The 288,358-nt window shown below is 45.9% G+C and overlaps 1 protein-coding gene across 4 annotated transcripts; it reads right to left on the bottom strand.

Moving 5' to 3' along the window:
• Nucleotides 1-111,722: 111,722 nt before the first annotated feature.
• On the bottom strand, nt 111,723-266,565 carry Nrp1 (neuropilin 1). 4 transcript variants are annotated; one of them, XM_042277894.2, is made up of 18 exons: nt 266,263-266,565; nt 265,372-265,907; nt 261,588-261,762; nt 202,932-203,113; nt 195,506-195,733; nt 188,848-189,003; nt 186,259-186,425; nt 160,374-160,529; nt 156,264-156,408; nt 147,721-148,052; nt 140,263-140,407; nt 136,086-136,190; nt 129,237-129,296; nt 123,707-123,844; nt 119,105-119,376; nt 118,580-118,676; nt 116,430-116,480; nt 111,723-114,524 (listed from the first exon to the last, which is right to left on the bottom strand). In XM_042277894.2, the coding sequence occupies exons 2-18, from the start codon at nt 265,442-265,444 to the stop codon at nt 114,235-114,237; spliced, it is 2,772 nt and encodes a 923-aa protein (XP_042133828.1). In that variant the 5' UTR covers nt 265,445-265,907; nt 266,263-266,565; the 3' UTR covers nt 111,723-114,234. The 4 variants fall into 4 exon arrangements, with proteins under 4 accessions (XP_042133828.1, XP_076428480.1, XP_076428481.1 ...); XM_076572365.1 differs by lacking the exon at nt 116,430-116,480; XM_076572366.1 differs by lacking the exon at nt 116,430-116,480 and having other exon boundaries at nt 136,107-136,190.
• Between the last annotated feature and the right edge of the window lie 21,793 nt (nt 266,566-288,358).

Here is a 288,358-nt window from a genome sequence, read left to right as displayed (position 1 = left end):
GGAAACCCATATGCCTGTGGTTTCTCACTGAGTGAGAAGGTGCTATGCTGCCCAGAGAAAGGGACTAGATGCCTACAGCCTAGTGTGAAACCTCACCCATGTGTTCTGCAGTAAGCCCTAGGGAGAGCCGTCTGTCTGGGTGGACCCCCCTCTTCCACAGCCTGTAGGATCTGGCCCTAAGGCCCTGCAGGACGCCTGGCTTGAATACTGAAGCAATGACCTCAATTCTCACCGTGTCTTTAATTGTAACCTCATGAGAACAGAAACTGCAGAACTATGTACCACGTTTGCCACAAATAATTCCCCCAAAGTGACCTCTGTTTTTCTATAAGAAAGACTCAGGTAAGAAAATCAGATCCTGTCTACTGTTAATTTACAGTCTGGGTTTCTCACAATTCCTGAGCAGGAGAAGCTGTGTGTGCCATGTTTGCTGAGGAGACAGAGCTAAGAAGTATTTGCACAGGAGAGCATCTCCCAGAAAGTGCTCCCAGCAACAAATGGCAACAAGCAATTGTCGCTGCTTTTATTATTGTTAGTATTATTTATCATCATTATTGTCATCAGTCATTTATTAGTTAGCAAAGACTTTTCTCAGTTTTGATCTTTCTTTTCTTGTCTGGTTTTGGTATTTTGAGACAGAGAGAAGTTTTTTGTATCCCAGGCTGGCTATGTAGTGGAGGCCGATGGCCTTGAATTCCAAATCCTCTTGCCTCTACCTCCTGAGTACTGTGATTTCAGGCTCTGCCTAGGGTTAAATTCTGATTTTTCTTTCACTCTTCTTTCTTCCTTTCCTCCCTTTCCTCTTTTCTTCTTATTTTTTTATGGTGCTGGGATATTTCTTCTACAAATAATAATGAGTTGCTATTATTGAAAAGCAGTTATATGCATTTATTTAATCAGAGTGAATCAGGTAGACCTAGGATAATATATTAAAAAATGATACCATCACTCACACATATGTATAATTATGTGCCAGTTAAATTTTTTTAATTTTTATTTTTATGTGCATTGGTGTTTTGGCTGCATGTATGTCTGTGTGAGAGCATCAGATCTTGGAGTTACAGATAGTTGTGAGCTGTCATGTGGGTACTGGGAATCAAACCTAGTTCTTCTGGTAGAGCAGTTGGGGCTCTTAACCACTGAGCTATCACTCCAGTCCCAACTAGTTAAAAATTTTAAAAAAGTTCTTTAAATTATCTTTTAAATTTCATTTAAGTAAGTATTTTTTGAGATTTATTTTATTGTTTTTTATTATGTATATATGTATATGTTTATGTGTGTGTAAGTGGAGGTCAGAGATGTTGGGTCCCTTGAAGCTGGAGTTACAGGCAATGGTAAGCCACCTGACATGGATGCTGAAAACTGGTCTCAGGTGTTATGGAATAATCTTTTTGTACACTGTGAAGATGTGTCTTTTCCAAGGTGCCTTCTGATTGGTTTAATAAAAGAGCTGACTGGCTGGTAGCTAGGCAGGAGGTATAGGCAGTTCAGCCAGACAGAGGGTGCTGGAAGGAAGAAGGGTGGAGTCTCAGGAGTCTGAGAGATGCAGAGAGAATCAAGATGAACATGCCATGTTGAAAGAAGGTCCCGCCACATGGCAGAGGGTAGATAAGAAATATGGGTTAATTTAAACTGTAAGAGTTAGCTAGTACCAAGCCTGAGCTATTGGCTGAGCATTCCTAATTAATAATAAGTCTCTGAATGGTTATCTGGGAGCAGCTGCTGAGACACCGAGAACCCCCACCTACACTCAGGTCCTCTGCAGGAACAGTATGGGTTCTTAACTGCTGAGCCATCTCTCCAGCTCCATTGTTGTCATGTCATCACTGTCGTTATCATCGAGACAGAGCATCAGGGAGCCCAAGGTGGCTTCACACTTGATTGCAGTCAAAGCTGGCCTTGAACTCCAGATCTTCCTGCTTCCACCTCCCGAGTGCTGAGATTGCAGATACACAGGTGCACCACCATGCCCAGCTTTCAGATAGTCATCTCAATGTGACACGTTGCATCACTCAGGGCAAAGGCCCTGCTGGAGCACCAGGTCTGACACTGGAATGCTTCCTGTCGTATTTATGCAACCAAAAGATTTTCCCCAAACAGTGGTCTGTCTGTGAAAAGGTGAATGCAAATTTCCAAACTCTTCCTAGTACATAGACACTTCAAAATCAAAAACAACTTTGCTTGTGTGTGTGTGTGTGTGTGTGTGTGTGTGTGTGTGTGTGTGTGTGATATGTATGTGAATGTGGTGTGCATATGCCACTGTGCACATATAGAAGCCAGAAAACATCTTCACGGACTGGGTTCTCTCCATTCACTCTTACCTGGATTCCAGGGATGGAGCCCAGGTCCTCAGGCTTGCATGGCTAGTGCATCACTGAGCCATCCTGCTGGCCTGGCCAGTAGATAGGAACTCTTTGCAGTTCAGAATAGGCTCCTTTCTCAGATTCTAACCATCTGGTTCTAATACGATCATAAGCAAATGTTGCTAAATCACTGTGGAACATACTTTAAAATGAGAAGAAATGTTTCCAGTTGTTAAGCATTTTTTTTTCTACTTGGCTCACTTGGGAGATATGAACGAAAGGAAAAGGATGAAGGCTGGCAGGTAGGCGTGGTTAAGGAGGAAACCCTCGGGAAGTGCAGTTCAGCCCCAGGCCAGGCCAGGCCACTTCGTGATATTCTATTCTACTCTTCAACCATACTGTGGGCTCTCATTATTGTGGCATTTGACAAATAAGCACAAGCCCCTGGGGACTCGAAGATGTTCAGTCTGCTGTGCAAAGCTGAATAGCTTTGCAAAATGGAACTTGTATTTTCTGAGACACAGTTTTTTTTTTTTCTTTTTCTTTTTCTTTTTTATAGCCCTAGATGTCCTGGAACTCACTCTGTGCATCAGGCTGGCCTCGAACTTAACTGAGATCTGCACCTGCCTCTGACTACAAGTGCTGAGATTAAGGGCCTGTGCCTCTAGTGCCTTATGGAGCTTGCATTTCAAATACCCTCTCCTTCTCCAGATGTCAGCTCTGGGAACCTATGGAATGCTTGTATCCATGTTGTATCCATGAACATTTGCATGCCTTCTTTATCTGAAACAAACTTGGCTCTGTTCCTTGGCCAATCTGGACTTAGTGCATTCATTCTCTGGAGTCCTTACTGTGTGCCAGACATTGGTTATGGCAGGTAGAGAAGCCTGTGCCAGGGAGTGAAGCCTTCTCAGCATGACATACACATAGTACCCCTCATTACAGCACCCCTCATTCCAGTGCCCCTCAGTACAGCACCCCTCATTCCAGTGCCCCTCAGTACAGCGCCCTCAGTACAGCACCCCTAAGTACAGCACCCCTCAGCACAGAACCCCTCATTCCAGTGCCCCTCAGTACAGCGCCCCTCAGTACAGCACCCCTCAGCTAGCACACCTCAGTACAGCACCCCTCATTCCAGTGCCCCTCAGTACAGCCCCCCTCAGTACAGCCCCCCTCAGTATAGCACCCCTCAATACAGCACCTCTCAGTACAGTGCCTCTCAGTACAGCACCCCTCAGCACAGAACCCCTCAGTACAGTGCCCCTCAGTACAGCACCACTCAGCTAGCACACCTCAGCATAGCAGTCTTCAGCTGGCATCCTTCGGAGCAGTACCCCTCAGCCAAATCACACTTGGTTCCTGGACACTGGTCCCACCTTCACACCAGTGCCCCCATGAAAAAAGGAAGCAGCCTCCAACTGCTGGAGCACAAATGTAACTCAAATACCTATGCTGTGAGTCTTTGCTATTTTCTACGTTCTCTCAGGTTTTCATAACTGCCATTGGCTAGATGTTTTTCTTAATCCAGGGGAGTAATTTTTTTTTTTAAATCAAGGTATATATCCCAGGATGGCCTCAAACTTACCATGTAGGCAAGGATGACCCTGAAATTCTGATCCTCCTGCCTCCATCTCTTGGGTACTGGGATTACAGACATGCACTACCATGCCCAGTTATGTGCTGCTGGGGATAGACTCTAAGGCTTCAGGAATGCCAGGTAAGTACTCTACTAATGGAACTACATCCTCCAGCTCAGGAAGGTAAATTTTTAGTCATGAAAACAATCCTGGATAAAAGTAGGCAAATAACCCTCCTGGGTGAGGTGGTTCAGCTATTACCCCATCACTAGAGAAGTAGAAACAGTAGTATCTGAGTCCAGGACCAGTCTGGGCTACATAGTAAGCAGCCTGGGCTACCAAGTAACCAGCCTGGGCTACCAAGCAACCAGCCTGGGCTACCAAGCAACCAGCCTGGGCTACATAGTAAATTTGACGCCAGCTTGGATTATATGAGACCCTATCTCAAAAAATATAGAAAAAAATTAAGTTGGCAAAGGAAAGAATTCATGGGTCTTTTCAGAAATATATAGAAAAGTTCTTTGAACAATCATTCTCCGTTGCTTTTCATAATAATCTATGACCATTGCTTTTTATAATAACTGATGGCCCTTAAGCCTCAGTACTTGTGTTTTATCTAGCACCTTTCAAGAATATGTTTCTTTATCAGTGAGTTTTTCTGAAACAAGTGTAGCAGACATGGGGCCTTCTGAACTCCTTCTGGCTCCATGTACCTATTTCTGATCTTTAAAGACTGTTCAGAAACCAGAAGTTCCAGGAAAACTACCAAAAAAAAAAAAAAACAAACAAACAAAAAAAAGCACTCAGGAATCATTTATTGGAAGAGTGAAAGAGTAAGACATTTTGAATTTGTCTGTGACTTAGACCAGCTCCCTCAGCCTTCTTCCAGAGGCAGCCAGAGAAATTCTTTTTAACTGTACAGATGTTTGCTCTATCTCGGAGTCCAATGGCTTGGGCGTGCCTGTCACGAGCTTTACCCTGAAAGCTGTTTTCTGTGGGCCTGATCAAGTGGATTTTGTGGTTACTTTGTCTGGGTCTTTGCACCCCTCTTACTACTGGGTACTACCAAAGCCAGTAAGTCACACCTGAAGAAGCAGTGCCCAGACCCAGAGAGGCTATTACAATAGCATCTAGTAGCCATTTCCTCAGAATTGAAGCATACCCTCCTGGAGGGAGGAGGGAGCTTCTAAAACTGGGGAAGCTCCTGGAATGTAAAAAAGGCTTAGAAAGCCCTGGAAGTTACAAGATTAATAGGCTCCTCCCCCAGGCTATAAAAGCCAGAAACAGTGGTTATGGAGAGAAGATTTACTTGCACAAGCTCCAGAGATCAGCCCTTTGTGAATTGTCACTCATGCTAAGGATGGTGTTCTGCTGATGTGGCTGCCTTTCAGCTGTCCATTCATGCCTCTGTAAGTAAGCCCAAGGAACTCAGCAGACCACGAAGCTAGACTTAGGCACACTGGCTTCTTTGGTCCATCTTCAGTGCTTTGGGAATAGATGCTTGGTCACGTGGCCCCAGGAAAAGCCACCCACAATAGCAGAGATACCACACCAGGAGACTGACAGCTATTTCATATCCAGCTCACGAATTCCCCTCACTCTATGTACAGATTTGGAAGCTACTTAGGAATGGTTGTGAGCTCATCTTGGGTGACCTACGATTTGACAGAGGAGTTGGAACGTTGACCTGGAAGTCGGTCTGAACTGAGGCGTGAGGTCTCTGGAGTTCATCTCATCTAAGCTTCCACATTCTTTAGTTTATGCCTGGAAGAGCAGCCACCACACGCTGAGCCTGCAAAGCTGAGAGCCCGCAGGAGTGGAGACGGGAGGCCTGGCAGCATTTTGTAATCAGAATTCTGGAAACTGAAGACTATACGCTTGACTAAACATCCCCACAAATGCACCGAGCGCTGCACATCAGGCATGAACGTGGTGACCTAGTGTTTCTGCACAGTGATAGGCTGCTTGTGCTCCTTAGTCTGAATGTGGAAGACCCAAGTGGAGTTCCAGAAACTTCCTCTCTGGGGCCCTGCTTAATCAGCGATACCTTGGGCCTCACAAATAGGGTTCTTCATTCCTGAATGCTGGGTCTGATTGTAGACCTATCCACTCTCATTTGTCTTTTTTTTTTTTTCAACTAAAAAAAAAAATTAAGGAAAAGACCAACATGGATGTTCTTGTATGTGCGTGGAAAGGTAGGGTGCCCTGACACCACACTTCCCTTCTGTGTGTTATTTTTGAGAAGAAATAGTTGAAGGATGATAATCTTTTCATTAATCTGGGAACATGGAAGGCTAGGGAGGAGCATCAGTAAAAGTGGGGGTCTTGGGATGAAGATGATATAAAATTTCAGTTGGCCTGAATGATGCTTAACAAAACTGGAGAAAAGTTCAGGCGCCATGTGCACACCTTGATACTAGTATATGAGGCAGGAGGCCCTGTAGCTAATGATACATAAGACCTTGCTTTTAAAACAAAACAAGGGGGCTGGAGAGGTGGCTCAGAGGTTAAGAGCACTGGCTGCTCTTCCAGAGGTCCTAAGTTCAATTCCCAGAAACCACATGGTGGCTCACAACCATCCATAATGAGATCTGGTGTCCTCTTCTGGTGTGCAGACATACATGTAAACACAACACTGTATACATAATAATAAATAAATCTTTAAAAAGCAAAACAAGACAAAAAAACACAACAAAAACAAAAACCCCAGGATGAAACAAGGCTGGACATGGTGGCTTAGGCTTGTAATCCTAGCATTTGGGAGGTAGAATCAGGAAAATAAGAAATTCAGTGTCGGGGCTGGAGAGATGGCTCAGAGGTTAAGGGCACTGACTGCTCTTCCAGAGGTCCTGAGTTCAATTCCCAGCACCCACATGGTGGCTCACAACCATCTGTAATGAGATCTGGCACCCTCTTCTGTATACATAATAAATAAATAAATCTTTAAAAAAAAAAAGAAAAGAAAAGAAAAGAAATTCAATGTCCGCCTCAGCCACATAGCAAGTTCCAGACCAGACTGGGTTACATGAGACACTGTCTCAGAACAATAACAACAGTGAAAGGAGAAAAGATTCAGACATCTTTGGTGGTCTCATACAGAAATCTAAATTTGGGGCGTGTTTATAAACAAAACCCTGAAAAGTCTGGCCACACCAGGCCTGGATTCTGGATGCCATAATTTTGGACTAAGTGGCCTCTTACAATGGAGGCACATTCTCTCCTTGAGCTTCCTAGTCTTTGTTGAGCAGAAGGTAAGAAAATCCTCTTGGACCTTCAGCAGAATCCGTTTATCCTTTATTCACACCCTCACAAATACTCCTTGAACACCAGCGTATGCTGGAGTCATTTGTAATCCACCGGTTCACTAGACGCTTGCGCAGACAGCTCTGTCCAAAGCACCATAAGGTCTGCAGAGGCAAGCAGGGCTCTGCTCTGCAGGGCTCCTCCACGCAGTGCTCTGGTTCTGTCTCCCCTCTCATGTTTGGTTTCCTGCTTCTCCCTCTGGGGTTTACACAGTGATTTCTAACTGGTTTGATGGAAGCCTCTAGAATTTTCCAATGGCATCCAGACCCAGATGCAGCCCAGTCTGTGCCTACAAGGTGAGTACTTACAGCCACCCTTGCCAGAGACTGACAAGGCACCAGAGCAATCATGATTGGGGACAGATACTCTGAGTGGTTCACATTGTCTCTGTGTTTGTGTCTATGCAGGCACACATGTGTGTTGGTGGATATACATGAGGGCCAATGTCAGAGATCAGCCTCAGGCACTATCCACTTTCTTTTATATTTATGCTTTCCTTTTTTTTTTTTTTAAACAGGGTGTCTTAGTTAGGGTTTCAATAGCTGTGAAGAGCCACCATGTCCACAGCAACTTTTTTTTTCGGTTTTTTCGAGACAGGGTTTCTCTGCGTAGCTTTGCGCCTTTCTTGGAGTTCACTTGGTAGCCCAGGCTGGCCTCGAACTCACAGAGATCCGCCTGGCTCTGCCTCCCGAGTGCTGGGATTAAAGGCGTGCGCCACCACTGCCCGGTCCACAGCAACTTTTATAAAGGAAACCATTTAATTGGGGCTGGCTTACAGTTCAGAGGTTTAGTCCATTATCATCATGGCAGGAAACATGGTGACATGCAGGCAGACATGGTGCTAGAGAAGGAGCTGAGAGTTCTACATCTTGATCCTCAGGCAACAAGAAGTGAACCATGACACTGGGCATAGCTTGAGCATAGGAGATCTCAAAGCCCACCCCCACAGTGACATACTTCCTCCATTAAAGCCATACCTACTCTAACAAGGCTACACCTCTGAATAGTGCCACTTCCTTTGGGGCCATTGTTGTGAACTGTTTGTACACTGTGTGAAGATGTGTTGCTGTGATTGATGTAATAAAAAAGCTGAACAACCAATAGCTAGCTAGGCAGGAGAGATAGGCGGGACTTCTGGGCAGAGAGAGGAAGAAGAGATAATTTAGGGACACCAGAGATGCCATTGAGATGTGAAATGAGTCAGACACACAGAATGGGAAAGAGGTAAAAACCATGTGGTAAAATGTAGATTAATAAAAATATGGATTAATTTAAGTTATAAGAGCTACTGGGACAACCCTAAGCTAATGGCCCAGCTTTCATAATTAATAAGTCTCCATGTCATTATTTGGGAGCTGGAGGCCCAAAGGACAGTCCGACTACAGGCCATTTTATTTCAAACCACCATACAGGGTCTCACTATGCAACCCTGGCTGGCCTCCAGAGATCCAGCTGCCTCTGCCTCCTGAGTGCTGAGAATAAAGCTGTGCATCAGTGCCCTGCTCTACCTTCTGTTTTGAGTTAGGGTCTCTAACTGGCCTAGCACTAGCTGATTCAGGTAGGCTGGCCAGCCAGTGAGCCCAGGGAACTTCTTGTGTCCACCTGTTCAGTACTGGGATTACAAGTGTGTACCACCATGCCTTTCCTTTCCTGGGGATCAAAGCCAAGTCCTCACATTTGTATAGAAAATACTTTACCAACCGAGCCCTACAAATTCTCTCTCTTGACAGCATGGTAGATTGAAGAATGGTGTCCTCAAGATGTCTGGTTCTGATCTCCACGTCCTGTATCTTGTATCTTATAAGACTCTAAGCAGTCGGTGGATCCCTTAGGGATCCAGAGAGGAGGTGCTGTCCAGGCAGTGTGGATGGGTCCCATGCAATCAACAGGGATCCTGGATAGAGCAAGACTGGATGAGAAAGGAGACACTGGCTACTAGCATGAAGATGAAGAAAGGCAGACAAAAGTCAGAGATACTGGTGGCCTTTCAAAGCCAGAAAGGGAAGAGAGAGACTTTTCTCCTGGGCCCTCAGAGGGAACCTAGTCTTAGGGCTCTGTTTTCTAGTTCTGGACCTCCAGAGGCAGAAGATGATAAATCTGACTGCTCAGAGTTACATAGCTTGTTGCTCCTGGCAACAGCAGCAGTGCTATTGGAAAGGACCTCTTACCGGAAGAACATGGGCATTGGCTTACTTTACTCTCATACTCTGTGCTCTGGGATCTAAGCACATTGGGTTGGGTTTTGAGAAGGTAGGATCCACAGAGCCCCATAGTACTGACTGAGAAGGTATGGAGTTTTTGAGGTGCCCAGTACCTGGCATCACAGATATTAACTGAAGGGAACAAATGTTTTCAGTGTTGTCTAAAATGTGCCCTCATTTCACTGGCAGCTTCTTGAAGGCATGTGACTCATTCAGAAATACGACCTTTGGTCAACAAATATGTCAAGCTTTCAGGTAAATTTAATCAATGGACACCGCTCTTTTATTTTCCCCCAGACTAGGATTTCATATCGCATTTCCTTCCATTAGCATTGATATAAAGCAGCAATTGATAGCCAGCCATATCGACAGACCCTCCTGGGCACAATCCAGGAGGACTTTAAATCACTTATTCCCAGTATGATTCATAGAGTGCAGAGAGCGGGCAGTCACGGGGCATTCCTGTATAAAGCCGAACTAACACGTCTCTACCTTCACTGACCTTACTTAATTCAGCTTAATTAATTAGAAGGACGGTGCCTGTCTCCCTGTCTCTCAGCGTCCTGAATCGTGGTCCCGGAAGTGTTGTTTGTGCTGTGTAGAAGGGCAACAGTGGGGTGATCAGGGTGTGGAGATGGATCGGGCAACAGTGTTGATTTTGCAAGGTAAGCCCCTGCACGCTTCAGGGCTGGGAATTTGCTCCACTTGGTGTAGCTCATTCCTCACTAGTGTCTTCCTTTGAAGGGAGGGGCCATGCAAAACCATTTCAGATGCTCTTGCCTGGATCAACTGCTGAAGGTCAGGCTGCCACGAGGGGTACATAGATTAGTAGGCCTCAGTTCCTGCCCTGCAGGGAGCAGAGCAGACGCTGTAACTCGCGGAACTTTTGTTTTGTCAAGTGTTCGAATTGCTTTCCCCAGGACAAAGTTGTCTTCCTTCATTTTCTGTTGCTCTAACTGCACACCCGAGACTGAGAAACTTCTAACCTACCCCGACCCCTCGCACTATTCTGAAGTCTGGGAAGTCAGTGAGTTTGGACTGACATCTGCTTGTCACTGGGCGAAGGCCTGGTGCTGTGTTGTCACAAGGTGGAGGTGCCACGTCGCAGACAAAGCCAGCGTGCCAGCTTGGGTCTTCCCTCTTTGTGTAAAGCCACTGGTGCCATCCTGGTGCTCTCTATGTTTGAGACCTCATCTAACTCTTGTCACCTTTGTGGCCCTGCCTTCAAAGACGGTTAACATAAGAACTCTGGGGTTGTTGTTTGAAACTCGTGAACTTTGGAGAGAAACATTTAAATCAAAGCATCTGTTAGTCTGGTGTTTTGGATAAAATACGAAGGCTAGGGATATGAGCCAGTAGAGTGCTTGCCGAACGTTTGTGAGGCTCTGGGTTCAATCCCCAGCCCTGGGTAGGTGAGGAGACAGCAATATCTGGGCGGGGGCAGAGCTCATTTGGGAAGTTGGTACCCTGTACACTCAAGGTGCAGGGTTCGATCCTCAACACCACATGAACTGAATATAGTGGTACATGAGAGAGAGAGAGAGAGAGAGAGAGAGAGAGAGAGAGAGAGAGAGAGAGAGAGAGAGAGAGAGGAGATTAGATGAGGTTATCAGTGAGTGTTCACCAACACACCAACACAAGCTTGTAAACTTGCTTAAAACATTATAAGAAGTATTTGTTTGTTTATTTATTTATTTTTGGCTTTTTCAAGACAAGGTTTCTCTGTGTTCTGGAACTCGATTTGTATGTAGACCAGGCTGGTCTTGAACTCACAGAGATCCTCCTACCTCTACCTCCGGAGTGCTGGGATTAAAGGCGTGTGCCACTATGCTCAGCATAAGATTTATTTTTTGAAAAAGGTTTTTATTTTTAACTTCATTGCTTAAATCTTTTGTGTAAACTTGTAGATTTATCATTTATGATAATGTGTTGTCAAAATATCAAAAGCTTGGGCATGGCTAGGAATTGTGGTATAACCTTTAGTCCCAGCACTCAGGAGGCAGTGGCAGCAGATTTCTGTGAGTTCCAGGCCAGCCTGGTCTCCAAAGTGAATTCCAGGAAAGGCACAAAGCTACACAGAGAAACCCTGTCTCAACCCCCCCCCCCCGATAATAATAATTAAATAAAATAAAGAAACATAATTTAAAAAGGTTGGTGAAACACATCTGCCTAGACATTCAGTGTATGTGTGTGTGCATAAGGATATGTTCTAATATACATGTGTGTGTGTGTGTGTGTGTGTGTGTGTGTGAGAGAGAGAGAGAGAGAGAGAGAGAGAGAGAGAGAGAGAGAGAGAGAGAGAGAGAGAAGGCCAGCAGTTGATTTCAGAAGTCTTCCTTAGTTTATTTTTTGAGATAAGGTCTGCCTTAGGGTTTCTATTGTTATGAACAGACACTATGACCATGGCTACTCTGATAAAGAAAATGTTTAATTGGGGTGGCTGGCTTACAGTTTCAGAGATTCAATCCATTATCATGATGGTTGGAAGCATGTTGGTGTGCAGGTAGATGGGGTGCTGGAGTAGTAGCTCAGAGTCCTACATCTTTCAGGCAACAGGAAGTCAACTGAGTGTCACACTGAGTGAAGCTTAAGCAAAAAAGACCTCAAAGTCTGTTATTTTTTTTTACTCCTTCTCTTTTGGCTCTTTGTTCTTTGTTCTTTGGGGGGCCCACCACCCAGCTCCCAAATAAATCACACATGGAGGCTTATTCTTACTTATAAATGCCCAGCCTTAGCTTGGCTTGTTTCTAGCCAGCTTTCCTTAACTTAAATTATCCCATCTACTTTTTGCCTCTGGGCTTCTACCTTTGTCTATTTCTGTATGTCTTTTCTTTCCTTCTTATTCCGTGTCTGGCTGTGTAGCTGGGTGACTGGTCCCTGGTGTTCTCCTCTCCGCCTTCTCTTGCTCCTTGATCTTTTTCTCCCAGATTTCTCCTTCTATTTATTCTTTCTGCCTGCCAGCCCCACCTATCCTTTCTCTTGCCTTGCTATTGGCTATTCAGCTCTTTATTAGACTAATAAGGTGTTTTAGACAGGCACAGTAACACAGCTTCACAGAGTTAAACAAATGCAACATAAAGGAATGTAATACTTCTTTGCATCATTAAATATTCCATAGCATAAACAAATGTAGCACATCTTAAAATAATATTCCACAACAAAAGCCCACTCACATAGTGACATACTTCCTCCAACAAGGTCATATCTATTCCAACAAAACCATACCTCCTAATAGTGCCATTCCCTGTGGAGGCCAATTACATTCAAACTACCACAGGGTCACTCACTGAACCTGGAGCTCACTGATTTGGCTAGATCAGCTGGCCAGGAAGCTCTGGGGATCTTCCCATTGCAATCTCCCCAGTGCTGGGCTTAGAGACATGCACCATCTCACCTGGCTTTTAAGTGGGTACTGGTGATGCAGACTCATGTCATCATGCTTGCTCAGTACACACGTTACTGCCTGAGCCAATTCCCAGCCTGGTCCTAGGCCTTCCTCACTTCCCCACACGCCCCCTAACAGATCCCGAGGGTGGAAAGGGAAGCAGATGTGATGATTTTCCCTGGTCATGGGAGGCACTGGGTGAAAAGAGTTGCAGATTTGTGAGAACACAGTTTCATGGGCCGGGAGGATGGTCCTTAGAGGCGTCTGGCTTCTGTGTGGTATTTGACTGTGACTGGGGACCATTTGGCTCAGGGAAAATGAGCAGTGTGAGACTCTGAGAAGGGATTTAGTGAGGTCAGAGGGAATGTGGTTATGAATGAAAAGCGCACCGTAAGATGGAAACACTTAAACACTCCACTGTGGAAAACAAAGTCAACACCCTCAACCAATAGATGAAGAGGGGCTGCTTCCTCAGGTCAACTTCCCTAAAGCCACTGAGAGGTCAACCACTTAATCTCACTGGTCCCTGTGGCATGAAAATGCTCTCTGCTTGTCAGTGTTCCTTCCTGTAATTAGATGCCCAGAAATGGTGAGGGGAAAAAAAAGGGGGACATGAAATGACTCACTACTTGTTGTCCTTGGCAGGACTTCTTAGAGTCCAGAGTACTGGCCAGGGCAAAGCTGCATTTGAGAATGGCAGCCTGTGTGTATGGCGCAGTTGGTGCTAAGTGGGGGCAGGGAGGTCAGAGACACGGGCTCTGCCCTTGGAACATGTGCGGCTCACTTAAGGAACCTGGTCACAGCCAGGCTGGTCTACAGTTTGCATCTCACACAACTGTCAGAGTCTTGTGAGAGCTGACTGGAGGACAGGCACCTCGGAGCTTTTTAGTAGAAAGTGGGCCTTGGACTGGCTGATGGAAGCAGGAAAAAGCAGAAGTACTGGACTGATTAACTAGGAGAATGCATGTGCTTTGCACGAGATTTGCGTGCATTAGCGGCTTGTGAGGTAGCATGCTGCTGTGGGAAAGCCAGTATCCTTTTCACCAATAAAACCATAGGGAGTGGTACTATGGGTGAGGTATATGATTTCTGTTTGTTGGTTGGTTTATTTATTTATTGAAGTAGGATCTAATGTAGTCCAGGTTGGCCTTGACCTCACTGTGTAGACAAGGATGATTTTGAGCTTCCGATCCTCCCAAGTGCTGGGATTATATGAGTGTGCTACTATGGTGGTTTTATGTAGTGCTGGGGATAGAACCCCAGATTTTATTCATGCTGGGCAAACACTCTACTAATTGAGCTATATCTCTGGGCCTCTTGTTTATTTTATTTTATTAGAGTTCATATTTTTCTTAAGATTTATTTTATTTTTTAATTAAAATTGTATTAGTTCTTTGAACATTTTGATCATATTCGGTCCTCTGTCAACTCCTCCCAGATCCCCACCCCTACCCTAGTCCCTACCTTTCTACTTTGGGTCTTTTATTTTTTTAAACCAGTCAAGCCAATTAGTGTTGCCCATAATTTTTTGGATGTGTGGCCTTCCTGTGGAGCTTGGTGGAATTGCCAGGGGCTGTACTCTTAAAGAAACCCAACTCCCAGAAGCTACAGGTCCTCATGCAGGTAAAGCAAACACTTCACTGATTGGACTGTCTCCCCGGGTCTCCCCGATAAAGCTGGAAAACAGTCCTAGTGTGATAGTGGGTAGACTTGACCAGCAAGCCCAAACCCTGTGTGTTTCCGGCCTTTGGGAAAGTGTGTGCTGACCTCTGCTCTCAGACTTGTCTTCACAGCAAGGCAGGCTGGGCTATGGAGTGTCCACACTCCTCCTGCTCGGTAAGAGGAAGGAAAAGGAACTTGAGGGCCTCTTTCCTCTTAAGAGGGAAGTTGTCCCTATCACTTTGGCTCATACTGCGCTGCTGCTGACTTGGACACAGGGTACGTCTGGCTGCAAGGAGAGCTGGGCCACACTTGGTTGTGTAGTCACACCCCAGCTTTAACCACCCCCACTGCAAGAAGCTGGAATACAGTGTTCAGGGTGTGTCACAGTACTTTACATCCTTTCCAAGGGGGAATTCTCCTCTCTCCTCTCTGTCATCTCCTTCCTTCTCCTCTTCCCCCTTCTTTCTTCTCCTCCTTATTCTCTTTCTCCTCCTCTTTCTCCTCCTCCTCCTCTTCATCCCCTTCCTCTTGGGCATGGAACCCAGGGTCTCACGCATGCTAGGCAAGTGCCTTCCCCTAAACTGTGCCCCAGTCTTAACTCTTAGTTCTGGTTGCTTCTATATGGAGATTTCCTGTTTCTGCTGCTTGCTTAGAGTTTCTTGGTTATCTATCTATCTATCTATCTATCTATCTATCTATCTATCTATCTATCTATCTATCTTTCAAGACAGGGTTTCTCTGTGTAGCCTTGACTGTCCTGGGACTCACTCTGTAGACCAGGCTGGCCTCCAATTTACAGAGATGCGCTTGCTTCTGCCTCCTGAGTACTGGGATTATTTTTTAATTTTTATTTATTTATTTTTTTATCTCTACTTTGACCCAGTTCTCATCTGATTGTCCTTTGTAGAAAAGAAATCTCAAGATATGGAGGCAGGCTTCCTCACCCTTGGCGCTTAAGAACAGATGATTTGTGTGTGTGTGTGTGTGTGTGTGTGTGTGTGTCCCTGATAGAATGCTAAATAGCACCCTGTCTTCTTCCCAGTGAATTCCAGGAGAATTGGTAGGTATGACAATCTCAGATTCCTCCAAGCATTGCCAAAGACCCCAGGGTGTGGTGGGGGAAAAGCTGTCCATTTACAACACTGGTTTGTGTGACGATGGGATCTCTACCCTCTCCACAGGTTTAATTGTTACTTTTGTTCTTACACATCAATATACTTCAATTCAGTTAGCTTCTGGGAACCGGGGCTTTCGGTAATTCACACAAACACGAGAATCCACACGAGAACATCTGAAACATTCTGGTCTCAACTTGTCACTACTTATAACCACCCAGGAAGAGGAACAGAGGTCCAGTGATATATTAATCCTACCTTTCAGATCCTGGTTTCAGATCTAAATAGAGGGCAGGAAGTAGACATCACTGAGCAGCACTAGTCAAGGTGTGGTCATGCCCATCATTGAATTCATCATTGTCTCAGCTCCAGTCTGTCCTGAAAAGTGATGTAGTAAGTTGTCAAAACTCCGTGGCATCTTTCCCTGGAAGACAGGGTCTTTCTCTACATGGTACCAGACTTCAAACTCTTCTTTCTCCCAACATGAGATTGTGGGGAAATTCCATCTTCTTGGGGTCCATTGTCTCTACAGTCTGCTAGACAAAGAAAGGAGACAGTGTCCCTTCAGGATATCTTCATTCTTGTCAGGCTACAGTGTCAGAGGGTAGACCTGAACTTAAGAAAAGGAGGTTATCTGGAACGGGTCTGATCCAATCAGGAGAGGTCTTAAAGCGTTCTTCTTGGAAAGACATTTGAAATGCAAGAGAGGTTTGAGCAGACTCTCTGTGCTGGTGTGAAGGTGGAGAGGATGGAGTGGTGAGGGTGTGGTTGGCTCTGACAGGCCGCAGGATGCTGGTAGGACCCTCTCAGTCCTGCTGAGCCTGGGGTCTTGGCGCTGGTCTACTGTTGGCTCCTGGGCTTCCTGATCTCCACGGAAAGAATTAGTAGGAGACACACAGACTACAGCATAGAAGAAAGGTAGAGTTTATTACAAGTAAGTAGGACACTCTCAAGACTGAGGGAGGGCATTGTACAGAAAGACGCTTGGAAAGAAAAACACTCTCAGAGGGTGATAGTGGCTAGTGGTCAGAGTGCCCATTGTTCTAAGCCACACCTTAAGTCTTTATTTACTCATTTGTTGTTGTTGTTTGTTTGTTTTCTTTTTTGAGACAGGGACTCATGTAGCCCCAGGCTGGCCTCAAATGTACTACGTAGCTTAGGCTGGCTTTCAACTCTTGATTCAAAGATGCCGGAGTTGGATCACCAACCCTAGGCTGTATTTCTAAGATTTTTTTTTTCTTCCCCCAAGACAGGGTTTCTTTGTGTAGCCCTGCTTGTCCTGGAACTAGCTTTGTAGAAAAGGCTGGCCTAGAACTCACAGAGATCCACCTACCTCTGCCTCCTGAGTGCTGGGATTAAAGGTGTACACCACCATTGCTACCACTGCCACCACCACAACACAGCAATTTCTAAGGTTTCTAAGAGACAGCTTCCTGAGAGGTGTTTTCCTGTCAAGGTGATTGACAGGCCCATTTGGAGTCACTCTTAAGAGAGGGAATAACATAATGTGGTAGTTTGAATGTAATTGCCCCCCATAAGCTCATAGAGAGTGGCACTATTATGAGGTGTGGCTCTGTTGGAGTGGATATGGCCTCATTAGAGGAAGTGTGTCACTGTGGGGGTGGGCTTTGAGGTTTTCTAAGTTAAAGATGCCGCCCAGGGTCTCTGTTGACTTCCTGTTGCCTGCAAGACATAGGACTCTCATCTACTTCTCCAGTATCATATCTGCCTGCATGCCACCATGCTCCTCGCCATAATGATAATGGACTGAACCTCTGAAACTGGAAGCGAGCCACCCCAATTAAATGTTTTCTTCATGAGTTGTCTTGGTCATGGTGTCTCTTCACAGCAATAAAAACCCTAAGACACATAGTAAAGACTTTTGTTGTTGTTGTTGTTTTATTAGTAACCCTACTGCTTAGATAGAAATCTTAGGGTCTCTGTGGGGTGGTTTAGAAAGTGTCTCTATCCATGGTAGGAGGTTAGACCCAGATCCCATTTTTTTTTTCACCCATGATCCTACAGTTCTCAGTTTCTGCTTGTACAGGCTGCTAGTGAGGGAGGAGCCCATTGTCAATGCCCTTTAACCTCATTCGCTACCTAACACTGCCATAGGGAGCAGAGTTCTACCTGGTGAACTTGAACAAGGACCCAGAGCTTCAGGTGCACACACAGCCTCCTACCACACTGAGCAGAGAATCAGTCCCCTCTTCTGAACTCTGAGCTCAGTGGGGCCACTCAATTTCTATCATGTTAAGGCACCAGAAACATTGTTCCTATGCTTAGTAGTTGGAGGGAGAATAAAAAGACCCCAGCACCTGGACTCAACTCCCAGTTCCAGCTGAGTTTTTTTGCCAATGTGGTGGGAAGGAAAGTGGCCGGTTGACAGTATCTGAGAAGAGCCCACCTTCCACTGGGGGTAACTCTCTTTTGGTGCAAGGGTATTTCATATTTCTGTTAGATTTCACCGGCAATTCCCAGACAACAAGACCATTCATGCTCACCTAAGATAAGGACATTAGTCTCAATAGATTTGCCCATTTGTAGCTATTGGGTTGCCGGAGCACAACCTGGGGTTTAATTATTAGGAATTTTTATTTTTGTCTGACATCTTCCTTCACTCCACTGATTAGCCTCCGGCTTCCAGACGACCACAGTCACCTTCAGGTAATGAAAGGTCTTCTAACTACCAATTAGTATATTTAATTCAGAATGCTAGCCAGAAATTTAGCTTTGTTCAAAGTTACATATATATATTTACCAACTGCTATATTGTTGTTGTGTTTTAAACAGGATCTCATGTATTACAAATTGCATTGAATTGATCACTGTGTAGCAAGGATGACCTTGAACCTCCTACCTCCACCTGTCAAGTGCTGGAATTACACCATACCTAGTTTATGCGGCATTGTAGAGGGGATCCAGGGCTTTGTGTATGAGGCCAGCACTCTGTCAACTGAGTTCCCCCCTTGGCCTCTTTATAGGTATCGGGAGAGTTAATTGGACTTTGGCTCATTAGCTCCGTCCTACACTGGCTCTTAGCTCTTGTGAGGTCAGAGGGAAGAAGAGAGGAAAAGGATATTCCCAGCTTCTCTTTCTGTGGATGCAATGTCCTTAGTAGAGAAGGTGCCTCTGAGAACCTTTGAGTGACCTCATGAGCCAGCTGAGAATCCGCCACGTCCAGTCCACAAAGACAGGTCCGGCCAAGATGGCTGGATCATTCCCTCCCCGCTTTTCCCCACCAGCATATTTATGTCCTGCTGCTTCCATGTTTTCTTTCTTTCCTCTTCCGTGGGCATTTCTCCATCTTTGGCCTTCAATAGAAAGTTTTCCCTTCCATGCTTCTTTTACTTCCCAGTCCTCATGCCCCTGGGCTGTTGATTTTCACAGGTGTTGTCCTGTTGAGTTTAATGTCAACTTGACACAAGCCAGAGTCAGAGGAGGGAGCCTCAGTTGAGAAAATGCCTGAGTAAGATCCTGCTATACAACGCATTTTCTTAATTAGTGAAGGGCCCAGCCCATTGTGGGTGAGGCCACGCTTGGGCTGCTGGTCCGGGGTTCTATAAGAAAGCAGGCTGAGCAAGCCAGTAAGCAGTACCCTTCTGTAGCCTTCTGTGCATCAGCTCCTGCCTCCAGCTTCCTGTCCTGTTTGAGTTCCTTCCTGGATTACTTCCATGATGGAAATGTAAGCCAAATAAACCCTTTCCTCCCCAGCTTGCTTTTGATCATAGTTTTTCATCACAGTGATAGGAACCCTAACTAAGACAGGCATCAACTCATCAATCCAGGTTCCCAGAACTCTCCATCCTCTGAGCCCCTCATAGCTCAGCCATGTAAGGTGGGAATGTGACCCTGAAGATTTGGTCCTTACATTCCATATTTCAAAGTAACTCCCCGCCCCCCCTGCCCCTGCTCTGCATCCATGCCTCTTTGGCTTCCTGGTTTTTCTTACCTGCTTCTGAGCCCATACTGGGAGGATGGGTTGGAGCCCAGTGGGTAGAACAGACATTTTAATCCTAAACAGATATCCCCACATCTCCTTTTTTGTAGATATCATACTGTCACCTGTATTGCTTGCAAAATAAGTGTGTTTAATAGGCATGTAAAGGTCTGGGCTTGAAGCTGACCTCCAAAGAGAAGATCAAAGTCCTCTCCCTCTACGTCTATGGAAGGAATGGACTCAGGGACTGTCAACCCCAAACACAGCTCTTACCTCAAAGGGAATAAGAAAGAGTCTATTCTGAAGCCAGTATGAATGACCATGGCTCAGGTACATGGATTCAGGTTCGTCCCAAAAGATGTGATCTGCTGTGGAAGTAGTTACATAAGATTTTGTTAGTTGCAGAATAAACAAAATTATAACTCAAAGCATTTACCAAATGCATTGGTGGTACCATGCATGCAAAGTGGGAAAGTAAGTTTGTAGGTGCTGTCTGGTGACACCCTTAGTTCTTAGGTTGGTAGAAGGTAGTAGTCACCTGGGAACACATTTTAAGAGCTTTTATAGTCACAAGGATGTTAAACCAGACGCAAGGTGGGCAATGGATGGTCTTAGGAACGAAAAATGGCCCAAGATCTTTTGGCTCTGTAATATTTAGTCCTCCATAATCATGAAGTTGAGTCATTTGACTTTGTAGAGTCATATGTACATGTATGTATGTGTTTGTATGAGTGTATGTGAGTATGTACGCCAGAGGTCAATCTGGATGGAGTGTCGTTCCTCAGGAACTGCCCACTTCATTTCTTCAGGACAGTCTCTCACCAGCTTGCAGTTTGGGGGGTAAGTTTAATTGATTGGCCCATGCACCCCAGGGATCCCCATCAGCATGTCACTATTGCCTGTTTAATGAATTCTGAGGACTGAACTTTAGAATCTTTATGGTTATTTTCTTCTTCTTACTTGGTTGTGACTAACTCCATGGGGGAAAGAAGAGTATTTTAAAAGATAGCATCTTCTGCCTTTGGTGATACCCAGTTGAGGGGCAGGGCACAGACCATGGTATCCTAGCTGCCAGCTGACTGACACTGAGTGTTTAGCAAGATGGAAGACTGTAATAAAGGAGGCAGAATTAGGTGCAGAGTCTAGCTGGGGTTAATAAGAGCTCACCATGCCCAGCACAGGACAGGCACAGCTTAGGGCCATTCTTCAAGGACTCAGAACTTTTTATTATTTATTATTATTGAGAAGTTGACAGGTTCCAGAGAGCAAGCAAGGAGTAGTTGAGGGAAGGAGTCAGCCAGGCCAGGGTGATGGTGAGAATCTTGCAGCCTGACTGACTAGCAGCCAGGGTGCTTCTTTCTTTGTACAAAATTCAGTAAGCAAGGATAGATTCATATTGTTCCAAAACACAGATCATATCATTTTTGTTTCCTGACATGTATTTAACTTTTTTTCTTGTATACGCGGGGTCATAAGTTTAGTCATCATTGATAAACTGTGACAGAACAGAGTTATCTTCTACAATCATTTTTCCTCAAGTTTAGTCATCATTGATAAACAGAGTTATCTTTCAGAATCAATTTTACTCATCAACCCCCTCACTCAATTTTTAAGTATCTGGAGGCAGATGATAGCCTGTTCTCAGGCAGCCATGTTTTGCAACTTTAAGGATGCTAGACAGAAAGAAAATCTCCAAGCCAGCCTGGGAAGACTGCCATGTCCTGAGCAGTGTATTATTAACTCTTTTTTTGTTTTGTTTTGTTTTTTGTTTTTTTGAGACAGGATTTCTCTGTGTAGCTTTGGAGCCTGTCCTGGAACTCACTTGGTAGCCCAGGCTGGCCTCGAACTCACAGAGATCCGCCTGGCTCTGCCTCCTGAGTGCTGGGATTAAAGGCGTGCGCCACCACTGCCCGGCTGTGTTATTAACTCTTAATAGTCAGAGTGCCAGGAAAAAATCCTCAGGCCAAAGCTGCTGCAGTTATTATTCAGTTTTTGGAATAATACAATGCTTACATTTTATATCTTTATAGAATTTGTTTATATGACTAATCCTGGCACTCTTGTTCCTTGGTCACATGACAGCACAGTGGCTCTACATGTTCTAACTTCTCTAACAAAGGGAGGCCCTGTCACCTCATTTTTTTTAAAAAAAAATCATCTTCTCACTCCATTCTCTGCTCATCGAGTCCTTGTGTCGGGCAGAGGTAACTGCAGCTAATCTAACTTTGTTGCTCTATATGCCACATAAACCACCTGAGTGTATAATAGGAAGAGGCTTGTTATCTGATCTGTGGCCAACTCCTCTAGCTCACCAAATCTTGTTGATCTTTTTAAGTTTACTTCGTTTTGATTATCTTATTCCTGAGTAAGTGCAGGGCAAGATGTTTTAAGAATATCCCATAGCCTCATAAAGTGACCTCTTTATGTATGTCACAACCTCCAAGGCATAGGGAAGACCTTCAAGTAGATAAGGATATCTCCCTAAAAGTGGGAGGGGTGGCATGCTTAGGACTTTCCTGGGGAAGCTTAGAAGCAGTACTCCTGAAAGAAGGCAGAAATGATTCATAAGAAAATTTCTATCAGTCCAACACCCCTAACTTGTGCAAATATTAAAATTCTCCCAACTATGCAACATGTGGAGATCAAAACCAAAAAGTGGCAGAGCAGCCATCATGTGGCTCAGGTTTGCTGGATCTGTGTCAAGCAGCTGTGCTGGCTTTATGACTTTTGTCGTTCTTATCAGATACGGCCGCCAGAGAGGGTGTTTATGTAATCCAGATTGGCATCAAACTTCCTATGTAGTTAAAGATGACTTTGAACTCCTGATCCTCCTGACTATACTTCCAAAGGGCTGTGGTTACTAGCATGTACCAATTATGCCTAGTTTATGAAGTGTTAGGAGTTGAGTCCAGGTCTTCACGTAGGCTAGGCAAATACTCTACCAATGGAACCAAATCTCCATCCTCAAATGTCTATCATTTTTCTCTCTGTGATTTTGGATTCTGTCACTAGCAGTCAGATCCACTTCTTCCTGGTACAACAGTACCAATGAGGTCCTAATTTAATTCATTTGCATAAACTCCTCAATTTGCTCTTAATTACTATAATATACAACGATGAAGTCTGTACTCCAAAGTGCTTTTCTAAGTTTTATTTGATTACAGCACTAAGCTTAGTGTATGGAGACACCTGCTTCTTTCAATAGTTTGTTGATTGTATACTGTGCTCATCCTCAGATGCATATGCCTTGCCTGTGAATGGTGGCCCAGGGCTCCAGACTGAATGAATGGGAAAGGCGCCGAAAGAGGCAGAATTAGCATACCCCTCCCAGACCAGGTGTGCCCCACTCAGCATCCCCCCTCCCCACTCAGCAGTTGCACTTGGAGATGTCCACTGACCTCCAGCACATTTGCACATCTGCATTAGTTATCTGTGATACAAGGAACCATTGTTTGAATTGAGACTTTTCAGTTCAAAAGGTAATTATTCTAATGCTCGGCTCGGAACCTTCTCTCTCTTAAATAATCCACTCTCAGCATGCAGAGGGTATGCTCATTCCAGGGCACCATACAGCTAATTTGCTCTGAGAGTCTCTACTCACGCCCCTAGCCTGCCAGGGACATCCTTAGTAAGCTAAATCATTTTAAGTAGAGGAATTAGATCAACGTTTCTGTTAGGGGAAAACACTGTGGATCTCAGTATTCTGCACCAGACTTTTAATGGTGGAATTGAATTGTGCTGCAGATTTACAAAAGAAAAAGAAATCCATCTTATTTTACTGGGAGCTTGACACTTTTAGTTGGAGAATTTATACTTTTGAATGCTCCCTTCATACATTACAAATGCACTTTCAATGCGCCTCAGTTAGGTTAGCTGCCTACTTCGTTGAACAAAACGTGGGGATTGGGGCCACTTTAAGAAAGATGACAGAGGATCTCCCTAATGATGAGGTGATTTGGAGAGTGTAGAAAAGCTTTTATTTACAAAAGCAGGGAAATTCTGAGCAGAGAAATTCTCTTGCAAATTACTTGAGAGCACCAGCTATCTGCCCAAGATTTTCTTACCAGAAACCTAAATGGGAATTCCACTTAATGGCGCAGCAGTCCCTGTATGCGACCTCATACGCCATGTATGCTTCCCTGCTCGTAGGAAACCCTGTTTGCTATGCCCATGGGGTAGATTTGTGAGCTGAGATAACCAATAAAAGAAGGCACAACTGTGGGGCAGATTTTCTCTCCCCCACCCCTCTCTCCCTCTCTCCCCCTCCCTCACCTTCTTCTTCTCTCTTCCTCCCTCTGCTGGGGATCACAGCCTGCATGCTCAGCAAGTGCACCTGGGTACTGAGCCACAATTCTAGCCTACCTGTGGAGTTGATGGGTTTGCAAGTAAATGTTACCATGAGGCTAAGGATGCTGAGAGAGGTGTAGTTGTGAAGAACACACTTTGGAGGCACAGTGTAAGTCAAGAGGTCCTTAGAACAATTTGACTGTAGTTCCTTTTGACTCACACTATATGGTCTTTTATTTTTTTTTTTTTAGAAAACCATGGGACAGAATGGACAGAGTGCCCCTCTGGATGAAGACAGCTCTGTGAGCAATTAAAACAGCAAGTAAATGTCTGAATGCAAACAAAACAACGTCAGTATCTAATTTTCTGGTTCTTCTCTTTTACCCCCCAGTTCCGTGGGGGGGGGGAGGGGGAAGGGAAGGAGGGAAGGAGGGAGGGAGGGGGAGAGAAGCAGGAGGAGGAAGAAGGGAAGGAAGGAGGAAGGGAGAGAAAGTCATGTAGCCCAGGCTGGTCTCATATCAGGCCTGGCAGAAATGAAGATACCCCAAAGAGACACTCGTGGCTCAATGTCTGACATTGAACTGAAACAATGGTCTCGAAAGAAATGGGAATTTCCCCAGAAATCTCATGACGGGATGGGGGTGGGGCACTAGATCTCTGTCTTCTTCCCAATGCGGCCACATCGAATACATCTCCTTTTCTGTTTTCCAGTGTTAATTTGACTCTTTTAACTCACCTATTAAAAAAGGGTGGCCAAATCTGTCTTAGGGCACAGGCTGTGACCCCAAGTTCAATAACAGCCTCAAACTCATTATACAGCCCAGAATAACCCTGGATTTGTGAGCTTTCTGCCTCCGCGGCCTGACTGTTGGGACTATAGGCATGTGCTACTGGCTGGGCTTATGAGGTGCTAAGGATGGAACCCAGGACTTCATGCGTGTTAAGCGGGGACATCCTCAGCCCTATTGGCCATGTTTTGAGCCTTAATCTCTGTGATCAGGAAACTCCTGAAAAGAAGCTGTGTCTACAAAGGCTGATTTTAATCGAGGACTTCAATGACTGAGGCGGTTTGGATGTGGCCAGGTTTGGAGCCTAATTGCAGTTCCTTCTTGCCCACCTCTGAGTCAGACTAACATCCTGATAAACGGATAAGAACCTTTGGAATGTATTAACTTAACAAAACCCTCTTTAGCACCAGTGAGGGGTTGCCAAGAGTGCTCTCAGATAGCATCTGAGGGGTATAGCTGAGACTCCTCCACCTGCTGTAACCGCTCAATTCATGTTCCCATCAGTGCACTTTCAAATCTCCTGGATTTATAACTTTCTTTGTTCCGTTACCATAACAACTCCACGAAACTGCTTCCACATTGGAACACAGAACCTCAATCTGAATTCCCAGGCCATGGTCACTCACAGTTTGACTCCAGAATAAACTAGTTTATATTTCCTTTGATTTGAGAGCCGTGGTTTTGCGTCAACAGCTTCCTGACATAGGGTGCTGCAGACCAAGATACAGATGGTCCTGGCCTGATGATGGCTTATGAGTGTTCCACTTTACAATGATGAGAAAGTGATATGTATTCGAGAAACTACTCTGGGATTCCGGTGCATATGAGTGAGTCTGTGTGTGTGTGTGTGTGTGTGTGTGTGTGTGTGTGTGTGTATCTGCATGCCTGTGCTCACATATGTAGAGGTCAGAAGGCAGCCTCATTGCCCTTCCTCAGAAGCTGTTGTTTTATTTTGTTTTTTGTTTTTTGGCAGGGGCTGGGGGGTTGGGGGGGAGGTCTCTCACTGGCTTATAGCTCACCAGAAAGGCTAGAGAGTAACTGGTCAGCAAACCCAAGTGACTGTCTCTGCTTCTCCAGCACTGAGATTATAAGCATGTGCCACCATGTCCAGCTTTTTAACATGGGTGCCGTGAAAGGAATGAAGGTCTTCCTGCTTCTAGGGCAAGCACAAAACCAGCCCCTAAAATAAACTCAAGGTTCTGGGAAACCTGCCTCTTGTGGAATTCCCAGAAAGGAGCTAACTCCATGGTGCACACACCCCAGAGCCCAGACGCTACAAGAACAGGCATTTGGAGTTATCTCCCATCCTGCAGTTCTGAAAAGCAGTTTATCCAGACAAAAGTCTGTGGGTCTGCAGAAACCATTGCCCCACCCCGCTCCTTACTCTCAGTCTCTGTGCTCACACTCTGGACTGTGCATTCTCCCGGACCCTCAGGTCTAAAGGCTCCACCTCTCAGACCAGTAAAAACTGACTGACTCTGGCCATCAAGGTTGATCTGTGTTTTCATGTTCCTATTTCCCTCTACCCATTTAATTCCTACACTTCATTGACTGAGCCATCTGCCAGCCTTTAAATGCTTTTCTGGTTTGGATATTTTCAACTTGAGATGGCTTCATAGACCCGTAACGCCAGTGTGAGTGGGGGGCATCTGATTTTAAAACCGTGTTCTTGAAACTGCTGCGCGCGCACGCTTCTTTTCCTGAAAGGCATCCAATCCACTGCCTTTATTGTCCAAGCCACTATCGGAAGGGGAGAGGGAGAGCCCAGGCAATCACCCCTGGCTCTTTCAGGTTGCAGGGTCTGATGTCGTGCTAAAGGGATGCGTCGCGAGAAGGCCAACCTGAACATCTGACTCCAGGTCTGCTGTGTTAGACTCTGGGACTGCTCAGGGTCTCAGCACATCTGTAAAATAAGTGTTCACAGCTGCCAACTGAGTCCCCGTGAGGAGTAAGCATGTCATTCTCTCTCCATGCTCTGCTGCCTCCTTCATCTTTGTGTCTGGGGTGAGAATGGCGCCTGGGAGGGTTCAGAGCACCCCGGTGTGAATAAGCTCCATCTCTGGGGTGGGGGGGCCTTAGCATTTGTTTCCTGGCTGTGATTCATGGTCTTGAGTACCTGTGACCCTGCCATCCACCTGACTGCATTTCTCCACTTTGGCTGAATTGGAATGCACAAGTTCATCTTGGGAGAAGGAACGTGCGGCATCTACTGTTCTCCGTTCACCCTCCCGAAGGGGCAGGCCAGAAGGGCTGGCTAGCCGCTTCACTGGAAATAGATGTAACTGGAGTTTGTTGGCACAGCTGTTATACTTAGCGTAAGAATTTTATAAAATGTGCAACAGAACCCACATCCACCCTCCCTCTGAAAGACCCACCAGGAGCAGACAAGCTCATCTCGTTCTTGCGAGAGCTTAAGTTGTTTTGTTTGAGGTTTCTCATTTCCTGAGACACTGAGGAAGTTTGACCCAGAGCGTTGCTTTCTTCTTTTTTTTCTTTCTAATATATTTTATTGGAAAGAAAGAAGGTCGTGTTGTGTTGCCAACCAACGTGGATGGGGAAGCATGCCCAGGGTGGCTTACTGAATAAACAGTCTCATAATGCAGATAAGAACTGAGCTCTTAGGCCTTTTCCGTGTCTTCAGAAGCCAGGCTGAAATGCTAGCCTGGTATCTGAATGTGTTCCACGATGGGACCAGCACCATCCGTGGCCTGAACTTGACCTTAACAGGCAAGGACGGGAATGCCAGCAAGCCAGCTGCTTGATGAAGAGTGGCCAGTGACGAGAACGGCCGGTGCCATTTTTGCTAAGTGACTCGGTCCTGTGGTGTGCCTGGAATCTCTACTTCGTATATTTACTCCAGGGTTTTGTTTTTTGGCCCTATTTCAAGAGGCTATTTGACTATTTTATGCCTGCAATTGAAAATATTGCCTGGCTGTTTTTCAGTATAAGGATCGTTTAAAGACAGAGAGGCCAATTCGTGGGTCTATTTTCTTATTTAACAAATGAAAAAAAGAGAGGGATGACCCATTGTCAACACGCTGAACAAGTTCCAAGGTTGTCCTGGAATTCATAGTTAATATGCAAAATCCAGGGAGCCTAAGTAATACTTTCCCACAGCTAATTTTTTCCTCTGGAAAGAACAGTAAACTTGGGTGTAAGAGGAAAAATAAAGGGTTGGGGATGTGACTTAGTTGGCCATGTCCTTGCCTCATGTGCAGGAAGTCCTGGGTTCAACTCCTCGGTGTCACATAAATCGCGAGTAGTGGCACAAGCCTGTAATCTCAGTCTCAGGAGGCAGAGAAGGAGGATAGGAACTTCATTCTCTGTCAACATAGGGAGTTTGAGGTCAGCTTGGCTTATGTGAGACACACCTACCTCACCCCACCCTCACCTCAGGAGAGAAAAACAAAGCCAATCACACCTAACATTTAACCCATTGAGTGGTCATTTTATGCCATCTGATGAACAGTAGAAATAAGATCTGAGTTCTTATATGGCCCTTGGGGACAAGACTTCTCTGCTTCAATAGTTTAACTCACTCATTCTTGAAGTCATTCATACATTCTACCAATAGACATTTATTGAGCTAGGCGCTGGGTCAGATGACGAGAGTACATGGTTCTGAATAGGGTCATCTGTTCCAGGGGTGAGATGATGTCAACTGGACACATAGCATTAAGTTAACACGTAGGATGTTATGGTTTCTAGTGCCACTCTGGGATGAAGGGCTGATTCAGGACTGCATCTGGAGAAGTAGCAGGGACTGTGTCTTCTCAGGAGGCATTGCTATGTGAATTTGGGGGTGGGGGGGTGGGGTGGGGAAAGCTAAGAGTTCAGTAAATACAAGTGGTTATAAGCACTGGTCTGCTGCAATGGCATAATAGTCATCCTCAATGAAAAAGAGACTGGAGAGAGCTTGGTTAATAAAGTCCTTTCCTTGCAATCATGAGGACCTGAGCGTGGTTCCCAGAACTCACGGACTAAAGCCAGCTGTGGTGGCAGAGCATGGAATTCCAGCACTGGAGAGGTGGATCCCTGGGGCCAGTTGGCCAGCCAGCCTTCCCTACTTGGTGAGCTACAAGCCAGTGAGAGACTCTGTTTCAGAAACAGCAACAGCAAACCAAAGAACCAAAAACCAAAACCCAAACTCAAAAAACGAACAAACAAATAAATGCTAATACACAAGATGGATTATGCCTGAGGAATGACAGCAGAGGTCATACTAGGACCTCCACATACCTGCACACACACACACACACACACACACGCACACGCACACGCACACGCACACGCACACGCACACACACACACGCACGCATGCATGCATGCATGCATGCACACCAGCACACATATCTGTACTTGTATACACAAATTTACATGCGTATCCAAAAGAGGAATGGAATCACATCGTTTGCAGGAAAATGGTTGTAGACAGAGATGTGACGAGCCAACTAGGCTAGGATCAGAAAGACGGCTATCATGCTTTCTCTCACACATGGATTCAAGGGGAAAAACACAAAAGTAGAAGGGCCAGTAGGGGAAGGAAGGGGATCCAGGGGGCCCAGGGGGGATAAAAGAAAGCTACAGGTGACTGTGATCAAAGCACCTCATACACATGAATGAAAATGTCACAATTAGTGCACACTAATAAACACAGAAAATTATGGTGCACACTGTAAACAATTTCCCAATGACTAATTAATGCATTTTGATATAAGTAATGTCAGAATACCCAAAGTGGTTGGTGGCTGATTTTTTTGCATCGAAATTAGTAATTTGTAGGTATGTTAATGTATTTTATAATTTAAAATGTTAGCCGTATTAATTTGTCAAAATTAAATGTAATCAGCAACACAATTACAAAGAGATGGTGGTGTGTGTGAACATGCTGTCTGCTAGTGAGACCGGTGGGGTAGAGATTGCTGCGTGTGTGCATACGTGCTTGCGTTCCCCATCGGGAAGCTCATGTGAAGAAAGCCCAGTTGTGAGCTTGTAGCGACTGTTGAAAGGGGACAACAGAGTGCAGAAAAATGTGCACCGCCTCTGGAATCTTCCATCTGGGAATGATTTATTAACCTTCACAATTAATTGGCTAAAATAGGTCACATTGCTCCTCCTCAGTTCCCAGGGGACAGGGAATTTTCTTAGTTGTCCAGAAGTAGATGAAACAGCTGTAATTACCACAGCCACTCAACTAGTAGTTGAAATAATTAGAAAAGCAAAAAACTTAGAGCTATTGGGACTGGAAGTACGGCTCAGTCAGTAAAGCATTCGCCTCGACAGCACCAGGATCTGAATTTGATCCCCATGATGTAGGCATTTGGGAGCCATGGGGCCTGCCTTGGCCCAGATGGGCGTGGTCCAGCGACCCAAGTGTAGGATAATCAGTTGTCATCAAAAGCCAACTTGGAGTATGGATCATTGTCTCTTGTCAATGAGGAATAAAGATGCAGATGTAGGTGGAGTGAGCGTGGGAAAGCAAGTTCATTAAGAAAAGAGCAGGAAAAACTAAGATTTCCATAGTGAGAGGGATCCCCAGAGGGTTCTGTTGAACTGCTAGCCCGGCATCTTTGTTTGCTTTTTTTCTGTGTAGCCCAGGCTATCCTGGAACTTGCTCTGTAGAACAGGCTGGCCTCAAACTCAGAGATCCTCCTGCCCCTGCCTCCCAAGTGCTGGGATTAAAGGCATGTGCCACTACTGCCCGGCTTCCAGTGTCTTTTTATGTGGCAGAAACAGGACAAAGACTGAGGCCATTTCTACTGGGACTGGCTAATTCTCTAAACAGATCATCAACCACACCAATGGAGCATGCATGTTCCCCAGACTTTGGCTTGGTTTGTCAGCCTCTGACCTTGGCTAGGTCTGTTGGCACTTGGCTTTGGTAGGGTCCACTAGCCATTCATTAAACCGTGCTCTCATGTTTATGTGACCAGCTCAGAGCTCCCCATGGACCCTTATTTTTTTCTACCTATGGGGAGCTAACTCCTACCCCAGCTGCCACGATGTAGCTGCAGTCTTTCTTGGTTACCTCATATTTAGCTCTTTGTCTGTGGGGAGGCTTGGGATAGCCTCCTTTCTGTAATATATAGAGGCTTTTTAGCAGCCATCCTTACCCACAATTCCGTCTGTTGCACTTAAGTGCACCAGATGTAAGACTATGTGAAAGGACAGCAGTGCTTTGCATGCGCTCCTCAGGGAGGCATTGTGGGAGTCAAGCAAAGCCTGGCAAGACTGGCTTTGTTGTTTTCCCAGAGTCCTGTTCTTCCTTTTATCTGATCAGCTTGGCTGTCTTATACCCAACTTCAGGCCCTTTGCTTTACTTTTCTCATTGTTCTTTGATTTTTTTAAAAAGATTTATTTATTTATTATGCAAACAGTGTTCGGCCTGCATGTATGCCTGCATGCTAGAGGAGGGCACCAGATCTCATTACAGATGGGAATTGAATTGCTGGGACTTGAACTAAAGACCTCTGGAAGAGCAGCCAGTGCTCTTAACCTCTGAGCCATCTCTCCAGCTCCCTGTTCTTTGATGTTTCATTCCTAACATTTCCTTTAACCCTAACATCTGTTTTCAGTGCAACACTTAGAACCCATATAAAGAGAAATACAGAGTGGTGACACATGCTTTGGATCCCAGTGCTGGGGCAGCAGAGACAGGAGGGTCCCTGGCATTTGCTGACCAACTAGCCTAGCCTACTTGTTGAACTCCACACCAGCAAGAGATAAGGCCAATGGTGCCTAAAGAGCAACAGCTGAAGTTGACTTGTGACCTCCACACATGTGCAACACACACACACACACACACACACACACACACACACACACACACACACACACACGTATGCAACCACGCACAAATCAGAACTATTATATTTGGTAAGTGTTTTTTTCAGAATCTGAGAATCTGGTTTGTAAATAACTCCTCCTTAAATAGTACCCACGTGTTCTTTATGTCATATTTCAGTTTCTCTTGGATGCTGTAAGAACTCAATCTTCTCCGAATGGAACATTCTTTTGGTGTGACTAGTTTTCTTCCAGTGGCCACCTGCTTTTATCTATTTAAAAACCTGTTTCTGTTAATATGCTTTGACCTGTAGGGCAATGGTCCCTTGTTCTTGTGTGCCACAAAAAGAAACAAATGCAACTCTTGTTTCTTGGTGATGGGGTGTGTGTGAATACACTCAGCTCTTGCTTTTTTATCAGAGACTCCGAATCACTTGTTATTTATTTGGGATGTTTATTGCTAAGGGTATCTCAATTGGCTAAGGTATGCCCAGGTCATGGCTTCTCTCAGAAATTCTGTGATCTCAACAAGTTAGCCAGAAGATCTGTGTTATACACTTTTTTTTGCATGGGGCCTTGGGGTGATGGAGAGTTCTAGAAGCAGGGTGACCTAAGACCTGGCTCCATGTAACTAGTTATAAATCTGCTGTAAGAATTGCCAAGTCCAGAGTATCTGGAACTTGACCCGACTGGGATGTCAGTTGGAGGAATGAAGAAAGAACAGACACATGCATAGAAAAGCTGGGGTCGGGTTGTGCCCTCTGATGGAGCCACACCAACTAAGAAATAGCCCAGGACCTCAGTGAGTTTCTTTAGTCAAGCACAGCAGGAGGGGCCAGCTAGTTGATGCAGGAGCCCTCGGCAGGTAAGCAGTCAACATCTGGGAGGAGGAAGCTACATTTGCTAGTTTTTGCACACAATGAGCAATCGTTCATAAATAGTTGTGCTTGCACACACTGTCAACATTTGCATTTGGACCAGAGAAAGGCTTTGCTATGCCTCTGAGCCTCACCTAGGGACGGCTTTGCCATTTATTTCCATGAGTCAGGGGCATTGGTCCTTGACATGGCCATGCCTGTGGGGAGCAGAAAAAGCCCCAAGTGAGTCAAGTCTTGAGTGAGTGTATGTTAACATGAGCTGCCCATATCAAAGACCTCCGGAGCCTTGGACTCATGGAGGAATGGCAAAGTTTTCCACTGCTCATCTAAGGGGAGGCTCAACGGATGGCAAAGCCTTCCTCAGGGGATTGAATGCAAGTGTTGTCTGTGTGCAGAATATGTCTACCATAGCTTCCTTTCCCGGATGCTTACAGCCTGAAGACCATTCCTCTACAGAGACTGCTTCTACCATGATTAGCTAAACCTCTCTCTTTGATCCAGCTGTAAACCATAAACTTTGCCTTTTTGTTTATTTATAACAACCCCATCTCCTTGTTCAGCTGTTTGCAATATCCCTGCCTGCAGCTTGCTGATTCAGCTACGCTGGCTGGCCAGCAAACCTCAGGAATCCCTGTTCCCAACTGCCCAGTGGGCAAATTACAAGCACGCCATCATACCTGGCATTTTATATGGATTCTAGGGATCCAAACGTCATTTCTCACGGTGTGTAGCAAGAACTTAACCCATTAAGCAATCATTCCAGCCAGGAATCTTCCTTCTTGGGGGTGTGTAAAAAACAAGCAATCCTTTTAAAGGTGATTCAAGCTTCTTTAGTGAAAAATAATATTTCAATGGCAGATAGGTGGCATTACAAAATACAGATTTACTTTGGGGAATATTTCTCTCCCTTGAAATTGTCTTTATTCCTTGCCTTTCTTCAAATGGTATCTGGGAGCACTGAGGAGGTCAGGAAGGGTGAAGGCAATTTTCACTTTTGTTGCAGTGTGAGGTGCGGATGTAACACAGAGAGTGAATTTGGATAGTGGTATACTGAGTGGGAGCTGCCTTGGGGGGCAGGGGACCTTAGAGACAGTAAATAGAGTCTCTGGACTTAAAAGTCAACAGATTCTAATGAGACATTCTGACTTTGACCTGGGAGTGATATAACATAGACTTTTTTTTTTTTTTTTTTTTTTTTTTTGAGACAGGGTTTCTCTGTGTAGCTTTGCACCTTTCCTGGAACTCACTCTGTAGACCAGGCTGGCCTCGAACTCACAGAGATCCACCTGGCTCTGCCTCCTGAGTGCTGGGATTAAAGGCTTGCGCCGCCGCTGCTGCCGCTGCCGCCGCCGCCGCCGCCACCACCGCCGCCGCCCATCTTGGCATAGACTTTTTCCAGAAGGAAGAAGGAAGCTGTGTCACAGTCCACCCTCAGGAGTCCCCAGGCTGTCCCAGCTTTCAGTGGACCTTCCAGTTCTCTCGCCGCAAGCCTTCCATTTCAGCCTTTGCTCACTCAGGTCTCCAAGCTACAGAATTAGTGTGCCTAGGAAAGATTTTTAAAAAGACAGACATCAGTAAGTCTACCCAGCAAGTTGCTAATCCCCCGAGGAGAGGACCTAAGTGGGTGGCGCTCACTGTGGGCTTGTATGGAGGAGAGGAGCCTGAGGGTGGGACACAGGTGGCAATCACTCCGTTAAGAAGGGACAGCTTGAGGAAAGAAGACTGATTTGAGGAGGCAGACGCTAGTTTCTTTGAGGGTGATGACTGGCCTTAGCACTGGCTGGGTTTGGAGAGACACATTTGCGATTCATTTTAGGAACTGTCACATTGAACACATATTTTGGATGTCCCCTCTCTCGGTAAAGCTGCTGGGTAAGAACAGAATGGAAGAGCAGACGGCTCAGCCAGGGTGGCTTCTACGAGCTGTGTGCCATGCCTAAGGTATAAATAGGCTTCCCTGCTTTTGTATTCTTAACCTGGTGTTTTAATTAACAGGAAACATTATAGGAAGCTGACTGACTTCCTCTTGAGGTTTATCCCTCTGAGACTGGATTACAAGAAATCTCTGGAGATTTTGGGGAGACTCAGTTTCATGGCTACAGAGAATTGCTGTGGATAGCTTGTGCTCCTCAGGCTGATGGGTGAGGACAACCTGTTACAGGGTGATGTTCCAGTCCTCCCCCTCATCCTTCTATAGGTTGTCTTGGGCCTTCTAGAACCTTCAACCCACCCATTCCTCTCAATGCTAGATTAAGTCTGATCTTCCTGTTGTAATTCTTCCTGTTTGGTTCATTTAGTAGCATCTCCCAGGAAGCCAGCTGCTTCAGGAGCAAGTGTGGGGACAGGGTTGAACATCTGTTGCATAGCTATTTCGGTCCTGGAGGGAGCAGGAAGGCTCATGAAACTTGGAAGGCTCAGGAGGCTCAGAGAGGAACAAAGCTGAGCCCCAAGGTGATAGAAGCAGTAAACAATAGCTGGGAAGTAAGACTCCCAGAGGAGCTGTTTGCAGGTCATGTAGAGAGCTCCAGGGATGCAGCTTTCATGAGTCTGGGGTGGGCTTTTCAGTGATGTGGCTGCCTGTAAACAACCCAGTAAGCTCGCTGGCTTATCAAGCTAGACTCAGATGGAACGGAGTCTTTGATCTGCCATTGGTGCCCTGTCTAGGGTGAATAGATTTTTGCTCATGTCTCCCCAGGAAAAAATCACACAACAGCATCGATCCTTTGCATGCCTGGACCATCACCATTTTTACCTCTAGTCTCCCACAGGGCTTTCACAGGACAGAAGGTTCATGATTGGAGGATTAAAAAAAAAAAGTGCCCAAGACAGATACAATCAGTGAATGACTAGAGAGTAGATGGGAATCTGGAGAAGAACATAAGTGGAGAGAGAAGAGAGACAGGCTCAGAGGTGAGTGTAATAAGAATGTCAGCTGGAGCTGGGCAGCGGTGGCGCACACCTTTAATCCCAGCACTTGGGAGGCAGAGCCAGGCGGATCTTTGTGAGTTCGAGGGCAGCCTGGGCTACACAGTGAGTTCCAGGAAAGGCACAAAGCTACACAGATCACTGGCAGGTGAGGGAGTAGAATGCTGATACTCTTTGGGGGTCTCTGTAGGGGGACGGATGGGAAAGGACACAATGCTCAAAAGAGTTATGAGCCTGAGTGAGCAGTGTCTGGTGTTTTTCAATGAAGGTGGAGGAGATGTGAACTTTGCAGACCCAGAGAGAGAATAATCGACCACCTGTGTCCTCAGCCTGGGAAGGCAGGTGAGTGTTGGGAAGGGTAGTGAGCTGAGGGTGTGACTCAGTTGGGCGAGTGCTTACCTCCTGTTCATGAGGCCCTGGCTTCTATCACAGGCTGAGGCAGGAGAATGAAAAGGTGAAGACCAGTCTCGATTGCATAGGTAGTGGTCTGGGGGTCAGACTTGTGTAGGAGGACTTGGCTTTTCAGTGGGAAGGAAGGGGTCAAGGGGTGTTCACGTAGATGAGTGGGTATTGTGCGTCTAGAATTTGATTCGGTTTCAGTTGGTCAACAAATCAAAGCTGCACGCAGAGGAGGAGAAGGAGGCTCAGACAGAGGCTTCCTGGGGTGATGGTAAAGAATGGGACTCCATTTGTGACCTAGAGAGGACAGGTTCAGACTGAAGGACGCCAGCTGCCAGCCAGAGACCTTTCTCCATCAGTTAAGCCTTCTTAGAGTGAAAGGCGCCTTGTTCCAGGACTTATCTCTAAATCCATGAGATAAATCTCACATCGGCTCTTATTCCCCCTTATCACCCCCCATGTTTGAACTTTTTAGTTAATAAATTCAATTTAAAAGCTGCTTGTAGAACATGTGTGGTAATCCTGGATTTGTGGTACAAAAGGAGCAAATAATGTTTACGCCTTCGAGGTTCTTGTCTGCTGCTGACTTCACAGAACAGCTTTCTAAGGGAAGTTGCCGCCTTAGAATCGACTTTTAGATTATCTGCTTTCTTTGAACATCTAGCTCATGACTTCTCCAACAAATGGGAGGCAGTTTGTTTACCTGGAAGCATGGTGTTTATTGAGATAGTAAAACCTGAGCAAAACCAATGAAATGTTTTTATATGACAACAGACATGAAATTTCCCTTCTTTACACAAAGACTTAACTTTGTGTTTTTATACTATATAGAATGTACATGCAGGGAGACATACAGACACACAGACATACACATGCACATAAACACATAAACAAACACATAGACATACACATGCATACAGACACACCCATAGATACAGATAGACACATACAATGTAGACTGACATGTAATTATACATATACATAGACACACAGACACAAACACATACATGAACAAACACATCTACAAACATGTGTACAGGCACTCACACATAGATGTGCACAGATTGACACATAGTAACATACAAAGACACACAGATATGCACATATGGTCACACATAGACATCTAGGCATATACAGACATACAGAGACACATTTTTTTTAGATGAGTCTTACTATGTAGACCAGGTTGGCCTTAAACTCACAGCCTTCTGACACGCTGTCCAAGTGCTGGGATTGCAGATGTGTGCCAGCATGCTTGGCTTTATGTTTTCATATACACTGTTTTTTAAATTATTATTATTTTTTAGATTTCTTATATTTTATGTGTATGAATGTTCTGTCTGAATGTATATATGTGCACCAAGTTCATGCCTGGTGCCCGCAGAGGTTGGAAGAGGGTGTCAGAAGCCCTGGAACTGGAGTTACAGGTGATTTTTGAGCCACCATGTGGGTGCTGGGAATTAAACCCAGGACCTCTGCAAGAGTAGTCAATGCTCTTAACCACTGGGCCATCTCTCCAACCCCCTCATCCACACTGCTTTAACATGTCAGTCGAACCAACATTTGATAACTGTAACACTAATTCTGTACTTTTTTTTTTTTGAGATAGGGTTTCTCTGTGTAGCCCTGGCTATCCTAGAATTTGTTCTCTAGACCAGGCTGGCCTTGAACTCAGAAATCCACCTACATCTACCTACTGAGTGCTGGGATTAAAGGCACAAGTCACCATACCTAGTTATTAATTTTTAAAATTAATTCTTGGATTGAGAAGATGGCTCAGAAGATGAGTCAAGACACCGTCGAGGGAAGTGTGATGAGCTCAGATTTCTAGAACCTTCTAAAGCTAAGCATGGTAGCACACCCCTGTGTTCCTAGTGCCTAAGCTGGATGAGAAGCAGATAGGAGAATCCCTGGAAGTTCCAGGGCCAGCTAGCCTGGGTCTTGTGGTGGTTTGGATGAGATGGCCCCATATTCTCAGGCATCAGAATACTTGGTTCCCTAGTTAGTGACACTGTAGGTTTAGGAGGTATGACATTTGTTGGAGGAAGTATGCTCTTAGGCCAGGCTTTGAGGTGTCAAAAGCCCATGATATTCTTGCTTAGCTCTTTCTTTGCCTTGTGTTTGTGGTCAAGATGTAAGCTCTCAGCTCCTGCTCCAGCACCGTGCCTGCTGCCTGCCTGCCACCACAGACTCCAACCCTCTGAAACGGTAATCCCTTGTGGTGGTTTGAATAAGTGCAGCTCCCGTAGACTCATGTGTTTGAATGCTTGGCTCCTAGGGAGTGCCATGATTAGGAGGTGTGGCCTTGTTGGAGTAGGTGTGGCTTTGTTGGAGGAAGTGTGTCACTGTGGGGGCAGATTTGAGGTTTCATACGCTCAAGCTACTTCCAGTGTAGTACACAGTTCACTTTCTATTGCCTACAAATCAAGATGTAGAACTCTCAGTGACCTCTCCAGCACCATGTCTGCTTGCATTCTGGTATGTATGTTTCCTGCCATGATGATAATGGACTAAACCTCTGAAACTGTAAGCCAATACCAATTAAATGTTTTCCTTTATAAGAGTTGCTGTGGTCATGGTGTCTCTTCACAGCAATAGAAACTGAAACCAAGACAGCCCCAAACCAACCATTTCTTCTGTACGTTGTATTGGTCATGGTGTGTTATCTCAGCAATACAAAAGTAGCAGATGCTATGCTAATTGCTTTTCTTGTTGCTGTGGCAAAACACCCGATTAAAACACCTGAAGGAAGCGAGGGTCTGGTTTTGCTCCCAGTCCGTCTCAGTGAGGAAAGCACAGCAGCAGGAGCCTGAGGCAGCCAATTGCACCTCATCCAGTCAGGAAGCAGAGGTGACTTCCGTGCTCAGTTATCTTTCTCCTTTTCGTGCAGTCCAGGGACCTAGCTCTTGGGACAGGGACAGCCGCATTCAGGGTGGGTCTTCCATCTCCAGTTAAACCTCTGGGAACTCCCTCACAAACACATTCAGAGGTTCATCTCCTATGATTCTAAATCCTACCAAGTTGCCAATTCTGATAGACCATCACATTTGCCAAGACACTAACATAGTCTTCTGCATTTTGCAAGGAACTATCTGAGGTTGGGTGTCTTGTCTCAGAAAGGTCAAGGCCAAGGTGGCCAATACTAATTCTCTGGTTCTGATAATTGCTCTTGCCCATGGCCTCCTCACCCTCATGTTGATTCCACTCAGAGCCACCATCATCTCCCCAGGTGTTCACCGGACTGACTAAAATGGGCGTGAAGCTCTCTCCAAGAAACCCCATGAGGTTGGTCTCAAGGAGAGTCTGACTCCTTGGCTTATTCTTGTAGCCTCTGGGTTCTTGCTGTAATTCTGTGCTTGACAGGCACTAATCCTAAAGCTTCCTCCATTCCTTACAAAACAGACAGGGAAGTGGAGAGAAAAAAAATAAAACAAAACAAGATAGGCTTGTTCAAAGCCAGAGAAATATTGACAGACTGTGGCAATTTTCAGGAAGAAATGATGAGTGACAGGGAAGAACAGGTATACAGCGGGAAACGTGAGCAGAAACAACAGCAACATCATCAACACACAGAGGCGGGCCAGCTGCAGCAGCTGCAGCCAGCATCTGCAGAGACAGATGAGTTACAGTCCGGCCATCCATCCTCAGCTACTCCCCAGCGAGATGGGTTGTAGCTCCACCACCTACCCCCAGCCAGCATCTGCATTAAGTGTGGTCCTAAACACTGGCATCATCGAATTGAAATATGCATGCCTAAGATGTAAAATACGTTAGGAATAATTGTATTTAGGCTGTATGATAAAAGTTTACTTGAAAACCTTAAGGGATGGACCAATCTTACGAGCATCTCTTAAAATGCAAAGCAGGCGATACCTGTTCACGTGACCCTTCCTTAGCACAACAGATGGTTATACTGGAGTTCCATGCCTTCAAGATGGGGAGGATTCTGACTCCGTCTCAACTGAGCTGGTCACAACACAGTGAAGCCCCTGGACTCCATGCTTCACCTCTTAGTGCAGTTTCATTCCCTCCTCATTCCTCTGTCTCCCCTTGTGTGTCTGGAGTCTTCACTCTGTCCCCTCAGGGCCCCTAGGCTGAGTTATTACCCAGCATTTTTCTTTCAAAACATGATTCTCAGACTAGGTAGAGGATCACTTGTCTAGCCTGTGTGAGGTCCTGGGTCCTAGCCTCATTGCAAGCGTGCACGTGTTTTCTCTCTCTCTCTCTCTCTCTCTCTCTCTCTCTCTCTCTCTCTCTCTCTCTCTCTCTCACACACACACACACACACACACACACACACACACACACACACACACACACGTGCATATACATATTAAAACATGATTATCTTGTGTCTTGTTTAATTTTCTTTCATAACAAATGCCAATCTCATTCCTTACTATTTTAGTAATACATCACTTACCTCGTGTTTTAGTCAGCTTTCCATACTGTGATGGAATGCCCAAAATAAATTACTTTTAAGGAGAAAAACAGCTATTTTAGCTAACTGTTTCAGAGGCCTTGCCTGTGCTCATGTGGCCTGTTGCCCTGGGCCTCTCTGGTGGCTCAGTCCATCTTGGTGGTCATGACAGCTGAGAAAGGAAGAGAAGGTGCAGAGTCCCCACGTTCCCTTTAAGGTATGCCCTCTGTGACTGGACTTCCTCCCTTCAGCCCTGGCTCTTAAAGCTCCCACAAACCTCCTACTAGCAACATGGACTGATTTGCAAGTCCTAAACATAGGGGTTCTCAACTTTCTAGTGCTGAGACCCTTTAAGACAGTTCTTCACGTTGTGGTGACCCCCAACCATAAAATTATTTTCATTGCTACTTCATAGCTGCAATTCTGCTGCTATTATGAATCATAATGTAAACTTCTGTGTTTTCCGATGGTCTTAGGCGACCCCTGTGAAAGGGTCATTTGACCTCCAAAGAACCACTGTCTTAACATGGAGTCAGTGAGGGACATTTCAAGGTCCAAGCAGAGCACCAGGGAGCGTGTCTGCTGGGAGCCGATCCCTCCGCTCTGCAGTGTCTGCAGACAGCAGTGGAATGCAAGTCTGGACCTCAAGTCCTGCTTTCAAGAGGACACTGCATCAACTCCCCTCCAACGGACTTCCTTGAAGGCAAACTCTAGCCTCTGAGATTCTGGCAACTCAATTAGTATCACAAAGAAAATAGGCCGAATTTAGAAATTCTCTAAGATACCACACTTCCAGAATATGCTTAAAACCATATTGGCAGATCTTTGTTAGCAAGTAATTTATTTGCTAAATAGAGCTCATTTTTAATGTGTTTTTCGTACAATTTCCCTCCAGGAACTAGAATAAGCTGATTTAAATAGGCATTTAAAAATACTAAAATGGCATTTTGAAAAGGATGCATAATTCAGTCTTTTTATTAGTTCAGATATTAGCCCTACATCCCAATCTGTTTGAGTTCTCACTCACTCTGCAGAGAACCATGGAAACAGATATTGTGTTGGGGCAGACACAAACTCAAGAAGGACAGCTCCATGGTGCACGCTCAGGTTTTTAATTTATGGATTGACTTATCATTTATGTGTATGTATGTGCATGTTCATGTGGGTGTAGAGTGCTCTGAGACCAGAGAACAACTTCAGGAGTTGTTACTGAGAAAGCTTCCTCCTTCCTCCCTCCCTCCTCTCTCTCTCTCTCTCTCTCTCTCTCTCTCTCTCTCTCTCTCTCTCTCTCTCTCTCTCTCTCTCCAGGATCTCTCTTTGACCTGGAGCTCACCTATTAGGCTAATCTAGCTGACCAGCAAGCCCCATGTGCCTGCCCACTCCTGCCCACCTCTGAAGTTCTGGGATGGCAAACACCCTTGTGCCCAGCTTTTACCTGGATGCTCAGGTCCCTGGGCTGAGACAGTAAGTGTTTTATTGACCCAGCCATCTCCCTGGCCCCTCATTTGCATTTTTGGAGACAGGATTTCATATATCCTAGGCTGGCCTTGAACTTGACCTGCAGTTGAGGGTGGTCTTAAACTCTTGATCTTCCTGTTTCTGTTAATGCTGGGATTACAGGTATGTACCACCACATTGGTTTATGGAATGCTAGGAATCAAACCCAGCACCTTTTTTTGTTTGTTTTGTTTTTTCAAGACAGGGTTTCACTGTGTAGCCTTGGCTGTCCTAGAACTCACTCTGTAGCCCAGGCTGGCCCCGAACTCACAGAGATCAGCCTGCCTCTGCCTCCCGAGTGCTGGGATTAAATAGGTACACCTGGATGTGTCATCTAATCAAGCAGTAGAAATCGATGGGATCTTCATGCTGGGGTTTTACTCTTTAGACTTGAGTGTGAGTGCTGGGGAGATGGTTCAATGACCAAAGATCCTGCCATGAAAGCCTGAGGACCAAAGTTTAGAACCCTAGAACCCACACACATGCTGGGTGAGTGTGATTGTCTGCCTGTAATTCCAGCTTTGGAAGGCAGAGGCAAGGAGGTCCCTAGAGCAATCTGGCTGGCAAGACTAGTCACATTGGCAAGCTCCTTTAATTCGGAGACCCTGACTCAATGAACAAAATGGAAGAGAAACTGAAGATGATTCCTGACATCAACCTTGTCGGAAGAATCCACATGCACACAAGTGTACCCACACACGTGAAAATATGTACTCATAACTCATGTGAGAATGGAAAAAGAAAAAAAATACATGAGTACCATACACACTTCACATATAACACTCTTATTCTATAACATAATACATAATTCTATAGCATAATTCTATGTCACAGAGATGCTACATATGCCATGTGAGCTGAGTGATCTTTGGTACTCTGTGCTAACCACGATGTATGACTATGTACAACACACAGCATCATGGATAAAGCAGCCATTGCTCCTTTTGCTCAAATTTCCCATTTACCTCTTATTATTTGCTCACCCATTCTGAAACTCATTAAGGGGTAATCTAATAAGCATTATTCCTTATTAAGTAGGTGATTAGGAAGAGCGTTAAAGCTGTATATTAAACGGTCTGATTGGGGTGTCTCTGTGTGGCTGCTTAATGGGGAACATTCAGATTGGCAGGGGATAGCCCTCAGCCACGACTCATTCTCATTTCCTGGTTTTATTTTCACAAGACCATGTCATTAGTTAGCTCAAGACATTAGGCATATATAATTAAACCATCAATGAGTGGTAGTGTCAGAAGTAGGAGAGTTGAAAAGTTTGCACACAAAAGCAGCGGTAAAGGAGAATGGGGATTATAATGAATGCGGTGAGTCAATGAATGGAACAGACCAGTCTGGATGAGTCGAGCACAAACAAAGGCAGAGGGTAGAGGAAATTCTTACTCTCTAGCTACTCTTTCATCTGGGCACACTCCTTTACAGTTAACATGCGACTGTGGGGACTGGGGAGATGACTCAGTGGGTAAAGAGCTTGCAGAGGGACTGAATTTGATCTCTGGAACCCAACTAATGAAAAGCCCGTGAGGGGCTGGGGAGATGGCTGGGTGGATGTGCTATTTAGTTCTTTGTCAACTTGACACAAGATAGAGTTATCTGGGAAGCCGGAAGCTTAACTGAGAACGTGCCTCCACCAGACTGACCTGTGGGCGAGTCTGTTAAATGTTCTTGATTGCTAATTGCTGTGGAAGGGCCCAGCACACCATAGGTGGTGCCATCCCTGGGCTGGTGGTGCTAGGATGCATAAGTAAGCAAGCTGAGTAAGCCTTGGAGAGCAAGCCAGTAAGCATAATTTCTTCCTCCGTGGTTTCTGTTTCAGTTCCTGCCTCCAGGTTCCTGCCTTGAGTTCCTGCAAGCACCATATGCTATATGAAAGAAACCCTTTGCTGCCCAAGTTGACTTTGGTTATGGTATTTGTGGAAGCAATAAAAAAGCAAAATACAACAGTAAGAGTATTTGTTGTATAAGTTTGAGGGCCAGAGTTCAAATCCCCAACACCCATGTAAAGTAGGGCATGATTAGAATCTCAGCTTTAGGGGGCTAATATAGGTGGATCTTGGGAACTCATTGGCCAGCCAGCCCAGCCAAACCAAAGAGCTTCAGGTTCATTGAGAGATTCTGTCTCAAAAGAACAAGATGGAGAACAATAGGGAAGTACACTTGACATCTTCCTCTGGAGTCTGCATGTGCGTGCATGGGTGCATGCACACATCCAATGCCCTATACACATGTTGACTTACATTTTTTCTTTTGTTTTTTTTTTCAAGACAGGGTTTCTCTGTGTAGTTTTGGAGCCTGTCCTGGATCTCACTCTGTAGACCAGGCTGGCCTCAAACTCAGAGATCCGCCTGCCTCTGCCTCCCGAGTCCTGGGATTAAAGGCGTGTGCCATCACTGCCCAGTGACTTAAAATATTTTTAAAGATTATTTAATTGTATGAATATGAGTGTTTTGCTTATATTAGTGTATGTGTACCACATGTGTTGATAGAGGGCATCAGATCCTCTAGAACTGGAATTACAAATGGTCATGAACTACTATATGAGTGCTAGTAACCAAACTCTGATCCTCTACAAGAGCAAGGAGTGCTCTTCATCACGGAGCCGCTCTCCAGTTCTACACAGTCTATACTTTCAAAGCCAAGTTTGGTGGCATGTGTTTATAATTTCAGTGTTGGGGGGTGAGGACCGAGGTAAGATGTGATGAGGAGTGGAGGAAGCCCTGAGTGTGTGATCCTGAGTGAATGTGTGTAGTTGATGGGAACACAGCCATGACAGGACCACAGAGCCCCAGATCCATGGGATCACTTCCCTTTGGAGAGAGGCTCAGAGGGACTGCAAAGTCTTCTCTGTCCCTGCGTGGATATTGATGGTGTGTGCAGAAAATGTCCATCATAGTAGCTCCTCCCCCAATATTTACAGTCTGAAGACTGCTCTCCTGTGGAGACTGTTCCTACCAAGGTGAGCTAAATCTGTCTCCTTGTTTCAGCTGTGTACCATAAATCTTGCCTCCTTGTTTATCTGCGTGTATAACCTCGCCCCCTTGTTCAACAGTATGCAATAACTTGGTCTCCCTGATCAAGTGTACATAATAAACACACCAAGCTTCCAGGGCCCGCCCAGTCAACCTGATTCCAGCTTTTCTGTGTGTCTGTGTGTTTGCCTACTCTTCATTCTCTCCATGCCCCATTCAGGTTCATCCCTGGAATAGGGCAGGACACAGCAGCAAGAGGATGTCTGGGTCTCACTGGCCATCCCGAACAGCCCCCCCCCTTTTTTTTTGAGAACTTGTCTCAAAAAAAAAAAAAGAAAGAAAAAAAAGTGACTAGTATGAGGAATGATGACTGAGTTTGCCCACTGGCTTCCATATGCGAACACATAAATGTACATGAGCACCTGCACACACAAACATGTGCGCATAAACACACACACACACACACACACACACAAATACAAATGCGATGGTAGGTTTAGCAATCACTTTGCAGGATGCTACTTCTTTATCTCTGTTAGTAGGTGAATGTGTACTGTGGAATAATGTTTTTGTACACTGGTTTAATAAAATGCTGATTGGCCAGTAGCCAAGCAGGAAGTATAGATGGGATAAGTGGACAAGGAGAATTCTGGGAAGAAGATGAACAGAGTCAGGAGATGCCAGCCCACCATCCAGGGAGCAGCATGTAATGGCACACAGGTAAAGCCATGGAACACGTGGCGACATATAGATGAACAGAAATGGGCTGAGTTTAAGTGTAAGGGCTAGTCAGTAGGAAGCCTGAGCTAATGGCTGAGCAGTTTTAATTAATATAAGCCTCTGTGTGTTTACTTGTGGGACTGGTGGGTGAGAGAGATTTTTCCTGACTGCGGGGCCAGGCAGGACACAGGAAAACTTTCAGCTACAAATGTGCGTGAAAGGATGGGCTTACACAGCCTTGTCTTTAGCTGCAGGGCATTTCACAGACAGTCCTAGTCAAGCCAAATTCTACAGAGCCTGCCAACAGGGTAGGGCACCTGGCCTCCCTGGAAGTAACACATTTGGGCTTCTTTTCATGTAAACCAGGGAGAAGGTGCTGTGATATATGCTCACAATCAAGGGATATGGGGCCTCAGAGTCACATCCATGATGGACTAGATGTTTGCCACTGGGTTGTTATTTGCCTTCTGTAGACTCCTGTACACCAAATAGTGTGGGAAGAAGCCAGGATGCCTTCCTCATAGGGCAGTTAGCAAGGCAATGAGAGTGAGATGCCCTCAGATGCTGCTCAGATGTTATCAGCACTGACTAGAATCAAATCGTGTTAGTTAACCCTGTGTATGTTAAGATTCTACAATACCTTCTATGTGTATTTTCTTGTTTGATCCTCATTAATGTTTTTATTTTTTATTTATTTTTTTATTTTCTGGAGCTGAGGACTGAACCCAGGGCCTTGTGCTTGCTAGGCAAGTGCTTTACTATTGAGCTAAATCCCCAACCCCAACACTTGTGTTGTTAATATCTTTGGTTTGGCTTTATTATCATTTAATGTGTATCAGTGTGCCATCGTGATCTATTTGGCATAACTAGTTTTATATAGGCCAGGGGACGTGTCTCCACTGGTAGAGTGCTTGCTTTCCATGTGCAAGGCCCTGGGTTCAGTCCCCAGCACTGTGTAAACCAGGCGTGGTGGTGCCGACTTGTAATCCCAAGCACTGAGGAATTGGAGCGAGGACGATCACACACCCAGGATCATCCTGGGCTACACAGGAAGTTTGAGGCCAGCTTTGAACCCTTGCCTCCTCACCCCACTCCACCCCACCCCACCCCATCCCACCCCCAGAAAATAAAAGAAGGACGAAAGAAAGAAAGAAAATTGAATCAGCTGATGACGTATTTCAGAAGAGCAGTGATGTGTATGGGCGTCATGACATGAAGGGGTGCTGGGTTGGTGAGTGCTTAGGTAGAAGCCCTACCGGCATCCATATATACCCCAAAAGTTTGGGATGTTGGGGATCTCCAGCTTGGGGCCCCATTCCACACTCAGGTTTCACTCTTTCCATTACAGACCCCGCCTCCTCAAAAAGCCTGCCAAACAGCAGCCGCTTCCTTCAGGAAGCCCACCAAGGATGCTCAAAACCAAGCCAGCTACTTAAGACCTGGTAGCCATATTTGCCATGTGACTCCTCTCCTGCCCTCCCGAGGGTCACCTAGGAGTTGCTTTGCTCTGTTCATTAAACCTGGACTTAATAATTTGGTTTGATTGGCTTATTATATTGGCGGCAGGTGTCCAATAACTGGGGATCCAAAAGTTATCAGTGCGGTTGTAACGAAGTGCTCCGTTGAGATGGTGAGCCCTCCCTGTCTGGGGTGGTGCTAGGGCTGACGACTGCTTGAGAGTCCTGCACCTTTTCCCACTACGCCAGGCCTCTCTCCCCTCTGCTCAGAATGTGTATGAATGTCCTGTTGTTTCTACATCTTTCAGCACTCTAGTTTCCCTCAGAATCCACAGAGTTATTAAAGGGACACTGTTTCTGATGGGTGAAGACCACTAGCCTGTGGATTACCCCGGGTGAGACCGTCGGGCTGTCAGTGAGATCTCAGGTGTGAGGATGTAGCTCAGGTCCAGGCAGGTGGTTGTTCTGAGCACTTATTTCCCATGTGCAGGAGTTTCTTAGAACTGATAGACAGGCCCGGCCTCTTCCCCTACCTGGGTTTGCTTACCTCTGAGTGCTAGAGGTGCTTCCTTGGCAGTGACTCAGATGGGGCAGGGGGGAGGCTCAGCAGAGTAACTGGACAATCAGGTTCTTCCTTGCCTCCCCGGTACTGAGCCCTGGTCACTGATGCTCAAGCAAGGCACTGCCTGGAGCCTGGCAGGGAGAGGTCCTGGTGGCCTCTGAAGTAGCCTCTCTGGCATAGTCAAGTGTGTTTTCTTTTGGTTAGAGTAGGAGTTCAATAGCCAACTATTGCTTTGTGTCTGGACACTGTTCTCTCAAGAGTTGTACAACCACCACCATTTCTATTTAATTTATTTAGAGGAAAAGCATAAGGCACCATTGAAATCAAACACAAGGTTATCTGTTAAAGCAGAAACTCAGTCCATGTGACGGTGGTTTCCTTCCACAGGGATCAACTCTGAGGTTGAATGAAGGTGGACTCTGTTTTACTTGGTGAATGGAAATTCTTGGGAAGAAGCTGTGTCTGCAAAAACTAATGGAAACCACAGTCCTGTGGAGAGGCCGGAGTGTCGCCAGTCCGGAGGCTGATTACCTTATCTTGGGCTGGTTTTTGCACGTCCTCAGTAGCCATTCCTTGCCCACCTTTATGTCAGAACCAACACCTTCCCCATGAGGAACAGATGAAAACCTTTCAAAATCTATCAACTTAGTAGACCACTAGCGTTCACCAACCCCAAAGCTAAGGAGAATGTCATCAGATAGCGTGTTGGGCATATAGAAAAGCTTCCTGTGCGCCACCCTGACTCCTCCCACCCCCTCCTTGCTGTAGCAATCTCTCAGATGTACCCACCAACGTATTGAAAATTTCTCTTGATTCATGACTTTCTTTATTCTGTAAAACTATAAAACTTCATGCAACTGCTCCCATGTTGGGACACAGAACTTGGGGTAACCTAAACTCATGCTCCTAGGCCATGGTCACTCAAAATGGTTTTGAATAAACTATCTCCTATTCATTTTAAGAAGAGAGCTGTGGTTGTTTTTTGTAGATAACTTCGTTCCATACACATTAGCTGTTTGCCCCCCCCCCCACAAATTAGATTGTGTGTTTGGGGTGAATGTTAGCTTCTAAAAAAGATCTTTCTAAGAAAGGAATAACTGAATAGAGAGAGGGGCCTCACTAACAGGTCTTTGTTTGGTTTCCTGAAGGGAGAAAGATATAACGTGAGAGGGGCTGAATTACGGCAAAGGCCGGTGATAAAACTCAAGATGCCGGGGAGGAGATTTGGAGGGTTTTGAAGGTAAATTCCAATTAAAGGATAAAAGGGAAGCCCAGTGCTGGAGCAAGGTACGGTGATGTTCACAGCTGGGGATTTGTAGACGGTGAGTTGGCAATAAGACCCAGGTGGGGAGGAGCTTTAAAGACCCAAATGAATAGGGATGTGAGGTAAACTATTTTAAATCATGTTTAATGAGCTAGAGATAGAACAAGCCAAGCAGAACCGAAACACATCTCTTTCCTATCATGAGGTGTTGAGAGAGGAAGCAACAAGAGCATTCGTCTCGGGGGCTGGAGAGATGGCTCAGAGGTTAAGAGCACCGACTGCTCTTCCAGAGGTCCTGAGTTCAATTCCCAGCACCCACATGGTGGCTCACAACCATCTGTAATGAGATCTGGCACCCTCTTCCGTATACATAATAAATAAATAAATATAAAAAAAAAAAGAGCATTCGTCTCAGTAAACAGCTGCAGTGAGGGGAAACTGAGGCCCAGGTACCCTGGAGGTGGGAAGTGGAAAGGAGAGAGGCGTCTCAGCATGATCTTGTCACAGTTGCCTATGCACGTTTCAAGGCCTGAAGTGGTTGTTAGCCCATCTGCTTGCATCCTGATCGATGTCACTGTGCTGGCCACCGCAGTGCAGGTCAACAGCACCACATCTCGCTGTGACATCCACACACACGGTACTTAATCACACACAGCAGCATTCGCCCCTTGATTTTCGGTAAATGTGCTGTTTTACTAGTAATGCCTGAGAAGCGCTGGGAAGACCACGGCTGTCTCAATACCCCTGCGTCTCCAGCTCTCAATGGCTTGTTGTCAAAATGGAAAGCAGCTACGAACTGCTTTCCATGTGTGTGTGAGTGGTGTGCTGTGAGGATAGCTCAGCTGGCAAAGTGCTTGCCTTGCAAACTCAAGGACTTGAGTTCAATCCCCAGAACCTGCACGAGAAGCTGACTGTGATGGTATGCACCTCCATCCCAGTGCTGGGAAGATGGAGTCAGGAGGGTCCTGGGAACCAGCTGAGCTACTTGGTTGGTTCCAAGCTCCAAAACAGAAACAAATAAGGTATTTGATAATAGCCAATTGTCATTTAGCCACCTGTAGAGTATGGCTCATGGTACATGTCAACTTTCTTTTATTTGGCCTTTTGGGATGGGGACTCACTATGTAGCCCAGGCTTGCGTGGACCTTGTGGTCCTCCTCCATCAGCCTTCCAAGTGCTTGAATTATGGGTGTGTACTACCATGCCCGGCTCAGCCAACATGCACTAAATATAGAATGTGGTATTTATAGACTGGGATATCTGTTATTTTATAATTTGTCTACATAAATTACCTTTGAAACAAGAGGAGTTGGGCTAGGGATGTAGCCAGAAAAGTAACTACACAGCATGTGCAAAAGCTCTGGGTTCAGTTCTCAGCATCGTAGCCAAAACCCAGGGCAGAGCAGACAGGTGCGAGATCATACCCTCCCCCTTTCCACACAGGACAGACCTAAGTGTGACCCTGTGATTGTTATACTTGGAGGTATCAGGACATCAGCGAGTAGGTTTCCAAGGCAACTGGGGCAAGACTAGTACCCTTTGCAAAATCAACATTCCATAGTGCAGTGAGTAACACCTGGTCCTAGTACTGGGATTCTGAGGCACTGCGGTTCAGGCAACACTGAGATCATCAGAATGCCCACAGATTTCTACCTGTGATTGACATAGTCCTCAGCTTCAGACAGCAAAGCTTAGAGGCAGGATGGCTTTCAGATCCCAGCAGGTTGACCAGCAGGAGGTAGAGGCTGTCTGGGTAGTTCTAGTGTTTGGGAGTTCAGGCAGGGGTTTGAGCTGATGCTTGACACCATCCTCAGTATGTCTCAAACACTGTCTATGCTAGGGTGCTCAGAGTGAGACTCTGGAAGCCGTAGCTCTGGCTGAGATGAAATCCATGTGGTAGCTGCGTCCTTCCGGTGGCTGGCTCCCCAAAGTAGTTTTCAGTCCCTCCAGGATTCATTCATCCCCAAGGAGACCCATTAGGCTTCTAGAAACAGAAGTGCTGGATAGAAAAAAAGTCCTTCCTGAGAAATTTACAATTTGCCTAAACTTGGCACTTGTGCTAATGAACTGGTGGTACATCTCACAGGCGACGAAAACTTACAGAGGTGACGGAGCCTTACACTCACTCCACGGATGAGAAGCAGCCTCAGCCAGCACTGTCCTCTGTGATGCTTAAGACTGGCTGTCAACTTGGCAGGAGGTGAAGAGTCAGAATGAGATAAACTTTGGGGCATGCTTGTGAGGGGGCTTTTAGATTAAGTTCATTCGGTGGGAAGAACCACGTCAGGGGTGGGGGGTCCTGGGCTCAAGGAAAAGGAGAAAGTGAGCTGAGCACCAGCATTTGTCTTTCTCTGCTTCCCTGTGTGTGATCACTGTGAGCGCACTGTGATCAATCACCTCAGGATCCTGCTGCCACGCCTCCCCTCCATAGCAGACTGTGTCCTCTTGAACCATGAGGCAAAATACTGGTGATAATTTTTTTTTTTATCAGGCCACAGCAATTTAAAAAATAAAAACTGCACATTTTATTTAGTTCCTCCCAAACACTCACATACAGTCTGCTGTGAGGAGCTGGTGTCTGCAGGGTAACACTTCAGGGCTGGGGATCATTCTGAGTCTGTTCCTGGTTTGGCCAATCAGTAACTTGAAGTATGACCTTCAAGTTCTCAGTTTTCCTCAGCTGGAGGTTCTTGTTTCATAGCATGTTAGGAGAACTGAGTTCCAGGTTATTGTTAGGTCAGCTGCATTCACGTCAGGGTTCTTCCTGAAAAACCTGGTTGGTGAAGAGTGAGCAGGTGTAGTGATATTTTGTTTGTGTTCTAACAAATAAAGCAGGTACATGTGTGTGCATGTGTATGTGGAAGTCAACCCTGGGCGTCGGTCCTTAAGAGTCATTGAGCTCATCAGTTTGACTAGACTGCTGGCCAGAGAGCTCCATCGACTCTCCCATCTAGCCTCAGCTGCACAGGATCACAGGTACACCATCTCATCTTTTTTTTTTTTTCTTTCTTTTTTTTTTAATTTAATTTTATTTTACAATACCATTCAGTTCTACATATCAGCCACGGGTTCCCCTATTCTCCCCCCTCCCATCCCCTCCCCTTACCCCCAGCACACCCCCCATTCCCACCTCCTCCCCCGAGGACTGCTATCAACCTGGTAGACTCAGTCCAGGCAGGTCCAGTCCCTTCCTCCCAGACTGAGCCAAGTGTCCCTGCATAAGCTCCAGGTTTCAAACAGCCAACTCGTGCAATGAGCACAGGACTTGGTCCCACTGCCTAGTTGCCTCCCAAATTGATCAAGCCAATCAACTGTCTCACCTATTCAGAGGGCCTGATCCAGCTGGGGGCCCCTCAGCCTTTGGTTCATAGTTCATGTGTTTCCATTCATTTGGCTATTTTTTTCAATAATTGTCCATCTCATCTTTTTGTTGTTGTTTCTTTTTTATGTGGATGCTGTGGGTAGAACTCAGGTCCTGGTGCAGCAAACACTCTACCAACGGAGCCATCTCCCAGACCGATGGGAAGTAGTACAAGCAGAAGACTAAGTTCTAGGCTTATCCGCTGGTATGAGACAAATTGGAGTTGGAAACAATGCAGTACTACAGTGCTGGTGAGGTGTGGATGTGAGATGCAGGCCCAGAGGCTTCTGTCTGGATCAGGACAGAGGGGGCTCCCAATTCCCAGAACAGCCCAGAGGAAGGAATGGCTATGAATATAACTCACCCTAGGCAGCCCTCGCCCAGGAAGTCCGCAGCAGCCTTCCAGTTGGACAGGGCCAGAAGTCATTTCTTTGTAAAGAACGGGGAAGTCTCTGATGTGGGAAATGGCTGGGGCAGCATCCTTGGTTCTTCTGGAAGGGAAGAAAGAACAATTGAATGACTTTAATGAGTCTCATAGCAACATCAGCATCCGGGAATGTACAAAAGGCCCAGGAGGGAGGGAGCTACAGGGAGACAGATGGGAAGTGACGTCTGCTGGCTTTAATGGGCAGGATCTGTCCATGTACTTTGGGGAATCTTTTTGCCAGTTTGTTACCAGAGGTTTTCATTTAAGTTTGAGAGTCAGATGTATCCTTACCCCAAAGGGCAAAGGACACCAGTAACACCAGATGTGTACCCTGTATCACTTGCCCCACAAATATCATCTCAACTAACCTTCACAGAGACCTTGTAAGGGAGAGACTTGAATGATCATTTCAAAGACGAAGAATCTGAGGCCCAGAAAAAGGAAGCAGCTATTCCTTGTGGGAAGAGAAGTCTACAGAGGAATTCAAGTTTGCTTCCTTCTTGGCCCTTCTCCCAAGATGACCTTTTCAAGTCCAGGAGTCCTGTGCTCTTCTCTACAGCGTGTCGGAAACCATGTGTTTTTGATGGGCTAACTCTCTGCACAGTTCTAGTCCAGAGGCTTATGAGAAACCGGTGGGTTTTCTTAGAAGCACCTTGACTAAATGCTAGGAGCAGGCTTCCCTGAACTCAGAATTGTGTGGGTCAGCGATGACCAAGTACCCCAAGCTGCTGCCAGAGAAAACAGGACTCCACCACCTCCTTAGCTCTTTTTTTTTCTATTTCAGAACCACACAGACCAGCATCCCAATGACTGTGTAAACTCTGGGCTGCCTTCTTGTGCCTCCCTTAATGAAAACTTAGAGGATTCATGCTGAGCTGTTGCAGGAATGGCTTTGCTCAAACCCTGCATCAACCCTGCAGGAAAGAAAATCAGACGAAGTGGACACTTTTTATGAGAAACAAATAAAAAGGAGCGATTTCTTCAGGGTTCACATACTCTCAGAAAAGATAAGAAAAACATTGTTCTGACGGGGAAGGAAATGTCTCAGGGAGGGGTGGAGAACCACTTGCCTCTCCCTTTCCTCTAACCACAGGGGTGTGAAGAGCTGAACCCGGTCTGTGAAGGCCGGCCAGCACTCTCCCCATGACTTCCATTCCAGCAGATGGGAATCTACTTAGCAATCTCCAAACCTGCCAGGAATGGAGGTCGCCCCAGCCTCCAGAAACCCTCATCCCTGTCTTTGACGGTCTCTCTGGCAGGAAATGGCTCCTGGTGCCCCAGGCAGGACCCCAGCGGGGCCGCAGCTGTGCCTGCTTCCTCCTGACCAAGTCCTCGGGAGGGTTAACTTCGTTTCCTCAGCACTCCCTGGACGTCAAAGTCCCTCGCAGACTCCTCCTTTCCCAAATCAAAACACACATGTTCTTCCTTGAGCGCATCGTTCTGAGTCTGAGTCTGCGGTGGTCTTGGATCCCAGCTGTCCCTGTCATCCTGGGACAGGGCTCCGATGGCCTGGGTCACCTGTGCTGCAACTTCCAGACTCCCAGCTCAGGCCTAGCAGTAGCTCAGTTAACTTAGGGTCATGAGATATTTTTGGACTTGCTCCCCCAAATAGCCCTGGTAACTATTTTTTGGTTTCATGCATCTCTGGGAAATTGAGTAAAAACAGAGACTGGAATGTCTGTTTTCTAGTCTGTGTTGTGGTTTGATATCTGAAGGTGAAAGACAGTAACATGGGCTGGGAGGCAGCTCAGTGGTAGAATGCCTGAAGAGGACTAGAGGTCCATTCCCAGCACCCACATGAAAAGCTGGATGTGGTGATGCACGCTTGTAATCCGAGCTTTGGGGAGCCCGTGACAGGAAGATCCCCGAGGCTTATTGGTCAGCCAGCTTAGCCTAATTGGTAAGCCTTGGATCCCAGTGAGAGTCTCTCACTCAAAAACCAAGGTAGGGGGTTGGGGGTTTAGCTCGGGGGGGTGGGGGGGTACAGTGCTTGCCTAGCAAGTGCAAGGCCCTGGGTTCGATCCTCAGCTAAAAAAAAAAAAAAATCAAAAAAACCAAGGTAGATGGCTCCTGAGGAATGGCACCCGAGGTTAGCCTCTAGACTCCTCACCCCCACCCCCACCCCCCGGCCCCACCACACACACACACACACACACACACACACACACACACACACACACACATAGTGCTCCCGCACACACAAAACAGTTGTGTCATAATTTGTATAAAGTTAAAAATCATTAGCAGCATCATACCTTATTGTGGTAATGTTAACATAGAAGATAAATTAATTACCCTGAAATATTAACGTTTCATGACAGCAGGTCCTGTACCTGGAGTGATAGTGATGGGAGGCAGATAGTGATCTGTATAGTTGATAAGGAGTATTACAGAAGTCAGCAGAACACCCCATACTTATTCTTTCTCTCTGTTTGTGTGTATGTATGTGTGTGGGAGTCAACGAGATGTATGTACGTATGTATGTACGTATGTATGTATGTATGTATGCATGCATGTATGTGTGTATTCATGTGTGTGGGGGTACCCATGCCTATAGGTGCTTACTTTCACATGGAGTTCAGTTGGCTCTGGGTGTCTTCTTCAGTCTTTCTCCACCCTAATTTTTGAGCCAGGCTCTCTCACTGAGCCTGGAACTCCTCAGTTGATTAGAATGGCCTGTCACTGAGTTCCAGGAGTCCCCTTATCTTCCTGCCCCCTCTGGCTACCAGGGCTGGGGTTCCCGATGTGGACCACCATGACTGACTGGCGTTACATGGGTCCTGGGGATCAGATGCCTTGACTGCAGGTACTTTATCAACTTAGCTGTTTCCTCAGCACCATCTGTTGTCTCTTCAAATTCACAGGTCATCGGCTAACGGCAGTGATTATCTGCCATGTGCCTCGCTGTTCTGGCCTTGGCTGGGTCCTTTTCTCGGTTTCCTGAACACACTGGGTGTTCGGGGCTCTGCTCTGGTTCTGTGTGAACCAGGAAATGCTCGGCATTTACTCCTGGCCTGGGAAATACAAATTACTGTGGTGCTGAATAGACCCTTTGAGCGTGCTGTCAGTGAGGGCCCAGGGCTGGACACCCCCACTTTAGGAAGAATCCAGTGAGAGCATTCCAGATTCCGCAAGCATCTTAAACAGAGGACATTCCAGTGTGGCATGTGAAATCCCTTTGCAGAGAGAAGCGAGGGGTCCATACTGGTGACTCATCCTGATAAGGAGCTTGAAAATTCAGAAGCAAAAGAAAAGGAGAAGGATCATGACGTAAAGATGCCGTGTGATCCCCGGCTCTCGAATGGCAGTCCCTCACTTCGTAGGCACTTGACCCCACAGCACGACAGGCTCTTAGGCACCTGCTGTTTTAAAAAGCAAACATTGGCTTTCAGAACAGGGGGGCCCTGGAATGGAAAACTTAAATTGTTATCTAATTAGTGTTTATAAATGAGGTCTGAGGTTGCAGGCAGTGTGAGACTCATCATTGCCTCGTACAAATGCATGGAAGTGAAAGTGATTGACGGGCTGGTGCTGTGGCTGTTGCTCGCTTGGTAGGATGCTCCGCTGGCACCCACACAACCCCGTGGCCAGCGTAACTCAGCTGTGCCATCCAGGCTCCTGCCTGCTCCCTGTCTGGGAGCCCATGGTTTCCTTTTGTTTGCAGTGCTTGGAATGGAATGGATGTAAAAACAAAACAAAAGCAGCAGTAGCAACAGCGATAACAAAAAAAAATTGAGTGTGGTGGAGCTGGGGAGGTGGAGACGGGAGAGTCCCTGGTGGCCCCTGGGCAGCTAGCTTAGCCTGCTTAGAGAGTTCCAGGTCTCCGGGAGAGAATCCTTCTCAAAGAACAAGGCAGAAGACTCCTGGAAAATGGCATCTGAGGCGGACCCCTGGCTTCACAGGTGCACGGACACCTGTGCCCACACCCTTGCATGCACCCCCATTTAGACTGTATGTTGAAGTACCATGGGTCCTTTTTCTGGAAATCAAAAGCCATTTTTTTTTAATGGAATATTTGGAGGAAGATTTCATTGACGAATATGCAAATTACAATAAGCTTCTAATTCAACCCTCTCCCCTCACATGCTAACAAAGAGATTTCATTCCCATGCTGTGGGCTGCAGACTGAAGCCAGCAGCTTCCTGTGCAAAGTGGCTACAGCTCTGCGTAGGAAGGAAGCATATTCTGTCCGCAAGCCTGGGTGGTCACAGATGGCAGGCAGCAGAGTCCTGGCTTATGGAGACCACTGCATCCCCCCTCTTTTGGAAATTCATTCTTTTCTAATGATTATGGAGGGGAAATATGAGTCAGGTACTGCGTGGCAGTATGTTCAACAGAAGCTCTATAATATCGCCTGGCCCAGTCATCTTTGCCATAGAGCCCGCCCTCATCTCTCTGTTTCTAATAACTAACGGGATGACCAATGTAATTCTTCCCACGTTTAAGACTAGCCAGCGAAAATACCAGTTCAGAACCCTGGGGCTGTGTAATAACTTGTCTGTCACCGTTGCGTTTCATCACAGGCCCGTGGCTGGCTTTCATAGAGCTCAGGGACCTGTTTGCTAGGGAATCACTTAATGTGCAGAGTGATCGATCATGTTCTGTCCCTGTGTGCTAACACAATGTCACATCCTACCCCACCCCCAGACTATCTATAAGTGCAAGGATGGCTGCATGGGGGTCAGTATCCCCTTTGGCAGGACACTTTTCAGAAATGACAAAGTCAATCAAATCTCTTAACTTTTATCTGAGATGCTGTTTTCCCATAGCAATCTTTCTCCCCCCCCCCTCTCTCTCTTCTTCCATCTTTTCTCCCTCCTTGCCTTCTTTTCCTCGTTTTCTCTTTCTCTTCCCTTCCTCTCCCTTCTCTCTCCCTCTCTCCTCCCCCTTTCATTGAGCCACACCTCCTCCCTAGCCATCAGTGGCCCATTCTGGGGTCTTGTTGCTCACTGACCTTTTGTGAACGTGTCTGAAGTGGACACTTCCTACTCACAACGCCTGGAAAAGTAAGGCCCTTCCTTTCTCACTCAGAGCACTTCAGAAACGGAGTAGACAACCTTTTAAAGGTTCTTAGTGGAAACATTACGGAGAAAATGGCTTTTTATGCTCAGTGGAGGCTTGGAACAAACACTTTTCAAAACTTCCGAAGCTGAGCTTTGTTGAAATTGTTCTCAGACACGTAGTTCAGCGCAGGGAGCCAAGAAAGCTTAAAGAGTGTAAATGGGGAAGGAGTTTGCTCTGTGCTCACCATTGAGTGTTTTGCTCACAAAGAAAAAACAATGCTCTTTAAGGGGGCTTGTTGAATGAGTTCTACGGATAAGAGTTCTGTTTTGAAGTAGGTGACGCGTGACTTCTCTGGAGCAGGGGACCTCATGCCCAGGTTCTTACACAGAGGCTGAGAGGGGCTTCGCTATTTCAGGAGGAAGCAGGTGCCACCGTACAAACTGATCAAGACAGAGGTCGGATGTGCCAGGCGCTCAGGTCATCCCCATGCACACTCACGAGGCAGCCTTCTCTGAAGCCCAATACAGCTACTCACAGTATCTCCCAGTTGAGGTGGTAAACAACTTGGGTGTTGACTGGCGGAGCGTGTCTGTGTGTTTATAATTAAGTCAAAGGTGCAGGGAGGAGAGAGGGAGAGGCAACACAGTTTCATTTCCCATGAACTCCCCTGAGTTGAAGTAGGGACATAAGAGACCACAGCCTATAAAATAACAGCACACGGACTTCACGAGGACAAGAGGAGAGCACTTGGACAATGACCAGCGTCCAAGTTCTTCCCGGTTGTCTACCACATGAGCTAAAAGCTCCTCAGTGCTGAGCCAACACGTGCTTCTAGAAGTTTATCATCTCTGTTATAGAAAAAGAACAGCATCAAGGCTGGGTTACACTGGCAAATGCCATGATTAGCTGGGTTGTGGGTTTAAGAAAAAGCTACTTCGTGAAGGTATGTGGGAATGATCTGAATGTGGGCCACATCAGACCTTCATCTTAAGAGTTCAGTCTGGGTAGTGGCAGCAGCTTAACAAAGAAATGACACCTCTACCTCAAAAGACGCTGGAGACCTGATGGAGAAAAAAACCAGCTATTCTGTTTCAGAGTCATCATGCCACTTTTGAGTTTCTGCCTGCCACCTCAGCACTGTCAAGAGGTGAACCACGCACTAACAGCCCAGCACCAGAATGACAGGGTGTGTCCATGTGTGTGTAAAGCATGCTCAGGCATTTGAGAAGATCTGAGATTTTGTGGCTTTCCTATGTGTATGGGATGATATTATGTAACTGTGGGAAAGTGGGCTCAGACACTCGAGAGAACCCGAGGTTTCATGACTTTCTTATGTTACATGATGCTATTGAGTAACTCTGGGCAACTGCCTGGATGTCCTAGGCTTCCGTTTCTCCACCTTAAGAACAGTGAACCTCAAGGTCAGCCCCAGACCACTCCGGAGGTCTCATGAACTGTGCAAATGTTGTTCACTGACTCTACATTCCTGTACGGGGCTTGTAAGACAGTCAAGCTGAGAGGAGAGGCCGCTGGGGGCTAAAATGAATTCCCAAGACTGTGGCACTTGAGAAGTAGCCTTGAGGCGCCGAGGGCAGAGGGGCCACCTGCGGACTTGGAGGCCTGAAGCATACCCCACGTCCACTGAGCCATGGTTTGGTCCTGTGGTGAACAAGCCTATCAGATGCGTACATACAGAGGTTCCGACTCTCCAGTGTCTTCCGGAGAGCAGAGCCAGGAGCTCCATCTGGCTCTCCATTTGCTAAATGTCCCGTTTATGTCAAATGCCAGGAAATGCGGCTGTTTAAAATCCCAGGGAATAAGATTCTCACTCAGCAGCTTTCTAATGGACACATACCACACTCTGTGAAGCAAAAGCCCTCCGCTGAGCCGTCAGGTCACAGGCCCCTGCTCACCAGCTCCCTGGGCCTCAGCTCTGATGTACAAAACGATACAATAAGGTGAGGAAGAAGACTTGCTCAGCTTCGGCGGCTGGCTAGTACTCCTGGTGCCGATAGAGGGCAGTGTTGTACATCTGCAGACATCCACAGCCCAACTGGACCAGACTGGAGTCACCCTCACCTTCTTCTGCTCACCAACAGCCATTTAATAAGGAAGAGGAGCAATTAAAGGAGCTAGCCGTCAGCACATCCCTCCTCCCGGGCTGAGCTCATTACGGCTCTATCACCACTTTGATATTTGCGAAGGGCTTTGTAATCATTTGGAGAGATGATTCCTCCCTAGCACTTTTCTACAGACGGCTAGGTCCATTAGCCTTGGTGGTTTTCGGTTGTTGTTTTGTTGTTTTGTTTTTCCAGGAAACTCAGATCTGGGGAGGTTAGCTGGATAGCTTTAGGATCTTGAGCCCAGAACAGAGCTAGAGAGGAGACTCAGCATCCCACATGCTATGCTAAGGAACCTTCTGGATGGTGCCTTTTCAGCCTGGAATAGGAACCAACAGCATATAATTGCTCCTTCTCTGTGTGTGGGAGTGTGTGTGCACGTGTGTGTGTGTGTGTGTGTGTGTGTGTGTGTGTGTGTGTGTATGCATGAGGTCAGAGTTTTCAGCCTCAGATGTTCCTTAGCATCTCCCATCTTTTGTTTGAGACTAGCCTGGGACTCTTCTATGTAGACCAAGGTGGCTGGCCCCTGAACTTCTGGGGAGCTGCCTGTCCTCTGGAGACTTCCCTTCTTACCATCAGTGGGATTATAAGGATGTTCCACTCTGCCCAGCTTTTAAACACGGGATCTGAACACATTGTGGGGAAAGCAGTTTATCCACTGAGCTAGCTTCCCAGCCTGACATTTTCTCTGAACTTCTTAGAGATGGTAGTCTGGCCTAGGAGTTGGCGGAGAGCACAGAGACGGGCCGCCTTCGATCCCTACTGTTCATGACTGCTGCTTAACCCAGCACGATCTGATGTCACTAAACTAGCTCATTAGGTCTACTCTTCAGCCCAAGGAAAGCGATGGGGAGAGATGAGAGACAGACAGATGAAGCTGACTAGGCAATGAACACATTCGAGTACCTGGACAACAGACATTTATCCGTTGCCATTCCCCCCCATGAACAGCTCACAGAGAAGTGGTAACTGTCGGAGCCAAGCGGTCAATCTCTCTGACACTCCACACTCACTGATCTCTAACCCCACAGAATCTCAGTTTTCTTCCCACATTCTGAAGGCATTGACGCCATCTTTTGGCTAAGCACACATTGGCTGTGGTGTCACCTATCTGCAGAAGCCCAGCCTGGTGACATGTTCTATTATGTGACGCTCTAGCAGTCGAGGAACACACAAGCCATTTCTGTTATGGATGAAGTGTCATCTCTCAAGTGGAGGCTATTTCTTTTACAATGACATCAACCAATTGATAAATGAAACTAACTGGCAGAGCTTCATAGCGACATGCTGCCAATTTATTTCTAAAATGCCCGTTAGGCCAAAGAAGGTCCAAGTGTGTGCTTGTGTGTATTTCGGAATGACAAATTAAAATGGCTAGGATTTGTGGTCAGGCTTTTGGTGTTTATCACAGTGTCAATATGATCTGGCAAGGCACATGGATTCTGTTCAGACATGTATCTTGTTGGGCAACAGAAGTATCTGGTCTAGTTCCTCTCTGTCTGGCACCTCACTTACCCACCTAGGAAAGACTGTTGGCCCCAGAGATACAAGTGCTACTTTCGCTCTGAGTAAGCCCTATGCCAGGCCTGGGGCAATCGGAAGGGGTGGAGGGTATGGGGTATTTTGATGGTGCTAGCTTGGTCTCAGGCAACACATCTAACTTTGAAAGGTTTGTACCCACATCCTCTTTACTGCGGCTGGGCTGTTGGTGGCTGGCGGTCACCACCTTTGGTGGTACCAGTTGTTCGGCTGCTTTTGCCCATTTGAACATAGATTGATGTTGATACCGATGGGCCATGTGGATCTTGCCTCTGACACCTTTTAAGTCATTCTCAGTGATCCAAAGGCCACTGAACAACCACTGGGCCCAAACGTCTCTGCCATTGTGTAAGTTTCTATAATCCAAAATGGCACCTTGGGGGTTGGGGAGTTGGCTCAGCGGGTCAAGTGCTTGCATGGAGTACAAGCACGATGATCTGAATTCGGGCTTTAGCAGGCTTGTCAAAAGCCAGGCACAATGGTCTGAGCATGGACTCCTGGTGCTGGACAAGAGAAGACAGGAGGATCCTGGGGCTGGCAGCCACATTGTTGAGCTCCAGGTTCGGTGACTACTCTATCTTCAAAAGTAAGGTGAAGAGTGACTGAGGAAGACACATGTACACGTGTGACCATATACACTGTGTGCATTCATGTGAACATGTATACACACACACACACACACACATACACACACACACAAAACACACCACACCACTCAGATGGCGCCTTGGGATTCCAATCTTTTGGGTATAACTATGCTTTTATATCAAGCCAACATCAAATGTCAAACACAAAATGAACAGGAGACAGACGGTGCTGTCTCCTCCCTCACCCTTGCATCCTGAGGCCCATGAAAAAAGTCAAGACTTCCCACAAGATTGTGCTGCTGTGAGATGTCATGTGGAGTCCAGTTTGAGAATCAGGAGAGCTTGGGTTGGAACGCTGCTTCACTGTGGGACAGAGCCCTGGACTGTGTAACTCTCCAAGCTCCTGAGGTAATGACACAAATAGTCATGTTTAGTGTCTCAGCTGCCAGGGGTTTCTGGTCAAATGGGATTTTGGAACCCTTGTCCCCATGGAAGATGCCTCACCCCCTCCTCCCTCTGCTCCTCCTCCTCCCTCTGCTCCTCCTCCTCTTCCTTATCCCTTATCTTCCTTTACCCCTTCCCTCTTTCTTTTGAGTGTCTTCGTGAGGATTTCTATGCATGTGTGGGTCCAAATGCTTGTCTCTGACTGAACCTATGGCTCACTGAATTCAGCTACACTGGCTGGCCAGTGAGCTCCGGGGATCCTCCAGTCTCTGCCTTCTGCTGTACCCAGCTTTTTCTATAGGTGCTAGAGATCCGAACTCAGGTTTTAAGGCTTGCATGGGAAGCACTTTACAGTCAGAGCTGTCACAGCCCTGTTTCTGGTTGTTGTTTGTTTGGTTGGTTGGTTTTGGTTTTTCAAGACAGGGTTTCTCTGTGTTGCCTTGACTGTCCTGGAACTTGTTCTGTAGACCAGGCTGGACTCAAACTCACAGGCCTGCCTGCCTCTGCCTCCAGAGTGTTGAGATTAAAGGTGTGCACCATCACCGCCATCCTGACCCTGTTTTATACATCATAGGCTGTGATTCTTGCTGTCAGGTGCGGCAAGGCTAGACTCGAGTCTCTCAAGTGACTTCCATGAAGATACCGCCATGATGTCCATAAAAAACCTGAAGTGTATTTTGGGCCTGATTCTTACGTTATTCATGCAGTAGGACACATTTGAGTTCTGTGTAAGTACACTGTTTCACACCATTCCAGAGCTGCTCAGCACATCCCCATGTCTGATTCTGACCACAGCAAAGTTTCTACCATTTTTTCCCCCTGAAACTGAAGGAATTAAAGTCAATGACAGCAGTGAGTAGAAAATTTTCTGTGTAGTTTTCTGTTGTGCCTACAATCGGAGTTATTTATGCTTAAAATTATAGACTTCAAAATATTTCTACAGTATCCAAACACTCTATAAAGACCCACTCTTTCTTTTCTAAAAATGTCCTGATTTTGATTATTGAAATGGTGAAATTATAATCAAGGAACATTGAAAGGAAAATAATTCACTATTCAAGGCCGTCAGCTGAGCTCACTCTTCCCAGCTATCTCTCTGCCCTGTGCCTGTACTCAGGCTCACGGGAGGGTTTTCATCCGGTCTTTGCTCCACCTTAGCAAATGTGGTCCTGAGAGAGGAGCTAAGCTTGGACAGACACCCTTCTCACCACATGGCTGTGTGCCGTGAACCCAGAGCTACCACCGTACAGAGAGACCTCAAAGACCAAAAGGACTGTCATGTTGATGGAAGGCTCACATTTTATCCCCAGGGTTTATGCCCCACTAGAAGCCATGGACATCTGTTTGTAGGGAGCGACAAACAGAAAAATAATAGGAAGAGAAAGCTGAATATGTGAACATTCAGAGTATTTGGCCCAAAAATGAAGTCTAGAAGCTCCTCACTCAGTGTCTTTCAGGATCCAAAGGCCCGTGGTAAATAAAGTGTGGGAGGCGGCTGTTTACTTTCACCCTTATGTTAAAATAAAATAAAAAAAAAAGTTATGGTTACAATTGAAGAGGTGTGTGTGTGTGTGTGTGTGTGTGTGTGTGTGTGTGTGTTGATGATGTTGGGTGTCTTCCTTTGTTGCTCTCTGACTTACATTATTTATTTCTCCCGACTTAGCTTTTGAGATAGGGTGTCTCACTGAACCAGGAGCTTGCTCATTAGGCCACGTTGGCTGGTCAGCGAGCCCTAGTGACCTTCCGCCTCTGCCTCCTCAGCGCTTGGGGGCGGGGGTCTGGGTATTTGCTGCCATGACTAACTCTGAACTCAGATTCTTGTGCTGATGTAGGACACGTTTGTCAACGGAGCCATCCTCAGCCTCTGGACTTGGGTTATTTTGCAACCAGCTTCCTGCATGAAGAAATTGTCATCTCGGAGAGGGGCTAGGTTGCAGGGAACAGAGGAAACCCTGAGTGAATGTGTGTTTTGACATGGGTGCGGTCTGTCAAGGAACCCAAGACCAACTGGCACCTGGTAAACCGGCAAAGTCATTACCCATAAGGGCCAGGCTCAAGAGGATTGCCACAGCTTTCCTTGGGAGGCAGAGTCTGAGTGTTTATGAATGATCAGTGTCTACAAAGACTAGCAGCTGCAGCTTCCTCCTGGGGAGGGGGGCGGTTTAGAGCCAGAGACTGCTCGGGTACACAGATCTCCTCCCGAGGCTAGCCCACCCCTCCCACTGTGCCGTCCCTAACCAATACACTGAGGTTCCAGGCTGCAGTGACAGTGGCAGTGGTAGCAGTTAGAGAACCCCACCTGATCCCAGCTTTGTTATGTGTGTCTGTGTGTCTGTCTGAACCCCACCTGATCCCAGCTTTGTTCTATGTATGTCTGTGTGTCTGTCTGAACCCCACCTGATCCCAGCTTTGTTCTATGTATGTCTGTGTGTCTGTCTGAACCCCACCCGATCCCAGCTTTGTTCTATGCGTGTCTGTGTGTCTGTCCTCTCTCGATTCCTTTGCTATCCCTAGCCGGTGTTCCAGGACCCAGGCTGTGCTGGATGCAGCCCTGGATAGTGCAGGCTCTTCTGCCTTGGGTCTCAGAGGACGAGAGGTTTGTCTGCTGTCATGGGATCATTCCCAAACCTTGTGGTGTAGCTCACTGTCTCTGCCATAGGTACTGAGCTCTGGAGTTCAGACAGTACGGCAGGAATGCTTCTAGACTGCTCCTCATGGGGATGGCTCAACAAGCAGGCTTAACACCCGCAAGCTACACAGCAGGGCTGGGATCATGAGCTGATTTCTTCACCCCTGAGGCACATGCTGGGGTCTTGTTGGGCACCTCTGCAGTGCCCACACATCCTTGCACATGTCTTCTGCCACGGGGAGCTTCAGGAAGGCTAGACACCTGACTTTGTGCTAATGGCTTTGAGGGCAAATGTAAAAGCTACACAGCCTTTATTTTCCTTTCTTTTTTCTTTCTGGTATACACTTGTCTCTTGGTATACACATATGTGTATGCATGTACACCTGTGTCTTTGTGTATGTGTCTGTGCAATGAAGGACAGAGGTATGTGAAAAGGTGCCCTGTGCACCACTCATTATTAAGGAAAGTACAAATCAAAACCACTATGAGGAGCGGGGTAATTGCTCAGTTAGTAAAGTGCTTGCCTTGCAATCATGGGGATCTGGGTTCAAAACCCACTTAAAAAGTTAGGCATGGTGGCACACACTTGTAATCCCAGAACCAAGATGGTGGAGAGAGGTGAATCCCTGTTGTTCACTGACTGGCTAGCATAGTCTACTCAGTTGAGTCCAGGCCCATCAGTAATCCGGTCACAAAACAAAACAAAACAAAACAAAACAAAACAAAACAAAACAGAACAGAACAGAACAGAACAGAACAGAACAGAACAGAACAGAGCAGAGCAGAGCAGAGCAGAGCAGAGCAGAGCAGAGCAGAGCAAAACAAAACAAAACAAAACAAAACAAAACAAAACAAAACAGTGGTGTCTTAGAAACGACATCCAAGGTTGACCCCTGGCCTCTGTATATCTGTATACCTCCTCCTCACAGATACCAAAACAACAACCACAAAACCCACACACACACCCAAACCTGCCATGAGATATTTCCTCACAGAGATTAGGACGAATGTTATAAAAAAACAAACCAGGGCAAGTTCTGGTGAATGAATGAGTATAACCAAGCTTTGGAATCACATGAGTCCCAACACGGTAGAAACTCACACATCCACCAAGTCATGGTGTAGAGCTCATCTACAGTTCCGGATTCTGATATCAGGCTCCATGCTAGGAAACTAGGAAGAATACAGCACGTCTCTTCTTGCTACCAGGAACTTTTGGTATGGTGGGGAAGATATGCTAGAGCCAAGGTAGTATCTGTGGGGAGGGTCCCTGAAAACCCATCTGTTATTCTCCCCAAGACCCTCCTCTGTAGGACTGAACATTCTGCCAAGACATTTCTAAGTCTACTGAGCCACTCAGTACAAGTGGTTTTTCAATTGGTTTTCATTTCTACTCTTTGGCTTGTGTTTTCTGGGCCGTGGGTACCGGGATTCCTAAGGTTGGCAGAGAGTACCCTTTTCAATGTAAACAGATGGACAAGGTGCCAGCTGCATGGAATCCATTCCGCTGCAGTGATACTCTGGTGCTGGCTGGGTAAGCAGAGCTGTATTAAACAGGAGTGCTTGCTCAGCCCTTTCCACGTGGGCAGAGAAAGTGTACAGCTCAGGCCTCCCTGGGAACACCCAGAGAGTGAAGTGCCCCGAGTTAGGCCAGCAGACATGGGGCAGGCCTGCTGGCTTACGCACTTTCAGGGGACCACACCGGGTGAGCCTCAGGGACTTGAACATTTCTTTTATCTTATCCAGAACCTGCATGTGGAGGGTATGTGTGTGCAGAGAGGGCAACATAATGGAACAACCTCAAACCCACCGCCTGTTGCTGCCACCTAAAATAACTTCGGCGGTGAACGAAGGCCGCCTTGCCAGGTTGACCACATCTGGCTCGGAGGCAGTCCTGTGTTTTCTCTGCTGCACCCTAGCCCGACTCCCTTGGTACAGTGAGGGGCTGTGTGAACTTAGCCACTTTCCAGCCCAGCAGCAGCATTTTCTTTCTTTTTCCTTGGTCGTGGTCAGAGGAGGTAACATTCCACTACTGGCCCCGGGAGTCTTTCCAGAGGACCACTTGTCCAAACACACTTTTCCTTTACCCTTAGCAAAACTGTCAGCTGCTGATTTGACGGTCTTGTGGTACTGTTTGTAGAAGTTTCAGTCAACTCCAAGTACTTTCCGGTTCACTGTGCTGACTTATGATAATTCTGACTTAGTACTATGGGTAAGTATGGATAAGTAGTATGTATCACCTACTGCAGTGATCTTATATCGTGTGTGTGTGTGTGTGTGTGTGTGTGTGTGTGTGTGTGTGTGTGTGTGTAACAGTCTTGGGTGTTTTTCCTTAGATGCTTCCACTGTTTTTGTGAGACTGGGTCTTTCACTGGCCTGGGACTTTCTGATTAGATTAGGCTGACTGTCCAGCAAACCTCAGGGATCCTCTTTTGTCTACCTCTCCAGATCTGGGACTGTAAGTAAATGCTACCACTCATTTTTGTTTGTTTGCTTGTTTTTTTTTTTTTTTTTTTAACTTGGGTTCTGGGGATCAAGCTGAGGTCAATTGAGCTAATACCTTCTTGCAATATCATATCTGATAACATCCCTACTGGAGGGGTAACAATTTTAACACTTAGTTACCAACAATATATCACCAACAATAATAATTAATATTTGCTAGGCATTTTTTATGCTGGCTAGTTTTATGTCAACGTGACACTAGCTAGAGTCATCAGAGGGAGGGAGTTTCAGTTGAAAAAAAAAATGCCTCCATGAGATCCAGCTGTAGGCAAGCCTGTAAGGCATTTTCTTAATTAGTGATTGTTGGGGGAGGGCCCAGGTCATTGTGAGTAGTGACATCCCTGGGCTGGTGGTCCTGGACTCTATAGGAAAGCAGGCTGAGCAAACTATGATGAGCTAGCCAGTAAGCAGCACTCCTTCATGGACTCTGCATCAGCTCCTGCCTGTTTGAGTTCCTGTCCTGATTTCCTTCAATGATGAACAGTGACGTGGATGTAAGCCAAATAAACCCTTTCCTCCCCAAGTTGTTTTTGGTCATGATGTTTCATCATGGTCATGATAATCCTAACTAAGACTCTTACCACATTCTGGGTCCTGGTTAGGTGTTCTACATATATGTGGAACCTTCCTAGGGTCCCGTGTGGTGACTGTCAGCATTGTCCTCCAGAACAGCCTGGGAGACATTAAATGTGTTCAATCCGGGGTCCAAAGGCCACCTGTGGCTCAGGGTAACTATGAATGCATGAATGAAGACTGCCACAAAACTGTGACTTTACTGAAAACATGACATTTTGGGTTTGTTTGTTTGTTTTTTTATAATTCAATTGTGTGGTTCTTGAGCATGAACTTTGTAGATGCCATCATCGTATCTCAGTGCCAAAAGGTCCGACATCCTGTGAGTGCTGAATCCTTCTTGTTATCACTTGATGTCTACACATCTTGCATCACCCTCGTACTATTTTCTGCTTCTACATGTGAGTTTAGAAGGATCACAATGCTGAGGTTGGGAGTACCGAAGAGAGACAAGCCAATGATTAGGAGGAGTCACTTTGGAGATAAAGAAGAAAATCCTCTGGTAAGCCCTGGGAGCAAAGATCTGGAAGACCCAGTCCTTCTGAGACTAGTGTGTGGGGCAGTCAGTGCAGGAGAAGATACACTGCTCTGGGCACCCGTGCTGGACTTCCTATACCAGCTCCATTCTCAATCACCTTAATGTAGCCCCTGAAGCCCCCAAGGAGACCCTAAAGATACGCAGTTCAGTTGGTAGGGTGTTTGCCTCAAATGCATAAAGCTTTGGATTCAATCCCCAGGGCCATAGAAATCTGGTATGGTGGTACAAACTTGTAATCCAAGCCCTCAGAAGGTAAAGGCAGGAAGATTAGGAGTTCAAAGACATCCTCAGGGACACAATGAGTTTGAAGGCAGCCTGTTAAGACCATGTCTCAAAAAAACAAAACAAGCAAAACAAACTACCAGAACCAGTAGCAAAAACTCCAAAGAACTTCCAATGGAAGAAAATAAGGGGGAAAAAAACCCAAAACTCTAGAATCCCAAACAGCAAGAACCCTCTGTGGGGTTATGGCTGTGACTCAAGAATCCACAACAGCTTCACCTGTGTATCACAGCTTTGCTGCTTACCCAGAGGACAGCAAACAGCTGGGCCCCTTGGTGTTGTCATCCCTGGCCTGTCCCTGATGGACGGGAAGTGCTTTCCTCCGAGTGTACACTTAGCGCGACTGAGAATCGATGGGAAGAGGGGCTCAGAAGTGCCCGAGCAGTCATAAATATTTCATGCAGGTGATTGAAATGGAAAAGGCGAGGCTGTTGCTTTTCAAATGGAAGTGGCCGAGACTTCATCCCATCGGAGATGAATCGGCACATGGCCCAGAGACAAAGGAAGGGAGCAGCCAGGATTGTGTAGCACAGACATAGGAGGTCCCAGGCTGGAGGGGGTGCTCAGTGTGAACGCCACAGGTCAAGGCCCTGGCCAGGCTGCAGGTGGGTCTCCCTTATGCCTTCCTGGAAAGCAGCTAACCTGAGGCACTTTTCTCAAAGCTCCAGGATAGTTGAGGTTGCACCTATGAAATTTCTAGAATCATGTGAGTAGTAATGTACAGTCGTACATGTCCTTATGGGCACATGCAGAGAGGAGGCATTAGGTGGTGTGGCCTTGTTTTTTCCTTGTCCTCAGTCAGGGACCATCACCCTCTGCATCATTCCACACGGCTGAGCAGATAGGCTGTTGGTAAGGACTGAAAGGGACAGATGTGTACCTTCTTGCTTTGGGAATTTCTTTCCACGTTTCTCAGCCTCTGAAGGCAAACACGAGGTGATTTTCCAAGCCATTTCTCCTGCTTGACCTACTTCCAAACACGATGTCCCTCCCTCTGCTGCCTGCCTACTTCAGGCACGGGAGAATGTGGCCATATTTCTCTTTGAGATCAGAACGTTATCAGAGAGTCAACTCAAAATTTATATGCAGGGCCGAGGGGTGGGCTGGTCAGGCACTTTACCAAATAAGTCAACTCCCCTACCCCTTCCTTCTCAAGCCTCCCACCCCCACCCCAGGTGGGTGAGTATCTGGCTTTCTACCTCTCTTTGTTTGGACCTTTGAGGGGGTCTTTTGCTGCCTTGGGACTCACTTCTTAATGGATTTAAGCCGTAAGGTGGACTACAGTTTAAGAAGAGGCAATCAGAGATAATCTAGTTGAAGTGATGATCTGGGCATGGGACCCTCTCTAGATACCCTGCCAACCCACAAATGGTGGCTCTCAGGGACTCCAGGAACCCACATCATCAACCTCTGGTAATGTAAGTCACTCATCTATAACAGGATAGACTTCCCACCCACGATTAGGGGATGTGATACAGATCCCAGTGGACATATCAGGTATATCAGACTCCATGCATCTGATTTTCTATTTATAGGCATGTCACTATGGTCAAGGTTTGATTCTGTGTTCTACCTTTGTGAACTTCCTTCCTTCCTTCCTTTCTTTCTTTCTTTTTTTTTTTACCCAAGGAAGCACTCTATGGCTTGTCTTTAGCATGTTGAAATACCAGCATGCTGGTTCTTGTGCTGTCACTATTAAATAAAAATAATGTTATAGGACACAGGTATTGCCATAGCCTGACAGCTGACTTCATGACCAAGAGTAGCTACACAGTGCGGAGACACTGGGAAGAGAGATGATTCTCATCACAGGTGGGAAAGAATAGGACCGTGGAAGTTTTCATCATGCCCCTGAGAATGGTATCTTAAAACAATGCATCATAAAACCAATGATTACGGGCTAGTGATCAATGGCTCAGTGGGTAAAGGTGCTCGGTGCTAAGCCCGATGGCCTGAGTTTGATCCCTGGAACCCTGATGGAATAAGGAGAGAATTGGTTCTACACAGGTGCCATGGCAAGTTCCCCCTACCACTACATAAATAAATAAATGTAAAACAAACAAACTGTCTAGAAGATTCCTGTTGATACTTTTATACTGCTGTTGACTGGGTCACTGAAACTGCAGAAAACAAAACCATGGGTGGGGATGGTACCCTATTTCTGTTTCTCCTGCCCACATCTGGCCCTGTGGACACAGGAGGAAAGTGGTGCTGTATCCACACATCTGGCACCCATCTCCTGTCACACAGCGTGTATCATCCTCCCAGAGGACAGCTCAGCCAATGCAGGGTGTGACCTCTGCCAGCTCTTCACATACCGTTGCATCTGAGCTGAGCCAAATAGAAGCCGTGAAGAGGCTGTGGGGGTCCACGAAGCCCTGTCTGCCAAGGGTGGAGAGAACTTTGGGTGTCCAAGGCATTTTCTTTTCTAAAGCTAGAGTGAGAATCTCCCTTTCTAAGCAAAAATTATTTGAGGGTATTGAGATTGAGTTCACAACCGTAAGAAGGGACAAAACACAGTGGTTTTAATTATCAACATTTCCCCCTTTGTCTCTACATAGATCTTGAGATGGTCCTTTAATATGCTGTGTGTGTATTGTGCCCATGTGTGTGCATTCCTGTGTGTGTGTGTGTGTGTGTGTGTGTGTGTGTGTGTGTGTGTGTGTGTGTGTGACCCATGTACAGAGGCCAGAGGTTGACATCAGATGTCCACCTCAGTCATCTTATTTTCAGGACATGGTCTCTCACTGGCCTGGAGCTCACTGATTTGGCTAAAGTGGCTGGCTAGTGAGCACTGGGCATCTACCTGTCTCCAGCTCCGTGGGGCTGGCATTACAGGAGGACAGTGCTTGCTTTTTTATGCGGGTGCTGGAGATCAGAACTCAGGCCGTTAAGCTTACACAGCAAACAGTTTAGTGCCTGAGCCATCTCCTAGCCCTTCTCTAGTACATTTTAAAAATACGCTCTGGGTTCATGACCTCTGCTTCCGGGAATCATTATACCCTCATCACTTGACAGGACCAGTAATCCATCAGCTCTGAGAGCTCATGAGCTTCAGAGAGACTGACTCATTCCAGCCCCAGTGGACATAGCTGGAGGCTGCAGGCTGGCTCCACGAGGGGTGTCCTGAGGCGGGGTGAGTTTTTCAAAGCAGGGCTGGGATGATGGCGTGGCTCTTGTGATTCATCTCCATGCACGATGCAAGAGATGGACCCGGAGTCTCCCCAAGCTGCTGCGGCCAGAGATTCTTAGTTCTAAGGAGAATTTGAGATGCACATCCTGTCAGGAGCATTTGCTGTCAGAAGTGTGACCCCATCCTCTTGGTTTCCTTTTAATGTCTTTAAGTCTGGAATCCCTGGAAATGAGACAGATTTCAGAAATGGACACCCCAAAGCATCCATAGGGCTTCAGACGGTGGGATGTATTTCTATGGGCAGCGTCAGAATGCTGCTCCATCAGGGGGAAATGTGAGACCCTGCCAGCCCCAGGCCTCTTCAGAAGGCTGTAGATCTACAGTAGACACTAAGAACTCCCAGGACTAGGGCCTCAGATAAAGCAGGCGCGCATTGGTAGATTGAACCATATGGAGCTGCCAATGTCACCTACGAAAGTGGCTACTGTGTGTGGTTTGCCTAATGAGGTTTTTTTTTTTCATGATCTTTTCTCTCCCTCCCCCTGCGCTTTCCTTCTTTGTGAGAGTCTTGAACTCCTGGTCCTTCTGTCTCTAGCTCCCGAGCGCTAGGATTCCAGCAGTGCACACCACACCTTGTTTATATGGTGCTAGGACTCAAAGACAGGGCTGTGTGTGTGTGCAAGGCAAGCCCCAGTCCTTGATCAATCCTTTTACTTCATGGGGACAAGGGACCCCACGCGGGATTTAGAGTGGAGTCCTACTCATCCTCCCAGGTACCATTGATTAGTTACTTCTGGGTCACTGTCATCAAAATCTCAGACGGAAACAACTTAAGAGAGGGAGGGTTTCTTTGGCAGAAGGTCACAGAGAGATTTCAGCCTTTCACAGTGGGGTAGCATGGCTCTGTCCCGACAGCAGGAGCATTTGGCAGAAGATGCTCACGTAAAGCAAATCAGAAAGCAGAGGGAGCAGCCTGAAGAGGCTGGCCAAAACCTTCAAAGGTCACCCCTTAGTGACATAATTCTGTCATCCCTCTACAGCCTTCAAAATAGCATCCCAAGGTGGAGAGTGAATGCTCAACAGGTCAACCTGGGAGAGCATGTCTGATCCAAACCGTAATTCAGTTTTCAGCCCTTGTGGTTTCTTCAGTCAGAACTGTTTTGTCTTATCCTGGAGTTTAGATGACAGTTCCTTAATGATATTTAATTATTACTGGCTCTGTTCACAAAGGGCCGGTGAGAGCTGAGTTCTTTGGAGAGGTGGCCTCTGCATCCACCTGTGTACCCCCTGCAGCTGCCCTTCCCACAGGGCAGGACACTCCTAGCTTGTTGTTCGGTCATCAAATCATTTTTATCAATGAAACAATAGCAACAACGGCCACACCCAGTTCAGAATTTATAATGAGACTACTTTTTTTTGTTTTGTTTTGTTTTTTTTTTTTGCTTTATGAGACTTTACAAAATTGATCAAAATTTTGATCTGGTAAACTTGATCAAAATTCACAAAATTGCTCAAAAATTGAATTTATGTATAGTATTATTAAAAACACTTACTGTCTTCTTACTCTTCCAAACTACTCAGCATTTACATGATAATTTGTCTTTTCATGTTGGTGTGAATTCAAATGTCTTGTGTGTGTGTGTGTGTGCGCGTGCGCGCGCATGTGGAAGCCAGAGGTCAACTTTCACTTCAGTTCTTCAGTCACTGTCCACCTTCGACTTTGAGACGGGTCTGGAGCTCACGGATTAGGCTAGGCTGGCTGCTCAGCAAGCCCCAGAGATTTGCTGGTCTCTGTCCCCCCAGTGCTGGAACAACTAGCATGCCGCAGCATACCTGGCCTTTTGGACATGGGTTCTGGATACAGGTTATTGCCAGCAAGGTGAGCGTGGTACTGCTGATTGAGGTCCTCAGCCCCAAAGGGTTCTTTTTAGAGCAGCTGACTGGTTCTCCTGTTCTCACACTGGAGTTATCTAAAGTTTATCCAGCTATGACCCTATGGATGTGGCGCCAATGAGGAGTGCCACATGGGGCACCGACAGTGTTCATGACCTAAACACATGCAGCTCAGTGGTACCCGTGCATGCTGCATTTGGTAGGAAACCGAGGAACCAGGAAGCCTCAAGTGAGCATGGAGAAGAGCACGGCCCCACCCTCTCAGCCGTGGGCTGGCCTTTCTCTTTACTGTGTGCCTAACTACAGTCAGCAGCTGACTCTGAGGTTCCTCCAGCTGAGTGGAGACCAAGCCTCGCCATCCCTCAACGGCCCTTCTCATCACCGCCTCTGCCTGGATTTCAAGCCGTCCATTATTCATCTCCAGTGAAAGCCGGCTTCCACTCTTGTCTTCTTTTCTTGTCCCACCAAAGCTGCAGGGCTTGCGTTCCCGATCTCATGGTTGCCCTGCCGACAACCCTCCCATAAAGCATGTCAACCCTTGCCACTCGTGTCCTGGGACCCTGGCTCATGTTTTGTCCGCTCTGCAGCATGGGCTCCTGGCTCCTCTTGCTCCCTTTTGACTTGGTTCCCTCTGAGTGGTGATGCTGGATCAGCTCTGCCCTTCGCTCAGCTGGGCTGGGTTACACGGCCCTGCCTGGTCCTCACGACCCATGGTTGGGCGGAGGATAGGGAGATGTCTCCCTAGTAGCTGTTCCTCTCAGTTTGGGGCCGAGGGTGTTCTTAGAGCAGCCTCCCCTGCCCTGCTTATATGACGGTAAATGTGATGTGCAGACCTGTGGTCTGTGTCTAGTTAATCATTTGCTTCTTTGGGCTAGAAACTGATGAAGAAGATTAAGCTCACGTTCTCTCTCTCTCTCTCTCTCTCTCTCTCTCTCTCTCTCTCTCTCTCTCTCTCTCTCTCTTTCTCTCTCTCTGTGGTGTATGAACTTGCATTTGTGTGCATGTGGGGGCCACAGGTCAACCTCAGGTGTTGTTCCTCAGATGATATTTACTTTTTAAAATTTTTTTCTCTTTCTATGTGTGTGTGTGTGTGTGTGTGTGTGTACACGTACGTGTGCACGCATGCACACACTCGCTCTATGTATGTGTGTTTTGGTTTGCATGTAAGGGCAGGTATCTTGTGGTGTGGGTATGCATATGTGTGCACATGGAGGCCCAAATGTGATGTCAGGAAAATCATTTTGAATCACTTGTTATTCACATCTTCTTCATTGAGGCAGGGCCTTCAAATCAAACCTAGAACATGCCCACGGGGTAGCTTGCCTGGGGGATCCCCCTCCAAGGATGGCATTACAGGCGGGCCAGCAGACTCACCTGGCATTTACGTGGGTCCTGGGGGGATCGAACCCTGGTCCTCCTGCTTGCAAAGCAAGCCCTTTAACCCCTGCACCATCGTCCCAAGCCTCCTTTAAGTTTTTGAGATGGGGCCTCTTATTGTCCTGTAGTTCACCAGGTTAGGCTGGCCAGTGACTGCCCGGGGATCCTCCTGTCTCTGCCTCCACAGCACTGGATGACAGCTGTGTGCCAGCACGCGTGCCTTTTTAATGTGTGTTTTGAGGAATCAAACCCGGGTCGTCGTCGTCGTCGTCGTCGTCGTCGTGCTTGTGTGTTAGAGGTTTTATTGACTAAATTATCTCTCCAGTCCCAGGTTCAAATTTTTGACATTCCAGCTCTGTGCTTTGACTATTTCTATCCATGGGCATGAACGGATGGTGACAGAGGCAGGCACAGAGCTTGAACTAATTACATCAAAACTGACCACACTGCTGTCACTGCCTGCTCCCCTCCTCAAAAATATTCGAAGAGGAGAGAAGATGCTGTGCAGGCCACAGAGAGTAAGTCACTGCAGGGCTCCAAGGAAAACTCTAGTGACCAAATAGGGAAAGGGGAGAACTCTGTTCGATCGACTTGTCCAGTGTCCCTCAACTGTGAACAGAAGACAAAAGCTCACATCTTTTGGTAAGCATTGCTTCATAGCCTCAGTTTGGTTGACTTCCTCCTGGGGGAGGCAGAGGGGCTTTGAAGTTTAGAGTCCCATTTGAGCAAGGTTTGGCCTTGGGGTAGGATATCAAAAACCTAAACCCGGGGCCTGGAGGCTGGCAGGAGTTATGAGTCAGCTTACTCATGAGAACTTAGTCATTTCAAGACCCCGAGGTGCCAGCTCGGTACCCAGTAACAGTTTCCAGTCACTGAACACTAACAAACAGGAGGTGACAGTCATCTCTAGATGCTGCCTGGAGCCCCCTGCTTGGAGGGACCTGAGGTGGCTGTCCCTTTCACTTCTGACATTCCCGCCAACTCACATATACCCCAGGCTCAATGAGCCCCATACATTGAACTCACCTTTGGGACTTTTGTAAAGTGCATGCTTCAGAGTTTAAAGGTGTCAGCCTGACGAAAAGCTGCCTGCGTGAAATCCACAGAACTTGGCTCTACTTGGTGGGGCTAAAATGAGAGGATACCAAGAAGGATATCAGTTAGGGAACTCTCAGAAGTGCTTGAGATTAGAGGTAGCCCCTAGCAGAGCTGGCTAGGCTCAGCCTAGACGGGCAAGCCACTTCATCACAAACAGGCCACCTCCTCTGCCTTCCGTTAAAAGGGGACGCAAGTGACATTATCAGTGAAACTTTGAAATAAGAACGATGTTTCCTGAGCTGGGGAGACAGCTCTGTCTGTAATGTGTTTGCTGCACCAGCGTGAAGACTCAAGTTTTATTCCCAGTAGAAATGACCAGTATGGTATTGTTTGCTTGAAATCCCAGTGCTGGGAATTGGGAGACGGGGGACCCCTAAGGCCAGCCAGCAGAGAGAATCAGTGCAACCCAGGCCCATGAGAGACACTGTCTCAAAAGACAAGGAAGATGGTTCCTGAGGAAGGATACACCCATGAACACACACATATACACTCATGTATGCACACATACATACGGACTCATGGCGGGGAGAGACAGAAGGAGGGGGAAGAGAGGAAGGGAGGGAGGGAGGGAGGGAGGGAGGGAGAGAGAGAGAGAGAGAGAGAGAGAGAGAGAGAGAGAGAGAGAGAGAGAGAGAGAGAGAGAGAGATTGATTCTTATTCTTCCTTTCAGGGAGGGAAGAGAGGGTCATTTTTCAGCCAATGCTCTGGAATGGTTGAATGGGGAGGCGGTGGCTGCCAGGCAGGCCTTTGAGAGCCCTGGCTCAGAACTTGGCACAGCCATTGTGGAGAAGCTCATGCTACAGATTCAGACATTGCCGCCGGGGCGTGGCAGCAAGGCAGGGCATGGGAGGTCTCACTGCTAATTGATTCAGTCTCAACTCGAGTCTAGCCTTCCTTGGCAGACACAACCGTTCCTATGAAGACAGACTGAAATGAATCGAAGCTCTTTCAGTAGATGTGGCCAGCTGCGGAGGTAGTGCGACTGTGTGCATGAACCGAGCAGGCAAGAGGGCTGAGGCAAACCGGCTGCAGGGTCGGTGTCGTGCAGTAGCAAGATGGAGGTTCCGAGAAAGCCCACCAGTAGGGAGAAAAGTCCTGATGCAACATGACAGCTGGCAGGTGTGTGGGCAGGGCCCAGTGTCTCCATGGAAACCGGAGCACACGCAGGCTGACAACACAAAGTGCAGCTTCCTCAGAGAGCCAACCTGACCCAGACAGATGCAGCCTCCCACTAGCAAAAAGTCAGAATTTAGAGATATGAATGTTTCTTAATCTTCTCTTTAGTTGGACAACACAAGATTTTAGTAGAGCGGCAAGGGAGGCGGGAAAATGCTAGCTCAGCTTTCAGCTAGTGAGGGAGTCCCAGCTATGTGCTCATCTAGTGTGTGTGTGTGTGTGTGTGTGTGTGTGTGTGTGTGTGTGTTCAGGTGTACATGTGTATGTGTGGAGGCTGACGCTGATGCCCAGTGTTTTCTCGTCTTGCTCCATACCTGCAGCTGTTTTTTGAGGCAGGACAGCCTCTCTTTGGAGGCTGAAAAGGTTTCTCTTATCAAACCTGGAGCCTCCCCTTACTGGGCGAGGGTGTCTCACCAGCACACCCCAGGATCTTCCTGTTTCTGCCTCCCTAGTGCTGGGATTGCACGTGCATGCTGCTGCATCTGGCCTTTTAACATGGATTCTGGGGATGGAGAAGAGTAAACCCACCTGTTTCTGGAGGTTGGACAATAGGCAGTATTCCCAGATGAAGCCTGAAACTCTGATATTAACACACACACATACATGCACACACAGAGAAGAGGGAGAGAAACAGAGAAACACACACACACACACACACACACACACAGTCAGACAGACAGACAGACAGACACAGAGAGGGAAAGACAGAGAGAGGAGAGACAGAGAGAGACACACACAAACACATACAGAGAGAAAGAGAGAAGGAGGGAGGCAGGCTCCTAGTGAAACTCCATTTTCCTGGGGTCCATGGTCTTCATAGACTGTTGGATGAAGGAAAGGACATACATGTCTCTATTTAGGACATCTTCCCTCCTGCCAAGATGGTCAGAGTCTTTTAGCGAAGAGCTTCAAGGTCAGGGCAGGTGCAAAGCAGTTGCCTACCTCTGAAAGCCCAGAGCTGTTGGGGACTGGTGACAGATGAGGAGGGTGAACAGGAGAGAGTGACCTTTGGCACCTCTGAGTGTCCTCAGCAGAGCACGGTCACCAAAAAGCCTTTATCTCAGGCTCTAAGGTCAGCAGCCTGAGAAACAGATTCCACAGGGAGGATGGGAAGGGAGGAGTAAGGGGAGGTGGTGGTGGGTGAGGAGGAGGAAAAGGCAGAAGAGGAGGAAGAGGTGGCAGAGGAGGAAGAAGACGAGGAGGAGGAGGAGGCAGAGGAAGCAGCTTCTGGCAAAACCCCAGGCCAGGCTATTCCCAGGGGCCAAAGCTCTGGAAAACAAATTTGGAAACATTAGCCGACAAGATCTCCGTGGAAGGCATTAAGCCCAGAGGGCCCCACTGAGGAGAGGAGGCCAGGGCCAGGATGCCAGAGGCTCAGCAAGGGAAATCAAAACAGCATGAGCCAAAAGGCTCCTGAAGAGATAAGGGATTAGACTTGCTGGAAAGCCTGGGAAGATGGGGAGTCTCTAACATTCTTGAGGTCCCCGTGGAAAGCGCTGTGTGCAGCTTAAGAACGAGCTGAGGAAAGCCGAGTTCTATACTAGGGTCTCTGATGAGGCATAAAAAAAAATCCCCCAATTCTCCCACAGGCCAGTTGAGGAAAATGGCTTGTGATCCTGTTCCAGGGCTGGCTATGCAGAGCGAAGACTGTGGAATCCTTCAGACCCTCCTTAGTGGCCGCAGGGCAGGAAATTGTGAGTGGTGGGACCACTAAAAGTGGGGCCCACTGGGCAGACAAGTTCTTAATGAAATTCAAAAACAAAGTCAACACCAAGTGAGGCCGGTGTTTGTATTGTGGCTTTCTCTTTGGTGGTTAAAGAGCTTGCATCTTAGATTGGATTCCAATTATTCCCCAGGAAGCTGCCATTCAGCTATAAAAAAAATAAAATAAAATAAAAAAGTGTTTTGTGTGCCCTGTATTTGTAATCAAGCAGAGGTCTTTAGGTACCCCAAAGTGTTAGCAATGAGGGTACCAGCCAGCCTGGAAGCTGCTGTGGCTGAGGGCAGTTTCTTGTTGCAAGTCATGCTTCCAAGGCTAGGATGGACTGCACCCTTGCAGTTTAGATCAAAATTAACCCTTTCTTCCCCAGGTTTGTTTGTCAAGTGTTTGGTCACAACAGTAAGAAGAGTAACCAAGGCAACCTTGCAACCTGATGCACGGTAGTCAGCAGTTTGGGGTGGCATATGGCTCTTTGGTACTGCTAAGATCGGGACACCCTTGTCCATGACAACCTCAGGAAAGGGGTACTGACCAGCACTCTAATTTCCTCTGCTCTATCTGTCACTGGAGTCTATGCTAATTGGAGATGGATCAGCTCCCTGCAAACTGCTTATAAAATGGCCATGTCTTAGATGTGGTCCTGCCACCAAGGGTTGCAATATGCAGACTCTAACTTCATTGCTTTGGCTGCTAGTGCAACAGGAATTGATAGGGTCAGAGCCAGGGCCCTGGTAGCCCTTCCAAGCCGGGTTCACCCACTAGTTTTCAGTAAACTAATGAAGGACAAAATCACTAACGAAAAGGAAGAGATGGAGGTTTATTCAATGTGCCTCATCAAGAAGAGGAACGGAGATCCAGAGATCCCCTAAGCCCACCTTTCAGGTCCTGACGTGAGGTTCAGGTTTAAATATAGGGCAAGAGGTATATGAATAGCTGAGTAGTCCTGGTTAGCGTGGTTCTGTCCGTCACTGATCCATCTTATCTCAGCTCCAATCTCTTTTGCAAGGTGGTCTGACAAGCTGTCATAATTGTATGAAATCTCTTCCTGGAGACAAGTTCCTCTCTGTCTAGCACAAGACTTCAGTCTTTATCCTTTTTTCCAGTACGAGGTTCCTGAGGAAATTCCAGTCTCTGAGAGTCCATTGTTTCCACAGTCTGGAAGCAGAGGGGAGGTGGTACAGAGTCTCTTTAGAACGGCTTCACTCCTGCCAGGACTTTACATGGGGACATCAGGTCTGCTCGCTGATAGAGTGTCCTAACTGAAACCAGTGTCCTTCATTCTCCCTTGTCCTTGGCTAATGTTGCCCCGTCACAGGGGTGCTAGGAAGGAGTGTCCAACAAGGGTGAACTCTGACCTTCCCCTGCCCCAGGAGAAGCAATGTGTGAAGGTTCTCTCTTCTAAGTAGATAGTGTGCCCTTCCACTGTTGGGGACAGCAGAGCAGAAAACCATGGCTGGTGCAGTTCAGACACCTGGGACACGACAGAACAGAAGACTTGGGTCAAATCAGAAAAGTTGCTTGGCAGGCTCATCTTAGGTGCTATGGAAAGTGTAGATGCTCATTGCCACAGGCTCCACAGGGTAGACTGTGCTTTCAGCCCTGACATGGTTTGATGTGGGCATCCTTGAGTGGTGGGTGATGTGCCACAGCACAGTCATTTTGATTCTTGTCTACTTCTGTTGTGTGGTTTCCACAGGGACTGGGGCAGAAGAGCGTGTGGAGAGGGGATCTCCAGACTTTGAATACCTTAGGCTGGAGTGGACACAGATCATTTCCACTCACAGGAATGCTCTGCTTCAGTGTTGATGATTAGAAAATCACCCCAAGGGGCTGGGAGGCAGGCCAGGTGGTAGAGTGCTTGGCAAGCTGGCACTAAGTCCTGGGTTCCGTCCCCAGAATCGTATAAAGCTGAGGGTAGTGGTGTTTGTCTGCAATCCCAGAGTTTCAGAGGTGGAAGCAGGAGAATCAGGAGTTTAAGGGCATCCTGGACTGGATATTGAGTTAGAGGTCATTCCAAGACACAAGAGATCCTGTCTCCAAAAGAAAAATACATTGCCCCAAATGCAGGTCTGTGATAAAATATCAACATTGTTTCATCAGGAAATTTTTTATTCAAGGAAGGCTCAGTAGGATAGCCTGCTTCTGCCCCAACATGGTGTCTCTCATGTTGCCTGTTAGCCTGGGGGCTGAGTTCTGGGGGATGTGTCCCCTATATCAGATGTGAGTGTCTACTAGTACATACCTGGTAGCTGTAGCAGCAGCATCCATGTCTAGATTGACTGTCTATCACAGGATGCATCCCAGCATGGGCCTGTGTTCCCAGGGAAGTGTCCCCAGAAGAAGACTGGGTAGAGTATGTTGTCTTTCATGATGTGGTGTGATAGGCCCCATGGACCTACCTAGATTCACAGGGAGAGCACCCAGCCGCCGTTAGCTGGTCCTAATGCAATCTGTATCACTGTTAAGAACTAGTCACTGGGATGCCACCTGGATGCAGAATAAGCCAGAAAATACAGCCCAAGCAAGGCAGAAATCACACAGTGACAGCGATGGTAAGAAGTCCCATGACCTCCGCCACATGTGCTAAGGAGCATTTTCATCTAATACATGAGCACATAGCAACTCTCCCAGGTCAAGCGGACCATCTGCACAGGCATTGTGTAAGGTATCGGCAGAGGAAGCAGTGTCCTGCGGAGAGGAAGTGAGGGGACCAGGTGGCATGGCTACCTCACACTCGGGATTTGTCTGGGTCCAACTGTAGGAGTTGCAGCAAGGTGGAAGTTCAGCCTGAGTGCTCCCCTCCCTGACTAATCCGTCTGCACTTCCTCCAGGCCCTTCAGACGCAGACTTCTGATTTCACAGGAAGACACCGAGGAGATGAAAATAAATGCCTGAGGAACCCGTTCACTGACCGAACTGAGCAAACATCTCCCATATTCAGGGGCCGTACCGAGGGCTGGAGATATCAGGAAGTAGGGAGCCCAAGGGGAGGGCAGCTGTGCAGCCAGCTCTTGGTTCTCCCTGCAGTCCGAGAGCGAGCGAGCACACTGCTGAGCACTCGGTAGGTGACAAGGAGTCACTCCTTGTCACAAGTGACTCCCAGAGTACACTGTGGCTGTGTCCATTAACCTAATTAAACCGCCTAACTGGTTAACCACATGCTTCGAGTGAATGTGTCAGTCAAAGATGAGGGTGTTAGCGATAGGCTCTTCTCGCAATATGCTCACGTGGGGGTATGCCGTTCTAACAGCCTGGAGCGGCATGTGTGCCTTGGAACGGGGAGGCGGCTGAAAGGATTATGTGTGTGCTCTTGCCGCTAATTTGCATTTAATTGTAATCGGCATCCATTTAGGGTCCTGGCAGCTGAGCGGCGCTGTGTGTCAGCCAGACTCTCCAGCAGATCATGAAGTTACCCCGGGAGGGTTTCAGAGGGACACTCACTGCATTTGTAACAAGTGGTATTTTGGCATACAAGAAGCATCTTTCTTCAGAAAAGAGACAGACCATGAAAGAGATGTCAGGATTGGGCGTCGAGAAAAATCACTGGATGCTTGTGGAAAAGCGTCTCCCCCACCCACCCTTGAAAAAAAACAAAATTCTAGACTTTTTATTCTCCTTTCAGCTGGAGCAGCGGCACGAAGGCGTGTTTTTCTAAATTGGCAGGGAATGAGTGGTATTTGAACAAAGACCACATCAAATGTGGGGCAACTCCATAGGAAGCGCCTAACAGACCGAACAAAGAACACAGAAGCCCAGGCCCTGGCTGGCTGGCTGACTGGCGGGGGAGAGCCTTCACTGATCATCTAGGGAGAATAATCTTTGTTGTTTTTTTTGTTTTGTTGTTGTTTTTCAGAAGTTGGAAGCCTCCATATATGGTGTGTCTCATTTGTGCACCTAAGATGTAGCCACAGCACCAGAAGACTCAAGCGACGTTGGGGGATGGCTTAGTGAGGTACCTGATGTGTAAGCATAAGAACATGAGTTTGGGGCCCCAGCACGCATGTAAAAAGCCAGATCTGGTGGGGCTTGCTTGTAAGCCTAACACAGGGGTAGTTGGAGATAGGTGGGTCTCTGGGGAAAAATGACCCATCTATATGGTGAGCTCTAGGCTCAGGGCAGATCCTGTTTCAAAACTAGAGTGTAGAAAGAGAGGAATATGGCCCACTTTAACATCTGGCTTCCACACACATGTGCATACATATATAATAAAGCCATACTCCCACCCCCCATACACAAGAGAATTGGAAAGTGTTCTGAGTCAGGGTTCCCGATATAAAACTGGGAATCCTCACTGTGGGTAGCCTGAGGCATAAGCTGCTAAATCATCACTCAAAAAGTGCTTGGGGTTCCTCTCAATAGATTGAGGAGTGTGTGTGTGTGTGTGTGTGTGTGTGTGTGTGTGTGTTGTGTGTGATGTAGGTAGTGTGTGGGTATAGATAGGTGGGTGTGAAAGTGTGTTTGGGTATGTGTGTTTACAGTGTGTGTATATATGCATGTACATGTGTAGTGAGGTTTTGTATGTTGATGGTGGGTGTGAGTGTGTGTGTATAGGCAGGTGGATGTGTGTGTGTGTGTGTGTATACTTTAGTTATGAACTAAACTTATAGTTCAATGCAAGGTGAATCTAACACAGATGTGTGAGTGTGTGTGTGAACAGGAAGAATGTCTTTGTGTGGCTTTTAGGCTAGCTTGGAGTGGATTTCTTGAAGAGCATCACCAATTTGTTTAAGCAACACCAAATTGTAAGAAGATGTCTGTGAACTAATGCTACTCTTGCTTATTTGGTCATGAGAGTTTTCCTTTGCATGCCTTTATTAACAGCGTTGTGATCATATTCACTAAAATAAAATCTCTGGAAAATGTTAAACTATAGTAACACTGGAAACACCGAGGAAGACAGGGAGGACTTCCTCTGGGAACACTGAGGAAGACAGGGAGGACTTCCTCTGGGAACACTGAGGAAGACAGGGAGGACTTCCTCTGGGAACACTGAGGAAGACAGGGAGGACTTCCTCTGGGAACACTGAGGAAGACAGGGAGGACTTCTGCTGGGAACACTGAGGAAGACAGGGAGGACTTCCTCTGGAAACACCGAGGAAGACAGGGAGGACTTCCTCTGGGAACACTGAGGAAGACAGGGAGGACTTCTGCTGGAAATGCTAAGGAAGACAGGGAGGACTTCCTCTGGAAACGCTGAGGAAGACAGGGAGGACTTCCTCTGGAAACGCTGAGGAAGACAGGGAGGACTTCCTCTGGGAACACGGAGGAAGACAGGGAGGACTTCCTCTGGGAACACGGAGGAAGAAAGGGAGGACTTCCTCTGGAAACGCTGAGGAAGACAGGGAGGACTTCCTCTGGGAACACGGAGGAAGACAGGGAGGACTTCTGCTGGGAACACTGAGGAAGACAGGGAGGACTTCCTCTGGGAACACTGAGGAAGACAGGGAGGACTTCCTCTGGGAACACTGAGGAAGACAGGGAGGACTTCCTCTGGGAACACTGAGGAAGACAGGGAGGACTTCCTCTGGGAACACGGAGGAAGACAGGGAGGACTTCCTCTGGGAACGAGGAGGAAGACAGGGAGGACTTCCTCTGGGAACACGGAGGAAGACAGGGAGGACTTCTGCTAGGGTGGAGTAAACTGACCTCCTATGTCTCTCTTTCCCAACTCAGTGCACAAGCAGAGGAACAGAAAGGAACTAGACTCCACTGACGTGGAGGACAAGGGCAGACACACGGTTACAAGGAGTTCCTGGGAAGCGAGAGACCCCTGGACGGGAAGTGTTTTAGGACAGAGGAAGGAGCTGAACTCAGATTCCTGAAAAGGGATTTCTGTAGAGAGGATTTTCCCCTCGGAAGCTGGAGCACAAGGCGTGGCTTTGAATCAATCATGAACATACACCAGTGTACATGATGGTGCCATTCACAACCAAAGGTGGAAAGAAACCAAATGTCCATGGTAATGAATGGGTAATGCAGTGTGGTATGCACACCCGAGTGCCTCTAAAGACAATAAAAGTGACTATACATGCTGTCAGCTGGCTGAACCTTGCAAACAGGCAGCTTAAAACAAGCCAGAGCCAGAGGAGAAAGACTGCATGGAATCCACGGAGGAGTCAGGGGGAGAGAGAGAGAGAGAGAGAGAGAGAGAGAGAGAGAGAGAGAGAGAGAGAGAGAGAGAAAGAGAGAGAGAGAGAGAGAGAGAACACTTAAAAATGGTCCGAGAGGCAAATGGTCCAAGAACGTTTCACCACAATTAAAAAAAAAAAAAAAGGAGAGGGGGCTGGAGAGAAGGCTGAGTGGTTAAGAGCACTGACTGCTCTTCCAGAGGTCCTGGGCTCAGTTCCTAGCAGCCGACAACCCTCTGGAACTCCAGTTCCAGTAGATCCAACACCCTCTTCTGGCCTCCAGCAGCAATACATGCACACGGTGTACAAACACCCAGGCAGGATGTCGATACACATAAAAGAAAAATAAATATATCTTAAAAAGAGAAAAGCAAAGGACCAGAAAACAAGAAAGCGATCCCAGAGACTAAAATAAGAATGCTCCTCTAACAACCTTTGAAACTTAAATTTTATTTTATTTATTATTATTGTTATAGTGTGTGTGTGTGTGTGTGGGTGAATGTGGGTCTCTGTGCTGTCTATGTGGGTGTTTGTGTGCAGGTCCAAGGACAGCCGGGTATTTCTTCCCACTGTGGGGGTTCTGGGTCTTGAACTCCCTCTGTCAGACTCAGGAGACAAGTACTGCTGCCCACTGGGCCATCCGGCCAGTTCTCTTCTGGTGTTCTTTTAGCAAAGTCAGGGGAGAAGATGGAAAAACAGGCCATTGAAAGTCTTTAAAAGTCTGGGCATGGTGGACACATCTCTGTGAATCTTGGGTGGCAGAAGGCTGAAGCTGAACAGTCATGAGTTCGGGACTGGCCTGGGCGACACAGCGAGGCTCTGTCTCAAAGAAAGCCAAAAAAGCAACCTAGTGCACAGGACATAAAGGGAGAAATGGGAAATGAGAAATAAAGAGAGAGCCATCATGAAGGGACTGCCGCGCACTCGAGCATTTGGCTCTGGCGGGCCTCCCCCCCCCCACTAAAAACCGTTAGACTACATTCCTAAAGCTAGCCACCAAGGTCTATTCCTGTATTTAGCCACTTCCTTCTCCTGAGGCTACCAAAGTCCAGCAATAAAAAGGCCCCTTTGGCTCACCTAATTGACATGCCCAATTAAAATTAAACACCTCATCCTGACACAGGGGTTCCCCCTTTACCTTTATAACCAGCCGTCTGTTTCTGTGCCACGTCTGCCTCCCCTCTGTCCAGAGGCCGTCCTTTGTCCCTCGGGGACAAACACCCCCGCCCCCTTCCCCTTCTCCCCTTCCCCTTCTCCCTCACCCTTATCTCCTTTACCACCGCATCCTGGCCCATTCTAACACAAACCTCCCTTTTCCTCCTCCAAAAAACTACACCTGCAAGGTCATCTGCTGCTGTTTCTCTGCCTGAGTCAGAAAGCAGTCATTTTAACTTTTCTTCCCCACTTAATAAAGGATCCCTCTGTGAAAACAGGTGTTTGGATGTGGTTTGTGCCTAACCCAGGGTCCGGGAGGGAGCCCCCACTGTTCAGGGGCCTCCTTCACATCAGTGGGTGAGAAAGTGCAAGATCTGATTACTGGGAGTCCCAGCATCAGAAAGCGAAAGAAGCAGAAGACAGAGTGTTCAGAATTACCACAGGATCAATACAAGAAAAAGAATTTTGAGCCAAAGGGCACGGTCCGAAATTGAAAGGGCCCATAACATTCTCAGAACAGCACACTGAAGACTGAGAAGTGGCCTCCGCAGGAGGAGAGCATCGCGGGCCCTGTGATATGAAACGGCCCTGACAGGTTATCTAAGACAGGTCACACAAAGGATGAAGAGAGAATAACACAGATTTCTCAGTTGCGGGACTGTAAGCCAGAAGACGGGGGTGGGTGGGGGTGGGTGATGGGGTGTTTGGGGGTGGTTGGGGGCCAGTGCCTTCAATATGCCAAGGGAAGATGAATCCCCACCCAAAGTCTTACCTCTAGCCAGGCAATCAATAAGAACACACTGCCTTGTGTGCATTGAATTCACTTGGGCTTTGCCGCCTCCCCAAGGCCCTGCTCTGTAGGCCAGTCAGCATGAGAGAGAATCTTTGCAACCTAACTCCTTCCTAAAAGTGTTTCTGATCACCTGTTCTTTAGCACAGAACTGGGTGAGGTTCCTACTGGCAGAGAACAAATGGAATTTGGGGCTTAGGCTTTATTTATTTATTTATTTATTTATTTATTTATTTATTTATTTATTTATTTATTTATTTATTTATTTGCTATGTCCCTACCAGCAGACCCCAATTCTAGCTAGACTGGATCACTTCCTGTTTGCTAATTTCCTCTCATTTGACAAGATCATATTCTCCAAGAGCTGTGAGGAAATGGAAAAATTTGAGCATCTGAATGTTTGCAAATGGTTTCATTTTGCCCTTAACATTGGAGGTAAATAATTTGAGAGAGAGAGAGAGAGAGAGAGAGAGAGAGAGAGAGAGAGAGAGAGAGAAGAGAGAGGAGAGAGAGGAGCCTGGGGCCGTCAGCCACGTTCTCTTGTCTTCTATCAGTCACTTGCTCCATGGTATTTCTGTGGCCTGAGTCCCATTGTGCCGTGCATGTGGGTCCCTACTTGGTAAGGGCGAGGCAAGGTTCTCAACCTGTGGGTCGAGATCCCCTTAAGAGCAAAGGACCCTTTCACAGGGGGCGCCTAAGACCATCCGAAAACACAGACATTTACATTATGATTTGTAACAGTTGCAAAATTACGGCTATGAAGTAGGAACAAACATAATTTTATGGTTGGGGGTCCCCACAGCATGAGGAACTGTATTAAAGGGTGGCAGCGTCAGGAAGGTCGAGAGCCACTGGCCTAGCGCGTTAGGTCGGATGGGCCAGAGGCTAACGGATATATTCCTCCCATTGAGAAAAGTCTTATGGGCTTATTGCAAAAGGGGACGACGATGAAATGACCAGGGCACCAGGCCCTGCTCCCTCCGCGCCCTTGGCAGAGGCCTGGGCGATGAGCAATGGCTGTGAGAACTGGACGGACAGCAGAGACAGAGCTCTGTCTGCAGGTTAGGTCTGTTTTTCTCCCGCTCCCAACAGACCACACCCCGCTAACCTCTGTAAACAGCTCAGCTTGTAGACATTAGCAATTCCGGCTGTTGTTCAGGAAGCAGATGACATGGTTTTTTTTTTTTTTTTTTGCTTTTGTTTTTCTGGTTTAAATATAGTTAAAATCTCTCAGCTGGGTGTGGTGGCTCACACCCATAATCCTGGCACGCGTGAGGGAGAGGCAGAAGGACCTGCAGCCAGACTGCTTTGGGCTACCTGCAGAGTCTCGAAAACACGACCCCAGCTCAGGGGAAACAGCCCGAGCAGTTGCTGGAAGCTGTGCCTCCCGAGTCCTTTCCTTTAGTTACCTCTCAGCCTGGCACCCAGTAATGGTTAGTGGAGGAATACTGAGTATCGTTGCATTCTTGTGGATTTGTTTGGATGGAGGACTGTGCAGACAACAGTAACAACAATAAAAACTCAAACAAACAGACAAAGCCAGTTCCTCAACAGGAACTGTTTTCAAACCTTGGCATGCACAGCACCCCACAAGGAACTTGGAGAAACTGTATGTTCCATTTCCAGTTTCCAGATAAGCCTATCAGGGTGGATAAAGGAGTTTCACACTTCTAAAAGATGATTTCTTGTATGTGTATGGGCATTTTTTTGCCTGCATCTAGGTGTGCTGTGAGCATGCAGTTCCCTCGGCGACCAGAAGAGGGCACTAGAACACCAGAACTGCAGTTAGGGGCGGCATTGTAAGCTGCCCTGTGGGCGCCAGGAACCGGTTCTCTGGAGAGCTGAGCCATCTCTCCAGTCCTAGAATTTTAATTTCTTTTTTCTTTTTTGTTTTTCGGGACAGGGTTTCTCTGTGTATCATTGCGCCTTTCCTGGATCTCGCTCTGTAGACCAGGCTGGCCTCGCAAGTGAACATCTCAAGTGATTGTACAGCAGGTGTCTGTGTACCTCCTTAGGAGCTGGTCTACCTGCAAGGCTAAGTCTTATGTTTACTTGCTGCAAAGGGCACACCCAGAGCTTGCAACAGTGGGGACCTTTCTTTTTGCTTCCTAGCCCCGATATGCTAGAAAACATCTTTCCTTCTTCCTTTAAGATTTAGTTTGCTATTTTTAAGATGTTAGTATGTGCGTGCGTGCGTGCGTGCGTGCGTGCGTGCGTGCGTGTGTGGTGTGTGTGTGTGTGTGTGTGTGTGTGTGTGTGTGTGATGAGTTCTAATGCCCATAGAGGCTAGAAGCTTCTGATTTCTTGGAGCTGGAGTTACAGGCAGTTATGAGCCACCCTACCTGGGGGCTGGGAACTGAATTTAGGTCCTCCAGAAGAGCAGTGCAATTTCTTAACCACTGAGCCACCTTTCTAGTCCCAAGAAGTGAAACTTCCTACAGAAGAAGGGAGAAAAAACAAAACAAAACAAAACAACAACAACAACAACAACAAAAACCCACCATCAAACTTCCTACAAATGCACACAGTGAATTACCTAAACAGCGTCTGCTGACAAGTATCCAAGTCCCATTTCACCAGCAAATAGCCCCTATTCTCTAATATTTCACTCTAAAAGCATTTATCAGGCATTTACCAAGGCTGGTACAATAGGTGCTAATCTAAGTTCAGAGGGTACCTGGTTCTAGGCCCTTACATCTTAGACAAAAAACTGCTCCAGAACCACATAGTTAGAATTACAGCTTATTAAAAAAAAAAAAAAAAAAAGATGGGGGCTAGAGAGATAGTTCAGTCGTTAAGATCACTTGCTGCTCTTGAGGAGGACCCAGGTTTAGTTCCCAGCACTCACATGATGGCTAACATCTGTCTGTAACTCCAGTTCCAGAGGCTACACCACCCTCTTCTGGCCTCCCAGGGCAATGCATGCACACGGAATAGGAAAAACACCTATTCTGCCTGGTTTGGGGTGTCAACTTGACCTAAGCTAGAGTCATCACGAGCCTCAGTGGAGGAAAGACCTCCATGAGATCCAGCTGTAAGGCATTTTCTCAATTAGTGATCAGCGGGAGAGGGCCCAGCCCATGGTGGGTGGTGCCATCCCTGGGCTGGTAGGTTCTATAAGACAGCAGGCTGAGCAAGCCAGTAAGCAGCATCCCTCCATGGCCTCTGTATCAGCCCCTGCCTCCAGGATTCTGGTTTTGAGTTCCTGTCCTGACTTCCTTCAGTGATGAACAGCAATGTCCCTCACTTGCTTTTTGGTCATGGTGTTTCACTGCCACAACAGAAATCCTAACTAAGACAGATAAAATAAAAAATAAATATATCTGAAACTGGGTGTGGTGGCACATGCCTTTAATTCCAGTACTCAGAAGGCAGGGAGACAGGCCGATCTTTCTGAGTTTGAGGCCAGCCTGGTCTATGTCATGAGGTTAGCCAGGGGTGCACAGTGAGACTTCTGTCTCAAAAAACAAACAAACAAACACACAAACAAACAAACAAAAACTAGAAAAATAAAGTAGAGAAAAAGAAAAAGGAAAGACCCTCCCAAGAATGTGAGGGCTAGTGAGTTGAGAAAGGCCTGGGCTCCAAAGCCCTGGGCCAAGAGGCTCCTCACCTTTGCAGGATGTTTGCGTGGCTCCTGCCTCTCCTGTGTGTGAACACCGAGGGCTTTCCTCAAGCATGCTCCGTTTGCTACATGAAGTCCAGGTGAGGAGGGGTTTCCAGCCTTTTCCTGCAAACTGCCTTCTTTAATACATGAATCTTAGGCTGAGTTTTGATTTTTAATCTGTGTGTTTGTGCACATGCAAGTGAGTGCCATGGAGGCCAGAAGAGGGCATTGGGTCCTCTGGAGCTGGAGCTACAGTTGGTATAAAGTGCCTGGCATGAGTGCCGGGAGGCAAACCTGAGTCCTGCGGAAGGGCAGCAAGCGCTCTTCACTGCCGAGCCGTCTCCTAGCCGCTTTGTGTTTAGTCTTGATGTAGCTCTCTCCAGCCCTTACTTTCTCACCATACCATTTCCGGGCTGGCTTCAGAGACATGGGAGCTTCAACCCCTCCCTGGGGGCTGGAATCAGTTGGCAAAGCACTTTCTGAACAATCGTGAATACCAGAGTTCAATCCAAGAACCCGTATAAGAAAGCCTGGCATGTGATGCACACCTGTTTTCTCAGTGCTGGGGATGAGGAAGCATGTGGATCTCTGGGGCTGCCTGGATAGCCACTCTAGCCTGAGACTCTGTGTTAAAAGAACAGGTAAATGATACTTAAGGTCAGCCTCTGGCTTACATGCGCGCGCGCGCGCACACACACACACACACACACACACACACACACACACACACGTGCACGCCCACGCACGCACGCACGCACGCATGCACGCACGTGTGCACACATACTCTACTGTCAATCTGTGTAGGGGTCATCTGGGTAGGCATGTACTATGTTCCACGTGGTAAGGGCTGTGGTAAGCACTGAAAACTGGCAGGTGTGACTCTAGAAAAAACAGTCTTTGTTCATTGACACCAGCGAAACTCTCAGAGAATATGCTTCCTCAGACCCAACACCATGAAAGGCTAGGACTGTGAGCTTTGCTTGGGTGAGGATGGCTGTCCCGTGCTTGCCTGGGGCCCTGAGCCTCCTGGGTCACTTTGACATGGGGAAGCAGCTTCAGCTTCCGAAACAGGCCATGAGGGATTGGTGCAAAGCTTTTCACAGTCGGCTTCACCCCGCAGTTTCCAAGGAAACGGGACTCTGAGTCTCCCCTTAGACCTACCTGCTGGTAACCAGGCTGTGATGTTCCTGGAAAATAAAAAGGCTTCTGATGGGACACGGCCAAAGCCTGTAAACATTCTGCCTTTCAGTGTCACGCCATAGCTTCCAAACGACAGGCTGCCTCTGTCCTTTGGAGTGGCTACTGCTTTCCTTCCTAATGGCAACTTCTTTCCCAACCACTCCTTGCGGCCCACTTCGCTCTTCTTCCTCATGTGTAACGATGGCCCTGGACCAGTTTCCAAGTTGCCTCTGCTCTGTGCCAAGGACCAGTGCAGACAGTTCCCCTTCCTTGGTTCTCTCTCTCTCTCTCTCTCTCTCTCTCTCTCTCTCTCTCTCTCTCTCTCTCTCTCTCTCTCTCTCTCTCTCTCTCTCTCTGACTGCAAATGTGGAGTCCATTTGTTACTTAAGTTGGTTGTCTGGAAATCCTCAGGGATCCTCCGTCTCCCCCCCTCCCCCACCCACCCACATGTGCCCCCCGCCCCCCAGTTCCAGCATTACAGTTATCACCACACTCAGCTTTACACACAGGTTCTGGGATCTAACTCCGGCCCTCTTGTTTGCAAGGCAAGCACTGTACAGACGAAACACTCTCCTCAGCTCACTGGTCTCTCTCAAACAACCTTTTGCTCACTCCCAAGCCGGGTCGGGTCACTTCTCTCCTGACTCTTGAGATTCCCTGCTGTGCCTGTGGCTTCCAACATCGTTTACGTAACCAAGTTGATAAATCTAATGCTTGGGTCAAAGATGTTGAAGAGGGGTTCTTCCCCTTTTGGTGGTTACAGCAGTACATTTACCAGTTACAAGTAAGCCCTGGAAAAGAGTAACAGAAGTCTCTGATTTCTGGGGGTCTTAATGTCTGTGGAGTAAAAACTCCTGTCTTGGTTGGCTCAGGTTCCGAGGATGACTTCACATAGTCAAGCTCTCCGAAGAGACCCACCGTCAGCTTTCAGAGGTCAGGACAAGTGGGCTCTCGTGCATTCTTTTCCCAACTCATCCACCTTTGACAAACATCTTTTTGCTCCTTGGGTTTCCCAGAATTGTCTTTTTTTCGTGGTATGTGATTTCCTTTCCTTGAATCTGTGCGGCAATCGGGTGCCTCGCTGAAGTAGAAGCGGGCTGTGTGGGATGTGGTGACTACAACAGAAACTTTCACTGCCGGGCTTCAAATGGTAGATGGTAAACTGCAAAGAGCTTAGGGTTTCAGAGGCCAGCCAGTGTGGAGAGTGACTGCCACCGGCTTCCTGGCTTTGCCTGGGGCTTAGGCTGTCTGGATTTAGCAGAGAAGAGAAAGGCCTCCTCCCGGATATCAACCCTAGCTCATCTTGCCTTGGCCGGGACTTAATCTACAAAGCTCTCAGCAACCTGACTTTGCTAGTTTCCAAAGCAAATTACCATTGTAGAATACCTATGAAGTAATTATAGATAATGGTCCACGGTCTGGCAGCCTCAAGTTCAGCCTTTTGACTGAGAAATGAATTCCCTATCTGCAGCTACAAGACCTCATTATGTGCTGGACTGGCGAATTGATAATGAAAGACTTGAAATGTGTTTGATAGCAGAGAAACCCCTTTTTTAGCCTGCTGAGCCTCCAGAGCGGGGGTGGGGGGTGGGTGTGGGTGTTGGAGATAGACATCCGAAGTTAATGCAAATTTCAAAGGAGATTACATTGGCTTCATGTCATCCCTCAGGAACTCTGGGAATGCAGAAACCAAAGAAACAAAGATGCAAACGTGGAGTTGAGGTGGGAGGGATTTCAATTGATGGAGGACAAGAGAAAATGCCTTATGGTAGCTGGGGAAGGTTGGTCTTGTTTTTCTACGAAAGCATAAGCTCCTTTGGCCAATGATACAGAGAAAACGGATCTCACTCCACCAGTGTATTGCTCGACAAGTGTACGTAGTTTATCGGAGGTGCGGGAGGTAACAGAACAGAGGACAGCCGCTTGCTTCTTTGTTCTTAGACCGGATCTGACCCAAACCTTTCTGCTAAGCTGAATTTTCTAGGTTCCCTAGCCATCTTGTCTCAATCTACGCTTAGCACATGGAAAATATGGCTGGAGATTAGAGTGTGGGCATTGGGACGAGGCCAGGATATTCTCTATCCCTCTCTACTTCCTTGGGTTGGTAGCCCAGGGCTCCCAGCTCCCACGGACCAGTTGTGACATTTTGGACTCCTGCTAACAGTTTGTGCCTGATTTTTCTTCCAGCTCTGTGCCCGGAGCAACTTCCTGGTATGGCTCAAATCTGAACGATCTCATTATTGCTATTTGACTCATCAACTCCCAGTACCTGGGAGAGTGCCTAGAGCTTAGTACATCAGCTAGTACTAGTTACTAAGTTCCTCCCAATAAGCAGACAAGGCCTTCTTTTGTTGGCTGTAGGTTGATCAATTTAGAAAACAAATAGTTCTAAAGTTTACATGGTGCTTATCTGAGCGGTCTGAACAAAGCCTCCTGCAGACACAGGTGGTAGCCTTCCCTCACCTGCAGACACAGGTGGCAGCCTTCCCTCACCTGCAGACACAGGTGGTAGCCTCCCCTCACCTGCAGACACAGGTGGTAGCCCTTGCTCACCTAAGGAAGCTCCTATTGAAGAAGCAGTTAGGTCGCATATCCAAGAATGAGCAGGAAATTCCAGGAAGTGAGGAGGAGGAAGTAGAAAGGGAGAGAGTAAGCCAGCTGTTGGTCAAAAACATGACCCGATGACAATGACGAGGAGGGTCAGGCTGCCAGAGGACACTGACTTGGACCAAGCCCAAACCCAGCAGGCTTCTCTGTGTCTTACTCACAGAGAAACAACCAACTGTCTACTGATTCTGGACACTTTATTCCGGGTGTGGATGGCCACTCTTGTCAGAACACTTGAGGTAACTCCCCAGACAGACACGAAAGTTTCTGGATCACCCCCATCTCCTACCTGTCATGGGCGACATTTGGGAAGTCCTGTTGAGGAAGAGGCCTGCTCAAAGGCCTTCTCTAGTCAGTGTCAGCCTTCTGACCCCAGGGGAAATGCCCTTGTGACCCCTGCTGGCAGTGCCGAGTAAGCACCACTGTAGAGTTCTTCTGAACAGACATCAGCACTCACTACTGCTCTGTTGGGATGGAAGCTTAAACAGGGAGCATCAGCTCACGCCGAATAAACAGGCTGCAAAAGCAAAAAACAAATAATCACCACACGTGTACCAATAACGCAACAGCAAAGCACACAGGAAGGGAGAAGACGGCCATCAATATTTAACTAGAAGATTAATGTACCGAGGAGGCTCTGCCAAGAACATGAAGGTGACCAGAGAGGCAGAAACAGCTCCACACTGCCACAGCAGGGGGAAGGGACAGGTGGACTGTGTGTGTGGGAACTTCCGGTTGTGGATGCACCGGGCATTCGAGGTGACTAAGGAGGAGAGGGTGGTGAGCAGTAATGGCAGACTCACTGCATAGAGACTGTTGGAAGGGCTGGGGAGCAGCGTGGAGTCAAGGGCCTTGCCCCAGCTTCCTGAGCATACGCGTCCCTGTGCTGGCGCCACTCAGAGGCTGAGGTGGACTGCTCACGGCTAAACCGGAGCAGAAGGCATTCTGACTGCAGTTCTAGAGAAGACAGTCTCGCCCCCTGGCCTCCCCCCCTTAGTCTTTCTCTCTCTCTGTGGAGGGCTGAGGTCAATCTTGGGTGTCATTTTTCAGATGCCATTTGCCAGGGTCTCTCACTGGCCTGGCGCTCACCAATAGGCTGGACTGACTGACCAGTGAACCCCATCTAGCTCCTGTTTCTGCCTCTCCAAGCCTAGCATTATAAGTCTCTCTCTCTCTCTCTCTCTCTCTCTCTCTCCTCATGCTGGGGACCCACCTCAGGTCCTTATGTTTGTGTGGCAAACATTTCAGCAATGGAACTATCTCCCAGCTGTCTCCCCAACTCTTTTTTTTTTAAATGTTTATTTATTTATTATGTACTGTTCTATCTGCACATACCCCTGCAGGCCAGAAGAAGGCGCCAGATCTCATTACAGGTGGTTGTGAGCCACCATGTGGGTGCAGCCAGGGCTCTTAACCACTAAGCCATCTCTCCAGCCCTCCCCAGCTCTTTACTGGTATCCTGATAGCGGTTTGCTCCCAAAGGCTTGGGAAGAGCTCCTGCCTCCCTCCGATGCTCTCTAGACCGGCTCAGGCTTCCTTCTTGCCTCTTGGTTTATAGCTTTCAGGTAATAACAGCGATAATACCAGGGATCAAGTTATGTACACAGAGGCTGGGAGTGGGGTTGCAGGGCAGGGTGCTTGCTGACATGGCGAGGACCTGGTGGACCATCAACCTCCAGCACTCCCAAAATGAATGGACAAGTAGATAAAGGAAACCAATAAACGTGTGTTAGTATTTGAATCCCCCATTGGCTCATGTGTTTGAACACGTGGTCAACAGGTGATGCTGCTGTTTGGGAGGTTGTTAGACCCTTTAAGAGGCGGAGTCTTGCCGGAGGAAGTGTGTCACTGGAGGTGGGCCTGGAGGTTTTATAGCCTTACCTCACTTCCTGTCTATTCTCTGCTTCCTGACTGTAGATACAATGTGACCAGGTGCCTCACTCTCCTGTAGTCAGCCATGTCTTCCTGCCATTGCGGAATGTATTCCCTCAAATGGTGAGCTAAATTAGGCCCTGCCTATCTGAAACTGCTTCTTGTCTGGGACAACAACAAATAAGTAATATACCACACATGGGGAATGCCTAAAATAGTACCGGGCACAGGACACGTTCTTCAATATTAGTTACATTATCAACTGGACATTGCTACCAACCCTTACCAGGAGTTGGAACTGGATAAGTGTGGAAGATCACCAGTGGCTCTCAGCAGAGGCCTAACACCAGGGCTATTTGGGGCTAAGTTTTCTGGGGAGGGATGTGCTCTAGGATGTTCCCAGACTTGGAAATAGTGGCTCATGGACTTCAGAGGGTTCTGTTATAGAAACTGTATCTTACGCCACTTGACACTGAAAAGGCTTTTTAATGACTTCGCTCTCCAGCACACACATTTTACCCTAAACAGTAAGTGAAACAATATCCATTCGTGTGGTTTCACAGGGGACAGGTTCTGGGTCACCTCTGTAGGTGCTGCTGCTTATTACGGGCTGGCATCCTGTGACATGGAGACGACACATCACTCTGGACAGGAGGCTTTAGAAAGATAGAGAACTTACCAGAAGCACTGTAAGAGAGTATCTGGCCCACTGTGGGTTCCCAAAACTCTGCCATCAGTGTATAAACGCAAGCAAGACCTTGCAGGCAGCACAGCAATGGACTAGAGCTGAGGAGGGACTGGTGTGGAGACACGATGGAGGAACTCTGGGAAGGCCCTTCCAGAGCACAGTCGGAAGCATTGGTGGTAGCAGCACGTGATCACAAGAGTGGCAGCAGAAGCAGGCAGGGTGTGAAGGAGCAGGTGAGCCCAGCACAAGGACTTCCCGTGTGCGTGGGAGCTGGTGAGATGGCTACTACTAAAATAATTTCCCTTCCTCTCTTTCTCCCTCCCTCCACTTCCTTTTCCTTCCTTCCTTCCTTCCTTCCTTCCTTCCTTCCTTCCTTCCTTCCTTCCTTCCTTCCTTCCTTCCTTCCTTCCCTCCTTCCCTCCTCCTCCATTTCCCTTCTCTCTTTGGAAGAGGTCTCAGGCAGCTTTAATTTGGTGTGTAGCAGAAGATGACCTTGAACTCCCAGTGCTCCGGGTACCTGGTGCTCCTACCCCCGAAGTGACGGGATCATCGGCACAGGTTCCTATGCAGGGCCCAAATTCATCTTTGTATTCAACCTTTGTAGTTCTGCTAAAAATTCAAGTGTATGACTAAAATACATTTTAATAGTAGGAAATCATGGAGCAGTTTTATAACAACCTCAAAATGTATATGCAGCAGAATTAGATTTGTGCCCAGTTCTTGTGACTTAAAATATAGAATTTGTTTTAAAAAAAATTATTGCACAAATTTCTGAGTGTTTTAGGCAATTGGCAGTTAGATTTCACAAGCGGTTCTTTTTACACTGTCGGGTATCCGAGCCTAAGCAAGTGTAAGGAACTTGAATATGTTGCATTATGGACTCATTATCAAATGAATGATGATCTTTGTATTCACTTCTGAGGCTGCTAAGTCTCAAAGTCCTTGCCAGTACCTCCACCTTGTCATTCATACTTAGCACGCGGATCTGCAAGTCTCCGGAGACATAATTTGGATTTTATGTAAGTGTGTGTTTGTGTGTACAGTTATGTATGTGTTCACCTCTGTGTACAAGAGTATTCGTATACACATATGCTCATGCATGTGGAGCCCTGAAGGCAACCTCATGTATACAGGAGGTTTTCTGCATTTTTTAGAAGATTAATTTTAATTGTGTGTGTGTGTGTGTGTGTGTGTGTGTGTGTGTGTGTGTGTGTTGGTTTGAATGATAGGCCCCATAGACTCATAGGGAGTGGTATTATTGGAGGCATGGCTTTATTGGAGTAGGTATGTGTAGTGGATAGCCATTCCAGCTTTGATCTGGAAGTTCCAACCCCCATTGAGGCTTCGGTAACTGTCACGCCTACAAGGCGGGACCAAGAGAGGACCCTGAAGACCCGAGATCCAGATGCACCACCGCTCTTGGTGCCTGGACCCTGGACACTGGAGGTAGACCAAGCAGAGTTCTCCAGAGAACACTGCCAGACTGTGTTATGTCTTTTCCAGACCCTGCAACTTACCTATCCCTTCATTTGTAAGTTATGCCACTAAATAAACCTCCCTTTACACTATGTGGAGTGGCTTTAATAATTTCACCAATAGATACGGCTTTGTTGGAGGAAGTGTGTCACTGGGGGTGGGCTTTGCAGTTTCAGATGCTCAAGCCAGGATGCTAGGAATAGAACTCAGATCTTCGTGCTTACAAGGCAAACACTTTATAACTGATCCATTTCCCTAGCCCTTATGCACTTCTTTATATGACACAAAACCTTGTTCTAATCAGCAATTAATACGTATATATGGGAGAAAAAAGAAAAGGAGAGAGGTAAGGAAGGGGAGAGAGAAAGGTAGAGAGAAAGGTCTGCAGAGGCTAGTGCATTTTCCCTACATTTCTGCGTTGGAAGAATTTTTTTTAATATTAAAAATAGTCTGTGTTGGTTTTCAAGTTAGGCAAGGAGTTAATGTGATGTCTAGAAAAGAAGCTTATTTCTGATGCTTGAATGGGAGGCAATAGGTTTGGAGCTGATGTACACAGTGCAGCTCCCTCCTGAGAGTATGCTTAACGAGGTAGCGAGCTGATTGAAGCGGTTGAGAGTTACCATGTAAGAGTCCACGTTGTCTTACTTCATCAACTGTCATTCATATGTTAAGTGATAGGAAATCAGTTGGACTTCTTTAGAGTTTTAGCCTTCAATATAGACAATATGTCGCTGGGTCTGTAGCTTTTGCACTTTGGTCTGTCCAGCTTTCTGGATGGTTTGGAGACCTGGAACTCAGCAGTTGATAGGTGCTTCTGCGGGGCACGATGCCAGGCTCCAGAGCAAGGGCATAACAACACGGCCAGGCACTCAGAGCCACTTACTGGTGATTCCGCTAGAATCCTTTGTATTTGCACTGTCAACCTGTAGCTCTGTATATGATAAGCACACACTTCATCTTCCAGCCTTGGGACAGGGGAATGGCTCCCAAGGCGAGCAGGCTCAGTACATGTTGCTATGACTCTGTGCTGGCGTGGCTCTATGAATCACTGCTGTTGACTTCTGTGGGAACTCGGAGCATGATGAGAAAATGGGACTCATAATATGGTAACACTTCCCTTTATAAAACTCCCTTCTCAGGTACTGGTGTGAACTGGTGTGAACAGGGACTTAGTAGCTCGAGTTATAAACTGGTATGACTTGGAAGGTGACTTCACCAGTGACAGGAGAAGGAGCAAACAATGGCGTTGTCAGGGTGACCTTTAAAGCCCCAAATTTGACAATGCAGGTGAGGCCAGGGAGTAAGATTGAGGAGTGCTATCCTTCACCTTGGGGTGAGTCCTCAGGGTCGCTCTCCACATGCTTTCACGTGCCCTGAGGGAGACAGGGTGCTGTGTTTCTGCACAGTCAAATACAGAGTCTGCCCTACGGACACATACAGATTAAGCTGCTTCTGTTTTTAAATCTGAAGCCGTTGAGCTGTGAGGGTGATTTCAGAAGGGGTTGCCGCCTTCCTGCTCTGGAATGCGAGTTAGTTTAGTGCCTGCTTCTCATGGTTGTGGACTGAATCTCTTTTTCCCTAGTCTCGTCATTCCTGTCTCAGCTCTCAACGCTGTATGTAGTACTAGTCTGTTTCAGGCTTTGATACTAGTTTGAAAACTGCATTGACAGTAACTAGTCTGAAAAAAATCTCCTCTCCTCTCCTCTGCTCTCCTTCCTTCCTTCCTTCCTTCCTTCCTTCCTTCCTTCCTTCCTTCCTTCCTTCCTTCCTTCCTTCCTTCCTTCCCTTCTCTCTCTCTCTCCCTTCCTCTTTCTACCTTTCTCTCTTCCTTCCTTCCTTCCTTCCTTCCTTCCTTCCTTCCTTCCTTCCTTCCTTCCTTCCTTCCTTCCTTCCTTCCTTCCTTCCTTCCTTCCTTCTTTTTGTTTTCCAGACAGGGTTTCTTTGTGTAGCCTTGGCTGTTCTGGAACTCACTTAAAGCCTTCTCTTTCTAATGGGGACTGTTTCAGAAGTGAGGGTAGCAACTTCACCTTTGGGAATTCTTTCTTTTTTAGATACTTTCTCCAGGTATCTGGATTTCCTGCCTTCGACACCCTCCTGGCCTGCTCCCTCTCTGAGTACCTTACTGGTCCAATGTCCTGTTCCCTGGAAGCCACACTATACATCTGTGGCCATGCATGGATGATGCCACAGGATGGTGAGATGGACCCCGCCTGCCAATGCTCTGATCAGCTAATGAGTTAACTTCCTGGTAATACGACCCCTTCCAAGGAAAACAGAATCACAGAATTTAAACTTACAAAAATGTCTTTATATGTTTTAAAAAGGAAACTCGGCTTACTTAGGTAGGAATAAATATTCATTGGAATTTTGTTTTTATAATTCCCCAACTTCTGTCCTCTGAGCTTAAGAAATCCTGGCCAATAGATGCCCTCCCCCCAAGTTCCTGCCTTGGGGGCTCTTCAGAATGGGATCTGACTGATGGAATCTTCAGGTTCATCATTCTTTACCCTACAAGCCTCTCTCCTCTTCTCACTCACTATGAGATACTTAACATTGATTTTTCAATGGATTTATGCTTTTATGGAGTTAACTTCAGCTCCTGTCATCTAGCAAATGCTGGAGGCAAGGAATTACAAAACGGGTTGGCTGCTTAAAACGAGGGGAAAAGGGAAAATCGCAAGTGAAACAGGCAAAATGCTGGATCAATTGTCTTGGGACATTTGCTTTCCCATCAGCCAGAGAGCAGTTTCTTTCTTGTTTTACTGTAAATGTCTTAAAGCACAGGAAAATAAACTGAAAAGGCTCATCAATATCCCTCCTATTATAGTGGTAAAGGTGTAATACAGGTTGATTAGTGGATGGAGAGATGGGTAATTTATTTTTATAATCAGGATTTGAGATGCAATTTTAATGAAAGCTATTAAGTTTAATTTCGCTGAAAGATAATAAGGAAAAAGCTGAAGGAAAACAAAGGAAACAGTGAACCTTCGAAAGTGATTTTTCTCATAGTTTCTATTAGCATGTGTTAATTGTACATAATCATTGGTTTCATTGTGACATTTTACGTACATATATCATGTATCTTTTTTTTTGTTTGTTTTTTGCTTTTTGAGACAGGTTTTTCTGTGTAGCTTTGGAGGCTGTACTGGATCTCGCTCTGTAGACCAGGCTGGCCTCAAACTCACAGAGATCCGCCTGCCTCTGCCTCCTGAGTGCTGGGATTAAAGGCGTGTGCCGCCGCCGCCGCCGCCGCCGCCGCCGCCGCCGCCGCCGCCGCCACCACCACCACCACCAGGCCTATATCATGCATCTTAATTGTAATTTCTACCCATTACCTTGTCTCCCCCTTTGGATTTCTTTCCTCTTCCCACCTGTCCCCCTCCTATTTTCATGTCTTTATTTTTAAGTTTTTTTTTGCTGACCCAATGGGTTTCACTAGGGTTCCTTACAAGAGTGTGGGTGAAAAGTTATTTACAGGAACAAGGAAAACCCACTAGTGTCTATACCACTAAAGAAAATATCTTTCCCTCCTCCAGCAACTATTAACCGCATATAGATCGTCTTTAACTATTAACTGCCTATAGATCGTCTTTAACTATTAACCGCCTATAGATCGTCTTTAACTATTAACCGCCTATAGATCGTCTTTAACTATTAACCGCCTATAGATCGTCTTTAACTATTAACCGCCTATAGATTGTCTAACTATTAACTGCCTATAGATCGTCTAGGAGGGGTGGGGCCTTGGGAGCCCTCTCTCCTCCATGACAGAACTTTAAATTTCTTTCTTGCAGGTAATCCTAGCTGCTAGAGGTCAAGAGTTCAATGGCATAGCAGTAGGTTTTCCCCTAGGCCCAGGACCTGTCTCATCTCAGGTTCTCGGCCACCTTATCTAAAAGAACTAAATTTCCACTCGCAAGTGGTATCAGTTGGAGCTAGCTCGCTTCGGGGTTAGGGATGGGGGAGTGTGCCATCTCTTCTGATTAACTTTGGTTTGAAATCTGCTTTGTCTGGCATTAAAATAGCTATACTCGCTTATTTCTTGTTTCTGTTTTCTTGAAATACCGTTTTCCAAATTTTATATTGAGATGATATCTATCTTTGATGGTAAGGTATTTTTCTTGGATGCCACAGAAGGATGGGTCCTGTTTTCTAATCCAGTCTATTAGTTTTCATTTTGTTTTGTTTTTTAAATTAGGGGATCCAGATCATTAATATTGAGAATTATTAATGAACAGTGTTTATTGATCCCGTTATTTTTTGTTAGGGTATGCCCTGCCCCCGATTTGACTTACTCTTCTGAGATTATTTTATCCCTTGTGTCTTCTTGGGAGGAGTTAATCTCTTCAAATAGATTTTTTTCTTCCAGTGTCTTCTGCAGAGCTGGATTGGTAGGTAGAAATTGTTTGAATTTGTCTTTATTGTGAAATGTTTTTCTTTCTCTATGGATTGTGCTCCATGGTTTTGTTGGGTACAGCAGTCAGTCTGGAAGGGCAGCTGTGGTCTCTCAGAGTTTGTAGAACGTCATTCCAGGCCTTCTTCCTTTCATTGTTTCCACTGAAAAGTCAGGTGGGCCTGCTGTGGTAGGTGGCTTGATCTTTTTTTCTTGCAGTTTTAATACCCACTTTTTTTTTTGTTCTGTACATTTATTGTTTTGGCTATTATGTGTCATGCAGAGAATTTCTTTTCTAGTACTATTTGGTGTTCTGTATGCCTCTTGTACCTGGTAGGCACCTCATTTTTTAGGTTGGAGGAAATTTTCTTCTATGATACTGTTAAAAATATTTTCCATGCCTTTGACCTGGGTTTCTTCTCCTTCCTCTATACTTACTATTCATAGGTTTGGTCTTTTCATAATTTCCTAGATTTGCTGCATGTTCTATGCCTGGATCTTTTTAGATTTAACATTATTATTATTATTATTATTATTATTATTATTATTATTATTATTATTTTGACCCAACTATCTGTTTCTTCTACATTGTATTCAGATTTGAAATTCCTTCTTCCATCTTATAATCTGTTGGTGAGGCTTACCTCTGAGGCTTTTGTTTGACATCCTACATTTTTTATTTCTAGTTTTACTTTTATTTGGGTTTCCTTCAGTGATTCTGTTTCTACTTTCATATCTTGAAATGTATTTGTTATTTTATTCAACTCTTTGTTTCCTTAAAGGATTTATTCATATCCTCCTTAAAGTCCATGAACATGCTCATAATTGCTATTTTGACATTCTTGTCTTGTGCTTCATCTAAATTGTAACCCTCACAGCTTATCGCAATAGGGCCACTGGTTTCTGGAGGAGGCCCAGTGTCTTGGCTGTTCATGTTTGTGTTTTTGTAATGGAATCTGGGTATCTAGAGTTATGATGTTCAAGGTGTTTCTTGGAATAGATAGCAGCTCTTGTCTTTGTTGGGTAAGCGTTCCATTCTTTGGTAGCTGTTGCCCACTCTGGTTCCTAGGTCAGCGTGATGTCTGTGGCGTCCCAGATGCTTTTGCAGGTCAGTGTGTGACATAAAGGAATGGAGATTAGCTAGGAGGAAAGGCTGAGAGGGCCAGTGAGTAAGAGTTAGGAGGAACTGGGGTTCACACCGAGAATCAGAGTCCCCAGGGAATGGGGGTGGGGTGTGAGGAGGGGCCCCTGTAGGCAGGCTGCTACAGGACTCAGGGTAATTTGGCAAAGACCAGAATAGGGGCAGGAAGGACATAGTCTTACCTGAGTTCCCGTAGTGTGGCTGCTGGGGTCCCCTGGTAGCAACTGTTTCTGTGGATCGAGGTAGGAAGCACTCTGCAAGGAGGTTGGGTGTAGATGTGGATCCCCTAGAGTTGACTTTGGGGTGGAAGCAGCATTCACTGAGGAGAGTTCTGAAGTGTGGCTGTGAGAATCTGGAAGCTCCATGAGGTAAATGCAGGCTGGCACAAAGGACCTGAGATGGGCTGGAAGGGAAGGCTAATACAAGGGCGGGGCTGAGAAATGGCTAGAAGAACCCTGGGTCCACACCAAGATGTGGAGTTCCCAGAGAATGGGGGCAGGCTGGGAGAAAGCGATCCTGCAGGCCGCCTGCAGGAGGAGTTACCAGTAAGTCCAGAGAGACAGGGATGGAAGAACTCGGGGCCTTCTGTATCTCATGCTGGCCTTGAACTTGCATGTAGCTGAAGATGACTTTGAACTCTTGATCTTCCTGCACCCACTTCCCAAGTGCTGGGATTATAGGCACCCATCACCTCACCCAGTATATGCAGTTTTGGGGATCATACCCAGTGTTCTTTCAACAGAACTATGGCCCAGTCCTCTTTTCCCTTTTAGCCTGCAGTTATAATTATCTCATACCATTCCTCTTTTATCAACAATTCTATTCTCAGCACTATTTTGCTTGTTCTTAAGTTATTTGTTAAGCCTGTAATAACGCTAGTATGTTCCTAAAATTTATCTCAAGTCTGCAAGCCTATTTTTGTCATATCCTGTTATTTTGTTGTCTAATTTTAAGTTTTTGTTTATCATGTGTGTCTTGATTTATGTGTTCTTTTAAAAAAGATTTATTAATTATTTTCTTTTATGTATGAGACTTCTGCCTACACGTATGCACGTGCACCATGTACGTGCCTGGTGTTGAGGGACTTCAGAAAAGGGGACTGGATCTCTGGGACTGGAGCTACAGGTGGTTGTGAGTCCACCAGGGTCCTCTGGAAGGGCAGTTTCTTAGTGTCTATTTCTGTAAAGATACACCAAACGACCAAGGCAACTCTTGTAAAGTGTTTAGTTGGGCCTTAGTCCATTATCATCATACGGTTTAGTTCCTTATCCTCATGGTGGGGGAGCATGGCAGTGCACAGGCAGACGTGGTGCTGGAGAAGGAGCTGTGAGTTACACCCTGATCTGTAGGCAGAGAGAGACGCTGGACCTGGTGTGGAAAGCCCGAGACAGGGGGCTTTGAAACCTCAAATCCCACCCCCAGTGACACACGTCCTCCTACAAGGCCACACCTCCTACTCCTCCGCTCCCTTTCAAACAGTGCCGCTCCATGATGACCAAGCACTCAAATATATGAGCCCGTGGGGGTCATTCTTATGCAAACCACCACAAGCAGTGAGCACTCTTAACCACAGAGCCAGCTCTCCAGTCCTGTGCCTCCTTCTTCTTGACTGTGCTGTTTCTGTGTTTGCTGATGCCTCTTCCCTGAACAGACAGGGACTTGTTGGCCACTCCCTTCTCCCTCATCTCCCTTGAAGTGTGAGAAAGGCAGGGGGTGCAGCATCTTCAGTGATGGGAAGCCTTTGTTGGACTGCCTGGGCTCAGCCCTCTCTTCTAAGAGTTCGTACAACGCCTTTCACTTGGTAGCCGTTCAGGTATCAGATGCAATTTTGCGTCGGGCCCAGAGACATAACAGCAGTGAGTTCGATGACACAGAAGTTGACCTTTTTCCTGGCTGATTATTTGAACATGAGCAGTATGGTTTGGGGGCTCCATTCCAGTGGCAGCTCCAACCTGCTGGCTGCTCTGCAGTGTTGGGGTTCCTGTATTCCTGTCTAGGGATACCAGCGTTCTGAGCACGGTGCTATGCTCAGCTCTGACTGCACAGCCACACCAGTCAGAACAAATGGGGAAGTGGGGGCAGCATGACAGAGGACGACTTTAGAGGTCGGTTTTCAGGCACCGTCTACTGTTTTCTTTTGAGACAGTCTCTCAAAAAAACGATTGTGATCTCCATGACCCTAAGTTTTAACTATTAACTTGTCATATGACTAGAACATAGTGATACAGTCACCTTTTGAAGCGGTGTGTGTGTGTGTGTGTGTGTGTACATGCATGTTGAGAAATATATTCAGTATTCTGGGTAGTCACATTTGAAGGTGGCATTTGGGAATTCCACTATTCTAGGAATAAATGGGAAAGCGTGACCTCACCAAGGTTTCCCGTCTAATGGTGCAATGTAGCTCATTTCTGGGTTAGGAGAAATTGAGCTTAAATTGGCTCCTGAGACTGAGAGAGTCCCATGGCACCCTCCTCCTTCCATTCCAACGGTTGTCTCAGTGGCTTCCTACCTCTCCACGTGAAGAACGAAGCTCTCCTTTTGGTGCATGATGTGGTCAGGGAGGATCCACCCCCCACTCTGTGTGTGTGTGTGTGTGTGTGTGTGTGTGTGTGTGTGTGTGTGTGTGTGTGTGTCTCCCTTCCCTCACACACACTCATGCGTATATGCATATGGAGTCCAGAGACCAGCAAAGCTGTTGTTCTGTAGACAGCATCTACTTTGGGTTTTGGAGACACAGTCTCTCATTGGCCTAGAACTTGCAGATGAGGCTAGTTGGCCAACAAGTACTGGGACCTTCCTGTCTCTACCTTCCCAGTGCAGGAATTACATGTGCACACAACCACACACAGCTGTTTCCTGTATGTTCCAGGACTCGAACTCAGGTCCTCCATCTTGCACAGCAAGCTCTTTGCTAACTGGGCTCTTTTAAAGTTCCAGAGGGCTTGTTCTGGAAGAGGATGTGGGGACCCTGATTTCACCAGCTGCCTCGAGGTGGACAGAGATCTACTTCCACATGCTCCTGCTATGATGTCCTGAGCTTCCTCAGGTCACAGTAATGGGGCAAAGTTACTGTGGTTAGAGACCTCTGAAGCCCTGGGCCACATCAGAACTCTCCTTCTTTTAAGAAGGTCATATCAGGTGTTTATTAGTGAAACAATCTGACGGACAGATATCTTGAAGATGAGACCAAAGTATAAGATGGAATTCATTTGTGTTTTATAGATACATTATAGACATAGTATGACAGTAACGTCATATAATATCTGCATGCTGCTTGGTGTGACCCATCACAGGATGGCAGTTGTGTAATTTTCTAACTTATGTCTCATATTGACACTCAGATAGTTTCAGACTTCGCAGCTGCATCAGTTAGCTTTCTGTTGCTCTGGCAATATATCTGAGACAATCGACTTATAAGGACAAAATACTTGTTTTGACTCTTGGTATCAAGCTTACGGTCTTTTGGTGCCATTACTATGAGTCTGTAGCTAGGCAGAACATCAAGGCAGGGAGCATATGGTGGAACTGAGCTGATCCCCTCGTAGTGACCAGGAATAAGAAGGAAAGGGACCAAGGGGCAAAATGCAGCCTTCAATGACACAGCCTCAGTGACATGTCTTCTAACTACTTCCCACTAACCCAGTAGGCTCTAAATTCAAAAACAGATGTATCCATTCATGGGATCATAGCCTTCCTGATTCAGCTACATCTCAAAGCCCCACCTCTGAGCTGATGTAAGGGGATCAAGCCTCCCCAAGGATTTTGAGACAGGGGCCTCTCATTTACTCCAGGTTGGGTTTGAGCTCACCATGTTGCTGAGGTGACCTTGAACTTCTGATCCTCCAGTTTTTACATCTTGAGTGCTAGGATTACAGGGGTGTCCCGTGACATCTTTATTTTTCACTTCTCAGGATTGAATTGGGGGCTTCATGGGTGCTCGAGAAACAATATGTCAACTAAACTACAGCCCCAGCCCAGTTTAAATATAGATAAAATTGAGAATTGGATAAAGGAAAGTTATATTTAAGACCCTAAAAATAAGTTCCTTTTAGCCGGAGAGTTTGAGTTATGTTATGGCAGAATTCCAAGAGATCTGAAGAGAGTGACCGAGTCCCCTTCAAATAAATCATGCCTGTGTCATTAAGACATAATTTAGTCAACCATGAGAAGCTCCCAGGGTTGGTAGAACCGGAGCTCTGAGGCCTCACAGGGGATGGGTGGTTTCCCAGCAGGATCACATCATGACTAGTAGCCCTTTGCCTCACACCTCTGATGTGGTGACGAGACCTCAGGAAAAGGAGTGTGTTGGCTCTGGTCCAAATGAGGAGCTGAGATGCCAAGGCACTGGAAGGGGCCTAAGGAGAGGGGACCCCGCTGTCTGTCCTGGCGATGCTTTTTCTTGTTGAAGCTGCCAGAAGGCAGTGTGTGTTTGTTCCCAACCCAGAGGAAATGAGGTACCGGCTGCTTTTACCCATCATTCCTGGTACCATTTCGCTACCATATGGAGATGAGACCTTATTTTGGGTTTTTGAAACACAGTCTCCTATATCCCAGGTTGACCTTGAGCTTGCTGGTAGCCAAGAATGACCTTGAAGTCCTGATCCTCTTACCTCCACCTCCCCCTTCCTGGGATTATAAGTGTGCCCCACCACTCCTGGCTAGACACCCTCTTTCTATGGAAAAAACAAAAAACAAAAAACCAATTTTGGGGCACCCCTATTTGACCATAAAACTCTATGACCTGATATAACCTTATCTACTTGTAAGAAAGACCCTACACAACGAAATTAGAAATCATGAAGGAAGCATTAAGAGACCGTCTAATTTCACCATTTAGGGCTTTGACCTCTTTAGAACTCAGTTGCTGCGTATGACCTAAAAGCTACCTGGAGTGGAGGAACCGACTCTTCCAAACTTGGTGTCCTCGCCTCACTGGATGAGCTCTGAAGAGTGCGCAGATTTGTTACATGTCTGTAATTGCTTCAAAATCTTTAAGCCAGCAGCATACATACTCTTTCCCTTGAAATCACCACATTAGGCTCCTCACAGGTTATGGTAGCAAAATGGCTGCAGAGCTCAGATTTCATTTGCTTGTGTATTTATTCATTTAGGCAGGGTCTCATGTAGCCCAGCCTGGCCTTGAACTCACTGTATAGCTGAGGATTGATTTGGACTCCCCTCTCAAGAGCTGGAATTATAGCTGTGAGTCACCATGCTCAGCTCTGAGTGAGGTTTTGAACGCACTGATTTTCTTGGCTGCTTTATGCTCAGTTTGGAGTGTTTACAAACCCTGTGGGGACGCCATCCCTTATTTTTGAAGGTTTAGAAGTGACCAGAAGTTGAAATGCCAAGACAAATGGCTCAGTGGGGTGACAAAGTAACATGGGTGGGCACAGGTCACCAAACATCTTGTGAACACCCTGACCGGATCATTACACAATGTAATGTGTATTCAAATATCACATCATGTCTCCAAAATATGCCTAATTATCACCCGCCACTAAACATAAAATCTAAGTGGCAGCTCTCATCTCCCACACAGGCTGTTAGCAGCAGGGCCATTTGTGAAGGCCCTGGCAGACAGTGCCCTGAGAGGAAGCGATAGGAGTCATGGAGGGAAGTAAGACCCAATGCGTCTGCATGTACCCTGTGACCTCTCTGAACCTTGGGGTTCTCATTTGTAAGAGGAAATAAGGAGACCATTAAAACTTGATATTATAAGGCTGCTATAGAAATGGACACTGCTAGGGCTGGGGCTTGGACCACTGGGAAGGCAGAGGAAGATTAGAAGTTCATTGTCATCCTTGGTTACATAGCCAGTCAGGGATCTATCTGTGAGACCTTGCCTTAACAAATAGAAACGCCTAGTGTTCTCAATAAAAAGGAACCTGTGTCCCGGGAGGTTCCTTCATTCCTTCCGTGCAGGAGCAGATCCTCTCTTGGGGCGGTTGGTTCCATGTTCTCATATGTGTTACTGGGTGGGGAGAAAGCCTCCTGGGCACACATGCCTCCTGATGCCGTTTGACTCCTTTTGAGGGCGCTTCCACTCAGGTTTCTCAGTTGCTGAGTTGCTTGAGATTCCTTAGGACATATAGTTTAGGAGAAACAAAAGCTAATTCTTGGCAGAACTGCTTTTTAATGAACCACAAAGCCGAAGCACTGAACATCAGACAAGGTCTTTGATTTGCACAGATAGTGTGTTCAGCCCCAGCGGCAGGAAAGTTATCGGGACACACAGGAAACAGGACAGTAAATCATTTTCATGTTTAGATTAAATGTTTCAGTCCTCGTGACATTTTAATCCACAGATTTGGGAAGTATTAGACAATGATTTATCAGATTAAACAAAAAGAAATGCTTAGCTAAACTATCAACCAGGGAGAAGAAAGAAGTGAGAAGCTGCTATGTTGAAAGCCTCAGAGGGCATAGAGACGGTAAGCCTATGGTCCTTCTGTGGCTCTGACACTATGTCTAGGAGGCTGGGGCTTTGACTCAGTTGGCAGAGTGCTTGCCTAGCATGCATGGAGTCCTGTGTTCCATCTTTAGCCCTGTATAAATTTGGCATACACCTTTCATCACCCCAGCAGCAGGAGGATCAGAAGTTCAAGGCTACATAGCGAGTGTGAGGCTAGCCTGGACTACATGAGCCCCTACCTCAAAAACAAAGCAGAACAAAAAAGCCCAAATAACCAAATAAAAAAACTAAAATAAATAAACTATATCTAGATGCATTCTGATAAACAGCTTGCTTGCACGCATCGTGTTTTCTGGAACTGTCCCCGGACATCAGTAGAATTTAACCTTAGTAAAATGAGTATGGTTTTATCTCCTTCCTAGGCAAAGACCTAAAAACACACACAGCAGGAAGTTTTCTGTATTCTTGAGTAAGTCCTAGGAGATGGTTTCAGGATCCAGGGAAGCAGGAAGTGGAGAAACTTGACTCTCTGCCCAGAGCAGCAGCAGCCGCAGCAGCAGTGGTGAGACCCCATGTTCCAGTGCTCTCTGGACTGAGCTTTTCTACTACTGGAGGTAGCAGAGAAGTGACCCCCTTCCTGCAGAGTGGGGGTCAGGTTCCGCCAGCTCTGTTGTGATAAGCTTTTTTTTTTTTTTTTTTTTTTAATGGTTTTTCGAGACAGGGTTTCTCTGTGTAGCTTTGCGCCTTTCCTGGAACTCACTTTGCAGACCAGGCTGGCCTCGAACTCACAGAGATCCTCCTGGCTCTGCCTCCTGAGTGCTGGGATTTAAGGCGTGCGCCACCACCGCCTGGCTGTGACAAGCTTTTTAAAGGACCTATTTAAGGTGTTTTGGCTCAACACTTTTTTTTTGTCCTTTCTTGGGATGTGTGTGTGTGTGTGTGTGTGTGTGTGTGTGTGTGTGTGTGTGTGTGTGTGATTTTTTTTCCTATTGTTTTGGTCCCCAAAGAAATAGGCATTTCCCCAAGGCTTACTAAATGGACAGTTATAACACTATATATACTCAGTTTTCCCCTTTCCCTAAATTTAGTATATAATCAGTATGTAAATTTACCTGTTTCCTACAGAAGCAAGAGTCACCAACAGTAATCTGTTAGTATTATAAAACCAACGTCACCACGTGGATGTACAAACCAATATAATTTGGGTGAAAAAAATGTCCACTTAGAGGCCACTTCTGCCTTGCTCAGCCCTAAAGACCTGGTTTCAGATTCTTGCTTTGGGAAGGAGGGGTCTGCTTGCTCTCTCCCACTAGGAGATTCTTTCGAAAAGATAACTTCAATCTTGGAAGGTACTGGACATTGGGCTGACCCCCAACATCTTTACCAAGAACAGAGCTAATGGAATAACAGCCATCAGGTTTGGGATTTCTATGAAAATGTTTAATTCAACTGCTTCTTTGGAATGTGTAGTTTGGAGCTTAAGTTACAGTTCATTCTAGGTGGTTTTTTATGCTACTCAGAGAATACAAATGTCATTTCAAGTTAAGGCTTCGCTGTTCATTTTGAAACAACAATTTACAAGTGTCATACATATCATCATAGAAAATAAAAATTTCTGTAAAAAAAATTTGCACAAAATTTTATGAGGGTACAAAACATGAAGCAATAATATACCAGAAAATGAGACATCTTACTACAGAAAGTCTTATAGATTTCAATAAAGAAAAAATATGTTATTTTACACCTTTAAAAATTACGAAACAATCTAAAACAATATAAACTGAACATTTTGTAACACTGCCTTTACAAATTAATAACTTTATAAACATATAACTTTTAAATATATTTATCAGTGCAAGGTACTTTAAAATTTAAAGTTGCAGTATCATTTTTCCTTGGCTGAGGACACGGGTCGAGTCTGTTGCCTTAGAAACAAACTCTCACTTAATGCTTTCCTCCCAGTATGATTGTAACAAGTGAATAGATGCCCCTGGGAATGGAAACATAGTCTTTTTATTTTCATTTTTTTAAAGTGATCAATACTTTCCTGGAAAAAAGACATTCGCAATCCCATTAAACCAAGGTGAATGGACCCTTCATCCAGGAAGCAAACATGATTTCCAAGAAACAATAACTGAGACCTGTAGCCACACGCGAAAGGTCGAGTCCAGAGTTCTTACGTACAGCTCAGCAAGACAGAGTCCACCAGCTGGAAAGCTGCTTTGGGTTAAGATATCTACCTCTTTGTGCTGTGGAGGGGTACGCCTTGCCAGCTCTAAGGTAGGCCTTTTCTCTTTATGAGCCATTGGAAGTTTCTGAAAGCATTCATTAAAATTTATTTTTTTCAGGGTTTCTGCTGAATGGCTGTTGTTTGGATTTTATGCACCCCTTCTGCCTGGTCTTAAAATAGCTTTGCCTCAGGCATCAGGTTTATTGTTTATTTCTTAAATGAGCTGCTCCTTTCTCCTCCCTCCTCAGACCCAATAACAAAACTGCAAGGTTCTCAGGTCATTTTGTATATTTGGATGTAAAATTGTCATGTCCTTTTAGACTCGGGGATTCTATTCAGTGTTTCCTGTGGGTCTCATCTGGAAGCCAGTTTGTATTCTTTTCTCTTTCAATTTAAGACTTCCGTTAGGTGAAAACATTCCTGTCAAACATCAATCTAATCAGAATGGATGGGTACATGGCTTCAGGAAAAAAGATACTGTCACTTTAACCAGTTAACAAGAAACCCAAAGTTAGACTTTGGGGGACAAAGTTAGGAATTCCCCTTACTTAATTATCTTAAAACATAAAGTCTAGTAAAATTGTTCGCCATCGCCAGCAGGTTAAAGCTGCAAGGTTCATTCTGGACAGTGGCAAATGCTTCACTTCTAAGAGAGGAAGGAAGGACGGGGGGAGGAGAGAAAAAGCCAAGAGTTTACATCTGAAAATACATTCCATTGGAAAGAACAGTGAGAGAGAACGTTGCAGCTTTATACAAAGGGTCAAGAGACATGACATTGAACTTCAGAAAAAAGCAGAATGAGTAAGCCACGTTGCCAGGTCTTCAGAGCCCTTGCCTTCCCGGGGTCGGCATAGCACACTAAAATATACTTTCTTCTTAGTCAGTGGGCCACCAGGTCTGATTGAAGAGAAGGGTTTTCACCAGAAACAGAGTGGGTCATCCACGGGACACAAGGAACCAGTACAAACAAAAAGGCACTTGAGAGGACGAAGACTAGCCAGTGCCGAAGACTTGTGGTGGTCATCAGCGGGACACCCGGGTGCCAGCAGTTTGGTGGCTGCATGGTATGGTATTCTGAATGGAGGTCACAAACACGAGATTCGGTACAACACTGTAAAACATCAAGAAAATCTGTCGGTATTGCTTGGTAAACAGAGCTGACACGCGATATGGGTACTGAGGCCACAGTACTTTGCAGACAAAATAGTCTAATTCTTTTCCCCCTCTTGTGCTCGCTGTGGGTAGCGAGGCAAAGGTGGATGTTGGCATCCCCTGAAACGTGATTATGCTAATAGGCTCTGGGCACTGGGCTACAGGTCACATATCCATCAAAAGGGCCCACTGAACAACGCCTGGTGCCAGCATCTTGGATTTTGCGGTTTCCGAGAAGAATCCATCACAGGGTAAGGAGAGAGAGGAAAAAGGGGACAAAGAGGATGAACCATGAAGTCAGTCACACTTGGTCTCAACTGGCTTCTGATTATCCAAACGAAACCAAGAAAGCGGGCTGTACATGATTCCGGTTGTTACCAGTCACCTGCTTGCGTCTGTAGGTGACGCTCATTGAAGCTCCTGAGAAAAGCCTGGCGTGGCGTCACAGACGCCCTTCCCAGCTTACAGTGAGAGCAGAGCAACAGAGTCCCCGCACCTCCACTGTCCTCCCACCTCCGTCCTCCGGTGCTCCCTCCAGCTCCGCGCCTTCATGCCTCTGAGTAATTGCTCTGTGGGTTCAGTTTGTCCTTTTTCAACTTCACGCCATCCACAAGTTCAAAGTTATAGTTCTCCAGGGCAGACAGGTTTCTTTCCGACATCCCATTGTGCCAACAGGCACAATACAGAACAACTCCACAGACGGCACCCAGGAGTACCCCCAGGGCACTCATGGCGATGATGGTGATGAGGATGGGGTCCAGGGTCTTGAGCACGTTGCCTGGCTTCCTGGAGATGTTCTCGTCGCTATCACCTTCCCCTTCATATCCTGGGGTGCTCCCTAAGGACATGAGACAAGATGGACTCATGAATGCTGAGAGGCCACATGCGAGTAGACAGAAGACCAGGAAAAAGGGGAGGGACCTATGAGCCATTCCATGCTCCAGTGCTGGAGGAGTGGGGAGATGGGAGGTGAGGGTGCTGGGGTTTGGAGGTGGACACTGAGGTCACAACCTAGTTTATATCCCTCTAGAGTGACAGATATGTTTATAGTTCTCATCCAGAGAGTTAGTTATGATGAGTCAGGGTCTCGAAAGCCCAGGCTGGCCTGGAGCTTGACATATGGCAGAAGATGACCTTGCCAATCCTCCTGCCTCCACTTCCTTGGTGTTGGGATAGTAGACATGGACCACTATGCCTAATACATATGTGATTAAACCCAAAGTTTAGTGCATGCTGGGTAAGCATTCCAGCAGCTGAGCTACATCCCCAGCCTTCGGTGTGCAGGTGTGAAGTTTTGTCAAATCTTGGCCACACAGTTGTCTACTGTGTTCGGCGGGTGGATCTAAACATTCTCCTGTATTCTACCTGACTTCCCAGGCAGGCCCAGATGCTGTTCCTAGTGTCCCTGTGGGTTTTTACACAGAAAGCCATGAACACCCTTAGACCCCAAACTATCTAGTAATACTGAAAGAGAGACATTTTTTTTTTCCTGAATAAACTAATGCCTACTCCTATCATGCAGAAAGGGCTGTGGCACCGATTAAGAAACAGTGTCTGTTGCTGTGCCGAAGAGAAGACATTTAATAGCGTCTTCACCACCCTGGCAGTGTTGCTGGAGATGGTCACGCTGCTCTGCAAAGGAGTCACTAGGGATGTGTTTGCTGCAGAGTGGAACATGAGACGTTATTAGCATGGGAGCTTTGAGCCTAATTACCTGGTGCTAGGAGCAGGCCTGAAATGCTAATGGGCAGCTTGTGTGGTGTTTACTTAATGGTGCTCTGATCAACTGAGATTCCAATCAGCGAGAACTAAAAATATGAGATGCGAGTCCCTAAACAAGGGAAAACAAGCCTTGGGGGCATATTAATACTCTCTCCCTTGATGAAAGATTGTTTTGAAACAACTTCTAATAAAGTTTACAGCTGTGTGGACTCGGTAATGTGCTAACATTTCCAGCATCGCAGGCCTGTGGTTGGTGTTTCTGACGGTCTGTGCTGGCCGTGCATATGGTAGGACCACGTTTCCAAAGGCAGCAGATGACAATGGTGCCTCACTGTCCCTGCCAGCTCTGAGCAGTGCTGGCCAGGCGGTTTGGAAGCTTCCAGGACCTAGCCCCAATACTGCGTCTTACATCTGAGCACCGAGGAAATACTAACCCAAACCACACATTTTTAGAGTTGATCAAACACCCAAGGCTACCCCTGATAAACTCTGCTCCTTTTGTTTCAGTCCTGATGTCTGTCAAACGGGAGAAAGCGTGCCCTGTGGAACACGGGTCTTGACTGCTTGATGTGTAAAGCAGTCCCTAAGAAAGTCCCATCATCAACGTCACCCCTAGACTGCGGGGTGACAGGAAACAGGACCAGACCCCAGAGAAGCTAGGTTTCTGCCCTCCTCAAGATTCCACCTGGGAGGCGAGGAAACACAAGGATTTGTTGCCTTCAAATGATGACATGAATAGTCTCCATAATTTTGTGATTGTGTTTCAGTGAAAAATCTCAGGCAGGGAGGGGTTGGGTATACTTACTCCTGGAAGTGCCACCTCACAGTGTCCCTCCCAAGTCAGCTAAGGACATACAGCACTTTGTGACAAGGATCCAATCTACACCCACTCAGGCACAGGGACTCATTTTATCTGAACTGCCTGGATACACTCGTGTATGAGGATTTCAGAGATGCTTATTTACAAACAACAAAAATCATAGGAAATTAAAATAGAGGCTGAGCAGTAAGATGAATTTACCTGTTTCATCAATTTTAATTTCTGTGTTCTTTTTATCTAGGTCTGTTGGTTCTGACAAGGCAAAGAGAATGGAAAGAGATGTTGAAACCGCCAATAAAATAAAACAATTGTGATTCACCCAAACTGCACGGACCCTCCCCCCCCCCAACCCCTCTGCTGGCCTTTCATAGTCGTTCAGATTGCACAGTGTCCTTGTACAGGACTCAGAAATGCTATTAAGATGCTGTGGAGGGCAGAGGGATGGGTTTTTGGCATGTGGACTGTGGAAGGCTGATGAAGATGAGAAGCACCAGTGGGAATGGACCCATCACTACGAAGCTATAGCATGCTGGCAGCTGCCTCCTATTGTTGGTGTGTACTGAACTCGCTTTTGAAACAGCCCAATGCTTCTTTGAGCCAGGAAACTTCTTCCTGTACTTATCAGAAATAAATAAAATAAAATTCTATGGAAAAAGTGGAGCCTTGGGATTGGATACAGTCCTGAGTGCCCTGCTATCCCTGAATTTAAGACCTTGTAGAATACATAATAAACACTTTAGTAAATTTGTTCAAATGAATGGTTCATAAGTAGTTAGTACTCATAGCCGCTGTGGCTAGATTATTCAGTAACATATATTTTGTGAGTAATTATATAATCACACACATATGCATGTGAAGACCAGAGGCTGACATCAATTCTGTCATTTCTCAATTTCTTTTCATCTAAGTTTTGGAGACAGGATCTTTCATCAAGCCTGGAGTTCACTGATTCAGGTAGATTGGCTGGCCCATGTGCTCCAGAGATCTACCTATCTCTGCCCACCCAATGCTGAGATTACAGATGTGTTAGTACACATCTGTGCCTGGGTACTAGGGATCCCAGCTCAGGTCTTCAGCTTGCTGTCTCAATCAGCCCTTTTAGACCACTCTTTATTGCTCTACCTAAGTAGGCAAAAGCCATTAAAAGAAAAAACTCACAAACCCCGCGTCCATCTAATTCACTGTACTGCGTGGCACATTGCTTTGCATATAGTACACAGCCAATTAGAACTTATTGGCCTGAACTGAGTTTATTGCTTTGTTTTCATTCATGGAATTTGCTCTTCTATCCCTGGAACATCCCCTTCTTAGTCTCAGCTTGGGGGAGGAATACACTATTACACATAGTGTGTTAACTACATAAAATACACATTTGAATTGCCAGGTAGCCATAGAAATGAGTAATTTGCAAAAACAACGTCAGCTGAACTATTAAGCTGTATTGCCTGTTGGGTAGGGTGCCGTTGAAGAGGTTCCCTTATGAAGAACAAAGAAGCAGACCATTAGTCACTGTCTTTCTTTTTTTCAGTTTCTTCAACTAATGGTATCCAATTATTGCCCCTTTAAGGATTACACATAGTCGATGTATTACATAATAAAAGACTTGTAAGTTATTGAAATGGCCCAAAACCCACTGTAGCCAACAGGCCTCCTTTGTCTTCAATTTGCCCAGCAGGCTTATTTCCTTCTGTTATAATTAACAGCCTATTATGTAATGATATATAACAAAAGTTTCAGTGTAGCAAATGGGGCTTAAGACTAATTACTGTGCTATTACATTGTCATTAGTGATGCTATTTGTAATTATGGATCAAGAACCGGGGAATATGAATTGGCTTTCTAAGTCCAATTTTCATCTGTGGACAGCACAAGGCCATCATGATCAACTCTGTTAGGTAGATCTCTGAATCGCCATTACCTGCCAAGTCACGTCAGCTAGTGACAGAGCCAGAGGTATCTACTTATTTAGAATACAGAGGCAAATGATGGTGTCTCTGACTCATTGACAATGTAATCTTAATTAAATTCTCTGTTATCAACATGTTTGAAGGCCCACGGCTTTGTTTCCACACTCAGATATGGGAATGTCCAGATGTCTGTGTGTTTCTATTCTCTATCAAAATGTTTCCATATGCCAGATATGACTTCTAAGCTGCAGTCTTTGGATTCTGGAGGCATCAGACTTTCTATGTGACTAGGTTAGAGGAGGAAGTAAGTGAAGATAAACCACCCCACTTTACACCCTGTCTGCATTTGACTTCTGGTCTAAATGACAAGGCAAAACTGTCACATGCTAATCATCCTGCCAGGACAAAGGGCTTCGTTCATTCCCACCCCAAACCCATCCTTACTTGCACAGTCCTCCTGAGAAATGTGGTTGTTAATACTGATGTCATCCACAGCGATCCCACCCAGGTTTCCTTTCCCGATTTCACCTTCAAAAATCACCTGAAAAAATGAAATGTTTTTCACAGTATTTTAAAGTCCCGCCTTCAACATCAAGGGTTGCAAACACTCTCCCAGTCAAAACTTCGACTCAAGTTCATGAGACTTCATGTGAGTTAAACTCACAAGATTGCATATAGACACAGGAGAGTCATTCTTTCTTCCCTATCAGTGGCAGAGATGATTCAAATCTCTCTTCACATTCATTTTTCATAAAGGAAGAAAAGCTTTAAATGAAAGACATGGTATCTGTGATATCTCAGAATGAATTATAATGGAGATTTTTTTCCCCTTTTCCCTGCTGTCATCTAAGAGACAGTGACACATGTCACCAAGACAAACATCCCAGAGGCAACAGTTCAGGGTGGGGAAGCATTCCACACACCCCACTGTCCCAGAGCCCCAATCCTCCCTTTGTGGAGAGTTCGTACCTGATACAGTTTCAGAGATTTGTGCAGCAAGACGCGCCCTTCTTTCCAGTGGTCTCCTTGGTGCCCGACCACCATCCAGACTAGCTGATCATATTCCTCTGGCTTCTGGTAGCGCAGTTTGACCCTCAGGGTACCGACATGAGAGCCGGACATGTGATACCAGAAGGTCATGCAGTGGGCAGAGCTCTGGGAATAGACCACGGGGCTCACCAGGCGGGCCACTTTGCCCTTCTGATTTTCATCAGCTTGGGAATAGATGAAGTTGCCATCTCCTGCTGAGGCAAAACTCTGTGTCAGGGAGACCAGACAAGTCCACAGTACTTTCCTCTCTCTCCTGTCAAGAACTACCTACCCATAAAGACATTCTCCTGGGCGGGGTACCAAGGAACCGAGCAGCCGGGGAAGAGCAGATGCAGTTATTAGTAACCCCATGGGCACCTGCGACCTTGCTCTAAGAGGCGTTGAGTGGACTTTGGGCACTGCTTACCTGGATCATGGTATCACAGGGAGCCAGGCTGTAACTTATATCTGTCTTCACACTACGAAAGGTAGACACTATGCGCAGTCTGTCTCCAGACTTCGGAGAAAGTGACTTTAAAATGTTTCAGTGCACCTATACTGTGCAGGTAAAAGCCAGGGGCCTACCCTGGGCATTACTCTCCAGATGCTAATCATTTTGTTTTTTTTGAGACAGGGTGTCAACAACTTACAGCTCCACGAATAGGATAGGTTGAAAGGCCAACTTCTACCTGTCTACCTGTCCCTAGTGCTAGGACAACAAGCCCATGCTGCCATACCTGTTTTATTTTTTATTTTTTTTTATTTTTTAAAGATGGATTCTGGGGATTAAATTCACACCCTTGTGTTTACAAAGCAGGCACTCTGCCTCCTCCACTGAGTCATCTCACCAATCCCTGAGCATCTTTAAACAAATAAATGTTCTTCTTTTCCCTTTAGTGTATGTTACTGGTCTATGAATTTCTCAGCTGTGCCCAAGAGTTTGGTTCTTACCTGAGAGCCTGCTTCTGTTTGCCATGCTTCAGGCCCAAGGAGAAGCAAGCCTGCATTTCTGACACTCATTTTGTACGCACCATTTGGCAACGGCCACGCTTATGGCGCCATGAGGACTGCCTGTTGGCTTTGCTCTAATGACCCCCAGTGGGAACATTTGTTCTTGCCTCCACCTGGTCTAAACACAACCTGTGGGCTACCTTTTTGCTCTCTGAATAGGAATCACAAACTCCCGCACCTCACCTGAGGTAACCGGGGATGTAACATGATGCTTGGGCCTCGGAGGCCAGTAGAGTGTTTCCTTCCCTGGCTCACAGGCTTGCAGGCCTGTGAGGTACCTTTTCACCATGCATGTGTGGGCATGTCCTCATGCCTGGTTCCGGTAGTCTCTACATGTCTCAGTAGGCAGCTCTTCTCTTACTGGGCAATCAACCTGAGCTCCCACGGATGCTCTTGTTAGTCAGTGAGTGGATCCATGAGGAAGAGTGGACATAGGTCCCTGCTCCACATGTGTATGAGACACTGCAGAGCATCGCTCTCTACCCTCGTGGGGAGTGTACCCTGAGTGCCTGCTGATTCTGGTACTCCTGGGTTTCTATCATCCTGCTGAGATGTCAGGACCTGGGTGTCCCTTTGTGACAGTGCCATTGCCTCAGTGAGTGGCAGGTTGGCCCACTGAGATGCTCAGGGGAAAAGCACACCTGTTCTGCGATCCTTTGGGAAAAGACTGTAGTGGGTAACGGCAAAAGGAGGAAACAAGATTATGGGGCCCACACTTCGGCCGCCAGTCTAACTGCTGCGCACATAGCCTTTGTCTCAACTACACCCTGGCTCCATCTCTCAGAGAAATTCCTCTCACTTCCCGAGCTATGATTATGGGTGAGTCTTTGTGTGTGTATGTATGGGTGCATGCATGTGTGTGTGGAGGCCAGAAATGGATGCTGGGCATCCCCCAATCTCTTCCCCACCTTGTTTTAAGATGGTCTCTCAGTGAATCTAGAGTCCCTGATTTGGTTGGACAGGCTGACCTTCAGCCCCAAAGACCCTCTAGTCTCTACCTTCCAACAGTGGGATTATAGGTACACAAGGCCATGCCTGGGTGCTGGAGATCTGAACTCAGGTCCTTATATTGGCATGACAGGCACTTTAGTGACAGAACCATCTCCCCAGTTCTCACTGGGTTCTCTTTTACCCTTATTGCATCCCCTCCATCCCCCGCCCCCAGCATTCAGTGAACAAGGCAAAGAAGCTGGAATCGTTTGTAAAGAGGTACACAGATCCATTCCTAAAGTCAAGAGCACAGAACCCAGTGCAGTTCCTTTACAATTCAAAATTAGGAATGTCACCAAAGTAGCAATAATTTTAAAATGCCTCAACATCCAATTTGCAAAGTTCCAAATATCATTATCATTGACTTGAGAAGGAGTTTCACTATGGGCTGGCCTTGAACTTGCGGTCCTCCTGCTGAGGGCTGGAATTCTAGTGAGCACTACTTTGCCTAGCTTCCTAATAGTATTATTAAAAAGCGTAGGTCTGGGGGTGGAGCACGGTTTGTACAGTGTTATCTAGCATGCATGAAGCCCTGGGTTCCTTCCTTAGCACCATATAAACCTCGGTGTGGTGGCACATGCCTATAACCCTAGCACTCCAAGGTAGAGGCAGGAGGATTAGAAGTTCGAGGTCATCATCAGCCACACAGTGGGAATTTCAGGCCAGCTCTGGCATGAGTGAGTCCCTGTCTCAAAAAAGAAAAAGAGAAGTGAATATCCTGGGAGTGCCCAAGGACATGAGCGCTAGCAGGTGGGGGCTGTTTTCATTTAGATGGTTCCTCGCTAACAAGTTCCTGTCTTTTCCATGCCAGGCATGCCTGCTTCTCCCAGATGATCTCTTGTGCAGCGGAGGCTCTTTCTAGTTAAGGCACAGCCAGCTGCCAGTCAGGCTGAGCGGCTGGGAGAACAAAGGAGCCACATAGTGGGAAGGAATCCCTTCTCTGCTGTGGATCTCAGAAATGGACTCCTCTTGTGATTCTCCAACGCACAAAGTGCCGGTGTTTCCCTTTCAGACATTTTACCAGACTCTGGGTCGGGAACTGGGTCTTCATTTTCTCAATTAGCACTCCGCTTCTGCGAGCCTTTCAGCTTTTGTCTCCGGCTAACACAGCTTTTCACCCCCTCTGAATGTCAGGTCCTACTGAGCCATTTCACTGCACTTTGCATCCATTTTCCCGCTACTGCTGCCTTCATCTTGGCTAATTGCATTTAGTTAATCTGATGCCATTTATGTGTACAGTGCCATTTACAGTCAAAGTATTTTAAGTTTTCTAAAACCGCTTGTCTTAAGATTCAATGGAAAGTGTCTCGGAATTGAAGGAGTCCAATTTTATCCAATTTCCTTGTCACTCTCATTAGGAGAGGAGGTAGCCGTGGCAGAAAGGGGCCCTCAGCTTACTTTGTGCTCATATTCACTGTGGAAAAGAGAACAGCACAATGGGAGAGGGTGGGGTACCTTTCTACTCATCTGGCAGCCCACAAGCCAGCCCCCCCAGGGCGGGCATGCAAAAATTTAGGGGTTCTTCAGCATCCCCAAATACTCTTTTGATGGTCCACTACTAACTATATTTCAGGAGTGGTGTGTGTGTGTGTGTGTGTGTGTGTGTGTGTGTGTGTGTGTGTATGTGTAGGGAGTGTGTCTGTGGAAGTAGGTGTATGTCTGTTTGTCAGGATGCTGCTGGCTCTGTATAAGAACTGCATGTGGGGTAAAGAAAAAAAAAACCCACAAAACAAAAAACAAAGAAACAGGACGGGAAGGAACACACTGAATCATTCCTCTCCCAGCAACTCCTCATAAGAGGAAACTACGGTCGAGGGCTGGAGTATGGAGCTTAGAGGAAATGGGTCAGGTTGAGCGAAGTCTCCTGAATTGTTCTCCCTTTTCCTCAGGGGACCAGAGAAGAAGCACCAGGATGCGCTGTGCTTGGCCCTGCATTAGCCGAGCCTGGGATGCAGAGATCGCCAACGAGGCATGCTTGTGCACAGAGAATGCCCACTGGACAGTATTATTTCTTTTCCGAGGCAGGGTCTCACAGAACCCATGCTGGCCTGGAACCCAATATGTAGCCAAGATGACCTTGAACTTCTGATCCTCCTGTGCGCCCCTTCTCAGTGCTAGGATTGCAGGCACGTGCTACCATGTCTGTTTTGTTTGTTTGTTTTGTTTTGTTTAACCATGTCTGGTTTTAAGTACTGGCCCCTACTGAAAAACGCCCTTAGTAAAAGTCCAGAAAAACTAAAATGAGCTTGAGTTCACTGAATGTGGCTGAAGTTGACCTTGGTAAAAGTAAACAGGGCTCTCTCCCATCCTTGCTCCATTTCTTGTTTCTTAGGAAGGCCAGTCCGTGGCCAGACTCAATCAGAATTCCTATTCTTGCCCCAAGCCTCTCTCCATTACAGAAAAGAATCTTGAGAGTTCCAGAAAACAGAAGCACAAGTGAACGCTTCTAGCATTTCTTATCACCCACAAAGCTGCAGGTGTCAGGGACCTTCCCTGGTAACCAAAGATGTGCCTAGCATGGAGGCATGGTGTCACTCTTACCTGTATGGTCCTGAATGGGGCCCGTCTTGCTGGTCAGCACGCTCCACTTGAGCTGCGCGTGGCTGTCATGTTCCCAGTGGCAGAAGGTCTTGTGAGAGCCCCAGCCAAACTCGCAGTTAAAACCATAGGTCGGGAACTCTTCAGTGGGGAAGGACAGACAGACACATGGGGAGAATTAACCACCAGGTTCAGGAAGGCCATTAATACTCAAAACATTTTTTTAAAAATAATCTTATATCTGTTCTAAAGCTCTGGGAAACCCACAAAATCTAGGATTACCAAGAAACTAATAGATGCCTGAACATGTCAAAATGTTTGCAAAGTCATATTTAGCACTACCATTTCGTGTGCGCGCGCGCGCAGGCATCTTTACCAAAAATATGGATTTCCCCGGGAATCAGGTTTATATAAGATTTCCAGGAAGGTTACTTTCCAAGGAACATGTGTGTGGGGCATCAGTGGCATTTCCCCTGTTTGCACACTATCCAATAGGAAAGGTAATCTGTTATTGAGGATGAACCACAAAAATTGATTTCATCAATGAAAGGAATCTTATAAGAGATTGACTGCAGCCTCCACAGTTGGGATGTGACCTGACAGGAAGCCTAGCCCCCCCCCCCCCATCACGCCAGCTGACAGCTCAAACCTGTGTCAGGGAGGAGTGACTGAGGCATTTTCCTGCGATTATTTCCTTTCTTCTGCGCTCTCCATCAGGTCAATTAATTTCAGAATAAATCTCTGGCTTTTTTTGGTGAACTTCTAAATTTGCATATAAATTGTTCGCTCCACTTAAAACCTCAATTTGAGGTCACAGAAAGCCCAAACTCATTTAAACATTGACCCTTCAGAAATACTTTTTTAAATCTTCCAAATGCTTGCTTTGGAAGCTGAAAGCATTAATGGGTTTGTAAGAAGGCGTCTGACCTTAGCGTTCCATAACCCCAAAGCCTTTCGTTTACTCAATCTGGTTCTCTGAAAGGGTCTTGAGTTTGGAAGTACTGAAAGAAGAAATCAGGGATAGTACTGTTTTGTTTGGGGGAGGAGTCAGCGGTGGCTAAAAACAATTCCAAAGATGAGATCATTGTGAGGCCCCTGTCCCCACGGCCAGCAAGCCTGAGACCAGTCTTCCACAGGATGGCAGTATTGAGTCAGCTAGAGGCACATCAGGGGTGTCTGCCCAACTGAAGTGGAGTCTCAAAGGACTTGCCTTGTACAATAAAGGAAAGCGTATTATTATGGGCTGCCTTAGGGTCAGGCGGAGACCTCGTCTCCTTTTGAGCATTTCTTTAACTTGCCCAAGTGTTTAACACAAAGTCCTGCGATAGCTCTTCCTGTGCTCTCCAGTGCCCCTCCCCCCACTGAACAATGGAGGGAGGGGCTCTAATGGGAAGATTTATTAAATAGATAAGGATGATTTAATATGCATGTTTTGGTTTCCAAGGAATTCTTTTCAAGTGCTAATGTCCAATTTTGGAAGGAGCACACCATATGAATAATCAGAAACGGAATGTAATTCCTATAGTAAGGAGGTAATGTGACCTCCCAAAGGGTGGGCAGAGCTGTTTGCAAAAGAAAAGTTGGTCGCATGATGTGTTTATTGTGCACATGCTCAGCTAGTGCAAAAGGACAGCCTGAGTGTCAGAGGAGAGAGGTTTTTCATGTGCAAGCTATTGAAGCACGAAGTGCGACTTCACAAGGCTCAGAAATCTCTCTCCCGAAGTTACCGCCCTTGGGCAGCAAAACTGACTTCTGCAGATGGCGTGGTCAGCGTCCTTGCCCTGGAATGTACTGTTGTGAAACCTCATGGTAGGAAACGTCCATGTCAAAGTGTGAGGGTTTAACTTTTCTGCTTCAGTCTGCTTTGTAAGATATGCAAGAGGGCAGAGAGCCTTCACAACCCACATGGCTTTGGTTCCATCCACTTTGCCAGCACATAAAATTTGCTCTCTGGTCCAGAAATCCGCACTGTGCATTATGTTGGATAACATTCTGAAGACATCATAAAGCATTTCAGCAATGACCATGACAAGGAGTAAGTTGTTCCTCACACTAATATTCTCCTCAATGGACAGTGGTCCGCCTTTAGCATCCAGTAGCCTGGCCAGCCCCAGAATTTAACTTTTACATTGTATTGGACCCCTGTCTCCTTGTCTTGTTTTGATGACATATGGCTGTCTTATTCACTTAGAAAGGTCAATGCATTTCAGGGGGACGGGGGAATTGTGAAGCGTGTAGCTCAGTGCTGACAACTCAAGCCTGGATAAAAGGGGGACTCAACATTAAAATTATCAACAGACATTTGCAGAAGACAAAAGAAAACTGCAGAGGATTAGGAAAGAAGGCGAAAAGGGGAGGGGGAGAGGAAGATGAGAAAGTCAAGTGGAGGACAGACACACAGACACAGGGACACTGACAGCCGAGATTTCAGTTATTACCCAGGCCCTGGAGTTGTGCACAGTTCTCATTAAATTCAGTAGTAATAATTGGACTAAATCCCTTCTTAAAAATAGCAGGAAACAATCTTCTGAACTGAAAACAAATTTACGGCCTCTGTGAGCAAGTGCCAGCTGTGCTACTGAGATGATCTTGCCCGCAATTGAGTCATGAGCACAGGATGTAAGCGAGGGCTTCATTTTCGAGTCAAGGCTCCTGTCCAGTGTGATCTCTGCTTAGTCATCCGCTGGTCCCAATGTCCAAGCAAGTGAGGTATGGAAGCACACACAATCACAGGTCACCAACACATTGTGAGCTGCTGGGGGCATGTGGGGAGACCCTCAGAGGGTGAAAGTCCTTTGCAGAGAGAACTGCATTTAACAGGGGTGGGGGGGGAGGGTTCTTGGCACTTTCTGTCCAAGCATCAATAGGCTTTTATGCCTCTGATGACAACCTAGGCAATATATGGATATTGTATTCCTGCTGAGCTTATCATATTGATAAAAATCCTCAAGATGAAGTCTCTTTCTGTGTGTACGTGCATGTGTTCATGCATGTGTGTATGTCTGTGTGTGTGTGTGTGTGTGTGTGTGTGTGTGTGTCAGAGGTCAACCTCAGATGCCATTCCTCAGGTATCACCCACCTTGTTTTTTTATGATAGGCTTTCATGGGGGTTTGGAATTTGCCAAGTAGGGCTAGGCCTGCTAGGATTGGGTCACTAACCTGCCCATCTCCACCCCCATGAATGTCCATGTACCCTGTTTTCTGTGTGGCCATTGAACTCAGGTTCTCATGCTTGCATTTACTCACTGAGATACCCCCTCAGCCCTTAAAACAGAATCTTAATATTCTTCTTAGGCTGTAACTGCTCAGGAAAACAGAATTTTTGACAAAGCCTTGGGGTCTGTCTGCTGCTGCTGTTACCTGGGAAGCATGGAAAGCCTGCATGCAGCAAGGTTTAGGTGTGATCAACCTAACCTTGAGCTGGACCTCTGGTTGGAAGTACTTTCAGTCCCCATGAAGCCTATGCAGTGACCTAACCAGAACTTTCTAATGAACAGATATCTTCCAAAGGTCACACAGTTCATCACCTTCCACTGAGGAGGTGAAGACCAGATTCCTAACTCAGACAATGGAATAAATAGTCTGATGGGCTGTTTGAACCAGTCTTGTCTAGATGGTGGTAGCCACAAGTCCTACTGATTCATGCTCTGGACTCCTGTCCTCTGACCTTGACAGACCCTGAGAGTGGGCCGACAGGTCCCTGTTTGTAAGGCCTTCACAAGAATGACCCAGAGGTCCCGTGAAAGCAAATGTGTTATCAAAACCACATGTGGTCTGGTCACCATGACCTTCACTTTGATTGTTTTCAAAGATACCTATGCTCTTTCGATAGGCGAGAAGAGAGATGAATGAAGCCAGAGAGCTGACTACTGCAGAGGAACTCTAATCACTTCCAGCAAGAGAAGGAACCAGAAGAGCAGTTAAAACACACATGCCATCATCAGAACCCCACTATTCACTCTGTCTCATTCCAAAGACAGCATGTTGAGAGCCACAGTCCCACAGCCCCACTCTAGAGAAGCCCGCCGCAGGACATGTAGACCAGGGCCTTCCTCCTTGTAATGGCCTGGTAAGAGCAAAATATTTGCAAAGAGACACTGGTGCCCTTCCTGTATCACTAGACTATTAAAACAATACTGGAATTTCCCCATAAATCTTATGCTGGGAGGAGGATGGCTCATGCCTGGGCCATCGGGAGGGGGAAACTTTTCTCTGGGAAGATTTCACCCAGGGCTGACAGCATACCTCTTGCCCTCTATTTAAACATAAATCTCATGTCAGAATCGCTAAGATGGAGCTGAGTGTCTCTGGACCTCTTGGTTCCTCTTCCCACTCTGTCTTTTTTTGCTTGTTGCCATCTCTTATTTGTTTGAGTGACCTCTTGAGGGTGGGTGGACAGACCTAGCATCTTAGGGCTGCTAGGGCCTGGGTTCAGAGCCTAGCAACATCGTAGGCTACAGGCCCCAAAGTCAAATTATATCCTGGAAAGGTGTGTGCAGGAATACAGCATTTGGGGCATTTAGGCGACTGTTCCTCTGCCTCATGTTTGAGCGAGTGGTGTTAGGCTACATGGGAGCAAGCATTTGGTCAGCCTAAGCGCCAGAAAACTGGGGGAAAGTTCCACAGAAGGAGTTTGCCTTGCCATTTAATCGGGTCAACGGTGACAATGGCCTTTAAGGAAGCATGCTAATTAGGGCAGTCCTTTCTAGTCCTCTCTCCTGCAGTCAGCGTGGAGGAAACATTGATACACACCACACGGTCCATTAATAAATGACTGCCGGGGCCAAGGCTGAGTGAACTTCAATAAAGGAAATGGAAGAATCTGGAAAGCTGACCTCTCTCACCTTCCTCTAATGATTAACTCCAAAGTATTTAAAAAAAAAAACTCTGGTTGCTTATACAAGTGCTTCCCTTCGTGGGAGTCTGTGGGGAAGAATGTCACAGAATACTAACAGAAAACAAAAGAGGGCAGCCTTTGATAACCCGCACTGCTGGGTGTGCAGAGTCCTTGGGTTTTCCTCCGAGCTAAGGATAAGGGGGCTGCTCCCGGGCTGTTTCTCTGCCCGGGCACAGTGTAAACCTTGGTTTCCTGCGCCCTGTCTCATGGCACACCCCCTGGAAGTGCTGTTGTAAAACTGCCAACTCTGTGGCAGGCACAGCAGACAAACTTTGCGCTTCTTGATTTTGCAGGATGGTGATGAAAATAAATAGCTAGGCTGTGGCTGGTGGGATTTCCTTCTTCCAGTTTGCAAACACAGGCCACATCAGAGCTGTGCTGCAATTAAACAAAGTATGTCGCTCAGTTCCCTAGGGGGTAGCTGGGACTTGTCATTCAGCAATGACTGATGAGGAAGGGAATCTTGCTCACTGGCGCTTACTGAGGACCGACCAAAGGCATGTGGCTTTTACAGCTTTCCTTCAGACCGGATGCCTGGGCATCTTTCCTAGGCCTTTAGAGCAACTGAAACCAGAAAGCTCAGTGATGTTGTTTGGAAGTGGAAGGGAAGTGTATGAAACTAGACATCTGGTATACCTGGTTGGATGGTGCTGTCTACAATGGTTGGCTTCTCTGTGGCCAGGACAGTGGTGCCTCCTGAAAAATAAGAGCAATAGCATACCAAAATAAGAAAACAGAGGTAAGGGTGGGTAATGTTACAAGCTCACATATTGACACATTCCCGACAGAAAATTCTTGCTTGAGTCCCTGCCAAGACCAACCACGTTTGACTGATACTTGGTCTCCCACAATATCTGATTCAAACAACATTACCATCAAACTGTTTTATTTGAGTTTTTATGCACATATTGTGTGTGTTTACAAGTGTGTGCAGATTCAGATTCACCTGGGTAAGTGTACAGGGGTATGTGCATGTGGATGCCAGAGGACAACCGGAGGTGACATGCTTAGAAATGTCACTTACTTCCTTTGAAACAGGGTCACCCAAGTAGGCTAGGCTGACTGGTTAGTGAGCCCCAGGGATCCACTCCCCTAACACTGGGCTGCAAGCTTGTTGCTATCATGCTCACATTTTTGTTTTTTTTGGGGGGGTGCTTTAAGGGCTAACTTCAGGCCCTCAGGCATGTGGGGAAGCCATTTACCAACTGATTCATTGTCCTAGCTCTAACAGCATTACTTTTTTTTTTTTTTTTTTTTTTTTTTTTTTTGGTTTTTCGAGACAGGGTTTCTCTGTGTAGTTTAGTGCCTGTTCTGGATCTTGCTCTGTAGACCAGGCTGGCCTCGAACTCAGAGAGATCCACCTAGCTCTGCCTCATGAGTGCTGGGATTAAAAGTATGCACCACCACCGCCTGGCAGCATTACTTTTAAAAAACCTCACACATTCGTTTTTTAAACTTCAAAAAATCAACAAATAAACATTGTTATTTATAGTGTATAATATCATGTTCTTACATGTACACACACACACACACATACACACACAAAGGAATTGTTAAATTGGGCTGATTAGCAAATGTGTTGCTCTTTCTCTCTCTCTCTCTCTTTTGGTGGTGGTGGTAATGAGGTCCTCTTGTAGCAATTTTCAAGTGTGCCATATATCCTGGCACATTTCCTCATAAAGTATCCAGAAGGCATGGGGAGTCTGGGACTTTGCTCTAAGGCTAAATGTGACATTCAGTTTCAACAGTGAAAGGCCAGGGCCGCTAACAGTCCTCACTGACTGAAGTATTAAACTTGACCTACACCTTGAAGCTTCAAATAGTTTCCAGCGTTTGAGAAGTGGGCCCTCAGGGAAGTCATGAGGTCAGTGCCCGCAAGGTATTTTTAAAACTGAAGGTTTGAAGTGGATGACTGTGGTTCTCTCCCTTTTTTCATTCTTTCCTCTGGCATAGCTGTTTATTTTTTTCCAAGAACCAATATTCTGCTTAGAATATGGTTTGGAGAAGCGGTGAAGGTTTGTGAAGGCAAAGGGGATAAACATTTCTTCACAGTCCCAAGGGACTCAGGAATGGAACAATGATTGCAGAAATACTGTCAGCTTTGATTCAGCCTGGGACTTCCTTGGAAATCTCTGTCAGGGGAATGGGCTGTAGCCTTGTGCAGAATATGTATACTCGTGTGTGAAGGTGCCCATGAAAGCAAGAGACTAATATCAGATGTCCTTCTTACCTTGGGTTATTGAGGTGAGATCTGTCACTGAGACCCAGGGGCTTGCTGGTTAGGCTAGGGTGGCCAGCCATCAAGTCCCAGGCATCCTCCTGTCTCTGCTTCCCCAATGCTGGGGTGACAAGCACATGCCACTATTCACTCTTGTGTAGCAAGCACTTTACTGAGTACCCCCAGGCCCCTGGCAGTGTTCTCAAACTCGCCCAACCACAGGAAGAACCTTGATTACTCATCACAGTTTCCTCTCTGCTCAGCCCCTCTGGGACCTAGTGGGAACGGAATATCTGGGAGAAAGGGCCTTGAAATAAATTATTTCCCAGAGCTTCTCAGATGATTCTTCGACTCGATGGATCTGGGAAACAAGCAGTGTGTTGCTTTTTACTCAGGAGCTTAAGGGAGCCATTCTCCTCTAGTGTATCGTCACAGCAGGGAACGGATCATCTATATTAGTACACACACACACACACACACACACACACACACACACACACACACACGCAGTGTGTGGAAGCCAGAGGCTAACATTACATCTCTTCTTCAATTGTTCTCCACTCTATTTTAAGTTATGTGTGTTTTAAATACATGTGTGTTTGCCCATGTGTATGCATGTGTGTGTGTGTGTGTGTGTGTGTGTGTGTGTGTGTGTGTGTGTGTATGTGTGTGTTGTGGAGCCCAGAGGGCATTGGATCCCCTAGGTTCCCTAGAGCTGGAGTTACAGACAGTTGTAAGTTGCCTGGCACCCAAACTCAGATTTTATACAAGCTCCTAACCACTGGACCCTCTCCAGACCCCTCCATTTTATTTCTGAGACAGGGCCTCTCACTGATCCTAGAGCTGAACTGACTGGCCAATGAGTCCAGGGGCTCCTGTCTCCACCTCCCTGGCACAGGCATTACTGGTGCACACTGCTCCAGCTGCACCTGACTTTTCACATGGACCGAGGATCCGAGCTCAGGTCCTCATGATTGTGTAAGCGCATTGTCTGCTAAGCTATCTCCCTAGTCCTGAGGAACCGATCTTTATTCCAGAGTCTAAGCACTGGTCTACTCAGGATAGAGGCTTGGTGGGGAGGGCAGAGACTTATTTCAGGGGGTTCTGCACACGCTTCTAAGGTGCTGTACTTGCGCTCGGCCTAGCACCCTCAGTTCATACAGATCTGTGATGATATCTACACAGGCCTGTCCTTTCCTACAGCCCCACAGACCAGAGCTCACATTAGTGTGCTGGCGTGCGTTAGAGAGCCAAAATGTTTTTACTTTCGGGTGATCTAGCAGTTTCTGAGCTAAACCTTTGCACTACCACGTCCCACTCCCTGAGCGAAAGTGCTGAAGAAGGGTCACATACGCATGGCCTCCATCAGGTAGACACTGGAAAGAAGGGATTCTGCACACTGAGTGGTAAGAAGGTGAGTTTCTGATGGCAGGATTGGAGGGAGGCCAGAATACATTAGCATACTGTCCCCAGTAGTCTGAGAGGAGAGAGATTCAAGGTGAACACACGCTTTCATATCTGATACGCACGATCAGTTTTGTAACAGGCTGGAAGCTGAATTCCACTGTTGGGGCCACGTGGCTCAAGGTGAAATTTCACCTCCCACTGCCTTTCAAAAGTGTTTGCAGTTCAGCAACTTCAGGGGGGGAATCTTAACTTTGGCCAGAAAGCGTAGAGACACACGCTCTCCAATGCCTACCGGGGGCACAGCTCACCTGAACATCAGCATTATTTGCGAGTGATCATTTGGCTGGAATATTTGGTTCCCTCTATATCTGAACATGTCACCCCAGGAGAAAAATGAGAGGAGACTCTGAATGTACTGAGGGAATGAGCATCGCTGAAGAGAGATTCAACCCTGTTTCTATACACCCTGCTCTTGGAGTTCAAGTGAGAACGTTCCCGCCTCCCTGGTTTTATTACACCGGACACCCAAAGTTTATAGCTCTAGCCATAAAGTCTGTCACAATTAGCCAAAAGGGTAATGTGAGTATATGCTGACTCGAGAATATTAGAGGTATTTGGGTCAGGTGAGCGCAGGATGTGTGTGTGTGTGTGTGTGTGTGTGTGTGTGTGTGTGTATGTATGTGTGTGTCTGTGTCCATCTGTGTTTCACATGCAGAGTTACTTGGGTCTGGTATGAGTTCAGGAGGCATGCCTTTTGTATGTAGAAAGTTGCTTGGAGCAGGTGTGAGCTCAGCGGGTCAGTGTTTTACAGATGAAAGGTACTCGGGTCAGGTGTGGTTAGTTGGATTCATGAAAATGATGTTATATGAGCATTGCCTTTTCCAGGAAAACAACACACTCCTTCACACTCACACACACATACACTTTTAATTTTGACCAATGTAATATATTCAACATAACCAATGAAAATCAAGCCTGAGAATGAACAAGACCATGTGTTCTTGGTGGGCTGTGGGCCGGGCATGACCAGCCCCTGAGGTTCTTACTAATGGGCATAGATTTTTAGAATTGTTGAGACATACTAGCCTAAGAAAATAACTATTTTCTTTCATGCCGTGGTTAACTTTAAAAAAAATTAGGAAAGATTTTTTTTTTCTCTACTAAAGAAACCATTTCATCACTGTAGGTGAAACAAAACCTTGTCCTCTCAAGGGCTGTCACTGTTTCCACTCTGAATGACACATTTTCTGGGGTGCAAGGCTTGCCTCATCTGCGCTTTGCTCCAGGCTAACAGGCTTGCCCTATTCATTCAAAGGCTCTGGTTTCAGTTGGCTCAGTCATGAACTAACGTAAAAATGAGAAGGCCGTTTGTTCGGATATGGGGAGTAAATCTGAACCTTTGTTTCTAATCAATATTAACTGACTACCCTCGGGCTCACAAGGATAAGAGCCCTCCACAGAGGGCAATTGAAAAGGGTGTACTGTGATTCTGAAATGCCTCCTTTTCATGAGGGACTTCGCTGAGGCTGTGTTGGGGCCCACAGAACCCTAAGGCTTGGGGTGGCCTGCTTGCGGGCGACTCTGGGAAGGTTGTATGGGGCCTGGCTTGGGGATGGAACTGTTTTCTATGTTGGCCCCAGAACTTGTTGTCTGACATAAAAATGTCTCTGCATTCATTGGACAAACATTTTGGGGCTTGTGGCTACTTAAGTATAAGATTTCCATTGCCAGCCCACAGCCGTGTGATAAGTCTTTGTAATTTGGAGGGTGACAGTTTCAAGGGGGCGGGGCTGGGACTTAAACATAAAAATTCTGGTCAGCTGTGCTACATTTCTGGGTTGATTTTTTCCCCTTTAACCTTGCGTTTTACCTAGGGCCTGGAGCTCTTTCAGAATTCTTGCAGAGGAGAGACTTCGATGTAATTGGAAATGAACCAAGGGACAGTCCCTAAATTTTCGCTTGAATGGGTTCAGCCATTAGCCTTGCAGTATTAGGAAATTACATGATAACACCGTCAACTTTGCTCATGAAAATTCATTACGGGGGCTCTGGGTCAGGCACTTGGGAAGACAGTTCAGCAAAGTCCTTGCTGCATAAGCCCAAGGACCCGAGTTCGATCCCTAGTGCCCACATAAACAGTTAGGTTCAGGAAGCCCAGAGGGAAAACAGAAGTGAAAGGTGGGGTGACGGGTCCCACCCACTGGTCACCTGTCAGAGGGCAAGTCAGGCCCACAGGCATCTCTATTGGCAACATCAACCTGTGTCTGTGTGAAGGACAACAGCCCGAACCCGCTCTTCTTGCTGTGGCCTCTAGCAGCTGGCCATGTTGCTCACCTAGGGCCAGACCCCTTCCTACGTCAGTGCCGACTTTTCTCTCTTTGGCCCAGAGGGGTCCCCATCCTCCGTGTTCCCGAGAGGCAGTGAACAACACAAGTGGGCCGGGGCGAAGCTGAATCCATCCTCACCCGTCATTCTGTGGTCACTAAACTCAAGCACAACTGTGCTATGTGTGTGTTGTGAGATGGGTATCGGGGCTGGCCTGCCTTCGCAGTCCCAAACCAAACGCAGCCACCACAGTAGACCAGGCATTAACAGGCTGCCTGTATCGTAGACAGCCTGTCCCACAACACTACAGGTGCGCTCCTGACCGGGTGCCTGCTGGCATTGGTTATCGCCATCAACATTTTCCAAGGGGGGGTATGCATAAAGACCCAGCACAACTCTGCAGACCCCCCAAACAAACATGTGCCCAGGCTCCACCCACATGTCTAAGAGGGAAGGGTTTGGGTCTCTATGGCCCGTGAAGGTCCTTGTCTGTTTCAATTCAGTGCACTTGGTTTTTTATATCGGATGCAATAAAAAGCCAAGCCAGGCTTTTTAAAACACAAAGTTAGGAGCCGAAGTACACATCTGTAGCCCTAGTGTGGGCTAGGTAGAGACAAGTAACTCCCTAGACCTCAGTGGTCAGCCAGTCCAGCCAAACTGGGTGGGGGTGGGGTGGGGTGGTGGGGTGGTGGGGTTCCAAAAATAAGGAACAAATTGAAGAGGACATCCAATGTCAGTCTCTGACTTTCACAAGCACACACATGTGCATGCACACACAAACACACGCATACACAACACAAAACGATTGTCAGAGTTTTCTGTCCCAGTTTTTAGTCTTAAAGGTCCTGTTATACCTTTTGCAGAAATAGGGTGTGAATTTCAGTGCCCTGCCCAGTTTTCAAGTGGGCAGTCCCATTTCCCTATTTGTTTAATTCCCTCGGCCAGTCTAAGTGGAAAGAAAGGTTTCTTTATAGATTTTGTGGTTTTGGATGGTGTGAGAGTAACACCAGATAGACCCCGAGGCACCTGTATATCCCCATCTGATGAACCTGCCAGGCAGGGCTGGTGTGAAGTCATAGGTAACTCCGCCTTAGTAAATTTCAATACAAAACAATTTGCAAAATCCTAACTTAAAAGCTGCATTGAAATTAGAAGTCTAATTTAATCAATTTGTTGGATAAAGTCTCCACTCAAACAATTTTGTCCTCATTAGGAAAGGAAAGTGAACGCTTTATAGCGTGTGGTTGGGGATGGGTGCTGTGCATGGTACCGCGGGGGGTGTGGGGGGTGTGCCTGAAGATGAATTTGACACGCTCAGCTCTGAAAACAGCCGCAGCTACTAGGAGTGATTTGTTGATGTGGGTGGTGGGAGGAAACGGAGCCACCTGGGGGGTGGGAAGCCACCTGTGGGTTTCCACTCTTCAGTGGTCCTGTCAGTACCCCGCCACCCACCACTCTGAGCGACAAGCAGACACACAGAAGACCAGGACACAGACGGACAGGGCACAATGGTGGGATGAGGGTGGGCTCTGCACCTGTGAGCTGGAAGTCATCACCTGTGCCGCTGTGGCAGTTGGCCTGGTCATCGTCACACTCGTCCACTGGGTTCCCATTAGGCGTGGTTGGTCCAGCTGTAGGCGCTGAAACAAGATCCAGGTATTAACTTCCCACACTTCTGAAAAGCGTTATCAAGCTTCCGATGTGCTTGCGCAGCACACTCTAGAGGGTACTGTGGAGGCCAGGGACATGCTCTGCCTCTCTCGTGGGAAGCTAAACACCCCTGAATTTTATAACATGAATGAGGGGCTGCTGGGTTTGGGTGTTTGATCCCTACCCGCTGAGTAAATTTGGCTGCAGGGGCAGTCAAAGCATAGTTATCTATATAAACATTTCTTTCCTGCAAAGCCTCTCGAGTCTCCCAGATATTTGTTCATAACTCTGGAGTCAAGAACCCCCGCGCGAGAGAACACACCACATTCCCTTTTATTCCTGAAGTACTAAGAAGCCACACCCACGAATTCTATCATGGTCTCAGTATTGACTAGTTTTCTGTCTGTATCATTGTTTTTTCTGCACAAAGGAGCATCAGCTCGCACTTGGCATGGCGCTAGTCTTCGCTCACAGGTTGTTCTGTTTCTCTCTAAGCAGCTCTCCACCTGGGGCCCTCTGTCCCAGGCAGGTGTGTGAGCTGTCTCCTGTGGCCTGAGGTCAGCTCACCTAGTCTGGTCTCCAGTGGGATTGCATTCCACTGCTGGCTGGGCCCCCTGTACCTTGGAGTTTGTAGTTGAAAAGTAGCCAGCATTAATCAAAGACTGCTTTTGAAGTCCTTTAAATTCGGTTCAGTCCATTTTTTTCCCCCAGCCTGTTACTCATTTTTGCAATCTGTTTAATATTTTACAGTTTGGGGGATTGTATTTCACATTACAGGACAAGAGATAAGGGTCAAGTCTCTTAATGGGAGAGAACCATATGAGAGGCTGGGAATAGGTAAGGGGGGGAGGCTCCTCTCCAGCCCTGGCCAGGAGGAATGCGCCAGCTACAGTTGCTTTATTGGGAGGAACTCGACACTGTCACTGTGCTTAAGGAGTGAGCAGCATTAAGAGAAATGTAGAGGCAGAACTGAGTTTCCAGTGCTCCAAAGCCCTGAACCTAAGAATAGCTAGGAAATCACCATGAACAGATGACATTTGCTGTTTAGGCCCATCTCCTGGACTTCGTGAAACTAGTTGGTTAGTGAGTTCCTGGGATCTGCCTATCTCTGCCTTCCCAGTGGTAGGATCACAAATATATACCACCATGTAAACTTTCTTCTGGATGGATTCTGGAAATTGAACCCAGGGCCTTATTCTTGAAGGGCAAGGATTTTACCCTCTGTGCCATCTACCCAGTACTTATTACATTTTTTTTTCTTAATAGCTAGTGTTTTACACACACACATACACACTCACTCACTTACACACACGAGCACATGCACACACTCATCTGTTCACACATCCATGCACACTCCTGCCTGATGTACACACACCCCAGGCTCTATTCACTGCCATCCCTGGGTCAGCAGAACGCCTGGCCATTTGTATAGCTATTGCCCCTCAGCATGCACAGTCCTTGATAACCTGCAACTTTTAAGACTTTTAGGCTCTGCTCATTCTGTGGACGTTTCCTCATTGTTAATCGTGCGTACAAGGAGAGGCTTATTACTGGAAGTGGTCCAAGGTGGCACCTAGGTTCCATTACAAAAAGTAAGAAGTGACTCATTTTCATGCCTCAGTTTCCCAGTCTGAAAGTCTTCTGGGGATCTCCAACTGTTGTTAAAAAGGAGCTTGAGCACAAAACAGGCTAGAGAGTCCTTCAAGGCTGGACTGGACCCCATCATCTCCCCAGTAGCCCTTCAGACACTACTAAGAAGCTTGGCCCCAGTGCTCACTTGATAAAGCCTGAGAAGGGGCCTCAGGCAGAGAAGGGCTGCCCCTTGCCTCGTGCATTAAGAAGCGGTGGCATTATGTTTCCCAGATGACTTTTCTTTACCTCAGGGCAGTGCTTGTATGTCCCCTATCTTACGCTGCAGTTGAAACTGGCAAGCTGCCACATGGCTCAATGTTTGCAACCTCCCCCCATTCATCCCACCCTCTAAATCACAGTTCCGCCCAGGATCAGGGTGAAACACCTGCCTCCGGGTACCACCTCCCCTCTCCCAGAGGACCGCCCTTCTCAGAACGCTGAATGAGCACATTTCATACTCGCTCAAGGTTGCTAACTGCTTCTTTGTCATTTGCCTGATCCCTGACATTGACTGTTGGTCTGCGGTGATAGTGTCGGAAGATTAAGACTACAGATTTGGAAGCCACAAGCATGGGTAGGGTGGGAGTCACAACTTGATTTTCAATCTGTATCGAGGAGTAGCTATGAATTACTCAGCAGTGTGGTGATTGATAGCCTAAAATCCTACGGTGCATAGAGAAAGTTCTACGGCATTTAATGTGCTCAGGAATGTAATTATGTTTGGGTAGCTCAACACACACATAATTCTGAAACCTGAGGAAGGTGATATTAAAAAGCCTTCTTCACAACAACTTCGAGCATGTGCTCAGTTGATTAACATCTGGGCACCAACAGCAGCCATTCTTCTAGGTAACCCAGAGAAGGACCTCTATGGAGGAGGAAAAGCTGGTGTAAGGTTACTCATTTATACCCAGATCTAAGGCAGATGGGAATTCCATTGCATCAAGCAACAAATGGTACAATAACCAGCTCAAATCACTCAGCACCTCCGTCCCTGGTAAGATTTTGGGTCTGAAATTTGTCCTTCACGTGACCTTCATATGATAATCTGAGAAATGAGGGAATGTCCTTCAGCAGACTTCACCATAGGATCAGATACTTTATCACAGGTCAAACTTTCTTTCTTCCTAGCAGCCTAAGGAATCAATCCAAGATGTCTTGACATCCCTCTGTCAAATGGAGCAGGACAGTAGTCAATAGCAGAGACAGGAATTTGGATGGGACGGACCTATACACATACTTACTTATTATTTTGTTTATTAAAATAATTTTGACTTTGTTATTTGTGCACGTGTGATGTATGTGTGGGGGTGCAGATGATTATGTGAGCAAGTGCGTACATGTGGAGACCAGAGGTCAACTCTCATGGGTCAATTCTCTCCTCTTTGGAAGGTTCCAGGGATTGAATTTAGGTTGCCAGTCTTGCCATAGCAAAAGTGATTTTCCCTCTGGGCTGTCTAGATGACCCCTCCACCCTTGGAAGCCACCCTTGGAAGGAGTTGGCGAGGGGTTTTGAGAAGTGGACAGAGGGAGGGGCAGCACAGTGGGCCGAGGGCGCCACTGAACCTCAATGGAAGTATTTCAGAACCTCAGAGAGATGGTGGAGACAAGAAAACTGTGGGTACGCTCAAAGACCCTGGGTTATTCATTTTAAAATGGTGGCACGTATCATAATCTCAGCTAGTTGGGATGCTGAGACAGGAGGATCACAAAGTTGAGGCCAATTTAGAGTATAGTGGGACTCTCAATCTCAAAATGAATCTCAAAATGAATAAGCAATCTCAAAAATGAATAAGCAAAATGAATTTTTGTTTTGTATGTTTCACCTTGATATTTTTGTATGTGGATGTTCCTGTGTGTGGAGGTGTGCATGTGTATACATACATGTGGAAGCCAGAGGTCAGCCTTGATTTTTGTTCTGCAGATGTTATCCACCTTGGTTTTTGAGACGGGGTCTCTCGCTAGCCTGGAATGGATTTGCCTTTCTCTGCCTCTCCAGTGCTAGGAATACGAACGCGCACTACCACACCCAGCATTTTTTTTTTAAAATGTGGATTCTGAGGATTGAACTCAGGCCTTCATGTTTTGTGTGGCAAGCATTTTACCAACCAACTGAGCCATCTCCCTAACACACACACACACACACACACACACACACACACACACACACACACACACACACACACTCAAGAGAGACAATCTTCTAGACTCCAAAGAAAGAAAGCAGTACAGACAACTGAGGCAAAACTTGGATGCTCTGTGGCATGGGGTGTGTGTGTGTGTGCCAGATCTCACTGGCTGCCAGGTGTGGAGCTACCGTTCACTCGGGGGAGAGGGTGGCAGCTTTACCTCAGCACCTCAGAGGCAGAGATGTGTGAGGATGTAAATAGAAAGGGAGGGAGGAGAAGGGGCCCTGGGAACTATAGTCACCTTCCACTTCACAGCCCAGAAGCTCCATCCTGAGGCCAAGCCCGCTGTGTGTGGCTCTCTCAGGGTAGATCCTGATGAAGCGCGTGGAGAGAGGAGAGAACGTCCGCAGCTCGGGGGTGTCGTAGTTGTTGTTGCCTTCGAAAGACTGTGAAGCAAAAAGAGCTGGTTATTAAGAGAAAAAGTAATAAGAACTGGGTAGGTAGCGCAGCGGGTCAAATCCATGCCTTTCAAGAATACGGCCCTGGGTTCAATGCCCAGAATCCATGAAAAAGGAGGCTGGGTATGGTGCTATGCATTTGTGATCCTGCCACTGGGGAGGCAGAGACGGGCAGATCCCTGGAACTTGCTAACCAGTCAGCCTTGTCTAAATGGTTAGCCCAGGTCAGTGAGAGACTTGTGTCAAAACACAAGGTGAGAAGTGCCTGAGGAATGACACCTGTGGGTGTCCTCTGGCCTCCACCTTCATGAACATCCTTGCACATAAACCACACACACACACACATGTACACACACACACACACACACACACACACACACACACACACACGGTCACTTGGTTTTCTCCTTGTATAGGACAGTGGAAACTCTTACTGTCTAAAAGGTCAGTATGAACTGAGTATGAACTAAACAGAGTAGAAAGGTTAACAGAAGGAAGGACCACATTAAGAATATCCTCAGAGCCTTGAAGAAAAGCAAATTCCTGAGTACCCAGTAAGCTCTGGAAATGCCTATCTCTCTTTCTAGAGAAAGGCGAGAGACTGCAAGCAGTGTAGGGGGCAGATGATGATTTATGGGTCCCAGAAGGTAAGACCTGTGCCCATTATGTCTAGGTGGGGGTCTGACCCCAGCCTTCCCTGCTGTGACATGGCCTTCATCCTTTCCTGTTTGATGACATTCCTCGGACAGGCCCCAGAGGACCTTTGTTAGGAGGTGAAGGAAGCTCAGAGAGAACTGTACCTGCATTTTCTGGACCCTACAGACCCTAAGCCAGAAATTCCAAGGGGGCGCATTTGGGAGTGGCATTTTCTGAACCCCCTTAACTTGATTCAAGTCTCTCTGTGTGTGTGTCTGTCTGTCTGTCCGTCTGTCTATCTTTCTCTCTGTGTGTGTTACACATGCATGTGTGATATACATGAGTGTGCCCAAGCCTGTGCAGGTCAGAATTCAATGCTGGATGTCTTCCTTAATCGCTCTCCACATTATTTTTTGAGAGAGTCTCTAGCTGAATCTGGAACTCACCAACTGGCTAGGCTGGCTAGCTGGTGATCCAGGGGATCCACCTGTCTCCACTTGCCAGCTGCCATGATGACTGAGTACATGGATGGGGGGGGGATGTAACTTGGGTCTTGCTTGCACAGTGAGCACTTTACAAATGCAACCATCTCCCCAGGCCCCCTGCATCGGGACTCTTGGTAGGACATAGAAGTGGGGACTGAACCTATTCCTTTAGAAATGCTTCCATAAGTGAGAAAAGGAAAAACAAACGTGGTCTAAGAACTGACCAGCGTCATTTCTCAGGAGCCTTAAAGCACACACTGTTGCTCCAGAAGCTGAAGATTTAATGGGAGGCTTTGAAATGATCCTCCCATCTGCCTTGCAGATGTGGCTCCGTATCACTTATTTAAGGTGGAGGAAGATAACGCAGGAAGAGAACTAGCCACCTCATGGAGTTTATAGTAGATACAGAATTTCAGTAAAGACTGCAGTTACTGGTTCTTAGATGAGAGGCTCCTGTTTTTGCTCAAACTTGGTCCTCTTGAAGAGGGTGAATTAAATCCCTGAAAAAGGAAGAATTAATTTCCTTTTGTGATGCTTGGGTTGGAAACAAGGCCTCCTGTGTATTAGGGAAGTGCTCTACCCCTAATCTATACTCTCAGCTCAGCAATAGTTTAATGGAGTCCAAATGCCATATTTCAAGACCTTAGCTTAAACCAATGAATGGAAAGCTCTTGCTTAAGGAGTATTACCAGCTAAGGTACTTACAGACCAAAAGTCTTCTTACCTCAATGGTCAACAGCAACCCTGGTTACTAGGGACATTCAGGTGGTCTGAACTACCACCAGTATGCATTGGTTCTCCCATCCCGTGTGTGTGTGTGTGTGTGTGTGTGTGTGTGTGTGTGTGTGTGTGTGTGTGTGTTATGGAGGCCACAGGGCAACTTCAGGTATTATTCCCTCAGGCATTCTCTACTTTTTTGCTTTGTTTTTTAACAACGTCTGTTAGGGTATACTGATTAGCACCCTAATAGCACCTCTGTCTGGTCAGAGTCCTTAAGGATCCATTTGCCTCTGCCTGCCCCCCCCCCCCCCCCAAGTGCTAGGACTGCAAGCAAACTCTACCACAACCGACTTTTTCATGCGGGTCGATCAAATTCAGGTCCTCAAGCTTGCGAGGTAAACACTTTACCTCCCCAGTCATCTCTAGAGTCCTTTACACATCTTTTCTAGATGAGGAAACGGGTCACAGAGTAGTCAAGGAGTTTGCGGAGGCAGGATGCAAACCGTGGCTGACTGACTGGCACTCTTAGCCACACCACTCCAGGGCTCTGACTCTCAAAGATCAAGTAGCACAGTCTCCTCACTTTATTTTTGCTTTTGAGGAAAGAGGGTCTTTCTGTGGTACCCAGGACTGACTACAGTTCCTGAGCTGATGTGATTCTCCTGCCTTGGCCTCCTGTATAGCTGAGATGTCTTCCGCACGCACCAAGCTTCTGGTCTCTTCACTAGGAGGGAAGAACACCCAGGAAACACATTTGTATTCACTGATGTGCCTTTAACTTGATGCAAACTGGCAGCCAGATGGAGTGGCCACCCCAGCCCTGCCAGGCAGAGTGGGAGCACACTGAATGGGCTCAGCATCCTAACACAGCAGAGGATGTGAGGATCCCAGGGAGAACATGCCATGGCTACAGGAAGCATGTAGGAAGAGACAGACAGACAACCAAGGGCTCTGGGGTCTTGAAGTTAATTAATTAGCCTTTATAACTCAGAAAATCCAGTAGCAATCTAACATACTAACACTAGAGCTTAATTCATCAATTTCCTTTTTTAAGAAATACGTTTGCTATCAAGGTCCTGACTCTTGATAGATCCACAAGCACTGTGAGTAATTGAGAATCTGACATACAGCATTGTTAGGCCCAATTAAGCTGTTGTCAGCAAGACGCTAATTGTAACGAAAACACCATTACTACACACACAAGTCCTGTCTACACTGATGAGGCTGGGAAGAACATCAGAGGAAGCACTGTTATCGTTGGAATTCTGGGACCCTTTCCCCACTTCAGCTTGAACAAAGAATGAACACAATGTGAATCTTTATGAAAGCTGTCAGTGGTGAGCTGGGAAAACACCAGCCGTGAAAGCCGCATGGGCTCGGGTGAACTCAGACAGCAGAGGCTGGCTTAGGAATTAGCGCAGGGCTCCACAAACCATTGTTCTTTAGAACCTGAGGTCTTTGGCTCCCTCTAGTCCTGAAAAGTCTAGTTAATCTAGACCCTGACATGTAACCATCCTGGCAAGAAGGAAGTTAAAAGAGAGACAATCATGCCCTCACCTTGACTTTTATACTACAGAAAAAATGATGAATCCCAAAGAATTAGAATTTCCCTAGTAAATTCTGGGCAAAGGAAAAGGCTGAGACAGTGAGAGCTTGTCCCTCAGGAAGAGATTTCACACAGTTCTGAGGACTTGTCAGACCACCTTGCAGCAGAGATGGGAGCTGAGACAAGGGTGGATCAGTGATGGGTGAGACCAGCACTACTTAGTTATGCACACCTCTAGCCCTCTATTTAAACCTAAGCCTCATGCCCAGGACCTGGAAGATAAACTTGGGGCCATGGATACCCCCTTTGCTCATCTCCTCAATGGGGCCACATTGGATAGATAAGTCCCCTTTCTCGGCTTTTCTCCTGGTATTTGTGATGGCTAAAGAGTAGCCTGTTGGGCTGCAAGGGCCAGGCTCTGACCATAACCACTCTGGTAGAAGATAGACCTTGCCAATTATACGTTTGTGGGTGGGGGTGAGGGAAGGGCATAAAGGAGATTAATTCACAAAAGCATTGTCTTATCCTACAAATATCCGCATTTCACTTTTACCTGAATGATGGCTGGCATCCTCGGCAGGCAGCCAGCATTTGGACCATTAAGTAGAATACGTTTCAAATACCTTTATATAATTTGAAAATGTAGGCTGTCTGAAATGGAAGATTTTTACCAATTTCCATCTCTACTTTAGTAATATTATTTCAGGGGAAGAGCATGCTAAGAATCAGAGATTAGGCTCAGTCTAAGTGGTCTAGAAGTCTCCATGGTTTCAGGTATCATAGGAGGATGACAGTGACGAGCATTTCAGGGCTAAATCCCAATGTATTCATCCAGTCTCCAGCAGGGGACTGTTAACGTTGAAACACACGCGTCAGCTTCGTGTGCTACTCTATACTGGGTTTGCTGCAACAGGCTGACAGCTTCAGGCTCCACTGCCGTGAGGGCTAGATGACAGGAAGCATATGATGCCTCCTATCAGACACATATGGCGACTTGTTTGCTCTCTCAGAGCCTCGTGTGAAGAACGTGTCACAACAACACACCCTGCATCGGCAGCAGCGGGGGTTGATTTGCTGCCTGCTCGAGTTCCGGGATGAAGTCATGGTCCATTCCACTCTTTGAAGTCGGTGTACAGGGACTTCAGTTTTGGGTGGGTGTCCCTCTCCCTTTTCCCAAGTCCAGAAAGGGTGGACATAAAAAGGACAAGTGGACTTGGGAGATAGTCCAGTTGGTAAGGACTGAGTTTGATTTCCAGAGCCCAAGTAAAAAGAAACTGGGAGTGGTGTCACACACCTGCAACCCTAGTGCTGGGGAGACCAAGATGGGAGATTTCCTGGGGCTCCCTGGGCCGTAAGCCTAGCCTAGCTGGTAAGTCCCAGGTCTGAGAGAGACCGTGTCTCAAAACACAAGGTGGATCGCGTCTGAGGAATGATGGATAAAGTGCCCTCCAGCTTCCACATGCTTGTGCACATAAGTGCATGACACACCCAGGGACAGTTACACAAAGAAACATGCACACACACACACACACACACACACACACACACACACACACATACTAAAAGAGTTAAGTAAAAAAGACACGAGATAGAAGGAAGGTTATGAGCTGGGGCTGTAGGTCAACTAATTGGTTGAGTGCTTGCCCAACACGAACTGGACCCAGGGTTTCATTCTTCAGTACTATATACATGAAGTATAATAGTGCATGCCTGTGATCCTAGTAGGAGAATTAGAAAGTTAAGGACATCATCAGCTGCCTAGTGAGTTGGGAGCCAGCCACAGTGGGAGCCTCCATGAGACCCTGTCTCCGAAAAGAAAGAATGTAGCCACACATAATGCTGAAATGCTTTAGAAACCACAAGTCAATTCAGAGAGGGATGAGAGACAGTTTTACACGGTACTCAGCCAGAACATTGGTTTTGCCAGTGGCCGGCAGCTCCATCACTGACCTGCAGCCTTTGGGGGAACAGGGTCTTACCCTCAAAGCCACATATCTGGAGGGAGGAAAGCTAGCAGCAGGAGCAGGATTGCTTCCTATCTGCAAGGCCTTGCCACCCTGTTTGGAAAGGGAAAGAGGATGTCCCAGCCAATGAGCTGCGGTCTTCACCCATGGGGGAAACAGCTTTGGGTGGGTAGAGTTAGAAAGACCTAGAACAAAGGCCAAATGTGTTGGTGTGAGAAATGTCCACAGAGTATGTGAAAACCTGGGGGTGGGTCCTCATTTTCATTCCAAATCCACTTAGGGCCACCCAAGTACACTCCTGGGACCCATTCCAACTTGGTGTGGTCTGCTCAGGAAGTGTAAATAAATATAGCCAGAACCCTGAGTAAAACCTAGTGGCTGAAGCATATCTTTTGGGTTTGAATGCTGGGATATTTTAATATTGAGATTGCCTCCTCGTTTCATTAGATTAGCAGGAGGTGACTGAGTTTTAAGAGGTTCCAAACGCATAAGAATATATCTAAGCATTATCCATGATAGCTAAAAGATGGAGACAGCCCAAGGGTCCCTCAGTAGTGAATGTATAAATTAATGTGGCTTTTCACATGGCAGAACACTATTCTGCTCTTAAAAGGAAGGAAATTGGGACCCACACGACTTCAATGTTACACTAAGTGAAATAAACTAGCCATGAAGCAAGGAATACTGTACTATGACAGGCTTACAGGAGGCTCCTGAGTAGTCAGACCCGGGGCGGGAGGCAGGAAGATGATGGGTTAGGACTGATTGAGGGGAAGTGGAGAGGGATTCCTGATGGGCCCAGCATCTCAGCTTCACAAGCCTAAAGTTCTGGAGCAGAGCTGGCCATAGATATGGATTTACATGACACTGTCATGCTGTGTGCTTACAAAGATTCAGATGGTAAATTCTATGCATATTTTATGACAACTGAATATATGTTTGCGTTTTATTTTTGGTGTAGTCTCATTCTATAGTCCACACTGGCCTGGAACTCACTATGTCCCCAGGCTGGTCTCACAGAGATTCTTCTGCTTCTGCCTCCTGAGTACTGGGATTACATACATCCCCAGCTCAACAATGGAAACTTTAAACAGTGCGGGGAAATGTGGCTCAGTGAAGAGTATGTTCTTTGCATACACGCTCTCCAGTACCGTGAACAAACAAACTGACAAACAAATGCTTCGGGGAGCAGATCTAACTAAAGCACTTGCTCTGCAGTCATGAGGACCTGAGACTAGTCCTCCAGCGCCCAAGCAAAAGCCAGATTAGGCATCTTGAATTTGTCACCCCCATGCTGGAGAGGTGGAGTCAGGTAGACCCCAGGAGCTTACTGACAAGCCAACCTGGCCAAACCTGTGCTTCCCTGGGAAGGCCTTGACTTCTGCCAGGATGTGAAAAGGGGCCTGGACCATAGCTCAGTTGGTAAGGCGCTGCCATGCAAACATAAGGACCTGAGTTTGATCCCCAGAACCCATGGGAAAAGTTGGGTATAGTGGTGCATGCTTGTAATCCTGGGCTTGGGAGGTGGAGGTTTTGGGGATTGCTGGGACTTATGGCCAAGTAGCCTAGACCCTGTCTCAAAAAACAAGGTGGCTAGCTCCTGAGGAACCACATTCAAGGTTGACTTCTGGCCTCCACACTCACGTGTGCGGTGCTTTAGGCATGCGTGAATGGATGTGTGTGCACAACCATACATGGGCACATGCATACACACATACACACACACACACACACATGCACAGACACACACACACAGAGACAGACAGGCAGACAAACAGACAGACAGACAGACAGACACACACACACACACACAACCAAACCACCACAAAAATCCCAGGACATGAAGAAATGACTCTTTACTTCTATCATGGGCTGGAGAAGTGACTTCCTGGTGAGCCAGCAGGCAGGCAGTGTCCCCAGACAGTGGCTGTCCCCTACCCCAGGCCTCACCTTGGCCTTGCGCTTGCTGTCATCCATGATGGTTTTCCAGTCGGAGCCGTTGTTACTATAGGCGATCTTGAACTTCTTCATGAACACCTTGTTCTCTCGGTGCTTCCCACCCTGAATGATGACACCCCTCACTATCTTCTCATCCCCCAAGTCCACTTGGAGCCACTCATTGGTGTACGGGTGGGGTGAGGGCGGCAGGGCCCAGCCAGAGCGACTGGTCACCAGGCGGATGTTTTCTGGCATCCAGTTTCTGTCTCCTTGGTTGGATGCTGTAATCTGGGAGTCTGAAATAAGTCCAGACACCATGCCCAGCATTCCAGAGCAAGGGTAATCTAGAGGTGGGGAGAATAGACGAGGTGAGGTTATTTCCTGAGAGACACCAAGCTCAGAAAGAACACATAAGCTTGTATCCATCTACATGAAATCCCCAGTCTCTAAGTGTACATTAGAGAGCCTTCCCTCCTGCAGATTTCTTCTCTACTTGTATCCTCTCCTCAGACTTACATTCCTGTGAAGGAGATCTTCACCCAGAGCATCACTTCCACCCCTGCCCTTCCGCCTTTTCAGGTCTCCTAAGTTTAATGTCAAGCTAAGGTTCCATGCTCTTTTGTTCCTAGAAGTTGCTCCAGTTTCAGGAAGTGCTGCCTACCGGTCCCAGTTTATGGTGGGTTGGAGATACTTAAAGAAATATATCCCCCAAACAAGAAACTGCTGAAGCAACAAAGGAAGAGCCTGGCTTAGCATGAAGGAGGCACATGAGGTCCAGGGAGCCCCATGCTCAAGGACAAGGACGGTGCCATTTTATCCTTTCCATTAACTGTCTTCAGGATCTATTTATTTTTAGTTTTTTTATTTTTATTTTTTGTTTTTTTGAGACAGGGTTTCTCTGTGTAACTTTGCGCCTTTCCTGAAACTCACTTGATAGCCTAGGCTGGCCTTGAACTCACAGAGATCGGCCTGGCTCTGCCTCCCAAGGGCTGGGATTAAAGGCGTGCGCCGCCACCGCCTGGTCTATTTTTTTTTTTTTTTTAAATGATAAGGTCTAATGTAGGCTTGAAATGAGTAGCTGAGATGAAAGATGACCTTGAACTTCTGATCTTCCTGCCTGCACCACTTGAATGCTGGGATGACAGGTATGTTCAATGCATGTGCTCTTATGGATTGAACCAGAGCTCGGTGCACGGTAGGCAAGCACACTGCTAACTGAGCTACATTATCAATGCCCTCCCCCCCCTTTTTTTGAGACAGGGCCTCATTGTGTAACTCTGGCCAGCTTGGAATTTACAGAGGTTCGCCTGGATCTGCCTTTTGAGATGAAAATCGACCTGTGCCTGTGTGGCGGCCCCAGGATATCCTCTGCTGTCACTCCACAAGTGACTCTTGAACTTGACACTAAAGCTCGCCTCTGTCCTATCTCTCTATTATTTCAAGGAAAAGAGCAATATTTTCTATCTAGGTCTTAAGAATCACATCCTGGGTGTTGGGGAGTTAGCTCAGTTAGATCTCCGATTTCCATGTTTTTCACATGGCAGCTGACACTTGTAACCCAGCACTGGGGAGGCGGAGACAGGCAGATCCCTGAGCCTCACTGGCCAGCCAGCCTCGATGAATTGGTGAGCTCCCAATCTCAGTAAGAGACTGTCTCAGAAACAAAGAAACAAACACATACGTGTGGGCTGCACTTGTGGACTGCCAACAGAGTTTGCCTGGGGCCTTCACACATCTGCATGTGCTCTCCCCACATGCACACCTTCCGTGAACTCAAACACCCCATGAATCCGTGAGACACACACGAATCTCATTTTGGTTTCATATCAGCTGTCCAATATATCCAGTTACTGACAATATATGCTAGTTACCAATTCTCCCCTCACATCCCATGGACGGATTTCCTATCGCTGCTTTTGGTCAAGACCTTCAGCCTCCTCTCTCATGATCTCAGAGACACAGCCCATGTGAACATCAAGATGCAGCTCAAGAGTTATGGAAACTTGAACCATCTTGGGAGGACTCCCCCTCTGGGCATGTGATGGCCCAGGCAGGAAGGGGCTCCAAGCCGGGACAGAGCCGTGCTGTGGATGGGATTACAAGTCCTGTAATCACAGATAGACTGAAAAAGCCCCAAGAGCAATGAAGTACGTATGGACCTCTTCACATCTTCAATAGCAGATTGAGTTTCTAAGCAACAGGCGAGTATCCATCATTGATTGACTGATTGGTTGCTTAATAAATAACTGACATCAGTTATCCTCCTTGCAAAATCATGCAGCTCAATTAGGGACAGACAGGAGCGACAACCTCTTTTCCTTTGAAACAATTCCATTCGACATACTGTGATAAATTGCAATCTCAAAGTTTAACCGTTCTAAGTGATTCCAGTGAGGCTCCCGTGTTGACCTTAAGCATAAGCCAGTCAGCACGTCTCCTCACAAAGTTGTACAGTTCTGATGCTGCAGTTTCATTCACACACTTGCAAGCACGGCCTTGAACATCACACATCCCAGCTCCTCACTTGTACATTCACTGATACTAGAGAAGACGCACTTCCTCCCTGGGTGGAGGTGGGGCTTTCTCCCATTCATTCTCTCTGCTAGACCTTCCTGTCAACTTGCTCTTCCCACCATTTATTTAATCTGTGGGAAATATTGACTCATCTTCAAATATTATTTAACTTAGTCAATATTTCCAGTCTGAAATTGGATAGGGTTTTCTTTTTCTGGGATGCCTTATGATACTTGATGTGTATTTTTCTTATATTGACAATCTTTTGGATAACTACTTTTTGCTAGCTCAAGTTTTTATGTTCTCTCCTTTTTTTATTTCCCTTCCTTTCTATTTTTTTTTTTTTTTTTTTTTTTTTTTTTTTTTTTTTTTTTTTTTGGACAAGATCTCATGTCCCAGGCTGGCCTGAATTCACTATGTAGCTGAGCATGACCGTGAACTCCAGACTCTTCTGCCCCTGCCTAAGTACTGGGGTTTCAAGTGTGCACTGCCTGGCGGCCTCTACAATGCTGGGTTCAGAGCACAGGGATTCCTATGTGATGGGCAAACATACCAACAACTGAGTCACATACCAAAGCCGGATCTTAATTTTATTGAGGGTATGAAACAAATCATATTTTTCTGTTTTCTAAGCCTTGCTGAGTCTGTTTTCGTACACTGTCATCCTCAACAAATACTTGCTGAATGAATCAACATATTACAACAGTCAGAAGCAGCTGTCGTTTCTCAGGATGCCTTCCTGTAACTCAGCCTGGCTATTTGCTCTGGGTGGGATCTGGAAACCAAGAATAAACTAATGGGGATTTAAAAAAAAAAAAAGATTTGCAAAACCCGTTTTACTGAAGAACTATGAAACTCATGTTAAAAATAGAAGTCCCATTTCTTGGCTACAGTGGTCATACCTGCCTGACTTTCAACCAGCTTCCTTATAAAGGTGATGCACAGCTGGCAGAGGGAGCCAGATGCCAGCCTTTTACAACAACACCAATTAACTTGGACGCCATGAGCGGAGCAGCCTCCACTAGCTGAACGCCCTTTCTCTTACAGAGCTTCTGGGCTGTTTCTTTCCCACATCTGGTGATACCCAGCCCACACTACCCCAGCAGTCAGAGTGTTCAGCCAGTCCCCACCACGTCTCTGTGAACGTCCCTTCTGAAAAACAGCAAAGAGAACCTTGATTTGACCTTGACTGAAAACCATAAGACTTACACTACGCATGTGTGGGCATGTGTCTGAGGGACAAAGGACATCCTCCCATACTTTCCATGATGTTTTTTGAGACAAGGTCTCTCATTGGCCTGGAGGTAGCCAGTTAGGCCAGACTGTCTGGTCAGCAAGCAGCAGGGAACTTCTTCACCATTCCAGCTCTGGATTATAATGCTACTGTGCATGGCTTTTTATGTGGGTTCTGGGGTTTGAACTCAGCTCCTCATGCTTGCAAGGTAAATGCTTTACTGATGGAGCTATTTCCTCAGCCTAGCCCGTAACTCACTTTTAACGATGATGAGGAAGAAATCATATTAGCAATTATTTCAAGGTTTGAATGGGATGCTAGTTTATAGCAGGGTTACCTTGGCAGGCAGATTTAGATGCACGTGTACCCATGTTGTTAGATTTAATAAGCAAATAAACAACGGAACAAGAAATAGGATATCCAGCTGGATTGGAGAGAACAATGACTAATACTTAGTGTACCCAAAACTGCAATGGGAAATATGTACACTAACAATTAACGTTTTCTAACCACATCAAGCTCACTGGGGATTTGGTATTTTGCTTGGCAACACTGTTTTTTGGAAACCTTAAAATCAATCTTGGATGAAAGAGTCAAGTGCATGATGTTATGGGGAGAGGTTGGATGTGGCAATCATTAGTGATACTAATTGACTGTAAGATCTCTGTGTTTGACCTTCAAAGAGAAACAGAGCACATCCAAGTAATAAGCTTTCAAAGAGTGAGAAAGGAACAGTGAAGTATGACAGAAACTCTCGATGGGCACCATGCGGTCTTCCCCTGATGGCTTGGGAAGTTTCCGAAGGGTGTTGTGGTGTCTGGAAAGGTCACCCTCATCTGCGATTGACAGGAGCATATGACTGGGAATAGAACACCACAGAGCAGAGCGCAGGCTGGCTCTCTCAGCCCAACAGAAGTCCCCCAGTGTCATCTTCCCAATCCCCTCCTTTACCAAAATGATGCAGCCCTCTTTAGAGAAACAAGGAAAACATTCCTTCCTCAATCACTGTAAAGCAGACTATGTCACCCTAGTGTGTCTCTTTCTGGGTAACATGTCACCATATTCTCTGGATCTTGGGGATAGCTGTATTTCTAAAGAATTTCTGAATGTAAAACCTAGGTTCAAATGTGGGACTCTAGAGGCCTTGGAAGTCAAGGAAATGATGCTTTACGTCCTAAGGATTTTAAATTTGCTAGTTTCTTTAAACAATCAGATTAAGTTAGGACTTGCCTACTCATAAAGAGGGGGTAAAAATTCAAGGTTGCTTGTCTGTCAGAAGGCATGAGAAGTGGAACTCCTTCATCCAGAAATAACCACGGAACACTCATGGTGCTCCAGGCCTAGGGGGTAAAGACAAATCGTGGTGAGCAGGCTCTACCCTGCCGCATTGTCTAGTCCAACAGGACACGGCGGACCTACTCTTGTATCAGTCTGCACTTGCAGAGGACCAGGGTCTCGAAAAGAAGGAAACGCTTATGAGTGATTATCTCATTGCAGGCTCTACCTGCAGCTTATCCTGCATCCAGTTCAGTAAGTAGCATGTTTGCATTATTGCGTGGGGGCATTTAGTGAGCACTTCACATTAAGCCAAGTACGTTATAAATATTCTTTCATTTAATACTCATCACAGTTCATTAAGGCACTAACAGACCAGGAAATGTACATCTGAGATGCAAAAGGTCTTGGCTGCAGTCAGCCATTCACTAAGTGGACATTCCTGAGCCGGGCCTGGCCTTTCTGGCTGTGTGACCATCATGGTCACATACTGCCCTCTCCAAAAACCTGCCAAGGTCAATTTCTGGGAAATGACAGTCATTTCACTAGAGAGAAAACAAAACAAAGCAAAACCCAACTGTGCAGTTAAAAATCACAAATAGGCTGTGTTTAAAAACATTAGAACAAACTACTTTAGATACTGTTTAAATAAACAGGCTATTTAACTATTTTTTTTAAAATCCAATAAATTACTTTCTTTTTTTGTTCACATTCCTAGAATTACCTCTTGGGATGTCCTTATGAAAATAAAAAGGATAATTTAAGTTCAAATAAATATTTTACTTAACCAAAAAGACATACCATAAATCTTAAGAGACTGGACAGTCAGAGTTCAGAGTTCAGACTAATTTGGAGTCTTTATTAAGCTTGCTTCTATATAAAATTCTGGTGTAGTGACATGAAATAAGGTTGGAGAAATGGACCAGAAATTCCCACCCAGACCTTATGTGGCCTTGTTCCTATGAATTTATGGGTAGACTCCTAAATTAGTAATGCCCTACAGTCCCTTAGAACTTTCTGTTACTTAACTATTATCAAAAACAAAAACAAGGTCACATCTGAGTTTTCAGTGTCCTTCTCTCTTCCAAATGTCCCTGCACCCAACTGCTGCCTCCAAGGCCTTGAACTTCATAAGTCTTAGATCCTCCTATGATAAACAAGTCCGTGTCCACCGTGGAAACAAGTAAAACCTGGGTCTGACATCAGATCTGGGCTTTCCATTCCAAAATGGACTTTTCCACAGATCTTTCATGAAGTAGCTTCTCAACACAGCATCTCCACTCTGACGGGAAAGTCCCAGGGGATGCTTTGCTTTCAAAAGTCGCTTTTCTTCCTTCTTTAGAAATTATCAGGCTCAGTAGACAAAGCATAAAGTGCACTGGGAAATGAAATGTTCTAAGAGACCAGAATACAGTGGTTCACAAGAGACCAAAAGTTGTGGACTTTTTAATTACCTTCTTAGTGAATCAGCCTCAGAGTCTGTGTTTCAAATCTTTTAAAACAGATTTATTTTTATTTTATAAGTGTTTGCTTTGTGTATGTCTTGCACCACAGGAAAGCCTGGTGTCCATAGAGGCCAGAAAGAGGGCATGGGATCCCCTGGAAGTGGGGTTACAGATGGTGTGAGCGGTCATGTGAGTGCTGGGAACTGAACCTGGGTCCTCTGGAAGAGCAGTGGGTGCTATTAACCACTGGGCCATTTCTCCCACTCCCATGTTTTTCAGTTTTTAAGATATGAAGATTACATGTGTGCTGTTGTTGCTTTTAACTGGGAGCTCTGTAACACATCTACTTACATGGAAGAGGGTTGGAGTGTGGCTGCTGCTACATCAGAACACAGGAGAAGCCCCCAGCAAGGACCGTTCCAGAAGCCTGGGGGCCTCGAGTCCAGCGACTCACGGCCGGACATACCTTGACTTCCAGCCACCCAGTGACCCTCTCTCGGACATGTAACAGGACTAAGTGTACCTCATCATTTCCCCCAAGTAGGAACAGCCTCTTGTTTCAAGTTAACAGATTCCTCAAGCACTGTTTGAAGAACAAACTGAAAAACCAGAAACTTTCACAACTTGACTTCTACTTTTAGAATGTCCAGTTAAGAATTGGTGATGCAGCTGGGTGTCGGTGGCTCACACCTTTAATGCCAGCACTCGGGAGGCAGAGCCAGGCAGATCTCTGTGAGTTCAAGGCCAGCCTAGTCTACAGATCGAGATCCAGGAGAGGCACCAAAACTACACAGAGAAACCCTGTCTCAAAAAAACCAAAAAAAAGAAAAAAGAATTGGTGATGCAGTTCCTACTGTGGTAGAGTGCTTTCCTACCATGTGTGAGGCCCAGGTTCAATCCCCAATACCACCAGGGGAAAACACACACACACACACACACACACACACACACACACACACACACACACACACTCACATACACACTGAGGTAACAAAACAGAGACAAACATCCATGGCGGAGTTGCCAGGCTGTTTGGGGAGTGAAAGCCACCCTTGTCAGAGAGGCAAACTCCTTCAAGCGCGGCTGATTAAGCCACCTCTGGATTTCAAAACTGCAGAGAGAAAGCTGGTCTGGAGCCTTCCATGGGGCAGCTGTTTTTTAGGACCCAATAATAACAGACAGCATGCTGCCCACCTAACAAGCAGAGGGCCAGGCCCGTGAGCTGCCTTCTCAGAGCTTGCATTTGGTGGAAAGCAGGACACTGACAGAATCCCCACCATTTGACACGCTACGCTGAATGCTCATGTCCACCTCCCGACCTGCCACGAGGAGTAGCCTGTATGCAGGGGAGAAAAACCAGGCCTGGGAAACTCTAAGTGAATCACAAATGGCTAACGAGTTAAGGTGGAACTTGAATTCAGACACATGTACATCCAGTGTCCAGGCTCTTGTGGCTTGAATACAAAATGTCCCCCATGGGCTCATGTATTGGAACACTTCATCTCTAGATGCTGGAACTTTTTGGAAAGGTTGTGAAATTTTTAGGAGGGAGCACCTCACTGGACAAAGTGCGTCCCTGGGGGCAGACCTTGAGGTTCTTTTTGTTTGTTTTGTTTTTTTTTTGTTTGGAAGCTCTGTGTAATAGTCTCAAATGTTCTGGAACTCACTCTGAAGACCAGGCTGGCCTCGAACTCACAGAGATCCACCTGCCTCGGCCTCTTGAGTGCTGGGATTAAAGGTGTGCGCCACCACCACCCGGCTGACCTTGAGGTTTTATAATCTCATGCCGTTTCTTGTTTCTTCTCTGCTTCCCTACGGGGATGTAACATAATCAGCTGCCTCCTGCCCCTGCCACCACACTTCCCTGCTGTGGTGGACTGTATCCACATGAACTGCAAGCCAGTCCTTCTCCCTTCAGCTCCTTCTTGTTAGGTATTTTGTCATACTAATGAGAAGAGTAACTAGATCTTAACTACCAAATAAATATGAATAAATCGCCTTCATATTTGCACATATGAACAAATTCTCCTTGAATGGAAAACATTTGCATTCATTCAAGAGGGGGCAACTTCCATGTTGGCACTTACCTGTTATCTTGCAGCCATAAACTTCAAATCTCATAGAAATGCCAGTTTCCCAGGACGCAGGTTTGATCCGGACAAACCGCGTTATCAGGGGCTTGGGGAAAACTCCCAAGACAACATCTGTGGGGTTGGTGTTTCCCTGAAAGATCTAGATGGGAGAGAGAGGGCGTTAACAAACTAACTGTATTCGAAACAAATCCCAGAAACTTCCCACGAATGCTTGTAGAAACTGTTAGCTGCTCTAGCATTTTCGACCAAGGTTGGTGTGCCATTAGCAAGCTGTCATGTTATTTTCCCAAATAACTGTAATCAAAGAGAACCCTGTCCAGTGCAGAATGCCACCCCGGCCATATATTCTTGCTTGAGAGGCTTCAGTCTCTAAAAGCACTGTCACAAGGATGGCATTTATTAAAGGACACATGCCATCATCTTTAAAAGTGAGAAGCAGTTAGCTTTACTGGAAGAGCTAAGCCTCACACGTTCCTCGGGGACTCTCACTATCTCCCTTCCTCAGAAGAAAGGCTCTTTGAATGCTGCTGGCTTAGGTCTGGTGTTTTAAAGTTCTAGCTATTGTCCTCAGATACAGCCCTAAGCCAAGTACCTTCCTTCCCTTTCCCTTCCTTCTTTTTGTAGACCTTGTGGCGTGTATTCCTGGCCAGCCTTGAATCCACCAGGTAGCTGAAGGAGACCTTAAACTCCTCATCTTTCTGCTTCTACCTCTCAAGTGTGGGGGTCTCAGGTAGGTACCATGTGCCTGGTTTAGGGGTGTTCATGATCAATACCAGGGCTTTGTGCGCATGAGACAAGCATTCCAGCCACTGAGAGCCACATCCCCAGCTTCCTGCCCTCCTTGCTTATTTGGTCCCTTGGTAAATGTTCTTAGTCATGCATCAGTGATTTTAATACTTCGGAGTTATTGGTAGAATTATGCTTCAGTGGTCAGAGGCAAAACTAAATAATAAATGATTTTTAACAGAAAATTTCCAGTCTTCTGCTTCTAGGCACTAACGTGTCTTTCGATTCGAAGAACAATGAGGCATGTGACCACAAAGGCAAGGAGGGCCCAATATAAACCAGGTGTCTGCAAATGTCCTTTGGGACTATACGGAATGCGGTGGTGGGTGGTGTTGTTTACAGGATCTCTGTACACCATCACGGAACATTCTGGCACCAGCCTTGCCTCAGATAAGAGTGGACGCCTCTGCTTTCTAGATTTGTAGGTCAGTTATGGGTGAGGATGGCCTTGTAAAAGCAGCAATATTTACAGGTGTGTGTGTGTGTGTGTGTGTGTGTGTGTGTGTGTGTGTGTGTGCATGTGTGTGTATGGCAGCGGTGTACACCTTTGATCTCAGCATTCAGGAGGCAGAGACAGGCGGATCTCTGTGAGTTCAAGGCCACCCTGGTCTACACAGAGAGTTCCAGGACCTCCGTGGTAGTGGATGTGTGTGTGTCACTGTGACCCCCATCATCTCTCAGGTATTATAATCAGAGCCTCCCTTCAGGGCACAGAGACCCTCCCCATCTTCCAGTGAGTGCCTGAAGTTCCCTGAGCTTTGCTCTTCCCTCCAGAGCAAGGCCTCACCAATGTCATCTGACTGGGACTTTTGCCTCACTGGGCTTGTGTGACCCGATGCTCCTCCTCTTCAGCAACACCAAAACGCCCCCTGTACTTGGCTTCTACTTCAGCAACTCCCTCTGGGAAACAACCCGAATGGGTACATTTTCATGTGGCGAAAGTAACGAGAAGCTTCCGGAAGTAGTAGCATTTCAAATGATGCTGTTCTTAGGGGCCTATTTAGTTCTCCTAGAGGGACCAGAGCTGGCTGACTGGGGTTTGTACAGACTGGGGGTGGGTGTGACCCACTGCATAGAGTTTGCACACACTGGGGGTGGGTGTGTACCCATTGCACAGAGTTTGCACAGACAGGGGTGGGTGTGTACCCACTGCACAGAGTTTGCACACACTGGGGGTGGGTGTGTACCCATTGCACAGAGTTTGCACAGACAAGGGTAGGTCATTCTGCTAACACTGAGAGTTTCCCCCGACTGTTGAAAGGCATACAAGTTCACGTTCTGTCCAAAGGATGAGGGCTGTCAGGGAAGGCTAGGATTGGATTCCGACCTTGCCACGGTCCAGCAAATGAAATCAAGACAGACAAGATCTCAGGTGAGACCTATGTCCAGAAGAAATGGGAAGGTCTGCGGGAACAGATGTCAGCTGGTGCTCTATCTAGCGTCATTTCAGTCAGTGAAGACCCCAAGTCTCATCCCTGCTGCATCCTCCTGTGTCCTCCCAGCCTCCTGCTTGGGAAGGCTTGTGTGTGCAGACCTGTTGGTGCTCCGTAATAGGAAGTCATAAAACCCTGGGGCATTACTGCCTTGTGTCTTCTCTATAGGGCCATGAGGGATTTTTTCACAGGTGGAGCAAGGGTTCTATGTTCTCCACCTTTGATAGCCCTTGCACTGTCCACAGAAGCTTCCACGGAACTCTCTTCCCACAGAACGGCTGTCCTCTAACACCTGCCTCCATCTTGCCTGCCCTCCATGAGAGAGGGATTTTGCCACTGATCAAGGGAGTCTATGACTGTCTTTTTCTTCATACCGCAGAGGCTTTTCTCAGTGCCAGCCAAGCCATGGGTGTTTAAAGGTGAGCTGAGGACATGTAAACTGAACTGGCCTCCTTGTAGGTGTGTGTGTGTGTGTGTGTGTGTGTGTGTGTGTGTGTGTGTGTGTGTGTGTAGGACAGGGAGCAACCTCAGGTGACATTTCTCAGACAGTGCTAACACAACTATTTTTTTTGTTTGTTTTGGTTTTGGTTTTGGTTTTTCGAGACAGGGTTCCTCTGTGTAGTTTTGGTGCCTGTCCTGGAACTCACTTTGTAGACCAGGCTGGCCTTGAACTCACAGAGATCTGCCTGCCTCTGCCTCCCCAGTGCTGGGATTAAAGGTGTGCGACATCACCACCTGGCACACAACTAGTTTTTGGAGACAGGATTTCTTACTGGTCTGCCAATGAGTCTTAGGGATCTTCCTGTTTCAACTGCCCAGGGCTGGGGTGGCAAGCACATTCCACACCAATTCCCTGACATTTTTAAAAAACATTTATTTATTTATTATGTGTAGGGACATGCCGTGGTACATGTGTGGAACTCATGAAAATTGGTTCTCTACTTCTACCACGTGGGTCCTGGGAATGGAGTTTGGGTTGTCAGGATTATTAGTGAGCATCTTTAGCCTCTGAGGCATCTCACTGGCATGTGTATGTATGTGTGCTCATATAGATTTAACATGTGGGTTCTGGAGATGGAACTCAGGTCCTCATGCTTGTGTGGTAAGCAGTTTACTGGCTGAGTATCTCTCCAGCCCCGCAGGCTTTTGATTTTGGGTAACATCAAATATGAATTCTCAAAAATCTTTTGATTAATAAATCAGAGCAAGTATGACTTCAAATAAGCAGGCCAGCTAAGGAAGAGATCTCGGTTCCTAAATGACAGAGGGCAGAGCAAACGCCCTGAGGCTGGACGCAGCTGCCCCCCAGGTCGAAGCTTCAAGCAGGGAAGGAGCACGCTAGCTGTGTGATCTGAAAGAACACACGGAAAAACCCACGGTTCTCCTGTTCTGACAAGTCACAGCCAACTGCACTTGTCAATGAGTTTGTGAGCGCTAAGGATGGATGAAAGAGTGCTATCCCATTACAGAGAGGAAAGAGGAAAAAGATCTATGAAAGAATGAAGAAACACAAGGAAAAACCCCAAATAAACGAAGCCAAACAAGTACCAGGAACTCCTAAGGTGGGCAGTGTTAGGCTGTGCATTGTCTGTCCCTGGGGGGTGGGGGGGCTGAAGGTGAGTCTCAAGTTTGTCGTTGAGTTTGGCTGGTGTGTCTGCTGTCTTTTTTAAGTAACATCTGTGTAATTTCCTCTTGGCCTTTGGATCTGGGAACATGAGACCCTTTGGTCAGATTTAAACCTCTAATTGCACTTTTCATTTTAAATCAATTCAAAAAATAAACCAGGCCTGACGGAAAAATCCCCATGCAAACAAATAAAAATTGATCGCGCATGTGAAAGGCTTTAGTGGGGGGAGGGGGAGGGAGGGGCAGGAGCCAGACTCACCATGGCCTTATTTCCCTCTTTCAGGGTGATCCAGTCCTCTCCGTTGGAGCTGATGTCTACTCGGTACGTCTTGACATAATATTTCTTCTTGGTTTCCTTGGAAATGGCGCCCTGTGTCCCAACAGCAGTGACGAACCGCAGGAGGCCCAAGTCCACCTACAAGACAATGACACATGGGGTCAGTCAGCTGCCCCAGCAAACATGGCTGTGGCCTACGCAGCTTATCTCGCAGGCTCTGCATGGGGGTTTCTATCCATCAGCATCAGCAGGGCCCCATGTGATGTCAAGGGCCCTTATCTTCCCATCCACCCTCTAAAGCAGTGGTTCTCAACCTTCCTAATGCTGTGACCCTTTATTACAGTTCCTCACGCTGTGGTGACACCCAACCATAAAGTTATTTTCATTGCCACTTCATAGCTGTAATTTTGCTACTGACATGAATTATAATGTAAATATTTTTGGAGATAAAAGTTTGGCAGAAGGGTCGAAACCCACAGGTTGAGAACCTCTACTCTAAAGAAAGACAAAGGCTGTCAAACTGCCTTTTAGATATTTATGCATGTGCTCATAGCTTAGTGCTGCTGTCAGGTTGGGTCAGAGAAACTTCTTCCTGCAGTAGGTAACAGTTCCTGTAGAGACTCAGAACTGGTCCACGTGCTGAGAATAACAGAGTGCTCAGCTCTGAACAGGGCATCTGCATCACTTCTAAGGCTCAGGGAACATCACAGAAGGAGAGAGCTTCAGGCAGGGGTGGAGTGTTGTGCAATGCTGTCTTCCAGGCATGACGTGACTGTTGGACTCATGCACTTACAGCCACTGTGTTTACTTGCATAAGACATGCACAGAGTTGGGTCTGTCCGTATTTCCTACCTCTACCTTGAGAATCTATCAGTGAAGGAGGTGATGTAGCCAGCCATTGGCAACATGCTCAAGCTCCTTAAATGAAATCCATTGGGACACACACACACACACACACACACACACACACACACACACACACTGAGGGTGGGGGTGGGGGCAAAGATAGTAAGGGGACCAGACTATGAGAAAGGAGAATATTCTTCCTGCTGCAGCCAAGATCACCTGATCTCTGGTGCAAAGAAGAAAACTGGGTTCATGTCAGTATATCTTCCAAGACATTTAACACACTTCCCAAAGTATAATATCATACCTGTCATTTTACAGACAGAGATTCAAGACAGACAAGACAGATGCACACACTGGCGACTGGAGAGGCCTGAACTAGGGCTCCCATCTGACCCAGTTGATTCTGTATCCCAACCCTTTGCCACATCCCATCCCTTTCTAGTGAGATGCAGCCAGGAAGGGCACTGATGTGAGCGCCCTAGGAACGCAGTGGTTCTAGCAACAGGCAGAGTCTGGAATGGTCCAGCAAGGAGAAGAGCAAGAGAGCTTGGCTTTACATGAAGCTTCTTCCTTTTGTTTGTTCATGGCCTTGCTATAAGCAGCTAGTTTGGGAGGGAGATGAGTCCCAAGGCATGATGGGGAGGAACATAAAAATATAGACATAAAAATATAAAGCAGGGCTTGCGTGCTCCTCTTTGTCAGTTTCCCAACAAGAGAACCTCACCTTGCGCCTTGCTTGCTAATCTCATGCCCTGGAGGGTGGTGGGGACTCTGTCCTGTGTTCCCACCTTGATTAGCTAGCTGTCAATCATCCACAAAGCAATGGGACAACTGGTCATGAACTGGGGTTCCCTGAGGGCCTCCCCTTCGTGTGTGTGTGTGTGTGTGTGTGTGTGTGTGTGTGTGTGTGTTCATGTATATTCAGGCACACATGTATGTGCATGCATGTCAAGGTCAGAAGTCAAGCTTGAGGAGCTGTCCGTCTTTGGTTTTGACACAGGGTCTCTTACTGGGACCCAATCACTAATTGGAATAGGCTGGCTGGCCAGTGAGCTCTAGGACATCCTCCTGTCTCTGCCTCTGCAATGCTGGAATCATAAGGCAGTGAGTGCTCTCACACACAGCTTTTTCACATGGATTTTGGGGGTTGAATTCAGGTCCTCAAGTTTGCATGGCAAGCTCTTTACCTGTGCCATGCTCCCAGCTTAGGAAGAACTTTCTTGCTTCTGACTTTCTACAATCCCTCTTTTCGTGGTCCTCATAGATATTTTCAGTATAATCAAATCCCTTTTCCTTTACCTCTTCTCACTAATATATAATTCTTTCTCATTAATATGTATATTAATTACATATAATTCTAAAATAAAACCATGATTAGTCTCCACATGTTGAGTATTTTGAATGCCCTTTCACTAAAGCCTTTGGCTGTCCCTGGAAGGCTGTTTCTCTATGTTTGTTGTATGGCCTGGACGTTACAGAAGAGATTTTTACAGAAAAGAAGTATCTTTAAAGAGAGGATACACAAACATAATGGTTTTTTTTTTTCAGGACTCAGAGAGGAATTACCTAATACACCCGGTTTGCCTTGACCAGATATTTCAACAATACACTAAGAACTAATGGAACACAGTTTTCTTCAAAAAAGAAAATAACAGCAACAACAAAGACAGAGCAAATCCCCACCCTTCCCTCAGCCTCTGAAACCCGTGACTCGACAGGCCAATTTTCAGAAAACACTATGTCAATGAACCCTGCAGTGCCTGTGAGCCCAGGGCCCCTGCAGAACGTGGGTTGGTGGGCCTGTCTTGGTAGGCTGCCTCCTCCTCTGTCTGGAACAGCCTTCCCCTGTTGGCCCTTCAAGGAGCAGAAACACAGAGGTACAGGAAAAGGAACACACTGAAAGGAGTGTGAAGTTCATAGTCCAACAGTTTTCCCTGCAAGGGTCCAACAATACGATTGTGTTCCGTGGTCTAAAATGTAAAGTTGATGCTCTAGAAGTTTTCACAAGATTTGAGAGAGAAAAAAAAAGAATCAATATAATCTTTTTTTTTTTTTTGTGGGGTGGGGGTAGGGGTGCTTATAAGCCTGGATCTTGCTATGTAGACCAGGATGTCCTAGAATTCGACCTCACAGAGATCTGATTTTTGGGTACTGAGATTGAAGGCATGTTTTTGGTTTGTTTGTTTTTTTTTTTTTCCATACTGGGGCTCATAAAGCCCAGCTTGACTGAAAGTTGCTATTTAGTCAAATATGACCTTGAACTTCTGATCCCCCTGCTTCTGCCTCCCTCGTGCTGGGCTTACATTCATGCAGCACCACATCCTGCTCTGTGTTACCGGATGGAATCCAGGCCTTTGTGCATGCTAGGTATACATTCTACCAGCAGAGCTCTGGCCCATGCCCAGAACAAAATTTTAATAGAAATTAATACTGTAGATGAACAATGGTGGCCATTTCAACTTTTCATTCAACAGTACCTATCTTGATGGCAATCCTCTTCAGAAGGGAAACAGGGAGTGTCTAGTGAATACCCCGTGTGAACATGGGTTTCCAAAAGCAGAGACTGCCAATGCTTGCAATATTTGGCAAGTAACATAAAAGATGGTAAATTAAACTGAATTTCAGACGAAAAGAAAAAAAAAACTATACTAACTCAAAAACTTGAAAAGAAAACAAAAATTCCCTACAAAATCTGGGCTTTCAGAACACTCGCACCTGCAAGTTAATGTAGACACTGGAGAAGGGCATCAAGGGTTTCCAATGCTCTCAGAACACTGGAGGCTTTACTGGCCATCCACCGAGTTAGGCCAGAGTCACGCACGTCCACTTGCAAGCTCAAAGGTCCTTGGAACCAGGACGGCCAAGGGAGCAGAGTGCAGCACCGTTGAATCAAACTTCCTGTCAGGCCTTCAAGAGGCTCTTCAGTCTGGGAATGATTGAACTCTCAAGTGTCCAACCGCGGTTTGAGTTGATTTGAAATCACTTTAGAACTCCATTCACTGCATGTACTTCAGACAGACAGACAGACAGACAGGCAGGCAGACACGGCATCTCCTGTAGCCTGGCTTCCTTTGAACTCACTGTGTAGCCAAGAATAATCTTGAACATTTGATTCTCCTGCCTCCACCTCCCCAGCGCTGGGATGGTAAGCATGCGTTGGTTTATGGGATCCTGGGGATGGAACCCAGGGCTTTATGATACTAGACACGTACTCTACCATCTCAGACACATCCCTAGCTCCATGTTTATAAAGCTTTGAGGGAGGGAGGGAGGCAGTGGTCACCTAGAACATTCCCAGGTATAGGGAATCAGCTGACTTTCAGGAAGGAGCCTCTAGGGCAAAGACAAGCAATCCAAGACATAACACAGGGGCCCCTAGAACACAAGCATGAATCACCCCTGAAAAGGAAATGGTATTTTCTTTCCCAGCAGCAGCAACTTCCCTGGTAATTGCATAAAGTTTCCTGCTGGGCTTTAAACTCTGTGGCTCCTCTTATTTGCCACACTGGGATATTCGAAATTCCGTTTCATTTTTCTTCCCAACGTGACTGCTGCTGGCCTTACCAAGGATGGATGACAACCTCACGGACTCTAGACTGGGCTGAGAACAGGAGCAGATGCTACCTAGATCTCTGCTAAGCACCGCCTCCCTCCCTCCCATGAGCTGTGGACTCAGCGTTAACACTGGGGGTATCTGCCCACTGACTCTTCCTCTCCAAGTGCTCGCGGGGAATTCTGCATGACTGGAAGGGATCACGCTCCACCCTAAAGTGCCATGGAAAGTCTCGGAGGAGATGGAGACAGTTGGCCTCACCAACACCTTGTTTGCCCCATGGTTTCCATGTCAGGCTTAATGCCCTGGGTGCTTCTCAGTTTCAGCATCGGCCACCCCAGAATGTGCCACTTAGCATAAATGTCCTATTGAGATGAAGGCAATGGAGAATCAACAACAGAATCAAGAAAAAGTTTCTGCTGTCCATCCCCTCTCCTGCCTGACAGCTGGGCATGTATCCTGTGTGTTAAGGGTGTGAAAGTCTCCCTTGTGCTGTGCTACCAGGAATCAACACATGTGAGTGCATGAGCACACCTTCCCGGAAAAACCTGATTTTCCAATGACTGCCCTTACTTAATGGGCGCTCTAGTTACTAGTGACTAGCCACAATCTATTGACCCTAGAAACCCAAATACCCTTCCTTCAATTTGTCTGTCTATCTGTCTGTCTGTCTGCCTACCTACATACCTACCTACCTATCATCTATCTATCTATCTATCTATCTATCTATCTATCTATCTATCTATCTATCATCTATCTATTTAGGTTTTTCTTTTTTTTTTTGTTTTTTTTTTTTGTTTTTTTTTTTGGTTTTTCGAGACAGGGTTTCTCTGTGTAGCTTTGCGCCTTTCCTGGAACTCACTTGGTAGCCCAGGCTGGCCTCGAACTCACAGAGATCCGCCTGCCTCTGCCTCCCGAGTGCTGGGATTAAAGGTCTATTTAGGTTTTTCAATGCAGCATTTCTCTGTGTAACAGTCCTGGGTGGAGCTCACTTTGCAGACCAGGCTGGCCTCAAACTCTCAGAAATCTCCCTGCCTCTGCCTCCTAAGCACTGCGATTGAAGGCATACGCCACCACCTCCCGGCATCCCCTTCCTTTTAATAAGTCATTTCTCCCCAGTAGTTGCCATTTGCTAGCATGATGTATTAGTGCTTGGATAGGTAACTGTTTCTTTGAACTTTTACTTTTCCCTGAAGCCCCAGGGACATAAAAAGAGGAGAAGGATTTGTACCACTTTCTCTGGTTAATCCACCTTTTGTGAATTTAGTTTGCAGGCCCAGACACAAACCTACAGGGGCACAGGGACAGCCTTCTCTGCTCTTAGGAGTCTTTCTCACTGGCACAGTGAAGTAGGACAGCAGCCTCAGTCTGCCTTCATGTGTATTATTTAATTACATCAGAATATGTATAACCCAGTTAAAATATTTGTAATTCCTAACAGAAAACGTTTTGTTTGTATACCCTGACATGTAAAATTGTTGTGCCATAATAGAAAATAAAACCAAAACACTCTCTCTGTTCCTCCCTCCCTCCTTCTCCTCTTCCTCCTCTTCCTCCCCTGTTCTTTCCCCTCCACTCCCCCCACCCTTCTTCTAAACAGGAGCGAGCATTTCCTCTGCAGCCTGGTGGATGAGCCGGACATTTCTACTCTGGAAGTTCATCATACAGCTCACTGAGTTCATCATGCTGTGTTCTCCTTCTAGTTAGACCCTTTTAGTCATTTGTGATTTCTCTGGAAAAATATTTGTTTTTCTGTATAGCTAATAGATTCCTAGTGAAAAATTCATAAGATGTAGTAGATTCAAAAAGGAATAAAACCTTCACAAGACACCACTATTGGAACAACACACTCCACTTTTCCAGAGTCTTTTCCCTATGAAAATACATGGGAATATATGTTTATAGTTATAAAAATAAGGTCATTTCATCTCTGTGACTGACTACTTGTCATTTCCTTCTGGTTTTGGGAATTATCTCTCTGTCAAGAATATTTTTCCCTTTCTTTCTCTCTTTCTTTCTCTCTTTCTTTCTCCCTCCCTCCCTCCCTCTCCCTCCCTCCCTCCCTCCCTCCTCCCCTCCCTCTCTCCCTCCCTCCTTTCCTTCCTTCCTTTGGACAGGTTCGGTGTAGTTTAGGCTGGTCTAGAACTTACTACATAGCCAAAACTGGTCTGGAACTCTCAGTTTCCTCTTGTCTTAGCCTTCGGAGTGCTGGGCTGACAGGCAGGCACCACCGCACCTAACTGCATCAGCGTTTTTAAGGGCATCATCATGTCCTGGTGAATTGATGTCGTCTGCTATTTTTGAGCCTACAGGTGTTGGACTTTATGTAATAAGCTTGACCCAACCAGTAGACGTTCCACTGCCTGTCAGGGGTGTTCTGTAGTGAGTTAATGGACTAGAATGAAGAGCAACCATGTGGCAACTTCGAATATGACCTCAGGAAGGGCTGGCAAACATCGCATGAAGCAGGCAAGGGAAGATGCAAACAATGTTATCAGAGAACTGGAAGGGGAGGGGGAGGGGGAGGGGGAGGGACATTCCACAGCTGACTGTGATGTCCAAGATGTGTAGCAAAGATTCCACAGTAGGGATCTGCAAGCAGACAGGAGGAGAAAGAATACTTTTTTTTGGGGGGGGGGAGCTGGGGGGGGTGGGAAGAGCAGAACTCACCATGAAGAAATGAAAGGGTGAATTAACAGGCACCAAACAGCCAGCTCTGCTTCGCACACTACCGCAGACACCGTCATCTGAGATGCACAGACTCTGCTGAACACTCGATTTCCACAACTGGAAGGCAGTGATCAGCAGCCATGGGGACAATCTGGAACGTCCAGATCCATTGTGGCCTAGATCTACGCTGTGCTTTCACCAACCTTACATCCCAGGACACAGGAATGGTGCACTCAAGACAAACAGCAGGAATGGTAGAGAGGCCAGGACTGTGCAGGGCCATTCTCCACAGCGCAGCCCTCTGTGTTCTGGTGGGTTCCCTTCCTGAACATTACTCTCTTTCCCCATAAATACCCAGACTCGCAGGCATGCGATCAGGTCATGTGCTCCCTAAACCCAAGCAACTTTGCTTCATGCACCATCTTCTGAATTTTAGATGGCCGTCCTCACTTCCGAGCTGTCTGATTTTTGACGAGAAGATGGATGTGTTTTCACTTCTGAGTTTGGGGGACTTCTGTGATGAAGGGGGGTGGGGAGGGATATGGAGTGGGGGTCGGCACATGTGCAAGTGAACATCAAATGCATTCTCTCAGCTCGTTGAGCATTTCCCACTGGGGGTGTGACACACATCCACATCTGGAAAGTATCCAGTGGTATGTGTACTATCTTCAGAAGTCCATCAACCTCCTTGGGAGTGCTAGTCACTGCTCCTGAGCCAGTGCTGAGTTCGCACAGCTCGATGAACATAAGCGACTCAAAAAGACGCCCTCTTTCCAGCCTTGCTATAAAACTCTAAGACATTCGATTGTCTATCCATATCTTATTTTCACACATAGAAAAGGAAATCTCTTGCTTTTCATTTTAGGCATGGGATAGGGAGCATGGTTGGTCCTACTGCAGGAGACCCCTGAAGGCTCTGGGTTCCCTGACCTCTTCCTTGTTCTTTCTTTTAGGGAATCTACAAGAATAAACACTTTATGGCCAAAGGCATTGTCTTCACAGTAACAGGAAACACATTCCCCAGATAAAGAGAAGTAAGGGAAAAGCCCACATTTTACTGAGAATCACCAGAGGACGAAGCAGCGTGTCTCAGCATTGTATAGTAAATCACCCAGCTCGCAGCCTCCCAGCCATGAAATGCATGCCGAGGCTTGCCATGATTGTGCACAACTGGCCATCGGTAATGTAATGTGGAAAACCTCATTTCCAAAATGAAAATCTGCCTTGCTCAATAAAATACTGCCCCGTGAGTGAGCATTGGCAAGGGAGCATTTATCAGCTTTTAATGCTCCCCTGGCAGGGCCGCACAACAGCCTGAGAAAATAAAGGACAAAGAACTGAGGCCTGATTAAAAACCGGAAAGTCTGTTGCAAGGGGAAGACCATGGCGGCTTTTCTTCAGAACATCTCTGATGACTCAAGGCTGTTTAATTCATCAGTTGATACTAAAGCTAAAGAAAATATTTTTAAGTAATTGTCTCATTTCCTTAGATAAAACACATGTTTTCTGACCTAGTCAGGCATGTGGACCTCAGCTATTCTAGGCTGAGTGGGGCTAATTCGCAGCATCTGACCATTGTCTGCCTGAAACGCAGGGTCTCTGCTTCTTATAGATGTTTATCAGAACCCAACCACCCAAGGTTAATAACATAATCCTCTAATGGTTAATAACATAATTCTCTACCTATATTATTTTGTCATGATTATTGTGTTACATGGAAAAAATGCTGGTAACTAAGATTGTTCTTTTTAATAGGAGATCTGCTTTGCAGCTTTTGAATTTAGGGTATTTCATTTAAGGGCTAAATTTAAATGCATTACCTCCATCGACACTCCTATCAAAGAAGGAAAGTTTTATTGACAAATTAACTGAGAAGCCAAGTGACGTGCTCCTTTGTCCAGAGTCACCCTGTGTGGCTCATGGTACCCACATGCTGCTCCCCAAATTCTGAGGCAGCAAAAATATGATCCAACAGCTCTTTTTTGGAAATTAAACATTTTGTGCAGTTATTGGAAATATGAGACCCTCTGTGGCTACCTTGTTGATGAACTTAAACCCCACTCAGGGCTACTGGAAACATCCACTTTGAATATTATTGTATGGTGGAAAAATAAGTTGATGGCTATGAATTTTTTTTTCTAAGTGCAAGACAGGAAGAACCAACTTTCCCTGGTTATCTAGTTGCTTTCGTGGATCCTCTGACCACAGTTACATTAAGAGAAAGCAAACTTCTGGTTGTAGCTGCAACGGATTCTGGGACAGTTCTCCATTCTCAGGTTAATCTCTTTTGCACAAACCAGAAGCAACACATTTAAAAAGAAAATTTTAGTTCTGAGGTAGTCTTTGACTGGCAGTCCCCCTCGTTCAGTGAGAACAGTGAAGTCTCTGATCATCCCTTAACGTTGCCCAGAAACAAGGAGACACCCAGCAAGTGTGAGCCTTGCTTGGACTCTGACAAGTCAAACAAGGAGCCAGAGCCAAGCTGCATAAGCTCAGCCACGGGCTCCACGGCCTCAGAGATGCTCCGATGCAGAGGGCAAAACCAAACCGAAGGACTGAAGGACATGACGTGTGCAGATAATGCCATGTCACCCAGTAGATTCAAACACTTGGTAGGACTCTTGGAAGTGCAGAGGCATGCACAGAAATGTGGTACGTCACCCACGATGGTGTCAGAGTGAAGTCAAAACTGACACTGTGAGAGCAACAGGGCCCCACAGAGTTCAGAGAAGGGGAAAAGCGCTGCGGACGGGAATAGAAAGGGCTTTATTGAAAAGGTCAAGTGATGCATTCAAACTGGGCCTCACAGGATGGGAGAGACAGGCTGAGGAAGTGGCCAGGCCTGATGAGATAGAGACAAAAGGAATGGCCAGTCGCCTACAAGTGGGATTAATATTACTCTTCTGTCTAGGATCTCTTGGCAGAATTTACCAGAGAACAAGGGCGACTTCTCTCCCCAGCCCCTCCTCCACATATCACACAAAGACACCACATATATGCATGCACACCACACATATGCACATTAATAAAACACATATCACAAACACAGACACACATAGATACCACATGCACTCTCCTACCTACAAAGACATATCACACACTCATGCATGTCACACCCACCCACCACATACTCCCATCACACCCAGAGAGACATACTAGACATATACCATGTGAGCACATGCCCATGTGCACACAGCTACCCACCCACCCACCCGTACCCACACATCATACACATACTACACTATACACCAAGATACACACTGGATACATATCACACATAGGCACACCACACCATATCATACCACATACCATCCACATGCCCCCCACACACACGAGAGAGAGAGAGAGAGAGAGAGAGAGAGAGAGAGAGAGAGAGAGAGAGAGAGAGAGAAAGAGACTACATATATACACACATAGACCACAGGGACATACATATACTCCATATACACATATCCTTCTTTGTGGGCCTTTGTGACATGCAGGAATCCAGATCATGAAGCATCTGATAGTGATGGAACCAGGGCAGACCCCACTGTGAATTCATTCTGAGCTCAGCACCATCCACTGCACTGCTCAGTTGCTTTTCCTGCCTCTGGGACGCCAGGCATTCCCAGGAAGGAGAGACGCGTTCCCTGTCTGAGTTGCTCTCTTGGGCCTGCAACATTCTCCTCTATGCCTGGGCTAGAGACAAAGTATTTGGGACAACAGCACACTCATGGTGTGGCGGCTTTCCCAGGGTTCCCTCTGATGTCCAGACCGCACGTTGACTCCTCAAACTTTAAGGACAAGTCAGTGAGTGTGAGCAGGAGACTGAACCTGTACTAGGCATCCTACCCTGCAGGGAAGGCAGGGGCTGGCAATTATTCATTTACAAGGCAAGTAAGTGTGTGGTATGTCTAAGTGTTTGTGGTGTTAAAAGGAAGGGAAGGTTACAAGATTTTGTCCTGCAGTAAGAAGAGAAAATGCCAAGTAAACAATAAATCTCCGTACAGAGTGTCCAGGCTGCACTGAACTTCTCAGCAGATTCTGGGCTTAGGAAAACTGAGGGTTTCTCGTTGGCATGTGGTGGTCAAAGCAGAGACCCAGGAAGTGGCTGTGTACCTTTGACACGGAAGAACAACCTGGCTAAGCAAGTTAATTAGCCAATCCAATCCAAGCTCTAGCTTCCCCCTCTCTTCAGTAGAAAATACATAGTTACTTCTCCCAGCCTTTATGAGCTTCACATACTACACACTCACACACCAGGGCCAATAGACTGTGAGGATGTTTTTCCTTAGTCATTTTGTAATTGTGTGTGTGTGTGTGTGTGTGTGTGTGTGTGTGTGTGTGTGTGTGAGAGAGAGAGAGAGAGAGAGAGAGAGAGAGAGAGAGAGAGAGAGAGAGAGAGAGAGAGAGAGAGTCCTCTGCAGTTTTAATTCACGACTTCCATCTAGCCCTAATCCTTAGCAGATGGGGCACCAGTGTTCCTTGTGTTTAAATTCAATGCTGTTTTAAGTTCAGCATAGCTGGCAAGATCTGAAACCCCTTTCTTCCAAACAAAGCCAATCGTGTGATATTAAAGTCAACATGAAAGTGTCTGGGCCACTAACCATCCCCTGTAAGGAGGAATGCAATGACTCTTATCTTTACTTCACACTGTGAATATTCTAACTCAACATAAACTCTCCAGTCCTTCTGAAAGACCATTACTTAAAGCTGCAGTGCCACTGAGTCTTGGTGGTTGGGTCCACCCTGTATGAAGTGGTCCTTGTTACTCACTTCTCAAGTGGTCTCTCAGGAACTTAGTGTTTCTTCTCCTGGAAGTTGCCTCAAAGGGCGGCAAGGATGAAATAACTCTTGTGCTGTATCTCACAGTCTCAAAGACATTGCCCTGCCTGCCCCACCTTCCTGTTAAGAAGCAAAGGCAAGCCTGATCCCCTATGGTGTGGAAGTATGAGCTGTCTCCCTGTCTCCCTGAGGCCTGGGAATCCCTCATACCTTTCTTGTACTTTGGCAAAAGTAACATCAATTTCTCTGTACCATTGCATAGGTCATAATGGTCACCTAATGCAATCTGTAAGGAGTTATCATTGAGGGGCTGGAAAAAGCAGCAGACTCCAGGCAAAAGCAAAGCTAAGCTCGATCCAAGGTGCACTGGAGAACACACACACACACACACACACACACACACACACACACACACACACACACCTCTTCCTAGTTTCTTGGCAGTTTAAAAACGGTTTCAAACTAAAAGAATCAAGCTGGTGCAATGGCACACACCTGTCATCTCAGCACAGGGAAGATGGAGACAGAAGAGTCTCTGTAGTCCACTAGTCAGCCTGGCTAACCTACCTGGCGAGTTCCAGGTCTGTGAGACATCCTGTTGTAGAATATCATTTCAAGATGTGTTATATTTGTTTATGCTGTGGAACATTTGTTTAATGATGCAAAGATAGGTTGCATTCTTTTATGTTGCATTTGTTTAACTGTGTGAAGCTGTGTTACTTTGCCTGTCTAAAACATCCAATTGGTCTAATAAAGAGTGGAATGGCCAATAGCGAGGCAGAAAAAAAAAAGATAGGTGGGGCTAGCAGGTAAAGAGAATAAATAGGAGGAGAAATCTGGGAAGAGGACATCAGGGGCCAGGCACCCAGCTACACATCCAGCAACTGAGTAAGAGGTAAAGAAAGGTATATACAGAATGCAGAAAGATAAAGACCCAGAGCAAAAGATAGGATAATTTAAGAAAAGCTAGCTAGAAATAAGCCAAGCTAAGGCCAGGCATTTATAAGTAATAATAAGTCTCCGTGTGATTTATGTGGGAGCTGGGTGGCAGGCCCCCCAAAGAGCAAAAAAGCCAAAGAGTAAGCAAACAACCACAACACCCTGCCTCAAACACAAGGTGAGTGGCTCCTAAAGAGTGACACCTGAGGCTGTCCTCTGGCCTCTACACGTGTGCACACACGTGTACTGCCCCTCCCCGAACACAAAGTGGTTGTTCTCTTCTGTGCACGTGTGTCTTTTTGCTACAGTGCAGTGATCCCTCAGTGGCTGACTAGAGATAAGCATTTATCGTCAGCGTCTGCCTGTTCCACAGTCAATCATGCCTTTAATTTCTCCTTTGCCGAAAATCTTGGTTTCAAAAACAAATTGGGGGTGGGGGTGGGGGTGGTCTGGAAACTAAAGGCTTGCAGATGGGAGTAATGGCCTCCATCAGTCACCTGCCCTATAAACTCTGACAGCCTCCTTTCACACGATGTTCCCTGCATTTCTCAGTGATTGTAGGTGGGCCTCTCCCGGTAACGAGAGTTTCATGTGCTGATGGAGAGGTTGTGAGTTCAGGTGTCGGGAAAACTCTTCCAGTTGGCATAAAACATCCTGCCAGGAGCTGACAGCATCGCTGAACCTGAGGTTATAATGAATGTGGCCCAGAGACAAGACGGAGGGAAAGGAGCAGACTGCTCCGTGCCAACTGTCACAAATTCTGCGCAGTCTCTGGAGGAAAGGCCATCATTCTGGTTTTCGTTTGTCTGTTTGCCTGAGGCAGGGTTTGTCTGTGTGGCTCGCCTGTCTTCACAGTTGAGGCCTCTAGAGCCTTAGCATTGCCGGCATGGGTCACCACCCTCAGCCCGATCATTTTGATGACACACAGATGAAGCTGTGACTGCATCATTTCCCTGCTAGGAAGCTTACCAATCTGTTGGTATACTGATTCTTTTCCTGAGTGTCGTTTCTGAAGGGGATGATTTTCTAAATCACACTTTCAAAGCATGACTAAGACTTGTGATTAGAACTCACAGTGGCTGAGATAAATGAAACCTGTGGCAGGAGAGAGAGAACCCACTGGAACCTCACCCGGAAGAAAGGGACAGAGATGGCAACATGCAACCCTCTGAGGAGCACATGCCTTCTTCACAGTCCAAAGGCAATCAGCTCACACAATTGCAAATTATTTCCATGTTTTGAGAATAAGCCAGATGCTAATTTTAAGCATTTGAGCTCCGGTCACACAATGAAAAAAATATGTCTGGCTGACAACGTGTAAACCACGGGACACAAGCACAGACGTCACAGGGCAGTATTGTGATGTGTGCCCCTCTCCTACCTCAGCTGGGAGTCCTCTAACATGCCAGAAACTGTGGCTGGCATTCACTCACTAGAGCCATTCTGGTGGTGTGTGTGTGTGTGTGTGTGTGTGTGTGTGTGTGTGTGTGTGTGTGTATGTATGTGTGTGTGTAGAAGTTTGATATTAACATCAAGTGTCTTCCTTGATCTCTTCTTCACCTTTCTTTTTGAGACGTTGTCTTTTCCCTGATCTGTGTCCTTCATCTACGTGGCTCAGCTGGCAGGTCAATAAGCCCCAGGAACCTCCCTGTCTCCTCCCCATCCCAGATAGCCTAGGTACACACTGTCACTCTGACTTCTTGTGTGGGTCCTAGGAATCAAACTCAGCTCGTCATGCTTGTGTGGAAAGCAGTTTATTGGCCGAGTGATGGTTGGATACATCTGCTTCAACCATGTGCTTGGCAGCGGTAAGAGGTCACCTGTCTGATGCAGGTGGCCAGGCTGCAAGGGGTGTAAACACGTAAGGGGTGGAGGACACACTTCTTGGCAGAAACACGGAGCTAAAATGCTTTGGAATGCTTTGAGGAGCTTCTCTCTTCCCACAGGACTTTGCAGGTTTTCTGATCAGAGGGAATTCAATTACATGGTGGTTATACCCCGAGATGCAACGTTAAGGGATTGCAGCACATCGCCTCACATGGTTTTAATTAAAATGCTAGGAATTAAAAAGAAGTGGAATGATGACTCTTAATCTGTATGAATTATGTTTGATAAAAGACCTTAATTGAGATGACTCTAAAATGAGAAACACAAATATCCTAAATCTAGACGTTTCCTAGGAAGTGAAGTGGAGACCAGATTTTTACGTGAACCATTCTAGAAAGCAGCAGTGGTTCCCTCTAAGAGAGCTAAGCTACTGTACTGTGGATCTTGGGAAGTGCAGCTGAGTTTCCGGGTGGAAGCATGCATTGGTGCCTCACACTGCCTGGTAGACACAGAACGTCCAGGCAGAAGCCTTGAGAAACGACCATCATGGTTATTGCACTAAATGAGATCCGTCTACTTAACAGCCAACTGATTTTAGAGGAAACCTACGAGAAACACACAAGAAAGTGTTGACTGCTTTCCTCTTTTGTCTGTGTCATGTGTACACATGTGTGTGTGCATGTTTTGTATGTGTGAGCGTACACAACTTTTTATATGTTAGATAACTGCTAAACAAATAAATTACTCCATGTGGTATGGATGCCTTCCAAACAAACAATGAGAACATTATACATGCATGCAATTGTTGGAAACATGTGAAACTATAGAATAACATAGTATCTGCACTCTGAAATGTTGATTGAGAGTAGCAATGACTAATCTGGATTTTTTTTTTTTTTTTTTTTTTTTTTTTGGTTTTTCGAGACAGGGTTTCTCTGTGTAGCTTTGCGCCTTTCCTGGAACTCACTTGGTAGACCAGGCTGGCCTCGAACTCACAGAGATCCGCCTGCCTCTGCCTCCCAAGTGCTGGGACTAAAGGCGTGCGCCACCACCGCCCGGCCTAATCTGGATTTTTAAAACATACTTTAAAACACTAAGTGAACATGTGATGGCTAAAGTTGTCAACTTGACAGGACACAGAATTGCCTAGGAGACAGAGCTCTGGGGATGTCTGTGAGGGAGCGTCTAGATTAGGTAGACTGAGGGAGGAAGACCATACTGAGGGCCTCTCTAACAAGCCACACACTGCAAACGTGGCTCAGCAGGTTTTGTCCTTTCCCCTCCCTTCCTAAAGCTAGCCCCCAAGGTCTAGTCCCTTGTCTGACTCGTTCCTAAGACACAGCACCAAGGACCAGCAAACAAATTCATTACTTCACTACACTGGCTAACCTGTCCAACCAGGACTTACCAACTCATCCTAACACAGACTTTCCCTTTTCCTCCTTAAAACCTCACTCCTGCGAACACACCTGCTGCTTGTCTGGCTTTGATCAGAGGCAGCCCCTCCCCGTTCTGAGCATCGGAGAGGAGTGAAGGTGTGCCGGGCACTAACACTCTTCTCTCTGCTCCCTGACTGAGTACAGCGTGACAATCAGATGCCTCCTGTTCCTCTCATCTTTCCATCCCCGTCGTGATGAACCGTACCCCCAAACCGTAAGCCAGAATAACGCCTCTTCCTTAAGCTGCTTACATCGGGTTGTGTCACAGGAATAAGAAAAGCAACTGATATAACAGAGTAACGAGTTCCATTATGCATTTTTCATTAGTCTGGATTTTCTGGGAAATGTTTAAATAACCACCAAATTTGGCTCACTGCATGCATACTTTATTTTGTTAAAATTGGGTGCTTAAAAAAAGCTATTTATTCTTTTTCCTATAAGCTCCACATACTTCTTAATACAGCAAAAGGATTCATCATGATTTCACATTTCCTGTGATTTCCTAACTTCTTTTTATTATCCTAAGTATTTCCCAGTAGAAATTTGGTATTTAATTCCCAGAGCCTCTCAAACTGAAGTCCTGCCTAAGTCCTTGCTCCTGTAGCTAGAAACCTAGCTGGGTCTGGTCTTTCTCTGCTCCAACGTGGGATTTACCAGCATCTACAGTGTGTAAACACTTCAAGTCTAGAAGCCAGAGACAACCAGGATGCCTTTCTTCAGGAAACTGGTGCGTGGTGTGGCTTACTCCTTCATCTGTCTGGGTAGTCTTTTAGCTTACAGATGCTCAGAAATGAACATAATTTTTTGTTTAAGGAGAGACAGAGGCTGGGTGTTGGCCAGACTTGAAGGTGCAAGCAGGCTGTAGCAGTAGGTAAGCCGCAGCCTCACAGACATTACCATCAGAGATAGATGTACTTCACCTCGTCACTCATGGGCTGCATGTCCCTGCAAACTAGCTCAGGAGAACCCAGGGGAACAGCCCCACCACACGCAGAGTTTCAGCACGAGCTCCTCAGCTCCGTGGTGGAGGCAGCCCTAACAATTACTTGATCTAAGGGAAAAAACTTCCTTAATGGAAGAAAATTAGTTGCATGCTGCCTCACACCATTATCAATAGCGTTTAAAATGAGTTCCAGCTATGCTCCACATATTTATATTTTCATCTTAGGCAAGCTCAGGGCACTAGCTGATCGAGTACATTTATTTTTAATAGAATCATGGAATCTTAAATGCTTGAAAGGCCCCGAGAAGCTGTATTATGCAATCACCTACCCCCTGAAGAACAGTATCGATAGCCCTCTCAGGCTTGCTCAAAGAATGAAAGGGCTTATTTATCCTCTTTGCTAGATCCATAAAATGTAGTTAGAAGTTTCAAGCATAAGAATTGTAAGAAAAATAAAACTTTGCTGCAATGACGGCTTTGTTCTCCTGACACAAGGCAATTAGAAGAATGTCATAAATGCATTTTAACCCTTTGAGGCAAAGAGAACTGATAAAAAAAAAATACCACGAGTCACATGCACAAACACATGTGTGATTATTCTTAGTCATAATGTGTGCAATTAGTCTCAAATGCCTACTTTCGTCAACTGCTGGAAATACAAAAGCATAATGCATTTTATTACTATTGGGATATACAGAGCATTTTAAAATTTAATCTACTTTCTCTCTTTATTGGAACCAAGAGTTGAATGAGATTAGATGGCTGAGGGAGGGGAGGGAAAGGGTGAAGAAAAGAAATAACCCACGTATGCATGTGTGTTTATGTGCATGCATACAGGAACATAAATTTGTATATACATGTGTGTTTATGTATGCTCACACATGTGCTTGTATTTTGTATAATGTTTGTGTGTGCACACAGGCATATGTATTTGTGTTTATGTATGTATATGTATGAGTTTATGTATGCTCATACATGTGAATGTATTTTGTATACATATATGTTTGTATGTGTTTGTACATGGGGGTGTGTACATACTTGTGTATACACATAGTCACTCAAGCATCAATTTTGTTTCAGAGCAGCAACCCAAACTGTCCTTTTGATGTTGATCAAAATCCTCATGTTGATGTGGATCTTTTGAGTGGTGTATTAGCCAAGAGCTATGAGGCCCCGCATCTCCTTCTATATCTGAGCCGGCATGCCAGGATGCAGACCTCTCTCCCATCACAGAGAAGGTATTTGTGGATATGCTAGAAGTTTTGACTGAGGGGTTCTCCCAGTTTTAAAGAACATATTTGTTTTTGCTCTGGGGTTTTCAAACTACAATATGAAAGTTATTTAAGGCTCAAGAGTGGGTGTGTTACATTACATGCAGCATAAATGTAGCCATTGCTCCTAAATGCGGACATTAACACACTCTGTAAAAGGTGCAATTATTACCACTGGGACAGAAATCAACAAACCTCACCAAAGGAATTTCCTAAAACTGCTATCATAAAATCTGCAAGCGTTATGGATTTCATTAACATTTTACTCCCGGAGGATTCCCAATTGTATAATAACAGAAGTTCTTTAAATTTTCAGGACTGCAGACAGGAACAGCCTTTTCACCCAAAAACAGATGTGAAGCCACCAGCCTTCCCTTCTCATTGGTCCACAGATTTGGTGCTGGCTGGTAACTAGGAGCACTTAACGGGCTGTTGTTTAGGCTACAGATATGAAAATGTAATATTATGAAAAGATAAATTAATAAATAATAGACAGGCTTTGTAATCTCTGTTCCCTACTCTGGAGTACGTTGGAACTTAAGAGACAACAACAATAAACTTTTGATTGACATGCTTCAGGAGATCTAAAAACATGTCTGTGTGCACACTCCCCAGATGTGCTGATCTCATGCTCCTCCCCAGGTCTTGTTGCTCAGGACTGACAATTTCATCCTGTGTTTCCGCTCCCCAGTTTCATCCTTATCTCTGTGCATTTTGAGTGCAATTGTGTAGTAGTCTAAAATAACATCTGTGTTTGTTTAGTTAAAACAGTTCACTTTTAAAACCTAAAAATAGAGAAACTCAAGATAAGCAAGCAGGGAAGTAGTGATGTGACTTTTCTGAATAGGGCAAACAAATATATCTGTATTTTTGGGAAACAGAAGAACCAGGCTCCCCGTTCAAAGAGCAGCATCAAGGAGCTTTAAAAAAAACACCAAAAACCCGGTAGCAAATTACTTGTCGTTCCCGAAGCCCACCCCATCTGATGACTCAGAGCTGGAGTCCAGGATGCTGTGAGCATCCTCTTGATGGTCACTTTTGGCTGGGTATGAAAAAAAAAAAAAACCCAAACATCTACACAAATGTCTTTTGGGAGTCGGAACTATTGTGTGAGAAGGCACCTGGGCACTCTTGCTTGTACCCCAGGGGTTCAAAAACCCTCAAGTCACAGAGCAGTCCCTATGCCCACAACCTACCTATCCCTCACAGCTTGAGCCCTGCCCACACTAAGAAACTTTTCCACACATTATCCAGTCCTGCATCACAGCTGTGGTTTCTACAGTGTTGACTCTAGTTAACAGACAGTCTACCAACCAGCAACTACACAGGGGCCAGCTGGGACCCAAAGTGCTGCTGTCCTTGAGATCACCTTCAGATGGACACAGCTCTCTACATAGCTTACTAAGAGCTGAGTAGGAACAAGGGTGTCAACATCCCGATTTGCTGCAAATCTCAGGGTCTTTGGGCCTAGACAAAGAGAAAATGATGTAACACCCACTTTCAGTCCTACACTTTGAGTTGAGGTATCCTAGGAAGGAGAAACAGTCTCTTTCAGGATGCAACTGTAAATGTGGGTTAAGAAAAAAGAAAAAGACGCTGTCATTACAATAATGAGAAGGCAAGGCAGCAAGATGAGGGCTGTACGCAGCCTTCCAGTTCTCGGTGAACAACTGTGGGTCTTTCAACATTGTTTGCAAACATTATTCATGCTCTTTAGGGAGTGTTGACATGAATTGCTCATTAGCAAAATCATTTGTCTGATTTCTAAAACAGAATTAAGTGGTCAACTTGACCAAAGTTATTTAAACCATCTTGGTAACTTCTACATGACAAAACACTCAAAGTATTGAAACAATTATGTTACATGAGTTTCTGTTTACTCCCAATCAAATCCACCCCTAAACCCTTGCGACTCTGAATTTAATGTACCTCTCATTATGACCTTCAAATGACCTGTGATGTGAAAGTCCAAGGTCTCAGAGACAAACTTCAGGAAATGGGGCTCAAGGACCAGGAGCTTCTGTAACATGTTCTAGAAGGAACACAGCCCAGGTATCAGTCCAGTGCAAAACACTGGTCTATGTGGGAAGCAGAAGTCAGTGCAGATTCAGGGTAAAGGGACTTGCCAAGACTCACCTGGGGGAATATTTTAAAGAAAATTATATGCTTTGCAGGTGAACATTTAGAGTACCAATAGTAGTTGTCACACACACACACACACACACACACACACACACACACACACACACACACGAACGCACATTGAACTGAACACCTGTATTTTCCCTAAATTGGCTAAGACTATATTTTATAAGCATCATTCCACATTTGGGAAACCCAGTGAGCTATTTCTGTCAGTTCTCTAGTTACAGATTTATAAAGTATCATTTTATTGTAATTTCAGCGATTTGCTAATGATCTGAATGAGTTAATGCACCCCCCAGTGTGTCTGGTTTATAAACACGGAATGTTTACAGTCAGAATAACCCTGCTGGATACACATTCTGGATTAGTCAATTTGGCAGATGGAAGCGATCGTGAGGAAAGCGTTACAGATTGTAAACCCCAAAGATGCTGGCAATTTTGTGAAAACTCAAACATGATTTCATATGAGGTACCTGCTCCATACTGGATACCTGAGAACAAAGGATCAATCCAGAAAGCACAATAGGACAGCAAACATTGTCTACAAATTGTTAACACAAGCGGCAGTCTACAACTTTAAGAGAAGTTACTTCAGTTTCTAACTTTCAATTTGGGGATACTCTAAAGGTTACAAGCAAGGACTTCAAATCAAACACTCTCTGAACTGAATAAGCAAGCACTTTTTTTTCTACCTAAAAGATGATTAAAATGTATATTAGTGTTGATTACCAGAGAAAACATTATTTTATTTCATGCGGTCCTTGAAAGAAGTCCAACTTGTTTTGTCTTTGCTCTTAAAAGACTCTCTCTCTGTGTGTGTCTGTCTGTCTGTCTGTGTCTGTGTCTGTGTGTGCATGTAGAGGCCAGAGATGAGACATGGGTCTGTCTACCTTGTCTTTTGAGACATGATCTCTCACTGGAGTCTCTTCAAATGAGCTAGCCTGGCAGACCAGCAAGCCCCAGGGTCCTCCTATTTCCTCCTCCCAATACTGGGATTACAGTCAACCCCCATTATAGAAGGCTTTTTTTTTTTTTTAAAGTTTAGGGTGGAACCCAGGACCTCATGCTTGCACAGCTATCTGCCCAGCCCCAATTCCATGCTTCTGGTTATCCTCAGGTTCGAATCTCATCAAATTATAACTGATCACTGCTTTCCCAGAGGCCTGCTCCAGTGTGAACTGTCTACACCAGGGCTAACTTACAAACAGACAGAATGTGGCTAAGAAGCCAACTGTCTTCTGCTTGTCTGGAGTATAACCTACTACAACATTTCTTTTTCTACAAAAGGCAATGCCTTCCCCTTTGGAGAAGAGTGAAGTTTCAGCCTGAGTTGGTTTATCAAATCATCCTATTTCTAAAGTCACTGGGGGTGTGGTGGCAATAGATTAGTCCCTGGTGCCATTTTTATTTATCTGGGATCAGCAGAGTTCATCTTCCACCCAGTCTTATGTCTCTTAGAGTAGCTTTTCTTTTTTTGTCTCCTGGCATTTTAATCAGGGAAAGTCACAGTTGTTTTGAGGAAAATGCTCCCAAGAGCTTTAATTAAAGCTGGAAGGATAAATCTGTTTACAGTGTGGTGAACACCATCATTAATAAAACATTGGAATAATTAACAAATTAAATTCTGCTTTGTGTGTGAATGGCTACAGCTAGGATCTATGAGACCATGTCTCTTGAACAAATACAACATGATATGTACTTTGTGTAGAAGAAAAGAAAAACACAGCCCATGTTTCTCTGAGATTTCTAGTACCATGGACTAGTGGGGCTTCAGTGGCTGAAGGCCACATCATTGTTTTGTGGGGAAGGACCTTATTGCCACGAGTCTAAGGTTAGTCTGTAATGTTGTGTACAAAAGTGAGAATTTTGATTGCATCACAGTTAATACGAGTCTGTGATTGCTTCATTAGAAACAAAGAAAGAAAAAGGTCATGTTAATAATTTAAGTAGCCTAGAAGACAAGCTACAGAAGGGAATAATCTGGAAAAAATGAACAAATTTTACATTGTGCTCAACTGTGACCACTAACCAGAGCTTTTTGTGAAGTGGCCTTGTGAGCAGGATATGGCCATTCGAGAACCTTCCAGTTGGGACTTCCCTTCATGTTTCTTCTTACCAGGCAGCTCCTTGTCTTGTTTTGAAGCTTCCTGGCAGACAACGGATCTCACAGGAAGCACTAGTGTGGACGTTCATATCCACAGCTAACGATGTATTGTTTTTTTTTTTTTTTTAAACGTTACTTGGTAATTTCCTAGAGAAAACAATGGGAACTGAAGGCTGTTCCTGTCTTTAAGGAAAGCCAGTTTCCAATGTTGGCTTATTAATTTAACACATGCAAGTATTTGTTCTAGTTGTTGCTACAGCAACGTGTTTTGTGGGGCATATTTCATGCAAAATGGGATAAAGCTGAAAATCAAGACAAATGTCATCTGCATAATCATGTGCGTAAAAATAGACACATACGTGTGTGCCGCCGTACGTGCTATGCTGCGTGATTAGCAGCGCCTGCCTCGGCCCTTCATCTGAATTACGCTGCACTCGTTAGTTAATTTATAAAACATCTATCTGATGAAAACAACCAGCCAACCACTTCCAAGGAGCTTCAGAAAAGCTGGAAGCACATGAAATTATTCATAATTAGGTGATGGGTGGATGAGAACCGCTCCTGCCACGAACACAGACATAAGTGTGTAAATGAGCTCTGAGCGCCAAAGGAGAAGGACCGTTTCACCTCAATGTGAACGAGAAGCTAAGCTTTTGTGACAGCCGCCTTTTGTAGACACTGAGAGGTGAAGTCCCCACATGTTGCCAACATAAGCATCTTCAGCTAGAGGGAAGGAGAGGACAGACTCTGGTGCTCATGAGAGAGACCCACATGTGGGAAGGAAAATGGACCATGAAGTCACCACACTTGATAACATGAAGCATGTGGGGCTGGGAAGCCCAACAGACTTCGTTTAAGTCCAGGGTCCCACATGTAACCAGTACTTACTGGTTTTCCTCAGCCCCAGTGTCCCTATTTTTGAAATGGAGGAGTTTTAGCTCCTTCGCAGGATTAGGGGATTCAACCAAATCGGCCTCCTGTTGAAACGGGAAATGTGGCTCACTGGTCGGGTGTTTGCCTACCTAGCATTTAGGAAGCCTTGAGTTCCATCTCTAGCCCCGCATAAAACCAGGTGTTTCAATCCATGTTTACGATTCCCCCACCCAGGAGGGGGAGGCAGCAGGGTCAGACGTTCAAGGTCACCCTCAGCTACATAGTGAGTTCAAGGCCATCGTGGCCTACGGGAGAGACCACCTCAAAAAGAAATGGAAAGTGTCCCAAAGCTGTTAAGTGGCCAGGACACCTCAGAAGCAAACAGGAGCGGGGAAGAGCTTAGGAGAGGCACCACTGTCAGGCATTCACCGAACAGTTTCCCTTTTCCCTCCACAGAGGTAGGCTGAGTGAGGCTGAATGACAAGGACAGCTTGGGTAATTGTCCCTGGGTTTCCTTCCTCTTCTGCCTTGCTGACAGAGACATTTTAGATAACAACAACCCCTTGCTCAGTTTGGTATGTAAAGGTCTGAGGTTCCCCCCCACCCCAGGCTAGGGGTGGAGGAATATGCATAGAAATAAACCTTTTGCGGGGGTGGGGGGAATGGCCATGTTTCTAACCACACTATTCCACGAGAGAAAGGGTAGATGGCATTCTTCTGTAGCTATCTCAGATTGCACCAAGTGAAAATGAAGGAAGATCCTATCTCTTTGACAAGTGCTTCAGGAGTGCCCATTTTGTCTCTCTCTTTCCGCCAATGAAGAACCGGTTCATAGAGAAGAATTGCTACTCTGGCAGTTTCAGAACCCCTGCAGGACCACAGGGGCCCCATTATTGAGTAAGGTCCATGTTACTCAGAATAGAAATGCATTACCATGCAGACATGCTTAGCACTGCAAAAATGCAAGCTTCCCCCAGAGCTGCGTCTGTCATTCACAGGGAACCGCTGGTGGGTTTGGAGACATGGAAAGACAAGCTACCATGAGCAAATTAATTTCACCTCTGGCTTCATCTAAAGCAGGCTTCAGCAATCCCGAGTGAGGCCTCATCTTTTCCCACCCTTTCCACATGGCTCCGTGTTATCATTCAGAGGTTAGCATGAGTTCAGTCTCCCATAATGGGCTTTCACTTTAAGTGTATGTTAAACTAATATTGACCTTTGCAAAGTAAAACAGAATCCTGTATTTGTGCTCAAATGACTGAAACAGCAATGGACATGGGAGAGGATAAACCATCTCAGTTTTCCCCTTGCATAGAGACTGTCTCTGGAGTTAGTCCATTTTATATATCAGGCAATAAATGAAAGACAGGCTCTGTCTACTCTTAGGCCAATTGATTGGCACATACACAGAATATCCACATATACATGCTTAATTAAACAATGGTGCAGACCCCATGAACCCAAGCACAGGGCCTTGAGTGGTGATGAGATAGTTAATCATGATTGTTTGTGTGATGGGATTTAGAATCACAAAGAAAACAAATCTTCAGACATGTCTGCGAGGGATCTTCTAGATTAGGTTAACTGAGGTGAGAAGACATACCCTAAAAGTGGACAACATGGTCTAAGGTCCTGGACTGCATAAAAAGGAGAAAGTGAGCTGAGTACCAGCATCCATCTTTCTCTGTTTCCTGATGCAATGTGACCAGCTGCCCCTTGCTCAGGCTGCCACATCTTCCTTTGCCCTGACAGATTGGGTCACCTGGAACTGAGCCAAAATAAACCCTTTCTCCCTTAAGTTGCATTTGTTGGATATTTTGTTGCAACAAGAAGACAAATAACACAGGTGGATACATCTGGAAGTCAAGGTTGTGCAAGGATGGGTATTCTGAATGGTACTAGGGATGACTCCCGGGAAACAGTGAGAGCAGAAGACCTGGGGGAGGAGGACCAGTGGTGGGGCGGGGCTGCAATAAGGAAGGACCCAGGAGCCAGGTAAAAGCAGTAGCAACAGAAGCACTAATGAAGACGCACATATGAGGATTCCATACTTGTCCATGAACACAGTTAGCAAATGCTCTCGATTTGCTACATAGAACATGTATACTTTGCATGCTCTACTCCAATCAAACCCCAAACCCAATACTTGCAAGACAAAGATCTAAAACACCCTACAGACAGAATTCCTGTATTCCATGAATGAAATAGAACTGTGGCCACAGGAAGTAAATGTGTAGTTGTTGGGGGGGGGGAATCTTCTAGTTGTGATGGAAGTAAGGTATCTACTCAAACTTTGGAAGGAGGAGTGAAGAATGTTTTCTGGGGGGCCACCTAAGCCAGCTCTGCTACTCTGCATGTGTGAGTGGACTGAATGGTGTTCAGGGCTCTTTGCTGTGTGGTTGACAGAGCATCCATTTCTATTTGCCAGCCTTTCCAGATGCCTCATAGGTCTCCCAGCCCAGCTGTGCCCAGCCTTGTGCCGCCTACCTGGATCCACTCCCGATAGGAGTCCTGCCCTGGAGTCCAGCCATTTTCAGGGTAGTTCAGGCGGGAGCGCTCGACAGACCAGTTGGTGCCATACTGTGAGGATGCCGTGATTTGGTCAGAGTGGATCTCTCCAGATTCCATGCCCAGAGCCTCCATACACTTGAAATCTGCAGACAAATAAGGAAGGGCTGAAGACACATTTTATATTTAATGTGGCAAACTAAAGTGTTCACTCATAGCCTGGGGAGATGGTTCAGTAAGCGTTAGGACCTGCATCTGATCCTCAGCACCCAAGTAAAAGGCAGCTCGGCCTGTGGTATGAACACTGGGCATCAGATCCCTGGGGCTTGCTGGCCAGGCACCCTAACCGGTCAGATTCACTGAGAGACTCTGTCTCCAAACATATGGTAGACAGTGACTGAGGAAGATGCAAATGATGCTAACTTCAGGCCTAAACACACACACACACACACACACACACACACACACACACACACACACACGAAGACAGAAAGAGAGAGAGAGAGAGAGAGAGAGAGAGAGAGAGAGAGAGAGAGAGAGAGAGAGAGAGAGAACAGAGTTCATTATCAAAGTCTGGGAAAATATGCAACATCGGATTATCGGAACATGGCACCTATAATTATCTTTTCCTGAATGAGGATATTTAAAAATAAGATTATGAATGTCAGCACCGTTATTATTGACTCTCCCATGTGGGCTAAGGTTGACAAAACGCTGGTGGAGGCAGAGGGATGTGGTTTGGTTGACGGAGTGCTTGTGCAGCATGAACGGAGCCACACAGGTGGCATGCCAGCACTTTGTCATCTGATGTGGTGGGGCACACCATGTGCAACCCCAGCATCCTGGGGTGGAGGCAGGAGGATCGGAAGTTCATGGTTTTCCTCACCTACATACTGAGTTGGAAGCCAGTCAGGTATACATGAGACCATGTGTCAAAATAAAATAAATTAAAAATGAAGAAGAAGAAAAAAAGGAACCCTTTTTCTTAAACTGAAAATCTCATGTTTGTTGAATCAATGGAAAGCTGACCAATATGTTCAACTAATGGAAATGTCACCTTTTTCTAAAATTTGTGTCCTCACAGATAAGGTTTTTTTTTTGTTTTTTGTTTTGTTTTGTTTTGTTTTTTCCGAGACAGGGTTTCTCTGTGTAGTTTTGGTGCCTGTCCTAGATCTCGATCTGTAGACCAGGCTGGCCTCGAACTCACAGAGATCCGCCTGGCTCTGATCTCGAGTGCTGGAATTAAAGGCTTGCGGCGCCACCGCCCGGCTCACAGATAAGGTTTTAACTAACCAAATGAGTTAAGTGTAAAGAGAGTTTGAATTTTATTTGCCTTTTCATTTCCCAGTCAGAATTGGGGCAGAAGACATCAGCATTCCTAGCAGAGCTCTGAAACACTCAGGCCCCACCCAGGACTCCGTCCCAAGTGCAATGCAGGTCAGCAAAACCAACGGAACACAGGTTTTCTCCATCTGGCCTCCAAAAGAACCCTTAGCCGCATGTCAGTATTTCTTCTTTTCATTTTATTTTTCTGTTGTGTGGAGGGATTGCGACACTAGGAACTGAATCTAGGGACTCCTCCATTGCGGGCAAGTACTCTACCACTGAGCTGTTTGCCCTGCCTGCCCTGAGTATTTAATAAGATCTTTAAAAACTACATGACTCTTTTTGTTGGAAAGGTATGGAAGACAAATGGAAATACTCTCCTTTTACAGGCTGGGTCTCGGGCTCTGTAGGTGTACTGCTTACCTAGCATGCACCAAGCCCTGGGTTCAGTCGCTAGCATTGCACATCCAGGTATGGTGCTGTACGTCTGTAATCTCATCACGTGGGAGTCAGAGGCAGGAGGCTCAGGGGTTAGAGGTCACCCTTGGCTATAGAGTGAGTTTCAGGCCAGCCTGGTGCACATGAGAGCCTGTCTCAAAAAGGAAAAAAAAAATAGAACTGCTGAGACGGCACAGCAGGGAACAAACAGCCTTTTCCACCAGAATCCACATGAAAGGAGAGAACTGTAAGCCGTCCTCTGTCTGTCTGTCTGTCTGTCTCTCACACACACATACACACACTAAATTAATTGATTTAAAAAATAAAAACATTCCTTTACACATCCTTTTTTTTTTTTTTTTAACTTTATAAGAAAATGGAACCGAGTCCCCCAGGGTCTCCTCCACCAGCATCCTTGCGTGTGACGGCTCCGTGTATCAGCTACCCTTGGCTGGTTCTGCCAGGAACTGTCCTTTGTAGTTGCTGACACCTGTGCCTTTGAGGTGCCAGGGAAGCCTCCAGGTCACCTCTCATTGTTTCCACGCAGTGTCCAGTCATTTTCCACTTCCCTAACTGCAGAGGTTCACACATAATTTTATGGAGGAAATACAGCAAATGATATTTTTCCAGTTGACACTCACACACAAAAAGTTCTTTTTTTTTTTTTTTTTTTTTACAGAGAAAAACAAACAGTGGGCACCACAGTGCATAGAACATTTCTTTAGTGTTTCATGTGGCCACAGGTGTACGAGAAATAACGGGCAGTGTTTACTACAGGGCTCTGTGAGGTGAATACACACTGACCTTCAGAGATGCTGCTCTGCTGCACACTGTAGTTGGCTGAGAAACCTTCCTTCGCGATTGCACTGTCCGTGTAGAAGACCATGGACAGAATGCCCGACGAGGAGCGGATCCGACCAGGTGTTTTCTGTCCACAGTAGCGTCCAATGTGAGGGCCAACTGGAAAAGAGAAGCACAGAGAATGTCAGACTGTCTTTTCTTCAGCAGGAGAGGCAAAAATAACCATTTATAAGAGTGAGTCTCAGCAGAACACAAAGACTTTGTAGCCTAATGCGAGTTTCCCTGGTTAATTGGTGAATGGTGCACATACTAGATGAATCTGTGGAAAGGGTTTGGAAAAGTGCTCAGACGGGCGTTCACAGGCACAATCACGTCCCCCAGCCAGCCCAGTTGTTCTCAGGAATGGACCAGGTTGGGGAGATGGCTCAATGTCACAAAGACCAGAGTTCAAATCCCTAGTGTCTATGTACAAAACAGTGAGGGTGTGGTGTGGCAGCCCAGCTGTGAGCCCAGAGCCCAGTAGGTAGAGGCAGAGATCTTAAGGACAAGTTGGTGAGTGACCTCTGTATTCCATGAGAGCTCCTGCCTCAGAAAATAGAGCAGAGAGCAATAGAGGAAGACTCCCAATGCCAGCCTCTGGCCTCCACATGTACCTGTACACACACACACACACACACACACACACACACACACACACACACACACACACACTCACATATATGAGAACACATGTTATACACATATACACAGAGGACATATACATGTAAAAACAAAATGAAACAAGAGCAAAGTGGTGACTTTTGGGAAATGATACCTGAAGTTTCCTTCTGGCCTCCACACATATACACCAGAGATAGAAAGAGAGATAGACAGACAGACAGAGACAGACAGAGACAGAGACAAAGAATGAGAGAGATCTTTCAATTGCAAAGAATGTAATTCAGTCCAAGCTGTTTCTACAGCTCAGCAGGGAAAGAGACTCCAGTTAGGCAAGGTCCAGGACATCTCACTTCTCCTTTCCCCAGTGGAGAGCCTGGGGGAGACATAATGTCCCAGGAAACATCCAGGGCCACACAACCCAGATTTCCTTCCTCATTCCGTTATGCAGCCCTGGATCGTAAGCTACCCACATCACACACTTAGACAAAAAGCTTTGACAAAACACTCCTTGGGGCTGAGTCCACCAACTAATAGACAATTCTAACCATCTAAGACTTAGAGACTACAAACACTGATGTTTTATATATAAATTACAACCAAAATGAATGGATAATGTGTTTTTCTGATTTCTGATGTTTTTTTTTTTTTTTTTTTAACTCTTCCAAACCCAAGAATGGGGATTGTACTACACTGTGTTTAGTGGCCATGAAATGGTCCACAGCAACCATGTGTGCCCAGCAGGAGATATGTCTGCCCTAGGCCATGGATGGCCCAGAACACTGACTAGTTTGTGTTAAAGTCAAATTCTGATTGGGCTGGCTGGTGTAGCTGTGCCTTTGCTGAAATGTTTTAGCCCAACCTCGGCAATGAGTGCAGAAGCCCCTTGAAGCTGAGGGACCTCTCCATTGATCTGTTCAGATCAACAAGACAGAAAGGTAGTCACTTTCTCTCTAGTATTTTTATCGCACATATGGTAAAGACATACCATATGGCTTGGATTTTGAAGTACAGTCTGTTGTAGATTATTTTCCAGTTCCCGAAAACCACAGTTCTGTGCACTTCAGCTAAGACTCATAGCTCCACTTAAGGATGCCAGTAGGTAGACTTTTCCATGTTCCCTAGGGTGGAGGGACAGGTCGCCAAAAGGGGCATGGGTCTCCAAGGACCAAGCATGTAACTGGTGCAGAAGGCAGCCTTTGGGGGTAAGGTGATTCAAATATGATTGCAAAAGTGAACCCCACAAGAACTGTTCTTCCCAAAGGCCCCAGGAACCACTGACTTTCTAGTGGGGAGACCATCTGAACACTTTGTATTTTAGAGTACGTAGATCCTTGACTGACAGGTTTTGAGTTTGACCAACCCTCTAAAACCACACAAAAAACTGAGGTGGTTTACATAGTTGAGTTTATTTCTCTTGTTGTCTTTGAGAAAGGTTTAATGTGTATCCTAGAATTGTCTCAAACTCACTATGTAGCTGATAATGACCTTGACCTTATGATCTTTCTGCTTCCGCCATTAGAATTACAAGCATGTCCCACTATGCCTGGTTTATGAAGTGGGGATCGAACCCAGGGCTTCATTAGATGAAGTAAGCAAATCTACCAACTGAGCTCAATGCCCAGCTTTGACACAATACTCTTTTTGTATACATGAATCCAGGCCTTTGTGTGTGCTAGGTAGGCCCTCTACCCACTAAGCCTCAGCTCTAATCCCTCTATGCATTACTCTGGATAGCCGATTACTTGATGTATTCAAAGTCATCAACCGGACTGAATTCAAAGACTCTTCTCTCAGCCATCACCCTCTCTCTGGAAAGAGAGAACCTGGGGTCTAATATGGTTTATCATGAGGAAAACACAAGGACATCCCCGGAGGGAGACTGATAATGATCCTGGAAAGAGCATCTCACTGGTCAATAGCTTTGAATGTTGCAAAGAGAATTTTGTTACATTTGCCTCAGAAAATGGAAGCCTCATTGTTTCTGCTTCTTTTCAGCTTAATCTTGGCCTGGATTTCTTCTCCAAGTGCTAGCTCTGTGCCAGGCTTTCTTCATTCGGGATGGGAGGCCCTGCCACTAATTCAACGCCTCTTTTCTTGGCCAAGGAGCTCCAGGTTGTCCACAATGTATGCACAAAAACCATCTTGCTGGAGCCAAGAACTCAGTTCTTCCCTTGCCTGGGTAAGAATCCCATTTTGGTCTGCACTTATAAATGAGAGGCTTAGTGTCCATTCATCCTCTCCTCATGGTTCCCCCTCATTTAAATTCCATTAGTGTGGTTTTCATAATCTTTTACTTTAGTTTGTGGGCAAACTTTTACAGTCCTAATCCTTGGGTTGTTCCTCAGTCACCACAGCCTCTGACCTTCCCAGTCAACGCTGGCGAGGGAAGCGACAGTGCCCGTGGAAGCTCTGACAGCCATCCTCCCCTCCCCTGCCACCCATTCCTCTGGGGAGGGCGGCAGGGGGAGTCTCTTTGAAAGAGGAAACAGAAGAGAACTTGTCTAACGCAGACTCATAATTTAGAGTCTCCATGACTCACTGGTTTATAATGTTGGAGGCATGCTGGGTAAATCTGCCTTCTGTCTTTTAGAACATTGCCCCTAGACAGATCCCTGAACGTCTCCTTAGGAGCCCTCAAGATATGAGAGTGTAAGGCTCTGGCGACAATAATACAAAGAGGTATTGAATTTTCGTGAACAACAGGGGGACCTCAGCCTCACAAGCTAATGCAATATTGATCTGAGCCGGGAGGACAAGGCGCTCTCATGTGCAACGCGTCTGCTCATTTGTGTTGTATTGGGAGAGGGCTACTGGGTTTCTTCTTTCTGTAATTGTAGACCCAAAGGCCAAAGAGATGGATGAAAATGATCCCCAAACCCAGAAGTTAATGAACAAAGTGAATCACGGAGGACTTCAGGAAGGGGGATGTACAGGCTTTGAACCTCAGGATCCTAGTCCCATCAAGTTGAATGTGAAGGTGACAGTATGTCTGTCCTTCTTAGAAAACAGCACCCCACTCCTTTATTCTTTTCAATAATGACAGCCCTGCCTCAGAATGAAGATAACGCGGTCTTCTGCCTTCTGATATGAAAAAAGCAACCATCAAATGTAAAGTTGGTTTTTTTTTTTTTTTTGAGACAGTCTGGTACTTGCTGTGTTGCCTAGGTTAACCTTGAACTCATAGTAATCTTACTCAAGCCTTCCAAGTGCTGGGATTACAGGCATATTCTGCTACGCTGGCTAAAGAGGTACGTCTAGTAAGAGATTAATAAATCAGAAAGGAATCATTTCATAGGCTCTAGACAGACCACTTCACTTTTCATAAATTAATAAGCCTACTGGTAGAGTCTTTAGAGTTTGCACATTGGCACATCTATTTTTATCCACGTGGTCTTACTAGACTACTTTATATGTAAAAGTAAATAAAAACTACCGCACTCATCTATCTCTTAAGGAACCCATTCCTGACTTGGCTGGTCAGTTCTGCAATGTCAGTGACAACCAAGTTCTGGTCTCTCTTCCCAGCTCAGGCAGAAAGCTGGCATGCCAGTGGTGTGAGCTCCTCACTCCCTAGCTCCATGTCCAGGTCACACACATGCAGTATCCCTTTGCAGGGGCAGGGTTGGCACTCTACACCAATCCCCTCAGAACTCGTGACTCTACTTGAGCTTCCCAAGAGTGAGAGGTGGGAGATGTGTGATTCACAACCCACATGCCTTCAATTCAGAGTTTCAGAGTCCACTGCTTTTCTTCAAAGTCAATTGTGTTGATGGGTAGCTTTCAATTACTTAGTCATTTAATTCAATGTTTATGGCAAGATGGAACATAAAGTCACGAGATGGCTAAAAGCCTTCTGCACCTTTTGGATGTTGTTTCTGGAAAATATGCCAGAGACTAAGTCTATTGGCATGGGAATTTTGAGGGTTGAACTACAGTAACAAAAATGTTTCTAGCGCCACAGACAAAAAACCAAGGCAGGTTGGTTCCCATTTTCTCTACAAAAGAGAAAGCTATAACCACACAGTTGTGCTGGTGTTGACTGGATGAGGCCAGGTAACTATGAACAAATATACAAAGTTTTTGTGTTGGGGTTGTAACTCAGATGACTTAGTGCTTGTCTAGTGTGTATGAAGCCCTGGGTTCAATCCCCAGCATGGCATAAATGAGGAATGCCTAGAATCCTAGTACTGGGAAGATAGAAATGAGAGGATCAGGATTTTAAAGTTATCCTCAGCTACATAGTAAGTTTGAGACCAGCCTGCACTACATGAGAATCCTGTCTCAAGAACAAAATAGTGACTTCTTCATATTCCAAAGCCAGTGCTCTCTGGAAATGAGTCAACTTTGCCATAGTTCAAACCACGGGTGCATAAGGCTGGTAACTCTTATATTGTTCTTAGTTTCAACACAGTGATTTTCTAGAACCCGAAAATTACCACTTTAAGAAACCCTTGACACTAATAACAATGTGCCTTTTTCTAAAAGTCTTCTAAATAAGTTGGTTGATGGGACCTCCTCCTCAGATGTCACTTTAAATGAAAGTTCTAGAAAGGAGGGCTGCAAATTTGGGTTGTGAACAAATAAACCCATTATTACACATTCCAACTATTGTTACCACATTATTATAATGCTGTTTTCCTAATTATCAGATTGAATGCTTGGAAAACAATCAGCGCTATGTTTGGGAAAATCTCATTATCTAATGAAGGAGTTCCTGTAAGTTCATTATAACCTTCTTCATAAGGTAAAAGAGAAAGAACAGATCAAACCAACGTTAACTCACTCATTTACTAAATGATAGTCAAAAGCTCCTCTAACACTAATATTTTTCTCTGCTGTTTACTGATAAAATGACTGGAATTTCAATGTCGGCTTCAAATACCATAAGCAGTTGCCTTCATATTCTACCTGCTCTCCACTCACAATGTATTTGGCTCAAGAACACTGTCCTGTCATTGTAACGGTGGCTGTACATCTGCAACTGCCAGCCACTGAGCCCTTCTGAGTAGCCCTTTCAAATACATGCAGCAGATTCTCCAGGGAATCTTAGCAGGAGATTGGGCTAAGAGCAATATCAACAACATGGCTGCAACAAGTTCTTGATACTCTTCCCTTTGCTTAGAGTCTTCATTGTGGGAGCCCATTTTCAGTTTCCTCGTGGCTTTACCCAGCAGGTCTGCATAGAGGATGATTAGGACCGTGGACCTGAGTGCAGGTGTCTGAGATGGTCAACATTTGGCTGTGCTGGGGGGGAGGTCTTTTGCTCTACCCCCTTGGCATCTCTATAGATACCCTGGGGCAGAGACAGACAGGGCCATTGGAATAGATTCCAGGCTCTCTCGAGACTATCCTTTATTTTCTGTTTATCTCCACAATCTAAATCCTTCTATCTAATATTTCCTGCTGCTTGCACTCAAGAAAACTCTGGGGAACTGTGGGGTTGATGGGTAAATGCCCTGCACTTCATGTGGATTTTTGTTTCACTTTCTAGTTCTCCAGAAAATTTCACAGATTTCTGCATGCCTACTTCCTCACCTCCTTCAAACCCATGCTCAAATGGTTCTGTCTTACTGTGGTCTGGCTTGACCATCCCATTTAGAATTTCAGCTACACCTCTCCTTCCTGATATTGTCATCCCTTAATTCTGCTCCACTCTCCCTCTCTTATTTCTAAAATGAGCGATTTGATGTCAATGATGTTTTAATAAACAGAAATAAGGTGGTTGGAAAAACTATGTACTGGTCCCCAGGCTGTCACAGAAATCACTCAGGACTTTGAACTAATTTTCTCTGCCTCCACTGCCTATGTACACAGTGACAGAGTTGGGACGTGTCGTTGGGAAGGCCTTTCTAATCACAGAAATTCCATCCCTGCCCTTCACAGTTTCATTTTCTTTTCCCTTGTCATTACTGGCTATTTTTAAGAAATGATGCGTGCATTATGACATTTATAAAAGATTCCTCCTTTTTGAGGGATTTTCTCAGCTGTTCTTAGATGGTACCTTCAGGGAATCCATCCCAGATCTCCAGCCGGTCGTAGCGACAGAACATTCCTCCAGGAGGATTGGAGTCTTGCTCCAGGTCAAAACTTTCAAACTCCAGGATAATCTCAGACATCTTCGGTGCAAAGATGATGTAGGTACACTCCAAGCCGTTGGGGTATTTTTCAGGGAACCCCGGGGACTTTATCACTCCAGTAGGTGCTGTATAGTTCTGAGAACATTCGGGACCTGTAAGCAAGAGACAAAAGAGCACCATGAAAATTTCTCAACTGCACAAATAGTGAGGGGAGAAGGCAGAGGATTTCTAGGAGAAGTTCACCACAGTCATCGCCATCCTTGCCAGGCACTGCTCAGCCATTCCCTAACATCGACTGACGTGGTAAGTTAGGCTAAGGTTTACTGTGCTCATCATAGTGACCCATCTGTGTAGAGCCATTGAAAGGAATCTGCTGTTTCAGGCAAAAAAAAAAAGGGGGGGGGCGGGGGAGGGACAATATAAAATTATGTGAGAGCAATGAGTAAGTAAGCTGCAGAAATCTCGACAGAGCCCTAGAGAAATAATTACAGCCCCTTCAAGCTCAGATCTTTAAATCTCAAGGCTGACAGCCATTTATTGGTGAAATAGAACATTTACAGAGGCGAGGGAGAGGATTCAGCCCCGAGAGTTTGGGTTTCAGATTCCCGTGGCAGTGAGTCGGTCACTCTGCCAGATGTGACCTCTGTCTCTTTGACAAACTGAATGTGAAAGGGAATTCGTACATGGACCCCGGGTGACTTGACCCACTCTGAGCTGTGTTGACACAGGTGCGTGTCAACGTGTGGCAGTTAGGGAGGGCACCATAAACTGTGATTACAGCCCCGATGCTAGGCGTCACCTGATATCAACACTGACACTATAACCTTCCCCCAAGAATCAGCTGTGGAGCATGCAGCACACCATCCTGAATGTGCTCGTTCCCAGGCATGTGCATAGAAGGTGCATATTTACAATGTGTGATTTTAATAGCTCTTCAGGGTTATCAAGACTCTGCAAACTGTGGTGATTTGTGATTGCAAAACAAGAGGAGGTGGGCATGGACTGCAGGCTGACCTTGCAGCCGCGTGAATGAGCAAGATTTCCGTCTATGGCCTCTAGTACCAAACGGGGCAGGGTTGTCTATGCAGCGGAAAAGCCAACTTTCCCTTGTGGCCACCATTGCTCTGATCTTCAAATAGACAAACTTAAGTAAAGCAGAGAAAAATGGGACACCCCTTCCCTTTTAAAGATCTATTTATTTTATTTTTATGTGTATGAGTGTTGGCCTGCATATATACACACCACAGGAGTGCCTGGGGCCTACAAAGGTTGAATTATCCTGGAATGGTTGTGAACTACCATACCAATACTGGGAACCAAACCCGATTCCTCTGCAAGAGCAAAAAGTTCTCTTAACCACTGGGCCATCTCTCCAGCCTGGAAAATGGGATCTCTTGAATCTCAGTATTGAATCCGAGGACATTCAAGTCACCTTCTCTTTCCCTGTCTAGCTGTGACTCAGAGGCCAATGTAAGAATTCCAAGAGCTGGTGAAATAAGGTGACAAGTCAAGACTGTTTCTTTCATCTTGGTGTGCATGTGCACATGTCTGTGTATGCAAGTGCATGTGAGCATGCATGCAGTGGCTAGAGGATGCTACCCACCTGGATGTTTTGAGACAGGGCCTCTCACTTTTACCTGGAGCTCACTTGGGGTTCACAGATTAGCTAGTCTGGCTGACCAATGACCTGAATCTGCCTCCCCAAGCATGTTACATCACACCAACATTTTACTTGGGTGTTGGGGATTGAATTCAGGTCCTCATACGTGTAGGCCAAGTACTTTTCTGACTGAGCCATCTGCCTGATCTGACTGTTCTGAACTGAGTAGTCTTCTGAAGTGCCCAGTGACTTGAAGTAACTTCTTAGGCATCTAAGCAGATGGTTTTAGTGGCTCAGGTCAATAAGCCTAGTTTCTACCTGAGGCTCTGGCAGCTCTTGAGAGGAAAGATGGCTGGCTAACCTCTGAGTTAGCACAGTTCAGGAGTGGAGGAGAACAGGCCTCGTTACTGGGACTGAACACACCTGGCCTTCCAGGGTGATCTGGCTTGTTAAGAATGTACCCCAAACCTTCTTACATGGGGCTCACACTGCTCTGCTCAGCCTCTGCATGTTAATCCATTTGATTATGGCTGAAACCTCTTGGCCCTCTTGTATTGTGACAGGTTAGTTCTAAGTAAAGGTTTTCACTCCATTCTGGATGCTCTGGAGCATCTAAGATGACAGTGATAATGCCAAGTTGAGTCACTAATTCACAAGTTATGTATGGAATATATACATACCTGTCTATCATATACCATAACTACATATCAATATATCATGTATTGTTATAGTAATTTATAGTCACATAGTTAATATATAATAAATGTATGTATTTATATGCTATATAATATATGATATATGATGTTGGCAATCTAAGAATTTTACTTCCAAGATGCAATGTGTCTTGATGTCTCAACCTCCTCTCTGAGGAAGAAACACCTTGGTTAGGTCTTCAAAGGCAAGGTGCACAGACAGCCCTAAAGAAGGCATTAATACCTTCTCCCGAGAAAGGTTAGCATGCCCAGATGACATTATGGTTCAATGAGACAAAAAAAAGCAGGCCGAGCATTGATTCCACTTGCAGAACTGCACAATTTTCAACATTTCCACGGTGTCTGGCCATACCAGGTACCACTGGAAGTGATCCCAGGCTGAGTATGGCTTGATATATGGCAGAGAAATCCTAAGGGGTGATGGGAGAGAACTGGGCTGAGTGCCACAAGATGTGGGCTCCATTTCTGCCTTGGCCACTGACACCCCATGGAGCCTCAGATGGTCTCTGAGCCTTCCTTGTTCTCATGGACCCCAAGCTTTGAATTTGAATATAAAAGAATAATAATTTCTTGTTTTCTCTACTTATATACCAAAAAGAAAATTTTTTGTTTTGGTTTGGTTTTTGGAGGCAGGGCCTTGGGGAACCTAGACTGGCCTGGAAATTGCTTTGTAGCTGAGGATGACATTGACCTTCTTGTCTTCTTGTCTTCATCTTTCAAGAGGGCTTTGTGCATATACTCTACCAACTGAGCCACATCCCCAGGCTCCAAAGGGTTGGTTTTGTTATTGTTTTTAATGTTTTTTACTGTTATATACGTTTGCCCCATTGAAAAAGTGTCTCCTCCAAAGGGCAGGGCAATGGCAGGAGAGGACTCAGGACCTTCAAAGGAGCTCCCAAGGCTGAGCAGGAGTGAGGCCAGCCTGGGAGGGAGGGAGTGGCAAGGGGGCAGTGCTGGTGAACACAAATCCTGAGGTGTGCCAATCTCTGGCTATGACTTGGAAGATGACAAGTACCTAGTATGGCTGCAAAAAGTCACATCTGGATGTTGATGATAAAGGGGATGGACAACTGTAATAGCTAAGGTGTTTTCTTGGGGTTACAGTTAGATAGGGTCCCCTATTTCCCAGGAGTTTAGCCTTAAACTCCTCGTAGCTGAGGATGTTGGTGAAATTCTGCTACCCCTGCCTGCATTGACCACACAATAGAATTATAGGAGAGTATTACCATGCCTAGTCCATTTGGTGTTGGGGGTGGAGCCCAGGAGTTCCTGTATGGTAGGCAGGCACTCAACCAACTGAGTAACATCCCTCTCTGAGCCTTGTTAAATATATAGACCTTTATTACATAGTCTGTACCAAGTACCAGCACTCAGCCCCTGACACTGAGGTCCATAGAAACTGGCCCAACCTCCTTCATCAGTAGGGCCAGTGGCCCAGGCCAACAGATAGAATAAAGGAAGTGTGACCAGCTAGAGGTATGGGTGTCCCAGAGAAGTTTCTTTAGGTGAATGTTGGGCTAGTGGCCCAACGTTCCAACATCAGGGAGAACAGATGTAAGGGAAAATAGGGATTCTGGGGAGAGAGTCAGGGTGGTCTAGGGTGACCAGGGGAGAGGCAAAGTGGTGCCAAGGCTACCAGGCAGGACAGTCCTGTCCTCAGCTCTTGGGATTTGAATGGCAAATTCTCATAATTGTAACCCACTGCCTGAAAACTTCAAAGCCAGCATCTAAAAAATTAATTTCCTGGTTGCATTAAACTATGATCAGTATAATCCATGTGTTTTCCAGAAACTTCTGAAGTTGCTGAGCCCTGAAAGAAGTGCTGAGTTTTCAAAAGATCAGTAATCCATGAGTTCTGTATCATTATATGACTTCTGAGGAATAATGTATATTTATGCAGGTATTTTGTGAATATTTTGATACAAAATATATGTGCAGTAATGGAAAAGTGGGTTTCTGCATTTCTCAAACAGAAGCAACAGTGTTGGGAAATGAAGCAAATTTTACATGAGGAAACTTGAAGCTATTAAGGGAAACATTGGTAAATGTAATGTATGAGTATACAGTATGCTTGGACACACAGACATTCTGTGTACTGTATACAGTGTATGCATAGAGGACAACCTGGGCATGTGCATAGAAAAAAAAGTTAGGTTAACTAGGAATGTGTCGTGAGAAGAGAGATTGGAATCAGGTTTCCTAAAAGGCCAAGTGCATCCTGGAAGACCACTGAGGCTTGAAGGAATCAGCTCATCTGTACTTGCTATGACAGTGCTCACTGAGGAAAAGTCAGTGGACAGGCGCTAGAATGACATGTTTCTATTCCACCTGGTTCCACATGCCCACACTGGCTTCCACTGCCCGGGCAACTGATGTGCCAACCAACCATACCACTAGGCGGTGGCAGAAGTAAAATTCACACTTTGACCACAGCATAGTCCTGAAGCAGGATGCCCATTGGCGTAGGTGACTGTTGAAGGTAGACAAGGACAAGGGATGCCTAGGCCCTGTCCAGCATCCATCAGGACTGAATTTAACCCACCAGGCAAGAGGCCAGGGATGGGTTCCAATGACAGGCTTGACGGCTCACGGGGAGGTGTTGAATAGGATTAAGCTACATTGGCAAGAGCACAATTTTGGTCTATTTGGTGGTTCATGGCCGTGCACCTGGAAGGAGTTTGTGATTGTCTGTCTGTTATAGGAAACCGAAGAAAACAGTTCCAGGGAGGATACAGGGGGTAGACTAACAGTGCTGTGGGCTGTGGGCTCTGATGGAGAAGGATGAAGAACTTTGCACATGTCAGCAACCTCTCCTAATCCCTCTGCCTCTCCCTCCTCCCCCTCACATCTCTCTCCACTAGCTTTGGGTCTTCTAGAAGTATTGAAAATGAAAGTCTATTCTTACTCCTTTTCTGACAACTATTGCCTTTGATGATACCCTAGGCAAAAAAGCAAGCCCATGTGAATGTATGTGTGGGCACACGCAGACATGTAATACCCTTGGAATAACAAGGACTAACAAGTCATACAACTTCCAAAGCAAAAACACTTGGATTCCTGTAATCATGGGTCCACCCTGATGTGGTTCGTAAACTATCAGTTATACTCTAAGTATGTGCATATATTAATTTCTGTCTCTATCCATCTCTCTTTCTGTGTATGTGTGTGTGGAGGGCATATGTATGTATAAGCACAATCTTAGGTGTTATTCTTCTATTTTGAGACAAGGTCTCTCACTAGCTCATTAAGTAGGCTAGGACAGCTGGGATCCTACTTCTCCAGCTCCCCAGTGCTAGGATTACAGACACGGACCGCCACACTTTGCTTTTTACATGTCTGCCAAGGGTCCAGCTCAGGTCTTCATGCCTTCAAGAAGCACTTCACTGTTTGCCCAGCCCTCTGCTCACATAAAATTATGCAGAAAGTTCTTTCTACATGAGGCAGACATCTATGAAATGTAAAGAAGTCATAGTGATGCTTCCCAAACTCCCAGTGGCTCTTCTTCCCATGGCTCAGCCATCGCTGACCTGGAATTCCTTAGGTTTTTGACACTGTTGTGACTAGATTTTTTTTTTCTATTCAAACAAGCACTTTCTCCTGTATTTCAGAACAATGTGTTTCAAACTTAAGCCACTGTTGGTGGATTGTCAAGAAATTCCGGCCGACTTAAAAATGTAAATAACAGAAACAAAAGTTAATGCAAGAGGAATCTGCAGTCGTTTCCAGATACCTCCCAGTGTTTATGTGCTAACCTGTTCCAGACTGGATCTGCAATATTTCCAGTTTGGTCTTATGTGAAAGTCTTTAGGTCAGTGGTTCTCAACCTGTTGGTCTTCACCCTTCTTGGGGTCAAACAATCCTATTACAGAGGTGGCCTAAGACCATTGGAAAACATAGATATCTACATTATGATTCATAACAGTAACAAAATTACAGTTATGAAGTAGCAATGAAAATAATGTTATGGTTGGGGTCACCACACCATGAGGCACTGTATTAAAGGGTTGCAGTATGAGGAAAGTTGAGAATCATTGCTCTAGGCAGTACTGAATATTGGGAAGTCATCTAGTCATTTTTGGAGGGGGCAGATATCTTTGAAAGTGCTTGTAAGATGGTAAACTTTCTCTTTTTTTTTTTTTTCAAGTTCTGGCCATAGTTCCTCAAAACTAGAAGCCTATGAGCTGTCAGATGAATGAAAGGAATATGCTAACCATAGATTTAAGGTAACAGGGACTAACTAACTCCCCTTGACACAAAAGAAGTCAAACTGCCGGGCCTTTAATCCCAGCACTCCAAAGGAGGCAGAACCACACAGATCTCTATGAGTTCGAGGCCAGCCTGATGTATGGGGCCACACACTTGTGATCCTCCTACCTAGAAGGAGGGGGCAGGACTATCAAAAGTTGAAGGTCATTCTCAGCTACATAGCAAGTTAGAGACTAACTTGGCTTATAGATCTTGGAGGGGGCCGGAGGGAGATGGAGAAGGAGAGAGAATGTATTAAACTCCAGCAGTATTTTAGCTTATTTCTGAAAAAGATAAGAATCAATACTTTTCAGAGAATTCAATGTGATGCATTGAATTTAAATAGTCAACACACATTGGGGTGACACCATTTTTTTTTAATTTCTGAGTACTTTTGACCCATTTTAAACATATTTCTGCCATATCATGGGTATATTTTCTTTACTGAAAATATTTTCCAATATTTCTTTCTTTTTAAAAAAAGATTTATTATGTATACAATGTTCTGCCTGCATGTATGTCTACAGGCCAGAAGAGGGCACTAGGTCTCATTACAGATGGTTGTGAGCTACCAAGTGGTTGCTGGGGATTGAACTCAGGACCTCTGGAGGAGCAGCCAGTGCTCTTAACCACTGAGCCATCTCTCCAACATTTCTTTAAGGGAAAAAAATTCAATTCTTTATGAAAGGATGAAGTCATGACTGTCAACTTTCTTTTCAAATGATTTTTTTGGGAAATCAAACAACACTAAAGACCCATTTAGTCATTCTTGTTCTTATGTAAGTTACTTACCTCGCTTGAAGATTTCATAACGGATGGAAAACCCTGCCCCATGTGTCTCATAGTCAGAGACAAATTTGATGAAGAGGAAGGGCCCTGTAGACACCACAGGAGAAGGTGCGATCTTCCCACAGAACTTGCCCCACAGGCGACCGCTATCATTCTCTCCATCAATCACCTCCACGTAGTCATACCTTGCAAACAAGAATGGGAGGTATGGTGAGGTGGAGAGAAAGGTCCTTTCGACTCCAAAACTGGAGAAACCTAACATCTGGTATGGTCTGTCAAGGGGAAAAAATGCACCATCTGCATTTACCACTGCTTAGCATAGAGGGAGGAAACAGAGTGAAATGCAATAATTAAAATGGACCGCATTGCCTGTGCACATTATCAACAGCACAGAACCATTAAGAAGAATGGTGTCCATTATACTTGCAGACAATGTCAGTTAAAGTAACCAATTAACAAGAAAAAGCAAACTCTCTGAAGCACAATTCTCTATTATTAAGTAGTGTTGCTTTGTCTGTGGTAGGGGTGTCCTGTGCATAATGCGGGGCATTCTTTTCAAACTGCGAGGTTCTCTTATGAATTCAGAATGTCTCCTTGGCTAGAGTGCCCCATGAACAATACTTTGATTTCTGTGAGCGACCTTCTAAACATATGGCCACGGAATAATAAACAGATTCTTCACTATTTAACGCCATTCTGCCCTACTCCAGTCTTCTGAGAAAGGACTCTCTCTGTAACCACATTCAGTGGCTGAGACAGAATACCTCCCCCCGCCCCCCCAGCCCACACTTATGTCACAAAGCGTGATTTAAAGTCTGCAAGAAAGGGGGGGGGATGTAAAATTGGAAAGTAACTTTGTTTATACTCGCCAGTCAGAATCCTTAAAGGGATATTGCTGGGAAAAGAAACAACACAACAGTGAAATCAAGGAAAACCCAGGCTTGATAATCATACTGATGGGACCAGTGATAAAGGGTCACACCTGGTTAATGTGCGCTCAGTGTACAGGGATCTTTAAAAGACAGAAAACCATCAACAGGAGACACAAGGTGTCCTGGAGAAGAAAGGGGAGGTTTTCATTCGTCTGAGGTTATAGTTCTTAATGTTTTGCTTTTTAAAAAACGTGTGTGTGTGTGTGCGCGCGTGTTCGTGCAGGGGAGTATGTGTATGTGTGTGTGGAGGTCAGAGGTCAACACTGGCTATCTTTCTTTAAGAGCTCTCCACCTCATTTTTTGAAACAAGGTTCGCCAATCAGGCTGGACTGGCTGGGCAGTGAATGAGCCAGGGACCCTCATCTTCACCTCCCAGTGCAAGTGCTTAGAGATGCATACTGCCACGCCTGGCTTTGTATGGAGTTGCTGGGAATTAAAGCTCAGGACGTCGTGCCTGTGCAGTAAGTCCTATACTGAATAAACTCCAGCCCTTTCGTTCTTGTTATTTACCAAGCCACCTGGGAGACTGACAATCCTGATTTGTCTTATTTTTTTCTCCTAGAATTCACATGAAACCATTGCAACCCATTTATTTCAAACCTTAACTTGCTTTAAAAATCCTGGGACATATTCATTTCAGGCCTGGCTAAAATATGGCAGTCACAGAAACTGTATTTGGCAATTTAAAAGAAATCAAGTGGGGGAAAATCTTCATGATGACCACGCAGTCGTTAACAGAACTGCCAGGACCCATGACTTATGTCTATGGAAAACCCCAGGAGACAATCACCAGGATGACATCACTGCTTAGAGTGGACAGCTCAAGGCCCTTTATTAAAGATGACATTACCTCATCAGTTAAAATTGTCTGCCAGCTTTGTGTATATCAAGGAGAAAATAAAGCTGGCATTGATGGAGCTAAGCATTAACATATGTGAATTATTGTCCAAACACCATTTCCCTGGTTGAGTCTGTTGTTTCCAGAAGTAATCACGGGGCCGGCTCACACCTCCACTATCACTGACCCTTTGTGAAATGTGGAAACACACCGTAGACGGATTGTCTCTTTCTCCACCCTGGCAGAGATGCTCTCTATTTAAAAGATAAAGGGGGTGGGGAGGCAGGCAAGGGAGGGGGAGGAGGAGAAAAACATATTTAAAACCCTAACCAACTTTCAGAGGTGACAGTAGCCCTGGAAGAACAAGCCTGGACCCACCACAGCTTCCCTAGCAGCCTTTATGGAGGGATTCCTTTCATGTACTGCTCCACTGACAAGAGAGGCCTGCAGACTCTGCCCTGCGCTTTCTTATAACCTAACTGTGATTTGAACTGCTTGCTGTGTTTGGTCTGGCCGCCGCCGCACACCCGCTTTGCAATATAAGCTTTCACTCCGATCTTGACACGGTATGAATACTAAGCAACTAAATCCTGGTGCGCGCTGCCTTAGGGTCAGGCCCTGTGAAGAAGGAAGGACATTCTGTGGGAAGGGTGTTCTCCCAGGTATCAGAGTGCTCAGCTAAGTATTGCTAGGGAGTCTCAGGAGATGGGGGAAAGCTAGTATTTTAATTCATATATTCTCTGATAGTAAATACCAGGCCCTCCCCTTGGCAACCGTAAAAGCTATTTTTAAAAGTGTGAGGGGTGTGAATTAGAATCCCTTCCCAGCAAGAGATAAGCCATAGCCAGTGCCAATTTTAGGAAATTGAGTTATTCAGGGATACTACAGTCACATTTGGGTGCTGAAGGCTGCTAGCGTTTTAGTACTCCCTTCAAAGTACTATCCAATCAGGTCCCAAGGAATATAGGGAATAGGCTTTCTTGCACACACTCAGGAGAGTGGATCCTGCCCAAGTTGTAAGAAAAGTAGCACCAAAGGAGTACAGAGGAAGCAGCTTGCGTCTCCCTCTAGAGCTGACAGCAGCCTCGCTCCCCACCATTCTCCCTCAGACACCATGCCCAGAATGCAGCTGGTGGGCCAGCTTCCTTCCCTGGAACACCAAGGCAACCCACCCAGCTCTCACTGGCCCTGTGCCCAGGATCCCAAGTTTGCAAATTTCGACACTCCCTCCCATCATCACCCCCTCTCCGCCCCCCAAAAGGCTGTGCATTTGTTCTGCGGCTGCCAGGGAAGCAAACACCCTTGCTTAGAATGTCAGGATCCTTGGCTGAGACACAGGGCCCTGCGGAGTGAGCCAGAGGGCACCTGTTTGGCTCTAGCCGCTAGGGGAGACCTGAGAACTTACACCTGAGGAATGGAATTCACAAAGCCACAGGGGAGGCTCCACAAGTCATTCCTTCTGCTCTGGAAAACGGATGCTCCCCGTAACTAGGGGAAGGGCTCACCCTTCCATGTGGGGAGTCGGGAAGTGGCCCCTTCTGTCCCTGTTCACAGTATCAATGTGGCTCCCTGATCATTGCAAAGAAAATGTAAACTTCCTAGGGAATGTAAACTTACTGTGGATTTTTTTTAAATTATCCAATCAACCCTTCCAGGTGGCATCCTCCCTCTGCTAGAGTCCGCTACCTTCAGACTCTTCCCTGTGTGATGAGGGTGCCTGAGCAGATGTCTACTTCCCGGAAGGCAACTGGAAGATCCTTGTAGCCTTCTGCAATGAAAAGGGATTGTCCCTCAGGTGCTGAGTTCAGCAGCCGCAACAGCCAGCAGAGCTTTCCTTGGCTGTTCCTGGACTTGGAGTCTAAGCCCTTCACAAGCCGCAGGCCTTTGCCGGTGTTGATCCCCAACCTCACCCTACCTGATGAAATAGCTCTCACCCTAATAGCCATGCATGAGAGCGATAAAAGAAGAAAGATTTCCTTCTAAGAATTCCTGTAGCACTTGGGAGCAGAAGGGATCTCTGAGTTACAGGCCAGCCTGGTCTACAGAGCCCAGTTCCAGGATAGCCAAGACTGTACAGACTGTACAGAGAAACCCTGTCATGGGAGAGAGAGAGAGAGAGAGAGAGAGAGAGAGAGAGAGAGAGAGAGAGAGAGAGAGAGAGAGAGAGAGAGAGAAGAAAGAAAGGCCAAGGGTATTTTCCTTTCTTTTAGAAGGTCTGGATTATGGTTTTAGGAAAATGGCCAAGTAGGACAAAAAGTGCCCAGGGACTGAGAAACACACTGGATCACTGTAGAGTTGCTACAGACCCTCCAGAGGTGTGTGGTAGTGAACAGATTAGGAACAAGCCACACTTAAGGCAGGTTTTCTCAGGAAAGCCCAGATGATCCATGATGCTGTGGTGGCATCACTAAAGGAAGGAGAACTAATCTGTATCAATCTTTATCAGATGTTTTCTGATACAGAGAGCTACTGTGTCCAAACCCCATCTCCCTCCACTGGCTTCCACACAGCCTGGAGCTGGTAGGAAGGGGAAATCTCAGGGTGGGTATCTTTCTGATCTTCCAATAGGATCAATCCCTTCATCCCTAACACAACACAAGTACAATCACAATGGAGAAATCTGGTCCCCAACATCACCCCCTCCCTCACTTGTGAAGGAAATATATCTAGGTCTAGGTACATATTGATCTCTGGGCTGGGAGATGGCTCATGGCAGAGCTTGCAGGAGACACGGGTTCAATTCTTAGCACCCATATGGTGCTCACAACCATCTGTAACCCCAGTTCTAGAAAATCCAACAGGCATGCATGTGGTACACATACATGCATGCAGGCAAAACATTCATACACATAAAAAAGATTATGTTCCTTACCCATTTCTATATCTTCAATTTTTTATCTTTTTTTTATTATGAACAGGTGCTTATAATCAGATAAAGTTACTGTGCAAAGCACTAACTAGTTGTGCAGAAAGAAGCAAATCAATGTGTTTGCCTTCCCAGCAACTTTCTATTTCCTGGTTAGCAAACATTATCATTAAGATGTTTTATTTGGAAGTAAATCAAGGACTTTTTTTTTTTTTTTAATAAACCACAGAATCAATGGGACTCCGTGTGATTTTTTTTTTCTTAATAAAAGAAGTTAAAGGAAATTGGATTTGATTTCTTACTTTCTGAAATGCTAGCCATACTGCACGACATTGTCCCATAAATTCCACAGTGAGGTATGCTCTCTCACTTGCCTTAGCCAGCTTGGTCTTTGAGGGGGATCCATTAGCCGTGGAGTAATCCCAGAAGAACCCAGAGCTGGGGAGGGCCCCGTGAGATGGAGTCCGTGTCCACGCAAGGCTGCCTGCTGTGTTACCTGATCCCCACCGCTTCCCTGCCTCTCTGGGGGTGAGCATGACAGGGATAGGCACATGTGTGTAAAGTGTATGTGCAGCAAAGCCGTCAACCTCAGCTGCCGTTCCTCGAGAGCGGTCTGCTTTGTTTTTATATTTTGTCTGTTTGCTTCATGTTGTTGTTTTGAGACATGATCTCTCAGGATCTCTCACAGGCCTGGCGCTCTCCACGTCGGCTAGGCTGGCCGGCCAGTGAACTCACTCCAGCACACCCTCAGCCAGTTGCTCTTGCTGCACCTTTCAGACATGTTTTCTGGAAGGATTGGGTCTTTGAGCCGTAACTAGCCATTCACAGTCACCTGTTGTTTCTTTGCCTGGTTACTCAGAGGTATGCTGCCTCCTCTAAGCCTTCATTAGTTTTTCTTTTTAAAGTTACGCAGACATTTTCATGTCAGCCTTCCGTAGCTTGCACAAGCTTCAGATTTTTCCAACTTCTTCTAATGATTTTATTTATTATTATTGTTGTTGATAAGTGTGGGAGTATGTGTGCATGTGTATTTGTGCACATGTGTATGCCTGCACTGAGGCCAGAGGTCAACTTTTGGTGCTGTTCCTCAAGTACTGTGCACCCGGGTTGTTTTTGAGACAGGGTCTCTCACTGCCCAGGGTCCTGCAGATTCAGCTAGGCTGGCCAGTCAGCCCCAGGGATCCACTTATCTCTGCATCCTCAGCACTGGCGGTACAAGTACCTGTCACCGAGCTTAGCTTTTTATGAAGGTTTTTGGAACGCAACTCAAGTTCTCATGCTGGTACAGCAAGCGTTTTACCTGCTGAATTAGTTCTCCAGATTCTGAGCCATTCGGCTCCTAAAGTGAAAAGGTTGCATTAGTTCACAGCTTTGGAGGTTTCAGTTGGAGGTGGCCCTTTGGCTTTGCGGCCTGTGATGAGCATGCATCACACAGGGAACCTGGTAAGGCAAAGCTGCTCATCTCATGGCCAGAAAGCAAAGAGAGAACAAGATAGAGGCCCAGGGGCCATTTCGTTCAAGAGCACAGTCCCATGTCCCTGTGAAATGAGAACCCTGTATATATACACACACCCTTTTAAAGGCCCACTGTTCCCCCAAATTACCAACTGAGGCCTTGGGGAGACACTCAAGAAGCAAATTAGGGCAATTTTAGTTTGAGTAAAGGTAAGAGTGTGGGAAGAGAGACAGTACAGTCCTGTCTTCCAGGGAGCCACCAAGGCTGAAAGTGACTGTGGACCTCCTGCCCTTGAGGCCTGTGTCCTCCAGCCCAGGCTGCGTGTTCAGGGGCCTTGTGATGAGAACCAAATTAGCTGAGGGTGTGGCAGCCTGACCTTCCTTAGAGGAGGCAGCTCAGCTCAGCACAGTAAGGAGGGACTGGACCAGGCTTCCCTTCCTCATGGCGACTGTGGGGGTGGTGTGGGGGGGAGGGGAGGGAAGTGGGGGTGTTCTGAAGTCAATGTGGGTGATAATGCCCCCAGGTTCAGAGGACAAAGGAAGCCTCCTACCAAGGGCCCTGCAGAGTGTTCCCAGGTCTCTTCCCTGAAACAAAGGCAGACTATGACAGGCTGCTTCCTCCCAGCTCCCAGCCTGCAGTCCAGTTTCTACAATAGCCACACAATGTGTATTCAGAACTCAGAGCCGCACTGGAGACCGTTCCTCTTTATTATGTTATCGTTCTCCCCCGCAAAGCTTGTTTCTATGTTCATAAGCAAGTGTTCCCTTCTTAAAGAATTTCCCCGTATCCCTTTCATTCTATCATCCATCTCCCAACCTACTATCAATTGAGCTTCCTATTATCTATCAAGCTAATCTATTATCTCCACATGTACCTACCTATCATTTATCTATTTTTCTATCAACTCTTTACCAATCTACTAATCAGTCTATACCAATTAAGCTGTTATCTATCTTATTATTACCTATCTAATCTATTATCAATCTATCATCCATCTATTATGAACCTATCATCTAACAATCAAGATACCTATGTCTATTATCTGTTTATCTTAACTATTTCCCATCCACCCACCCACCCTGCCTCTCTAGCTTCCCTACTGTATGTTCTCTATGCCATAGTGTCAGGATCATACCACATCAGGTTTCTGTTTGGGGTTCATTTTTACTTGGTGTGACATTCAGCTTGTATTTCTTTTTCTTCAAGAGGTTTTTCAACACGCACCATAGATCTAAGTTCTTAACCATAAACAGCACTGTGATATCTATTGCCGTATCTCTTCGTAAACCACATGTTTGTGCATATTTGTGTTGTGTAAAATGCTGTCACAGTGGCCCGAGCACATTTGACACTGGGCGCCCCACTGAGGACAGTGATATTTCAGTAGCATTTCCAAATCTCCACTGTTGCCTTCTCTGCAGTCCAATCCCAAGATCAAGTCCCACCTCTGAGCAGATCAAGGTGTACTGCAAAAGAAGCACGCGTTGGAGGTTCACGAAGGCCTCCTTACTGGCTAGACCCAGAAGAGCACGATGCTGAAAGATACAGGTGACCTGGAAATGGGGTCCTCCCCTCACGTCTCCTCACCTCACCCTTACCTCGTCCAACCTCACCCTCACCACACTTCACCTAACTCTCTCCTCCCCTCCCCTCACCTCTCCTCACCCTTACCTCACCTCATCCTCTCCTCCCCTCACCTCACCCTCTCTTCCCCTCACCTCTCCTCACCCTCACCTCACCTAACCCTCATCTCACCACACCTCACCCTCACCTCATCTCATCCTCACCTCTCCTCACCCTCACCTCACCTCACCTAGCCCTCATCTCACCACACCTCACCCTCACCTCATCTCATCTCACCTCACCCTCACCTCATCCTCATCTCATCTCACCTCACCTCACCACACCTCTCCTTACCTCACCTCATCTCACCACACCTTACTTCACCTCACCTCTCCTCTCTTCACCCTCACCTCTCCTCTCCCCTCCTCTCCTCTCCCCTCCTCTCCTCACCCTCACCTCTCCTCACCCTCACCTCTCCTCACCCTCACCTCTCCTCACCCTCACCTCTCCTCACCCTCACCTCTCCTCTCCCCTCCTCTCCTCACCCTCACCTCTCCTCACCCTCTCCTCTCCTCGCCCTCACCTCTCCTCGCCCTCACCTCTCCTCACCCTCACCGCACTTCACCTAACCCTCACCTTACAGCTCCTCTCCTAGAAACTTTCATGGTGTCAGTTACCTGTGTTACTGTTCTTTTCAAAGGCCCACTCAGTGTTACTCCCGAGCTTGGCCATGGGCTTTCTGACGGGTCTCCTCTGAGTAAGTCCAACACTGGAGAGCACTTGAATACTTTTCTCTCCACTCATGCTGAGTTTAGGAAAGGTCTCTCACGTAGTTTTGTTTCCTGTTGCTGTGATAAAGTACGCTGGCAAAAGTATCTTAAAGGAGAAAGGGTGTACTCGGCTCACAATTCCAGGATGCAGTTCACTATGTTAGGGAAGTCACAGTGGAAGGTCTTTAGAAACTGGTCACATGACATCCACAGTCAAGTCCAGAGCAATGAATTAATGATTATATGCTTGTAAGTGCTCAGCTCACGTTTTCCATTCTTAGATAGTTTGAGATACCCTGCCTAGAGAGTGTTGCCTCCTCCTTTCTTTCCTCTTCAATTAATGTAATCAAGATAATTCCACACAGATAGAGCCACAAGTCGGCCTTATCTACGCAATCCCACATTGGAACTTCCTTCCCAAGTGATTCTGAATTGTGTCATGTTGACAAAAATCATATCACCACTCCATGATATTATGATCAAATGGCTTGTTCTTTAATAATTAGGTGACTCTCACGGACCTAACTTAACATAATACAATTTTAACATTCAGTATTATTATCTATACTAATAGATGATGTCCCCGAGTTAAGATTCCCAGAACCCACAGTCAAAGCTTGGTGTGGTGTGGCGTGTGTGTATAACCCCAGGTCTGGGGAACTGACAACAGTGTCTCTGGAGCTCATCTGTCAGCCAGCTTTGCTGAAGAGATGGCATCCAGGTTCAGTGAGAGACTGGACCTCAAAAAATCAAGTGGCTGAGCTGGAGAGATGGCTCAGCAGTTAAGAACACTGAGCCAGTGGTGGTGGCTCACACCTTTAATCCCAGCACTCTGGAGGCAGAGCCAGGCAGATCTCTGTGAGTTCAAGGCCAGCCTGGGCTACCAAGTGAGTTCTAGGAAAGGCGCAAAGCTACACAGAGAAACCTTGTCTTGAAAACAAACGAACGAACGAACGAACGAACGAACGAACGAACGAACGAACGAACAAACAAACAAACGAACACTTGTTGATCCTGCAGAGGATCTGGTTTTGGTTCCTAAGCACACACGGTGCCATAACTCCAGTTCCAGGAAATCCGATGCCTTCTTCTGACCTCTGATGGCATCAGGCACTCCACACATGTAGTTATGAATGGGGATGCCTGGAAAGAAGCTCTGTCTGCAAAGGCTGATTAACTTATTAAAACCTCAATGACTATGGTAAGTTTAGAAGCTTGCAGGTCCAGAGCCCAATTCCAATTTGTCTTGGTCTTTCTTTAGCCCACAAAACAGCCATTTGCTTGCTCCCACCCATTTCTGGGACTAGCCTAATACCTTGACTATAGATAAAACAAACACAAACAAACAAAAAACACTTTTGAAATGTATTAACAAACTTAAGGAAACCCTAATTTCCCACCAACCAAAAGGCTACAGTCATCAGATAACATCTGGGAGGTACAGCAGGGATTCCCCACTGTGCTGTAGCTGCCATTTACTGTTTCCAGTGCATTTTTAAAGTCCCTTGATTTATGGCTTTATTTTTCTGTTACTATGAAACTTCATGAAGCTGTGTCTGTATTGGAATATGGATTTAGGGTAACCTAAATCCATGTTTTGGGGCCATGGTTACTCAAATTTGGCTCATAATCAATCATTTCTTATCTCCTTTGAGTTGAAGGCCGTAGTTTTGTATAGATAGAAGTAAAACACTCATACATGAAATAAAAATAATCATAAATCTAAAGTATTTTTAAAAGAAGTGAGTAACTGAGGACAGCATCTGCTGTTGACCTCCAGCCTCCACAACACAGGCACTTATATACATGTGTGCACATACCTGCACACACAAATAGACATTGAGGAAAACGTTAAAGAGAAAAAGTCTAAAATCAAGAAAGGTATTGAGGGACCAGGAGGGTTTCAATGGCCACAGTTAGCCAAGAAGAAAAGGCAGCAAGACACACCTGTAGGAAACCTAGTCTAGCTTTCTTGTTGACCAAGCACAGATGATCGACAGCGTGGCTGAAAATAATCCACATGGTTAGCTTGAGATTCGACTGTTGGTCAGCCCAGGCAGGGAAGCTACCATTGGCACCCAAGTTGGGTGTAAAACGACATGGCTGCGTCCTTTCTTAGAGTGTCACAGTTCGAGAAGCAAGGTATTAATAGGGCTGCAGTCCACAGTGGGGTGGGGCTTTGTGGTGATGCAGCGATTTGGGAGACACTCATACTTGTGTTCCTCACCAGTGCTCTCCAAGCAGGTCCAATAAACTGATTGATTCACTAAACAAGACTTGGGTGGAATCCTTACTTTGGCCTTTGGTAGATGCCTTATCTTGGGTGAATAGATGTTTCTTAACATCTCCTCAGGAAAAGTAAGCACAGCATCCTCTCACGTGGCCTTCTCCATCTTCAAGTCCAGCTACAGGAAACCTTTTCCACTTCAGATTGCTCTCATGCTTGCTTTGAGACCTTTCAAGAAATCCAAGGTGCCTTTCAGGTTCACCACAGTGTGTCTGGCAGAAGAGTCCAGGGCAAGGACAAAAGAAGGAAGGGTGGGGCAACGGAAGTGATGTCAATGAGATGTTCCTGCTGTGGGTTCAGGAGGCTTCAGATGCCCATTCCAGAGAATAGGGAAGCAGAGAACTGAGCTGGTCTCCAGAGGGACAAAAACAGCAATTCTAAGATTGTTGTGACACATGCCTAAGGTGGAAATGTGATAACAATTTGACCAAAAAAAAACACCCAAGAATTTGTGGGCTGAGGATACAGTTCAGTTGGTAGACTGTGTAGCATGCATGAAGCTCTGGGTTCTATGTAAGCTTGGAGCACTGCACAAAGCTGGCTGTGGTGATGGGTGCCTGTAACTCCACTTGGGAGGTGGATTCATGAGCACCACTGAGGAATTCATGCCCCTTTGCTCTACGCAGCGAGTTAGAGACTATCCAGGACAACACAGCAAGGCCCTGTCTCTAAAACCCCAAAGGAGTCAAGACATGTGGTATGGAATGACGACCGGATTTATATTTTTAATAGGAAATACTTGGACTTTGAGTTTCTGTCTGTGTGGAATTTCATGTCATAATTAAGATTTATTGGTAAGTTAGATTGAAATGAAAATAAAAGAAACCTTTACATGAGAAAATGCATTTAGGATTAACTTGGATCCCAAATGGTGGCATTTTGGAGGGGCAGTCAGGTACACCTCTCTTGGAGCAAGTGTGCTGTGGAAGGAACAGCATCTCTTGGCGTCAGACTCACAGAGTTTGGTGTTCTAGAAAATCACATGATTTTAATTACAATAAATTTAGTTCCCAAGGAAAATGGCCACCTGGAAGGCATTAGCATTTATAACTAGTCCACCTCCCACTTCATGGGACAGTTTTACTTCTTGCCAACTTTCCACTGTTCTCTAGGAGAGGGGGAGGAGGGATAAATAGACAGACAGAAACACAGAGACACACACACAGACAGACAGACACAGACCCACACACAGGGACAGGGGCTGACTTTCCCAAGTTCCTCACAAGGGGTTTGGATAAATGGCTAAATCATGCAGAAGGGAAGGGTTGAGAGGAACATGTGAGCATTGATGCCCCTCAGATACTTATAACCTTACATACATATTTGTGTATTTTTATTTAGTGTTGTTTGTGTTCTCTCTCTCTCTCTCTCTCTCTCTCTCTCTCTCTCTCTCTCTCTCTCCCTCTCTCTCTGTGTGTGTGTATTTAAGAGGAGTTGGCTCTCTTTGTTATGTGGGATCTGGGCATCAAACTCAGGTCATGAGGTTTTGCCACAAGGGCTTTTACCTGCTGAGCCATCTTGTGGGCAGTGTGCTTACTTTTTGAGACAGGGTCTCATGGAGCTCAGGCTGGCCTAAAATCACTACGTCGTAGCCAAGTATGACTGAATTTCAGATCCTCCGACCGCTGCCTCAGGAGTGCTGGGATTATAGTTGAGCACCGCCACATCCAGTTTGTGGGGTGCTGGGCTTTGTGGACGCTAGGCAGGTGTTCCGCCAACCAAGCCCCAGCTCTAGCCCCTCACACCTCAAACATTTTTTAAACACGTAGAATACTGTCCTTTTTTGCTCCCCCTTCCAACCCAAATCTATATATTAAAGCCAACTGGGGTCGCTTTCACAAAGTCCAGTGGAGCCAGGCTGGAGCAGTGAGGACTCAAGTCAACATCTTGCTCTGAGGCTCAGGCCCCATCTCCGTCCGTCTTGATGGAAAAGAGCCTACAAGGAAGGGTTGCTGCTACAGTCTGTAGCTCCGGCGTCCCCCAAAGACCCATGAGCTAAAGCTTTAGTTCCCGCCTCAGCAATATTTGGAGGTGTGGAACCTTTGAAGAGTGGGACCTCATGGGAGATTTTTATGTCAGGTGGTAACAAGGCATGTCTTTGGCGGGTATTGCAAGACCTTTCTTTTTCCTTTTTTTCTTCCAGGTCATGAGTGATTGAACTCCTCCACACATTCCTGCCAAGGCAGCCGCCTCTTGACAGATCAAAGAAACAGAACTAGCTCTAAAGCTTCCTCAACTGTGAGCCAAAATACACCACCCCCCTTCCAGATATGTAGATGCACCTGTGTGGAAAGAAGGGGTGAAGATGTGAGCATGCATGTAGGAGGCCAGAGGACAACCTCAGGTGTTATTTCTCAGATGTCCATCTCCCTGACTGGCCTCATCACGTAGGCTGGGTTAGCTGGCCAGTGATGCCAGGATCCTCCTGCCTCCACCTCCCTAGCCCTGGAAACACAAGTGTGAGCTGCTGAGCTCAGTGTTTTCACATGGTTATCTCAGTCCTTGTTCTTATACAGCAAGCTTTTTACAAGAAGAGCCAGCTCCCCAGCCCCACCCCGTGCTCTCTATAAGTTCATGACGGTTAGGTATTTGTTACACAGAAAGAAACCTAACGCAGTCATCATCCCTGATAGCCCACAAAGCACCAGTGGGGGACAGTCACCTGACATTAGCTGGAACTGGGTCTTCCTGACTCTGACACTAGTATTATTCAGGGTGTGCTGGGCAGGTACTGATGGGCCTCTGTGAGTCTCAGATACTCATCTATAAAATGGACAGAATGGGAATTTCTAACTTGGAGAGTTAGAAAAACTAAATACATACAATGCCTTTGTAGATGCTTAATGTTCCCTTTCCAAGTGAGGTGGGACTATGAAGTGAGTATTCTAAGGAAGCCGTAGAAAAGTGAATGGGACGGAGGGTGGTGTTAGAGTTGTTGGGTTTTGCGTTTTTTGTTTGTTTGCTTGTTTTGAAATAGGATCTCAAACTTGCCATCTCCATCTAGCTGAAGTTCTGATCCATCCCCTGCATACTGGGATGACTGGTACGCACCACATGAGGTTTATTGGGACAGAGGTTTCTTTTCTCCAGTGTGTAGCCTCAGTTCACAGCAGGCTGTAGTTTTCGTAGTTCTGAAAATGTAGCTTTACTATTGCCCAGGGGATGTGTTGAGTTCAACAAGACTGACTCTCAGAGTGTGATCATACCCTGACATCTAGAAAACTGTTTGCACTGACTGTAGTTCTGCCTCAGGACCACTGTCAGAAATCAGTCAATCAAAGCGAAAGTCAGTGATGGAGTTAGAGGGCACAGTGCATGCACACCATATAAAGCTGTTTATTGGAAATCACTAGACTCGAAGCAGGTAAGTATAGAGGCTTGGTTAGCACCTGGGACTCCCATTGGTTTTAGGTCATGTACACCCTCCTCCTGTAATAATGCATTTGCCTGTCTAGTTCCTTCGCCTGCAGGTACTATGCACCCCTCTCCAACCAATGCACCCATCAACCTTAGAACCCTTACCCCCACCTACATTGGGTCACACTCTTCGAACAAAGGCATACATTTCCCCATCCCCAATAACAATCAAATTTAGACAGTTTCTATTCAAGTCTAATCCAAATTTATCTGAGTATGAAGATGGATGGGCTGATTTCAGCCTGAACTAGTTTTGGGTACAATAAGGTAAAACTGTCTTCTAGTCACCTTTTAGGAAGAATTCCCCCGTTTACCATCTCATGCCTATACATAACTAGGCATGCATAGGATTAAAATCAGATGCACTTGGGGTGGAGACATGTACAGTGGAGAAATGATTTTACAATCATATCAATTAAAATAGAGAACTGCCCAGACTATATCCCTCATCCTTCTCATGAACCCCAGAAGAGGAAGCCCTGAACGATAATCAGGGTTCTTGAGATATCTTTACTCACATGGCCTGCTGTCAGTCTTGACGCTGCACCTCTTTTTAATCTGTACTATCCCTTTGCTCCAAATAAAGTTACCTTGATTCTGTTGCAAATCTGTGATATTTCTTATTTTCAGTTCTTGGTGTGAGAGGCCAAGAACCCAAAACCACTCAGCCCAGACTCTGACCACTGGTAACAAGTCCACTAAGTGTTTTTATTGATGTGCTGGACTGACTTAATGATCTGCAGTTGGATTCCTGCTATTAGCACAAAAAACTCCCTCACTGGGATGAGTAGGACCCCTGGGGAGCAGCTTCTACGTCTGGAAGGCAGTGCCCCTGGCTTACAGTATCAGAAAAATTCTAATCCTCAATTTTCTCTTTAATTCTTTAGAAAGAAGAACTAAAGCCATAATTCTTTTTCAGACTTCAGGACCCAACGTGCTAATTTTAAGAGCTTAAAAAAAATCCTCCTGATTAATTAGTAATTATTCACTGGGGATCAAGAGAATTTGCTAATCAGAGCTGCAGGAACTACAGTTGGCAAATACTTGCATCTTTAGGGTTTTTTTTTCTCCCCTAATAATTACCTTGCAACCCTTTCAGTGCCAAGTAGGTGGGCTTATTCCTTTTGTAGTAAGGTCCCTCCCTCAAACAGCCAGCTGTCTTTTCTGGAAAAGTATATAGCAAAAGAAGCCTCTTTTAGTGACTGGGTGGAGTTGACTTTAGGATAGGTGGTGGAATATATATATATATATATATATATATATATATATATATATATATATATATTGCACATATACCTGCACACATGCATACATATTACATACACTCATATGAACATGCACATATAAAAACTATATATATAAAGTTTTGTGTTGAGCAGACACCACACTAAGGCTAACTTACAGTTCAAGTCTTGGAGCAAGTAAAGCCCAGCCCAGAACAAGAGCTTTCAGATCTGGGTCTAATGAATTTCTGACGTTAGAGTGAAACACACCCGAGGGATCAGGTCAAAGGGGACAGAGTTTCTCTCCTTTACCCCTGGTGCTCAGTGAAAACATCACACTGTTGGCAGAAGACCTGAGCATCTGCTCCTGTGCCTTCTTGTGACTTGACTCCATAGTCAGGCGATGAGTTTATCAGCCACACACTGTTGGGCCACCAGCAATCACCCTGGCTTGTATTCTCCATTCACCCCAGTCAATTCATAATGCAGTGAATAACTCAGCTAATGACAAAATGCTGTCATCTAGAGTCTTCATGACAACCTGCAAACCGGTTGGCAGTAAAATCCCCAGGGCTGTGCAGATGCCCAGCAGATAAAGCCTTGCTTTGCACACATAAAGCATGAGTTTGAGTGTCAGAACTCACAAAAAGGCGGGGCCTGGTGTTGCTTGCAATCCCAGTGCTGTGGAGGCACTGGGGCTCACTGGCCAAGCAGTCAAGCCTACTGAGAGACCCTATCTCAAAGGAGGTGGCTTGTGTCCCTGAGGATGACAACTAAGGTTGTCTTCCAGCTTCCACACATGTGCACACCTGTACAAACACACGTGAACTTGCACATATACCTGCACATACACATACACATTACATACACTCTTATGAACATGCACATATAAAATACATATATATCACTGGTTATTGTCTGACCAGCTTATGTGATTTTTTTTTTCTTTTCACTGACTTCCTCTACAGACTAATTCATAAATTCAAGCCCTTGATTATTTTGGATTGGGAACAATCTTAGGGGAGAAGAAGGAATTTGAATACCTCTAGGTGGCATTGTGATAAAGACATGAAGGAGTAATTGTGTGTTCAGGAAAAAAGTAAGCATTGGCCTTAACCTCACTGGTCTCCTAAGAGCAGGGCACTGTTCTGGGGAAGTTTAACCATCTGGCCACATAAAAAGCAATCCTGTTGAAAGAGGTTCTGTGATTTCAGCACAGATGTAACTCAGACAAGAAAACACAGAACCCTATCCTCCCATCCAAGGGGTTCCCCAGACTCCAATGCCTTTAACGGCCAGCTTCCCAGAAAGGAAAAGGGAACATGGTCAAGGCAGCTAAAATCAGGCACAGCATTAAGCGTGTGTTTCCACACCTACTTCTCCCAAGCACAGCAGAAGGTAGATAAAGGTGCAAACGTTCCCTACTTATCACACCACAGGTTCATCTGTGCAAACAAGACAGTAGGTGACAAGTCAGGGCCACACTGAGCTCCTTCTTTACAGGAGCACATATCTCATAACATAAGCAGATTTTCTTTATTTAAAACATTATAGGGCCAGGCACAGTGGCGCAAGCCTTTAATCCCAGCAGTCAGGAGGCAGAGGTAAGTGGATCTCTGTGAGTTCGAGGCCAGCCTGGACTGTTACATAGAGAAACCCTATCTCAGAAACCCCAAAACCAAACATATAAACAGAATGTAAAAGGTTGAACTTTTTCCTCTGCCTCAGCAACTTGATTTCTTTGAACTCTTTACAGTAGAGGGCTAAAGCTGATTGTGCTTTGTGAGCAAACGTTTGTGGAGAGAATTCATGTGAGACAGAGTCACAGAGAGAAGGCTAGGGCTGCAGTGGAGTGCTCGCCAGCACCGTGAAGCTTTGGGTTCGATCCCCAGCACCACAGAGTGGAACAAACCTAGGATGCCAGCTCCTAGGAGTGCAAACAGGGGGCCAGAAGTTCAAGGTCATCTTCAGTTATTTGGTGTGTTTGAAGTCAGCCTTGGCTACATGGAACTTTGTCTCAAAAAAATAGTGCATGGTACCGAAGGAACGACACCTGAGGTTGCCCTCACGCCTTCACATGTGCACAAGTACACACTTGCATTAAACACACCCAGCTGTGCTTGAACACACACAACTCAGGAAAGAAATCAACTTTGTAAACTGGCATACATTTGGCAAGACAGATCAGTTTGGCATTATAATTCCTTCTATTCTTCCTTAAATGTTACAGTTCAGTACGAATCCGAGGCCTGAAAAACTGTGTTAGTGACTACTTCTGGCTGAACAAGCAAGGTGTTGATAGCCCAAACTGATGAAACTTGGTCCAGAAGGTTCAACTGAGGCAACCACGTGAGCCTGGTTTTCTCTTGTCTCTGGGAGCAGGAGCAGGCTGCCTTGGTTTTTAACATTTGCTTAGAATTTCAGTGACCATATCAAGAAAAAGGAAGTGAAAGGAAGTAAAATGTGAAGCTGGAGGTGATGGCTGTTGGGGCCGTACCTTTCCGAGGACAGAACCAAAGGCCATGCCACTGTCACGGGTGGGCAACACTCCACAGCCAGTTACAGTGGTTCTCAAACTGTGGGTTAAGACCCCTTTGGCAAACTAACCTCTGTCTCCAAAAATATTTACACAATGTAACAATAGCAAAATTACAGATATGAAGTAGCAAAATAAAACAACACAAAAACAAAAAAAAAACTTTATGACTGGGGGTCACCACCACATGAGGAGCTATATTAAAGGGTCCCAGCGTTAGGAAGTTTGAGAACCTCTGCCCAAGAGGGAGAACTTTCTTTGCATTTCTCATGAAAGGCTGAGCACATTTCCAGGACTGAGTGAAGCGTCTGCTGCACTGAGGGCCCACGTTTTGTTTGAGAGGACCGCCCCTGGACTGGGAAACTGTTCTGCTATGCTCAGGTTCCTACAGGAAGAGGACACTCCCTGTGTGTGGATGGGTCCTTCTCCCTCTAGATGCCCTGGCTACCATTCTACATATTCCTTCCTCTGCGTTGTCTACTCCTTCAGTAGATCCGTTTTCAGAATTCCATACAGCAGCCACCGTTGATCCTAAGATCACACCCCAAACTGTGCTCACTACGTGTTTACTTCTTCATAATGAGTTGTTGTCTTTTTCTTGTTGTTGTTGTTTCTGGTGGTGGCGGTGGCGGTGGTGGTGGTGGTGGTGGTGGTGTGTGTTGTGTGTTGTGAGAAGAGAAGCATTTACCTGTCAGATTCATTGGCTGGATCATAAAGAACAGAAATGACATTAAGTAAATGAACAGCCCCTCGGCTGCTCAGAGGGTGCTGATGATGGTAGGCCGTTCAGAATTGCTCCATGTTCTAGGTTTTTCTATGCCTTCTCCCTGTGTCCCATACCATCCAGTTTCTATCTGTTTTGCTGACTCTGCCTGGGCAATCTAGAGAATCTTGTAGCAGAAATGAAGACTCTCCCATCATGCTTTGGGGTGAGGACCCAGGAATTGCCATGAAATGCAAGGCTGAGGAAGGCGGGTCCCTGTCTACCACAGACTGGCTCCCGAGCCAGATAGCCACAGACTAATGCTTCCTGATGATTTACTCAAGCAGTTTCCATGTCTAATTTCAGGGTTGGCTTTCTGAAGCCAAAGAATTTCACTTGTTCCATTGATTTTTTTTTCTTTTCTTTTACAAGCCAGGCACGCTAGCCAAGAACTCTGAATTCTCGATGAAGAGGGTGCCTATGTTCATAACTGTTTAATGTGCATGTTGAATTTCCTTTTATGCAACTATATAGTATCAAGCCAAACCTGATGGCTCCTTTAACATTTCTTTTTGTGTGTAATACAGTAGATTATTACTGTGCTGTGAAAATGTCATTGATTCAAGATACTTTCCTTAATGACCAGATTGTAATAATTCTCCCCTCAGACATGGGCAAAATACCCATTTTCACTAATTAGACACACTCATAACCTTCATAAAAATTTAACCTTTAAATAGCCTGTTGTAAATTTAGAAGTCATATGGTCTTCATATCAATTACTTCCTAAGGAATTCCCCCTAATTATGCGCTGACGAATGTACACTCAGAAGCACAGGTTAACGGTTCAAAGACTTCCAAAGCAGAAGTAATGCAGGATTTGGTAGTCATTAAAAATAATAACCTCAACTTAATACTTTTCTAATTTTTCTCCTTTAAAATCCAATGTCTTCAAAAATACTTTTTCCTTAATGGGTGACAGGTATGTTAAACACAAGCTGTGCAAATATAAGAGCGGCAATTCTATTGATCCTTCAGTGGAAATTTTCTGGACAAATGGAAGAAGGCTATTAGCAGAAGCTTTGATTTTTAGTTCCATTATACTTTGCAATTAAAAAGTAAGGGTTTCTCCATGTGTGTGTGCAGTGTGTGTGTGTGTGTGTGTGTGTGTGTGTGTGTGTGTGTGTGTGTGCTTTCAGTGGAGAATGTGCTAGTAGGTTCTGTTTATTTAGCACTCATTCCTGAAAAGCTGAGTGTGCTTTTATGCCAGTCATTAATTTATAAGCTGGGAGGGAGTAAGCAGGCTATATCCTGTTACACAGGAGAATATTCTTGGGGCAGCTGTGTCCACAGCACTCTGGGAGCAGCTGGTCAATGTGGTTAAACCACAAGCTTCACAGGCAGTTACTCACTGTTAGCAGTGAGTTGACTGAACTAAGTCCCAAGTTCCCTGCCCAGAGTCTCGCCCAGGTGTGTGAATGGAATTCATGGCATAGGTGCCCTCTAACACGCTGGCCTTATGCTTAGGTCTGGACCGCGGCCCCTGACTAGGAAGGGAGGCAACAGTATGGTTGCCATGGTGAGGGTAGAAGAAGGAGAGGCTGAGTTGGTAGATGGTGATCTAGAGCATTTTTCTAGCAACATGTTGGCCACCGTCATATGAATGGGCTCTGCTCATTTCCGGCTTCAGAACCATCTCAGTGATTCAACTGGTTTAAGGCCAGGAGTTCCCGGACTGCAAACAACACACCACCACAACACAACACATTTCCACTTTTCCAACTCAGGCTTCAAAATATAAACAAACAAACAAACAAAAAAAGGAAATAAATCTGGGTACTGTGAACATTGATGATGAAATACGGATTCCAGTAGATAGATGGTAGACGGACAAATGGACAAAGAAAATGAGAAGGATGATTTGGATGCTAAAAAAAGGTCCAGGAATCAACTTTGGGGTCTTCATTTTAAAGCACGAAAGTAACAAACCCCCCTTCACCTTGTGGCACATCACACAGCCTCTGGCCCCTGTCCCTGCTCAGCTACCATCTTTAGGGTTGACTTAGTCTTTCTGAGGGGGAGGCAGAATGGTCTTGATGCCATCTAAGGACAACCATACAGAGTTTTTGGTTTTATTTTTAATTTTGGCATCTCTTTCCTTAATGCTTATCTCTGCTGATTAAAATCCCCCCTTTCCAAAGCCCAATTCAAGGATCTTCTGGGAACTGTTCTTATTCAAAGTCACCTCTAAATGCTCTTCCACTTGGACTTAATGAAGAAAGTCTTCATTAGTTACATGGGGTGTGCCCCAAGTGATTGCAGACACACTTAACATAAGGGCCCTTCCTGCCACAACGAGCTGTCTGTGCATTGGTGCTCCTGGGAAGTTGTAATTCCTGCTGAAGTTGTGGTCATCCTTGTTTGTATAAGTATATTCAAGAATGTTCACTCAAGGATAAAATGGCCAAAGCATACATCCCTGACGATATACCTTGTCCTTCAGGGGCACACAAACTATGTGAGTTTGCCATGCTATTTGATAGAATTTACTTTCAGATACTATCATACCTTATTTATTTCCTGGATAAAAACATATTCTTGTTAGGTGAGAAGGCCTGTAATCCCAGCTATTGAGGAGGTTGAGGCAGGAGGGTCACAAGTTCAAGCCCAGCGTGGGATACAAAGTGAGTCCAAGGCCAGTCCTGGAAACTCAATGAGATCTTGTTTCCAAATGAAGAGTAGAAAGAGGGCTGAGGATGTAGCTCATGAGTAGAGTGCTTGCCCAGTGTGTGAAACCCTGTGTTCAGCCCCAACACTGCTGAACAGAAGAAAGCTTAGATGCCCTTAGGTGGGATCTATGTCTGTTTACCTTGAATTTCTCTGTAAATCAAATACTCAGGAACTAGAATACTGTTTCCTTGGAAATGAGCCTACACATAGTGAGAATAAAATGAATCTACAAAAATAACCAGAGCAGACATCACAGAACCCTGACAGAAAACTATTTTACACCGTATTTGATGACAGGTAAGCTGACTCTTCCAGATGGTTCTGTAAGCATGGTGGTGGAGAAGTCCTCATGCCCTCTTATGCCTTCAGCATCTCTTCCCCTCAAATCACATAAATCACTTTGGGGAAAACGCCAAGGCACACTGTGGGTGCTGTTCTTGTTCCAATTACACAAAACCTTATTAAAACAGCCATCATGACAACAACATCTCGTCAGAAGAGCGTGCCAAATACTTAGGGGCATAGTCTCAGCTAGACGTTCTGGGATTTGGGTACTGGGTGTCTATTAGCGATAATGGGCATTACGTCTGCAAATCCCCAGGTGATCATGTCAACTCTACCTGCTTTGCTTTCCACAGGTGGAATGATGCTCTAATGAGGCCCATGTCTGCAAGATTTCTACTTAAAAAATAAATGGTTCAGATCCCACTTCCCTGTGAATCCCTCGCCGCATTACTGACAAGGGTGACATGGATGCCTAATTGCCTGTTGCAAGAACCATGGGTTCATTGTCTTTTAGAGAAATCTGGTCTGCATGGAGTCTCAGTGCATCTGCCGTTAGTATGTGTTAGAAACATGTACAAATGGTGAGTTTTGCCTAATGAAGCCGTTAATTATTTTCCCCTTCATGCTTTCTTCTTACATTATCACTTGCCTCTCCTTCCTCCAATTAGGCAACAGGCATCAAATGGTTCCCTTTGCTTGATCTCCATCCGTCGTCTTCTCCAGGGCACTACATAACTACCCGTTCTCTTTTCTTTGGTGTGTGAAAATATAAACCCACCGCCATTCAGACTTGAGGTCAGTCTGTGCCGACACCAACATTTTCAACTACTTATTCCATCATTTGAATTTCAAATTCTTCTCTGCAAATGTTTACCCCCCTACCCCCACCACTGTAAGCTTAAGGAGAACCACACACCTGCTCTTTTAATCTTTGCTTCTTGTACAGCATAGAGATGTAAATTACAGGTTTTATCGATTCTTCTCTCTTCTTTAGTACACAATGTCCATTAAATAGAATAGAATCAGGCAATTATTTTGCAAGTCCAGGATTACAATGCTATCTGGAAGTACCTAAATGCACATCTATTTGTGCATTCCAGAGAATAAATACAAGAAAGTAAGCTTATCTGTTTACAGAAAGTTTATTCACAAAATATAAAGATTCCAAACTTGTACTCTTGGCTGTACAAAATGTTGCCTTTGGAGTTCATTTTGAGAGGTTTGCTGTCTCCATGGGCCACCAAGATGCAAGAGGACAACGGCCCCAGTTAATCAAAGCCACAGGCTGACAAGTGATTAACTCCAGTTGTCAGATGATTAGCTCTAGCAGTGGGGTCACAACCCTGCCTGTCACTAACTGACACCTAACTCTGAAAGAAAGGTAAGGAAACTCCAACACACCATTTCTAAAACCAAACTCCGTGCGGCTGCAGCGGGCCCTGGATTCTACGCCTGGCTTCTCAGCGGAGTCCAATTTTCAGCTTTTGTTAAATTAGTTTCAGATCAGTCAATACTTGTTTAAAAACATGTCATAAGTCTCTGTGGCTGGTGCATGCTTCAATTACCTCTGATTATTACATCAAGATTCACAAACGAGATACCAGAGTCACTCCTATTTACTGGAAAATGCTATTGAAACAAACTGAAATTCAATTTCGGGGCAGACTGCAATAACCCGTCAAAACATTCAAGTGGAGAGGAAGTTGGCCTTGAGGTGTGCTGGGCCATTGTTAAATGCAAGACAGCATCTCACCTAATAATTTAAACATGGTCTTGTGGCCTGACATTTTTAATGCTTTCTTGATCTCTTTCTTCTGGTCCTTTGTGCTTTTCTCCACTGTGGGGTGCAGGACACGGTGGGTTATAGATTAAATACCAAGCCTTATTCTGCCAATAGCACTTTAGGAAGGAGAAAATGACTGTGTGCTCTTGTAAAGAATCTCACTGTAGGTGTCCATTCAAAATAGCCTTTATTTGGGTTTTTAAAAGGTGCCTGGGTTTTAGACACATACCAATCTATAGAACTACCAAGTTCAGATTTCTAACTCGTATCTGAGAAGAAAGCCTTAACCACATTCATAGGCTGATCCTAAGTTTAAGTAACACAATCTGGTATGAACAATTAATTTAACCTGCAGGATCTCTGAGCTATATGACCAGTTAACTAACACAATCTGGCCCTCACATCGTTTCAGCTGCACGATCACATGGCTACAAGTACTTAAGAGTCTCCGGGAGAAACCAGAGCGTTAGGGATTTCTATGCTTGTGGCACAGTGACTCTGAAACAAACACATATTTCTCCCATTATTGTCAAGCAAGAAGGAAGCAAGCCGCTGTAGTGTGGAGATGAGACTTCTCCAGACCACGATGAACAGCAACAACCACAGCTGCATCTCAAATAGAAATGTACTGTGGAAACTCAGTCAAGAAACTGTCAGGGACACAGAAAATCCTCACCAAAAAAACCTCAGGGACTCAAAGAGGAGGCACACTTGTTTATAATACCTGTTTAACAGAGGTTGCAATGAGTTTCCCAAAGCAGAAAAGCCATAGGGAAAAGTTAGAAGAGTCCTAGACCTTGAAATGAACTTGAAAATGATCTGCTTCAGTACGTATATTTTCAAAGGTGGAAACAGAGTTCCAGAAGTTCCAACAGCACCAGAGTTTCACACTGGTAGCATGTATTAGGTAATAATGCCAAGCCATGATGCTAATATGCATCCTTCCTAGTTGTTCTTAAGAACAGAATTCTACTTCATTAGGGTATGTGTGAGGGTCTCTCTCTCTCTCTCTCTCTCTCTCTCTCTCTCTCTCTCTCTCTCTCTCTCTCTCTCTCTCTCTCATCCCTTTCCTCTTTTTAGACAAGGTCTCATGTAGCCCTAGATGGCCTTGAAATAACTTACTGGACTCCCCAGGCTGACGTTAAACCTCCTGATCCTCTTGTCTGCACACCCTGTAGACCTGATTGCAGGTTGTGGCAGTTCACCAGGTTTATGGGGCACTGAGATGGAACCAAAGCCTTTTGATGCTAGAACACACTTCCAAATGATCATGGCCTCAATCCCCAGAGGATTTTTTTATCTTCCTGGCATATTTTGAATAGAAGACAAAGGGACTTTTGAAATCGTCACTCAAAACCATATGTACTCTCAAACATTACAAGTGGTGTGAACTGTGTTTCATGCCAAACCGAGGTGGACAGCAAACGAAGCTTTTCGTATATGAGGCCCAGTGATGACTTTGGCTCTGAGTGTCGGGGTGGAGGGGGAGGCAGGCAAGAGAGGGAAACAGCATTGCAGTGGGAATCATGGCGTCATCGGTACATCCCACCTCAGCTGGATGAAGGAGCTAGAGTCACTTGTGTTCTTCCCACTTTAAAAACCCATCAAAGGATTTCTCCAACCTTCCTGAGAAATTTTTATTTCATAAGCCCCACTGTTAGAAGACTTTAGAAGACAGTTCAATCTCTCTTTTTATTTAATATACATATACACCACATATTATAACCACATAATCTATTTTTATACCCGACTAGATTTTCCATTTCCTTCCGATGAAGTAAGAAATGTTTCTGACATATTAACTTTCACACAATAATTCAGGAGGGATTTCTTTCCAGGCTTTTCCTTCTCCGGAATGCTTTTGGCCCTGCAAACCTGAGCACCACCAGTCCATACATGGCTTAGCTCCTGGGACCGAGGATAACCCAGATGGACAGGATTGCTTTGGATTTTACGACCAACCCATTTGTACCATTACCATTTTACAATGGGAGAGGGACTTGCTAATCATGAATCCAGTCACATACCATTAACTCCAACCTTGTGAAAAGTCCTGAGAATGGGAACCACGGAGGGGACTTCCCAAGGCTTCTTCTCCAAGGCCTGGATGTTAGTGATAAGGAAACAGGTGCTTCGGCCAGGGAGACAGTTGCTGTACAAATCTGACAACTTGAGTCGAGCCTCAGAGTGCTTGCCCAGTATGCACGAGACCCTGGGCTGGGTCCCCTCCTCACATCACAGAGGACAGAGAGAACAGACTCCTGAAACTTGGCTTCTGACCTCTGTGTGCTCCCTATGGCACACACATGCCTGTGCACACACATACACAATAATAATAATAATAATAATAATAATAATAATAATAATATAAATAATAGTAAATGAAACTCAATTTTACAAACTTCAGTTGCTACATGACTGTTAAAGTCACATGGCCAGCACTGTACTATACTCAATTCTGGACCTGACTTATGACCCCTGGGCTTCTATTAATAGATTCGCCTTCAGCTTTCAGCAAAGGGGAGAAAACAGAAAACATGTTGGCTATTTCTGAAGCATGAGTGCTAGCCATCTGATTAAAGCTCAGTCAGCAAAGTGTTTATGATACAAGCACTAGTGCCCAAGTTTATGCCCCAAACTCATGGAAAATGCCATACATGGTGATGTGCTTGTAATCCCAGCCCTGGGGAAGGAGAAAGAAGAGGACCTTTGGGACTCATTGGCTGGCTAGTCTAGCCTCCTTGATGAGCTCTAGCCCAGTAAGAGAGCCTGTTTCAAAACTCAAAGTAGAATGAGAACCAACAACCAAGGTTGACCTTTGGCCTCCTTGAGCACACTTACACATATGCACCCCTTCCACACATACCACAGCCCCTTAATATATAGATCTGCCCCATAATAAAATGTGGTGTCCCTACCCAGAAAGACAAGTATACCATAATGCCCACATGGAATCTGAGGAAACCAGTCTCAGGACAAGGTGCAACTCTGTGGTCCAGTGCTTGCCTAATGTGCTTGAGGCCCTGGGATGAATCCCCTGCCCATATGACTTGAGAATAGAAGAGTGGAGGTGAGGGAATGGACTGGAGGTGAGGGAATGGACTGGAGGTGAGGGAATGGACTAGAGGTGAGGGAATGGACTGGTGAGGGATGGTGGAGGATGGAGAAAGGTCCATCAATAGGTGCTAAGATGTAGTCAGATAAGAGCTGGGAGCTGTTGTGTGAAGGGGGAGGAAGTGGGGAGGAAGCAGGGAGGCGGGGGGTCGGGGAGAGGACTGCCTATCTGAAACAGCAATGCCCTGTGTGCTCCAAGAAGACAGGATTGTGAAATTTTCCACACGAGGAAAAGAAATCAAGGCTAGGGAGATGGCTCAGTAGGTCCAGCGCTTGTTGTACAGGCAAGAGGAACCAACTTTGGATCCACAGAACTCATTGGACAGCCAGGCACCAGAATGTGTACCTGTGAAGCCAGCACTGGATAGGCAGGAAGATAAGCATCCCCGTAGTTCACTAGCCAGCCAGTCTAGCCGACTTAGTAAATTTCAGGGTCAGTGAGAGAATTATCTAGGAAGACACTGATGTTGACCATTTTGGTCCCCATGTTCGCATACCTGAACACACCCATGCAGACACACAGACACGCATACCACCAAAAAAGAAGTGATAAATGTTTGATGTTTGAGATGATAAATGTTTCACCTGTACAATATGCACACATGTTAAAAATGGTGTGGTATCCTATTAACAGATACAACTTCTATGGTGTTTGGTCCCTGTTAAAAATAATAAATAAAAAGCTGTGCCACCATCACTCATTGCAGAGGCTGAGCTTTGGCAGGGCCATGTGAGTGGCTTTCAGTCTGCTTCATTTTCTTCCTCACTGACATCGATTTAGAATCCAGTCTGGGAAAACCAAAGAAATCACCACAGACGCGAAATGTTACTCAAGGAGAGACTGGGGCTTTACAATCCAGCCCCTGAGGCAGGACCGCAGAGTTTCAAGTCTGGCTCCACCCACCTGTGGGACACCTTTGGGTCCCCATTTGCAGCCTGACTGGGTTGCTCCAAGGCCCTCTCCACTAACACCCCATGGCCACAGTTATGTTAACTGTCTCACTTGCTTCTGCCCTTTCTGCAGAGAACCTCAGAACGGCCCACCGCCATCTGCAGAGTGTTAGTGCTGGGCCGTGGATCCAAGCCAGACCGTCTTCAAGTGTCCCACAGTTGTGATGGAATTGGAAATGCTTAGGTTTTCTTCTTGATAACTGCTTCCTAAAACCTTTGCTGTAAACACATTGTGGATCTGTTCTGAAGGAATGCGGCCGTGCCTTTGTGTTTAGGAGGCAGTGACTGCCAAGGGAAGGCCATAGAAAAGCATGGCACATGTGAAGATGGCTTCCCTGTGGTTCAAACAGAGATTGGTGGAGGGAGGAGGGAGCTACCACCTGGGTCACAGGAGTGACAGAAAACTGAACCCCAACGAACCATCCTACGTCCTCTGGCACCATGCCCAAGGTACTGTGGTGAATGTAATTTCAGATAAAAAATAAGGAAGGAAGGACTTTTCATTGATGGTTTGCCCTTCAGATATTGCATTTGGAGGATTCAATATTAAAATAGTTGTCCTATCAGTAGCTAAAATGAATTAAACACATAAACAAACCAAAACCCCCACCAGGAAAAGAATAATGTCTAAAGGGTTGTCCAGTGTGCTGAAACTCAAGGGTTAATAGCAAGTAAAATCACCCACGAGCATAGTTTCTACAAGATGCAGTCATCCAATGGTGTGATTTGAGTAGGTGGGCCTGCCAGGTAGGGAGGGTTGGCCTGGGGCTGGCAGATTGGGTGGATTAAGATGGGATCAGTGGTTAGGTTGGATTAATATGGGACTGGTGGTTGGGTTGGGATAGTTTGGGTTAGTATGAAGCACATCCCTGGGGGTGGGCTTTGAGAGTTTATGACCTTGCCTCACTTTGTTTTCTCTCTGCTTGGTGTTTGAGTTGAAGATGAGATTGCCCAGCTTCCTGATCCAGATACATGCTACCATCCCCCACAACTTCCATGATGGAGTCTTCCTCTAGAATCATAAGCTGAAACAAACTCTCCTGGAAGTTGCCTTGGCTACAGGGTTTTATCACAGCTGCAGAAAAGTAGCTAATACAGAGGTAGATATGGAGAATATCGGGAACATTCCTTGGGACTTTGTGAATTTTACTCCCTGCTTCTTGTCGGGTGTTCCAAGAAACTGACTCTGCCTTCAAACCTTGGGGCCTGAGGTCAAGATTGGCTACCGATACCCTGGTGATTTGCTGGGATCTTGCATCGAGTACGTCTCCATGGACTTAGGTGCCCTAATCTTTGTGATCACTGGGGTATTGTGGTCACTTGGGATGTGTCCTCATAGCCCTAGGTACCTGCACCCCTGGTGATTACTGGGGTATTGTAATCCACTGGGCCATGTCCTCATGCCCCTAGGAAACCACTCTTCTGTTCTAAAAAAAGTTTCTTGGCATTCTACTCTCAGGAAACAGGAGCTGTGTTTTCTGTCGATCCTAAGAATCAACTATTTGCAGTGAAAAGCTAGCTCTCCTGTCCTCTTGCCCAATCTAACACCAAGAACACACACCCATATTATTTCAAGACCTTGAGCTCCACAGAACGCTTCTCCAGTCAGTGAAAGGGTACTTCTAAGACAGCATCATCCTTATCCCAGGAGCAGCCTATGGAAGCCTCATTAAACTTCCTTCTCCCCTGGATGAGTGGGGACTCCCTGCAGAATGTCTCTGCTTCACTGGGACTTCTCACCCAGGCTGCAGCAGCCTCAGGGATGTGAAGAATGGACTGTACAGAGCCAGCTCCCAGCCACCACACTGCCTCAGGCCCATTTTTCACGACCTGCTCTGGAGCCTGAGAAACACCTCATGAATTTTCAGCTTGAGGTTGAAGGGCCCATTTGATGTCTTAACAGTATATAATGCCTGAGCTCCCAACATCCCCATCCCCAAGTGCTTTTTTTTTTTTTTTTTTTTTTTTTAAATCTTACTCCCTGGAAAGAACCCCAGGGGGGATCAGTTCTGCAGACAGAATTTTTAATCTGCATTCTGCTGGCTGGGCACTGTACCCACCACAGAGGGGATTTGGCATGAGAAGGTCCTTCCTTTGAGCTCATGTTTTCTGTGTTGAGTTCTGTATTCTTAGGCAGGTCTTTGAATACTTGCAGTCTTCAATCCCTTTCCTGGAAAATCGAGATGATCACTAAGCTTTTGAGGGTTAACGCTTATATTTATTCCCAGCCCACCAGGCACACTGTAGACTCCATGAAGATAGTCCAGGTCTGAGCTGGAATGGAGCCAGAATCTACATCCCCTGCTCTTCACACAAATCTAAATAACCACTGTCCTCCATGGCTATCACCACTGTGATTGACATCTGCTATTCATTGAACAGTTACTTGTGCCAAGGACCTCACTAGGCACTTTTGCTGAATGAGCTCACGTTTTAAAGTTTTTATTTATGATTTATTTTTATTTTTACGTGTAGGGGTGTTTTGCTGCATGCATGCCTGTGCGCCATGTGCATGCCTGGTGCCAGAAGAGAGTGTCAGAGCCTCCAAGACTGGAGTCACAGATGTTGTGAGCTGCCATGTGGGTGCTAGTAATCAAAAATGGGTCCCCTCGAAGAGCAGCCAGGGCTCTTAACCAATGAGCTATCTCTTCAGCCCCTGAATAATCTCATTTTATATTCCTGTCACTTCACAAGCCAGGCAGTACTATTTTTAGCATCGCTTTGAAGGTAATGAGGCTTGGTGATGTTGCACTGCCCACAGTCTCGCCACGAGTGACTGCTGGGTCAGGCTCTGAACCATGCCATCCTCTGGCTGAACCTGCACCACCCCCTCCTCACCGCGGTGACCACCTGGCTTGAAGAGCCACTGGTCTTTCCAGGCAGGGCTCCATCAGTCCAGAACAACAGATTCGGCACACCTGCAGTGGGGACAGAGTGCTGCAGGGTCCTCAGTCCATTCTGTTCACCAGAAATGGCTCTAATCCAAGAGCCATCCCAAGGTTTCCACCCACAGCGTCCAAGACAGAAACGGTTTTATTTCATTCTCATTTTTTTTCTCTCTCTCCCCCTCTCCTTTCCCATTTCTCTGTGTGCGGAGGACACACTTGCTTTTTGAGACAGGGTCTCTAACTGAGCTGGAGTTCACTGAGTAAGCTAGACCAGTGGACCAACCAGCCCCAGAGATCCTCCTGTCTCTGCTTCTTGAGTGTTGAGATTACACTCAAGATTATGTGCACTACCATTCCTTCTTTATATGGGTTCTGGATCAAACTCAGGTCTTGTGCTTGTCCATAAAGCACGTTACTGACCGAGCTGCCTTCTGAGGCCCAAGTTTTACAAAACTGCTGTGGACAGCTGCTTCAGAATCACAGATGCATCCTGGGAGCTCTAGACTCATTGGAGTGTCAGCAACCCATCTATTTGTCCCCATCCAGACTCTGAATTAGTAAATGCTCTCTGTGTCTATTAAGGAAAAGCCTCTTTTTATAGTTTGATTCAAGACTGTCCCCCATGGGTACCTGTGATAAAGTCTTGGTCTCTGGATTGGTGCTTTGGGGAGACACTGGAATCTTTAAAACTTTGGGTTTAGCAGGAGATCCCCAGAGGGGGCTCTCGATCTTCAAGGGGCTAGAGGGACCCCTCTTTTAATGTTTAGCCATAAGATGAACAATTTGTTTCTGTGTGTTACTCCTTACATTAAGCCTAAAGAAATAAGGCCAAGTGACAGTTGCCCAAATGTGAGTTGTAATAACCCTTTCCTTTCCATATACTGATTTTCTCAGCTATTCACCACAGTATGGGAAAAGTGACAGACACATGCGTCTAACACGAGGATGCTGCCACCCGCTTCCAGCCTCCTGGGTCGAGTACTTCCTTTTTCACACAGTGACTGCCCCGTTCTCTCCTCCATGTGAGCAGATCAAAGCCCAAAGCAAGAGGCCATTTTCATGGGGAGGAACAGGAAGGTGGTGTTACTCACACGGAAAAGAGTCCACAGCAGTTCTTACCTGAACCGCATGTGTGCTGTGGCCTAGCTGTTTTCAGGGCTGTGTGCTAGGGCTAAGCAGCGGTTTCACGGTGGTGCCTCTGGGGAGGATGAGTTTGCATGGTCTGAAAGCCTTTGGTTTTGCTGCTCTGCCTTATGTCACAGTCAGGATTCCACTTCAGCCTGAAATTTGGGAGGTTATGTGGGATTTGATGACCTACGGAGTAGGATCTTTATAAAATAAATGCATTGATGACAGAGACTAAAAGTTACAACCTCCCAAATTCTATATATGAGCAACCTGTAAACAGTCTATAGTTATCACCTGCCGGGGACAGGGTCACAGGGTATCACCAACTAAGCAGGGTCTGGGATCTGGGAGACAGATGAGGATCTCTACTCTAACATGGGTTCTTCCATACTGAGCCAGCTGGTGATGACAGTGTCTTCTCTAGTTGGCCTGATGGTGTGGCGATAGAGCAATCTCTCTAATTTCTATATGGAAACACAGTCAATGCCCATGTCAATATGGGTGGATGGGGGTGTTGCTCAGTGGTGGGCATATGCTGAGCATGCATGATGCCCTGGGTATAATCCCTAACACCCAAAAATAAAATCCTACAGAGAGTAGCAAGGTTTCCCCAGGCTTTGTTTTCCATTAGGAAAAAAGGAGGAAGGAATATATATATGTATATTTACCTCTATATCTATCTATCTATCTTTCTTTCTATCTATCTATCTATCTATCTATCTATCTATCTATCTATCTATCTATCATCTCTATCTATCTATCATCTGTCTATCTATCTATCTATCTATCGAGAGGCAAAAAAATGATTAGTTTGCATTTTTGTTATCTTCCAAAATAGATCCAGCAGGAAGTTTCCATACAGAAAGAATATCTGAATTCTCTAAGTGGTAATGAGGTGACACAGGAAGTCTGTTGATGAAGAGATGGCCTAGTGGCTTCTGACAGCAAAACCATTGGAACTATACATGTTTTAATGTTGTTGTCCTCTCTCCACCCAGAATGAGCCTTCCGATTCGTCTTTTAATCATGCAGTCCTTCTAACCTGCTCCTTCCTGCCCTCTTGGTTCCTGTGATAGGCAGGCTCCTTCCTGGGCTCTTCCTGTTTGGACTCTTGGCATAAGAGCTGAGGGTTCTGACCTGCCCTGGGCCAAGTTTTCAAAGCCCCCCCAAGTCTGTAAACAGGAAAGGTTTCCTCTGAGACCGAGGTTCCTCCTTGGTCCTCAGATGGCCGCAGGATAAGGACTTCCCATTGCCTGCCACGAGAGTCTTCCAGTTTAGGTTCACTAGAGGGCATGGTCACGGGGATGCATGGCAGGAGGCCAGGCCTTGCCAGGACAAAGACCAAAGGCAGGCTATAGGAGGAGTAGGGGTGGTGGTGGATTAAGGAAGTGGAGCTTAGAGAAACACAGATCTCCTACTGGTGGCTTAGACTGAGGGTCCAACCTGGTTCACAGCTATGCTTACAGGAGGCAGACAAACCCAAGAAGGGACCCTAGAGATGCAAGGGGTGCTCTAGCAACCTCAGGACCACAGGTTTGGAGATAAAGACCACCTTTGTCCCCATGGTTAGCAAGTGTCCTATTTTGAGAAAGGGGGCATGGCCAATGATAAACCACACACATTTGTTCATAAAAAGGACTGATTATGTGTGTTTTCAGGATTGGCTTTGCTGTATTATAGCCACAGCTCATATTTTCTCCCCCCCCCTTTTTTTCTTTTTTCTTTTCTTTTATTTCACAGCTCATATTTTCGAAGTTGGACCATACCTTTGTCTAAAGTATCTAACTTCTCCTCTGTGATTTCATTAGAGTCTATCTTATCCAGGCAAAAATATTTTTATTTTTAAAGACAGAATCTCCTGTAGCTCAGGCTGGCTTTGAATTTGCTATGTAGCTGAGAGATTTCAGGTGTGCCCTATGGCACCTGGTTTCTGAGTTACTGAGAACAGAACCCAGGGCTTTCTACACACTAGGTGGGCATTCCACTACTGAGCTAATCCCTGCTCCCTGTTTAAAATTTCTTTCTGATGGTTCACCTGTAAAGAAGCTTGGCCCTTAGAGTGAGTGGAGGAAGTCAACAAAACCTTGTAGCCTTTTTATAAATTGGGAGACTAAATCAAAATGTGGTAGTGGGCAAAACAAATTTTAAAAAGTCCTTTCTCATGAAGGATTTTATCTAGGAAATAATTCCTTTTTTTGTTGTTGTCAAAAAAGTCTTTAACTAGAAAAAGAGGCACTTTGATACTTGGTGTTTATGCATGTGCACAGGCTGGAGATGGAACTAGGGCCTCACATAAGCTAGAAAAAAGCTCTACCACCGAGCTGTATCACAGCCCGTAATTCTTTATTGCATCAGTTCTTGGGGACCACTCAGGTGGCAGGCCCTGAAGAGGGTGTCCTCTTCCACTGGCCATCTCATGACATGCTTAAGCTCCATCTTCTGAAACAGTGAATGCAAACTGGAATCCAGGAGCGTGTGCTGTTCTTTACCTCCAAACCCTCCGGGGACACATCGGGGTCAGCTCTGTGTTTCAGTCAGATCCAGAGCACGGCCAGGACGTAATGGCAGGAGACTTTTCTCACCCTGACAGAGAAGTGAAGTGATGACCTTCAGGCTTCCCAGGATGAGAGGGCTTCAGTTCCAGCACCTCTAGGTCAGAGGGGAGCAGTCCACCGGAAGGAAAGAAATGCAAAGATGCGCTTGACCCACACCACCAAACTGGGTACCAGCTCAGAGGACACGTCCTTTATACTCCACTTGGGGCAGGTACCATCTCAGGCTGTAAAGTGTTTACCAGTCCCGCCTCCCTTGTTAGCTGCGGCACTGTTGAGGACAACAAACCAGGCAGGATGCCAGCTTTCAGTGCTGGCTTTGGCATCGTGGGACACACCAAAAGAGGCTTTCCGGGTGGCACCAGGCAACATGGAGGTGAGAAATTAAAAAGAACAGCTTTTGTTTTTTGTTTTTGTTTTCTACATCTTGAGACTTTTTTTTCCCTCCAAGATAGGATGGAGGGACTCAAACCAGTCACAGGAGGGAGGAAGTACTTCCTGTGTGCTACATGGCCGTTCTGGGAGAACAGCTAAATACAATTTGGTTCATACATAAACAAAGGCCCAAACGGCCGAGAGCAACTGAAACACATTACAGTAATTAGTTTAGGAGTTGACCCACGACATGTTCTCATTAAAATTCCTTCTATTTTTGGTTTCCATTCCGTCATCTTTCTCTGATTTACTTTATTTGACTGGAACCCCTGCCCCAGAAGGACCATGCCACTTCTGGGGGGGGGGATGGTTAACAAAAAGAGAAAGTGGAGAGCGAGGGAGAGAATCGACAGGACCAGGAGAGAGCCTCCAACAGTTGGCCTTCCGGGGGCTCTCTCAGCATCTCTGCCTGTTCTGTGAGACCCTGAACCATCTCTACTAAAAGGCCCCCTTCATTCATCCACTTCCTTATTCTCATTAGTTCCTCACTGTCTATGCTTTTGGTACTCATAACCCATGAGTGCACACTGCCTATCCCTGAGCAGCCAACTCACTGACATTATCCTGTTCAAGCTTTGCAATAAGCTGGCTCTTTCATGATGTCCTCTGGGCAATGAAATGGAAACAGCTTCATGTCAGTCAGAGGCCCATCATTGACTTGACCCTGGTCATTCCCATTCCAGGTCCTTCTGGGTGGGAGTTCTACAGCTATGTATGCCTCTCCTCTCGGAGAGTACTTGGCTAGTGCTCGAAAGCGTCTAGAAAGATGTCCAGTGCTGTTTTCAGGTTGTCCATCCACCAACAGAGTGGAAACACAGGAGAAAACCAGGGCCTTCCAGTCCAAGCAAGAAACCCAAACACAAAAGCATCAGCAAAACTGGACAAGTTCAAGCCAGCAAGCAAAGCAGCTTTTAGTAACTTTAGAGTGATTTACACTAGAACAAATGTGTGCCATGATGGTGTGTCCTGGAGCCTCACACAGGGGCCCACTCTGTAGCCTAGAAGGAGAATGAGCACCCACAGTTGCAGTGATCTGATGGTAACTCCATTTAGGATTTAGGTAGGTTATAACTATCTGCCAAGCTGAACTACATCTGAACAAACATGCATGATCTATCATTTTAAACATTTCTTTCACCAGGCAGTGGTGGCGCACACCCTTAATCCCAGCACTGGGTAGGCAGAGCCAGGGGGATCTCTGTGAGTTTGAGGCCAGCCTGGTCTACAGAGTGAGATCCAGGACAGGGACCAAAACTACACAGAGAAACCCTGTCTCGAAAAACCAAAAAAAAAAAAAAAGACACAAAAACCAAAACCTTTTTTTCCCAGGCTTGGATGTGGCTTAGTTGGTAGAATGCTTGTCTGGCATGCTCAAAGCTCTGGCTTCCATTCCCAGGATCAAATAAACCAGGAACTGCAGTGCATGCCTCTAATCCTAGAACTCGGGAGGCGGAGGCAGGACGATAGGAAGTTCAAAGTCATCTTTGATGACATGGCAAGCTCAAGGCAGCCTGGTTTACATAAGATCTTGTCTCAAAAAAAAAATAAATCCTGCCCCTTTCATAAAATAACACATGATAGAACTGAGGGAAATCTCTTACAAAAATTGTAAGACTTGTCCTTCCATGCCACCCTATCCTTGAGGATGACACAGAAGGAGGTATGAAGCCTCCAGAGAAAGGCATAACTTACTGCAGAGGCCGAAGGTGCCGAGTGTGACAGACCAGACGTTTACTGTCCCGGATGAACATGAGGCATGAATACTGGCAGGAAGGGGAGAATGTCCACGTTCTGGGTTCAGGAGAAACACATTCTCCCTGGGCCAGCCATGTCCTGAGCAAGCCATTGGCTGTCCAAACTACAGTTTCTTTATCTACAACTAAAGAGGCCAGAGTGCAGATGCGGGGTTATCTTCTCCATCAGCTGCCAAGTAATATGTGTGCATTTATAAACCCAACATATTTATAGTGTATAGTGCTTGAGGCTTTGAGGATGGGAGCACAATTTGTAGTATTTTCACAAGAAGTGTTTCTAACAGAAATTTAATTTCACCCCCCCCCCTCTCTCACACACGGGAAATTGTTGTTTATATTAATTTACAAAGGTTAAATCCATTCTTTTCCAAGTCTTTGTGGATAGCTTGGGCTAGCTTGCCAACAGAGTTCTATTATTGGCAGGGAGCTGCCCACATCCAGCACACATTGTTTCTCCAGCATGAATAAAATCTTGCTGGCCTCGATGCAATGTTTACTGAGGCAGCTGCCTTCGTATTCTGGGGTCAGAAGGGTGGGTTGGGGGTGGAGCACCTCTGTACCTCTGGAAGAGCCAACAGTCAATGGAAGTAGCTTTCTTTGCCCTCTATTTCCACACAGGGGTTCTGAAATCAATGCTGCTTCCGAAGCAATGGGGAACAAGGGAGGTGGTGGGCAGCCACTAACCCACTGAAATAATATAGGAAATGCATTTTATGCCTGTGGCCAGTTTATATATTTCCTTCAGGGACAATGGTCAGGTATTGACAACACAGTGGTATTGTTTAAGAAATTATACTTCTTTGTGTTCTATCGTGTGTGTGTGTGTGTGTGTGTGTGTGTGTGTGAGAGAGAGAGAGAGAGAGAGAGAGAGAGAGAGAGAGAGAGAAAGAGAGAGAGAGAGAGAGAGAGAGAGAGAGAGAGAGAGATGGAGGCATACGTGTATGTACATACATCCATGTATGTGGTATATATGTGCAGATGTGTGCATGTATGTGCTATATGTGTGTAAAGGTAAGTGTGTATTGTGTAGCTAGGTGGTGAGGCCCAGAGATTCTCTTGTAGCTGCTTCCTCAGCCCTGAACTAACAAGTACACATCACTACATCCAACTTTACCTGGATTCTGTGGATCCCAACCCAGGTCTTCATGCTTGCAAAAAAAAAAGCACTTTCTCCATTAATTTATTTGCCCAGACCTTTGAAAAACTGCTTTGTCGCCTTGGCTAGTCTGGAACTTATGACATAGATAAGGGTGGCCTCCTATTTGCAGTGATCCTCTTGCCTCTGCCTCTGGAGTGCAGCACCATGGTAGGCTTGTGTTTTATAATTTTGTTAAAGGCACTCCATGAGGGGTCTGAGCTGCTCTAGAGGGTCACTTAAGTAAAGCAATTGTCTCCTCACTTCTGGGAGACAGAGCTCCTGTCCAGGAGGTTTCAGGAGAAGACAGTTCTTTCTCGGAATCTTTTCCCTCCCAGCTTCTAGCTCTGTAGTCCTGGGAAGGTGCAGAAAGCCGGGAGTTACTAAGTGATGTGGACTTCAGCTGAACCACCACAGGGTCCTATTCACTTGCATACATAGATGGGGCTACTTTTGTTGGAGCTGGGTTGGATTTATCCAGAAAGTACACTAAGATAAGACAAAAGACAGAGAAGCAGCCGCCTGCCGGAGGAACAGAGCCAGGCTCTGTGGACTTTTCCATACACTGAACCATCAGATCAATTCACAGCTTCCTCGCTTAGTTTCCAAATCACTTTCAATAAAATTATCCTTGGTGTCCTGCACCAAACCTGGGCTCAGGATCTCACAAGGGCTGTCTTCCTCCACGGAACACCACAAGGCAGGACCTGATTCTCCACAGCCACAAATCCAGATGTTCTCACAAAACAGCCCAAGTTCCAAGTAAGCCAGGAGTCAGCAACTAGAACCCTGAAGACCACACTCAGATGACCCGTCCTTTGCAAAAAGTTTTATTGCATCAGGGCTGTGCTGATTCTCAGGACAGTGGAGGGGTTGAGCACACAGTCTGTGCTGTCAGCAAAGCCCACAGAATCTGACTCATTTCAGAAAGTGTGCTCATTTCTGCTTTAACATCTCAGCTGATTTCATGCCATAAAAACCTGTCAGTGCCTTTGAAAAGGTACATGAATTTCTGTATAAAACCTCCGTGAATTGCCCTCTCAAACAAGGGCTTTTAGAGTCTTAATTGTGCCCTCATTGTTAGGTTCAGCAACTCTACAGCTAGAAATCACATCTCGTGCAATCCTAAAACATCCGAGGGCTTAGCATTCAGATGTTCACTCCCCCACCATTTACAGTTATTTATACTTTGTGAATAATTAAAAGCACTCTAAATATCTCAAGAAGTTTAAATAAAAAAAAATCATCATTTTGAAGAGATAATATGATTTGATATTTAGGGCCTAATATAATGTTTAACATTTAATTTGAAGGGAAAACAGTACAGGAAAAGCTGTCTATAGTGAGTAGTAGCATTTTTTTAAACATTTTGAAACATGCACATATCTCTAATGCAGAGCGCACTAAAGAGAGACACAACACACCAAAATAAAAGAGCTGTTATATTTAGCCTCGGGGCTATGGGTGATTTATTTTCTTATATTTTCAAATATTTACTTAAAGGAAAAATATGCAACATGTTTCCATCATACTTAAAGGACATCTTAAGTATACACACTTAAAGGATGTATACACATCTCCAAAAAAGGCTTACTGTATAAAAACGAGACTTGAGTTGGCCAAAGCATACAGAAAATTTTTTTTTCATTTAAAAGTTCCTAAATGATCCTAATTTTTTTTTAAAAGTCACACTTACACTCATTTTTTATTTATTTATTTTTACCTCTTTGTGTGCATGTTCGTGAGCATCCAGGCACACGTGTATGCATGTGCATACACGGGCATGTGTGGAGTCTGGACGATAACTTCTGGTGTCATTGTCAGGAATGCTGTGCCACTCTTCTGAGACAGGGCTTCTCCTTGGCCTGGAGCTCACTGACTACATGGTGGGGCTGTCTGGCCAGGGGTGCCAGAGCCCTGCCTCCCCGGCACTAATGTAGCAAGTGTGGCGCCACACTAGTTTTTCAGTTGGGTTCTGAGGATTGAGCACAAATCCTCGTGCTTGCAAGGCAAACTACCAACTGAGCCGTCTCCTCAGCCTGCCCTCTGAATTTAAAAAGAAAAAAAAAAGGATTCTATATAAAATATGTAGAACATAAATCTTTAGATTTTTCTTAAAGAAATGAATCTAAAAGTTGTTACAGGGGCTGGACCATAGGTCTATCTTTTATTATAAGTTCAAGCCTTCCTGTTTAATTTGCAAATTGTTTACTACAAACCAAGTTCCTCTCTTCCCTTCTGGAGTTTGCCTCTTTCCAAGGGAGGTGGGTCTGTGAGTGGGCTGGGCTGAAGGAGGTGTGTCTGTGAGCGGGGGTGGGGGGGTGGCGCTGAAGGAGGTGTGTCTGTGAGCAGGGGGGCTGAAGGAGGTGAGTCTGTGAGAGGCTGAAGGAGGTGTGTCTGTGAGTGGGCAAAAGGTGTCAAATTAATGGCACAAGAGACACTGTTTCCTCAAGAATACTGGCCACTCCCTTCTGAGCAGATATTTAAAATGTGCTGTGGTTGGTCACCACTGATCAGTGAGAAGCATCAGGTGGGATCAAGCAGCATCATCCCCCCTTGACAGGACTTCATACAGCTTGGCAAGAGGTTGGCAAGTTGATTCTTGGTTGTTCTTTCCCTAAGACTAGACAGTGAAACATGCATTGCTATTGAACTTGACCACCTTGCTTTGAAAGCCATTGAATGTTCTCTGTATACATTTCTTTCACATCCAAAGGCAAAAAGCAGGGTTCGTCCCCATGGTCTATGTTTCTTCCCATGCATTCAGTGCCTAATGCTTTGGGCTGAATGAAACAGCTTGTTTAAAAGTCCCTGTAGAGCTAAGACTGCTGAGAATGCTAAGGCAGAGAAACCAAAAGTTCAAGGCCAACCAGATCTCCAGAGTGGCACTTAGTCACAAAATGAGACAGTGAAAAGAGCTGAGGACAGCTCAGTATCTGTGTTTGTTTAGCATGTGTGGAGTCCTAGGAGTCTGAAAAGTCCCAGTTCTGATTCCGTGAATGGTTCCCAAATTCTCCCCCCCTCTCCTTTCCATACTTAGAAATATTGTTCATCTCTGCAACTTCAGCCATGAAATGATCCAGAATACCTATGACCAGTGTGTCCAGCTTCCCACAATCAAGTTTCTTTTTGGACACTAACTTGGAGTTTCATTCACTGTGATAAAATACCATGACTAAAAGCATCTTGGGGAGGAAAGGGTTTATTTCAGCTTTCAGCTCTCAGGTCACACTCCATCATTGACAGAAGCCAGGGCAAGAACTCAAGGCAGGAATCTGGAAGGAGGAACCGAAGCAGTGACCATGGAGAAACTGCTGTTTGCCTTGCTAGTCATAGCTTGCTCAGCCCGCTTTCATCTACAGCCCAGTCCAGAGATGGCATGGCCCACAGTGAGCTGGGCCTTCCCACCTCAATGGTCAAGAGAATGCCCCACAGGCTTGCTCACAGGTCAATCTAGTGGGGACATTTTCTCAACTGAAGTATTCTTCCCAACTGATTCCAGCTTGTGTCTAGTGACTCTAGCCAGCCCAGACCCCTCAACCGGAAAACCTTAAAAGCATCTTGAAATGTCCAGAACATGGCCTGCTCTTACGTTTTCATTCCCCGTGTGTCAGATGTGCCATCATTCTGGACACAAAGATGGGGCGATCCTCCCAGTCTCTACCTTATCCCCAGCTCTACCTTTGCTCCAGCTCCTTCACATCTCCATCAGGGTGTACCTTTCTTTCTGTTTCTGTGACTGCTAGTCACACCCAGGGATGCTGGGGATCCCTTCACTGGAGAAGATGAAAACAAAAAGGAATATATATATATATATATATATATATATATATATATATATATATATCACTCCACTCACCATTGAGTTATAAATATTTGTTGTATAGTTATCATTGGACCCTGGCTTGGGTTGAGAGAAGAAGAGATTTCCTAAGGTTTCTTTTTGTATAATTTGAGTCACTTGAGCAGCCAGTAAAATGGTACCCAAGACTATAAATAAACCCACATGAAATCCTGCCCACTGACTGTTCAGCCCCCCTACTAAGGGATAAGGGAAAGTGAAGGTGTTGGCCGAGCCAGGACTGTAGCAGAAAGGAAAGGAACTGAAGTTAAAGCCAGCCAGTAGGGCTGAAGGTGTAGAACAGGCATACACTGGCTCTGCCCAGAATTAAAGAACCGAGTGAAGCTGGAGTTCTGAGAACTAGAGTATTAGCACAGGGCAGGGGCTTGTGGCTGCAGAGTACCAGCAACCAAGGGCTGTGCAGACCCTCCACCAAACACATGCCTCAAGCAAATGCTTATCACACACATCTTGTTTAGAACCTGTACGGGTTCCGAGGGTCCCTACCCTGTCACCTGCAGACTGAGATAAGGTGGAACAGGAAGCCAGGATGGCATGGCGGGTGCACAGAGGAGGGATCTGGAGGTGGCAGATCTGAATGGCAATTCACCATGTCTTTCTAGATAGCAATGCCATGAAGGCAAGGATGGCGCCTGTTTTGGTGTGTACTCTATCAGTACAACACTAACTGGTACTCTCTAGGTAGTTGATGAAACTGTTGAGTGAATGAGATAGGCTACAGATGAAGTTTACAGAGGAAGAAACTCGGTGTCCAAAGATACACCATTTGGGGGTAAAATGCCTGAATTACCTCCAGCTTTCAAGCTCTCAAGTCCAGGATTTATGATCATACCTATTTTTTCCCTAGGTGTATGCCTTGATGAATACTAAACAGTAGATATATGATCACTATCCATCTTGGGCTTGTATAACAGTCAGTGTATAAGCCACGCCTAAGACAACGTGGAGAAGAAACACAAGGAGTCTCATTCTCAATGCTTGTCTTGGAAAAGATATGACAAATGAGAGAATATGGGCTGGAAGCTCAGATCATTTGTTATCCTAGGGTTTATAAATACCAGGTTTCCCCCAATCAGCACTGGGAATATAGGTAACTTTTGATGTCAGTTCATCGTTGGTCATTTGATTTAATGAAAACCTGGCTCAGAAGGACCACAAAGAGGAGGAATGTACTATCAACAGGCCCCGTTTACATCTGCATCCTGCATCTCCAAGGGCTTGTGTTTGTGTTTTCTCAACCAAGTTTCCTATCAGCTGTGGAACCGTTAACAGGAATCTTCCGTCTTGCTTGGGAGCGTGTTTGTTTAAACTGCTCAGATGTGCCTAGTCAGATGCCTAAGGATGCACTGAGGAGGCTACTGGGTTTTAATCACACCCTCGTCCTGTTCAGCCCTCAGCGAAACATTTCATCTTTGTGTGTTTGGGTTTTCTTTATTTTTAAAATGGGCCTAGTGCAAATAAACAATTTCCCCGGGATGTGTGAATTAACTGGTGGTTAGAAAGAGCTTCGGAATGCACTATCAATGCTAAGTCAAATTATGAAATTGCACCTTTGCAAAAATACTATTGTGGGAATAAATGAATCTGAACATTGTATTTACAGTGTGATTCGCCTCTGAAATAGAATATTCATAATGGGCCTCAGCGGGCGACAACAAAGTGCCATCTTATCTCCTGTTGATAGACCACAATCTTGGAAAATTGTTTTCACAATGGCATCTGAATAAGCCCCTTAATTTGAGTCTGTTTTACAAATAGATACACAGCTTATTACATAGGCGCTGCCTCAGAGACTCGAAGAGTGAGGTGGGATTCATTAACAAAATCCCTGTTGCCATTCCTTTGTATTTTTTTTTTCCCAGTGTAATTTCTACTCTTTACAATCTAATTTTAATGTTTGGTTGAATGAAAAGATAAAGTAAAAGCTACTTTTGTGGTAGTGATGAAATTGGAGTTTAGGTTAATACCAGAGCTATCAACTGCATATTATGTTAAATTACACCTCAGATTCGGCTGGCAATGCACACCGCTCACTGTGATGCCGAGTCTCCGCTGCCTGCCTGCGGATGGCGTGTTCCCCAGCAGCAGAACGCGTGAGCCCGTTCCCAGTTCTAAAGAACCGCTCAGAAGCGGTGCACTCCCCCCAGGTAAGAATCGGGAAAGTCTACACTCAAAAGCCTCCAACACCCAACTGCCAGGTATGAATTAGGGCTATTGTTATGGGATGTGTGTCCTCCAGGAGGAACGGGAAGATGGACCAAGGGGTGGGAAAAGGCAGACCCATGGGTGCTGCCTGTAAAGCACTGGTCTGAGACTACGCATTTGGAAAGTTTTCATCATTAAGAAATGATAACTGTTGGAAGAGACAGGCATGTTTTCCACAACATGTACCTACATCAACACATTATGTGGAACCCCTTCATGCATACAATTTTGTGCGTGTGTGTGCCAGTTTAAAAAAAACAACAAAAAACAGAGTTTGGGAGGAAGGTTCATAAGGCCCCACCCCCTCCCCGAGCGAGCATCTGTTGTCAGCCTGGTTGCTGCAGGAGGGAGCGGCATTTTCTTTAGTGGTGTAGCACTGGCAGGTCGTCCGTGTGCCTGTCAGTAGCCTCTCAGTCCTGCTCCCGTATGGAGCCCTATGAAACTCACCGAGTCACACACACACAGAGATGTAAAAGCGGAAGGGGAGTGGTTATTTGGGAAGAAGAAAGGGACCAGAGGAAATGGAAGGGGAACAGGAAACGGTAAAAGAGGGTGAATGTGAACAAAATATATAATATGGGCATATGAAAATGTCATAGTGAAACAAGTTATTTTGTATAATTAATATATGCTAATAAGAATGGAGTTTAAAAGCAGTTACGAAGGGGCGGACTGGGCAGAAAAGGCAGGTTGGCACAGCCACTGAGCAGGAAGCAAAAGCAGAGCTGTGAGCATGCAAAGGTGTCTGAGGGTAGCAGAGTTGCTCAGGGCCAGGCTCAAGTCTCCAGAAGGGAGTCCGTAGACTCATGGCAACGGGGCTTTGGGGAAGCAATGACCTTCTACATGAAGCCAAGAGGGCTGAAAAAGCTGAGCTCTTCAGTCCTTTCCCATTCCAGGAACCAGATATTCAGAAATGGGGAACCCGCAGCATATATATAGCTAATAGAGGTTGAGTGAGTTCTAGAACTCAGTCGCACTGTATACTTTCAACATCCTCCTTGGAGGCCATACCACTGACTAAGCAAGTTTCTCAAGAGAATGGCAGACACAGAAATGGCACAAAATAGGACAGCTGAGGGTTGGGTGGATCCTGTGTCTGAGGCTGCGCTAGCTTCGGTCTCCATGGAAATGTGAGTCTGGCACCTTAGCCCTCTGTTATGTTAGCTGCAGATGTACAGGGGTATGAGGGCATTGATGCTGAGCGTGTCTGGGTTTTTCTTTTGTTTGTTTGTTTGTTTGTTTGTTCATTTCTTTGCTGTGGTCATTGATACCAGAAACATCTGAGGCTATCCCAGGTGAAGACATCAAAGAGCTGGTCAGACGGACAGAAACTTTCTGGAACTGCAGGGACTTCTCCCTCTTGTAGGTAGGACTGTGCGCATGCCCTGTGCCGTGCTGCTACAGAAAGGCCGAGGTATTATCCAGGTATGGCAGTTAGATCAGTAATCCCAGCACTTGGGGAGCTGACGGAGGGGGACCAGAGGTCAAGATCAGCATAGGCATTAGCCCCTTGCCCCCTGCCGCCACCCAGTTCAAGGCTACCTTAAGCTACACGAGATTCTGTCTTAAAAGAAAGGATATGAGAGGTGAGCCAGGGTGAGATGAATGCCTCACTCTCCACCTCAGGAAACACTCCAGCACAGCCACTCTAGGACTAGCTTAGATTCTGCTCCTCAGGGTATTTCTTTTCCCGGAATTCAGGGTTCCCATTTTGCTGGTTGGCGTGAGCCAGTGGATTTGGGCCTTTATGCTGGGAGCGCACCAGGCTACCTTCTCTAACGGAGGTGCTCACATGTGGCACACTCAGCTGCCAGCTGGAGCAGACACCCTCCATTATTTGTGTTAAATTTATGCAAAGGTGGTTTGGATGTGAGCCCAGACATGAGCCAGCACTACACAGGATGACTGAAAGGCCCAGGCAGGCAACAGGGCAGAAGAGAACTCTGTGGTTTCTAAACGGAGCCAGCATGAGGAAAGCGCTTTGGGGAGGCCGAGGCAGGAGTACAACAGACAGAGTAAGGAGTAGAATTTGAACGATGGCAGAAGTGAAGCAGAAGAAGGATGGAAAAGATGGTAGCGGTGTGACTCGGAGACATTTAAACTGGCAAGACTTGGGGGAAGGAGCAGGCACCACAAGATGCCCCAGAGATTCAAATCTGGGAAAACAGGGATGAAGGAACAAAAGAGAGAGAGAGAGAATGTTGGCTTGATGAGTGTAAAGTGTGAGTCTTCATTTATGGAAAGGAAGTCTTCTAGGCAGGCATCATCCAGAAAACGCTGCAAAATTGGAGGCCAACAGTCAGGTGAGAGGTGGGGGCTGGGCAAAAGATCAGATGCTAAGTAGGTCAGGTGGCTGAGATGAAAGAGGTCCTTCAAAGAGGGCTGAGAGCAGCAGGAAAAGGCCCAGCCAGGCCAGCACAACAACACAGAAAAGTGGAACCGTGAAAGGTGGGGAGGAGGTGATTGTATTTGATGTTCGACAAAGAAATTAGGCCCCTCGGCTGAGAAGATGGCTCAGTCGGGAAAGTGCTTGCCTTGAAAGCGTGAAGATTTGAGTTGGAGGCCAGCGTTCATGTGAGAAATTGGACATAATTCTAGTGCCTGCCAGACGGAAGCAGGTGGGTCCCTGGGCTCCCTGGCCAGCCTAGTCAATAGGCTCCAAGTTCAACCAGAGACCCTGTCTCTAAAATCAGAGGTATGGCCCTGGAAGAATGACATCGGAAGAAAGACTTTGACCACCACATACAAGTGCACGCACATGTGAACCTAAACACACCTGAAGAACTCTCTCCCAGACACACATAACATAAATTAGGATGAGGTAGTGACCAATAGTTTGAAGAGTCGTGGGGGGTGGCATTTGAGTTGTAGAGATCAGAATGGGCCCTGGCTGGCAGCTGGCACACACACACACACACACACACACACACACCTCCAGGCAGTGAGAGGAAGGGGGGGGGGCAGAGAGAAGCAGAATACAGATCTGAAGGGTGACAGGATCCAAGGGGGAGTTCTTCTTTTCGAGGACAGGGAAGTCCTACAGAATCCCTTTGACCCACAGAGGCCTACTGGGCTCCCACAGAGAGGAAAACAAATTCCTTCAGCTGGGCTCCCGGCCACACCTGTGTCGTTTCAAACGCAGTGACGTGAAGAGCCCTTTCCAAGGGATTCAAACACAACTCATGTCCTCAACAGCTGGTCATAATGGCGATCTGGGGACAAGAGCTGGACACAGTCACCACTCTATTTCCATTCCAGGGCCTCCCTGAGAACATGTTCTTCCAAAATTGTCCCTCATCACTGGGGAACCTGACAAAGCCAGAAATGGAGGAAGGAGATGGCAAAGTTAAGGGACAGGAGCAAGTGTAAAAGAGAGGCATGGATGAATGGGTGAGTTGCCTGTTTTAAATATTAGTTTCCCCTGTTGCCTTTCCCTGTGAATGCAGGCTATAAAAGTCATGAGACCACTATTGGTCATGCTGGTTGAAATGGCTGGTCCTTCCTGCAAAATGACTCCTACCTTGGGGCTGGCTCATTCTCTGAATGGGCCAGGCATATTTCCAAGCCCCCAGGGACACCAGAACAAGAAACACACATGCTTTTATTATCAATTGTGTGATAGCAAGATAGCATCTTCGAGAAGGCATGTTAGGAACTCCACCCATCTGATGTTTAGAGACTGATCAGAGCTCCATCACCTTTACAAGACCACGGAGGAAAGTTCTCGGGGCTGTCTCACTGTGGGTATGCACGACTTTGGAAATATTTGTGTCTCCTCCTGAGGATGCGGATGTTATTGTTTACGGTCTGAACTTATTTTAAGGAACAAAACCTGCGGATGCACTTCCTGCTCGAGTCATACCTAGGCTTTATTTAACATTCGTCTTGTATCCATAAGCCTACCTCATCAGCATTGTGTTCCTGAGCCAGGGGAGGAAGGAAGGCCGCACACTTCCAGAAGAAAAGGGGCCTCGATGCAGCTCACTGAATCTCGCATACACGAGAAGAGGCACGAAATTAGAAGTAAAAAGGGGACTAGTTGGGAAGATCGTGATGGTCAAAACAAGAAAATATATTATATGCAGGCATGAAATGTCACACTGAACCCATTATTGTATATTATTAATATATGGTAATAAAATGATTGGGGAGCTGGCAAGATGGCTCAGCAGCTGAAGGTGTTTGCTGGAAAGCTTGATGACCTGAATTTAATCCTTGAAACACACATGGTGGTAAGAAAGAACCAGCTATCAAAGGTTGACCTCTGGTGTTCACACATGTCATGAAATACATGTGTCCACATGCACATGCACACAAATAAGTGCAATACAACCTTTAAAGATGAAGAAAGCTGGGTCTGTGTGCTGTTCTCAGCCAGACCTCACAGTAGGTAACCTGGTCCATTGTTTCATCTTCCCACTTACACTGCCTAATAATGCTCTGTCAAAGCAGCATTATTAACTGTGCAATAACCACACCATTCACACATAATTGGGACCCAGCCCATATGAACCATCTCCTGTCTCACAGATGGGAATGAATGGCAGAGGGGCAATTATAACCCTTGGCCTCAATTCTCACCAGAGCCTTTCCTCACAGGGAACTGCCAACACAGTCCCCTGGCAATCAGGAATCCCCAGCTCTCAGTAATGAACCTGCACATGCATCAGACATGAGGTGAGAAAGCTAAGGAGGGGACAGAGGTACGCCTTGAGGACTGATCCAACATGTTCTCCATATTGCTCAACACAGCCCAGGTCATGGACAAAGAACATGACATTGGGGGTAAAGCCACCTAAGGGGAGATAGACACTAAGCAAATATTTGGAAAGAGACACCTCAATAAAGAAGTGTCAGATCAGAAGGGCAAAGCAATAGTGAGCAAGAGGGGGCCCAGACGGTCTGGTTAACTGAGATTTGTGGGTTACCATTTTTTCCAAAGAGTGAATCCCTCTAGAAATTAAACATTTTACCCATTCTAATTATCTTTTCCTATAACCATATTTAGGAAATTAATGTCCACTTCCTCAACTTCTCTAAGAACAAAAATCACCTTCCTTTTTCAAGACCATGTGAGCACAACTGGAGCTCTGTGTGGCTGTCTTATGTCGGTATCAAGGGTATGTTCTTTGCTCCATTTAAAATGGGAACCTTTATGTTTTTGAAAGTTTTATATTTATTTTTCTAAGACTAAAGTTTGGTTTACATCATGTTTCCATGGTAGCTTGGTGATCTTCTGTTCATAGTATCTGTGTATGGGAGAGTCGGAGATCTTGCGATGCTAACTGGGAATCATTGGCTTTGGCCCTCTCTGCCTGGTCTACAGAAACCTCACGTAGGATCAGACATGAGGAGGGAACTGGAAGCTCTCCGTGACAGGCCAGCCTGTCACCAAAGCCACAGGAAACACCTCTGTCCTGATTTGGCTGCTTGTTCAAAGTATCTATCCAGATAACAACAAAGGACTTTGCAGGGTCTGTTTTTTCTCAGAAAACACTCCTCTGTCTGTCATAGGAAGTGAATGCCTGGGCAAGCATTTTCCCTTAGACCCTTCCAGAGCCACAGTGGCAAATACAAGTATAAAATATGGTAGACGGTGAGCTATGAGGAGCTTCCCTGACATTTGCCTGAGGTTGAGTAAATACATAGTATTTAGAAGAGAATGTGGCCTCTTACTTGGGGTCTAGGACTAGATGCAAAGCTGGTACCCAGAACACCCATTTAACCACCAACAGTATCAACTCAAGCCATGCCTGGCCTGTCTCCTAGATTTGGGCAAACATTATGGCAACTTGTGCTTTGTGTTCAGAAACCAACCAAGGGCACCATAATTTAGACACCTCCACCATGATTTTCATTCCTAACTGGCAGCCATTTTAGGTGGAGTAGGAAATTACCAATCTGGTCTCTGCAGGATTCACAAATGCTTACTTAATGGAAAAGCTCAATTGTTCCTCAGAATTATTTGCTTTATATTTAAGCATTTGTGGGAGCTGGTTCAGGGAAGAAAATGGCTGGCAACATTTTATAAGTCTTTCTTACAAAGGGTACGACAGCCCAGACGTATTTTCTGATGCAACAGTGGCCAGGTTTTTGGAGTAACAGGGGAGCACTTGGGCATTTAATTTATACTTGTCCAACTTTAGGTCTGTGGTGTTTAAAATATGTGAGAGGAAGAAGCAAGATCACATGCCCTGAGCCTACAGCACCCCAAGGGGTACATGCTACGAACTCAAGATGCAGCTCTGAGGATCAGAAGCAGGCAAGTTGCTCTTCCCAAGCATTCTATGATACCTTAAATTAAAGGAGAAGGCTAAGGAGTTGGCTCGGGCGGGGGGGTGGGGGGAAGTGTAAACAGTGCAAGCATGGCAGATGGGGTGGGTAGAAGCAAGTGGATCCCATACACGCATGAACACACAAACAAGTTAATTAATTAAAGGAGGGGGGATAAAAGCCATGTTGAGCAAATAAAAGTCAGTAAATACATATCAAGGCTGGATGGAAGGGAACGTGTTGTAAGGTGTGGTGATATATTATGTACCCTAATAAAATTTGCCTGAAGAACAGAGGACAGACCAAGCCACAAGATTAAACATAGAGGCCAGGCAGTGGTGGCACACACCTTTAATCCTAGCACTTGGGAGGCAGAGATCTGTCTGGATCTCTGTGAGTTCAAAGCCACCCTGGACTACATGAGATTGATTCAGTCTAGGTGAGAAAACTGAGCCAGGCAGTGGTGGCGCACACCTTTCATCCCAGTACTTGGGAGTCACATGCCTTTAATCCCAGCACTAAGAAGGAAGTGATGGCTACATGGAGAAAGGTACGTAAGGTGTGAGGAGACAGGAACTAAGGACCTTTTCAGGCTGAGGAGTTCTAGAAGTAAGACTGACAGTGGCTTGTTCCTATGTGTGTCTGATCGTCAGGCCAATTTTAATAGAGTTCACAATATATCACCACAGCAAGGTCAACATTTCTTTGGTGAACATGAATGTTTTTAAGCAGTTGAGTTGACAGGAGCCAAGAAATGATTGGTGGTTTGTTTGCCTCTGTTTGTCTGCAGAATGTAGTCGCTGTGAACAGACAGACTGCTCTCTGGGCTATCTGCTGTGAATTGTCTGCCTCATTTCAGTCATATGACAGCATTAACTGGCCTAGATGCTAGACACAGACCATCTGACCAGAGACCAGCTGGACGGCCATTCCTGCGAGGAGCTAGAACAGCTAAGTCACCGCCTGTCACATTCAGGACTATTGACAAACACCCAATTAAGAGGCGTTTGGAACCTGATCTGAACACTCCTCTCCTCTCCTCTCCCTCCACCTCCCCCCTCCCTCTGGCCTAATTATCAGCCCTGATGAAGAGGCAACTGCAGTTAGTGAAGTTCATCTTTTACTCCCCCGTGCACATGTGCTCATGTGTGTGGTTGCTGGAGCATGTCCGCAAATGTGCGTCTGCCAAAGGTTATGATGGGAAGGACAGAGCTGAGAACACACGTGAAGCTGGAGGCACATGTCTGTCCTGGTTCCTTTTTAGGACTCTGTGTCCCAAAGAGAACTCTGGTGGGGACACCGTACACTTGTTGATTCAGTGTGACACCATTTCAAGGGGCCTACTCCTTTAGCTTCCGATGGAAGGTTGTGTGTACGTGTGTGTGTGCGTGTGTGTGTGTGTGTGTGTGTGTGTGTGTGTGTGTGTGTATACATATATATGAAGACCAGAGCTTTGACTTTGAGTCTTTTCCTCAATTACTCTCTGTGGAGCCCACAAAGGTTTTCTAGTGAGATCTGAGCCTGCTTTACACAGCAGGGCTGCATTAGAGGATGGCTTGGCCACAGGCATGGTCTCCAGGGTGCCTGGGACAGTCTGCATTGGGCTGTAGTCTTTCGCTCCACCCCTTGGCATTCCTTTAAAAGCCCTTTAGTAGAGACAGAAGGGGCTGGTGGGTTTTGACCCAGGCCCTCCCAAGCTATCATCTGTTTCTAACTGTCTCTCTCCTCTATACGTTTATCTATGTATTTCTCACTTCTCCCTCCTCAAGAGTACCCTGGGGGAAAAAGAGGGTGCTGCTGGTCTCCCTCAACTCTCTACCTTGTTTATTTATTTGTTTGTTTAATTAATTAAATAGTTAATTTATCTGATTTAGTGGGGGGGCGGGGGGGGAGGGGTAGGTGTGTGTGTGCCCATGGCTGCAGGCAGAAGCCAGAAGAGGTTACCTGACATGATGCTCTGCCATTCTCCACCTCATTTCCTTGACACAGGTAATCTATTGGCTAGGGTGGCTGGCCGGTGGGCTCCAAGAATCTGCCAGTCTCTACCTCTCCAGGGCTAGGATTGCAAGTGCACGCCTCTATGCTTGGCGTCTTTACCTAGGTTCCGGAAATGGAATTCGGCTCCCGAAGTCTGTGGAGCGGGCACTTCATTCACTGAGCCCTCTTCCCACCCCAATCGCTGCTTCTTTAAAAGTACACAAGCATCTAACGCAAACGTACCTTGTCACACCCAAGATACATCTCTGTCACGTGTGAGTGCTTATACTTGAAACATAACAAACAAATCCCTTGATTAAATACCCGGGCCCTCTTCAGATTCAATCAGTGCTAATGGGAAAAAAAATCAAAAGGAAGAAAGTAGAAAGTTAGCGGCCCCAACGGTACTCCTGGGCTGCAGTTGCAGCGGTACCCAAGACGGCGGCCGTTCCTACTCTCCCAAGAGCTGTTTCTTTGAACTGAGATCGGCGGTGCCCTCTTCCAACTGCCCAGTGAGCGCTGAACAGTCACTCAAGGTCAAAACCAGAAGTGATAAGATGATCCATTAAAACGAGGGGGAGGAGCCGGGGAGACCACACAGCTGGTACAGTCCTTACTGTACAACCCTGAGGACTTGAGTTTAATCCCCACCATCCACGCGAAAAGCTGGACCCAGAATCTCAGTGCTGAGGAAGATGAGAAAGCAGGGGACCTGGAGCTCGCTGGGCAGCCGTCTAACCAAACAGGTGGACTCCAGATTCAACAAGCGACCCTGCTCTGAAAGGGGATGGAGAGTGACTGAGGGTGTCACACAACTTCCGTCTCTTGCTTCAGCATGGACACACATACATACACGTGCACATGTCCCTCCCCCAGCCTCAAAACAAACGAGGAAGAATTTTCTGAATTCTCTTTGAAAGCAGATCCAGATGGAAGACAGTGTTTGTTATAAGGTATAGGCTAGTATAGTAAGTATAGATAAGGTATTTCTACAGCAGCCGATAAAAAATGAGCTGAGTCTTCAGCAGGACAGGACTCCTTATTGGAAAGGGAGGAGTGTGTGTGTGTGTGTGTGTGTGTGTGTGTGTGTGTGTGTGTCTGTGTGTTGAGTGTGTGTGTGTGTGTGTATGTATGTACCTTTCTATCTCTACTCCAAAGATTTCACAGGATCTACTCAGAGTACAGATGCATGAAGACTTCTAACAATACTTTGGTTCTCTTAGACTTTGAAACACACAAAAATGGAACCACATGAGTTTAGGGCAGCAGCTCCCCTCGAGGGCAGAGGCAGTGTACTGGTGGTAGGTAGATATCAGAAAATTCTGGAACTAGAACTGCTTCTCTCTGGTCTGGGGACCTTTCAAGATTTTTATCAACTGGTACACTTAAGTTATGCACTTTTCTAATTATATATTATATTCTAATTAAAAGCATATATACTCCTATATTTCATATAGAAAATGGAGACATATTTTAGCTTAAGGTCCCCACTGTTTTACATAAAATAAAAGATTTGTTTTAGCCTGAGTGATGCTGAAAAGTGAAAGACTAGGAGGAGGGGCTTGTGTTGGATATACTTTCCATTTCACACACACACACACACACACACACACACACACACACACACACACAGGCACGCACATACATGCATATATCCACATATATATACCCCCACACATACACACACATACATACACACAGACACACACACATATATAAACCATACCTCTGTAAATATAGTTTTTAATATAACACTCAAAAATCAAAATTGATACAAAAATTCGTGCTAAAAAATAGAAAGGAAGAAAGAATGAAATCAGAAAATATTACTCAAGGAAACAAAAATGGGATTTAGTCAATAAATGACTAAATGGCCATTGTAAAATTATGAGATTTAATTTGCAAGGGTAATCAGATTTAAGAAACCAAGGGCAGATTGAGTTTTAATAAATGAGTTTGCATTCTTCCAAAGTAAATCGGATCAGCAGTGTTTCAAAGCTCGTAAACATTTAGGAAATTTTAAAGTAGCAATAAGGAAACATGGTGTGATTTAGTTTATCAATCCCTCTATGATCTGACTATCATCTCTATTTAATTATAATTTCATTGTGATTCAGATGGAGTCACAGGAGCAAAAGGATCCTTTAGCTGCACGGAATTCAGAAACATACCTATCACTGGTGATTCCGAGGAGATGGCCAAAGAAGTTAGAGAGAGAAGCGTCCTTGCCGAGTTAAGAGACGGAAGTGGGCTGGAGTGGGGGAGTGGGGGGAAGGGGGTCCATAACCCCTCAGCTGGGCTTTCCCCAGCTCCACCTTCACAGGCTTTTCTTCTGCAGCTTCACATTCATTTTCTTAATGTTTTTAACCCAATGTCTGTGAAATTTTTATCGCTCCCCAGATAAAGACATCCGATCTGAATGTAACCACACACCTCTCGGCTTGGCAGTATTTGTCACAAACCATTATAAATTATCATGCTGATAGCCTGCATTGCTGGGAAGCCAGAGAAGTTCCATAAATCCTAACTACTTCGTCAATGGCATTCTTGTTTATTATACAGAAATAAAGTTTTATGAGACTCAAGATGTCTGCCTTTACCACTGAAGGAAGCCTTGGAGCAGGAGTTCTGAGCAGTTGGACGTTCCCAGTGTACAGTGGAGGTTTCTTCCTCAGACCTCAGCTGCTCTACTTTTAACGGTGCTTTAACACTTCCTAAACACGCATGATGTGGCCAGTGTGAAGGGAAAAAGCGACTGTCCTGGCCTCTCCTCAACACCTTCTCCTCTCAGAGCACTCTACGCTTGTCTCTTATGTCAACACAAGAACATCCAGCTGGAAACCCTAGCCCCTCGTGAGCCTTGAAGACAGGTGCTCTGCTGTCTGTTCATTGATTGATTTATACCACACCTTGTTCAATAAAACAATGGAAGGGCTCATATTACCATGGTTTCAGTGCTTATGTGTAATGAACCCACTTGAATGGCAGCGTCACCATGGGCTGCTGCATGTTAAAAAAAAAAAAGAATCTCAGCAATCACTTACACATTCATTTTCCCCAAAAACCCCACCCCCACCCCATTCTAACCACGGTGAGAACCTAACCCTAACTTTGGAAAGTAAGTCCACAGTTGACGTATGAGCTAGGTCAGTTTTAGAACAATTCACATGAAAAGCTCCTGATTATATCTTGAATTGTCAGAGTTATATGATGGCTTTTACATAATTACAAACAAAACAATGAAAATTTAAATAGAGATTTTTTTTTTTCCCTGCTAAACTAGTTGGCTGGTCTAATTATGTTTCCAGCCCTCCAACCTAGGGAAGACAATCGCTTCCTTGGGTCTCAAAGATGTTTCTCCTTCGGTGAATGTTATAAGAAATTGATTTCTTGCTTGCTTTCTCATGGTGAAAGTTGACTGTAGAAATAGGGGCAATTTCAAGAAAAAAATGCAGGTTGTATTTATATGAGAATCAACCCATTACAAGATCAATCACTTTAGTTTGACATATGTTTACTTTCATGTTCTGAAATGTTCTAACAATAACCAAATTGTTGCTATCGCAGTCATGATGAAAATGTATTGGTGGAGAGCTTTTAGCTTCTCAGTGATTTCACATCTGCTCCCTAACTTATTCCACTACTAACCTAATGCACCAGCACAACAGATCATTTGACTGTCATCCGCCATACACCACAGCCAGCAAGGGAGAAACGTTAACTATCTCAACTAAGGGGAACATGAACAACTGGTCGCTGTTTTCGGAGGCAAGGTCTCGGACAGCCCAAGCTTGTCCCAAGCCCGCTGTGGAGCTGAGGGGTATCTGGGAGTCCTGATTCTCTTGCCTCTACCTCCTGGGTGTTGGGATCACATGTGTGAATCCCCATGACCTGCAGAGCACGTAGGCCTTTCAAGGAGTGATATGAGGTGTGCTCAACTGTTTCACAAATGTCCTCATACAACCAGAAGACAAAACACTGAAAGCTATTTTTTAAAGAACCTCTGTGTGCTCTGCCTTCTCCAGGAATTCTGAGCACCTGTAGATGCTAAAGCTGTGATCCTGAGCACATCTGAATGAACAGCCCTAACTGCCACCCTCAACAGTGACCAGAGCCATGTAGGATCTGGAAAGACAGTGGAGGCCATACCTTAAGCTGTTATCCCTGTAACATTTTGAAGTTTTTCACTGGGAAAAAGGCCACGCAGCTGCACTTCAAAATGGGGCACAAAAAATTTCCCATGAGCGGAATCACTCTGCTTTCACCAGAGTCAGAGTAAATAATCAGCATTTAGATGCTGGTGGCTTCTTCTCGGGCACACAGCCTGAGATGTGACAATCAAGAGATCACTTTATTCTGCCATAAATGAATAAAAACCCCATAAAAAACCTCTTCATATCTAACCACCATGTGACCCTTATGAAAACAATCTTTTTGTTTAAGTTGTGTGTGTGTGTGTGTGTGTGTGTGTGTGTGTGTGTGTCCATGTGTCTCTGTGTGCGTGCCTTCCTGTGTCCCACAGTGAATGTGGGGAGGCCTGAGGAGAAATGTTCACAGTAGGCTCCCTCTCTCTACCATGTGGCTCCCAAGGACTGAACTCAGTCCCTCAGGCTTGGCAGCAAGGGCTTTTCCCTACTGATCCATCTTGTCAGGCCCTTTTGTCTTTTTTTAAAGAAGGAAATGAACTAAAAAGGTGGTCCTCCAGTACTGTCATATCCTACCCTGTATCATGACAAATAACAATGTAAAGTTTCCCATAAATCATTTCCCACTATCAATTTCTTGAGACAGCCAGTGTACTAATGTATTAGTGTACATATTTGTGTGTGTGTGTGTGTGTGTGTGTGTGTGTGTGTGTGTGTGTGTAAAAGCACTATCTGTACATAACAGTTAATCAGTTTCCTCCCAAACTGCTCCTGCAGGGTGTGCTGGGCTCAGCATCCACCAGCTCTTAGAACCACTGCTGATACACATCCCTCTGCAAGGCTATACGCAGCAGCATCACTTGAGGAGTTGGACACTGTCCACAGTGGAACAGTCAAGACATGGAAACGAGCAAAATCAAAATCAGGACCTGACTTGCTTCCTCCCAGAACTGGCTGTTGAACATTTGTTACCATGCCACCTCTGATGACTTGTGATCACTCAGAGCTCTTTATTCCTTTATACAGCTATATGGTCATGATTTCCTGGTCAGAAATCAGTAAACATAAGTTTATTGAAATCTAAGAGCACTTTATTTTGGAAGGAGTCATGTGTTACCAGAGTTTTTTGAAAATATCTCCTGCAGCAGTTTAAACATTGTCAATTTGCAAAAGTAAATACAATACACAGTATCCAAGTTGTCTACACTATTAACACTGTAACAGTTACCATAAAGAGTACTAACAGGCTGGGGTGTGGTTTGGTAACAGAGTGCTTGCCTAGCATGCATGAAGCCCAGGTTTGATCCAAACAACAACAAAATCAAAATAATTCCCTGTTTTCTAGAAAGCACTGGAACGCTCTATTAATTCTACAAAAGATTAAAATGCAATCCAATGCTGAGACTTAGTTAAACAGGAATCAGAATAATTTCATTGCACCATCATGCATGCCAACTATCCACAAATGCATCGTCTGTCTATGGATTTCTGCTAATTCACTGGGCGCTAACATGTTGGATAAAGTAGACACCTTGATGCCCTGATGATGAAAAGCTGGCTGCCACCACACCACAAAGCCAACAGGTTGCTGAGTCCTTCATACAGGTGGGAATGTTTTCACATCACTCTGTTCTCTACAAAGAATAAAAGTATGCAGATAGAAGAGTGTTGATCATTGTACAGGTCTGCAACATGGTTAAGTCCAAAGCAAGGAGAAGAATTGGCCTATTTCTTCATTAAGATTAACTAATAATTCAAGTTCAAATTGGGGACTGCACTCCTTCCAGTACTTCAGAATGGGATCAGGTAGGCAAGACACCAGAGGTGGATCTGGATATGGGAAGTGACGAGCTATGAAGATCTCAGTGGTTCACCTTACACAATGCATGAGCAGAAATTCTACATTTACATGCCAAGGTTGCCAAGTAAAGAGGTAGTCAGCATTTAGATGATCTCTACAGTAAAATATTATTGTAATAATGAAACTTGACATACTGTTTATTAACTTCAAGTTGAAGCAGATAGCCAGGTAAGGCAGATGAATTCAAACCCGATACACACCTCAGTTTTCATTGCAGTTGTGCAATTTTTCATCAATTTCATAAATTTTTCCACAATCAACCTAATATTTAAAATTCTTGCTTAAACTCAGCATGGTGGCGAATGTCTGTAATTTAGTACAGTACTTGGGAGGCAGAGGCAAGCAGATCTCTAAGTTCAAAGCCATCTTGAACTGCACAGTAAGTTCCAGGCCATCTCGTGCTACATAGTGAGGCCCCGTCACAAACAAATAAACAAATGAACACTAAAAATAGTAGTGAACCCTCGTCTAATTCACTCCATATACTTTATTTCTACCCCATGACAACTTGTTTTTTTTTCATGTCAAACTCAATAACATCTTTGGAATCAGAGTGCTGGGGTAACCCCTGCCACTGAACTACATTCCCCAGCCATGAGAAACACAGCTCTAAAATCATTAAATGAGCCACAGATTTGTTTAAAAAACACCCAGCTTCACCATCTGCAGATAATGTATACTGGTGACCCACAATATTTAAGAAAACTCAAGCTTTTTCTCAAAACCCGTTCCAGAAAGAACCACACACCACACATTTCTTAACAAAAGATTTCCCAAACCAAAAGTGTCAACAGAAAGAGGACAAGCAATCATACATTAAAATACAGTGTTACACATTGGGAGAACTCAGCCCTTTGTAACTTCATTTCCACACCACTGACACTTGATCTGATCTGGGTTGGGACCCATTCAATGTTCTTACACCCACCGTTCAGACACTCATGACCACTAGATGGTGCTGTGGCGCCCTGTTCAAACTGCTTCACTTACTTGCAGTCTCTGTCCTCCAAATCGAAGTGAGGATTGAAGTTGATCATGATTCTCTGGTAGGGCTCCGGAGCTTGGATCAGCCATTCACACTTCTCACTTGGGTGATAAGAATGCGGGTAACCGGGAGATGTAAGGTACCCCGGGTTTTCAATTTTTATAGTCCCGCCACATTTATCTGCAACAAAAAGAACATTTTAATAGCTCTTTCCCCCCACAACCAGTTGAGTCTTGTAGATTTACATATGCATTAGCAAACATTCTATCAGTTAAAGGGAACTCCAGAGTGTCCCCACAAGTCCTCCATGTGACCCTAAACACAAAGAGCACCACACCACCAAGGAACACTCTCTCATCTCAAGGAGCATGGCTTCCACAGAAAGCCTGCTGAGATCTGAGATGCTCCCCCCACCCCAACCACCTCCCAAGTTCCTTCCAAAGAAAGAGGTCTTCTAGCATTAAAAACATTAAATCCCCTCAATTGATGTTAACACAGCCCCCTGGGAGCTCCTGCTAGACTTAATTATCTTCCGAGAAGTGTAATCACATTAAGGAACAGTTCTAAGTGGAAGGTGACTAAAAGATGCTGTGCCACCCCTTTGCAAGTGGCTTTTTGATGATAAGCCTGGTCGGTGTCATTGACCGGTGGGGACGTCTTCCAGGACTTTGATTGGCCTGAGGCCTACCTCCCTTTTGTTGTTGTTTCATCTGCCTGTAAATCTGAGTGATTTTGAGTTATCTCCGCTTTTGAGACTCAAATCAGCAGAGAACAAAGTGCAGCCGGTGATGCAGAAAGAACCAGGGCTTTACTTATCCAAGTTGCTCAGCCTTGGCGACCAGATCAAAGCAATGGGGCAGAAAGAAAAATAAATAGCCACACGGCATTAATTCTAATTACTAGATGTTAGGGGAAGCCCTGGCCACTGAGGGCTGGGTATCACATATGCCGATCTACATTTTTACATCCCCGGAAAGAGAAACTATCTAGTTTTGAGCCTTAACTGAAACACAAGCCACCACCACAACAAAAACCCAAATGCCGAAGTGACTCTCTAAGAGCCAAACAAACCAGACTCTGGGCTGGTTTACAATTCAGCAGAGATCGCTGCTGTCACTTTTTATTATGGGTTTCATACAGGAGGGCCCCAGCCTGCAAATGCCACCCCATTTATTGATGCTTAATTTTGGGCAATAAAAATTTGGTGCATAAACTATGTAAGGGGAACAGGTACGAAGCATTGAAATATATAAGCCTATCAATCACAAACATCCAGTAATGGTATATATAGATTTTAATATTACATCTAATAGATTCCCTGTGGAAAGAGAATGGCATTCTTTGCTCTCAGCATGAATTTATAAATCTACGGAATTTTATTACAGGAAAACCAGGTCAAATGGAAATGAAAGATGAAGTGCACATCAAAAATGCATAAAGCTACATGCATTACAGAAGTCATTTCCCATAAATTAAAAAGAAGACAATATAAATTATGTTGTTTTCTCCAATTGCTCGATGTTTCTGGCTGTTTCTTAGCTTGGAGGGGCTTGGTCTTACAGATTCTCTTCCCATTGGCTTTTAAAAAGCTTTAGGTCTGCAAGAAGGACTGATGTTGCAACTGACACTCAGCATCTCAGCTAATGATGCCAGCCAGCTCAGTGGTGTGACTCTGTGGAGGCTCTGGCACTATTTTATTTGGGCAGAAATCTTGGAGACTGACCCCCAGCTCATTAAGTCCCTCCAGCTCTGTGTAGCCACCATGGCATCTGTTAAGAGAGTGAAATAAAACAGTTGCCAGCTAGTCACTTCAGAAGACAGTGAGGTGGAGTTGGTACCACACCAGAGCACTTTAATCTGTGACTTCTGAGAAAGTGACAGTGTAATAAGATAATGTGGACTGCTGGACTCCCACACTCTGTTCAGTCTCTCTAACACTTGATTAGGAGAGAGCAATTCCTAATGACTCTGGACCATTAGTCCTAAATAAGGTTAATGAATTAATTTAGTAGACACTTACTGAGAGGAGGTGGATATGGTTTTAAGAGGACTACAGGCTTACCGAGGCATGTGCTGGCACTGGTCACCTCAAGCCTAGCAACAGGGTTTTAGCTGACTGGACCCCAGATTCTCAACATTCCCCAGATTTCTGTTAAGGAAATTAAAATGTGTGTGTGTGTGTGTGTGTGTGTGTGTGTGTGTGTGTGTGTGTGTGTGTGCGCGCGTATGTGCGTGTGTGTTGTTCAGAACCACACAAATCTTAATGCTCTTCATATTGGCTATCACGACCATATCTGGGGTACCCCCAACAGGGCTTTAACCCAGGGGTTCTCGATCTGTGGGTCGCGACCCCCGCCCCAAATCTCTCCAAAAGGATTTACATTATGAATCATAACAGTGACAAAATTGCAGTTGTGAAGTAGCAGCAAAAGTAATTTTTGGGTTGGGGGTCACCACAGCATGAGGAACTGTACTAAAGGGTGGGAGCGTCAGGAAGGTTGAGAACCACTGCTCTAACCTTAGGCGTTGTGAAGGATACCGGTTTTGAAGTCTAGACATTTGAGTTCTTTTGGTTAGAGGAAAATGATATTTTATCCGCTGCCAGAGTACACAAGCACTCCACCAACTCAGGTTCATTAACAAATTGAACTCTACATTCATGATTTTTTGAGTGTTTGGCTTCCCTGCCAGAGTATATAGAAAGATGCCGCCAACTCGGATTCATTAATAAATTGAATTCCAGCCGCGTTCACAAAATTTTTGCATATCTTTTGAGAACACTGCTTGGTACCTGTTGGGAGAGATCTATCGCTGAAATCACAAAACCCGGGGAAAGCGCATTAAGGAGATTAACTTCTATCATAAAGGAGTGATTTAAATAAACTCTTCCTGGTAGAGCCCTCCTCTCGCCTCCTCTTATTAAAACAATATACCACAATAAGTAGTAGATGCACTTTTCTCCTAATTACTTTGATTGAAATCTAAGCCAGACAAAAGTAAATATTTGGCCATTAGTTAATAATAATGCTGAAGATTTACTGTTAGGATCAGCTCTTGCCTGGCCTTCAGCACCTTTCCAGGGGACTTGGAACACATTTGTACCGGATCCCATTTTAAACACACTCTTGAGGTTCCAAGGCACTGTTTATACCTAGGGCTGCCTTTCATTACTTAACAGTGAGTGGTTTTTTAAAACCAACTGGAAGCTGCAACAGGGTTAGGGATTCTCAGATACGCTGGTGCCTTGCACTGAATAGATCCAAAGGCTTTATTGACAGTGTGACTTTCATTCATACTCCAGACGGATCACAAACGGTTTACAAAGGCGGGGGAGAGAGTCCTAGCGACCGCCAAGACTGACCGCTATCTCTCGGTGTCGCCCACCAGAGGAAACCGAGCAGGGGAGTTGCGAGGAGAACCAGGAAGTCCTCCCGGTGAAGTGTTCATTAACTTTCAGCAGCCATCAGATTTTTGAAAGGGAGTCTCATCTAATTGCCTCTGGGAGGAAACATTATTAAGATAATTGGTGTGCTGATCTGGGAAGGTAGGGAACTCTGCCGCGAAACTGGCAGGAGAAGCCCACAGCCGGCAACCAACTGGAGCAGGGTACCGAGGGCTTGCGGTCCTCCTGCCCCAGAGGCCCTGACTTCGCTCTGTTCCTAGCGCAGGCAAGTTTCCTGCGCCTGGCAGCTGTGCGCGCGTCCCGCGGCTGGGGCGGGAAGCCCACCGCCGGAGGGGACCCGGCAGCCCTGGGCACTCCGGTCGCTCGCACCTCAGCCTGTCACTTACCGCTGCGGAAAGCGCCGGCCGGGGCGAGGGCAAGGGCGAGCGCGGCGCACAGCAACTGCAGCCCCCTCTCCATCCTCCTTCGCCGAGCCAGTCCCAAGGCAGCTGCGGGAGAACACGATTGCGCGGACGAAAGCCCAGCAAGCCGGAATCTTAACAATCCGAAACGCTCTTAAGTCCGCCTAAGAGCCATAAAATCCTCAGCGGGTCTTGGCGGGGAAGGCTAGCGGCGAGGCAATGCCTGAATCCGCGAGAAGCGCGTCTCTTTTTGTGTCTCAAGTCGCCTGCATCCTGTCATTTAGCTCCGATTTCCTCTCCCTTTTCCCACACTTGTTCCTCTTCCAGGAGCCACTGCCCGGGCCATGTCTCAGGAAGAAGAAGGAGGAGGAAAAAAAAAAAAAAGGAGGGGAGGAGTTGCAAGGAGGAGGGGAGAGGGCGGGCGACACACCAAAGCCAATTTCTAGAGGGGAAAAAAAATCCCGCTTGATTCTGGACGGGTTGGAGCCGAGGAGCTGGCGCCCAGAGGAGGTCCGGGTTGTCTGCGGGAAGGAGAGAGAGCAATGAAAAGATGAACGGGAGAGCGAGGACTTTCTCCACTGGCACCCGCCTCCCTCTCCGACCTCCCCCTCCCTCCAGAGCTCTTCCCTCGCTTCCTCCCGCCCCCTCCCCGCACAGCTCCGCCAGTGATTGCCTGGCTGGAGACTCAGACACTCAAGTTTCCCTCAGCGTGCTTTCCCGGCGGGTTGGCGTGGCTCCCCCCTCCATACCCTGCGGTGCTCTCCGCGGGAAGAAGGGCGCAGAGGGCGCAGGTTGTCTGCGCCCAGAATGCAAGGACGAGTGTGTGTCAGGAGGGGCAAGGCGAGCGGTACCAGCCCCAGGGGCCGGCTAGACTACCTCGGCGTGCTCCTCTGCACCCCAGGACTGAGCTAGGCTGCTCCAGTAGGCGAGGATCCTGGAGCCAAGGGGTTTTAGGAGCCCGGGGTTAGCGGCTACTTCACGGAACTCCAAATCCCCAGGCACCGGTGTTCCCCGATTGGGAGGATCGCTGAGCTAGTCCGCCCCCCCTTCCACTTCCCAAGATGCCAGCCTGAGGCTTGGGGTGGGAAGCAGCCGGGCGCTCCAGGACTCTTGGAGTGGGACTGTATGTAGATCAGGAGAAGAAAGCCTGGCTGTTGTGGGAGATGCGCCGCTGAGCCCAGAGAGCTGCGATCCTGTCTTTGCCACGTAAAGCATAGGCAGACCTTCTTGGAGAGCCTAGCCTGGCTGCAGCGGAGCAAGGCCTCTTCGCCCTGCGTAAAGGCTCGAGGGTGGGTGCCGCCCCTGCCCCCCCCCCCACGACGCTGCAGGCTGCATTGTTCCCCGAGATTTGATGCCCTCTCCTTTGGGGTTACACGAACCCGGAGGATGGGTGGTGGCGCGCCTTTCAGCTAGGGGGCAGCCGCCAACAGACACTGACCAGCCATGTAGAAACCCAGGTGCTCCAGGAATTCTGAATCCGGGGTTGAGGGGCCCATTTCTTTGCATCCCAAGGGAGGGACAAGACTGGCAAGAACCGGGGATGGGGTGACAGGAGGCCTTGGCAAAGGTCTCCTAGTGCCAGCTTTAGATTACAGGCAACTGTGCTCACTGGCCCTCCAGCCCCCAAGGAGGTGAGTCCCGGGCGTCTGCCCGGTGCTCCCCCCTCGCCCATCTCGTCCCGTTCCCTCCTCTAGGGCTTTCCGAGAACTGCAGCAGGTGGCGTTTGGTGTATGAATAGCAAGGACAACCCAGGGACTTGAACTGGTTGGGGCCTCTGATCAAGCACTTAACCGGGCTCCTCGCCCTCGGAAGGAGCTGGTGAAGAAGGTGAAAAGGTCACAAGCCTTCTGGGAAGTGGCATTTATAGACTCACTGCCACCCCAGAGACCGACTCCTACCTGGTGCAAGGGCTGGCAAAGATTTAGGAATGTTGGCAAGGAGACTCTGGTCAAAGGTTTTGGCTGAAAATCTAGGGTCAGTCGGGGAGAAAGGACGCCCGGACACTGGTGCTTCAGGCCAGGGCTCTGCGCTGGGTGTCTGGGCTGGGCGCTGGACTGAAGCTTGTGCAAGGCGCGGAGCTGCAGCCTGGGCTCCGGCGCTGGACTCAGCCTTCTTTCCGGCCCTGGTTACCCGGCTCCGCCTACAGCGCAGCCTCCCCACCCCTCTCCCCCGCCCCACCACTTCTCCACCCCTGGGCACTGCGAGCCAGCCCTGTCCCGAAGCGCCTCCGATGGTCTCCACTGGCTTCCTCCTGGGCTCTCCGACCCTTTGGAAGCTCCGGTGGGTTGGGTGCGCCGGGAGTCAAACGCCTGGGTCGAGCGGAAGGGGCAGTCGCGGGGCGGTCGGCCCTTTGCAGGCAAGGTCTAGGCGTCAGCCGCGCCCAGGGCAGAGCCCGGGGAACGACAGCGGCGGCGGGGGACAGCCCTGGCGCCCTGCCACCGGGAGCGCGTGTCCCCGCCTCCCTACGCCAGGCGCCGGGTGCATCCCTGCCAATTCCAACTGTGCCGAGCCAGCCTCAGACTCTGGGCGACCCTGAGCCACCTTCGTCCTGGAGTTCAAGGGCCAGGCGCCTCTCAGGACGACAGAAAAGGGAAAACAGGCCGAAGCTGTGGAGATCCAGATCCTTGTCTCTTTCCAAAGAGGATCCCCAGTGCCCTGCTCGCCCGGGCGGAGCCGTTTTTAAGCAGTCTGCCCCGGGTCGGGTGAGCTAGGGGGCACACGCGGGACACTTGAACCGCCAATGTTTTGGGGAAACAGCTTCTAATCCCTCCTACCCCCAACCCCCGCTGTGAGTGCATTTCCCAGACTAGAACCAGGCCAACAACTGGTGCTCCCGGGAGGGACAGTTCCCCATACCCAGAAGCAAGGGCAAGGAAGGGCTTAGAAGCTTGGGGACTGATAAAGGACCCCTGGTTTTCTGGCTCAGCCCCTAGGTACTCTCTCCAACGCATAAGGCATGCCCTATGCTCTTTAGGGGAGACTTACTTGAGCTCTGTCTCCGATTTTCCAGGGCTACGCTTATCTGAGGCTTTCCTAGACGCCTCGTTTTCCATAGTGGGTGCTGCGAAATGGAGCCGAGCCACCCTAATTAATAATTACCAGCTAGTGCGTTGGTATATTGCTAACCGTTCTGGCTAACAGCCTTTTCCTGTGCTATAGGATTCCACTAAGTAGAGAAGGGCCGTTTCAGATATCTGCAATTCTCCACCCAGGGAGATAGGCCGGCTTTATAGGAGAGCAAGTGTGAGACAGAGGAAGAATTTGGCAGTATTCCTAGCTTGATTTTTTTTTTTTTTTTGGTCTCGTGCACACATCCCTTTTCTTGATATCACAGATCTGCTGAGGAGATAGGGCCTGCTTCCACCTATGGGGTGATTTATCTACCTGCTGCCCTGAAGGAGTGCTGGACAGAGGCTGTGGTGGTCAGGACCATCTCAGGGGCAGCATGAGGCAGGCTTGAGCAGGGTCAGAACCTGGCCTCACCAGTAAGAACTAGCTGAGTGGAAAGGCCCTGCTCCCTTCACCAAGCCATATCAGCTTGCCAGAAATAAGAGGAGAGTCATTGCTCCCAGAAGGCCTTTGGAGCCACCTGGTACTTCAGATCGGTACAATATGGGGATCCCAAAGTAGCTTAAAACCAAATCAAGTTCAGTGGAGATTTGCATTATGCTGTTTTTAAAGTCAAACCTATGGATATAGAAAGGCAAAGTATTCTTAGGCACTAACCAACACCTGACATGGAAGAAGAGGAACTTGGAAAGGATATGAAATCACAATTTATAACCACACGCAGTGGGATGGGGTTATAATCCCAGCACTCTGGAATAAAGCTTGGAGGATCAGGATTTCAAGGTCAGAGTGAGTCGGAGGTCAGCCTGTGTTACATGAGGTACTGTTTTCAAAAAATAAGAAAGAAACTTAAAAAAAAAATACCCTTTGGGGCAGGAGAGATGGCTGAGTGGTAAAAGGGCAGGTACTGCTTTTTTCAGAGGACCCAAGTTCACAAGTTCAGGTCCCTGCACCTCAGATCAAGTAGCTCAGGACCACCTATACCTACAGTTCCCAGGGACCCAGCACTGTCTTCTACAGTCTGCAGGAACCTGCACTCACATGCATATGCACACACAATTAAAAAGAATTTAAAAATTTAAAAGTGAAACAATTCCCTTAAAATGATACTTCTATGAAACAACTGCCAGGCAGCAGTTGTCTTTTTGGGGCTCCTGCTGTGGCTATTGTCTGAATTGTAGCGGCAGAAGAAGATGGATAAATGAATCTAGAGTTTTGTTTCTTTTTAAAGTTACTCTAAGTTTTCTTGTGTGCCTGTATGTGTCTGCACGTGGGTAGGTGTACGTGAGTGCAAGTGCCCACAGACCAAAGGTGCCAGCTTCCCTGAAGCTGGAATTACAGATGGTGATTAGCTGCCAAATGTGGATGCTGGGAACCAAACCCAGGTCCTCTGGAAGAACAGTAAGCGCATCTAGGTACCATCTCTCTAGCCCTAGTTTCTATTTCCTTAAATACCGGGGAAATGAATGCTTTCTAAAATTGCAGGATAAAGTTTTAAAGCAGAGTCTTTGGGATGTGAGCATCCCCGGACACGGGTGGACAGTGCCAATCTCCGAGTCCTACTGGTAAAGCCACAGCCTTTGTGGAGTTTGGGGTTAGAATTTCAAATGGTATTTGGTTTGAAACAGTAACCGGAGATTAATCTGCCTTCCATGAACTACTTTTTGGGGCAGGGTTTGGGATAGTGTCTAAGTAAACCATAAACATGCTGAGATTACAAGGTGCACACTACACTACCAGGCTGAATTCTCTCTGAATTGGGAACCCAAAACAAAACAGAACAAAAAAAAAAAAAAAAAAAAAAAAGACACTGATAGAAATACTCATCAAGCAAATGAAAAATATCATTAGAGCCGGGCGGTGGTGGCGCACGCCTTTAATCCCAGCACTCGGGAGGCAGAGCCAGGTGGATCTCTGTGAGTTCGAGGCCAGCCTGGACTACCAAGTGAGTCCCAGGAAAGGCGCAAAGCTACACAGAGAAACCCTGTCTCAAAAAACCAAAAAAAAAAAAAAAATATATCATTAGAGAGGATAAATTCAAAATTTCCAAATGGCAATCTTTTAAGAATTTTATCATTGCAGTTCAACTCAGGCAATCAGAACAGGGGAACAGCTTCTCACTTCAAATCTAACCACAGCTTTGTGTGAATAAAGAATAAAAAAAATAAAGATGCTGAAAGATCAATAAAATCATTATTAAAATAGCCAGCCAAGAGCTCAAAACTGGGTTGCTGATGTAGTTCACTTGGTCGATGCTGTGGAATATTACTTTCACCATGTAAACAGGTGTTACATTTGTTTATGTTGCATTTGTTTAACTAGGCAAAGAAATGTGTTACGTTTGTTGGTGCTGCCTTTGTTTAATGATGTAAAGATGTGTTGCATTTGTTTCACCATGCCTGCCTAAGGCACCTGATTGGTCTAATAAAAAGCTGAACAGCCAATAGCTAGGCAGAGGAGGGATAGGCAGGGCTGGCAGGCAGAGAGAATAAGTAGGAGGAGGAGTCTAGGCCTGAGAGGAGAGAATGAAGGAGAAAGAGAGGGAGATGCCAGGGTGGGGTGGGGTGGGGGGGTGGGGTGTCAGACAGACAGTCAGACATGGAAGAAGCAGGAAAACTAGCACATACAGAATGAAAGAAAGATAAAAAAAGTCCCAAGGCAAATGTAGATGAAAAGAAACAAGTTAAAATAAGTTATAAGAGCCAGTGGGACAAGCATAAGATAAGGCCGAGCATACATAACTAATAAGTTTCCGTGTCTTTATTTGGGAGCGGGTTGGCCCCAAAGAAAGCCTGCTACAGGTAGAGTGTTTTCCTAGCATGCAGGCACTGGGTTCATTCTCAGCACCACACAAAAATCATGCAGGGTGGTGCCTCATGCAGTCCCAGCACCCTGGATGTGGAGGCTGGAGGATCAGGAGTTCAAGACGAGCTTTGATGTGCTGCACTGGAGCACACAGTGGGAAGGAAGGGGAAGCAAGGAGTGCAGTTAGAGAATGAAGCTAACTGGACAGACAGGTTGCTATGGCAACGAAGGAGCAGGTGCTGTCAAGAATGAACCAGCAGGGCTCAATCCTCCATAACTATAGGGGTCTTCGTGGCCACCCAGGCGTGGACACTGAAGAAAGCTGTCTTGGGAGAAAGTTAGACTTGGACTAGTTTCATTTTTTGTTCCTTTGAGGCAATGGGATGCATTTGTAATCCCAAACAGTCGCTTGGCTTTGAGGTATGCGTGTATGGGTCACTGAAATGCAGATGGTAGCGGTGAAGAGGCAGGAAGGATGGCAGTATGAAGGACACAGGGAAGGAGGCCAGAGCAGAGTGTTTAGAAACCTGTATTATTTGTTTGGGGGGTGTGGGTCAGGGAATGAACACTTGTTTGTTCCCACCTTATTTGGTCGGGGTCGTCTCACTGGCATGAAGCTGGATGATTAGCTTAGGCAGGCTGGTCAACGAGCCTCAGGGATACCAACATGGAGACTGTGCTGACCAGGGAGGATACTATTGTCCTTACTCTGTTGATGATTTTATAAGTTCACATTTGGGGCTAGGGACACAGTGCATGTTAGAAGGTTTTCAGAATACTGTGCTGGTTTTTCATATAATTCACTACAATTTGCCTAATTGTGTAGTAATACAGAATTAAAGATATTATTTCAATTTTCATAACTCAAGGTAGATTCTCAAATAAATGTCTTTTTTTATAAAACAAATTTTTCTGCCATTATTTATATCAAATAAATGAATGTGTCTATTGATATCCAGGGAATATTCCCCTCACCACACAGCCACAAAGCTCTTCAATAACAATAATATCTTTCTTTCCTCTACGTCCAGTCTCTTCTTCCTTCATTATACTCCCAAAAATAGCTCAAGGAGAATTTAAGATGTTAGCCTTTACATGTGTGACACAGTATTGTTTGGGCAAGTCTGAAACAACCAGAACACAACACAACTTCAGTTTGTGAAGTCACCATTCAGCAGCATCCTTGAGCCATTTTTTCTGGGATATGTGTGACTTTTAAAAATTGTCATGCAATTTCTTGTCATCATAGTTCAGTCAAACCAGCTGGCAGACTATCATCGGTCCCTCTTAAGTCTTTTTCCCTCCATTTGTTTTGTTAAGCCATTAGATTGTCACAGTACCTCGTTTCCTCTGTGAGAAGTGTTGCATTAATACCTGCGGGTTGGTTTCCAGCCACAAAATGCACCATCTTGAGGGACTTGTAATGCCACACCAAAGCAGGGATGACACGAAGCAGTCATGCAGAAAGAGCAGGCCTCCTGGAGCACTCAGGTTTTCAGAGCACTCTAGCCTGCTAGTAGAACAGGTGAGCTTTTGGAGGCACGTTCAGATACTCCACACTCCAGCAGGAACTGGCTGTGCAGACAGCAGAGGGAATTCTTTGGGAAGGGTTGCCCCCCCCACCCCCACCCCACACTTCCTTGCCTTTCTTCTCCCAGAGACAGTTTGACTTGCAGAAACCAGAAAGTATAGACATGCAAAAGTGGGGGGCGACACAGTGGAAATGCACAGGCCACAAGGACAGTGTCACGTGTGCCATGGCTACCCTGAAGATGAAAAGGTAGCCCGGTCAATCAGCTTTACTAAACAGCATGCGCCTGGATTGTTGTGGACACTGTGTCTATAACTAGGAGACTGGACTGTATCCCCATTGGTGATAAATAAGTAAAGGTTACTTCTGGGTACTGAGAAATAAAAAAGAAAGAAAGAAGGGAAAGAAAAATGTACCATGAAGAAAAAGTCAGGGGCTGAGTCAGGCTTTCAGTTTGCATCCTCAGAATTCAAAGCATCACCGTCGTGGAAGGACCTTGTTTCTCCCTCATGTCACAGGTGGGGAAACTGAGGCATGTTGTGATTTCAGAAGTGGTGGGGTTATGGAGGAATTCTGCAATGAAATTTAATATAGCAAATGAGATGTTTTGAATTTGGGTCTATATCTTAAAGTTAGTGAAATTAAATTTTTATAATGAAATAAGGCCAAATAATATAATTTATCCTTTAACAATTCAGAGACATTTGTATTGCTGGGCATGTTATGGGTTTAATGGCGCCACTGAACCTATAGAGTTTCGTTATGTTTAGTTAGGCCTACAGGTACTTTACTCCTTGCAGTTCCTTTTTCTGAATTTTAAAACCCATTTGTGATTTTTTTTGGCATGAAAATATACGAGCTGTGTATAAGTGTGTGTGTGTGTGTGTGTGTATGTACATGTACACACTTGTACACACATATGGAGGTTCAAGATTGATAACAGAATTCTTCTTTCTTTGATCTATCTCCCCTTTATATATTGATGTAGGGTCTCTCACTTGAACCCAGAGCTTACTGATTCAGTTAGTCTATCTACCTAGCCAGTTTGCTTCAGGGATTCCCTCTCTCTGCCTCCTACATTCAGGGATTAGAGATCTCTGCCACACTGCTACATTTACATAAGTACTAGGGATCTGAACTCTGGTCTTTACAATTGGTGGCAAGCTCTTTCTCTGCTAAGCTCTCTCCTCAACCCCCATTTGTGACTTTGCAGGTTCAGTAAGTAGGTTGAGGCATGGACTAATTGTAGCCATATATGCCTGTGATGGTTCATGATATTCTGATGTTTTGATGGTAGCCACTCAGTGGTGGCACATGCCTTTAATCGTAGCACTCAGGAGGCAGAGGCAGGCGGATCTCTGTGAGTTCAAGGCCAGCCTGATCTACAGAGTGATATTTTGATGGCATCAGAAATCATCTAAGAGACTAGATTCTACACTTATCTGTGAGGGACTTTCTAGATTGAATTAACTGGGGTGGGAAGACCCACCCTAAATGTGAGCAGTACCAGCCCAGATTGTGATCCTGAGTGGAAAAAAAATGAGAAAGTGCCCTGAGCATCATGGCATCAGCTTTCATCTCACTGACCCATCCTCCCGCCACCCTGCCTTCCTGCCATTCCTTCCCCAATATGGTAAACCATAGCTGAAAACCATGAGCCAAAATACACTCTTCCTTTCTTAAATTGCTTCCTGTCTTGCATTTGATCCCAGGAACAAGAAAAGTAACTAATACAGTACTCAACTCTAATCCAGACTCAGATCTGATCATACCCACCCAGATTTTAGGTTATTTGTGAGAGCCCGGTCTGACCTTTCTGATCTCCAAGATGCTTAGAACCCTGGCTTGAGGATTATCAATTTGGGTTTCAGAAGAGTCCCCCACCAAGGCAGACTGATGCTGATGGCTGTGTGTTTGACATTCATCTTGATCATGTTGAGGATCTGTGTAGATAGAAGACATTCATTTTCATGTCTCATTTAAGAGGAAGCATCTTGTAAATTGGAGGATACAGAGTGAGCAGGAATCAGGGTTTGTTGTTGCATCTTAAGAAATGCAACCCAGAAGTCTGGGGAGGTGACTCAGTAAGCAATGTGCTTGCCTTGCAAGCCTGAGGACTGAAATTTGATCTTCAGAGTTCACTGTGGTGGTTTGAATGAGAATGGACCCCATAGACTCTTATGTTTGAATGCTTAGTCATCAGGGAGTGGAACTGTTTGGGAAGGATTAGGAGGATTAGGAGGTATGGCCTTGTTGGAGAAAGTGTGTCACTGGGGGTGGGCTTTGAAGTTTCAAAAGACCACACCAGGTCCAGTGTCTTTTTCTCTGCCTCCTGCCTATGGAGTAAGATGTTAAGCTTTCAGATACTGCTTCAGTGTGTGCCTGTCTGCTTCACACCATGATGATCATGGACTAACCCTCTAAAACTGTAAGCAAATCCCCAATTAAATGCTTTCTTGTTGGGGAATATTATTTTCAGGTGTGTTACTTTTGTTTATGTTGCATTTGTTTAACTCTGTGAAGCTCTGTTACTGTACCTGTCTAAAAACACCTGATGGTCTAATAAAGAACTGAATGGTCAATAGCAAGATGGGAGAAAGGATAGGTGGGGCTGGCAGGCAGAGAGAATATATAGGAGAAATCTGGGAGGAGAGGGAGAAAGAGTGAGAGAGGAAGGAGGAAGACTTCAGGGGCCAGGCAGCCACCCACCCAGCTACACAGCAAGCCACAGAGTAAGAAACAAAGAAAAGTATACAGGAATAGAGAAAGATAAAAGCCCAGAGGCAAAAAACAGAGAGGATAATTTAAGTTAAGTAAAGCTGGCTAGCAACAAGCCAAGCTAAGGCTGGATGTTTATAATTAAGAATAAGCCTTCATGTGTGATTTGTTTGGGACCTAGGTGGCAGGCCCTCAAAAGAGAAAAAACAACAGTACTTTCTTTTGTAAGAGTTACCTTGGTGTCTCTTTATAGCAATAGAACAGTAACTAAGACACCCATATTTTAAAAAGCTAGGCTTTGTGGCCCAATGCTTATAACCCCAGTGCTAGAGAGATGGAGACAGGCAGGTTCCATGGGGCTTGCTAGCCACTCAACCTAGACTACTTGCCAAGTTCAAGGCCAGTGAAAAACTCTCAAAATCAAGGTGGACAGCTCCTGAGGAATGGCACATGAGTTTGCGCCCCGGCCATCACATGTCACATGCATGCATGTATACACACATATGCACACATACAGAGTCACAAACAAGTACAAGCTAGATTGGCTGAACCAGAAAAGTGAATTAGTGGCTGTGACTAGGCAGCCAAGGCACAGATCTGACTTCATGCAGAGACCAAAATGGAACCAAAGATCACATAGATATCAGTCTGTGGGAGGTCATCTGTATTTCCATCTGGTGGCTTGATTCTTGGGCATGCTCTGAGCAAGACAAAGGTGGAAAAAATAGCCCATGTTTCAGTGGACTTCTAAAGTCACATCAGAGAGAAAAGTTTGGGGTCAGGATATTTTCTCCCTGCAGGTGTGATTATCCCATATCTTTTGCTTGATTGTGGATATATATATATATATATATATATATATATATATATATATATATATATATATATATATATATATCCCCTGGCCAGTCAATTGCTCAAGAAGAGCATTCCAGGCTGCCTACCCTAGTGGTGGACATCAGGTATCATCAGGTATAAGGAAGACAGTGTGTAGAGAGGCAACTGAGAAATGAATCTTTGGAGTCTGTGACCAGAAGAAAAGAGGAAAAGCTAGGGATAGGCAACATATTCACAAGTCAGTCACTTTCTCTCTCTCTCTCTCTCTCTCTCTCTCTCTCTCTCTCTCTCTCTCTCTCTGTGTGTGTGTGTGTGTGTGTGTGTGCATATGATAGCTAGAGGTGTCTTCTTATATTGTTCTCAATTAAAAAAATTATATTTATTATTATTGTGTGTATGTGATTAGTGTCTTTATTTGTGCACTTGCATGATGAATGTATGGGATCCTGTGCCATAGTATGTGTGTAGAGGTCTGAGGAAAATTTCAAGGTATTGATTCTCTTCTTCCATTCATGGCCTTAGGTCTCAAGGCTTGGATGACAAGTGCCTTTACCCAGTGAGCAGTCTTACCAACCTATGTTCTCTTTATTTATTTTTTTTTCTCTTTATTTTTTGACACAGTGCCTTTCACTGAATCTGGAGCTCATTGGTTTGCCTAGATTGGCTATCTAAAAATCCTCTGAGATCTATCTGTGTCTACCTCCCCAGTACCAGAATTGCAGATAGGTCTGGCTTTTTACATGGGCACTGGGGTTCAGAGCTCAGGGCCTCTTGTTTATCTACGACTGAGTTACTTCTCCACATCCCATAGCCAGCTCTCTCTCTCTCTCTCTCTCTCTCTCTCTCTCTCTCTCTCTCTCTCTCTCTCTCTCTGACCTTTAGTTGTTTTTAAGTGAGAAAATATAAAACGTTCTGATTTCAGTTTCAGTATGGTTGGTGTTCATACATTGTGTTTAGTTTTTCTTTCTTTTTTTAAAGTGTCCTCTAATATAAATATCCTGTGGGGGCAAACAGCTTTAATTTCAAAATTGGAAACTCATGAGCCATTGAACTGCCCATGAGACTATGAAGCAAATCACATCGATTTTCACCTCTATTTCCTTTTTCATTGTTGTGATGGTTAACCAGTGTGACTAGATTTGCAGTCACCTAAGACCCACCCTGAGTTTGACTGATGAGGGAGGACCCACCTTGTGTTTGGGTGGCATCATCTCATGGGCTGGAGTCCTGGACTGCAGGAAAGGAGAAAGTGAGCTGAGCACCAGGGTCTGTCTCTTGTTTTCTGACTATGGACGCACTGTGACCAGCCGGCTCCCTCCTTTTCCACGTCCCCCCACCATGTTGGATTGTACCCCGGACTGTGAGTCAAAGTAATCCCTTCTACCTTATGTTACTTTTGTCAAGTATTTGGCCACAGCGGTGAGTCAGCAGCTAGTGGAGCTGTGCCTCTAGATTTTGTTCTTCCCGGCTCTTCCTCTGATAATAGTCTTTAAAGAAATCCTGGGGTTGCCATTTCATAATTGGTTACTACAGCTAGCACAGTGGAGACCCTGGCAGCAAAAGTAGCTACCAGAGTTAGTTAATCTTTCATTCTATTGGGCATGATAAATTTAATTCAATAGTTATATACATTTCGATTGGCATTGAAAATTATAAATTTATAAACTCAGGTTCCATTTGCCTTTGGGATACCATCTTACATGGACTCCAATTTACAGTAAGGCGTGTTAAGGAAGGGAATGGCTCAGTTGCCTTTAGCCTACTGGCTATGGATGGGTTAGGACTTCTGTTGGTCTTTTTTGTGTCGAACACACAAATTGCAAGCCCAGCACCACTTTGAGATCTTTGGCAGCAGTTAACTCTGCAGCTCACACACGATTGAGCCTGTATGATAATGAGTATTCAGAGACAGGTAATACCTGGGGGGAGCTCACCAACCTAAGACAGAGTGCCTGTGTGCCCTGGGCAGGCATCTCCATGATGGGTAAGGTGACCTGCTGATGTCCTACGCAACCTAAGTCAGAAGCTCATTTTTTAGGAAAAGGGGGACCTTAGGGTCCTAGCCTCCGTTTTTGGGTAACTATTGCCGTGCTTGCTGACCTTGACCTTGATATCCTCTCTATGCTAATTCCCTGCCAGGTTCCACCCTCCTGAATGCTTAAGGGAAGTTCCTTGTCTGTGTATCCTGCATATTGGGTGTTAACAGCTTAGATGCAAGATTGTAAAACATCGGTAGTGAACTTCTGCCCTCTGAGTTTCTCCCATTGTGCTGCAAGCCTGTATATAAGATCTCCTCCCTCCTTCAATAAATGGCATTTGGCATTAAAAAAAATCCAACTCTGGGTGGTTGTGGTGCATACCTTTAATCCCAGCACTCGGGAGGCAGAAGCAGGTGAAGCTCTGTAAGTTCGAGGCCAACCTGGTCTACAGAGTTAGTTCCAGGACAGCCAAGACTACACAGAGAAACCCTGTCTAGAAAAACCAACCCCCCCAAAAAAACCCCAAACATCCCAAAAACAAACAAGCAAAAAAACCCAAAAGCTATCACTGAATGCTTGCACACTTAATCCAATTTACATGGCTCTGTGAATCATGTAGAAACAGTTTAAAAGGTAAGGAATTTTCTAGAATGGTCTTACAAAAATTCTGAGTTGGAGAGGTAGTATAAACTGGTATCAGAATATTCTACTAGTCTCAGAAATTATAAACAACGTTTGAGAGAAAAATGAAAAGTGGGGATATTTCCATGTAGAGACTGCCTAGGAATCATTTATAAAATAGTAAATTTAACAGTGTAGTCTTCGCAGGAGCATAACTGCTGAATTCTAGGGGGAAGGTTGTCACATACTAGCATCATACAAGGAAAGGCTTGGAATAATCTGTTAATTTGGAAATCCCATATGATCTGGTTTCTTGACTATGTTCAGAGTCTTGCAACACAAGAAGCACTTGACAGTTTGGAGTTCCATTTAGAACGGACACATACACATGTGCCAGCTTGTCTCTTTAAGAAATGTGACCCTGGGCTGGTGAGAGGGCACAGCCTAAGGCACCTCAAGCCAAGTCTGGTGACCTGAATTCAATCCCTGGAACCCTCAGCAGAAGGAACTAACCAACACTCATGAGCTGTCGTCCTCTGACTGCCACATACTAATCATGGCATATGGATGTACATGCATGCACACGTACTCATGCTAAATTGAATTAAATTAAAAATTAACAGAAAGCCCACAAGTGAAATGTAACTTTTTTGGAAAGTTTTACTGTGGTGGTATTGTGTTCCCCAAAATATTGTGTACCCTAATAAACTTATCTGGGGTCAGAGAACAGAAAAGCCACTAGACACTTAGGATAGGCAGTGGTAGCACATGCCTTTAATCCTAGCATTCCAGAGGCAGAAATCCATTTGGACCTCTGTGTTCAAGGATACAGCCAAGCATGGTGACACACGCCTTTAATCCCAGAAAGTGAGCCTTTAATCCCAGGGAGTGACAGTAGAAAGGAAAGGTATATAAGGTGTGAGGGGCAGAAACTAGAAGCATTTGGCTGGTTAAGCTTTTAGCTCATTAAGCTTCAGGCTTTCAAGCAGCAGTTCAGCTGAGAGCCATTGGGATGAGGACACAGAAGCTTCCAGTCTGAGGAAACAAGACCAGCTGAGAAGTTGGCCAGGTGAAATTAGCTGTGGCTTGTTCTGCTTCTCTGACCTTCCAGCATTCACCCCAATAACTGACCTCAGGTTTGATTTTATTAATAAGACTCTTTAAGATTCCTGCTACATTTTGCAGTACACATTTCCGTGAGAGATGGTAAAGGTGACAGAAACAGAGAGAGGGAAACACAGGACAGAACATTCTCCACCCAAGAGCTCTGCTAGGGTCAGTCCCCACTCCTGGTGGCTCTCACTGCAGTTCTGTACACATTATTGTGCTCTCCTCTAACTCGGTCTTGAGGGGTCTCTATCTCTCGGTTCTGATGGTTGTTCGGGGAGGTGGGTGGTCAAGGATGATCAGAGGATGCCTCAATAGGTACAGTCGTCCTTGTGAACAGCCTAGTGTCCCTGTTCTGGTCCATGGGCATGTATCTCTCTCATGGGAAATCTACTTATTGTCCAGCCTGTATTTGGTTTATTCCTACCAGGCAGAAGGAGGGTCCTGAGTGATACTGAAACCATGGTCAGGGTGTCAGTCTGGAGACACACGAGGGATGATAGCTCAGTAGTGCAGGCAGACTAACAGAAGCATTTCATTACCCACAGACACCAAGGGAAGAGAGCAACATGTGTCACCAGCTGGAAAGAGGTGGCTGTCAGGGACAAACAAGCCCTCCAGTAGCAAGGAAGGCTTGTGAGCAGAAACTTTCTTGGGAATCAAGGTGCTCCTAGAGTGCCTTTTCTGGGACCAGTTGTGGCCGGTAGGCTAAACGTGGCAGGTGAGAGCTCCATACGGGCATACAGTGACTGAGAGTCCCCTGGGCAAACCTGTGTGGTCCAGTTGTCATGGAGATGGGGAGGGCAATCAAGTGGTTTGAATCTGGCTGTCCTGTGGGCGGCAGTCACTGGGAGATGGCTGTAGACAGCATTTCTGTCATCTACCACATAGGGAACTGAAGGAAGAGGAGACTCAGGAATGGAGTCCAGAGGACTTAGGGAGTGACTTTCCTTTTTGCTGTAACAAAATATTTGACAAAAACAAAGTAGGGAAGGCAGATTTATTTTGGCCCACACTCCGAAGGCACAGTCCATCATGGTGTGGATAGCATAGTGGGAGGAACCTATGGCAGCTGGTCCCATTGTGTCTACCTACCACCAGGAAGCAGAAAGCAATGAATGCTTGTTCCCAGATCACCTTTTCCTCTTTATTCAGTCTAACACCCCAGCCTGTGGGATGCTGCAGCCCACATTGAAGGTGGACCCTCCCACCTCAGTTGACCTAATCTACGCACTGTACTGCTTCCCAGATGCCTGAACATTGTTTCCCAGGTGATTCTAGAGCCTGTCAAGTTGACATAAAGACAAAGAACTATTAACATGAGAAGCCTCAAATGACTGTTGCTGCAGCCGAAAACTATAGGATTCATTGCTAGCTTTGAACTCCTGGGCTTCAGGAATAAATTTTTAGTGATCTTTCAGGATCTCTGAAGTGGTCATGCTCAATGAGTCTCCTGCTTTGTGAGCAGTTTGAAACAGTAGGTTTGCCACCACCCCGGGCTGGAGGCTGGGAGTGCATGGGTGCCCCACGAGGACCGTGCATGAGTGGCGTCATGATACCAATTGGCTTCTATACCTGAGGCTTAGAATCCACTCAGTGTGTTCTGAACCGTTTGTGGTCCTAACACCAACCACAGAGCTCTAATATACATATGGAGACAGCGTCATCTGTCTGTACATGCTTTCAAATTCCAGTGTGGAAAATGATAACAAAACAAAGCTGGGAACACCTCAAACCTGTGGTGGTATTGTGTTTGCCAAAATATTGTGCACCCTAATAAACTTACCTGGGGCAGAGACAGAAGAGTCACAATAGACTCTTAAACATAGAGGATAGGCAGTGGTAGCACACACCTTTAATCCTAGCATTCCAGAGGCAGAAATCCCTCTGTTCAAGGATATAGCCAAGCATGGTGACTCATGCCTTTAATCCCAGAAAGCAAGCCTTTAAACCTAGGGAGTGGTGGTAGAAAGCAGAAAGATATATAAGGCATGAGGACCAGAAACTAGAAGCATTTGCCTGGTTAAGGATTTGGCTGGTTAAGCTTTTAGGTTTTGAACAGCAGTTCAGCTGAGAGTCATTGGGATGAGGAAACAGAAGCTTCCAGTCTGAGGAAACAAGACCAGCTGAGAAGTTGGCCAGGTGAGGTTAGCTGTGGCTTGTTCTGTCTCTCTGATCTTCCAGTTCACCCCAATACCTGGCTCCAGGCTTGATTTTATTAATAAGAACTTTTAAGATTCCTGTTACACAAACCACAAAAGAAGACATAATAAAGGGATCACAGAGCATATGCAGACACCTCACACCCAAATGTTTCTCTGCTGCATTCTCTTAGGTATGAGGCAAGTTGGTATTCTTCCCCTTCAGTGGGGAACACAAGACTTTATTTCATGAAGGGTCTCTGGGAATTACCTAAATTGAACGTGTGTGTGTGTGTGTGTATGTGTGTGTGTGTGTGTGTGTGTATGCACATGTGTATATATACATATGTGCCTACAAGTGTTCCTGTGTGTTTGTGCCAGAGAACTACTTGACGTGCTGTTTCTCAGGACCTTATAACTTGGTTTTTTTGAGACAAGGTCTCGCACTGAACTAGGGATCGCCAAGTAGACTAAGCAGGCTGGCCAGTGAGCCTCCTGCTTCTGTCTCACTAGTGCTAGAAATGCATGCTGGGAGTACAAGCACATGTCACCACATCCAGCTTTTTTTTTTTTTTTAAACATGATTCTGGGGATTGAAGTCAGGTCCTCATGTTTGACTCTCAAGCACTTTGTTAACTAAGTCCTTTCCCCAGCCTCTATGTTAAATACTCAGGGAAGGATTTACCCAGCCAAGGTGGGTGAAGGCAGTTTCTCTGATAGAGTGCTGCTGTGCCTGCCCTTCTGGGTCACTTGCCATGGGGAGGCAATGTGCCACACTCATTGCAGGATGCACAGAGACACCAGGATTGTTAAGCACGCAGACACAGGCATGCTTTCTTCAATGGAAGGAAGAATGCCGCCTGGTCACCTGGTGTGCTGGAGTAAAAGTGGCCAAACAACCTGGTGATCCTTTGCTCTTCTAGTAGAGCCAGCTTCTAGATGAATTCTCACCCCTCATCCTTAGAATTGTTTATGCCCGAAGCCAGAGCTTGAAGCCCCAGTACTTTGTGTCCTCTACCAATAGAATCCATTCTTTTGCTTATTACAAAGTCCTCTGTTTCCCTGTCAACAGAACTCACTCTTGTGACAAAGGTCTCAGGTACTTTGCTATCGTGGGATATTTCCAAGGGAATTTTGATGTAGCCACCCCTGAAGCTTTGTTCTGTGGAGACATCCCCCCCCCCCCCCCGCCCCACAATGTTTTCCTGTGTTTAGATGTGTAAGAAGAATAAACTCAGGACCAGACTCTCGTGCATTTGATCCAGTCTGACTGACAAGTCCCACTGTGCTGAATCTTCATTCTCTTTCATTCTCATCTCTTTAAGGTTCATTTCGTGGTTGGTGGCGATACCTGCAGGGACCCCCAACAAAATCATATTCCTGCTGCTTCATGACCAGGTCTCCTCAGAGGGCCAGGGAGGGAGCTCTGATCAGGTAGAAAACAAGCAGTAGCATAGGGGGGTGGTGGACCTCCTGTTAGGCCATCTCTAGCTCCCCTATGGGAGTGGAGTTATCTCTCTTGTCTTGAGTTTCATTGCTGAGGTAACATGCTAGGCTGGAAGTTGTATGCAAAGGTATCATGCTTTGATAGAGGGCTCTGGCAATTTTCCTTTATTCACAGAGATGCTGGACCAGCTCACAGTGATCAAGCTGTGGCCACAGCATCATCTTCAGCAATTCTAAAGTTCAGAGGAGGGTTTTGCGGCTAACAGGACAGAATTCCAGAGCCACACGCTGGCCCCATGCAGGGGGGACTCTGAGCCAAGCGGTGTCCTCAATCTAGCTTAAGATGTGTTTGCTGCCATCTTGACAATCACATACATTAGTAAGAGCTGTCCTCAGAAAACAAGATAAATAAAAAAGTTTTGTACAAGCTCCTAAACACTTAACCACGTTCTCCTGGGGCTATAATGACTATTCTGCTTTTAAAATCCTTTTCTTATTTCTTCAGACTTCTATTCCATTATCCCTGGGAGAACCTGCGGAAAATAAGTTTCTGAAAATGGGTGATGAGGAGACAGGGCTGTAATTGAAGGTCACATCTATGGAGGAAGAGGTAGGCTCTTTGGCTGATAGGAAAATCCCCCAGAGCGATGCCCTGCTGTTTGGTCTCTATTGCGGTCTTAACTTCACAACCAGGTTATTTCCATTCCTGACGACTCCCCACATTCGAAGGGAGCAGGGAGAGAGTCTCCAAGGGCTTCCGTAATGAGTCACAAACACTTCTACCTGCCAAGGCAAAGCTTGCCGCTTCCGGATCCCCGGGTGTCCAGTCTCTGTTCAGCACACAACCGTCACCTTTGCTGGGTCCCTTTCTCTTCTGGCACTCGGGGCAAGCCTGGTCTACTTGCTTTGCCCTCTTTTCTCCTTTCCTAGGGCTTCCATTTTACAAGGAAGGACAGCTGTGGTGATTTTTTTGTGTGGACTTGCTTGCTTTCCCCTTTCTCCTCAGCTATTATGACTGTGTAATGTTGTCACCCTTTTCCACCTAAAGCGGGGAGGACATTTTTAGTACAAAAGACACTCTGCTCTCAACAGCTCCATTTTCTGAACCAGCAGAGGGATGGGTTAGGCTGTACCGTGGGACAGCATTATTAGCTGGGAATTTTCACCCAAACATCTTCTTGGTTTTATTTGTTTTTTTGCCAAGTCTTTTCTTCCTGTGGCCATATGATTAAATGCACATTCTCAGTATTTTAATTTCTCTCCTTTCCCTGGTGAATATTATCAGTTCTGTAATTTTAGCTCCCATTACTTGCTTTGAGGAATTTTCTTTTATTGATTTACTTTTACTTTTGTGTTACTGGGGATTGAACTCATAGTCTTACACATGCTGGGCAGGCCCTTCACCACTGAACTACATCTCCACACCTGCTATTATTATTATTATTATTATTATTATTATTATTATTATTATTATTATTATTATTATTATTTTGAGACAGCTCAGACTGGCCTTGAACTCACTCTTAAAACTTTCGACACCTGTGTCTTAGTCCCCAGAGCAGCTGGGATGACAGGCCTGTGCCACCAGGCCTGGCCTTGTTTTAGGGTAGTTATTATTGTGAGATCACTAGCCCAGAAACAGTTCCACCGTAGGCAGCAAGTCTAAGCTGTTTGGGTAGATTCTATGCAGTTCTCTACAGAAACAAGGCAGCTTTCATGACTGGAGCTCTGAGCTGAGAGGTTGCTTGTGACCCTAACCCTGGTTTTTATTTTTAAACTTACATTTGAAAACAGGATCTTAGCTATCTCAGACTGAGCTCAAACTTACTATGTAGCCAAAAATGACCTTAAACTTCTGGTTCCCCTGCCTCTACTTCCTCAGTGTTGGGATCACAGACATGCGGCACCATGCCAGTTTTATTCAGTGCTGGGGATGTGCCTAGGTCTACTTCTCTGTGGCTGTGATAAACAGCATGACTCAAAAGCAGCTTGAGGAGGAAAGGATTTATTTCAGCTTACAGGTTATAGACCAGCATTGAGGGAAGTCAGGGCAGGAACTCAAGGCAGGCACCTGAAGCAGGAACTGAAGCCCAGTCCTACTTACTAGTTTGCTCTCTGTGGATTGCTCAGCTTGCTTTCCTACGTAACTCAAGACTGGCTGCCCATGACTGGCACTACCTATGCTGGGCTGAACAGCCCACATCAAACCACTAATCAGGAAAATGCCCCTTAGACTTGTGCACCGGCCAATACGATCAAGGCAATTTCTCAATTGAGGTTTCCTTCTCTCAGGTGACTCTACTTTGTGTCAAGTTGACAAAAATCAACCAGCACAGGATGGCACCCAGGAACTTGCATATGCTGGGAAAGCACACTATCAACTGTCCTCCACTCCCAGCCCCAAGTCTGGGGATTTGTAGGGGAGCAAAGACAGCAAGTCAATGTTGTACCGGAAGAAGACTAGAAAGATCCTCGTTATGGCAACTGGATTGGTCTCCTAGGACTGCCAAGGACTGGCCTTGAGAAGGAGGATCGGCATGGATAACTTATTCAGTGTTCTGACAGCATGCAGAGCTCCCAGCAGGAGGAACTGTCACTGAGCATGTGGGTGTGAAGGGGGACAGAGTGAGGTGGTATCTTCAGCCAGGCTGAGTAGCTTTGGGGACCAGAGGAGGACAACACGTAACAGCATGGTTTTTAATTGTGCATGGCTCATTCGGACATTAGGGCCTGTCTTCTTCAATGGCAGTGAAGGGATGGCTTAAAAACCAGTTGTGTTGCGTTGTGATGAGATCTCTGGATGCTTTCACAGCCTGGTCTTGTCTCATCATTTTTATCTTGAAACATGGGCATATCTTTCTCTTCGAGTTGCGTTTTTATGTTTCCGCTACGGGTTATGTACAATGCACTATTTTTAACTTGTCAAGAGTAGTCTTGGAGGATTATTGTCATTATCCTACCCTCTTCCTTTCTTGACTCAAAAATATTTTCTCCACTTGCATTTAGCCTTAAGAAATAGAACAATAATGCATTTGAGTGCAGAGTCAATTGCTCAGTGACCCCCGGAGTTTTTGTTTCAGAATTGTATTGTACCATTTATAATACCAAATGGCCATTGTTTGAAGGCAAAATGATTGTTTCAAAGTATTTCTAACAATCTAGCAAATATTTAAGATCGCTCACTCTCAACCCTGCTGTAATTTTTCAGATGTCTTCCTACTTCTGACAATTGGTTTTATAAAGCCTTCCTGATTGCTCCTCTTGTCTTGTCTTTGAATGTTGTAGTCCAGAAATATTTAGACAGCTTTCTGGATGGCTGCTATCTCCTCGAGACCAGGAGAGAGGCCAGCTCCTTTTCCCAATACCAACTTGTACATCCGAGATATCCAGGACAGAGTTTAGAAGAACTGGGCCATGTGATCAATAAGCCATTTGGAGAATTGCTCAGGCCTTCCTTCCTTTTTGCCTTTTTTTTTTTTTAAATCAGAAATTCTGGCACAGCACCCTCCAGCTGTGCCACAGAGGGCCACAGGCCTGCTGGTGCTTGCTCCTGTCTATTTTTGTCTGCTTCCAAATCAGAGGCCTAGAAGGGGCTTCAGAAGCTGTTGCCTTCATGCTTAACTTCAGAGGGAAGCGCATCGACTGCGGTTCTAAAAGGCTTGCCAGTGGAAAGCACTTCAAACACAGCCAACAAATATTTGTGATTACTATGTGCATGCAATTGCTTCCAAAGAACGTGGGTAACTATATCGTCCATACCCCCAGGAGTCTTCCATGCTGCCGAAGAGAGACATACAGATGTACACAAAGCTGCCATCGAAGTCTTGAATGTACAGAGTGTTTGAAGGTTGAATGTCTAGACCATCATAAATACGCCCCCCCAAGTGTGTGTGTGTGTGTGTGTGTGTGTGTGTGTGTGTGTGTGTGTGTGTGTGTGTATGAAGGGCAGAGAACAACCTCAGACATTGTCATCCTTCCAATATTGTCCGCCTTTTTGAGACAGGGTGTCTCACTGACCAAATAGGCTAGATTGAACTCCAAGGATCCTCCTGCCTCTGTCTCTCCGGTGCTGGGACTACAAGTGTATACTGTCACACCTGACATTTTACTTGGTTTTTTTGGGTGTGGGGAGGGGTGGGAGTGGGAATCTTGAAGATTGCTCCTGCTTCCGAAGCAAGCACTTGACTGACTAAGTGATCTCCCTAGCCAGCAAACACGCACTCTTGACATCCTTGCCTTTTGACCCCGCTGTTTGCTGCTGGGAAATTCTAATTGTAACACATTCCTCCCAGGTCTAAATTCTAAAGTACTCAATGCAAGATCGTTATGTCTCTAAAGGTTAAATGACTGTTTTACAAATAGCCTGGATACAAATTCCACCAATTATTAACATAAATGTTTTTTGCTTTTTCAATTTCACACTTGTAAAATGGAAAGATAATAGCATGTACTGAAGGGCTAGGAGAGTTATGGGTTGAATCTTCGGACTAGTGCCTGATACATGGAAAACTCACATAGCCGTAAATGTTATTCGCCCACTAGTCTTCCACATATTTGATGACATATTAATGTCCCCTCTCATTTGCTTCATTCCGCTTGTTCTTTCCCATGTAACTTCATCATTGTGTGATTAATGACAAAATCATTTAACTATTGATCACAGAATAGGATATTAGAACTCACTTAGTCCTTTTTGTTAGGCTTTAATGTCATTCTTA

Source organism: Peromyscus maniculatus, chromosome 5, assembly GCF_049852395.1.
Source record: "Peromyscus maniculatus bairdii isolate BWxNUB_F1_BW_parent chromosome 5, HU_Pman_BW_mat_3.1, whole genome shotgun sequence".
In the NCBI taxonomy this organism is placed as follows: domain Eukaryota; kingdom Metazoa; phylum Chordata; class Mammalia; order Rodentia; family Cricetidae; genus Peromyscus; species Peromyscus maniculatus.
This window is presented reverse-complemented; position numbering and strand designations above follow the sequence as displayed.

Bases quoted from the DNA above. Each gene is read 5' to 3' on its own strand.
- Nrp1 (XM_042277894.2), bottom strand. From the start codon at position 265,444: ATGGAGAGGGGGCTGCAGTTGCTGTGCGCCGCGCTCGCCCTTGCCCTC. The intron at 136,191-140,262 runs GTGACTATAGTT...ATCTTGTTTCAG, and splicing joins TCTGGGCTGTGAAGTGGAAG to CGCCTACAGCTGGACCAACC. The intron at 114,525-116,429 runs GTAAATTCATCT...TCATGTCCTTAG, and splicing joins AATTAAAATTGATGAAACAG to GGAGCACCCCAGGATATGAA.